Genomic DNA, 286,832 nt, shown 5'->3' with positions numbered 1-286,832 from the left:
AGGAAAAGGGAAAGCTGCTGTTCTTCCAGGGGGAGGACAGGACAAAGCACCAACTACCAACCTGACCCTGCCCTCCACTGGGCAAAAGAGCTGAGTGCATGGCTGCCACCTCCACCCGCTGACTCCGTAGGACACTCCTGCAGGTTCCACACATGACCCCACCCTGGTATGTGGCAGTTAGGAGGAACAGCAGGGCATGGGGCTGCCCTCACGGGGAACAGGGGATGTGCAGCACTCCCAGAGTAATGGAAAACACTCCGCTGCAGGGGCAAGGGAACCCATTTAGCAGGGTCCCGGACAAACCATCTCTCAACCAGCGCTCCATGAGCTGCACAGCCTGGGGAATTTGCAGCCAGATCTCCGGGCCACAGGAAGAGCCCAGGGTCCAAACCCGCTCCCGATAAAGCCAAGGAAAGTCCTCCCATCAGTTCAAATGAGCGCTGGCTCCGCCCAAGGTCAGCAATGGAGAAAGTTCATTTAATAGGTTCCTGGGCATATTTATCTTTATCTCAGTCATGACCTACCTGCTCTAATCAAAGGAGCTAGACCTCCGGGACAGAGTGACCACTGGGACATTTTAAAATTTACCTCTCCACCACCAAGAAGTTTAACAAGTAAAAATGCTGTTTTTAATCAACCCTAAAATTCCCTTGCTGGCGCATTGCACCGTGGCCTGCCAGAGTGTTGTGTGAATGCTGCAAAACTGGGCTTGTGAGCATTCATTCAATTTCACGCTGGGCAGGTTAGTGGCAGTCCATCGTCATGAATGTTTGTGTTAAACACGCGTTTGCATGAATGTGTGGGAATGGGTATCCTTCCTCCAAGGTCCTCTAGCTACATGCAAAGTTGTTTATTTTTTGCTGTTCTCTTGATTACAAAGTTTGCCAGCCAGTCAAGGTGCATAAAAACATGTGACTTGGGTGATGGGTTTGCAGCCCTCTGGCCACAGGATTTCCTCACCAGTTACAAAGAAATAACAAACACGCTGTAAAAATCACAGTCTGGATGTGGATAATTTGCAAATAAAGGGTTACATTTGTCAGGCTGGTTATTCATAAAGTAATTCCCACAGCTCCAGGCTGGAGACTCAAACTGCCCAAACCCTTTGTGGCAAACAGCTAATTTAGCCCTAGTTCCAGATGGTGTGTCCATGAATGAAATTTTTCATTATTCCAAATCTTTTAATGAGTTTTGTGACCAGCTTTATGCCTCTGGATTATTCCTTGGCTGTTTGTATGAGTCAAAACTATGGTCAGCTATGTTGCATGGTTCCCCAGTTGGATAAGTTCATCTTTATAAAACAGCTCACGCTGCCAACAAAAACAAAATTCTTTGTGCCACAAAATGAATTTCGTGTCTTGATCAAACAAACCTCAGCCATGGGGCTGAAATCTCCTTTCCGCCAATATTCAGGTGAACAAATGCTCTGCTGTTAGGACTGTTCCCCTGAACAGTAACTCAATGCCTCGTTCATTAATCAGTCACCATGGCTGGAAACCACACTTCCTGTCCTGACTGGCCAGCTCCAAACCCAGCCAGGAAAAGAGGGTATTTCAAGTTCCTTAGTATGTCTACACTACAAAATGAGGTCGAATTTATAGAAGTCGATCTTTTAGAAAGCGATTTTATACAGTCAGTTGTGTGTGTTCCCACTAAGCACATTAAGTCGGCGGAGTGCATCCACAGTACCGAGGCTAGCGTCAACTTTCGGAGCCTTGCACTGTGGGTAGCTATCCCACAGTTCCCGCAGTCTCCGCCACCCATTGGAATTCTGGGTTGAGCTCCCAATGCCTGATGGGGCAAAAACTTTGTCACGAGTGGTTTTGGGTCCATGTCTTCAGTCGCCCCTCCCTCTGTGAAAGTAACGGCAGACAATCGTTTCGCGCCTTCTTTCCGTGCAGGCGCCATACTGCTGTCAGCAGACAGTGCAGTTGGGCTGCAAACCGTCGTCATCAAACAACCACTTCCGCTGCCACTCTGCTCTCCTGCTCTCCTGGTGCTATGAATCCACCTCACAGGTCCTCTATATGACCATCGTCATTGGCCACTTCCGCGGCCACTCTGCTCGGCTGCTCGTGTCTCACCACACCACGGCAAGCGTGCAGCTCGCTCAGCCGTTGTGTCCTGGCAGCAGATGGTGCAGAAGGTCTGCAAAACTGGTCATCCAACCACCACTTCCCCTGCAACTCTGCTCTCCTTCCTTTGAAGTTTTTAAGGTCAGGCTTGACAAAGCCCTGGCTAGGATGATTTAGTTGGGGATTGGTCCTGCTTTGAGCAGGGGGTTGGACTAGATGACCTCCTGAGGTCCCTTCCAACCCTGATATTCTATGATTCTCTGCTCTCCTGCAGACGCCATACCATGGCAAGCATGGAGCCCGCTCAGATCACCGCAGCAGCTATGAGCATTGTAAACACCTCGCGCATTATCCTGCGGTATGTGTAGAACCAGAACCTGCAAAAGCAGGCGAGGTGGTGATGGCAGCCCAGTGACAAGAGTGATGAGGACATGGACACAGACTTCTCTCAAAGCACGGGCCCCGGCAATTTGGCCATCCGGGTGGCAATGGGGCAGGCTCATGCCGTGGAATGCTGATTCTGGGCCCGGGAAACAAGCACAGACTGGTGGGACTGCATAGTGTTGCGGGTCTGGGATGATTCCCAGTGGCTGCGAAACTTTCGCATGCGTAAGGGCACTTTCATGGAACTTTGTGACTTGCTTTCCCCTGCCCTGAAGCGAATGAATACCAAGATGAGAGCAGCCCTCACAGTTCACAAGCGAGTGGCGATAGCCTTCTGGAAGCTTGCAATGACAGACAGCTACCGGTCAGTCGGGAATCAATTTGGAGTGGGCAAATCTACTATGGGGGCTGCTGTGATCCAAGTAGCTAATGCAATCACTGAGCTGCTGCTATCAAGGGTAGTGACCCTGGGAAATGTGCAGGTCATAGTGGATGGCTTTGCTGCAATGGGATTCCCTAACTGTGGTGGGGCCATAGACGGAACCCATATCCCTATCTTGGCACCGGAGCACCAAGCCGGCGAGTACATAAACCGCAAGGGGTACTTTTCAATAGTGCTGCAAGCTCTGGTGGATCACAAGGGACGTTTCACCAACATCAACGTGGGATGGCCGGGAAAGGTACATGACGCTCGTATCTTCAGGAACTCTGGTCTGTTTCAAAAGCTGCAGGAAGGGACTTTATTCCCAGACCAGAAAATAACTGTTGGGGTTGTTGAAATGCCTATAGTTATCCTTGGGACCCAGCCTACCCCTTAATGCCCTGGCTCATGAAGCCATACACAGGCAGCCTGGACAGTAGTCAGGAGCTGTTCAACTATAGGCTGAGCAAGTGCAGAATGGTGGTAGAAGGTGCATTTGGACGTTTAAAAGCGCGCTGGTGCAGTTTACTGACTAGGTTAGACCGTGGGGAAACCAAAATTCCCATTGTTATTACTGTTTGCTGTGCGCTCCACAATATCTGTGAGAGTAAGGGAGAGACGTTTATGGCAGGGTGGGAAGTTGAGGCAAATCGCCTGGCTGCTGATTACGCGCAGCCAAACACCAGGGCGGTTAGAAGAGCACAGCAGGGCACGCTGCGCATCAGAGAAGCTTTGAAAACCAGTTTCATGGCTGACCAGGCTATGGTGTAACAGTTCTGTTTGTTTCTCCTTGATGAAAACCCGCCCCCTTGGTTCACTCTACTTCCCTGTAAGCTAACCGCCCTCCCCTCCCCCCTTCGATCACCGCTTGCAGAGGCAATAAAGTCATTGTTGTTTCAAATTAATGCATTCTTTATTAATTCGTCACACAAATAGGGGGATAACTGCCAAGGTAGCCCAGGAGGGGTAGGGGAGGAGGGAAGGATAAGGCCACACTGCATTTCAAAACTTATTGCATGCCAGCCTTCTGTTGCTTGGGCAGTCCTCTGGGTTGGAGTGGTTGGGTGCCCGGAGCCCGCCCCCGCGTTCTTGGGCATCTGGTTGAGGAGGCTATGGGGCTTGGGGAGGAGGGCAGTTGGTTACACAGGGGCTGCAGTGGTGGTCTGTGCCTTTCCTGCACCTCAACCATATGCCGGAGCATCTCAGTTTGATCCTCCAGTAGCCTCAGCATCGCATCCTGCCTCCTCCCATCATGCTGCTGCCACCTTTCCTCTTGAGCCCGCCACCTCTCCTGGTGCTCCCGCCACCTGTCCTGTCGCGCGTCCCTCCTGTCCTCGTGTTCATTTTGTGCTTTCCTGGACTCTGCCATTGTCTGCCTCCACGCATTCTGCTGGGCTGTGTCAGTTTGGGTGGATGGCATGAGCTCAGAGACCATTTCATTGCGAGTGCGTTTTTTTCGCCTTTGTATCTGCACTACAGAGTGCTAGTGGCAGCGTTAAAACTTTTGCAGCTGCGGGAGGGAAAAGGGAGAGTAAAACTGAAAGAGACACACTGGCCATTGAAAAGGAGGGGCTGATGTTTTCAGGTTAACGTGCAGCACAAACCCAACTAACCCCCCCCACACACACACACACGCCCAATTCTCTGGGATGATCGCTTCACCCCTCCCCTCACCGCGTGGCTAACAGCGGGGATGATTTATTTTCAGCCACAGGCAAACATCCCAGCAGAAACTGCCACCTCTGATTGTCCCCTTCATAAAATTCCCCTATTTCAACCAGATGACCATGAATGATGTCACTCTCCTGAGGATAACACACAGAGATAAAGAACGGATGTTGCCTGAATGCCAGCAAACACCGGGACCACACGCTGCCATGCTTTCTTATGCAATGATTCCAGACTACCTGCTACTGGCCTGGCATTGTAAAGTGTCCTACCATGGCGGATGCAATAAGGCTGCGCTCCCCAGAAATCTTTTGCAAAGGCTTTGGGAGTACCTCCAGGAGAGCTTCACTGAGATGTCCCTGGAGGATTTCCGCTCCATCCCCAGACACGTTAACAGACTTTTCCAGTAGCTGTACTGGCCGCGAATGCATCCTAAGTCTTCAGGGCAAATTAATCATTAAACACGCTTGCTTTTAAACCATGTATTATATTTACAAAGGTACACTCACCAGAGGTGCCTTCTCCGCCTTCAAGGTCCAGGAGCCCGGGTTGGGAGGGTATTGGCTGCAGGGTGATAAATAGTTCCTGGCTGTCGGGGAGAACAGTTTCTCCACTTGCCTGGTGTGTGCTATCTTCAACCTCCCCCTCCTCATCATTTTCCTCATCTCCAAAATCCTTATCGCTGTTACATGAGACTCCCTTGCAGGAGTCCACGTACAGGTGTGGGGTAGTTGTAGGGGCACCCCCTAGAATTACATGCAGCTCATCATAGAAGCAGCATGTCTGGGGCTCTGACCCCGAGCGGTCATTTGCCTCTGTGGTTTGTTGGTAGGCTTGCCTGAGCTCCTTAAGTTTCACGTGGCATTGCTGCGGGTCCCTGTGATAGCCTCTGTCCTTCATGCCCTTGGAGATTTTTTCAAATATTTTGGCATTTTGTCTTTTGGAACGGAGTTCTGATAGCACGGATTCGTCTCCCCATAGAGCGATCAGATCCAGTACCTCCCGTTCGGTCCACGCTGGAGCTCTTTTGCGATTCTGGGACTCCATGGTCACCTCCGCTGATGAGATCTGCATGGTCACCTCTGCTGATCAGCTTGCCACGTTGGCCAAACAGGAAATGAAATTCAACAGTTTGCGGGGCTTTTCCTGTCTACCTGGCCAGTGCATCCGAGTTGAGAGTGCTGTCCAGAGCGGTCACAATGGAGCACTCTGGGATAGCTCCCGGAGGCCAATACCGTTGAACTGCATCCACACTACCCCAAATTCACACTGCCTCCCTGGAGGGTCTGGGCCACTGAGCCTCCCTGGAGGGTCTGGGCCACATGACAGGTTTTCAGCTGCCCCTCTTGCTCGTGGGCTGGAGCTGGTAGGTGTGGTCGGGGGCCACCGACAGGCCTGGGTCCTGTTCCAAGTGTGGCTGCTGCTGCCCACCTTCCAGGTTTAGTCCCGTGACCTGGGCACTCGCCCAGCATGGGGGCCTGCATCCAATCCACCCTCTGCCAGAGGGGGAGAAACGCTTTGAAGAGGCATCTCGCACCTCACAGGAACCTGGCTATGGGATGTCCTACCTCTCTGCCCTGTTCCCCGCTGGCTACACACTGAGCAAGAGCTAGGAGCAAGAGGATGGGTCTGGGCCCCCTTCTCCCAGGTGCGTGCCCTACCACCCAGCTCCAGAGCTGTTCCCTCACTTGCTCTCCTGCTCTGGCCCAGTGACTCTTCCATTCAGGATCCACAGTGGAACCGCATCACCAGCATGGGCTGAGGGTGGCCCGCCCCAGCCAAGCCCTGCACTCTAGTTGGTGGGGGAGACCCCTATTCAACCCTTTCTGCCTCACAGGTGGAGGGAGGAATTGCCCTGGGTCACCCATAGTCCAGGTGGCCACAGCCATGGCCTATGGGTATCAGGCTGTGGCCACCCTGTGTGGTTTTCTGTGGTGTGGGGCAGGCTCCTCCATCGTCCTCACAAGAAATGGCTGAGCAGCCAAGTCCAGGAGCAGGGCCCATTGGTGGATGGCCAGCAGGGCCAGGCACCTTGGAGGCTGAGCTCCCTGCGCAGAGTGGGGTTAGGTCCCAGTCCTCTGCTCTGCTTTGGCCCCCTACCTGGAACATGGGCTTTGTGCATCGCAGACCAAGGCGACGCTCTGCCTCTTGCCAGACAGGAGCCTGGTGCCAAATGCACTCTGGGGAGCACAGTGATTCCTGAGGCTCGCCAGACCCTGTGCCCTCATAGAAGCATAGAAGATTAGGGTTGGAAGAGACCTCAGGAGGTCATCTAGTCCAACCCCCTGCTCAAAGCAGGACCAACACCAACTAAATCATCCCAGTCAAGGCTTTGTCAAGCCGTGCCTTAGAAATCTCTAAGGATGGAGATTCCACCACCTCCCTAGGTGACCCATTCCAGTGCTTCACCACCCTCCTAGTGAAATAGTGTTTCCTAATATCCAACCTAAACCTCCCCCACTGCAACTTGAGACCATTGCTTCTTGTTCTGTCATCTGCCACCACTGAGAACAACCTAGCTTCATTCTCTTTGGAACCCCCGTTCAGGTAGTTGAAAGCAGCTTTCGAATCCCCCTTCATTCTTCTCTTCTGCAGACTAAATAAGCCCAGTTCCCTCAGCTTCTCCTCGTAAGTCATGTGCCCCAGCCCCCTCATCATTTTCGTTGCCCTCTGCTGGACTCTCTCCAATTTGTCGACATCTTTTCTGCAGTGCGGTGACCAAAACTGGACACAATACTCCAGATGTGGCCTCACCACTGCCGAATAGAGGGGAATAATCACGTCCCTTGATCTGCTGGCAATGCTCCTACTAATACAGCCCAATATGCAGTTGGCCTTCTTGGCAACAAGGGCACACTGCTGATTCATATCCAGCTTCTTGTCCACTGTAATCCCCAGGTCCTTTTTTGCAGAACTGCTGCTTAGCCAGTCGGTCCCCAGCCTGTAGCGGTGCCTGGGATTCTTCTGTTCTAAGTGCGGGACTCTGCACTTGTCCTTGTTGAACCTCATCAATTTGTCTAGGTCACTCTGGACCCTATCCCTACCCTCCATTGTATCTACCTCTCCCCACAGTTTAGTGTCATCTGCGAACTTGTTGAGGGTGCAATTAATCCCACCATCCAGATCATTAATAAAGATGTTGAACAAAACCAGCCCCAGAACCCATAGGTGCCGACTCCCACAGGGAAACGTTAGTGGGTGCTCTGCACCCACTGGCAGCCAAGCTCCCCCAACCTGAGTGCGCTGCGTCCCCGCTCCTCCGCCTACCTCCCAGCGCTTCCTTCCTGGTCGCCGCCAAACAGCTGTTTGGCAGCATGCTGGGTGGGAGGGGCAGGAGCAGGAATGTGGCGCACTCAGGGGAGGAGGAAGAGCCAGGGCCAGGTCAGGGATTTGTGGAAGGAGTTGGAATAGGGGCAGGGAGGGGGCGGAGTTGGGGCAGGGCAGAGGTGGGAAGGGGCGGGGCCTCATGGAAGGGGTGGAGTGGGGGTGGGGCTGGGGGCAGAGGGGGGTCGAGCACCACTGGCAGGAGCTGAAGTGGGCGCCTATGCCAGGATTGACCCCGGGGGCACTCCGCTTGGTACCAGCTTCCAACTAGACATGGAGCCATTGATCACTACCTGTTGAGCCCGACAATCTAGCCAGCTTTCTATCCACCTTATATTCCATTCATCCAGCCCATACTTCTTTAACTTGCTGGCAAGAATACTGTGAGAGACTGTATCAAAAGCTTTGCTAAAGTCAAGCTATATCACATCTACCGCTTTCCCCATATCCACAGAGCCAGTTATCTCATCATAGAAAGCAATCAGGTTGCTCAGGTCTGACTTGCCCTTGGTGAATCCATGTTGACTGTTCCTGATCCCCTTCCTCTCCTCCAAGTGCTTCAAAATGGATTCCTTGAGGACCTGCCCCATGATTTTGCTGGGGACTGAAGTGAGGCTGACCGGTCTGTAGTTCCCCAGGTTCTCTTTCTTCCCTTTTTAAATACGGGCACTATATTTGCCTTTTTCCAATCGTCCGGGACCTCCCCCGATCGCCACCAGTTTTCAAAGACAATGGCCAATGGCTCTGCAATCACATCAGCCAACTCCCTCAGCACCGTTGGATGCATTAGATCCGGACCCATGGACTTGTGCATGTCCAGCTTTTCTAAATAGTCCTCAACCTGTTCTTTCTCCACAGTGGGCTGGTCACCTCCTCCCCATGCTGTGCTGCCCAGTGCAGTAGTCTGGGAGCTGACCTTGTTCGTGAAGACAGAGGCAAAAAAAGCATTGAGTACGTTAGCTTTTTCCACATCCTCCGTCACTAGGTTGCCTCCCTCATTCAGTAAGGGGCCCACACTTTCCTTGACTTTCTTCCTGTTGCTAATATACCTGAAGAAACCCTTCTTGTTACCCTTCACATCTCTTGCAAGCTGCAATTCCAAGTGTGATTTGGCCTTCCTGATTTCACTCCTGCATGCCTGAGCAATATTTTTATACTCCTCCGTAGTCATCTGTCCAAATTTCCACTTCTTGTTAGCTTCCTTTTTGAGTTGAAGCTCACTGAAGATTTCACTGTTAAGCCAAGCTGGTCACCTGCCATATTTGCTATGCTTTCTGCACATTGGGATGGTTTGTTCCTGCGCCCTCAATAAGGCTTCTCTAAAATACAGACAGCTTTCCTGGACTCCTTTCCCCTTCATTTTAGCCTCCCAGGGGATCCTGCCCATCAGTTCCCTGAGAGAGTCAAAGTCTGCTTTTCTGAAGTCCAGGGTCCATATTTTGCTACTCTCCTTTTTTCCTTTTGTTAAGATCCTAAACTCAACCATCTCATGGTCACTGCTGCCCAGTTTGCCACCCACTTCATAGAATATCAGGAGATCATCTAGTCCAACCCCCTGCTCAAAGCAGGACCAATCCCCAATTTTTGCCCCAGATCCCTAAATGGCCCCCTCAAGCATTGAGCTCACAACCCTGGGTTCAGCAGGCCAATGCTCAAACCACTGAGCTATCCCTCCCCCAGCACTTCTACTTCCCCTATCAATTCTTCCCTGTTTGTAAACAGCAGGTCAAGAGGCGCATGGCCCCTGGTTGGTTCCTCCAGCACTTGCACCAGGAAATTGTCCCCTGCACTCTCCAAAAACTTTCTGGATTGTCTGTGCATTGCTCTCCCAGCAGATGTCAGGGGGATTGAAGTCCCCAATTAGAACCAGGGCCTGCGATCTGGAAACTTCAGCAGCCCAACACCCCAGGCTGGGCTGTTTATCCCCACCCACTGCCCCTCCCCAAACCTCCCTGTCTGGCCACCAGCAGTGCTCCCCCCCCAGCAGCTCTGCCGCCAAGGGGCACCATCCTGAGATCTTTCCTGGGGCAAGGCTGGGAGTGCCCAGTTCTTGGGGTCAGGGGATGGGAGTGCTCAGTTCCCTGCTGGTAGGGTTGCCAACTTTCTACTCAACAAAACCGAACACCCCTGCCCTGCCCCCTGCCCTGCCCCTTCTCTGAGGCCCCCGGTCACTCCATCTCTCCCCTCTGTCACTTGCTCTCCCCACCCTCACTCATTTGCTCATTTTCACAGGGCTGGCTCAGGGGTTGGGATGTGGGAGGGGGTGAGGGCTCTGGCTTGGTGTGCAGGCTCTGGGGTGGGGCCAGGGATGGGGGGTTTGGGGTGCAGGAGGAGGCTCTGGGCTGGGGGGTGGGAGTTGAAGGGGTTCAGAGTATGGGAGGGGGCTCCGGTCTGAGGCAGGGGGTTGGGGTGTAGGAGTGGGTATGGGCTCTGGGCTGGGGGGGGTGGGTTCCAGAGTGGGGCCAAAAATGAGGGGTTCAGGGTGTGGGAGGGGCTCTGGGCTGGGGAAGGGAGTTGAAGTGTGGGGAGGTTGAGGGCTCCGGCTTGGGGTGCGGACTCTGGGGTGGGGCTGGGGATGAGGAGTTTGGGGTGCCAGAGGGTGCTCCGAGCTGGGACCAGCTCCTATGCAAAGGCTCTGCCAGGCAGTTCTGTGCACTGCCCCATCCACAGGCACCGCCCCCACAGATCTCATTGGCCAGGAGCTGGTGCTTGGGGCGGGGGCGGCATGTGGAGCCCCCTGGCTGCCTAAAAAGGTAGAAGCCAGCGGGGGGACATGCTGCTGCTTCCGGGAGCCACGCAGAAACTGGACACCTGGCAACCCTACCTGCAGGAGGGGTGGGGGTGTTGGAGGGGGGGTGGCTGGGAGTGCTCAGTCCCTGGGCTGGGTGGGTCGGGGGCTGGGAGTGCTCAGTTCCTAGAGGCAGGGGAAGAAGGCTGGAGCGGGGAGGGGGGCTGGCCGTGTTCAGTTCTCTGGGTGCAGGTGAGGGAGCTGGCCTGGTTAAAGGGGAGGGAGCCAGCCATGGCCGTGTGACCACAGGCTGCCCTGGGCCTCAGTATGCTCCTAAAGGTGAGGGGGCAGGGGACACGGGTCCCTGCCGCCTTTGCCAAGGAGCTGTATGGGCAAGGGGGGGGATTGGGCCAGTTCTTCTTCTTCCTGCAGGACAGGGAAGAGGCCGGAGAGGGGCTGGGTTCTGCCGTGCTTTACCCTAGATGTCTTCGTGCTGTCGAGGCTGGAAGGCTCTATGGGGCCATCCCAAGCCAAGAGGGCAGATCAAAGGGAGAAGAGGCTTTGCCTCAGGCTGGTTGAACCCATTGGCTTGGTTTTATTAACACCTGTCGCTCCAGCAGCTAATTCACATCCTGGCTCAAGGACCCATCCCCTGCTTCTCCAATAAGGGGTGTTGTGACAGCCACCATCGGGGCCAGCCCCCAGGACCGCCATGGGGCACCTCCAGGCCTGGAAGCAGATGCTGCTACAACCTGAGCTGACGGCCCAGTAGCTGGAGGCTGAGCAACGCCTGCCCGCTGTGCCTCAGCCGTGCGGCTTAGGGCTCATCGCAAACCCAGCGTCCTCCAGCAACCAGTGGCAGGGGCTGAGCCGCGGGGATTTAGGTGCCAAACTTTCACTGGTTTCCTTTGGGGAGCTGGGCCCACAGTACTGATACTGCCAAGGTAAAACATGCCCAAAAAATCGTTTAACCCCTGCCAGGCCCCAATCTGTTGACGAGAAGTGAAACAGCCCCGCGCGCTGGGTGTTGATCACTCCTGCCGGCGGCTCAGCAGCGGCTGCGTGCGCTGGACGCTGCTGGCTACAGGGGCAGCTGGGAAGAGTAGTTAAGCCAGGGCGCCTGTGCTGGCCTGTGCCCTCAGCCTGCTCGCCCATGTACCTGCAGCACCCGCCCCGCCCGTCACTACGCAACATCCCTGAAGAACATCCTCACCCTCACTTCCTTCCTCATCTGCTATGAGTCACTGCAGCCCAGCTGAGCAGCCCAGAGAAAGGCCGGGCTGTGAAACCCCAGGACAGAGGGTTTCACACTTGGCCTTGGACTCTACAGTATTTCATTAACTCGTGCACTGCCACACGCCCCTGGCAGCCCTTGAAAACAGCCCCTGCCCCTCTGGCGGCGCCCCGGGGGCACCCGGCGAGGTGTACGGCTGTGGCAGAAGGGTGCCTGGACACACACACGGCGTGCACCAGCATTGGGCGTTATGTAACAGGCAACTGAGCCCAGGCTCTTGGGGATGGCTTCCCCGGCGCCCTGCAGCCAGCTCCCCAGAGCGGTGTGTCTTGCACGTTGGGCTGGATACGTATTATTTATTGGTAGCGTTACCATAGCACCTAAGAGCCCCAGTCGTTGGCCAGGGCCCCACTGTGCTCGGCACTGTACAGAGAACAAAGGGACAGTCTTTGCCGCAGGTGGGAAGGCAAAGCCGATGGGTGGGGCAGGGTCATGCAGCACCCTATCGGCGTGTCCCTCTTGCAGTGACACTCATTGGCTAGGAGAGACAAGATGATTGGACAAACGCTCTGGCTCCTGCCATGGGCGGAGAGGCTGGGAGTGGGAGGGTTTGCTGCTGGGCCCCACCGGGTTTGGAGTCAGCTGCTGATGTCACCTGTGTGTTCCCAACAGCCCCAGCAAGAAGCTGTCCCCAGGGCACTCGCAGGACCAGCCTGTCCCAGGCAGCCCACTCAGCCAGAATTTAACAACCATAATCGCTGCATAAACCTTCCCAGCCCCAGGGGCCGAATGCGAGTTAGCGCCACCCAGCCCCTTGGGCAAGCAGCTTTCAGCAGGGCCGGATTAACCTTTTGTGGGCCCGGCCCCAAACATATTTGTGGGCCCCCATGTGGTTGCACTGGGCCCCTTCCGAGTAACAGCGCCACAGGAAAGGAGGTGTTGCCAGGGTGGGATGAAAACATTTATTCAAAAACGAAATAAGATCTTTGAAGCCACACTTGATGGAGACTCCACTCAGCCCACAGCGAGTAAACTGGGCTAACATCAGTGTACCCCGAATACCAGTGCATTTGGTTTGTGTGGAAGGGGGGTGGTTGTTAGTTTTATCTTTGCTGTTTAAACACTCAGGGCCTGCTTGGGGCCCCGAACACACGTGCTGAGGTCGCACACTGATGAGCCATAGTAAGGCCGGCTGTGGCAGTCAGTGGTGTCGCACCTGCATCTCCCCACCACCCAAAGTTATGTGTCGTAAATACATTTTTTGAAAGCTGCATTTTCTACTTTGGTACAATAATGCTTCCAGAACTCTGGAGAGGAAGATGGCTGGCGCCCGTCTTTTGCAGAGAGACAGGGCTGCTGAGACACACACACAGACTTTACCACAAAGGCTACCACACTCCAGCCTCAAGCTCCTCCCCCAATCTTCACACCTGGGCTCTCTGCCCCCGCCCCAGCCCCATCCCTCCTACTGTCCCCACCCCACACAATTATCCCCCAAAGAAAGGCTCTCCTCAATCTCCCTGCTACTGCCCACCCCACGCCCCAACTTTCACCCCAGTGCTGTCACCTCCCTCCCTTCTACTACCCCCCACACACTGAGCCAACCCCCACCTTCAACCCAGCCTCTCCCCTCCTTCCCTCTGCCCCCTGCCACACCAACCCTCACCTTAACACCCTGCTCCTCCTACACCCCCCACAGGGCATCACCGCCGGCTCCCACCTTGCACCCGGACTTGCCCCACAACTGCCCCTTTCCCCCCAAACCCCGCCATGTCCCCTCCCCTCCCCGGATTGCAGGGGGGCAGTTTCTGGGCAGTTTCACTGGCAGGGGGCACAGCAGCCAGCACTGACAAGCCCCCCTGTCACCACCCCCCTGCTCCCATGGACCACAGACAACCACTCCCCACCCTGAAGTTGCAGGATCGAGACAGTGCCCAGGATCCTCCAGGCAGCACTGTCGCTGAGAGGGCATCAGTAGAAAGGGGTACTTCGCCATGGTGTTGCAGGTGCTTGTGGATCACTGTGGGCATTTCACTGACATCAGTGGGGGTGGTCTGGGAAGGTGCACGACACACGCATCTTCAGGCCTCTACAGAAAGCTGCAAGAGGGGACTTCATTTCCTAACCAGACGATTACAGTGGGGGATTTCGAAATGCCCATGGTGATCCTGAGGAACCCTGCGTACCCCTTACAGCCGTGCTCATGAAATCTTATATGGGACACCTGGGCAGCCATAGGGAGCGGTTCAACAACAGGCTTAGTAGGTGCCGGATGACGGTTGAATGTGACTTTGTCAGATTAAAGACAAGCTGGCGATGCAGGTGGGACCTCACTGAGGATAATACTCCTAGGGTCATAGCCACATGCTGTATGCTGCATAATCTCTGTGAAGCTAAGGGTGAACGGTTTGTTCAGGGGTGGAGTGCTGAGGCAGACGGCTTGGCCTCTGATTTTGAGCAGCCAGATCCCAGGGCTGCCAGAGGAGCCCAGAGGGGAGCTATTATCTCTGCCTGAGTTGCTTCAATGTTACGTGACATGCCGTTTTCCTAGGGGCCAATGGTGACATTTGGGGCCTATATTCCAGTGATAAAGTGATTACAATGCCCAGGCACATATTGGCAGTGCCTGCAAGCTCACCTTGTAGAAAAAAAATGAAGAAGATTTACTCTTATAAAACTTCCTTTTTATTGCGGAAGAAACAGCACGCACAAGCACACAGACGCTCTCTGGGAGAGGAGGCACCCGGGAAGGGCAGATTTCAGCACCGCGTGCAGGCCCGGCTCTCATTGTGAAAGTTGTCCGAGGGGGTGGAGTGAAGGGGAAGCCAGGCATGCCGGAAAGGACGGCGTGAGCGGAGTTGGGGGGCCCGGGACCGAGCGCAGAATGTGCTGCAGGGGAGGGCGCGCACGGATCTGCTCAGTCTGCAGCACCGTTAATGACTTCGGCATCTGCGTTTGCCCCTCCATGACCGTCATCATCTGCTCAGTTGCGTCCTTAACAAACACGTGATTCTCTTTTCTGTCCTGCAGTTCGGCTTCCCAGCACTCCTTGCGTTCCCTTTTTTCTGCATTGGAGCACTGCAGGACCTCCCGGAATATGTCTTCTTTGCTGCATCTTGGGCGCTTTCTTATCTGGTGGAGATGCTCGGCCGTGGCGCGTGGGGTGTCCCTCAAGGCCGCATCGGGTGAAGCACAGGGGACGATGCACAGAAGCAGGATTAAGTTCACGCAGAGCACTGAAACATTTCAGTTAAATACACCTTTTGCCACATTGCCATCACTTTCTCCCTGACCCTAGCCAGGCACACATCTCTGCGAACAGCCAAAGCATGGGGAGTGTTGGCGTGGGGAAGGGGGTGCTCCACGTGGGGAAAAGAGCACACACTCTTTGCAAAGGTCATGGTGCAGCATTCTAGGGAACAAATTCTAAAATTATCCCACATTTTTCCACAGGCAGCGGTAATTCTAGCAGACATCTCACTGCAAAGGGTAAGCAGGGAAACAAGGGTACATCTACTCCATGCTTGTGGCTTCCACCCTGCTCCCTATGCTGCTCGCCTATGTGCTGCTTTGGTCCCTGCACAAGTGATTGCCGAATGGCGTGGGAAAGTTTCCTACAATGGGGGAAGGAACAAAGCTGCTTTGCCATGGAACCTTTAGCAGAGGATGGCCGAGTACCTCCGGGAACCTTCCCTGGAGATCTCTCTGGAGGATTCCCATGAGGGCTCAGTGTGGATTAACACCCTGTTCTGCCGTACTGCTTAGCTACACAGGGAAATGTCCACCTCACTGGAACACAGCCAGCCTCCCACATTTCTGTGCCCTGAACCCACCTCTGCACTACACAAGCCACAGCCACTTAGCAGGTGTCTCATCTCCTTCTTCTTGTTCACTGAAGAACAACTGCTGAGACTGGCTAGACACCTCTAGAGTGGAGAACAGTTCCTGGCTGCCTGCCCCACCGGGAGCTGCACATCCTCATCTAACTCCACCTCTTCATCAATAACTTCATCCTCCGGGTTATGTCCTCGTTCCGCCACCTCCGTGCCCTCCGAAGTATCCACAGGGCTCTTGGCGATGAAGATGGGGTCACCACCAAGGATAGCGTCCAGCTCCTTATAGAATTGGCAGGACTTAGGTGAAGCACTTGAGCGACGGTTTGCCTCCCTTGCCTTATGGTACGTCTGCCTCGGCTCCTTTATCTTTGCTCTGCACTGCAGTGTGTCATGATCATAGCCCTTTTCGCACAAGCCTCGAGAAATGTGTCCATAGATGTCCCGATTCCTATGGCTCAAGTACAGCTGGGAAGTACAGCCTCCTCTCCCCATACACTGAGCAGATCCAACAGCTCTGCCATGGTCCAAGCGGGAGAGCGTTTGCTGCAATAACCCGCCATGGTCACCTGGGAAGATGCGATGAGACCTCTCCATGCCGAGCCAGGGGAAATGGAATTTCAAAAATTCTTGTGGCTTCTAAGAGGGAGGGGTAGACAGTTGTTTCCCTGGCTGCAGGGCAGGGGAGTTCAAACTGCTGACCAGAGCAGTCAGGATGGGCACTGTGGGACACCTCCTGGAGGCTAATTAAAGTGATGAAATCAAGCGTTGTGTCTACACTTGCACTTTGTTGACAAAAATGTAGAGGAAAAAGACGTAAATCTCTTGTGAGGGTGGATGTATTTTGCCGCCAAAACCGGGCATTTTTCCCGACAAAAGTCTCCTCGCAGTGTGTACGCACTCATGTCTGGGTCGACAAACAGCAGTTTTGGCAACAAAACCTGATAGTGGGGACAAGGCCTCAGTGCTGGTGCTACGTCCACAGCTCTCAGCTCTGCCCCGAGAAGTCCACAGGAGCCGCCCTGCATGCGCGGTGCCTGCAGGACCCTCAGGGCAGTGGTGCCGGCCGGAGTGCAGCGAGGGACGGTTGGAGCATGGCCACAGGAGCCCAGCGCTGGAGTGGTGAGTGGAGATTAAAAGCGACTGCACTCTCCGTGCCGTCCAGGACGGAGGGAGCTGTGGGGGATCACTCCCGCCCCAGCCTTGGAGAGGAGGGGAGCTGGGGCTAAGCTCGCTGGGGCAGGAACCATGTCTTTGGATATGTTTCTGCAGTGCTCAGTGCAGAGGGGCCCTGGCCACTCCCAGCGTATAAATACTGACAGGAATGGAGGCGAATTTCCTGCATCCTCTGCTCTGGCTTCCTCCTCCCCGCAGGTGAGACGCCCAGCCAGGGACTTTTCCCCAACCATTCTGCTGTCCCTGCCACACCTCAGCTCCCGCAGACGTGGCAAGGGGACAGGGCAGGCTCCCCAGTGGAGGGCTTGGCAGAGATGCATTTCCTAGGCTCTGGGCTGGCTATGGCTGTCTTTGAAGCCTTCCACTGTCACCTGGAGGCTACAACCACAGCAGAGAAGGAAATTGAGGTGAGCAGGCTGAGAGCTGTGGGGAAACCTCCCGCTACAGACAGCTCTAGTCACGCAGTGCCTAGTCATGCTGAGCACCGAGTATGGCAAGGCTGCTGTGTGATCTGCGGGGCAGGCTCGGCAGCGAGTTCAAGGGCTTGAATGTTCTGCAAAATTAGGACAAAAGTGTCTGAGCTGGGCTCATAGGGATCCCCAGAGCAATGACTGCTGCAGAGGGGATTCCAGGCAGTCCACACAGCTTTCTCTTCCCTGCTCTGGGCTGCTCCTGGCAGCAGGTGAGCATGGGGAACTCAGTGAGGAATCTCTGTGACATGACACAGCATCACACCATGAACCTGGCTGGAGGTGACGAGCATTTACAGCACAAAACGTGTCTGAGCACTGGCTCAGGCTCAGCTCTAAGGACCTTCCCATGGGAGGAACACTGCTACCCGCTGTGCCAGGCTCCCATGCAGCCCTGTTGCCAGCGCATCCAGCAAGGAGGTGGGGGATGTTATGCTCTGAGTGCGGCTGGAGGGGAATGGTACGGGAGGCCTGTCCCCCTCCCTCACCAGAGACACCCCAGTTCCCGGGGTAGATTCTGGGCCCCTACAGCCTCGTCAGCCCTTCTGGGGTGAGGGGAACCCACACAACGGCCTCTGCTGCTCCCAAGCTGAGGGTGTGACGGGTTGGGTCACAGGAAACCCCTTGGGAGCTGCCAACTGATGTGCTGAGACTACCTCTGAGCCCGTTTTCCCTGGAAGCCTGGGACTTTAGGGCCTTGCCTGGTTTGAGCCAGACACGCCAGCCTGCTACAAACAAAGACCCAGGTCTGAACCACATCCCCCAAAAGCTGCAGGCTAAACTGAAAACAGCTTAAGAAGTGTTCCTGTCTCCAACACCCAGATGCTCAGTTCCCAGTGGGGTCCAAACCCCAAATAAATCCGTTTTACCCTGTATAAAGCTTTAGATACTCATAAATTGTTCGCCCTCTATAACACTGATAGAGAGATATGCACAGAGAGAGAGAGCTGTTTGCCTCCCCTCCCCCCAGGTATTAATACATACTCTGGGTTAATTAATAAATAAAACGTGATTTTATTAAATACAAAAAGTAGGATTTAAGTGGTTCCAAGTAATAACAGACAGAACAAAGTGAATTACCAAGCAAAATAAAATAAAACACAGAAGTCTAAGCTTAGTACAGTAAGAAAACTGAATACAGATAAAATCTCACCCTCAAAGATGTTGCAATAAGCTTCTATCACAGACTGGTCGCCTTCCTAGTCTGGGCACAATCCTTTCCCCTGGTACAGCCCTTGTTCCAGCTCAGGTGGTAGCTAGGGGATTTCTCATGACTGCAGCCCCTTTGTTCTGTTCCACCCCCTTATATATCTTTTGCACAAGGCGGGAATCCTTTTTCCCTCTCTGGGTTCCCACCCCTCCTTCTAAATGGAAAAGCACCAGGTTGAAGATGGATTCCAGGTCAGCTGACATGATCACATGTCACTGTAAGACGTCATTACCCACTTGCCAGCACACACTATACAGGAAGGCCTGCCTGCAAACAGAGCCAGCTACAGTCAATTGTCCTGGTTGATGGGAGCCATCAAGATCCCAAACCACCGTTAATGGCCCACACTTTGCATAATTACAATAGGCCCTCAGAGTTATATTTCATATATCTAGTTTCAGACACAAGAGTGATACATACATACAAATAGGATGACCACACTCAGTCGATTATAAGCTTTGTAATGATACCTTACAAGAGACCTTTTGCATGAAGCATGTTCCAGTTACGTTATACTCACACTCATTAGCATATTGTCATAAAATCATACAGAGTGCAACGTCATAACGGGGCCCAGCTGTCCCTCTGGGCAGGAAAAGTGGGCCCCACACCACAGCGCCTGACTCTCTGGACAGCCTGGGGATGTGACTCACCCGAGCTCCTATAGGAAGGCTGGGGCAGAGTGAGGGGCACAGGCTGGACGTGCTGACTTGCAGCCCCCTGCTCTAAGCCCTACCCCACACGCCCCCTTCCATGCCATGCACAGTGCAGACCCAGTGGGCCCCCCAGCTAGGAGGAGAGCCTTGGGTATCCTTCCAGGGGAAGATGGGGGGCTGGCGAGTGGAGCTAGGGGGCCCAGAGGCAGATGGAGGGCTGGTATGTGTGCAGTGGGTTGCAGGTTGTATTAGGCAACACCAGACACACATCCCTCCCCTGCTTCCAATCCCTCCCTTTGCAAGGGCCCCAGGCTTTTCTCCAGAGTGGTCGCAGCTGGCCCTGGCAGGGGCAGGTTGGCCTCTATTCCAGGGCACTCTGAGCTCGGCCTTGGCTAGACAGCCAGGCGCAGCGCGAGCCAGGGAGACACACTGCGGAGACAGTCTGGTCTGGACAGGCCGAGATACCAGGACCTCTGCTAAGCCAGTGCACCCAGTTCCTCATCTCAGGGCTCACAGACCAAAACCCCTCCAAGCAGAGCAGCAGCGTCAGCACAGAAAGGCCCAAGCACCCAGAGCGCTGGAACAGTTTTTATAGCAGGAGAGGCAAAAGCCATTGAACAAACCTGTAAATGCTGGCTAGGATGGACGCTGTGCATGCAGGGGCTCGGTCCAGCGGCCCCGCTGGGGGCTATGAATTTTGGCATGTGAGGCCGTGGCAGGGGGCGAAAATACTGTTTGGTGGGGATGATGCACGGGAGCCTAAAGGGAGGGGGTAGAAGTCCCGGTACTGAGGCAGCCAGGGCTTTGTAAGAGGCTTGGAGCACTGCCAGCAGTATCCGCCTCTGCTTGGGGAAGGAAATTATTTCAGTCAAAAGCAGAAGTGAAAGACACAGCGAAGCCTAGAGTGCCCGATCTCCCCTTACACTCGGATCCCAGCAGAGCCACAGGGAGGGTGCGGAGCCATGGAGCCCCTCTCTTTCCAGCAGTACATCTTGTCCCTGGACATTGCATCCCTGCCCAGGGTGCTGAAGGTTTGTTCCGGGGTGTACTTCCAAGGTGAGTACCTGCCTTCTCCCTGACCACAGCCAGGATGTCTCTGCTGCTGGTGCCAGTGGAGTGGGGCCTGGAGACCCGGATTTGCAAAGCCTTGAACTCCTTCAGGAGCCGGGGAAGCAGGGTGTGGCCTGTAGTCACTGCAGAACAGGGCTCTCCCATCCCAGCCCAGCCTCACCTCATTCTGTGCTCACAGCATGGAGTGCTTTGACAGCAACCGCTCTGCACCACCTCCCACACCAGCAGGAGGTACTGTGGTGACAACACCCAGCAATGGGGAAGGGTCCTTCTGCCAATGCATGGGCAGGGAGCCCTCACTTGTACCCAAGCAGCTTGTGGAGTGGGCTGTGATCTGACCATTGCAATGCACTGAAACCCCATGCACCCCGCCCCCCCCCCCCACACAAAAGCCTGTCCCTGCTGAAGTTATACTGGCCCTCCTCTGCCTATGTAACCCCCCACCCAGCCAACCAAAGGGAAATTAATACAATCTGAACAGTGACAAACACAACCCCTCCCCAAGGAGTTTTGACCCGTAATGGAAGAAGGCCAGAGACTGCATGAAGGAACTGAGCTGTTGCTATTGATTTGATGGGGAAGGTTCTCAGCTACTGCACAATGGGCAGCAGCATGAGACAATTCATTGGCCTCTGGCTCCAGAGTCCCTATAAACCAGCGGCGCTGTGCCAGAAGGGCACAGACCTGCCTGCTGAGCTGGGGCTGCCAATTCCCAGGTGGAACACTTCCCGGGGGCAGAGGTCGAGTTGGAGAGAGAGACCAGCTAGTGCTAAGGCAAGCAATGTTAAGGAGTTAAGAATACATAACAGCATGAAAATATGCAGTGAACTCTGCCCTGTAGTGACAGCATATGGGTTTTATGGTGTTGGTTAAGCTTAAGAGGTATTATATTTAAGTCATTGTAGGGTTGTGGCCCTATATTAGATCAAACTGATTTTTAAAGGCATATCTAATTTTTTCTTTCTCTGTGGGTGCATGCATGAGTGTTTGTGTGTGCCCGTGTGTATGTGGGCGTGTGCGTGCCAGCCCGCACATCTCCCTAGAGGGCAGAATTAAGGTTGTTTGCATACCCTAGCTGTGTATTTCCATATTTCAGCATGTTTAGATTTTGTTTCAGTTTAACGCTAACTTTGAATTGTCTGGGTTTATAATGGTTGGTTGGGATAATTACACCCTCCCTGGAATGTGTTTTACCCTAAATTACTGACATGTCCTCTCAGCCTTAACTTCATTGGAAGAATTTCCTTGTTTTTTAAATTAAAAATGTCATCCGTGGCCACTGCAGCATTGCTGTAGCGGTGTTGGTCCCAGGCTATCAGAGAGACAAGGTGCAGGAGGTCATATCTTTTACTGGACCAGCTTCATTCGGAATTAGAGGTTGGTTCAATAGAAGATATTATCTCACCTTCCTTGTCCATCCATGACCATTAACAACAAACCCAGCGAGGATGTTCATGGGCGATGATTTGAAGAGCTGTAGAGTCAACACAGAAATGGCTGGTCTAGTTCAGTCTCCTGTCCCCAGCAGTGGCCAGCACCTTCAGAAGAATCATAGAATATCAGGGTTGGAAGGGACCTCAGGAGGTCATCTAGTCCAACCCCCTGCTCAAAGCAGGACCAATCCCCAACTAAATCATCCCAGCCAGGGCTTTGTCAAGCCGGGTCTTAAAAACCTCTAAGGAAGGAGATTCCACCACCTCCCTAGGTAACCCATTCCAGTGTTTCACCACCCTCCTGGTGAAATAGTGTTTCCTAATATCCAACCTAGACCTCCCCCACTGCAACTTGAGACCATTACTCCTTGTTCTGTCATCTGCTACCACTGAGAACAGCTGAGCTCCATCCTCTTTGGAACCCCCCTTCAGGTAGTTGAAGGCTGCTATCAAATCCCCCCTCACTCTTCTCTTCTGCAGACTAAACAAGCCCAGCTCCCTCAGCCTCTCCTCGTAAGTCATATGCCCCAGCCCCCTAACCATTTTCGTTGCCCTCTACTGGACTCTCTCCAATTTGTCCACATCTCTTCTGTAGTGGGGGGCCCAAAACTGGATGTAGCACTCCAGATGTGGCCTCACCAGTGCCAAATAGAGGGGAATAATCACGTCCCTCGATCTGCTGGCAATACTCCTACTAATGCAGGCCAATATGCCGTTAGCCTTCTTGGCAACAAAGGCGCACTGCTGACTTAGAATCATAGAATCATAGAATAACAGAGTTGGAAGGGACCTCTGGAGGCCATCTAGTCCAACCCCCTGCCCAGAGCAGGACCAATCCCAACTAATTCATCCCAGCCAGGGCTTTGTGAAGCCTGCTTATATCCGGCTTCTCATCCACTGTAATCCCTGTTGTCAGACATCACTGGTGTGGTGCTCTGCTCTGGTCAATGTTGATAACAGTTGGCTGTGTGCGTGCGTTCCCCCTGTGTGCTGCCCTGGCTCTGCGCAGATAGCTGACACAGCAGACCCCGAGAGAACCCACAATGACCACAGTCTCTGATAAGGTACGAAGGCACCCGGCCAGGTTTATTGTCAAACGAAGCACAGTAATAGTTCCTTGCAGACGCTACAGGACATACTACGAATGTGTGCCCCCTGACAACAGACCGGCTCAGTCAGTGGTGAGACTCTCCACTGCCCCCTAGGCCAGACAAAGACATCCCCTCAGGGGTGCATTCTTATACACAGGTACAAACAAGTTACACATCACTCCTGACATATCGAGGTACAACCCCTCTGCGTGTTGGGGTGCTGCCTCTCTCCTGGTACATGTTGATTCGAACAAGCGAGTCTATCCATCATATTATCCTTTTGACCCTGACTTTTAGGATGGGTCAGCCTGTTCCTCGTTATCTCTGTGGAATGTGTTCGTACTGAACTGTTCTGGTGCCATCCTGGCACCTGTTTATCCTATTAGTGCTTGATACCCTTTAGATAGGTGTATACGTCCAATTAGCAGCCTTCTTCTTGCCAACTTCTGTGAGCAGGGCCTGCCTCTGGCTCACAGCTTAACTTTGCTTTATGTTAGCAAAGTCTTGACCATTCCTCTAGCTCAGGCCTCAGGTCTCATACCGGGCCTCTGATACAAGGGTTTATATTTCAGGGCCTCATTTTTCTACAATCCCCAGGTCCTTTTCCGCAGAACTGCTACTTAGCCAGTCAGTCCCCAGCCTGTAGCGGTGCATGGGATTCTTCCGTTTTAAGTGCAGGACTCTGCATTTATCCTTGTTGAACCTCATCAGATTTCTTTTGGCCCAATCCTCCAATTTGTCTAGGTCACTCTGGACCCTGTCCCACCCCAGTGTATCTACCTCTCCCCCCAGCTTAGTGTCACCCGCAAACTTGAAGGTGTGAGAAACACCACAGCAGGCAGATGTGGGATAATCTGCCCCATTAAGGCCTCATCCTAATCCCTGCTAGTCAGAGACTGATGGGTAGAGATTTCCCTTCTATGCTCTATAGGTATTTATACCACACTCACCACCATAGTATCTGAGCACTTTCCAGGAGTAGATTAAGCTACATCACTGAACATGGGTCATGTGTTCTCGTTCTCTCAGCCTTTCCCCACAGGGTGACCTGTGCAGAAGAGTGTCTTGGTTTGGTAAGGTGTGTTTTTGTTTAAATAAATATATACCTGCTACGAGATGTTTATATTAGAGATGGCAAGGTCAGAGAAATGCCCCTTGCACTTGGGGCAGACAGTTGTGAGCTTTGTGATGTTCCCTTCTGAAGAGGGTTGTTAGCATTAACTCTTACAATTAAAGGAACCTCCACAATTGTTTTTCTGATTAGCTTTTCAGGCCAGATTCCCAGGGCATTTTGGCTGCTTTACCCCACTCTGGAGCAGCACAAAGTCTCCAGGATGGACTGGCCAGGTCCAGGGCTTCCAGCCCTGGCATTGCCAGAACAGAAAACTGGAATGTACACACCAGCTTCCCTCTCCTTCCTGCACCCCTCCCCACCCCATTCCCCTGCTCTCTCTCTCTCTCTCTCTCTCTCTCTCTCTCACACACACACACACACACACACACACAGAACCCCTTCCTGTCTCCCACATTTCCCTGCTCCATCCTCCTCGCTTCCCCCTGGCCAGTGCTGAGTAGATCTGGCACAATGGGTACTTTTTGGAAAGCAGTATTTAGGCTGAATGGCCATTTTCACTGTTATTTTTAATAACTGAAGCTGTCTCCTTCAGCAGAAGCTTATGAATAAAATCTCCTTCACAGTGACTCCCAAGGAATTGCCATCTTTGCAAGTGTCTGCCAGACCCCATTTCTCCCAGTGGGAGAGGAGCCAAACTGCCCTCAGAGGCAGGTACTCTGGAGGGGCAGGGAAGGAACACTGTGAGGAGCCAGTGAAAAAGTCAATGACCATCTTTGCTAAAGGCAGCCTGTGGCCTCAGTCCCACTGAGACAACAGGAGATGGAAGCTGTTCTGAAAGAGGGCAGTTCTTTGGGGAAGCTGCTGTAGAACAGTGGTTCTCCACCAGGGGTCCGGAGGTCCAGGGGGGGCGTGAGCAGCTTATATGGGGTCCACCAAAATAAACTGGAGAGCAGGGCCGGCGTTAGACTTGCTGGGGCCTGGGTCTGAAGCTGAAGCCTGAGCCCTGCCACCCGGGGCTGAAACCAAAGCTTGAGCAATTTAGCAATGGGGCCTGGGCACTTGCCCTTCTCGCTACCCCCTAACGCCGGCCCTGACTTTCAATCTACTGGAGATGCAGAAACCCAGTTGTTGTGGCACGGGTGGGCCGTGGAGTTTTTATAGCATGGGAGGGGACTCAGAAAGGAAAAGGTTGAAAACCCCTGGGGTAGAACATTATTCATCAGCCCTGCTAAAGACAAAGTTTCAATTATGAAGAATCAAAGGATGGAAATATCGATTCATGTAGTTAATGCATGAGATTTGAGAAGTTTTTAACTGTCAGGGAAGTTTGAAGGTTCCATGTTATTCTGTTTTTAAGATCATTAGGGAAAAGGAAAAGATCTGACACCAGATGCCAATTTCTTAAAGGGCCCATTTCTAAATTCATTTTTACTCCTAAACTAATGAACAGGTTCACTTGTAAAGTTTCAGCAGATCCATTCCATACTCTTATAATTTGTAAGCTCCTGGGGGCAGACACTGTAAGCTCATCTGAGTCTGTGCAGGGGCCAGCACCCTGGGCCCAACCAGCTTCCCCTTTAGTGTGACCACAATAGAAAATGCTACATGATAGTAAAAGAATAGAGTTCTGGCATCTTCAGCTCTCCATTGGCCTTGTAGTTTATAAACTCTGCATGCTTGCTGTGCTCTTCACACTTACTGCACGCTCACAATGTTTGTGAAAGATTATAATTTCCAGAACCTTCCTCACAAGGGACAGTATTCTGAATATAGGAATTCTGAGCCAAGCCCTGGAAGCAGAGGGTGGAGAACTAAGGGGAGTTACGCATAGCAGTTTACCACTGATGCACTCTAGTTTTTTCATAAAAGTTTATTCTTTTCTCGTTCACTGAGTTGAGGAACCCCAATATTAGGACAGGGTGACAGGAGAGCTGGATGAGAGGGTGATTGCAGTACATTTTGATGTTAACTCCTCTGCTTGAAACTGAAGACAGAGGAAAGGGGAGAATGTGGAGGAGCAAACAAAGAACAAGGCTTGTGTACATAGTTTATTAGCCCAATAGTGGTCTGATAGGCTTAAGAAGAGAAGAAAGCCAAACATGGATGTGTTACAACCTCCATCCAGTCTGCAACTGCCAGGAAATGTTGCAGAGAAAAAATCTGGACAGAGTTTTGAGACTAGTATTTAGCAGCTATAGGGGCAGAGGAGAAAAATGATAAAGAGAAACCGTCAATCTTTTTGCATATTGTTGGGGAGGAAGCATTGGATATTTATAGCAACTTTAAGTTTGAAGAAAATGAAATCATGAAGTTTAGTAAACTACAGACCAAATGTGAGGAATGCCACATTTTTGCATGCCAATAAGGAATGAGACCCCTATGAGAGACACAAATTTTTAACATGCATGAAAAAAGTGATGACACTTTATGATGACAATATATCTCAGAATTAAGAAGACTCGTTAAAACCTGTGACTTTGGTGAGCTGACAGAGTCTCTCGTCAGAGATAAGAATCATTTGTGACATTAAAGACAATGTGTTAAGAGAGAGACTGTTCTGTGAAAAGAAAAGGAGGACTTGTGGCACCTTAGAGACTAACCAATTTATTTGAGCATAAGCTTTCATGAGCTACAGCTCACTTCATCGGATGCAACCTCTCTAGGGTACAGATGTGGGGACCTTCATGAAAGACCACCTAAGCTTATTCTTACCAGCTTAGGTTAAAAACTTCCCCAAGGTACAAACTTTGCCTTGGCCTTGAACGGTATGCTGCCACCACCAAGCGTATTAAACAAAGAACAGGGAACGAGACCACTTGGAGATATCTTCCCCCAAAATATCCCCCCAAGCCCTACACCCCCTTTCCTGGGGAAGGCTTGAGAATAATCCTCACCAATTGATACAGGTGAACACAGACCCAAACCCTTGGATCTTAAGAACAATGAAAAAACAATCAGGTTCTTAAAAGAAGAATTTTAATTAAAGAAAAGGTAAGAGAATCACCTCTGTAAAATCAGGATGTAATACCTTACAGGGTAATCAGATTCAAAACATAGAGAATCCCTCTAGGCAAAACCTTAAGTAACAAAAAGACACAAAAAAAGGAATATACATTCCCTCCAGCACAGCTTATTTTACCAGGCATTAAACAAAAGAAAATCTAATGCATTTTCTAGCTAGATTACTTACGAACTTAACAGGAGTTAGAAGGCTGCATTTCTGTCTGTTCCCGGCAAAAGCATCACACAGACAGACAGAACCCTTTGTTCCCGCCCAATTCCAGCTTTGAAAGTAACTTGTCTCCTCATTGGTCATTTTAGTCAGGTGCCAGCGAGGTTACCTTAGCTTCTTAACCCTTTACAGGTGAAAGGGTTTTGCCTCTGGCCAGGAGGGATTTTATAGCACTGTACACAGAAAGGTGGAGATTCCACCACCTTTATTTTTATGACAGGGTCCATGGAGTGAGGGGACAGAAGCAGGTACCCAGGGTCCATGGAAGCGTCCCAAGGGAAGTAGGTTGGGGGCATTTCACAAGGTCTGTGAAGGAAGAGAGCTGCGGGGTGGGGTGTCACAAAGACCTTGGAGGAAGCAAGTTGAGGGGGTTACAGGGTCCATGGAGGAAGGGAGTTGAGGGGAGTCACAGGTTCCATGGAGGAAGGAAACAAATAGCACTTAAATAAGGAACTATGTTCTGATTGACAGTAAATTACAAAATAGTTCTCAGGTCAGCTCAAGTCACGTGTGACCATTATCCTGTCATGGAGAGACAAGGATCTGTTACTCCCAGAGCTGGAGTTTAATAGTGAGCAAAACTCCACCAAATATCATACCCCCATTTCTATTTTGCATTTTCATTCTAAATAATCATACACTAAAAAAATAACTCAAACCCAGTATTCCAACAATTTGTCCCAAACTGTTGCACAGAAATTATACAGACAGTTACAAATTAACACATCAATAGGAACCCCGTTTTCTTCTTAGACAAATTCAGAACGGGGGGGGGAGGGGGATGGCTACATTTATCACCCTGTGTTTGATTCTGTAACAACTTTTAAAATACGCATCCTGCTGAGTGTTGTGTCTGTGAGCCTGGCCTCACAAAGAGTGGCCGGCCCCGCTCACTGCACCTGCATCCTGCCAACAGCCTTGCACACCCACCCCATTGTCAGCCACTGGACCCCCCCCCCCACTCACCACTGGTGGGCAGGAGACTGGTGAGCAGGGATCCAGCCAGAAGCAGGACCTGCCAATACTGATTGGGGGGAGACGGAAAATATGGGACAATTTGTCCATTTTTAAGAAAAAGTCGGGACTGCTGCAGGAGGGCTTAAATACGGGACTGTCCCTTTAAAACCGGGATGTCTGGTCACCCTACCTTGAATTATTTTTGTGATTCTTGTCTGCACCCTCTCAAATTTTTCTGCATCCTTTTAGAAATGTGGACCCCAGAACTGTGTGCACCATTCCAGTATTGGGCTCACAAATGCAGTGTACAGAGGTAAAATCACTCTGCTCCTACTCATGTCTCCATTGTTTATTCATCCAAGGATCACATTAGTGCTTTTTGTCACAGCATCACATTGGGAGATGAATGTCTCCGTTTTCAGGAGTTAGATATCTGGACAAGAAGTTGAATTTTTCTCCAGAAAACAGACACTTCTTGCGAAAAAAATCTGGTTAGTGGCAAACCCAATTTTATGATGAAAAGGAGTTTTAACGGGGAATTTTTGCCCAGCTCTAGTTGTCCACTGTAACACATGTGAGGTTCTCCTCCCGTCCCAAGCCCACTCTTGCCCCACACTGCAAACACTCAGCAGCAGACTCCACAGTCGGGGTGCGCTCAGAACATGCAGATGGGTCAAAGGACATGTCATTTTGAGGTGGCCCAAGAAGTACTTTGTCACTTATGGGAGTTGAGCCCCCAGGTCCTTGTTAAAGGATAATTTGCGAACTATAACTGTGTGCGTATGTCGGCCTGGGCAGTGGGTCAACGCGCCCTTGGGGGAGGCTAGCTCCCGGCCCCTCCCCCTCTGCCCGAGGCCCAGTCTCCTCTGCCCCTCCTCCCCCACTGGAGCCCGGAGCGCCTGGCCGCCCCCACCCCATGTGTCCCCAGCCCCAGTGCCGGGAGGACGGGCCGCATGGTATGGCCTCAGCCCTGGGGGTCTTGTGCACACTGAGGCCCCAGCCTGCCTGCTCCAGCCTCTCAGCCACAGAAGAGAAGGGCAGGCAGGAGGGGAGCTGGGGGTGCAGCGTGGGCAGGGCCAGGCCAGGCTGTTTGGGGAGGCACAGCCTTCCCCTGCCTACGATACCCACCGCCCATGCAGGTAGGTATGTTTTCGGAGGTGAGGCGCTTGTGACACAGGCCAAAGAAAAATGCTTTGGGACAATGAGTGGCATGTCCAGCTCCTTCTGATGGTCACAGGGCCATGGCAACTGGGGTGACCCAGAGTTATTTGGTCACTCAGTCAATCAAGGGCCAATTCCTTATTTGGACAGTAAGTAATTAATAACGCATTAATTACTAACGTAGCCAGTTATACAATCCAATCACACGTTTGGTGACATTTATGTAATCTTACACTGATGAACTTTTACAACATTTTGGCCTCTGAATAAGGCACTAGGAATGAGGAGCCAGTTCCAGCCTCAGAGAGAAGCAGCCCCACAAGCTGCTCGAGACCAGGAGGCACTGATCTCCTGTCCCCGTGCCATTGGGACGAACTCGGGGCCTGGCTCGAGCCAACGCTGGGAGAATGATCCAGACAGCATCGTCCCAGGGGATGGATGTGGTGCCCTGACAGTCTGTTACCAGCTGTGATGCTGAGAGCCTTTCTGCTGGATCACTCCCATGCAGGGCGCAGAAAAAGCAGAACTCTTGGCTCTGCGTGGGGGTGGCTAGTCTCAGTGGCACTGAATGAGAACTGGAAATGACTCAGTGTGAGAAAAATTAGTCAGCAGCTTCCCATAAGCTTTAAAATAGCCATTAGGCCGTGTGCTTCACTGCACATATGAGGGAACGCCTGGCCGGCAGCCTGCAGCTCTGGGGGAGGGCAGGGTGTGACAATTCTTGAGGTACCCAGGACTGTGAGTCACCTTTTTACCCCTGGCCTCTAGCAACAGGGAGCCTTGTCATGGTGGCTGGGTGCTAGCCCCTTCACACCACCAGCTTGTTGGCCACTCCAGCACTCCCCTCCAGGCTGTGACAGCCCTGCCTTCAGCTTGCAGGGTAACAAGAGGTGCCCCCCAGGAGCCTCCACAATTCAGCTACTTTCGCCCCTTCCTCTCCCCCACCTCCAGCAGGTACAATGGCTCCCCCCCACCCCCACCTCGAGCAGGCACGACTCGCTCCCCACTCTCACTTCCAGCAGGTGCGACTGGCCCCCCCACCCCCGCCTCCAGCTGGCTCGACTGGCCCCCCGCCTCCAGCAGGTGCGACTGCTGCCCCCCACAGGTGGCTCCATCCTGAAAGCCTGGGGGTTCTATGTCAGCTATCTCCCCGCTCAGGTCGAGACTTTTGTTACAGTTGCTGGTGTCCAGGCCAGCTCGGGCTGGTACCCAGGTCCTGGGAGCCGGCATCATTTGCAGTGGGGCCCCTCAACCCCTGAGCCGCAGAAGGCCTGGGCCTAGTGCTCCCATGGCCTTGCTGTCTGCAGTGACCGCACCCTTGGGTGGGGCAGTCTCTGCAGGGCGCTCTCCCAGCTCGCCGTTTCTCCAGCTCAGGAAGTGCCGCCTCTCCCGCCAGCTGCCGTGTTGCAGCCATGGCCCCAGTGTCGCCCGTTAATGTGAACGTCCCTCTTTCCGGAGGGGAAAGGCTCACGGGATCACAGTCACTGCCCACAGGGAGGCCTTCTTGCCCTTGCTCCGCACCCACCCCCGTCTCAGCCCTCCTCAGTCCTGCTGCTGGCTGGAGGGGTCCCCTGCCCCACCCAGGAGCATGCTCCCTGGCCTGGACTGCAGGCCTGTGCAGTCGCCCCCCTCCTGCCCGGCCTGGTGGCCGTCCTCCACCGGTTATCGCCGGTTAGCCAACAGGCTGTGGCTGCCTAGGGTGGGAACTGATGCGGGCCCAGCACTGGCATACCTGGGAACCTCACAGTCTTTATTGTGTTTGTCCCCGTGTGGTGCAACAGAGCTCTAACCCCACTGTATTGATGGGGAGCTGAGGCCCAGAGAGACTAAGGTCCAGAACCCCAGAGGTAATTAGGTACCCGATTCCTACTGAAATCAATGGGAGTTAGGCACCTGAGCACTTTGGAGGCTCTGGGTCTCGCAGGATGTCTGTGGCAGAGCAGGGCTGGGCTGTCCTTCCTCTCCAGCGAGGGCCCTTCTCCAGGGTGTGGTACTTCCTGGGGATGGAGGGCCTTGCTGGGTGACAGTGAGGTTCCAGTGCAGCGCTGTCAGCGATGGCTAACTGACCGCAACCGCAGACACACCTGTAAGCCGCCTCCCTGTTCCCCTGCAGGGTCTGTGTACGAGATGAGCGGCAGAGAGTGCTGCTTATCAACAGGGGACCTGGTAAAAATTACTGGCCTTCGCCTGCAGAAGATCACCTGTGAGGATCCAGAGACTGGGCAAGCAACAGAGCTGCCTCTGAACTTCAAAGGTAAACTGGGACACCCCATGCCCACCTAGCCTACTGCAGGTAGGCACCCACCCACCCACCACACACAGACACACCCCATCCTCTCCCTCACACACACACACACCACTACCTCCCGGCCATCCGCACCCCAATCATACACACACACACACAAACATACATGCGCACACACATCACTGCCTCCAGGCCATCCGCACCCCAGCCATTGTAAGCGGGAGATTGGTCCCACTATTGTGGGGAACTTTCATGGCTTTTGCACTACCCCAGTGAAGTGGGCTAGCAAAAGGATCCTCGCTCCCACTTCCTTTACCCAGAGGCCTCCCTGCCCTGGAGGACTCCCCTTCCACTCTCCTGTCTGGCAGAGTCCTCATAACCCCGACAAGGCTGGGCCCAGGATTCCTGGGGGCTCGACCCCCAACCCTGCTGTGGTCACCTAGGACAGGGGCTAGGGTGTCCCCACTCCGGGGTACTCTCTCTGCACTGGGCACTTCCCTGTCTCACTGATCATTACATCAATTTAAAACAAACACAAGTTGTTTAATCAACAATTAATTTTAAAAAGAATAAGGAAAAATGGGAAAGGTTAAAGGAAACACATCACCCCACTCTGTGGCAGGGAACATCACAAACAGTGTCTCTGGAACGTCAGGGCAGTTCACAGTCTGCTCCTTGTAGGTCCCAGGCCCCTTCTCCGGCCCTGGCTGTGCTGCAGGGATGCTGCGGGTTGGACGCTTGCAATGGTGTTGGCCACACACCTCCAGGCTTTGGGTGGTGGGACCCTTCTTCCCAGCGTCAGCCCCCCATTGGGTTCAGATCCCCCTCCCAGTCTGGCCTGCAAGGACCCTTGGCTGGGGGTGTCTCTCTGCGCTGGGCCCTTTGCCCAAGGTCCCCCTTGCCTGGCCCCAGTTGCTCACCACACCCGGCTCTGTGGCTGCAGCTCTGCTCCCAGCACAGGATCTGCTCCCTGGGCTGCTTCTCTGGCTCTCTGGCTGGCACGGCTCTGCTCCCCTGCTCAGTTCGGGCCCCTGCTCTCCCATTAGCTCGGCCCCACTCTGTTCCAGGCAATTCCAGCTCACAGGAGACCGGGACCCCCCTGGCCTCCTGACTCCCTTATTTGCCTGCCCACCCTGTTAATCAGGCTGACCTGGAGCACTGGCCTCTCCTCATTGTTCCTGGGGACTGTCAGTCTCAGGGTCCTGATTTCCCATCCACCCTTCCCCTTTCTTTTAGTGCTGGGAGCGATCAACCAAAACCCCCCAATGAGTGTTAGTGAGGTGCCAACAGTCCCCTTACACATACACACACACCCCCCACTACCTACAGGCCATCCGCACCCCAGCCATAAACACACACACACACTCTCACCATCCCCACACCACCAGTATATATAGACCACACACGCATCCTGCCATGACATATAGGCGTCACTCCCCCACACACACCAGCCACATATAACCAAACAGTGCCTGCCTACCACAAACAGGCCCTGCTAGGGTTGCCAACTTTCCGATTGCAGAAAACCAAACATGCTTGTCTAGGATTGCCAGGTGTCCAGTCGAAAGGGACCCTGGCAGCTCCGGTCAGCACTGCTGACGGGCCCTTTGAAAGTCCAGTCGGCGGCTCAGCGGAGCCAAGGCAAGCTCCCTGCCTGCCCTGGCTCCGCGCAGCTCCCGGGAGCAGCAGAGTGCCTCCCCTTTGGCTCCTACATGTAGGGGCAGCCAGGGGGCTCCACACGCTGCCCCCGTCCCAAGCGCTGGTTCCGCAGCTCCCATTGGCCAGGAACCACGGCCAATGGGAGCTGCGGGGGTGGCGCCTGTGGATGGGATAGTGTGCAGAGCAGCCTGGCCACGCCTCCCTGTAGACGCCAGAGGGCGGACATGCTGCTGCTTCCGGGAGCTGCTTGAGGTAAGCGCTGCCCAGAGATTACACCCTGACCCCCTCCCGTGCCCCAACCTCCTGCCGCAGTCCTGATCCCCCTCCCACCCTCCGAACCCTTTGGTTCCAGCCCCAGCCCCTTTGGCACCCTCCTGCACCCCAAACCCCTTATTCCCAGCCCCAGCCCAGAGCCCGCACCCCCATCCAGAGCCCTTACCCCCCCTGCACCCCAACCCCCTACTCCAGCCCCTTCCTGCACCCCAAATCCCTCATCCCTGGCCCCACACCAAAGCCCGCACCCCCAGCTGGAGCCCTCCCCCCACCTACAACCCAACATCCTGCCCCAGCCCAGAGCCCCCTCCCGCCCCCTGCCCCACCCCAGAGCCCACACCCCCATCCGAAGCCCTCAACCCCTCCCACACCCCAACCCCCTGCCCCAGCCCAGAACCCACACCAGGCCAAGAGGTTTGGAGTGCGGAAGGGGGTGCAGGCTCTGGAAGGGAGTTTGGGTTCAGGAGAGGGCTCAGGGCTGGGGGAGGGAGTGTGGAGTGCAGGATCCGGGAGGGAGCTGGGGTGTGAGATGGGGCTCAGGGCTGGGGGAGGGGGTTCAGAGTACAGTGTGGGCTCCAGGCACTGTTTCCCTGAGGCGGCTCCTGGAAGCGGCAACATGTCCTCTGGCTCCTAGGCGCCAGGGTAGCCAGGGAGGCTCTGCGCACTGTCCTCGCCCGCAGGCACAGCCCCCGCAGCGCCGACTGGCCACGGTCCCAGCCAAAGGGAGCTGCGGAGCCGGTGCTCGGGGTGGGGGCAGTGCGCGGAGCCTCCTTGCATCTAAGGGCCACAGGGACATGCCAGCTGCTTCCTGGAGCCACGCGGAGCCAGGTAGGGAGCCTGCCTTAGCTCCGCCGCGCTGCCGAGCAGACTCTCAATGGCCCGGTCAGCAGCCACCAGGTTCCCTTTTTGACCAGATGTTCCCGTCGAAAAACGGAGGCTTGGCAACCCTAGGCCCCCCACGCATGCCCCAGCCACACACACACCCTGGCCACCACACGCAGGCCACACCCCCCACCTCACCCAGGGGCGCCCTCCCACGCCCCTGCACCGGCCCCCCACCCACATGCCCATCGCCTCCAGGCCACGCCCCACTCTGGCCGCACTTGCTGAGGCGGGTGTGGCTAATCCCCAGCCCCGCTGCCCTGGTGGGGTGGGTGGTGGGGTGGGGCAGGCCTTCACGCAGGCGCTGCTGGGATCTGAGCCTGGCTCAGGCTTGTGTACAGACGAGGCTCCATTGAGGCTCCTCATTCCCGGGGTCCCTGGCATAGGCACCACCTCCGTGGGTGCTCTGAGGCTGGAGCACCCACGGGGAAAATTTGGTGGGTGCAGAGCCCTCACCGGCAGCTCCCCCCCCGCCCGCCCCAGCTCACCTCTGCCTCCGCTCCGCCTCCACCCCTGAGCGCGCCCCTGGGTCCTGCTTCTCCCGCCTCCCTCCCAGCTGTGTCGCGCGGCAAGCCTGGGAGGGAGGGGGGAGGAGGGGGAACGTGGCGTGCTTGGGGCGGAGGCGGGGCTGGGGTGGGGATTTGGGGAGGGATCCAATGGGGTGGGGGTGCGGGGGGGGTGCAAACATCCACTGGCGCCGACAAAAGTTGGCATCTGTGGTCCCTGGTTCAGGGTTGCCTGGCCAGGGTTTCCCAGCACCATCCCTTTGTTGAGGCAGCTGTCCTGGGGAGCCTGCCTGGGTTCCAGTGCTCACAGCCAACTGTCCAGTGTTAGGGGCTCAGGATCATCCCAGACGCGGCAACCCTACCTCCCCACTAACAGTGAGCTCCCTCTGGCCCTCCTGCAGGGCATTTCCAGCCCAGCCGAGACAAGCTGTCATACATGAGCCTGAGGAAGCTCGCCAGGAGCAGGCCAGCAGGGCTCCAGGACATGCCCTTCGCCTTCGCCTCAGCAGTTGACTTGACCGTGGATGGGCAGTTCATTCCCAAGGGCCAGCCCATTTCCCTGCTTTCAGTGGCCAGGCATGAGGGCCAGGAGTTTGCCAACTGCACAACCACGGGGCAGGACGGGCAGCGTTCGTTCTGCCTCCCCTTCTCCTTCCAGGGCCAGTTCTGTGAGTGCAGCGGGCAGCCGAGCTACACGCTGAGCCAGGTGCTGGAGTCGGAAGCCCTGAGGGGCCAGCGCCTGAAATGCTCTGCCCTTGGCAGGCACTCACTGCTCCTCTGCCCCGTGTACGAGGTGCAGGCGATAATGCACAGTGAGTACAGTGCAGCCGGGGGATGGCGGGGGGGTGTATGTGAGAGAGAGAGAACTGGATGGAGTGGTGTGTGTATGGCTCCGTGCCTCTGGGTCAGTTTGTGGGGGAGGTGTGTCCTGGAGTCTCAATGTGTGCTAGGGTGACCACCCATCCTTTATTTTAAGGGGCAGCCCCTTATTTCATTGATTTGTCCCTTAAGGCAATCACCCAGCCCTTATTGTAAGATGTACTGAAATGCACTAAAACGGATCATTAGCACGTTTTAAACTTTAAGTTGAAGCTTATGATAATTGTATTGTACACTTGAGAGAACAATCCGTGCTGTGCAAAGGGAAATGGTGTTTCCCTAAAATGTCCCTTAGTGTCCCCTAAAGTTGTCGTTTTTCCTTATTTCCATCCAGCAAAGGTGGTCCCCCTTGTGTGTGCCCATCTCAGTGTGTGTGCTGCTGTCTCTGGGTGACTTTGTTGGGGGAAGAACTTTCCTTTCAATGAACTGAGGCATTTATTTAAATCATTAACTGAAGCTATTAAGAACCCAAATAGTCCATATCAGCCAATCTAAGCCAGTGGGCCAGACTGGATAGCAAAGATGGCAGTACTTTTCCAAGCCCCACCTATGTGTGTAACCAATACGTGATGCTGCTGCCCACAGTAAATTGTGCAGGTCTTCAAAATATGACGGTGTTGCCCCCGGGTTCCTCTGGGCTCCTTGGCCCTGGCTCACCTTGATGGGGCTCCTTGGGCTCAGCTCCTTCTTGATTGGGGGGTGGGATAAGTCATGGCATCTCCCAAGCGCCACCCATGTAAGGCATCAAACTGAGCAGTCACAGTGAACTGTACCCCGCACTCTCCTTTTTCACATGAGCAATGGAATGGTAATGATGCTGATATTTACATGGGAACCTAGGAACTGCCAGCCTGGATTCATAGATTCCCACATTCCAAGACCAGGAGGGACTCTGTAATCATCTAGTCCATTAAAATCAGGTCACAACCCACAGTTTGAGAACCGCTGACCTAACGCATTTATCTCTGTCCATATTGGCTAGGTAGTTAGACACCACGCACTCTGCCCCCAGGGGGGCAAGCAACTACACACTGTGTTTCTGTACCCACTGATCAATGTGTTACAGGACCTCTCTGTGCCGATCCAGAGAGGACAGGCTTCTGATCTAGCCCAGGTAGAAACTTTAGCTCATGCTACAGCAGCTCATGCTTTCAGCTCTGGATGTCCCCTATTCATTCCCCAGGGTATCAGGATGGCAGCTGTCATGCTGAGTTTAAACCAGTATTGGAGCCAGGGTCAGTGCATCCTGCCAGCATCTCAGCCTGGACAAGAGCAGCAGTGGAGACCCAGGGTCTCCCTGGCAGGGAGATAACCCCTGGTTATTGTAGGCTGCAAAAGCGTCTGGGGCCTGATTCCCAGGTCCATCACCAGGGTCAATGGGGTGACACTGGCTGGGGTTGGGACTGCTGGCTCTCACTGATGCGTGTCTCCCCCCTGCAGTGCGGAAGGAGGTGGTGAAAATCCCTTCCACCCTGGAAGTGGATGTGGAGGATGTCACTGAGAAGTCTCAACACATCCACTTCATCAAGCCACTGATGCTGAGTGAGGTCCTGGGGCTGGAGGGGGCCTTCCCCATGCAGGCCGAAATCCTGGAGGGTCCTGAGAACCCGCCTATCTTCGAGAATGACTGGATTCCCCGCCTGCAGAAGGGGCAGAAGATCCAAATCCATGGCAAGTGCTGTGCCTGGAGGATTCTCGCCTCGTCCAGCAAGGGCAGGAGGGGCTCCCGGCACTTCCTGCTCTCCAGCACCTACCAAGGCAAATTTCGAAGACGCCCCCGGGAGTTCCCCACAGTCTTTGACCTGACAACGAGTCTGGGGATGGGTAAGTGCCTGCAGGTGGTGGTGACTAAAGACTGTGAGAGCACCGAGGAAGATCTGCCATCTCTCAGCATGGGGGACCGGCTGGAGGTGCTGCACCTGGCCAAGACCCACGTCCGCAGGCAGGCAGAACACAAGTCCATCGACGTCCTCCTGTGCAGCAGGAGCAGCGGCGAGGACGAGGAGAGCGAGGAGCTCATGCTGCCACTGCACCTGGAAGGCGGCTTTGTGGAAGAGGTCAGCGACAGCAGGAGATACAGCCTCCCCGAGATAGTGGAGCAGCTTCAGCTGCCCTGCGAGGTCAAGGTGACAACCAAGGATTCTTCCCTTGCCAATGACGTCCTGGGCTCTTTCTCCGCTCTGCGGCTGGAAGCGCGAATCACTGAGCCCTTCTTAGTGACCAGCTTGTGCGAGGCGCCGTCAGTGAGCTTCCAGATCCCCCCTCAGTGGCTGGACATGGCCCTGTTCTTCACAGAGGAGCCTGCCCCACCGCAGACACCCCTGACAGACAGGTCAAAAGTCGAAGAGCTGACAGAATCCTTTTATTATCATTTGCTAAAGCTGATGCCTAGCAATGAGGCTCCCCCACCGCGGCCCCCCAAAAGAAAGGAGTTCAGGGACAAAGCAGGGACCCAGCTACCTGGAGCCAAAGAGCTCACTGAGAAACCAAAGGTACCGATCTGATTCTTCCTATACGAGGGAGGGGTGGGCGGTGGGGGTGTGTGTGTGTGTGTGTGATATATGCTTTTGTTGCCTATCCCCCTTTTGGGCAGAGCAGCTCTTTTACTGCATCACAGCAGTACTCAGCCAGGCAGCAGAGCACAGGAAGAGCTGGGAAAGAAGGGGACCCCTGCAGAGGTTGGAGTCCTTGCTGATCACCCCACTTCCCTGCAGAAATTCTAGCAGAAATCCTGCACCCCGGCTCTCTGGTGTCCATTTGGGACTGGATTTTCTTGGCAACCATCCCATTGCTTGCAGTCCACACACCCCGCTACCAGCATCTTCAACAGACGGAGCTACAGCCTTTCATTTTTAAAATCCATCTTATTCCTCTTCCCATTAGCCACTGCCCCCTTTGTCCAAGTCAAAGTGCATACCCGAGGAGTCTGTGCCGCCATCCTCCAAGCCTAGGAATACGAGGAGTCGGCCGATTGTCCGGAGCTCCCCGAATGAGTACTCACTACATCACACTGGCTCGCAGATGGCCCCTAAGCCTACTAAACCCTTCAAAGAGGCCAGAGGTGAGACTGTCCAATAGACATGCTGCTGTAGCACAAAGGATGAAAAGGAAGTGCACAGAGTGATGCACTGTGGCAAAATTATTAAGACTAATCTGATGAAACTAAGGGAAAACTTAGGCTGGAAACTTTTCTGATGGTGCCCCCATTGCTTGGGACGCAATGTTGGATACAATTCTAAAAAGGCGAGTGGGAAACAATTACTTGCTTCCTGCAGTGGGAACCAGAAGCCAGGAGCTGGAGAGGGGGTCTGGGAGTGTTTGACCATTGCAGGGGCCTGGAAGTTCGTTATTAGGGGGTTTCCCCTGCCTCTGCAACATCAACATTCCAGCCCCTATCAGCCTGCATAGAGATTAGATTTGACCAAGAAATGGAAAAACCACTTTGCAACACATTGGGCCGTTTGGAATTTCTTCCTGTTTCAAAGGGTTCAAATGGACCCATTTTGCACTTTTTGTAAAAACTTTATTTAAATTGTTTTACTACAAAATTTGAATATTCAAAATTTAGTTCTCCCCCTTTTTGCCAGAGTGCAATAAAATGAATGTGATCCAGGGTTTTCCTCACACAGTCCTTTTTTTCTTTCTTTTTCCAGTCTGTCGTGTTTCAAATCTTCAACTTTGAAAAAGCTGCCAAGTAATAGAATGACAGTTTCATTTCTCCTTTTGTCCCTTGGTAACTTTTCTAAAGTTGGCAAAGATTTGACAACTTACAGAGGAGAAAAGGGAGGGAAAAAAATTCTAGACCTTATTCATTCTACTGCATTCAGTAACAAACAAACAAACAAAAGAGTGAGAAAGGGGGAAAAAACCTGAAGGCTCAAAAAAAATTATTTCAAAAATTAAAATTTAATTTGAAAAGAAATTAGATTACAATTTTTGTTTAGAAAATTTTTGCTGACAAAAATTAAATTTTTCATGGGAATATATAGTCATTTTTCAGAAAACACCATTTTTAGCAGGAAATTTTTGATCTGATCTAGGGTCAGTGGGATCTGTGCTTGAACATATACAGTACTATAAAATGCATATCAGTACTCTAGGAAAGCAGGGCCTAGGCATCTCAAATTGGGCACCCAAAATTAGTGGACCAGATAACAATTTTGGCCTTAACCTCTCTGTGTCTCTGGTCCCTATGTGTAAAATAGGAACAACACCCACCCACCCTTCACCTCACTGAGGCTGTCCAGGCACACAACCTTAATTTTGATGCTTCCTAACTTTTGAGTGCTCGATTTTGCAACTTTCATATTCTTTAAAGTTTTGTTAATATAATGTAAGAAGAAATCAGGCTGTCTTGTTCACTCAGGGAGCGCACGCAGCAAGGGGTAACCCTCATGCCAGTGCAGATACAGAGAAGTAGGCTACGATCATAAAAACAAATCTCATGTTTGAGGGCGTGAACCGATCTCTGCAGGGGCTGGAAAGTATGTGCCCTCCCACTAACAGCCCTCCCACTAACCCTAAAACTGGCTCTAGGTTCATGGAACGGTTTTGTTTGTCATCCCCCGCAAAGCATTAGATACTGGCCACTGACAGAAGCCGGACACCAGTCTGGATAGGTTATTGGTCTAATTGAGCACAACACATGCTGCGTTCTTAGCAACATGCGAACACACTATATTGCTCATGGCTTTTTATGCTCTTGCTCCTGGGATGTTTGCTGTTAGTCACCTTTGCTAGTGTTGTACTCAGATAAAAGTATTACTCTTGCATCGCAAGGCCTCTCAACACTGGCAGGGAAGGAGAAGGAGAGATCAAGAATCTGCCTCTCTAAAGGGTTTCTATAGTCCGTACCTCCCTAGTATCTTAGCACATGGAGTCATCCAGGACATCCCAAACGCTGTCACAGCATCTGCATGGCATTCTCTTTCCTCTTCCTTTTAGATGCAAATGTCAGCGAGGACTCTGACCACGACTATGAACTAATTGATGAAGACCTTATAAAAACAATTGATAAAATGCAGAAGGCTGTTCTTCACTACTAGGACTCCAGCCCACAGGACATGAAAAGATGCCGGCCTACGCAAAGCCACTTCCAGCTCTTCAACTCAGAGATGAGCACTCACAAAAGCTAAATGCAGCACTGAGTCCTATGAAGTGGCTTCCAACTGCCCTCTCCGGTGCAGCCTGAAGAGACAGCTGGGTTCCAGCAGTCACTGCTCCATTGTGCTGCAAGCAAGCAAGCCTGCACATTCAGAGACCTGCCCTGTCCTCTATGTACTAAAGCAGAGGGCTGGTGTTATTGGTCCTATGGTAAGCTGAGTGCTGTCCTTAGCTGTGTAGTTTGGAACCAGGGTAGCTGGAACAATTTGTATAGTGGGGGTGCTGAGAGCCATTGAATCGAAGTGTAAATCCTGTTTATGATGGAAAACACTTGTTCTTACCCCTGTATAAACCTGTATACCCCACTGTAAACTTCTGGGATGGGGTGCTGGCGCTAGAGCTCTCTTTCTGCATTTATACTTGATCTGACTCACCTTGATTCAGAACTGTAAGGGGCTGGAAACGCATCACCCCTGGAGCCTCACCTGAGCACACTCACATCCTGAGCAGGCCCATAGGCAGCCATCTACCAGGAGGTGGGGTAGCGCTTGAGTGATCTTTCACCCTCACTGCATGGATAACAAAGAACACTTTTCTGCAGCTGCTGCATGCTGTTCTGAGTGTGGTTTAATATTGTAGGTCATCGAGGCCGGCCAAAGCTTTCAACCCTATGTGCCTAAAGTTAGACTCAATAGAAGCAGCTTCATTATGGAAGGTGCTGAGCAGCTCTCACTGCTGTCAGTGAGATTTGTGGGGACACGACCCTGCTGAAAATTGGGCTACTTTGTTTCGGTGCCTCACTATTGATTTAGAAACCTAACTTTAGGCATCCAGGTTTGGCAATGTAAGCCTCAGAATCTCTCCTGGATGAGAATCAGTGCAGCTGCCAGCATGCAGTGAACTGGGTTAGTTAGGGTTTGTTTAGCATATTTTGTACAGTGCAGTGCTGGCTACAGCTGGGACCCACACAAATTACTCACACATTTACGTAATTGGAGAGGTTGCCCTGGCTCTCTGAGGACACAACTCAAACACCAAGGCACTATGGAGAAACACTTCCAGGGGCTGGAATTAACAGACACTCTACAGCTCCAGCTGAACTCATTTCTCCTTTTGCGAACGCTGTAAAAAGCTGCAGTTGTGAACCCCCTCCTCCATTATTTTCCGTGATTTGGTTTGTCTCAGCCATTTTTAGACAGCCAGAGGCTACATCTTTGCTCACAGCTGGAGACAACTGGTGCTAATGTTCCACCTGTCCTTCAGCTCACAACTGGTGCTTGTGAGCAAGCCCGTTGCCCTGTCTTCCTTTGGCATGCCCAGTGTGATGCTTGTGAATGACCCTGCTGCGCCCTTGGTCTTTGGCTCTCATTTATAAGGTGGCAAAAAACACAATAAAAAGTATCACAATACAAGCCCAGGAGTTTTATTTAAAGTTTGGAAAAATATCTTGAAGCCTCAGGATCAATATTCTCTATGCAACAAAATGCATCTGTCACAAGGCAGAGGGAAGAGAAATAATTGGATGGCTTGTTTGATTTTAATGGTGTAAAACTTTAGGTTATTCAACGGTAGCATCATGCAGTGCAAGAGAGCACTTCCCCACCTTCCACATCCCCCTGAAATCTGGGCACAATGCAGGCATGACAGGCTTAGTGGAAGAAAGGCTGGAAGACACCTGCTGACTGCTTTGAGGAACAGGTAGAAATAGAAATCTAAAGAGATCTGAAACCTAAACCCTCCACCTGACTGAAAGCAAGGCCCTTTTGCTATTCATCCAGCCAAAGGGAGGATTATACTCTGTAGTGTGACTTTAACAATGCCATCAACATCATCGTAGAGCTCCACATTTATTCTTGTCTACTCTCCAGCAAGTCTATGAACGCATACTGGGATCTGGGGCTAGGTGATGGGGCAGAGGATCTTGGAGCCCAGGCTCCAGCCCAAGCCCAAATTTTTAGCTCAACAGTCCAAGCCATGAGCCCGAGTTGGCTGAGTCAGGCTGAGACTCAGCACTGTGGGTTTTTTATTGCAGTACAGACATATGAAAGTCAAGTTAGTGCTTCTGGTTTGAGCATCACTAGATTCCATACCCCAAAAGCTGCCAGTTACACCTGTACATCACTTGTCCTAAAAATTATACCCTTGGCTACACCTCTGCTGCTACAATAACCTGAACAGAATATTGCATTCAGTGGGCTTGCACAGGTGTAACTGAGAGCAGAATCTGAAGACACTACAGTAAAAGCCAGTTCTGTTGATGTGTGAACAAGGAAGAATCCCAGCTCCCAAAGCTGGACAGCTTCTGCGGTGCCAAAAGAACAGTAAAATCTTGCTCTCGTTTACATACAAAAGGCCTACATCGAAAACATTAATATTGCAAACTGAAGCAACTGAAATGTAGAACTGCCAGATTTAAGGTTGCCAATTACAACCCAGGTTCAATCATGATAGTCTGTAATACATGAACACATGCCCCCACCCTTTTTTTTTTTTTTTTGGTCACAGGACCCCTGCCTCATTCAGTGCACAGGACAGATGTTGCTCAGAGACTCAATCAGGGTTGTGTAGTGAAGGACGCTATTATCTATAGGATCCCAGCCTTGTTTGTTGCAGAAGTTGGAAGGTGGGTAGTAGCAAATGAGGCAGGGGACTCAGTTACAGCAGTTGAATGCTACCCTGGAAAATGATTCCATTCCCGCCTCCACCAGATAGCTCTTCCTGATGCTGGGCAAGTCATTTAAACCAAACTTCTCCCAGAGGGTCACTATGTGTTCCTCACGTTCTGGGTGCCCAACATGAGATACATGGGCCCTGACAAGCACTCATTTTTGCTACTGAAGTCAGGGGGAAGCTGTGAATACACAAAGTGCTGAAAAACAAGAAAAATCAGGCCCTGTGGAAAAAAAATATGAAATGGTCACAGAAAGAGTTCTGATGATGCATAAGCACCAAGGGGCTCAAGCAGTTTATATAGGCAACCTTAATTCTGGCATTTCCTAAATATTAGTGCTTTATTTTTGTTTTTAAAGTAGGAATTTTTTTTTTGAGAGAGAAAAAAGTTCAACATGATGAACTGTGTAGTGAGCACCACATGGGTCATCAGCAGAATTGGAACTTTTAAAGTTGTCTTTGTTTTTAATAAAGACAAAAATCCTGGAGTGTTACATTTAGTTTCTGAACTTTCTACTGTGTTCACAGTTTTTGTGAAAGTTTAACCCTTTAAAAAAGTTTACTCCAAAGGCCTCATGCATTTTCCATTGCAGTGGGAGAAAGTACAGAACCTGTTTATTCAGTTCAGGGAATATGCCAGGGGTAAGTTCCATCAAAGTGGAAGCTTTTCTACCTTTGAGAATGCCCCCCACAAGCAGCGGCATATTAATGCCTAGGCCAACAAGGCCTAGGCCTAGGCCAGCAAATTTGTAATAGCAGCCAGAGGCTGCTTCCCCCAGCGCCCATTTGCGCCCTCCACCCCCGGCCCTGCCCCAACTCCACCCGTTCCCCGCCCCCTCCCTGCCCCTATTGGTCCCCTTCCCCAAACCCCCACCCCGGCCCCACCTCCTCTCCTGAGCGCGCCACGTTCCCCCCTCTTCTCCCTCCTTCACGAAGCTGTTTCGCGCACAAGCATGGGCAGGGAGGAGCAGGACCCAGCAGCGCGCTCAGGGGAGGAGGCAGAGTAGAGGTGAGCTGTGGCGGGGGGGCCGGGAGCTGCGGGGGGGGGGGGGGGGGATTATTTCAGGGCCTAGGGGCAGCAAAATCATTAATCTGCCACTGCCCACAAGCACATCCATCACAAACTAAAAAGCTTTATTGGAATATCAAAAGTTTCATTAACAGGATCATCCTGTAATACAAATATAGATGTAAGAAGTGCAGAAAGTAGACAACTATTCTTAAGCACTGTACCTTGGCAGGCTGTCTAAGAATATCCCACCTTTATCAACTAAACAGGCTGAAGGCTGGCCAAGCTGAGAAGCCATTTCAGAACAATCTGCCAGTGACAAGGCTGCGCAGACCCACTCTCTCCCCTTCTTACCAGTGGTGCTGTATGAGACGGATACTAGATGAACAAAGGCTCTGAAGCTTCCAGTTCTTCACACGGAGGTCATTTCTCCCCCGAACACCTGGTTAAGCTTTAGTCACTCTGTCTCATTATATTATTTGAGTCTGGTTAGGGGAATACTGTACATTTACTTTGCTGTCTTGGTTTGAGAATTCTGGATGCTCACAGAGTAACTACAGCTTTCAAGGGATGTAAGCAGCAGAGATCACCTTCTGCAGAGAAAAGCTTGGTAGAGCTACTTTAAGATATGTACACACAGTACTGTAATTACAGCATAGATTGGTGCTTGCATGGAACCAAACCCAGCACGATAGGGCAACTCTCAGAAGCACCTTTATTCGGCATCTGTAGATTTATAGTGATCGTCATCCACAGTGGAATAGATGTGTCCCTCACTGCTAAGAAATTCAACCGCTTGCCTGAGGAAGAAAAAACAACCATTTCATTATCGACAGCTTCTTTTTGGGGTGCATGTCCTCAGATCATTGCCACTGCTCTCCTCCAGCATCCCACGCAAATGCCTCAGCAGCCCTTCCTCCACAGCAAGCCCAGTTGCTCCATGTGTCAAAGGGAAACAAAGTTGTTCAGGATGAGCACACACCTTCCCAAGGGCAAGCCTATGTGGCCCACCCAATAGCTTCCAGCCCCTGCCATCTATGGGAGGAAAACACCACCACTTAACATTGTTCAGCTAGAGGAAGTAGCTATGGCTACCTGTTGCAAACTGAGATGGGATATGGAAAATGGCAAGATCTAAAATGACATGCTGAGCCCCACCACCTTCCCAACACTCAGGGAGGCTGGGTCAGGGGAGGAAAGGGTAAGAGACAGTAAGGAAGAAAGAAGCCAGTCCACCTCACTGAATTCTGCCTGATATCCAGGATATGCAAGATGGGCTTCAAATTCAGATACGTAACAGAAACAGACATACTGTCCATACTACTTTCAGTCACAAGTAACTTACACAAATGTAAAAACAGTATTACAAGGTGATACAGCTCATCGGTGTCCCACTCAACCCCAACTACTCAGCTCATCTTGCTGAAGTTTTAAGAAATGTTTAGATCTGGGCTGACACCAAGCATGAGAAACTGGTCAGTGTGAAAGGAAAGTGTGGGAAGATAATGGATATTGCTCTATGTTAACGTGGAGGGAGGGAAGGGCAGGGGGTGCAATATTGCTGTGGCAGAGGAGCCAGGGAGTGCATAGTAAGTAAACATTTCAGGATATCAAACTGTTTAAAGACAGTGCTGTTCTGTCTGGGATAGACTCATCCCTTTCCGAGAATCTTCCTAGATAAGTTGAGTTTTTAGCAAGATCTCTGGAATTCACCTTTAAGCCTATTAAGTCCTCAGATGAAGTCATTCTGTGACAGCTACCTGCTAAAAGGGCACCTCTGTTTTAGAGAAGTCTTTTCAAATTAACCTCTATTGTAAATAATGGATGAGAGTGAGTATCCCACCAACACCTTGGTGATAGCAATGCACCATTAATTCTACACAGATATGCTGAGGAAAAAGATTCTTGACCTGAAAGAATTAATGGGATGTTTGCCCCAGCACTCACTACTGTTCCATCCATCAAGTTAAGTGAGGCTATATCTGGAGTCCCAGCACTAGTCATGCTACAGTGAGCCAGTGCATTTCTTTATCGCACTCTCTGTTTGTCAGGTACTAAGTAGGTTCAGGGAAGACAGCTTTGGTTTCCAGAACATCCTTTGTCTCTATATACTTACTTGATTGTTATTATATTGATGTTATGTAGTTGGGATTTCAGCTCCTTCAGGCTCAAGCCTTCTGGATCAGAGCAGCTTTTAATCAAGTTTAACACCTGACAAAGTAAGAAGTTATAGACATGGTTAGCAGTACACTCAAGAGCACATCAGACTCTTCCATTTCATGTTCCCACAGACTTAGGTAAAAAACTCTAGACAGCATTGCCTCCATTCCATGCATGTTGCTATTACTGAGCACAAATTTATTGCCTCCATTTGCAGAATGCTTGCAACTTTTCCTATTACTGGAGAGTCTGAAGAGACATTCCTTCCACAGGGAGAGTTGAATTCCATTTCTAGTTGCAGCTCATGAGTCTGCCATAAGTTTAGCACGACTTACTACCTTCAGGCTATGGCTGAACTCCCACCAGTCAATGGAAGGGTTACAAAAAAGATGAAGGATAGAATATGACCTTTATATAATAACTAATCTTTGATTTGTCCTATATCACATTGCATTCATCATCACTCAGCGATTGCTGTATTACTGTAATGGCAAATTACTGTTCACACATACCTGACTCTGATGTGCTGTAAGTCCATTCACTGGCACACTACTACCACATCCATAGCTTGCCATATCACCCATTCCAAAGGAGCCCAGAGACTGAGGCATTTTTGATGTTGTCTAAAATTACAGAATAAAACAGCTGTGGTCACAAGCTACTTCAAGGCCACAGTAATAAGACAGTGATCCCAAATAGAGACTAGTGGAGGTTGGCTGTACCACAGTGGCAAAAATCTCTCTGGGAAAGCCAGGGTGACTGCATCATGATCACAGCAACCTCCTACTTCCTGAAGTTATCTATGCTGCCACATTAAACCCCACTTCCTCCAAGAACCTCTTATGGAGGCAGCCTGGAACATTGTTCTGTATAAGGGCTGGAGCAGAGAAGAGATACAAGGACATACCATGATGCTTTTTCTGAGGACCATATGTGCGTTGACGATTTCCAATAAGTGTGTGGTGAACTCATTCATATCTTCAAGAGGCATGATCTTAAATGCTACCAGGCTCTTCTTATTCTTTTGGAGAGGAAAAAAAGCAACTGGGGAGATTACAACACTAGAAACATGTTTAATGTATCTGAAAAACACATTGCAACCACAGCCCTAAAGAGCAGAGGGACAGTGATGGGAACGGTGTTTGTTTCCATAAAATCAGTGACAAAGTTATGGAAGTTAGCCCTAATCTGAAACTTCCCCAGGAACAGATTCACATTATATGAATGTGACAGACCTTCATGGGAGTAATTTATCTCAAAGATATACCACCACCCCACCCCAATAGCACTGTACAGACAAGGTGGCAGTGGCTGTCCGCAGCAGAGAAAGAATCCTGGAAAGTCCAGTATACCAGTGCCCATTTAAAAGCAGTGTTAATACTATATAGAGAATTAGAACTCATCCCCTTTTTAAAGTTGTATTAACAGAGGGGCAAAATAGTGCCTTTTCTTTTAAGTCAGAAGTTTGAGGGGAAAAAAACCGCAGAGGCTTGCTTTCAAGCAAACTAGTATCTGTACTGTGTTTTACATGTACAGTGCCATATAAGTGCTTATTATGTTACTAAAATGACGACTGCTCAGCTCCTTTCTTCGGCTGCAGTCTTGCTGAGGCAGGAACCACACATTTGTGTGGTGCCTAGCACAATGGGTTCCCCAGTAACCTGACTGGAGCCTCTGGAAACTATTACCATACAAACAAAGGCATCATATGAGCGACATTATGAGAAGTCAAAGTGATGCTGAGAGATTAGATATTGGCGCCAATTACTTTAGTCAGTAGCAAACAACTTGTTGAGCCATGCAGCATGACTTGAAGGTTCTCCTCTCTCTCTTGCATTTGAGAAGGGGACAGTTTGAGGGGAGAGATTTCCCCCTTACGTTTACTATTGCAGATACAGTGGCAGGGGTGGGTGTAACTAGTTACTAATCTATGATAAAAATGAATCGTGTGCATGTCATTTTGGATGGCAATATGTTTGTTGATATGAATTGTTATCAGGGTGTCTGGAATTAATGCAACATTTGTAAGAAGGCAGAATAGTTAGTAACCAAGCTGGGAACAGATTCCTGAAGGCAGGCATTGGCTGTGCTGGTAGGTGACAAGGTTTGTCTAAAATTAAATGTTGCCTCTGAACTGTGTTTCACCAGGGACCTGATCAAGCCCCACTGAAGCCAATGGAGCTGCTGTAGACTTGGGTGGAACACAGTCAGGCTCCCAGACAGGGCGCAATAGAATCCCTAAGCAGGCTCTGTTAGAAGCAGCAGATAGGGAGCACCAAGCCTTCAGCAATCACTTCAGCCTCGCTATTTAGAAGTAGTCATACAAGTAAAGAACAGGATTCTACCTGGAATGATCGAAGATGACCAGCCACTTTCACGTAAGTTCCTGGGGGCACCACAACATTCTCACTCCCTGCCTCCTTACAAAGGGGGGGGGGGTGGGGGGGGAGAAAAGGAGAAAAGATTTTCTTGGTCCTTGCAGTTCCTTTCTCAGTTATTAGCAATATTAAGTTACATAAAGAGAGACACCCATCTTTTTTTAAAAAGCTACACATTCCTGTTTGGAAGTTTTCTTACCTACTCATAGAATATCAAGGATGGAAGGGACCTCAGGAGGTCATCTAGTCCACCCCCTGCTCAAAGCAGGACCAATCCCCAACTAAATCAACTACTGTTGTTACAAGTAACCCTAATGATCACTGTCGCTGAAACAGTAGGAGAAAACATGTCTCTATTTGTTTACATTGTGCATTTCACATCACTTTGTTTAGTCAGTTAAACTATGTCCTTCATACAGTCAGTTTGCCCCATTTCGATGGTCTTTCATACAGCAACAGGAGAGAAAAAACGTTTTGTACAACAAGATTCAATTGTACAGCCATATACATTGACTGCGGGTCTTGGGGAAGACATAAAACCGCCTTTCATTCTGCTGACTGCACTTCAAGTTTACAGCGTCTAATTGTCTCAGACTTGCTCACCTTAGCTAGGTATTGCCTGTAGTTATATGTTGTAACGTCTCTTTTAAGTGTCAGTCAATGCCAGCCTACATTACTATATTGGTATGGGAGAGTCTAAGGAAACTAGAGACATGTCTTAGTTTAAGATAAAGTGGTTTCAGGATAGAGAGGGATTCCATCTCTTCAAATGGAAAGCTTAGTACAGTGACTCTCAACCTTTCCAGACTATTGTACCCCTTTCAGGAGTCTGATTTGTCTTGCATACCCCAAGTTTCACCTGACCTAAAAACTACTTGCTTACAAAATCAGACATAAAAATATAAGTGTCACAGCACACTATTACTGAAAAATTGCTTCCTTTATCATTTTTACCATATAATTATAATTCAATTGGAATAAAAATATTGTACTTACATTTCAACCCTCTCATGAAAAGCCAAAGAGACAACACCCTCCCAGTTATACCCAATCAGGCAAAGTGTGGATTCAAATTTGTATCTCCCACATCCCGGATAAGTGTCCTAACTATTGGGTATTCTGGGACAGATGGACATCCCCCCCAAGCCTGGAACATTCAGTGTATAGCATACAGAGCAGTATACACAAAACATTATCTGTATGAAATTTTAGTTTGTACTGACTTCACTAGTGTTTTTTATGTAGCCTGTTGTAAAACTAGGCAAATATTTAGATGAGCTGATATACCGCCTGGTACTGCTAACTATACCCCTGGTTGAGAACAAACTGGCCTAGTGTATGTGAGAATAAGACAAGCAACTCATCAGTGTACATGTTTTAGGCTTGCCTAAGCACAGCCATGTATGACACCAGTAGGTAATCAAACTAAGTCCCCAGAGGCTCCAGGAGTGTTTTTATTTTTTAAAAAAGGGAAGGGGAAGAGGAAGACATGCTCATGTTCTTCAGTTTGGTTAAGGAACAACAGTCTTTAAGAACCTTGCCCCATCATCAACATCCTGAAGGATATATACTACAATGTTGGGAGTGCAAGAGAATAATTCCCCAGGAACACTAAATATCCCTGCGAGAGGGATGCTCTTTTAGGTTTACATAGGTCAGATAAAGCACTGATAACAAGTCTCTTTTGATACAGCCAAATTATCCACTGGGGGATCTCTTCTGTTCTCAGAACACAAAAACTCCCATGCAATAAGTACATGTAGAATAGGTAAAGGAGAATTTTCCAGTGCTCAATAATAGACCTATTCAAAGGAAGTATTACTAAGAAGTACCTCAACATATCTGGGATCAGATCAGACATTCGTGGCTAGATTCACAAAGGAATTGCCCAGGCATTGCAATGATGGACTCCTAGATCCCTGCTACTTAGTGGTATTCTCAGCCCCGAGTTAGACACCCAGGCTTCTCACATCTTATATGGAGAGTTACACACCTAAGACAGGGATTCTCAGAAGCCAGTAAGCTGAGCAGGGAGATGTCTAAGCCAGCCAAGAGTGAAATACAAAGGAAAGAGGCAGGGCTTATGGCCCAGAGGGAAGCACCTGTCTCCGCTCAGGATCCTCAGCCATGAGCCCTCTCCTGGAGTTAGGCCCCCAAGTCAGATAAGCCCTTTCACGAAAAGCCAGAGATATAACTGGGAGGGTGTTGTAACCAATAGTGGGCAAGTCAGGGTCAATTTCCTGCTTCACATCAGGCAAAGTGGGGATTCAAACTTGTATCTCCTACATCCTAACCTAACTATTGGGTATTCTGGGACAGACACACACACACACAAACCTGAGCCTGGAACATTCTTCACTTGCTTCCTTCCCCACCCCCAGTCTTTTGTGAGGGTTAGACATACTCTGAGCACACCTGCCAGACTGGGCTCATCTGGCAAGATAGGTGGGGGAAAGCCTAATTTGAGAATTGCTCTGCGGTTTAGGCTTGAACGAGGGCTCCAAGCTGCTCATTAGCCATGGGGTAGTGTCAGGACTGGGTGGCTTTGCACATGCTCACCAGTGGAAACATAAGCACCTACAGGGTTAGGCAGCAGCTGGACAATAGTTTTAAGAATGTCAGTGGCACCTAAATGGTGGACATGAGCTCCTAAGTACCTATGTGAATCTGGGCCTTTGTGTCTTTTCAGTTTAAAAAAAGCAGTCAGTGAGATATTTAATTGAGTTTAAACTTGTGACATCAGTCTCTAGTCCTGCTGATCAGCTATACTATGGTCTTAGTTTACATTTACAAGGTAAATACTATTTCCTCCATCATTCCTGGAAAGAAAGTATCAGAATTTACACTTATTGTCTCAACGCTAAACCTCAGTTGGTGCTTACATCAGTATCAACCCACTGTCTGACATCCATTGGGGCTGCAGTCATATCATCTATTTTGTAGAGGATGTTGGTTGGTGCTTTCTCTGCCTGTCTGATTATCCCCATGATAACAACCTGCATTGAAAAAGAAACTGAGATCAGTTTACTTGGGAAAAAACTTAGGACCAAAGAAGTTTAAGATTTAACACTTACACACCACCACCTTCTCTCCCACCCATTTGCACAACAAATACCTACTCAGCAGCATTTTTCACTTACCTGCGAGATCTCTACTTCTCGGATCTTGAATGTCTCATCAATCTGCTCAGCAGCAAGTAACTGAGACACTGTACATGGCACAATATTCTGGGATCGGGATCTCTGCAAAAGAGAATTTAAAGAAGACTGAAAATTTCACCTTTTGATCTTTGAAAAGAAAAAACAAAACTAGAAATTTTATTTTTCCACAAATTGTAAATACTGAAATACACTTTTTAAAGTCTTAAGTTAGGTACTAAAAGCACTTTTACCCAAAGAGTAAGACTGTGTCTCCATAACTTCTGTAAGTTTCTTATGAAGTCAGCATAAACCAGTATGCCACTGTTGTGGTTAATTCTCAGCAAAGCACTTTAGATCATAAGACTATAAGACTAGCCCCACTGGGTCAGACCAAAGGTCCTGCTAGAATCATAGCGTTAGAAGGGACCACAAAGGTCATCTAGTGAGTCTAACTCCCTGCAGGATTTGTTGTCTAAACCATCCAAGGCAGATGGCTCCAGCCTCCTTTTGAAAACCTCCAGTGAAGGAGCTTCTACAACCTCCCTAGGCAGTCTGTTCCCTTGTCCTACTGTTCTTACAGTTCAGAAATTTTTCCTGAGATTTAATCTAAATCTGCTATGCTGTAGATTGAACCCATTGCCTCTTGTCTTGCCCTCTGTGGCAAGAGAGAACAACTGTTCTTCATCGTTTTTATGGCAGTCTTTCAAGAATGTGAAGACTGCTATCATGTTCCCCCTCAATTTACTCTTTCCCTAACTAAACATACCCACTTTCTTCAGCCTTTGCTTATACGGCTTGCACTCCACCCCTTTGATCATCTTTGCTGCTCGCCTCTGGATCCTTTCCAGTTTCTCTACATGCTTTCTATACATTGGTGACCAAAACTGGACACAGTACTCCAGCTGAGGCCTAACTAGCCCTGAGTAGAGCAGTACCATCACCTCCTGTGATCTGCATGCTATGCCTCAGTTAATGCAGCCTAAAACTGCATTTGCTTTTTTTGCAACAGCATTGCATTGCTGACTCATGTTGAGACTGAGATGTTCAAAGTGATTTACAAATATTGAGGCCATGTCAGCATAATGATTTTTAACTGAGTCTGTGACCAGTTAGTGCCACAGGCAGCTCTAACCATGGTTTGAGTTCACTCACACATTGATACTTTTAGGAATCACAACAGTTAAGTATGTGCTGCCCTTCCTAGTGGCCTAGGCTGGCACACGGTCGTCTTCCTCAACCAAGTGATAACACTGGGTTTGTTTTTTACTACATAGAAGGGACAGCGTAACTAAGTTTGTGTAACAGGCTGTCCTCCTCCTTCCTTACAGCTTTTCCTATGCACTCTTGGTATTGGTCCAGGTGCATGTCCTTCATGCTCCATTATCCTCTGCTGAGAACATATGGGATAGCTCTCCTGGTTTTCCCTGATACAAACACAGTAGGCAACATGGTAGGTGTTAAGACAAAGGAGTATTTTATACATTCTTTTGTTGGGGGGGGGGGGGTAAAAATGCAGAGTGGACACAGCTCAGCCAGGTTTAGTGTAACCAGGTCAGTAGTCATAAAATGATGGTTGCAGCTATAGCACAGCTGTGAAGTTTAATTAAGCCACAATATCCTGTGAGTGAGGTAAATAGCTATTCTGCATGGGGAAATCAAAGTAGAGTATAAATTACTTGCCCAAACTCACAAAACAAATCAGTGGTAGCTCCTAGGCTGCTGTACTCCTCCCATCACTGCTTCCCAATTAAATGTTATATTGGGAAGTTTGTTCCTAACGCTGCACAATTTGTTCTGTGCTAGGGGAGGTGTAGATAACCCTTCTCATTCTCATGACAGGAATGTAGAGACTAAAACTCCCAAGGGGACCTCCCCAGTATGACCAGGCACCTGTGGGCTAAACCCAACTCTCCCATTCTCTCAAACCCTTATCTGGATTAGGAAGCACCACATACCTGTTTCTTTTCTCCCTGGGTGGCTGCAGGAGATCCAAACCCCCCTGGGGACTGTGTGTATCCCCCACTAATTGCAGACCCTCCATAGCCACTCTCAAAGCCACCTGGGGGAGAGGGGAAAGAATCAGGGTTAATAACACAGTGCTGCCAACCCCAAATGCTCAAAAGCCATAAATTACACCCAAAAAAGTCATACAATTGGCTTAAAATTAGACAAAATATAGTAAGTTTGGGGGGGTTTATTTACATTATAATTTTTGAGCTTTTGGGGTCATAATTTCAGGTTTTTTCCAGCAGCCATGTCAACTAGAGGGAAAGCTGAGATTCTCACATGTTCACATAACTCCAGATACCGGAGCTTTAAAAAAGATCCAAACGTTATTTATCGGTAGTGCCAGCACTCACTGTTTTATCACAAGTTGAATAACATGAGGCTCCACACTGGAGCTGAGGTGGTTCCATCAGGAGAGACAGGAGGATAACACTCCCCCCACCCCCAAGCCTTGCTCCCCAGCCTCCTGTATTTTTAACCTGCACCCCAGTCCAAACCCCATCAAAGCTCAGAGAAGGGACCAGAACGCTGAGCTCATGGGGATGCCGGGCAGCAGGCCATGTAGAGGAGCAGCAGCCTGGGCTCAGCCATCTACAGGAACCTCACAAGGGAGAGACACATGCCTGCCAGCCCACAACCAGGAGAGAGAGGAACCCACTACCGGCACCACCACATCACCCCTCCCGCAGCCCACCACCCAACCTCGTCACCCCCTGCCAGCTCCTCCCCCGCTTCATCACCCCATTCCCTTCCCATCTCACCAGCCAGCTCCTCGCACTCTTCATCGCCCCCGCCCCTCCCCCACACCACCTCACCGCCCTGATACCCCCCCGCCTCATCACCCCAGCCCCTCCCCCACGACACCACCGATACCTCCCGCCTCATCACCCCAGCCCCCGCCCCTCCCCCACGACACCACCTCACCGCGCTGCCAGCCCCTCCCCCGCCGCCTCCTCTCATCCCCCTGCCCGCCCCGCCTCGCCTCGCCTCGCCTCACCGTGGCTGCTCCACATGGCGGGTGCCGCTGACTCCCCGCCAGACACGCTCGGCTCCTGCCCCAAACCGCGGCTCTGCGCGCCACAAGCAGCCACCCAGGCCGGGAGCCCGACACGCAGCGCGCGCAGCGCTCCAGCCAATCGGCTCCCACCGTGGCAGGGGTGGCGCAGGCGCAGTCCGCTCCTTCCGGTCGCTGCGGCCCCGGCGAGCGGCTGAGCCGCCGCCGCCATCTTTGCCGCGGGCGCTGCCCGCTCCGGCCCGCCAGACAAGCTCCGCCCCGCGCTCTGGCCACGTGCCGGGGGCGCCGCGACGTCGCGTTGCGTTGCCCTGCAGTCGTTAGGCTTCGGGGTTAACGTCGTCTATCGTCCTGCCCGCCACACGGCTCGGGCGTGAAACCCGGCCGGGCGCCGAGTCCCCCGCCCACGCCCTGCGGACCAGAGAGCTTGGGCTACCCCCCCCGGGAGCCCCACCCCCCGCCGCGTCCTGGGGGCGCCCCTCTGAACACCCCCCATTCCCCGGGGGCCCCCATCCTCCTGCCGCGTCCTGGGGGCACCCCTCTGAGCACCCCCCATTCCCCGGGGGCCCCCATTCCCCCGCCGCGTCCTGGGGCACCCCTCTGAGCACCCCCCATTCCCCGGGGGCCCCCATCCCCCCGCCGTGTCCTGGGGCACCCCTCTGAGCACCCCCCATTCCCTGGGGGCCCCACCCCCCGCCGCGTCCTGGGGGCGCCCCTCTGAGCACCCCCCATTCCCCGGGGGCCCCCACCCCCCGCCGCGTCCTGGGGGCGCCCCTCTGAGCACCCCCCATTTCCCGGGGGCCCCACCCCCGCCGCGTCCTGGGGGTGCCCCTCTGAGCACCCCCCATTCCCCGGGGGCCCCCATCCTCCTGCCGCGTCCTGGGGGCACCCCTCTGAGCACCCCCCATTCCCCGGGGGCCCCCATTCCCCCGCCGCGTCCTGGGGCACCCCTCTGAGCACCCCCCATTCCCCGGGGGCCCCCATCCCCCCGCCGTGTCCTGGGGCACCCCTCTGAGCACCCCCCATTCCCTGGGGGCCCCACCCCCCGCCGCGTCCTGGGGGCGCCCCTCTGAGCACCCCCCATTCCCCGGGGGCCCCCACCCCCCGCCGCGTCCTGGGGGCGCCCCTCTGAGCACCCCCCATTTCCCGGGGGCCCCACCCCCGCCGCGTCCTGGGGGCGCCCCTCTGAGCACCCCCCATTCCCCGGGGGCCCCCATCCCCCCGCCGCGTCCTGGGGGCGCCCCTCTGAACACCCCCCATTCCCTGGGGGCACCCCTCTGAACACCCCCCATTCCCCGGGGGCCCCCATCCCCCTGCCGCGTCCTGGGGGCACCCCTCTGAGCACCCCCCATTCCCCGGGGGCCCCCATTCCCCCGCCACGTCCTGGGGGCACCCCTCTGAGCACCCCCCATTCCCCGGGGGCCCCCATCCCCCGCCGCGTCCTGGGGCACCCCTCTGAGCACCCCCCATTCCCCGGGGGCCCCCATCCCCCCGCCATGTCCTGGGGCACCCCTCTGAGCACCCCCCATTCCCTGGGGGCCCCACCCCCCGCCACATCCTGGGGGTGCCCCTCTGAGCACCCCCCATTTCCCGGGGACCCCCATCCCCCCGCCGTGTCCTGGGGCACCCCTCTGAGCACCCCCCATTCCCTGGGGGCCCCACCCCCCGCCGCATCCTGGGGGCGCCCCTCTGAGCACCCCCCATTCCCCGGGGGCCCCCATCCCCCCGCCGCGTCCTGGGGGCGCCCCTCTGAACACCCCCCATTCCCTGGGGGCGCCCCTCTGAACACCCCCCATTCCCCGGGGCCCCCACCCCCCGCTGCGTCCTGGGGGTGCCCCTCTGAACACCCCCCATTCCCCGGGGGCCCCCACCCCTTCCCGCGTCCTGGGGCACCCCTCTGAGCATCCCCCCATTCCCCAGGAGCCCCCACTTCCCCGCTGCGTCCTGGGGGCGCTCCTCTGAGCACCTCGCATTCCCCGGGAGCCAACACCCCCCGCTGCATCCTGGGGGCGTCCCTCTGAGCACCCCCCCATTCCCCGGGAGCCAACACCCCTCGCCGCGTCCTGGGGGCTCCCCTCTGAGCGCACCCCATTCCCCGGGAGCCCCCACCCCCTGCCGCCTCCTGGGGGTGCCCCTCTGAGCACCCCCCATTCCTGGGAGCCAACACCCACTTGCTGCATCCCCTGGGAGCACCCACTTTTCCCTGGGAAGCAGCATCCATGCACTGCATCCTGGGGGCTCACCTGGGAGCACTGCCCTGCCGAACTGTTGAGAGTTTGGAACCACAGCTCAGCAATATGGGGGCAGTTACTCTGCTCCCTGGGGCTTCCCTCCATGCCATCCCCTTGTGAATTTGGAGGGCCTCAAGCCCAACAATTCCCTCTGGGATCCAGCCCCAGAAGCCATTTGGATCAGGGTACAGAGGAAGGGGACATCCCCCAGATCCCACCATGGTGCCCAGTCAGTTCCTGCCGTTCCCCCACTCTTAGTGGGCTGGGGGGGGCTATTCTGGCAATGAGCGGGTGCTGGAGCTGTATGGAGAGTTCAATGTAGCTATTTGGGTGCAGGGTTCAGGGCAGGGGGCGCGTAGCCTGGCTGTGTAACCGGTAATGGGCCTTCTCTCTACAGTGTTCTCAGGAGATGGGGGATGGTGCTCGGGCAGCAGGTGGACTGACCCTCCAGTGTGGCTGTCGAGGCTGATTCCCCACTCTGGCACTTCGAGTGCAGAACGGGGACCCGCAAGGACTCTAAAAATTAATACTGGCCACTCCAGGCTTGTACTAAACCCCCAAGGTCACAGCTTTTCTCTGACCTTGGGTTGGTAGATGCTGCCGCCACCCAAGTGCAGAAACCCCCTTTTGAGAACCCAGAAAGGCGCACTTGGGAATTCCTCCCCGTGGGGTACCCTCAAGCCCTTTCACACACCCCCCGCCGGGGAAGAGCTGAGAGAGAAATCAGCTGTTGCCACGAGCTAATTAAACAACGTGCACAAACCTCTTAAGACACACAAATCCAATTGTGTTCTTAAGGTAAATTTTATTAATTAAAAAAAGGGAAAAAAATACATCTGGGAACTCGCTCTTGCTAGATTTTAAAAGAGCAACTACAAGGATTAAGCACCAAGAATAACTTTCTTGAGGTCCAGCTTAAAGGTTACAAGCAAAACAAAAGTACCTGAGGTTAGCACAGAGGAATCCACAAGCCAAAACAAAATAAAAGGAATAAACATAATCGTGTCTTCCTAGACATTTCCTGATCTACTCACATATCTGGGGTTTTAAATGATACTAGATTTCTAGACATGATACTGATGATTTTTCATACCTGACCAAAGTTTCTTACAGCATAGCTGCCCTGTCTGCCTCTCCCCAGGAGAACAACCCCAGACAGACAAAAGGGAGTCTTGTTTCAATTTTAAAAAGTTCTGACCTTCCCATTGGCTCTTTTGGCCAGGTGCCTACTCCTTTCCTTTTTTCTAAGCATCGCAGTGAGACTTTTTAACCCTTTACAGGTAGAGCAATGAGAGAACAGCTACAAAGAGGGACTTTCAGAGTAGCAGCCGAGTTAGTCTGTATCTGCAGACATATTGAATCTATTTCCCTATGCTCAGTATCCTCACACCTTCTTGTCAACTGTCTAAATGGGCCATCCTGATTATCACTACGAAAGTTTTTTTCTCCTGCTGATAATAGCTCATCTTAATTAATTAGTCTCTTACAGTTTGTATGGCAACTTCCACCTTCTCTGTATGTGCGTGTGTGTGTGTGTGTGTGTGTGTGTGTGTGTGTGTGTATATATATATATAATCTTACTATATGTTCCATTCTATGTATCCAATGAAGTGGATTTTAGCTCACGAAAGCTTATGTCTAATAAATGTGTTAGTCGCTAAGGTGCCACAAGTCCTCCTGTTCTTTTTAAGAGGGACTTTATAGCTATTGGCTGGCTGGGTGTCCCTAAAAGTGAACCCCCCCGCCATTTATCAGAACAGTCTATGAGGTGGTGGGTTTGGTAGGGCTGCTGGCTGATTTATTTTACTCCACTTGGAATAATACAGCTCATATGTATGGGGAAAAATATTTCAGGCAAAGGATGGGAGAAAACTGGGAAGCAGGACTAGCTGTGAGAGCCCTGAACTAGGAGTGCACGGTGAACTAGGCAGGACTTTGCAATGAGATGAGGTAGCTCCTGTGATTTTGGGTGTCACCTGCACAGAAGGGTCATGTAATGGAGCAAGGAGGTGATATGTCCTTTCTGTGAAGGACTGGAGCAACAACATCCTGAACTCTGCATGCCGTTCCAGGCACCTGCCCCCAGAAAGGTTCCAAGAAAGTAGAACAAATTCTGAGAAAAGCAACAAAAGTGATGAGGTGGGAAGGGAGTGGTGTGTGAGGGAAGAGAAGAGCTAAGCGTCCTGAGCCTGGCTACCAGGTGAGCAAACAGGCCACCTGAAATCTGCACTGCAGGTAGGTCTTTGAGATAGCTAAATATTCAGACCCCAAGAGGGGAATTCACCCCTGCACTGTGCCTCCTTTTTGCTGACTTAAGCAGTCGAAAGAGGCCAGAAGGCCTCCCTGGAGAATGCCACCAGCTCAGAGGTTCACCTGTAGAATCATAGAATATCAGGGTTGGAAGGGACCTCAGGAGGTCATCTAGTCCAACCCCCTGCTCAAAGCAGGACCAACTCCAACTAAATCATCCCAGCCAGGGCTTTGTCAAGCCTGACCTTAAATACTTCTAGGGAAGGAGATTCCACCACCTCCCTAGGTAACCCATTCCAGTGCTTCACCACCCTCCTAGTGAAAAAGTTTTTCCTAATATCCAACCTAAATCTCCCCCACTGCAACTTGAGACCATTACTCCTTGTTCTGTCATCTGCTACCACTGAGAACAGTCTAGAGCCATCCTCTTTGGAACCCCCTTTCAGGTAGTTGAAAGCAGCTATCAAATCCCCCCTCATTCTTCTCTTCTGAAGACTAAACATCCCCAGTTCCCTCAGCCTCTCCTCATAAGTCATGTGTTCCAGTCCCCTAATCATTTTTGTTGCCCTCTGCTGGACTCTTTCCAATTTTTCCACATCCTTCTTGTAGTGTGGGGCCCAAAACTGGACACAGTACTCCAGATGAGGCCTCACCAATGTCGAATAGAGGGGAACGATCACGTCCCTCGATCTGCTGGCAATGCCCCTACTTATACATCCCAAAATGCCATTGGCCTTCTTGGCAACAAGGGCACACTGCTGACTCATATCCAGCTTCTCGTTCACTGTAACCCCTAGGTCCTTTTCCGCAGAACTGCTGCCTAGCCATTCGGTCCCTAGTCTGTAGCGGTGCATTGGGTTCTTCTGTCCTAAGTGCAGGACCCTGCACTTGTCCTTATTGAACCTCATCAGGTTTCTTTTGGCCCAATCCTCCAATTTGTCTAGGTCCCTCTGTATCCTGTCTCTGCCCTCCAAAGTATCTACCACTCCTCCCAGTTTAGTATCATCCGCAAATTTGCTAAGAGTGCAATCCACACCATCCTCCAGATCATTTATGAAGATATTGAACAAAACCGGCCCCAGGACCGACCCCTGGGCACTCCACTTGACACCGGCTGCCAACTAGACATGGAGCCATTGATCACTACCCATTGAGCCCGACAATCTAGCCAACTTTCTACCCACCTTATAGTACATTCATCCAGCCCATACTTCTTTAACTTGCTGACAAGAATATTGTGGGAGACGGTGTCAAAAGCTTTGCTAAAGTCAAGAAACAATACATCCACTGCTTTCCCTTCATCCACAGAATCAGTAATCTTATCATAGAAGGCGATTGGATTAGTCAGGCATGACCTACCCTTGGTGAATCCATGCTGACTGTTCCTGATCACTTTCGTCTCGTGTAAGTGCTTCAGGATTGATTCCTTGAGGACCTGCTCCATGATTTTTCCGGGGACTGAGGTGAGGCTGACTGGCCTGTAGTTCCCAGGATCCTCCTTCTTCCCTTTTTTAAAGATTGGCACTACATTAGCCTTTTTCCAGTCATCCAGGACTTCCCCCGTTCGCCACGAGTTTTCAAAGATAATGGCCAATGGCTCTGCAATCACATCCGCCAATTCCTTTAGCACTCTCGGATGCAACTCGTCCGGCCCCATGGACTTGTGCACGTCGAGCTTTTCTAAATAGTCCCTAACCACCTCTTTCTCCACAGAGGGCTGGCCATCTACTCCCCATGTTGCAATGCCCAGCGCAGCAGTCTGGGAGCTGTCCTTGTTAGTGAAGACAGAGGCAAAAAAAGCATTGAGCACATTAGCTTTTTCCACATCCTCTGTCACTAGGTTGCCTCCCTCATTCAGTAAGGGACCCACACTTTCCTTGGCTTTCTTCTTGTTGCCAACATACCTGAAGAAACCCTTCTTGTTACACTTGACATCTCTTGCTAGCTGCAGCTCCAGGTGCGATTTGGCCCTCCTGATTTCATTCCTACATGCCCGAGCACGTAGGAGGTCCTTGTTGAACCTCATCAGATTTCTTTTGGCCCAATCCTCTAATTTGTCTAGGGCCCTCTGTATCCTATCCCTACCTTCCAGCGTATCTACCTCTCCTCCCAGTTTAGTGTCATCTGCAAACTTGCTGAGGGTGCAATCCACACTATCCTCCAGATCATTTATGAAGATATTGAACAAAACCGGCCCCAGGACCAACCCCTGGGGCACTCCACTTGATACCGCCTGCCAACTAGACATGGAGCCATTGATCACTACCCATTGAGCCCAACAATCTAGCCAGCTTTCTATCCACCTTATAGTCCATTCATCCAGCCCATACTTCTTTAACTTGCTGGCAAGAATACTGTGGGAGAATACTGTAGTTCACCCTTGCCTGTGCCAGGGATTGAATTGGCCCCCTATAAGCTGCTGAGTGGGGCAATGCAAGCCACCACTCCTCTGTCCCTGCGTGGGTGCTAGGGCCTGTCTGGTGAATGTCCGCAAGGGGGTAGCTAACATACTAGGAGGAAATAGAGCAAAGTGAGCGTTCAGTTAAACACGATCAAACAGCCCCCCTCTCCCTGCATGGACTCCCAGCAGCAGCAGTGCCCAGACTTGATTGCAAGTGACCCACCATTGGCTGAGATCGTCTTTCTTGAGGCAAGCTGAAGGTGCTCCCACTTCACACATTGCCACAGAGTCAGGTGAGGTAACAACGTCCTGTGATTGGTTCTCTTATCTGCAGCGAAGTGGGTAATTAGTCAGAAGCAGCAGCAGCTGGCAGAGCTCCGTGTCCCAGATGGATTCCTGGAGATTCTTGCTGCTCCTAATGTGCTGCAGGATTGCGACTGCTGCCACCGTCCAAGGTAACAGCCTCCTTGAGCTTCCTGTGGCTGCCTGGTTGCTCTAGACTGGGGGAAAGCCTGCTTCTTCCAAGGGGAGCTTTGCCATAACTTGATTTCTAAACGAAACTTGGCTTGCTCACACCTCTTTAAACAGGCTGCAAGATATGAACATACCCGTGGCTTCTGGGGCAGTGCATGGCTGGCTCTCCTTGCATTCATGAGGTTTATTTCCATCTGGCCACTGACATAAGATTGTGTTGAGACGTCCCCTGCTTCGAGGCACAGGCAGAAAGAATTGGGCTAGGCAGGATGGCAGAGAGCTGGGCCCTGCCCCTGTTACTGGAAAAACATGTCAAACTTAAGAAAAGGCACACTTCTGTACTTGTTCCCTGTGTATCTACTATCCGAGCAACCCCCAAGTTACCCCCAAAGTGACAGAGATTAGGGGGCAAAGGCCTTCTCTGTCCAGTTTGTTCATGTGGTCTATTTGGCAGCACAGTGGGGCTGGTGGCTAAGGCAGCTGATTGTGTGTGTGTGTGTTTTTCACTGGGCAATAAGGGAGAGAATATTTAAAAAAACTGTTTTAAAAACAAACAAGCTATTGGCAGGGTCCTTCGGGCTGGGGGAGAGACCTGGAACAACCTAACTCAGTAATTAGACTGCAAGCTAAGTGTTCCTTTAATTGGGTTGGGTTTAGGCATCATATGTCGACTCCAGCCGATAACAGACACGCACTCTGCCCTGAGGAATGTGAAATCCAAGTGTAGTCGTAACTCAAGAGATGGGGGTAGGGTGGGGGAAGGGATGGCGAGGTGTATAGCTGTGTGTGGTTATGGGACTGCTCTGAATTGCTATGGCCAGTGATGAGCTGCCAAAATCTTAACAACCGGTTCCCTTCTCACCCCATGAGGGGGTCGTGGCCCGCCCTCGCCCCCCGGGACTCCTGCCCCATCCAACCCCCCGCATTCCTTGACGCCCCCCCCTCCCAGGACCCCTGCCCCATTCACCCCGGTCCCCTGACTGCCCCCAGAACCGAGCAGGAGGGTCTTGTGGGCCACCGTAGTGGGTGCCCCCCCGCCCCTAAGAGCCAGAGGGACCTGCCGGGGGGTGAGGTGGGGAGTCCTGGTGGTGCTTACCTGGGGCGGCTCCCAGGAAGCGTCCAGCAGGTCCCTCTGGCTCCTAGCTGGGGGGGAGCATAGCTGGGGGGGAGCATAGCTGGGGGGGAGCAGGGGGAGCGGCCGCTCCCCCCACCGATCACATCAAAAGTGGCGCCTTAGGCGCCGACCCCGTGGGTGCTCTGGGGCTGGAGCACCCATGGGGAGAATTTAGTGGGTGCAGAGCCCCCACCGGCAGCTCCCTGCCCCATGCCCGGCCCCAGCTCACCTCCGCTCCGCCTCCTCCCCTGAACCCACCTCCCCGCTCTGCTTCTCCACCCCACCCCCCCCGCCCCCGGCTTCCCGCGAATCAGCTGTTCAGCGGGAAGCCTGGGAGGGCTGAGAAGCAGGCGGCGACTTCGCGCTCAGGCCCAGGGTGGCGAAGATGAGCTGGGGCGGGAAGCGGTTCCCCTGCACCCACCTCCCTGGGGTTACCTGCTGCGGCGCGGGTGGCCCTCCTCACCCCCCCAGCCCCAGCTCCCCTCCGCTCCGCCTCCCTGGGCCCGAGCGGGAAGCCGCCGCCTGCTTCTCAGCCCCCCGGCTTCCCGCGCAAACAGCTGATTCGCGGGAAGCGGTGCGGGGGGGCAGAGAAGCAGAGTGGGGTGGAGCGTAACTCGGGGCGGAAGCAGAGCAAAGGTAGGCTGGGGGTGGGGCGTGGAGCTGCCGATAGGTGCTCTGCACCCACCAAATTCTCCCCACGGGTGTTCCAGCCCCGGAGTACCCACGGGGTCGGTGCCCAAGGCGCCAATTTTGGCCAGTTGTTACATTTTAGAAGCCCTTTTAGAACCGGTTGTCCCTCGCGGTTCTAAAAGGGTTTCTAAATTTAACAACTGGTTCCAGCGCACCGGCTCCAGCTCACCACTGGCTATGGCCTCCCTGAGAGTGCTTGTTTGTAATCTATAGCTGTATTAAATGCACCTCACAGTTGGAGCTTTAAAGGAGGCAATGCTCCTCGTGCTAAAATTCTGCCCTTCCAAGTGTGAGGCCCCCTGTGTGGTTGCAGTTAAGTCAAGGATCCCTGACCCATTCCAGCTGCACATTCAGCACTGCAGCTCCAGTGAGGAGCAGTATACACTATGCACTATAAGGTGGGTAGAAAGTTGGCTAGATTGTCGGGCTCAACGGGTAATGATCAATGGCTCCATGTCTAGTTGGCAGCCGGTATCAAGTGGAGTGCCCCAAGGGTTGGTCCTGGGGCCGGTTTTGTTCAATATCTTCATTAATGATCTGGAGGATGGTGTGGACTGCACCCTCAGCAAGTTTGCAGATGACACTAAACTGGGAGGAGAGGTAGATACGCTGGAGGGTAGGGATAGGATCCAGAGGGCCCTAGACAAATCGGAGGATTGGGCCAAAAGAAATCTGATGAGGTTCAACAAGGACAAGTACAGAGTCCTGCACTTAGGACGGAAGAATCCAATGCACCGCTACAGACTAGGGACCGAATGGCTAGGCAGCAGTTCTGAAGAAAAGGACTTAGCGGTTACAGTGGATGAGAAGCTGGATATGAGTGAACAGTGTGCCATTGTTGCCAAGAAGGCCAATGGCATTTTGGGCTATATAAGTAGGGGCATTGCCAGCAGATCGAGGGACGTGATCATTCCCCTCTATTTGACATTGGTGAGGCCTCATCTGGAGTACTGTGTCCAGTTTTGGGCCCCACACTACAAGAAGGATGTGGATAAATTGGAGAGAGTCCAGCGAAGGGCAACAAAAATGATTAGGGATCTGGAACACATGACTTATGAGGAGAGGCTGAGGGAACTGGGGATGTTTAGTCTTCAGAAAAGAAGAATGAGGGGGGATTTGATAGCTGCTTTCAACTACCTGAGAGGTGGTTCCAAAGAGGATGGTTCTAGACTATTCTCAGTGGTAGAAGATGACAGGACAAGGAGTAATGGTCTCAAGTTGCAGTGGGGGAGGTTTAGGTTGGATATTAGGAAAAAGTTTTTCACTAGGAGGGTGGTGAAACACTAGAATGCGTTACCTAGGGAGGTGGTGGAATCTCCTTCCTTAGATATTTTTAAGGTCAGGCTTGACAAAGCCCTGGCTGGGATGATTTAATTGAGGATTGGTCCTGCTTTGAGCAGGGGGTTGGACTAGATGACCTCCTGAGGTCCCTTCCAACCCTGATATTCTATGATTCCCCACAACTTGCATCATGCATGGATCCCGGACACAAGTCCATGGTGCATGGCCAGGTTTCTCAGCCAGGGCCGGCTCCTAGTGTTCGAGAAACACTCTGCTTGTATCCTGCCCTGTTGCTAAACAAGTTCACTGAATTGGGGGTCATCTCCCCCCCCCAGCAAATCTGAGTGAGACAGGCCAGAAATTTGCCCTGAGCAGCCAGGGCAGCTGCTAAGGGCAGCCTCTTTCTAGATGATGTTCTGGTGTCCTCTCACTCTGAGGATACCCCTCTGGGGGAGGGGACCCCACTTATTAGGAAGAGACAAGTAATAGTAGTGGGGAATTCAGTTATTAGAAATACAGATAGTTGTGTTTGGATGACCAGGAGAACCGCATGGTGAATTCCCTGCTAGATGCAAAGCTTGAAGATTCTTGAGACATCTAGATAGACTTATGTGCAGTGCTGGGGAGGAGCCAGTGATCATGACATGTAGGTACCAGTGCCATAGGAAAAGGTAGGAGAAAGGTCCTGGAGGCCAAATTTAGGCTGCTAGGAAAGAGATTGAAGTCCAGGACTTCCCTAGTGGTATTCTCTGAAATGCTTCCACTTCCACTCATAGGGCCGGTTAGACAGGCAGCACTGCAAGATCTCAGTGTGTGGGTGAGATGATGGTGTTTAGAGGAGGGGTTTATGTTTATTAGGAACTGGGGAACCTTTAGGGAAAGGAGGAGCACCGAACCACAGGCCTTAACCTGCTGGGTGATGGATGTGCTGCCAACAGAGTAACATGTCACAGTCAGCCCTGCTCCAGCCTGTCAGCCATCCTGGAAATACTGTACACCAGAACTCTGGGGACTCTGCTGCTGCTGGGAAATTGGAATCTCATAAGAACGGCCATACTGGGTCCGACCAGTGGTCCACCTAGCTCAGTAGCCTATCTTCCAATGGTGGCCAGAGCCAGATGCTTCAGGGAGAGTGAACAGAACAGGGCAATTTATCAAGTGATCCGTCCTGTGGTGTCCACTCCCAGAATCTGGCAGTCAGAGGCTTAGGGACACCCACGGCATGGGGCTATGTCCCTGACCATCTTGGATAATAGATATTGATGGACTTATCCTTCATGAACTTCTCTCATTCTTTTTAGAAGCCAGTTATATTTTTGGCCTTTACAACATCCCCTTGGCAACAAGTTTCCCAGGTTGACAGTGCACTCTGTGAAGTACATTCTTTTGTTTGTTTTAAACCTGCTGCCTGTTAATTTCACTGGGTGATCACTGGGTCATATCCTATGTTATGTAATGTGAAGGGATAAATAACGCTTCCTTATTCACTTTCTCCACCCCAGTCATGATTGTATAGACCCCTGTCCTCTCTCCCCTCTGTCGTCTCTTTTCCAAGCTGGACAGTCCCCGTCTTTTTAATCTCTCTTTTCATGTGGAAGCTGTTACACAGCCCTTATGATGTTTTGTTGCCTTTCTCTGTATCTTTTCCAGTTCTAATCTATCTTTTTTTTTTTTTTTTTTTTTTGAGATGGGGCTGACCAGAACTGCATGCAGTATTCAAGATGTGGGCATACCCCTGATTTATATATTGGCATTATGATATTTTCTGTCTTATTTTCTATCCCTTTCCTAATGGTTCCTCACTTTCTGTTAGCTTTTTTTGACTGCCACAGCCTATTGAGCAGATGTTTTCAGAGAACTATTCATGATGACGTTAAGATCTCTTTCTTGAGTGGTAACAGCTAATTTAGACCCCATTGTTTTGTATATATAGCTGGGATTACATTTTCCATTGTGCATTACTACTTTTCATTTATCAATACCAAATTAAATCTGCCATTTCCTTCCCTGGTTACCCACTTTTGTGAGATTTCTTCGTAAATCTTCACAGTCTGCTTTGGATTTAACAATTTTGAGTAATTTGGTATCAGCTGCAACCTTGCCACCTCACTGTTTACCCCTTTTCCAGATCATTTATGAACATGTTGAACAGCACACGTCCCAGGACAGATCATTGGGGGACCCTGGTATTTACCTCTCTCTGCTATGAAAACTGACCATTTATTCCCACTGTTTCGTTCAGCTTTGTCTGTAACCAGTTATGATCCATGAGATGGCCTTCCCTCTTGTCCCCTGCCAAAGGCTCTTGGGCAAAGTAAGGAATCATGGGATATCATCAAAGGCTTTTTGAAAGTCCAAATACACAGTATCCACTGGATCACCCTTATCCCTGTTTTCTGGTCAGTTCAAAGAATTCGAATAGACTGAGGCATGATTTCCATTTACAAAAGTCATGTTGACTCTTCACCAACAAATCGTGTTCATCTATTTGTCTGATCATTCTGTTCTTTACAATAATTTCAACCAATCTACCTGGTACTGAAGCTAGGCTTCCTGGCCTGTAATTGCCAGGTTGCCTCTGGAGCCTTTTTAAAAATCAGCCTTAATTAGCTCTTCTCCAGTCTCCAGAGGCCGATTTAAGGGGTCGGTTACACAGCACAGTTAGCAGTTCTCAGAACCGGCTCCAGGCACCAGCAAAGCAGGCACGTGCTTGGGGAGGCACAATTCCAGGGGCGGCGTCCGGCCCCCCCTTGGGCAGTTGTGCTCTCGGAGCTTGGGGCGGCAAAAAGCCTAGAGCTGGCCCTGGTCGCTCTGCAATTTCATATCTGAGTTCCTTCAGAACCCTCGGGTGAATACATCTGGTCCTGGTGACTTATTACTGTTTATCAATTTGTACCCAAACCTCCTCTATTGACACCGCAATCCAGGACCGTTCCTCAGATTTGTCACCTAAAAAGAACGGCTCAGGTGTGAGACTCTCTGCAGTGAAGACCTATGCAAAGAATTCATTTAGCTTCATCCGCAATGGCCTAGTCTTCCCTGAGTGCTTCTTTGTCTAGTGGCCCCACTGATACACCTAAGATTTTGACTATATTGACTGTACGCTTTCTTTCACATATAGTGCCACTCCCTCACCAGCATGACTTACTCTGTCGTTCCGATATGTTTTGTACCCTGGTGTTACTGTGTCCCATTGATGGTCAGCATTCCACCAAAGTTTCTGTAATGCCTATTATATCAATATCCTCATTTAATGCCAGGCACTCAAGTGCACCCATCATAGTATTTAAACTTCTTGTATCTGTAGACAAGCACTTACAAGATTTGTCAGTCTTGTCTGCCTTTATGTGATGTAGCGATGGGACTTTTTTCAGTTCCTACCTGTACTTTATCAACTTCTATCCTCTCTTTACGAGGATGTAGAGAATCCCCTTTAATAAAACCTCCCCTAAGGGATGTCTCTGTCTGAACCATGTGCTTCTCCACACTCACTAGCTTTTCCCCAGCCCTTAGTTTAAACACACGTCTATGACCTTTTCAATTTTATATGCCACCAGTCTGGTCCTGTTTTGGTTTAGATGGAGCCCATCCTTTCTGAATAGAGGCAGGGTCAGTCAAAAGCTCACCTGTAGCTGATGGAGCCCAGAACTCACTTGCCATCTGCAGTATGACTTAAACCAGAGCTCGGTCCTTTCCGGATACGAGTCTGGGAATGGGGTTCGTGTGCGTGCATAGAGTAGACAAGGGCTCAGCTGCTGCAAGAGCTCAGGGAGTCAGGGAAATGGCTCCCCACAGAGAGAAGATCAAGTCAGAACTAAACTCTTCCCCTGAAATGCTACTCAGCAGACAGCCAGGCCAGGCTAATGTTTTGTAAATGGAGGGCAGGGGCTCCGCTTCACTGCTACAACCAAGAGGAGCAAAAACCAGAAGGGGGCCCATAGAAAGGGGATTGCTGGCTCTATGGCCTGCTCTTCCATTCTCCCACTCCACTAAACTGCAGCTGCTCCTTTGTGGATTCCACTGGGGGATGGGGTCCTGGCTGCAGGAGGTGGGTGTGGCCACGGGGTCAAAAAGCATTGTGGGGCAAAGAGCTTCAGCTCGGAAAGTGCTGGCTTCCCCAGAACCCCCATGTGCAGAGAACACAATAAAGAATTGCAGGAGGAGTCACTTTCTTCCAACACTGAACAAGGAACTTGATTAGCGTAAGGACAACCGTCATCTCCCTGCAGCTGCCTGCCATCTGTCTGTTCCTGCTTCAGCGGGCAGCTCCTGCCTGAAAACTTCCTTGCCCTTGTCTTGCTGCAGATTTTAAAGAAACTGTTCACTCATCCTTGCAGAACCCAGGGCAGCCCTTCCGGGGAAGGGCCCAGCAGAAACGCTGCCAGCTTGACAGCGTCTGTGCCAGCACCTTTAGAGATCTCCCGCTGTTGTGCTGCCAGGGTGGCTGTGCCACCTGCCCAGAGCAGTGGTGACTAGCAGCCCCCGAGCTCCGTCTGCAGGAGGCTCCTCCACAGCGCTGGTGCAGAGGCGTTTGCCAGGTCGGCACTGCCCCCAAAGAAGGGTCGAAGGCACTGCACAGGAGGCTGCAGTTAAGAAAACCCCAAATCCTCTCTGGGTCTCCCACTGACCGAGGGCTTGTTCCACCAACACAGCACCATTCAGCAAAGCCTCTGCCACATTCCTCTCCTGCAGACACCAAGCAACAACAGGGAGATGTCCACAGGGCAGCTTTTCTGTCCTGGGGAGCAAGCCCCATCTCTCCCTCTTCCAGATTGCTCAGTTCAGGAAGGCTCCTTGCTTTGATTCTGACCCTAGCCGTGCTTTAACCCCAGCTGAGATTTAGCTGCCCAAAATCCACGTCCTGCACTCTGGCTTGGCCGGGGTTCTACTAGGGTAGCGTGGCCGCACGCGGGGGTCTGCTTTTGGAAACCGTCACACTGATAGTAATTCTATTAATCATTTGCTTGACTGTAGTATGGGGTCTTATGGTGGAAGTAGAAGCCCCCAACCCTCTCATGATGCAGCACTGCTGAGTTTATTGAAGACGCAAGGCATGCTTAACTTTCAGGTAGGCATTACCTAGGTCAGGGATTGTCCACCCACTGCAGGTACATTGTGGTGTTAGCTCTAACAGACCCTCAGTCTCTGCAGCTGTGTGCACTGAGTGGTTAGTTTGAATTGCACTGCCCAGCAGTGTGTGTTTGGACCGTGCTGTATAGTATTATCTTGTCTGTCTATGGTACTTACTGCACTGATGGAGGCCAGGTATCTGAATACCTAACGCTCTGTACTGTATTTACCCCCGGGACACAGGTCACTGCTATTATCCCCTTGTTACAGATGGGAACTGAGGCTTGGAGAGACTACGTGACTTACCCCAGGTCGCACAGGAAGTCTGTGGCAGAGGAGGGAATTGCAGCCAGGTCTCCCAACTCCCAGGCCAGTGCCCTCCCCACTGAGCCTCTACTGCGGGCTTGGAAGTTATGTCAGTAAACTTCCCACACGGACGCTGGTTTGGGAATACCAGTATCTGCAAAGGGAACGATTCCAATCGAAATCTAGCTGTATAACGCTCTCTGACCTCATGGCTTCCCAGCTGGCACAGCTACTTCCGGTGTTTGATTGCACTGCATGGTGGTGTTTGTTCTGTCTTTGGCAGGTCACTTTTGGCATATCACAGACCTCCATTTGGACCCAGAATACAGCGTGGCAACAGACCCTCTCCAGGTGTGTCCGTCTGCTGGCTCCCAGCCAGTGTCCGATGCAGGCACATGGGGAAATTACATGTGTGATTCTCCTTGGATTCTCATAAACTCCTCCATTTATGCCATGAAGGAGATCCTGCCTGATCCAGACTTCATCCTTTGGACTGGGTAAGGAGTCCATCCATGCATAGCAGTGAAAGATAGGACTTATCATGTGATCATGCCCTATGAATGTTGTGATTAGGTGTCATGTGCAGAAACACTTTGAATTCTACTCACAGTGCACATGAGCACCTTCGGGTAATAGCTGCTACTCTGCAATTAGCAAATGTGTGGCTGCAGAGAGAGCCCCCACTCAGTTACAGAGGAATCTGATCCACTATTGCCAGTCCCAAGTGCTCCCAAATTATAGGAACACAGGCCAGGAAGGGACCTCCCAGGTCATCAGATCTAGTCTCCTTCTATCATCATATCATCCCGTTCATAAACATATCAAGCTCCCTCTTCAAACTAGTAAGGTTTCTCGCTCCCTCTGCTCCTATTGGGAGGCTGTTCCAGAGCCTCATTCCTGTAACGTTTAGAAACCGTCTTCCAATTTCCAGCCTAAATTTATTCATGACCAATTTATACCCATTTGTTGTACCAACATTGTCTTCCAGCTCAAATAGCTCTTGGACCAGATCCTCAAAGGCATTTAAACACCTAACTTGCAGTGGGTGTTAGCCACCTATTTAAAAGGTAAAAGGTATTTACCTTTTAGGATCTGGGCCCTTCTCCCTCCCTGGCATTTACCCCCTAATGTATTTCTAGAGAGCAGTACGGATCCCTTTCAGCCTTCATTTTGCTAGGTTAAACAAGCCAAGCTCTTCTAGTCTCTTGTTGTAACACAGGCTCTCCATTTGCCTGATCATCCTAGTAGCCCTTCTCTGCTCCTGTTCCAGGTTCTTAAACCCATATTTCTTTCTTGAGCGTGGATGACCAGAGCTGCACACAGAATCCCAGATGTCTTGCACAGTGGCATTATGAGTCAACCCCATTTAAATCATGAGACTGGCTTTAAAATAATGTGATTTAGAAGATTATAAAGTTGGGGGGAGTTATATGCAGTCGGTCGTTGAGGGGTCCATAGCCATGAGAGCTAGAAACTTCTGTGTTAAAGAACTGAAAATGGAGATTCCCACATAATCACAGGACTCCAGAAGCTGGGGCTTTAAGAAAAAGACACTGCTTATCCATTTATTTCTCCTAATTATTTGTAGAATGGCCATTTCTGCAGCATGCCTCAGTAGTCCAGAACTCCCAGCAGTGTTGGTAGAAGGTACAGGCTGGGCTGGGACAATGATTAGGGAAGAGTGAACCTCAAAACTGTATTTGGAGGCTATTCTGGGGTCCTGCTACAGTATCCACTTGGGATTTGGACATGCTTGCAATGTGAGACCTGTGCTGAGCTGGGGAGCAAGGGCAGCAGCATCCCAAGACAGAGGAGATATGTGGCCTTGCTCCCAAGCTGCTGCAGCAGCTGCATGCACAATATAGGGGAGACGAGGATAAAGAAGCAGAAGTTGCTGTCCTCACTAATGAAGAAGCTGCTAAATATGGCCAGCCTTTCCCAAGTTCTCCCTTGTGTATCACTGGGGACATTTCAACTACCTAGGAGTAAGGCATGTGTTGCTGTCGGACACTTCTTCTCAGGCAGGAAGGAGTGCTCCTTTGCAGGTTCCTCTGGTTCAAGATAACTAATTCTGGAGCCTTTGGTCGGTATTTAAACAATAGCCTTTATTATAGAAGTGAAACCATCAACACTGGAGTTGTGTTGGTCAGGCAGAGTCACAGTGGGGCAGCCTGGCTAGCAGATATCTCCTGGCCAGATAACACCAGAGAACTGGTAACGTATACAGTATATGTAGTAACAATTGACCAATCATTACAGAGCACGAAGGAGTTATTGTTAATCTATTTACCTAACAACTCAGGAACCTGCTGCTGGCGGAGTCCGACTAGTACCCTGCGCACAAATCATAACCAGACCCCTGCACCTCAGGCCAGGAGTCCCTTCTGCACACAGGCAGTTCCACAGCGGTCACACAGTGGGTACCATGACTGACAGCCCCTAGGCTGCACTCGCTCTCCTGGCCCGATGCCGTTAGCAGAGTCATTGGAGCGCAGAGCTGTGCACTGTTCAAGGCACCAGAAGAAGGTTTTGCAAACAGCTTTGTGCCCCTTGGTATGATGCTAAAGAAGAGTCTGGGAGGCTTGGTTTGAAAAGGAGCTGTTTGACATATGGGGAATGTCATGTCTGCTCTCCGGCAGAACCGGAGGTCCTTCTTGGAGCACCCAGAGAGCAGAGTTGGGAGCCCTTGATTAAAGAGGTGGGAGTTTGCATCTCTAACAAATGGGCTTTTCTCCAGCTGTGCAGGCAGGCAGGTGAGTTACAAACAAAGAGCTTTATTTCCCCTCAGTTAATCAGGGTTTATTCTCTTGGTATGTGTAACTCATAACCTCATGGCATCTTCCAGAAACAACAGAGTATAGCCAGACCCAGATTTCTAATGTAAAAAGAAAAAGCTGAACAAAATGGAACAGACTCTTGCCCTGAACAGTTCCCCAAATGTTCACGTGAAATCACACCCCCATGCTAGGCGTAAGTTACCTACAGGCTGCCTTTTCTATTATGTGTGCAGGTGCTTCCCTGAGACAAGGTGAGTGAGGAAATAGCTTTTACACCTACCCACCTTGACTCTCTAGTGTCCTGGGACTGACACGGTTACCACGACTCTGCATACAGACTCTTCCCTTTCAGACTGCTAGCTGCATGTGATGTTTGTGCTGTTTTCCAGTGACGATACCCCTCATGTCCCCAATGAGAAACTTGGAGAAGAAGTAGTGCTGGAAATAATTGCCAATTTGACTGCTCTGATAAAACAGGTGTTTCCAGGTACGATTCACCTGAGCTGACAAACCAAGAAGGTGGCAGTGCAGAGAATATCTGACCCAGCATCCCACTGGCAGGAAAGACCAGCTCAGCCAGATAGAGATGGCAGATCTAGAGAAGGGGCAGCCATCTAAGGGGTCAAGGAATCTAGCACACTTGGGATATGAGGGCATATTTGTCCCCCTGCCTATGATTTATAAACTCTATGCCTGGGAGGGGTGCAGGGGGTCCAGAACACCCTTATGGTCTCTGATTAGCTTCACTCTTGAAGGGGCAACACACTGCAAGGGGGAAGTTTGGAATAGCAGCAGCCTTTGAATAATTCATGGTGGAAAAAACCATTGGAAACCTCCTCTCCTGCTTGAACATCTCAGCAATGGGGAGAAGGAATTATCCCAACACTGGGGCTGGACCCACCAGATCAGTGGAGAGATGCTGGCCTAGCACTGGAATGCCCCAGCAAAGTACATCAAGCCCATAATTGAACTGTGTCTATGGGAAAACCAAACGTGGATCATTCCTCGGAGGGGCCACGGCTGCCCACTTGAGAAACCTAGTGCAAAAGGAAAGGAGGACTTGTGGCACCTTAGAGACTAACAAATTTATTTGAGCATAAGCTTTTGTGGGCTACAGCTCACTTCATCGGATGCATGCAGTGGAAAATACAGTGGGGAGATTTTATATAAACGGAGAACATGAAACAATGGGTGTTGCCATACACACTGTAACAAGAGTGATCAGGTAAGGTGAGCTATTACCAGCAGGAGAGAAAAAAACAAAAACCTTTTGTAGTGATGATCAAGATGGGCCATTTCCAGCAGTTGACAAGAACGTGTGAGGAACGGGGGGGGGGGGGGAATAAACATGGAGAAATAGTTTTACTTTGTGTAATGACACATCCACTCCCAGTCTTTATTCAAGCCTAAGTTAATGGTGTCCAGTTTGCAAATTAATTCCAATTCAGCAGTCTCTCGTTGGAGTCTGTTTTTTGAAGCTTTTTTTTGTTGAAGAATTGCCACTTTTAGGTCTGTAATCGAGAGACCACAGAGATTGAAGTGTTCTCCGACTGGTTTTTGAATGTTATAATTCTTGATGTCTGATTTGTGTCCATTTATTCTTTTACGTAGAGACTGTCCGGTTTGGCCAATGTACATGGCAGAGGGGCATTGCTGGCACATGATGGCATAGATCACATTGGTAGATGTGCAGGTGAACGAGCCTCTGATAGCGTGGCTGATGTGATTAGGCCCTATGATTGTGTCCCTTGAATAGATATGTGGACACAGTTGGCAATGGGCTTTATGCAAGGATAGGTTCCTGGGTTAGTGTTTTTGTTGTGTGTGGTGTATGGTTGCTGGTGAGTATTTGCTTCAGGTTGGGGGGCTGTCTAATCCCATCAGCCACACTATCAGAGGCTCGTTCACCTGCACATCCACCAATGTGATATATGCCGTCATGTGCCAGCAATGCCCCTCTGCCATGTACATTGGTCAAACTGGACAGTCTCTACGTAAAAGAATAAATGGACACAAATCAGACGTCAAGAATTATAACATTCATTTCCCCATGTTTATTTCTCTCCCCCCTCCCCCGCCCCCCGCCATCCACTGTTCCTGAGACATTCTTGTCAACTGCTGGAAATGGCCCACCTTGATTATCACTACAAAAGGTCCCCCCCACCCCCGCTCTCCTGCTGGTAATAGCTCACCTTACCTAATCACTCTCGTTACAGTGTGTATGGTAACACCCATTGTTTCATGTTCTCTGTGTATATAAATCTCCCCACTGTATTTTCCACTGAATGCATCCGATGAAGTGAGCTGTAGCTCACAAAAGCTTATGCTCAAATAAATTTGTTCGTCTCTAAGGTGCCACAAGAACTCTTTTTCTTTTTACGAATACAGACTAACACGGCTGTTACTCTGAAACCGGTCTAGTGCAAAAGGCCCCCTCCTGAGTGAGTGTCTCTCCAGTGCTCCTGCAGGGGTGAGATACGCACAGCATGGAGTCAGTCAGCATTTCCCACAGCTGACTGCAACTGTTGCCGGGCTGCGGCTCTGGAAACTGGCAGCTTCCATTTGCCCGCAAATGCCCACCCTGAACAGCTCCTCGCTGGGGGCTCACCCGACAGTCCCCCCCCAAGTGCTCGCCCTGAACAGCTCCTCACCGGGGGCTCACCCGACAGTCCCCTCCCCCCCCCCCGAGTGCTCACCCTAAGCACTCCCTATCCCCTTTGTGCTCACTCTAAGTCACTCACTATAAATGGCTCCCCAGGTGCTGACTTTAAGCAGTTCCTCAAGTGCCCCCCTAAACAGCTCCTCCCCAAGGACTGACCTGCACAATTCCTCCCTAGACTCTACTTAAAGCCCTCAAAATAGCCCTTCATTGGGATGTGTTGGCCCTCTGTCCGGGGGTGGGGGGCAGGGTTTCTCTCCCTAGGTTTGCTACAGGTATTTTGGTGGAGCTGCAGCAGTTCAGAACACCACAGGTGTCCCCAGTGCAGATGTCTCCATGCACGAGAGGGGAATTCACTCCAAACCCTGTCCAGTCCAGGCCTCAGGCTGCTCACAAGGGGCCTATTAGCGTTTTTGTTCCCCAGCCGCTCGGCTGAGACCACCATGTTGGATGGGAATGTCATTCAGCCATTCCTGTCCTGCGAAGGGGTGACCTAGCATTGACGGACCCCATATCCTCTTGCCCTACCCCAGAGCCATTCTGTCCTCTCCCTTAACTCTCTTGCACTCCAGCACCAAAACAGGCCACAAGTTCCTTCATGTTTTCTCTTGATTTTCTCCAGGCACTAAAGTCTATCCTGCGATGGGCAATCATGACTTCCATCCCAAGAACCAGTTCCCAGCTGAGACGCACAGGATCTACAACGCCACAGCAGAACTGTGGCGCTCATGGCTCAGCAGCGCCTCCATCCCGACATTCAAAGCAGGCATGCCCGTCATTCCGGCACGGCTAGCTCCCGCTGTCTGCACTGCTGGGGGAAGAAGGCGGAGGAATCCCCAGTGACATGCTGCCCATGCAATGCTGCCCTCTACAGATAGGGCAGTTTTGGGCATATCTGCAGCTAGAGGAAGGGCCCTAGCAATGGGCTGCCAACCTGGTGCCACTCACCAGCTCTGAATTCACTTACACATGAGAAAAGGAAAGATGGTTCCTTGTACCTCAATCTCTCCTGCTTTCTCACAGTTGCACGAGAAGGGTGGCCTAGGAGTGTCCCTTGTAGTACAGAAGATGTAGGACTGGGCTGTAATGAATATGAGGGTCTGAGGCTGTTGGACTCAGACAGAGCCCGTGGTTCTTGCTGGCTCTCCAGCTCCTGGACTGACTTGCGCGGATTGCGCAGATCACCACTCAGAGCCTCCCTTAATCCTGGTCTGACATAAGCAGCCGTGGGTGGAAGTGCTGGTTACACTAGAGCCATAGACTGCCCTGAAATAATTTTACTCCAGATGAATGTGTCCTCCTTGAACAGGAACAAAGGATGCATTTACAAACTCCCAGACATGCAGGAGAGCGGTGGGCTGGGACACTCTGAGCTTCTTTATAAAACCTTTCCCATCATTGCATGACCAGCACTTCAGCTGCATGGCTGGAAGCAGCTCTGGGAGCACTGATGCAGGCAGGGCTCTAGGAAGCCTCTGGTCTGCTAACCATCATCCGCTAACCCTGCTCAGATCAGGTCCACAGCACATGGTGTTCAATGTGCTGGCAGCCGTGCCCAGACTAGGGCCCCCATCATAGCTATCACCATGGAGCTGAATCTGAGGTAGAAACAGGAGGGGAATTTGGGGCACAAAAGCCAGCAAATGTTGTACCATCAGGTCCTTCTCCTGCTGGTTGTGTTTTGCAGGCGCTTTCTACAGCGAGAAGCTGCTTGGTCCCAATACCAAAGGACGAATGATTGTCCTCAACACCAATCTGTACTATGATAGCAATAATCAGACAGCTGGCTTGGAGGACCCTGGTGGGCAGTTCCAGTGGCTGGAAGATGTGCTGACCAATGCATCAAAAGCAGAAGAAATGGTAAAACTGTTTCCTTCTTGACTTCTCCCACCCTGGAATGTCCCTCCTGGAAGCCCCTTCTGCTGCTGAGCTCCTCCTTAGTCTAGAAACCCTGGAGAGCCTCTACTCTGCTTGGAAGCATGCACTCAGTCTGTACTCAGCCCGGCTCTTTTCTGTTGTAGGTCTACATTGTGGGGCACATCCCGCCTGGCTTCTTTGAGAAGAAGCAGAGCAAATCCTGGTTCCGGAAGCACTTTAACAAACGCTATACAGAGATCGTGCAGCAGCACCATGCAGTGATAGCTGCCCAGTTCTTTGGGCACCATCACACTGACAGCTTTCGGATGTTTTACAGCAATGGAGGTACCGTTCCTTGGCCTGGTCTGAGCCATTCACCCACAGCCCCGTCCACTCCAGGAGAACATCCCATTACTGAACATGGTTCTCGGTGACCGTTCCCCAAATGCTATTGAAATGAGTCCAAATGCTAGGAAAGACTTGTTCTGCATCACACTTTCTGAAATTGAATGGACGGTGGTTTGGTCCGGTCTATTCTAGCACATAGACTTGTCAGTACCAAATCAGGGGACCCTTTGCTGAAAACCGCTGTCACCATGATGTGGCAAGACCTGTAAGCCTGCCGGTGTTACTGTTGGCGAGTCTTCCTGCCTCCCAGCACTGTGCAGTGCCAGAGTGCACTGCCCCACTGACGCTGGTGACTGTCCTCCAGGCACTCCGTCCCCACCTGCTGAGGCCCTATGGGGTAGCGGCACAGATCTTTCCAGCCCGCGTAACTCACTGGTCAGTGTCTGCCATGGAGCTCTCTGAGTGGGAGCCACAGACAGGGCTGGATTAACTCTCCTGTGGGCCTGGGGCTATGAGATTTTGTGGGACCCTTGTGTAACCCTTCTGCCCATCAGAGTTGGCAGCAACAAGGGCCGGGTTCAATATCTAGGGGATCCATTCCAATAACACAATGCAAACCGGCTCGAGCCCCCACCCAGTGACCTGGGACAAATATATACCACCCCCGCTGGGCACCTCCAAGAGGCAATACTTCCCCTCTCGCAAGCACATAGTCTGAGTGTAGCAAAAAGCCTTTTAATAACAGAGAGAAACAATGTGGCATTATGTTGGGGAAACACCACCAACAGGATTCATAACACAACCCATGAGCAAAAAAACCACCCCAAGCAAATTGGGGCATGCCCCTTTCCCTCGGGTTCTTGAGTCCCAGCACCCAAACGTCTCTTGAGTCCAGCAATCCACGAATCACCCAAAGTCCAAAAAGTCCAGCCCCAGAGTTCAAAAGTTCATCTGCATAGTGTTACTCCCCAGTCTGGCTAAAATGTGCCTGTGTGTGGGGAAAAGGGGCAAGGGGCACCTTACGTGTCCTGAAGCTGACTGCCCCACAGGGCTCTGCTCTGCTACGCTGTCTCACGAACGGCTCTGCTCCACCACGACCGGCTCCGCTCTGCACCGCTCGCCGTCTCACAAACAGCTCTGCTCAGCTCGCCGTCTCACGAACACACCGCTGTCTCACGAACAGCTCCACTCCACCACGACCGGCTCTGCTCTGCACCGCTCGCTGTCTCAAGAACAGCTCTGCTCAGCTGGCTGTCTCATGAATGGCTCCGCTCTGCACAGCTCGCCATCTCACGAACACACCGCTGTCTCACAGACAGCTCCGCTCCACCACGACTGGCTCCACTCCGCACAGCTCGCCGTCTCACAAACAGTTCTGCTCAGCTCGCCGTCTCACAAACACACCGCTGCACTCTAGATCTTCCGGCTCCCCACTACTTGACACAGTGCTCAGTGATTTCAGCTCTTAGTGATTTCAGCTCATAGTAGTGGGGGCCTTAGTGCTGGTGCACCTTAAGGCCAAAGTGAATGCAGCATAGTACCTGTAGCAAGACTCTTAATAGACCCAAAATTAGCTCTGACATTCCACAGTGGAGAGAGACAGAGGTGCAATTGGTGCTTCAGGCCCTCACAAAGGGGCCCATACCACCAGGCACTAATACCTGTCTCATGTCTCTCTCAATTCACACAGTTTTGGAACCCTTGCCTAGCGAGTGCTACTTAGTTGATGGTGAGTCCCTCCATCATAGCAAAAGGCCAAGTACAGTTCCAAGCACAGTTCCCAGAATCAGGGTAATAACAATTTATTCTTCCTGCCCCAATAACAGAGACACTGGGGATCCCACAGCAGCCGAAGTGACCATTTGGGCAGCTATGGCCTCAGTCTAGGCGGCGTGGGTGTGCCTATGCAAATGAGATCAGCCCCTGAAGTTTTTTTTTCCACAACTTGCCACACCTCACCACCAGATGTCAGGGTGGAGCTCATCCTGACACTGCTTACACTTGTATACAAGTCTTTTTCCTAATTTAAAACAAAATGATCACAATTATGGCATTGAGGCTATTAACGCTATACTAAACTTATCTGTTAATTAACATAATGTCATTCAGTGGTTACATTTCAGTCTTAAAACATGTAGAACATAGTTAATTCAAAATAGGCGGCTACTTATCTTAGAACAGCTGTTATATTAGTTCCTTTCTGGGAGGGAGTTTGGTTGCAGGAGGGGGCTCTGGGCTGAGGCAGAGTGTTGGGGTGCAGGAGAGGGTGCGGGCTCTGGGAGGGAGTTGGGTGCAGGAGAGGAGTCTGACCTGGGGCAGGGTGCAGGAAAGGGTGAGGGGTGCGGGCTCTGGGAGGGAGTTGGGTGCAGGAGGGGAGTCTGACCTGGGGCGGGGGGGCGGGCTCTGGGAGGGAGTTGGGTACAGGAGGGGAGTCTGACCTGGGGCGGGGTGCAGGAGAGGGTGAGGGGTGCGGGCTCTGGGAGGGAGTTGGGTACAGGAGGGGAGTCTGACCTGGGGCGGGGGGGCGGGGTGCAGGAGAGGGTGAGGGGTGTGGGCTCTGGGAGGGAGTTGGGTACAGGAGGGGAGTCTGACCTGGGGCGGGGGGGCGGGAGAGGGTGAGGGGTGCGGCTCTGGGAGGGAGTTGGGTGCAGGAGGGGAGTCTGACCTGGGGCAGGGGGTTGGGGTGTGAGGTGCAGGCGCTTACCACAGGCAGCTCCCAGCCAGCGGTGCAGCAGGGCTCAGGCAGGCAGCCTGCCATAGCCCCACACCGCTCCCGGAAGTGGCCGGCTGCTGGCACGTCTCTGCATATCCCTGGGGGGAGGGGGACAGCGTGTCTCCATGCGCTGCCCGCGCCTGCAAGTGCAGCCCCCGCAGCTCCCATTGGCCGGGAACTGGCCAATGGGAGCTGCGGGGACGGTGCTGTGGGTGGAGGCAGTGCGCGGAGCCTCCTCCCGCCCCCGTGCCAGGGGCCACAGAGACGTGCCAGCAGCCGGCCGCTTCCGGGAGCGGCGTGGGGCTATGGCAGGCTGCCTGCCTGAGCCCTGCTGTGCTGCTGGACTTTTAGTGGCCTGGAGATTGCAATTGACTGGCAGAAGCTCCAGGATGGACCAGTCGATCACGATCGACGGGTTGGTGACCACTGCATTGTATATAATTATGGATTTTTGTGGGGGGCCCTGGGCTACAGCCCCTAAAACCCCTGCGTTAGTCCGGCCCTGGCCACAGAGGATGTGAAGCTGTTGCAACCCGTAGCTGCAGAGCCTGATTCTTTAGCTCAGGCTGTAGAGAGTTGTGCTTTTAGCTGGGGAGGGCCCCAGTTCAACCCTGGTGTCAGCCCGGATGTTGGGGAGGGCCCCAGTTCAACCCTGGTGTCAGCCCGGATGTTGGCGGCCGCTCATGCACCGTGATGTCATCAGGCGCCATTAGGAGCGGATTCACAAACCCCACTGACACGTGGTCGAGGGAAGTGGGGCAGGCAGCAGCGTCACAGATAGTTACCGATGCCAAGCACCGGGGTTGTAGCTGGACTGGGCCTGACGCAGGCAGGGCGTTCACTCACACACGCTTTGTTTTGCCTTTCCATTCAGGTTCCCCAATCGCCGCCATGTTCTTAGCCCCAGGAGTGACTCCCTGGAAAACAACGCTACCCGGAGTGCACAACGGTGCCAACAACCCTGGGATCCGAGTCTTTGACTATGACCGAGGCACCCTGCAAGTGAAGGTGGGAGATGCCCCCACACTGCATGGTCTGTCCCCTTGGGGCGTGACTGCAACAGCCCAGGGGCTGCTCACCCAATACCTCCACATTGCTCTAATAAATCAGACCCAGAGGTAATCTAAGGCCAAAGGGAGAGAGGCAGGGGCAAAATATTCCAGTGTCACAGTGCACGTGAAGGTTTGATTCAGTAGGACAATGGCAGTAAGTTCCAGGGAGCTTGGGAAGGTGATGTGGGTGTAGCAAGCTGCTGGGATCAGAGCCCCCCAGGGCAGTGCAGGATTGGTCCTCCCAGTTTATTCTGCAGGCCCTTACCCAGTCTGGTTTTAAATATCCCTAGCAATGGGGCTTCCAGCACTTCCATTTGGGGAATAAAATCACAGCTGACTAGAGCTCACATGCAAGACTCTAGTTCCCATACAGAATATGGTTTAGGTCTGATCTACACTGTGAATGGGACCCGTACTGTAACCGGATCAGGGAATAGCTGTGTTGTAGCGGGGGCCCCTGACTCAGTTATCTGTGCTACCTGGAAAGGCGAAAATGTGCTTGTGCCCTTCTTTGCTTCTTTACAGTGAATAAGGAAGGCCCGACAGTATCATTTTTATAAACTCTTCTGTTTGGTCCATTAGAAATGCAACGTTTATTTGTCCTGGAAGATTCTCTGGAAGCCTGGAGAACTAGTCAAGGAGAGATCTCAGGAGTGCAGAGAGTGAATGCTGGGAGACAGAGCAGCAGGGGTTTTAACCAGACTGTTTAAAGCTCTGCTTTTGCCTTGATTTTATTAACACCCGGTAACTTTGCTGAGCAATGAACAGTTTAGCGAAAGGCAGCCTTTAGTAAAGAGTCAGTCCCCCATCTCCTCCAGGAAGGGCTCATACTTACAGTAACCCTGCACCCTCCCCCATGCCCCCCTGCAAAGCGCCACAAGCCTCATATTTCTGTGGTAAAAACAAACACCCCAAGCGCCCTGCCAGCCCTTCTCCATCCAGCATAAAGATGCAAACTGGGGCACAAATCCAGTTTGGTCAAACTCTTTTAAAGCTGGCCCTTCAGGGTACTCAGGCTTGAGATACCTTTAACCTGGGCCCCATTAACAGCCCTTTGCACATGGCCTGTTACTTGATGGGATAAAGCCCCCAGCATGAGGGCCGGACCCCCAAGCAGAGCCAACATCCAGCCAGAACTGTCCTGCTGGAATTGGCCAGAGCTTGCCAGACGCCTGCTCACCACTGACCAGGCGGCTGGTGTCTCTTCCACGCTGGTTTGGCATGGTTGGAAGTGCCCCACACCAGCAGCAGTGATGGGGAAGCTGCTGAAGCCCAGCCCCATCGCAGCCCTGGCCGAACTGGTCGCTCCCCGTGTTGTTTCTGTGCTCGGTTGCCCCAACACTCCTCTTGGTCTCCTCTTTCTCGCTGCAGGAGGTAGTGACTTATTATTTAAACCTAACTCATGCTAACCTGGTGGCCCCAAGATGGGAGAGAGAGTATCGGCTGACTGAAGCCTTCCAGGTCCCTGACGGGTCAGCGCGCTCCATGCACATGGTGCTGGAGAAGATATCAAAGGACAAGAACTACTTACAGCAGTACTACCAGTTTAACTCAGTCAAGTATGACCTCACAGCGTGTGACGAGAGCTGCCAGACTGATCATGTCTGTGCTATCAGGGAAGTTGATTTTCTAAAATACGAAGAATGCATTAAAGCCAGGAGCTTCACAGCTGTATCCTCTCTGCCAGCAAAACCCCTTTTATTCCTCTGCTCGCTGCTGGGCCTCCTCCGCTTCCAAGGGCACCTCTGGTGACTCTGCCTAGGTGGAGCCCCAGCTCTGTGCAAACAGAGAATGCAGCCCACACATCAACATCAGCAAATGCCTCAGGGGGTGGAATTTACTCCAGAAGAGCATGAAATCTGTTTTTATTCCAGGGGTTTTATGACATGACTTTGACCCCTTCTAATAAAGATTGTTGGGTTTGGAAGGGATGGTGTCCTGCCTGGTGCTTTCTAACCAGGAATGTGGGCGAGGAAATTGCTGTTCACCCCACCATGACATGAGCGGGGACCTCACGAGTCCCATAATCTGTAACTCGGCCTGCTAACAAGTGTGGAACTACCCCCTGCCTCGTCACTAGGATTGTAGCCCAAGTGCCGAAATTGGAGTTAGGGACGTTCCTTTTTTCCTAGTGACAAGGAGACCACAGAGGCTGACTGAGTGGCACGGGTGGGTGGCAACGTGGGGCAGCAGGCTAGATTGTGGTGCATAAGCCAAGACAGCTGGGTGCAGTTCTTTAGTCTGACACTCATTTACCATGTGAACTTGAGCAAGTCTCTTAGGCCAAGATTTTCCAATGTCAATGCCTAACCTTAGGTTCCAAAATAAATGGCCAAGTTTGAAGTGATGGGCACCCAGCGTTACCCCAAGAACAGATCCAGGGGTCCCAGAGTATCCCTTCTGTTGCTTACCTCTCATGGATTGGTAACTGGTTAAAAGACAGGAAACACAGGGTAGGAATACATGGTCAGTTTTCAGAATGAAGAGAGGTAAATCGTGTGTCCCCCAGGGGTCTGTACTGGGCCCAGTCCTATTCAACATATTCGTAAACGATCTGGAAAAAGGGGTAAACAGTAAGGTGGCAAAATGTGCAGATGATACAAAAATACTCAAGATAGTTATGTCCCAGGCAGACTGCGAAGAGCTACAAAAGATCTCTCAAAACTGAGTGACTGGGCAACAAAATGGCAGATGAAATTCAAGGTTGATAAATGCAAAGTAATGCACATTGGAAAACATAATCCCAACTATACATATAAAATGATGGGGTCTAAATTAGCTGTTACCACTCAAGAAAGAGATCTTGGAGTCACTGTGGATAATTCTCTGAAAACATCCACTCAATGTGCAGCAGCAGTCAGAAAAGCCAACAGAATGTTGGGAATCATTAAGCAAGAGACAGATAAGACGGAAAATATTATATTGCCTCTATATAAATCCATTGTACACCCACATCTTGAATACTGTGTGCAGATGTGGGCGCTCCATCTCAAAAAAGATATACTGGAATTGGAAAAGGTTCAAAAAAGGGCAACAAAAATGATTAGGGGTATGGAACGGCTTCTGTATGTGGACACATTAATAAGACTGGGACTTTTCAGCTTGGAAAAGAGATGACTAAAGGGGGATATGATTGAGATCTATAAAATCATGAGTGGTGTGGAAAAAATAAATAAGGAAGTGTTATATATTCCTTCTCATAGCACAAGAACTAGGGGTCACCCAATGAAATAAATAGGCAGCAGGTTTAAAACAAACAAAAGGAAGTATTTACACAATGCACAGTCAACCTGTGGCACTCTTTGCCAGAGGATATTGTGAAGGCCAAGACTATAACAGGGTTCAAAAATGATCTAGATAAGTTCATGGAGGACAGGTCCATCAATGGCTATTAGCCAAGATGGACAGGAATGGTGTCCCTAGCCTCTGTTTGCCAGAAGCTGGGAATGAGTGATGGGGGTTCTCATCGTTTCTGACTCTATGGAGTACACACTAACAGAGACATCATTTGGTGGACACCTCCCCTCCCATTCATGATCAACCAGTCCCAGATCCCTGGCTAGTCACCCTTGCAGAGATCACCTCCTCTCCCATTTGCAACTGCCCCACCTCTCCTTCCCTCCTAGTCATACTCAGTAACATCCCTGCAGCAGCTGCAGCAATTGCTGCATTGGGAATGGAATGGGACTATTTAGGGTCTTTGATACTTTTCAGCAGATGGAAGGGGAGGAGTCGTGACCATGGTGTGGTGGGTTACCCCCCCTTCGGGGTGCAACCTGATGTACTGGGGTACCGCTGAGCCCGCCTGCTCCACCAGCCTGGGCTCCCTCACTCTGTCCTGATGAGCTAGGCCCTCAAGCCTCTTCCGGCACACACACAGGTAGGGGACACACCCAGTGGCAGTAAGACACAGACACTGAGATCAGCTCTGCATGGGAAAACTCAGCTCAGGAACTGCCCAGCACTCAAGTGCACACCCCCCTCTGGAGTCTAAACCCAAACCTGTATTTGTCTTGTGCTGCACAGAGAACTGTACAGCGTAAGATCATGAAATTTGCTCCCTCCCGCAATGTGGCGGAAGATATGCACAGCTTTTTGCCTCCCAGTTATGAATTCCACAAACTGGTTTTAGGATAAAAAAAAAAAAGTTTATTAACGACAAAGGATAGATTTTAAGTGATTATAAGGGATGGCAAACAGCTCAAAGCAGATTACTGAACAAATAAAACAAACCTGCAAACTAAGCTTAAACTGGTTACAAGTAGTAATTTCTCACCCTAAATGTTGTTTTAGGCATTTCTTTCACAGGCCAGACACCTTTTCCAGCCTGGGCTCAGCTCTTCTCTCCCTTCAGTCCTTGTTTCTTAGATCATAGAATCACAGAATATCAGGGTTGGAAGGGACCTCAGGAGGTCATCTAGTCCAACCCCCTGCTCAAAGCAGGACCAATCCCCAACTAAATCATCCCAGCCAGGGCTTTGTCAAGCCTGACCTTAAAAATATCCAAGGAAGGAGATTCCACCACCTCCCTAGGTAACGCATTCCAGTGTTTCACCACCCTCCTAGTGAAAAAAGTTTTTCCTAATATCCAACCTAAACCTCCCCCACTGCAACTTGAGACCATTACTCCTCGTTCTGTCATCAGCTCCCACTGAGAACAGTCTAGATCCATCCTCCTTGGAACCCCCTTTCAGGTAGTTGAAAGCAGCTATCAGATCCCCCCCTCATTCTTCTCTTCCGCAGACTAAACAATCCCAGTTCCCTCAGCCTCTCCTCATAACTCATGTGTTCCAGTCCCCTAATCATTTTTGTTGCCCTCCGCTGGACTCTTTCCAATTTTTCCACATCCTTCTTGTAGTGTGGGGCCCAAAACTGGACACAGTACTACAGATGAGGCCTCACCAATGTCGAATAGAGGGAACGATCACGTCCCTCGATCTGCTGGCAATGCCCCTACTTATACATCCCAAAATGCCATTGGCCTTCTTGGCAAGAAGGGCACACTGCTGACTCATATCCAGCTTCTCGTCCACTGTAACCCCTAGGTCCTTTTCTCTAAAACTGCTGCCGAGCCATTCGGTCCCTAGTCTGTAGCGGTGCATTGGATTCTTCCTTCCTAAGTGCAGGACTCTGCACTTGTCCTTGTTGAACCTCATCAGATTTCTTTTGGCCCAATCCTCTAATTTGTTTAGGGCCCTCTGTATCCTATCCCTACCCTCCAGCGTATCTACCTCTCCTCCCAGTTTAATGTCATCTGCAAACTTGCTGAGGGTGCAATCCACACCATCCTCCAGATCATTTATGAAGATATTGAACAAAACCGGCCCCAGGACCGACCCTTGGGGCACTCCACTTGATACCGGTTGCCAACTAGACATGGAGCCATTGATCACTACCCTTTGAGCCCGACAATCTAGTCAACTTTCTATCCACCTTATAGTCCATTCATCCAGCCCCTACTTCTTTAACTTGCTGGCAAGAATACTGTGGGAGACCGTGTCAAAAGCTTTGCTAAAGTCAAGGTACAATACGTCCACTGCTTTCCCCTCATCCACAGAGCCAGTTATCTCATCATAGAAGGCAATTAGATTAGTCAGGCATGACTTGCCCTTGGTGGATCCATGCTGACTGTTCCTGATCACTTTCCTCTCATGTAAGTGCTTCAGAATTGATTCCTTGAGGACCTGGCTCCATGATTTTTCCAGGGACTGAGGTGAGGCTGACTGGCCTGTAGTTCCCAGGATTCTCCACCTTCCTTTTTTAAAGATGGGCACTACATTAGCCTTTTTCCAATCATCCAGGACCTCCCCCGATCGCCATGAGTTTTCAAAGATAATGGCCAATGGCTCTGCAATCACATCCGCCAACTCCTTTAGCACTCTTGGATGCAGCGCATCCGGCCCCATGGACTTGTGTATGTCCCGCTTTTCTAAATAGTCCCGAACCACTTCTTTCTCCAAAGAGGGCTGGTCACCTCCTCCCCATGCTGTACTGCCCAGTGCAGTAGTCTGGGAGCTGACCTTGTTCGTGAAGACAGAGGCAAAAAAAGCATTGAGTACATAAGCTTTTTCCACAATCCTCTGTCACTAGGTTGCCTCCCTCATTCAGTAAGGGGCCCACACTTTCCTTGACTTTCTTCTTGTTGCTAACATACCTGAAGAATCCCTTCTTGTTACTCTTAACATCTCTTGCTAGCTGCAACTCCAGGTGCGATTTGGCCTTCCTGATTTCACTCCTGCATTTCCGAGCAATATTTTTATACTCTTCCCTGGTCATTTGTCCAATCTTCCACTTCTTGTAAACTTCTTTTTTGTGTTTAGATGTTCTCAGCAGTCATCCTGGGCAGGGATTCAGTGAAGAATGCCTCACAATTACATTATTTCCCTGCCTTAAATAGGATTTACTTATTGCAGGAATCCTTTGTTTCTCAGTGTGATTCCCACCTCCCTCAGTGGAAAAATACTGGTAGTCCAAGATGGAGTCCAGTACCAGGTGACATGCTCACATGACCCTGCAGTGTCAAAGCAGTCATAAATCCTCAGGAAGACTTATAAGGAAGGTGGGAGATTAGCATCTTCAAAGTCCTATTGTTCTCCCTAATGGCCCATTGTGACGGGGCAGCTGCCCCTCACTGGCTGGCAAAGGGTTAATAGCAGCCCTTGGAGCAGCTGTGAAGAACCCAACCAACCAGAGGAAGGCTTAGAAGCAGCCAATCAGGGCCAGGCTGTGTCCTATAAGAAGGGCTGCAGGGCAGCAAGGAGCTCAGTCTCTCCCTGGAGCTTGAGGGAGAAGGCCTGGTTGCCCATAGAGAGAAGGGGCCAGGGCCAGGGCCAGGGCCAGGGCCAGGGCCAGGGCCAGGGCCAGGGCCAGGGCCAGGGCCAGGGCCAGGGCCAGGGCCAGGGCCAGGGCCAGGGCCAGGGCCAGGGCCAGGGCCAGGGCCAGGGCCAGGGCCAGGGCCAGGGCCAGGGCCAGGGCCAGGGCCAGGGCCTGCCTGGCTCCCAAACGGTGGCCTTGATACAGGGGCCGAGTAGGTGCTGGGGCTACGGGGAAGTGGTCCAGGGAAAGCAGGTAGTGGTAGAGGGGAAGGAGAGACAGTGAGCGGCTGCCAGCTATAGGGTCCCTGGGTTGGGGTCCAGAGTAGCGGGTGGGCCTGCCCTCTCCCCCTTTGCCCCACTGGCTGCCAAGGGAAGTGGCCACCCAAAGGACTGCAGTTTGCCCCTGAGCAAGGGGCTAGACTAGGGGCTGCAGTTCGCCACTGCGGCAAGAAGCCGGGAGAAGAACTGCTGGTTCCCCTGGAAGGGAGGAGACAACGGAGTTGGGGCATGCCTGAAGAGGACGCCGCAGACCGGGAGCAACGCGGGTCCCCACAGACGGTGGAGAAGCAGTGATGGAGAGTGAGACACCACAAGAGGAGGAGGCGGCCCTGCTGATGGACAGAGCTAATTCCTGGAGCAACCAGCAGGAGGTGCCATGGTGGTGAGCACAACCCATCTCACCCATCCAGACTGACTGCATTCTGTCTGGTGGGCTTCCCCAGATGTAAACCCACTTGTAATTGTTACATAATCAATATTCCTAACTTTAGATGCAAAAATGATACATACATACATACAAATAGGATAATCCTATTCAGTAAATCATAACCTTTCCAATGATACCTCACAAGACATAAAATACATCCTAGAGATGCTATAATCATCTTATCACAATATTTCTATGAAGAATATGGGGAGCAGCATCACATGGACAACGAGCACTTACTCCACAGCTCCCAGTTTGGGAACCATTGGCTGAGGGGATCTAAACATCAAGTTGGTGCTACCAGTTCTCTTAGGGCCTTACAGTCTGCGCAAACCATAGCAGGGAGGTTATGACAAGGGAGCTGGAGCCGGGACAAACCAAGGATTGGCTCAGACCTCTGTCCTGATAGATACACAGAGGTTACTTTGTGGGTTTTTCAGACCAGGCCTTGGCAATTGATGTCCTTTTGGGTTGGGAGTGACCCTGAAAGAGCCCATGATGCAATTTGTAAGGTAGAGGTTTGCTTGGTGCCATAGCAAAGTCCATGGATTCCAAGGCCAGAAGGGACCATTGTGCTCATCTGATCTGACCCACTGTATCACACAGGTCAGAGAACAGCCCCCAAATAACTCCTAGAGCAGAGCTTTTAGAAAAACAGCCAATCCTGATTTAAAAATGGTCCATGATGGAGACTCCACCATGATCCTCGGTAAATTGTTCTGATGGTTAATAACCCTCCGTGACAAATGTATGCCTTACGTCACGGAATCACTGGGAGATGCTGTAGAACACTCTATACGAAGCCAGTCAGGACACTGGGGGAGCCTCCTCTCTCTGAGCAGACTGTCTCCAGGGCAAGAAGCTTACACAGCTTCAAGCTTCCTGGGTCTGACCTCAGAGTATTCAGCATCCCTGTCCTCACTGTGCACGTCCCACCCAGCTGGAGCTCCTGGGGAAGCCAAAGGGCCCTACACCCCAGCTCCACACTCGGCTGTGACTCTCTCAGCCAGCCAGTAAAACAGAAGGCTTATTAGTTGATAGGAACACAGCAGAGAACAGAACTTGTTGGCACAGAAATCAGTGACTTTCTTACAGAGTTCTGGGCTAGAAGCCCTCGACTCCCCTCTTCCAGTCCCCCCCAAGCAGACTGTCACGCTTCCAGAGACCCAACCTCGGATACCCCCATTGCCCCTCCTCCTTGTCTTACTCTTTGCCTGGGAAGCGAGACAAATCTGGTCATCACCTGGTTGCAGTCCCCTCCGGGCTCTCAGGTTACAAAGGGCACTGGGGGCAGCTGGAGCAGCCTCACCTGCTCCAGAGGGTCTCAGCCAAAGTCACACACATCTGTTCCCACCACTGAGGCCCTGGTGCATCACACAGGAAAACTGGGGCACGCACAGTATTCATCCAAAACAGTAAGACTCACATAGGCGCACGTACACCAGAACAAGGGAAATTCCCAACTTCGTCACACCTTATTTCCAGTCTTTCTCACTTCTACTTCCAGCCATCGGACTGGGTTGACCTTCCTCTGCTAGACTGAAGAGCCTCGTGTGACAGTCCAGTGGGGTTCAGGGGAGCACCCAGCCCGGGGAGGGGTTGTCCCCACTTGGGCTCGAACCCCCAGCCGGGGCCACTCACCCCGGCCGACGAGCGGGCGGCCTGACTGTCCGCGCTGCTCCGGCAGCTCTGACCCCCCTGCACGGCTACGGCCCCGCTCTGGCTTCCAGCAGCCTGGGTTACGCTCAGCTGGCGACCCCAACGCACCCCCAGTCCCGAACTTCCCCAGAAGCGTGTGGCCCGCACGGGCCAGGCCTCACCGGGACCGTGGTGCGAAATGATGTGGGTCATGGGTGGGGGGCGGGGCCCCGGGGGGGGCCTGTCGGGGGGCTGGGTGGTGGGGGGCGGGGCCCCGGGGGGGGCCTGTCGGGGGGCTGGGTGGGGGGGGGCGGGGCCCCGGGGGGGGGCGTGGGGTGTCGGGGGGCGGCGCCCCGGGGGGGGGGGCCTGTCGGGGGGCTGGGTGGGGGTGTCGGAGGTCCGGGGGGCGGGGCCTGTCGGGGGGCGGGGCCCGGGGGGGCCCTGTCGGGGGGCTGGGTGGGGCCCGGGACCAGGCTGCGGGGGGGGGCAGAGCCCTCCCGACCCGGCCCCCGGCCTCACAGCGAGGCCGCTTCCCGAGCGCGCTGGGGGCCGCGGGCCGAGCCGCCTCCGCCCCGCCCCGCCCCGCCCCGCGGCCGGCAGCGTCTCTCGGGCGGCGCCGCGGGGCCGGGGAGCGATCGGAGCGAGGGGGCAGCCGGAGCCGGGGGAGCCTAGGGGGAAGGGTTCCAGGGGGGGAGGGTTCCAGGGGCAGGGGGGGAGCCCGGGGGGGGAGGGGTCCCCGGGGCAGGAGGGAGCCCGGGGGGGAGGGGTTCCAGGGGCCGGGGGGGAGCCCGGGGGGGGAGGGGTCCCCGGGGCAGGAGGGAGCCCGGGGGGGAGGGGTTCCAGGGGCAGGGGGGGAGCCCGGGGGGGGAGGGGTCCCCGGGGGGGAGCCCCGGTGGGGGGAAGGATTCGAGGGGCAGGAGGGGGGGGATTACCCAGGGCAGAGAGGGTCCCGGGAGGGTTTTGTGGGAGCCGGCCCCTCCGGAACGGGGCACAGCGGGCAGAGAGCAGGGCTGTGCAGGGCGAGCAGGGCGGCAACATCTGTGGCCCCTTTGTGCCATGGCAGGGTCAGGCCATGGCTCTGGTGGCCCCCCACCCTCATCCCCTCGGTACCGGTACCTGGACCTGCTCTTCGCCCTACTGGGCACCGGTGCCTTCTTGGTAGACCTGGTCGCTGATCTGTGGGTGGCCTCCAGCTACATGCAGGCTGGGCACTGTCTCTGGGGGGGGCTGGTGCTGGCACTGCTGGGCCTCTCCTCCCTGGCCATGCAGTTCTTCAGCTGGGCCTGGTACCGGACGGACAACATCGAACAGGAACTTCCCAGTGGCCGCTGCCTGGCTGCGCTGCACCTCCTGCAGCTGGGCTATCTCTACAGGTAAGGGCACTGCCCAGTAACTCACCCTCTGCTGAGATCTTGCAGCCCAGAGCCACCCTGACCTCAGCTGGAGAGGGGTCCAGGAGGTCCCTGCAGCTGAGCGTTATAATTTACAAATAAAAACTACACTACACTGGAGTCAGTAACCAAAGGGTTAAAATATCACAGAGTGGCTGTAATTATCCCCATACCAGCTGTTACAAACCCAGGAAATTCAGGGTTAAGGTTCAACTGAAATCCAAAGAGCAGGGGTCTGGAAGTGCGCAGTCAGGGCCCCTGTATTCCTGCCGGGTAGTGAGGCCCCTCAGTCATTCTTAGTGCACGGTCGGGTTGTGCTCCCGGGTCCCAGATGAAGCTGATTTTGAAAGACAACGTAATTTTTTTCATTTCCCCTCCTTGGTGCCCCTCCATTATACAAACAGTAACATGCTGGCCAGGGACTCATTTGGTGGGCGGCAGGGCTTGGCTTGGCTGGGGTGGGGCAGCTGCAGTAGGTGACCGCATGAGGAAACGTCAGAACTGTGCAACTCCCTGGTGCTAACGCACACAAAACAGTGCGTGGTTTTGTCTTTGTTCCCAGCGTGCACAAGGAGGCCAGTAAGGCTTGGTCTACGCTGCCAGCTTATATTGGTATAACGACGTCCCTCAGGGTATGGCTCTCCCGCGCCCGAGAGCGACCTCGCCCTCAGTGTGGATAGTGCTGTCGAGGGAAGGGCCTCTCCTCTTGCCATAGTCACCGGCTCTGGGACAGGGGGCATTCCTGTGCCAGTGGGGGAAGCTCGCCTCGGTGTCTTCACCCTGCACTGTTGCAGCACTTAGGTGTAGACAGGCCCATGCGCTTCTGCTGGTGTAGCAACGTCCGTCAGAGGTGGATTTGTTTGCAGCGTTGCTGTCCCGGCAAATCCCCGAGTAGAGACGTGGCTGGAAGTGCGTTAGCCAGCACGGGTGACTTTGCTTGTGCAACGGGTGTAAGCAGAAGCTCTGCCTCCAGGAGGAGGGTTTGCTTGTCCAGCAGCACTGGCGCAATTGTACTAGCAAACCTTTTCTGCTGTTATTAGTGTGAGACACGCTCAGCTCCCTCAGGCCTCGCCCGCGCGGCCTCCGGTCTGGGGTTGGCTGCACGGCACAGTCCAGCGGCAAGCACAGAGAGCCGTGGGTCAGCTAACCTGGTGGTTGAAGCTCTGCTGTTTTCTGGTGCAGAGGAGACCTAAGCTACTGCAGCTGCCTTGTCAGTTCCAGCCATTTCCCCTAAAATGTCCCACCTTTTCTACCTGGTTTTTCCTTGCTGGGAGTAGTAGCACCAGGAATGCTAGTGTAGACAGGACTCAGAGGCCACCATCCCATTGCCTAGACCTGCTTGGGTGTTCTGCTGGCAGCCCGTTGTTGCTGTCGCAGGTGGTGCTGCAGGGCTATTAACTTTGAGAAAAGGCTGATGCAGACAGCCTCAGTGCTGCGCTGGGCTCATGTGGGCCTGTCCCTCTCCAGCACCGCCTCTGGAAGTGCCCCATGTTCTTCTCGTGGTGGAGTGTTTCATTCATTCTCTGCCCAGGGCACAGAAACAAACTGCTGAAGTTCCCAGGGTTTCCTGCACACTGGGGCTGTGTTTCAGGCTGCCACTGGCAGGTTCAGTATCTTGTGTGTAAAAAGCAATGTCATTTCCTGCATTTGAACCTATGGTTGTTAAAACTGGGCAGACTGTTTGCTGTTCACCACTTGAGCTGATTGCCGGGGGTTGTGCTTTGTTCAGCTGGGACAAGGAAAGTAAGTCACTTTCTCTTTTGGTTCTGGTTTGCTTCTAGTGGATTTCAGGTCAGTCTGTGGAGTGCTCCGTGCTGCAGTGTTTGGGTTGCAAATACTGCAGGGGAATGTTAAACTCAAACCAAAAGTCATTTTTATTGGAACTGAGGGAAAAGTGACCCCCTGGATTTCTTTTTTTTGATGGTGGATTATTAATACAGCCTAAACTTTGGGCCTAAAGTGACTTGACAGGTGAGTGGGAGATCTCAGCCTGTCAAACACAGCCCAAAGCCCCCCAAATGAGTGACACTCTGAAGTTATTCATGCAGGAAATGTAACCTGATTTGGGACCCTGGTGTCAGCATACGCTCTGTAGCATCCATATGATGAATGCTGACTGGCAACACAGATAGGTGTCCGTGAGAGAAGTCAGGGCAAGGCAGGTACTGGGGATTCAAATGAGATCTCCCTTGATGTGAAGGGCATGAATGAGTGTCCCATTCACTTTGTCCGGCACGGATTTAGAGCTGTCTTGAGGGCAGGCTGGCTCTGGAATCCCACGGACAGCCAGAGCTGTATTTGTGGCATTGAGGTGCTGCCCTGGTGTAGAGCAGCCTCTCATGGCAGGGCCGTGATGTCTGTGCAGGTGTCTCCGTGTGCTGAGAGCGGGCTGGCGAGCATGCAGGGTGGAGACCGCACAGGAGCGAGACTACGCTGTCTTCCTGTCCCACGACATCAGCATGCTGCGCCTCTTTGAGACCTTCCTGGAGGGCACCCCCCAGCTCACGCTTGTGCTCTCCATCGTTCTGCATACAAACAAGTTGGAGCCTTTCCAGGGTGAGTGGCACAGCTCCTGGGCGTGGTGGGGGCAGGGCACGGTGCGGGGGATTCCTTATCACAGAGCCACCTGGTGAGTGGGATAAGGGAACGATCCCCTGAGCTGCTTCAGCTCCGGCTTCTAAGGGATACGAGAGCTGGGCCTCGTTCTGGAGCCCGTCGGTCAGACTGGGGAGGTGCTGGTTCTCCCTGGTTGACCCCTCCTGCCCACAGTTTCTTGTGGTCCCAGCCCTGGGGGATTTCTTGCTAGCACCACGTTAGCTCAGAGCTGGGGTTGAGCGTTGTGCTGTGCAGGGCTCCAGTTAGAGCTGCCCAGTGTAGCGGGGAGGTGAATCCCTAGAGGCTCGGTGCCGTCTGCGTGCACTGGCTCTGCGCCTGGGACACCCTCTGGCCAGACCCTGCAGGGTTGGGATGTGCTATGCTGCAAGGAAGGGGGTTCCGGCTGCTGGGTGACTGGACCGTTACCTAGCTGCAAGTGTTTCCCCTTTGTGCTGATGTGCCCATCTCAGACGCTGCAAAGCAGCTTGCTGAGAAGAGGGGAGGGGTTGGGATTTTGGTGCCCATGGGGAGGGATCTTCTCTGGGAGGTGGCAGAACACTCTGAACAAGGGGGGGCAAAAGCAGGGCCCTGTATTGAGCCCAGAGCTTGCTTCAGCTGGGAAAGGGATGTGTTGGGCCCACAGAGCCATGTGCTTAGCCAGGTGCAGGCATGGCACTCCCTGCATCTGGGCACGTGGGGTGGGCACCGGGGCAGTGCCCTCGGAGATCGATTGGCTCTCAGAGCTTCCCAGTGGGACACAAAACTGGGCCAACCCAGATGCTATTCCATTGACTCCAGCGGGTCAGGATTACACCCCCCACCCCCTCCACCCCCGTTTAGTGCTTGGCTGCAGGGGGCGGCACAGACCAGGTTAATGGGAGGAGCTTGGTCCAGTCCCCCCCTCCAGGCTGGGCTGCCTCAGTCAGGAAGTAGCAGGGTGCCTCCGGCCTTAGCCTCAGACCCGGTCCTGTGGCTACACCCCACTCAGTCCTAAATGGCAATGGCTGAGTCACCTCCCAGCCCCACAGTGCCCCCCCCCCCCGGCTGTTGGCATCTGGGCCAAGGAGGGCTTCCCCTGAGCCCTGCAGTTCTCCTCTGGTGCTGCCCCGTGGGGGTGGGGCGGGGCACTCCCGTTCCAGGCATCTCACAGGGAGCAGGACATGGAATAAGGGCTGGCCTGTGGCTGGGCACTTCCTAAGCATTTCTGGGGCTCCCTGAAGCAGGAAGTGGCATGTTTCAGCGCAGGCCTGCGGGGTGAGTGAGCGAGGGAGGTGTGCAAGGGACCGTGAGAGCAGCTGTGACACAGAGCCCTCCGGCTGGGGGGGCCCTTGAGAGCCGTGGGCTTTGTTCGTTGATCCAGGGCCTGGTTGCAGTGATGCCTCGTTGGGGTGAAGCCGGCACCTCTTCATGCCGGTCACTGGTGCCCAGGGCCTGAGCTGTTGCCTGATGCTCCATGCAGCTGCCCCCACTGCCTGTGTTCCCCGGTGATCCTTTCTCCCGCTGTTGTCATAGGGCTCGGGATTTTCACTGCCTCCCTGTGCGTGGCGTGGTCGCTGCTGGATTATCACCAGTCCCTCCGCTGCTTCCTGTTGGACAAGCATGAGCTGGGCCCGCTCTCCTCCACCATCTACTTCCTGTGGAACTTCCTCCTCATCTGCCCCCGCGTCCTGGCAGTCGCACTCTTCGCCACGCTCTTCCCGTGCTACGTCGGCCTGCACTTCCTGGGCATCTGGGCTGCCATGCTCCTCTGGGTCTGGCTGCAGGGCACTGACTTCATGGAGTGCCCCAGGCGGGAGTGGCTCTACAGGGCCACGGTGGCCGTGATTCTATATTTCTGCTGGTTCAACGTGTCCAAGGGGCAGACGCGGCAGCGCAGCACGATCTATCATGGCTTCATCTTGGTGGACAGCGTGCTCCTCGCTGGCTCCTGGCTCTGGCACAATGCCCCTCTGCATGAGCGCTCTTTTCTGCTCCCTGTGCTTCTCGCTGCCCTGGTCTGCTTCGTGCTCGGGCTGCTGCTGAGAATCGCCTACTACAAATGGTTCCACCCCACGCTGCAGGTCCAGTGCCAGGCAAGCTATGATGAAATAGACACTGCAGAAGGACTAGCCGGTTTCCGAGCTGGCCCAGTGCCGGCCCCTGTGAACAGACGGATGTACCAGCTGTCCCAGAACCACTTCTTGGTCTCTTTGCAGGCCGGGCGAAACTGGGGGAGTGGGGACCTGGACAACATGCCTCTCTGAGCGCAGCTGTCCCTGCTCCAGGCAGAGGGATTTACACCTCAGGGATCTGTGCTGCGGGATCCCATTCCGGACCTGGCTCCAGCCATCTCAGCGCCTGCACTGTGTTCCCAGGGACTGAGCACCACACCTCTGGAATGGGCAGCCGTCGCAGGGAGAGGAGATTGGAGCGAGCTAGGCGGGCTGAGGGCACTGGCATGTAGGGCCCAACAGCTGGCATCCAGCACGGGTAGCTGTGAAGCCTGTTCTGGGCTGGCACTCTTCTAATGGGACAGGCACTGCAGCGAGTGTCATGGGAGAAACCCGCTATAAGAGTGCTGGATGCTGGACGCATTAACCCTTTATCGTTAGGCCCCGGCCCGGGATCCGCTCCATTACAGGAACCGGCTTCTGCTCTGCACGTTGCCCTGTTCAGCCCCATCCCCATTTCCCTGCCAGGCTCTCCCCTGCTTTGTTTCAAAGGAGTTCAGTGGGAAACCGTGTGCTCTGTTCTTGGCAGGACCTGCCAGATTTTCCGTTTGTCTGGAATTTCTCTGCACCTGTGTTTTTGTTGCTAATTTCAAAGCTTCCCTGTAGTAGTGGGTGACCCACAGCACCGCACTGGGCGAGGCTTGGAGCCTCTAGAGACGACTTGGCCACTGCAGGGGGTGTTTGTTTGTTGATGTTTATAAAGGGAAGGGTATAAATATGTGGTGTTATAATAATGTGCCTTCGACAGAGACCCAGTCTCTAGCTCCGCACTTTCAGGAGGGAACAGCAGCATGTTCCTGTTGGAGAGATGGGGGAAGCATGTGAAGAATTCAGGGCGGTGGAGGGGAGGTGAATGGTGTGGAGAATTCGGGGGGGGGCAATGGTGTGGAGCGTTCGGGGGTGGGGGGGAATGGCGTGGAGCAGTGGTTTTCAAACGGCAGGTCGCGGCATGGAAGGCGCTGGGTCGCAGCGGCTCCGGTGAGCACCGCAGCCTGGGCCATTAGAAGTCTGGTTGGCGGCACTGCCTGGCTAAGGCAGGCTTGTCCCTGTCTGCTCTGACCCCGCGCTGCGCCCTGGAAGGGGCCAGCAGCAGGTCCTGCTCCGGGTGGGGTCATCGGGCTCCGCACGCTGCCCCTGCCCCGAGCACCAGCTCCACACTCCCACTGCCCCAGCCCAGAGCCCCCTCGCACACCCCGAACCCCGCAGCCCTCTGCCCCAGCCCAGAGCCCCCTCCCACACCCCAAGCCCCGCAGCCCTCTGCCCCAGCTCTGCTGGGTCATGGGCAACAACAGTTTCCTTCAGCTGGGTCTCCAGAAAAAAAGTTTGAGAACCACTGGTGTGGAGAATGGTGGGGTGGGGGGAGGGGAATGGCTTGGAGAATTCGGGGGATGGGGCTTGAATGCTCTGAGCTGACTAAACCCTTTGCCTTTTTCAAAACAAAGTTAAAATGTTGAAGTTTTTCCATTGTTGGTTCTTTGTTGCAAAGATAATTGGTGTGTTCCTGCATGAATCCCGGCCCCGATCCTGGCCCCTTCCCCCCCCCCTTTCCCCCCCCCAGCCGTGGCTGACCCTCTGCTCTCCTCAGTGGGGTAGTGAGGAGTTGCTTTCCCAGCATTAGGAAATAGCTGCTGGAAGTCAAGAGCTTGGTCTGGGAGTTGTCACGCTTGGGTCCTGCAGGGACCCACACACTGGCTGTGGTTGGCCCTGGTGGGAGTGGGGCTGCTGATTGATTGCAGTTTCCAGTGCGGTGTAGCTAAGTTGCTTAGTTTCCAGTTTGTGGGAAGCATCTGAGCCTGGCCTCCTGCCGTTTCTTGGCCTGGCTCTTGGGGCTTTCCAACGTGCCCAGCTGGAGAGGTGTGTTTCCGTGTAACAGTCCTAAAGCTGCCCCAGCGGGGCAGGAGAGGGGCTGAGGTTTGTGGCGGGCGAGTATCAGCCCTGGCACTGGGTTTGGCTGGATGGCCAGCTCTGCAGGACCCTGGGGCTCAGTCCACCCCCTCCCTTCCCTTCAGCACCAGGGCAGGAGTCTGGAGTGTGCAGGTCTTGCCTAGGGTCAGGAGCTGCATTGGTTGATTCAGCTTCCAAGATGCTCCAAAATCCCATCACAACTGGCTGCTCTTGGCTTAGCATCAGTCACTCCCTTCCCACTGATGCTGAACTGCTGAGAGCCAGTTAGGTATTGCAGGGGTTAAAGGTGGCAGCTGCAGGAGGCCCAAGCCTGCCTGTGAGAGATAAGAACCCTCCAGCTGCACAGGAAGAGTGTACCCAAGCCTGGCAGGGCCAAGGGGCCCAGCTCTCGCTGACGGGCCCTTCCCATCTCTGTTTCCATGAGCGCCCAGTGTCCTTTAAGAGGGGATTGGGGATGGGCCATGTTCCAGGATTGGCCAGGGTCAGGAAGGCCCTGCAGACACCTCCTCCTGACCTCTCTGAATTTGTTAGAAGTTCTCAGCAGAAAGTGTCGGCACTGGGCAGAGTACCCAGCAGCTTGGTAAAGCCCAACTGCACAAGTCCTTGTGTAATTTTCAGAACAAAATAATGACACCCCCCCCCCCCCCCCAGGCACCAATAAATCTGCTGCAGGGCACCTTCCCGTCGGGGCCACGCTGCTGTGTGACTGGAGCTGCTCTTAGTGTGCTGAAAGCCGAGCTGTCAGCCGCCCTACGTGCTCTTCAAGCACAGTCTGTTAGACGAATGGCCACTAGGCCAGGCCTAGTGCAGGCCAACACAGGACTGAGCTGGGCCAGGCCACCACTGGGCTTCTTCTGTTTGTACAGCACCAATCGTGATAAAAAGGATTGGGCCCGTAATGCTTTGTGCTCCCCAAGCACCCTGGAACACCAGCCAGGATCCAGTAGTGCAGACCCAGGGCTGGCCTGTAAATGCAGACTGGGATCAGGCCCTATGGAAACCTGGCTTCCACGGTGAGGCCATTCACAAAGGAAACGAGTTGCAGTTTCAGGGTGAGGGGACAGTTGTCCTTATCACATCTCACGGGCTGCCGGCTTTGTGTCAGGGCTGTTCTGCACTGAACTTCAGCTTGAAACATCCTTCCCATTGCAGCTTTAACAGGCTGCATAGAGCAGCTCCCAGCAGGATTAGATCCCTTAGAGACTTGGGCTCCTGAACAAGACAGGTGAGCAGGTCCCTGGGGCATGCATCAGCAAGCTGGGAGGGACCCCACATGTGGAGATGGCAGGGTCGCCCAGGGCCATTCCCCCACACAGCCCGCAGGGAAGGAGAACGCAGTCCCAGCAATTTAGGTGATGGGCCAGGAGCATCAGCGTGTGGGGCTCTGCCTGGCCTCAGCCCATGGGGGAGAGTCCACTGCTGGTGAGTCGGGAAGGGGAATGACAGCTCTGGACTCTGGGGAGGATGTAGGAGGTGGCTGAGTGAGGGAGGGAGTGGTAGGGGAGACCAGGACCTGTCCAGATGTAGTTTAAGGTAACTCCAGCAGGAGGCAGCAGGTGATTTCTCAGACAGCAGAGCCACTGGGCCAGCTCTAAGAAAGATACAGCCAACAAACCTCTGTTTAGTACCATCTCCCTTGGGCACCAGCCATTCAGTGGCCAGGGCCTCTGCCCTAATCAAGATGCTCCAGGCCTAGCCAGAGCCAAACTCTTTCTGCCCTCTAGCCCTTTCCTCCCAGCCAGGCCTGTGCTGGGGCCAGGGTGGCTCTAGTTCCTGACCACCCCAGGAGCAGAGAGGATACGTTCTAGGATCTGACTGGGGCCCTGGCTCCTACACCCCTCATGCTCTGCCTAATGTCTCCCCTGTGGTCCCTGCATGTTCATCAAGGCCTTCCCCATCCCTGGGATGGAACCTGGGGCAAGGCCCAGAGCTCATGAACAGCAGCAGAGATGGGACCCTCCCGCTGCTGGAGGGTTTTCCAGCCAGCTGCGAAAGGTCAGCACCAGCTGAAACAATGTGGTGGGAGGGAGCTGGGGGCCAGGACTGTCGACTTATCAGTGCCACCTGCCCCTTATGCCCAAGCACTGCAGGATAACCCTGAGCACCCACCCCTAGTAGCCACCCATCTGGTGACGTGCGGGATGGTTGGAAATCAGATCAAAAGCTTTCCAACAGCCTCAACCCTATCCCCACCCCTGCCAATCTCACACCACCCCAAGAGGCAGGGCATAGAGCTGCGGGTCTACACATGAGATGTGCCTTGTGAGGCAAAGGGAGGGAACCCTTTCCCCCACATGGCCCATACTGGTGAAACATCCCCTCCACCTGGGGGGACTTTCCCCACGCACCCTGCATGGCCCATGGTATTTCCACACCATCCTTCAGGCCCATGTGTGGGATAGGAGTGGAGGCGCTGCCCTGTTATTCACAGGAGAGATGGGGTGCTGCCTTTGGCTGTGGAGTAATTTGTTTCCTCACCTCCTGTGAGAATGGCTGAGAGTTGCTAGAGCCCCAGAAGGTGGGCAAGAGTCAGGCAGACATGCAGAAGGGGTTTTTCCCCTGGCAGGGCTCAAGAGGGCTGCAGCATCTTGTGTCACTGCCAGGTAGCTGCAGCCCAAAGCACATGACTGGGAAAACATCATGAACTGACAGACTAGGCCCCCCCCAGGTGGGGATGTGGCACCCTCTTCAGGGGGGTAATTGCACACTAGACTGGGACAAGTACTGCTCCCAGCTGGCCTGTGCAAAGCAGGGTGGATTGATTTAAGTTATTGATTTTAGTCAACTTCTCCATTTGTACTTCTGCACCTTCCTTTAGAAAATGACTGTCTCATTAAGTGAGATGAACATGTTGATTTACAACCACATAGAGCCTTGACATGAGATTTTGAACACTTTTGCTACCTCGGAGAGTTCACTACAACAATATACATTTATGTAAGCAATATACAGCTTAATATTTTCAGATTCTTAACTGTACATTTTTAGTAGATTAGAAAATGGTGAATGATATATTGCTATTTACTAGATAACTTTTTGCTCATTAGGATGGTAACTGGAATTTAAACAAACAAAACAATAAAATTTATTTTTATTAAACAAAGCTACCTTAAAAGTTATGTTTTGATAAGACGTGTATGTAAAACACGTTTCACATTTATAACAATGATTTATCAGAGAGAGGTGATTAACTGTGGTCAGTGAATTAAACTGATTATTTCAGATGTTCTGATAATTGGTCTAAAACTTTTGCCACCTTTGGAATTTACATGGAAAGCAGGTCACGTTATTTTCAATAAAGAAAGCATGTTATAAACAGGTGCAAGAGAACCAGACAGAGTAAACCAAAAAGGCCATTCTGATATAATCCAAAACCTGCTGAAATTATGCTAGTTAAAAACAGATTATGGAGCCAGAAGTTAATGTACCAAAATTGGTGTGCCTTGCATCTTTTTGGTGCATTGTTTACATTCAGCACTTGTTCCTTTTTTATCCAGAGGTTCAGGAATCTCTCGAAAATATTCCAATAGGGTCTTTTTTACGACCTGCAGCTATGGTGGATATTTCCCTGCCGTTTCCAGGTGTTGAAATCAGCACTAAGGCTGCACTCTGAAGAATGTTGTCCCTTCTTCCCAGTGCCGTTTTGATACTGGTGTTGCTCCTTTCCGGTTGCACAATCTGCTCCTTCTCCCCCTTACATAACTTCCCTGCCCCCCCCCCCCCCCGAATAAGAAAAACTAACAGCAATCCAAGACTTCTGCTTGTGTAACCCACAGGCCTGTTGCACTGCAGTATTGTACTTGTTTAGAGACAGAGAGGGAGGCAGTTCAAAAGTTAGTGGATGTCTGTGCACACATGCAAGTGGACAGAGCAAGGCCATTTACTGGAACTGCCCAGCCCCATCCAGAAGCAAGGGCTGGGAGTTACTGGGCAGATCACTTTTTTCATGAGCTTGAGAATAAGTTTCCATGGCAGGTGGAGTCATAAATATTCATAATTTGAGAACTGAGGCCATCAGGGCTCATGTAGGGACAAGCTATAAAATAGGAGTATGAGACCCCCCCACCCCGAGGTGGGCTCAATGGATGATCTTGACGAGATATATGATGGTGTCTCCTAGCGTCAGAGGCCGGGTCCCAGTGCCTGTGATGACAGTCTTTTGCACCCAATAGCACATCCCCAGGTCCCCCACAGGATGAAACCATTAGCGCAGCTCCTGACCTATCGTGCCATCTTTATAAAGCTTAGCCTCAGAAGTTAGAAAGAATCAGAGGGAAACATCTTTCTGTAGAAAAACAGCCTTTAACCCAAAGGTTTTGCTAGAGGCTCATGGATTCAGCAGTTATTTTTTATTTAAATGTTTAAGAGATAATAATAAGTTTTGGCCATAATAGATTTTGTATTAAATTCAGATTTAGTTTTAAACAGGTTTATTTTTAAAAATAAAAACTTATAATTTAAACAACACAATCAAAAAAATTCCATGCAAGTCACAGAACTGATCAATGTTTCTCCCCACGGTGCAGCATGAGCTTGTGGTTCTCCGTCCAGCCCACGCAGCAAGCACAAACTACCCCATGTTGGCAGCCACAGCACAGAGGCAAAAGTCTGGCATGAAGAGCATGCTCCTCATTCGCCCTGAGAGATGGCCCTTCCAGGAGAGGGTTCAGAATTTTCCCCTGCCCATAATCAGCTCCAGGGCTGTCACACTGGATTTTAAAGCCAGTGGAGTGGCTTTCGTGCCATTTACACTAAACGTAAGAATGGCCAGGCTGGGTCAGACCAAAGGTCCATCTACCCAGTATCCTGTTTTCCGACAGTGGCCAATGCCAGGTGCCCCAGCGGGAATGAACAGAACAGATAATGATCAAGTGATCCATTCCCAGCTTCTGGCAAATAGAGGCTAGGGACACCATCCGTGCCAGGGCACAATTGCTGCTGGGCGGAGATGTGACAGTCAGGTTTTCAGAGAACAGACCATAGCAATTATTACAGAAAATAGACTTTATTTTTCCAGTTTATAGGATAGTTCCCATCACACAGAACATGACTGGTCACGGAATCCACAGCCATTAATGCCCTCAGTCACATACATACACTGCAACCAACACCTAGTTCTGTGTAAGGCATCTGGCGGGTCCAGGGGGAACCACCTGCTTGCTAATATACTCGAGTACAAAGGGGTAATGCAGCCCTGCCGGGCACTGGGAACCAGTAAGCGTCAACAGGCTGGTTTTTAAAGTAACAGGGCTACAGCAAAGCTGAGAACATAGACTTTACCGACTCCACCAGGAGGGCATAGGAATGCTCAGAGGGAGCATTTTAGGGCTGTGCAGCTTTTCCAGCTTTAGAATTTGACAAGTTGCTGGTTAAATTACAATCAAATTGAAAATAATCAAAAAGCAACAAAGCAGCAGGCAGCAGAAATGGTTTTCAAACAATCCTCTTCTGAAGAGAATCCCACGCCTGCCAGCTCATTAGAGAAGGGACAAGTCTCACAAATGCAGCCAGCCGAGGAAAGAATAAAACAGCCAGGTTAACCTTTATTAATGTAACACAGAAATGTACCATCAACCTCCTGGTAGAAAAGTATTTTACATACGTTGGAGGGGACATCGTATAAATATCGCTAGGAAAGGTCAATGGCTGCAATAGTTTCACACTCAGCCTAAGTTTTGCTGAGGTCTTAAAGGTTCCTTAAAATAATCTGAAGTAAACAAACACAAAGCAAATCCTGCCAGCTATGTGACTGCTCAGCACCTTGGCTTCTACACTCACTGCAAGCACCGGAGGGTCCCCCCAAGGCAGGGTTCCCCTGCAGTTCTATGTTGTACAGTCACTGGGGGGGGGGGGGGGGGGTTCCCGAGGTTAAGGCACAGATTTCAAATCCCAAATTAAGCTCACTGAAGCATGAGAGACGTGTTCCAAACAGGCTCAGTTTCACAGGACAAAGTGCCTCAAGCATGTTTACAAAAGAGCTTCTGGCTAGCGACCCTCACCAGCGAGGGATGCTTATGGAAACCAGAACGATTCTCCTTTGATCATCCAAAATAGACTTCTCATCTTCAGACGCACGCAGCATCTGTGTCTTTGGAAACTATGCATTTTCACGTGGTTAATTTCCTGCTGGCTGTTCCCCACTCTCAGTGGTTAATGTAGTAGCTAACCCTTCTATGGGCTTTATTTTACAAATAGGTGCTTTAAGGAGCTGAGAACAAGGCAACTCCAGTACCTCCTGTCACACATAGGACATCCCTCGCCGCACTCCTCTAGCGTCCCCAAACACACGGGCACCTCCATATACAGTGCATGCCTTCCCTGCCCCAAGTCCTCCCCCAGCACACAACATGTAAGGGAGAGCAGAGACAATGGGGTCTCCTCCCAATGCCAGTGTGTAAACCTCACTGGGGTAATGGCAGCAACATGAGCGAGACACACTGCTGTGTCTGAACACTACATGACCAGGCAGCCTCCCTCCGGCCACCAATGCAGGGAACAGAGCAGTAGTTACAAATACAGATGTAGTTCCAAACATTAGGACAATTCCCATATAATGAGCCATTAAGTAACTACTCACTGTTGAAACTGGTATCACAGATTCTCTACCAGGGAAGTTGTTTCCCAGACTGAATGGTTTCTATGTACACTGCACTAAACACATGGAAGAAGTTTCCTGGGGAGTCAGCTACAAATGCACCCAGCTCTGGAGTATATCAGTTTAAGGTCAGAGTGCAAAACTAGTGCCTAGTGAGTGGATAGAACAAGAAAGGCAGGCTCCTAGTGCCAGGGCTCCCTTTGGCCGTTGGGAGGAGACGACATTCCTTATTTGTTGTTTTATCAAGGAGGTCAAAGATATAAATACACCTGAAATCCAGAGACCCCTATGCTTCCCCAGTTCTCACCACTCTGGCTCTGCCTAGATTAGCAAACCCATCCAGCTGTCCCAAGGTTCAGAGCTTACAGTGCTTAGAACAGTGGCAGCAGCCAGCAGGCTCCAGCACTGCCAACACCCATGCAGCTGAGCTGGTGCTAGCCATAATGCCAAATTCTCAGGCTGTCTCTGGCACAGACAGGGCTCACTGCCAGTGGATTTCCTTAGAAATGCATGAGCTTGCTGCGATGGGGGAGTAGGTCAGGCACTTTGGTAGCTGTGGCCAAAACATGCAACTGCTCAATGTCCCTCTCAGTGTGTAGCTCTTTGGAGTGAAGTGCTGAGCTTCCCAGACCATCCCCTCTACAGGTTCCAGATCACAGATCAAGGGCTGTCTCGGGAGCTCAGGATGTCTAAAGATGGGATCCTTCGGGTACATCAAACCTTTCGTAACCCAGCTGAGCACGAACAGCAGAGAGGACGTGCTGCTGCTGGACATGAGAGGCTCCTACACTGTACACAGAAACCTCCGAGTCGCACATGTTCAGGTGCTACCATGGCACATGCTTAGGAAAGAGGCAGAAGCGTTTCACATGGCATGGGGAGAGCTATGCACAACAAAGGCCTGCAGCTAACACTGGAACTGCCCTCTGGCAATCTCCAAGGTCTAACACACGGCCAGTACTGAGCAGGGTGGTGCTAAGATACAGGTCTTCTCACTGGGAGCTGCTGTCACTTACGCCCTAGCAGGAAGGCCAATGTAGTTACAATCCATGTCTGGGTGCAGTGGGGGAGGGGGTCGGGTGTCTCCACTCATTGCTAGTGGCTCTGGGTCTCAGTTGTCCTAGAAAACAGAATTCCACTAACAAAGGGATTTTTGTCAGGTGTAACGGGGTCTGTAGTGTAGTGGGAAGAGGAATCCAAGCAACTGAACCTGATTCTGCCAACAGGAACTTACTGGACCCAGACGGAACTGGGAGAAACAGCCCAGAAAGCTCACTGACATTTCCTTTCCTAATATAATTTATGAGGATAATTGTGCCTCAAATCACTGGTGGCCAAGTGAAGAACCTCCCATCACATCAGCAGTGCTGAATGAAATACAGCACACGTTCCTATAGTGCCCATCACTCTGTAGTCCAGATCACTGGCCATTGGCGAGGCTAGAATTTGGTAATTCTTAGCTGGGAGACAGGGCCCAGGGGAAGGGGTCTGTGGTGACTGAATAGAGATGCAAGGGTTCACTAGAAAAGCAGACCTTTTCCTATAGGGGGAACTACAAGTCCTGGATACATGCCCTTCTTCCTCGTTACTATGCAGTGAAGCTGTCTTGGAACAAAATCTAAAGAAATGGCACTAAATTAACTCCTCTGAACAGATGGGGCGGGGCTCATTTTCACAGTGACAGAGGTATTTTTGACATTTTCATTAATATTTCAAAATTAACAGACTTTTTGGCCTTGCAAGATGGGGAAAATTCAACCCTGCCCCAGACGCTGGACTCTTTTCTATAAAAATAATGTCTATACATTCACTGTGGGTTCTATAACTAAGTTGGTTAGAATGGGAGAGGGATCTTACAAAATATGTTGCTATTATATTACCACAAGGATAAGCACAGTGAATCTCTGGCGATTACCAGCTAGAGCTCCTTAGCCCCAGTCATTCCCTTCTTTAGAAAACAGAGAACAATTAAAGACTGCAGCCATACTGTGTCTGCTGCTTTGGGTAAACCCCTTTGTACCTGGCAGTACCCGTGCTCCTGAGGAAGTGACCGGATGTCACCTCCTACTGTACAGTTTGCATTAGCTACATTTCTTCATCAAGGTGAAAAGAAAGCTCCCAGACAGACAAGATTTCTGCCCCTCCTGGAGAGGGGCTTGAAAGGAGCTACATTTGCTCCTCTCAGCTTCTTACAGGAAGTCTAACCCGAGGGCCTGGTGAAGGGACACAAGGTCTGCATGGTTCGTGATCCTCCAGAAGGGCATGTTGTGCTGCAACAGAGAGTTACAAAAACACGGTTACAGAACAGCTATCCATCTCCACATAGTCACATCAAAGTGCATAGGTCGAGTTTGACAATGCAGTCCCAAAGCTGACAGGCCCTAGCATACACTGGGCCACCAGGATTCCGCTGGCCTGTTCACGCCTGTGCTACCCACACCTTTATGTTCAGGATGAACAAGGCTGCAGTCAGCTGAGTTACAGAAGGTGCTGACCTCAGTCTTTGGGCAAGCTGCTGCTCTCAGAGGACAGTTTGCTGCCTAGTTTACAGGAGGAGCATGCTTAGATGAGAAAGCAGCTGCATGGCACATGCATGAGAGTCAAGTCTGCATAAAGACTGTACAGACAGTGACTTAGTGCACTTGGCAGTTAGCAGGATTGGATTGAACAACCCTGAACAGCTTGCTTAACCAAACTGTCAATACCCACTGTTAGTCTAATTTATAAAACTGAGAGGGGATAACCAGGAGCAATCTAGTGATCTAACGACTGTTAGGAATGGAGTCCTCACTCATTTCAGAGACCTTGCACCTCACCAATCAATGTAATACAGTAACATTCTCTGCGATTATCTAATGAGGATGGTATTGTACTAACAGGCTACGAATGCAAGTTAAATGCAACCAAAAAAGGAAGCACCCAAGGGAGACATTAAGGCTGAGAAATCAAGCCCTCAAGAGTCAAGTAATTCTCCAAATTAAAGGATCTCCCACCATGTTAACTCTGTCAGGCTCCACATCATCCTATATGTACAGTCGCTGTTAAACAGCATACCTTGGGGGAGGGGAAAGTAGGGTTACTGTCCCCCCAGCAACTGTGGTTCTTTGAGATGATGTGGTCAGTGTGGATCCCACTGTAGGTTTGCATGCACCGCTGGTGGCAGATTGGGGTCTTTTGAGAAGCATCCATCGAGGCTGCGCATGTGCCCCATGCCTCCTCATGCTCCCATACGAGGACATAAAGGGAAGGACAGCCATGACCCTCCTTCAGTTCCCTCGTAATTCTCCCTGGATAGCGGGATGAGGAGTCTTGGCTGTATCAGTCAAACAGGAACTGAATTGAAGCACTGCTGTCCCGAACCTGTGAAATGTTTCACAGAGGTCAGGGGGTTGTTCCACGTGGCTGCCCTACAACGGTCAGTGCAGTTCTGTAGCAGGCCAGAGATGTTGCCAGTTCCTGCTGGAGCGTGCCTTGACGTTTGGAGGGGCAGGTGCAGCAGCCAACCGACAGCAAGTGGGAACGCACTGTGTGCTCTCCTTCGAGATTTGCAGGAAGGAGATGGCTTGGCCTTTCAACACATCACATGTGGCCACGAAGAGGCAGGGAGGAGGTCTGAGAGGCTTAGCCTTGTTGATGTAACAAAGCAAACTCTTGGAATAGTCAGAGTATGAAGCTTCGGGAAGAGGACTGGTAATGATAGAATCATAGAATATCAGGGTTGGAAGGGACCCCAGAAGGTCATCTAGTCCAACCCCCTGCTCGAAGCAGGACCAATTCCCAGTTAAATCATCCCAGCCAGGGCTTTGTCAAGCCTGACCTTAAAAACCTCTAAGGAAGGAGATTCTACCACCTCCCTAGGTAATGCATTCCAGTGTTTCACCACCCTCTTAGTGAAAAAGTTTTTCCTAATATCCAATCTAAACCTCCCCCATTGCAACTTGAGACCATTACTCCTCGTTCTGTCATCTGCTACCATTGAGAACAGTCTAGAGCCATCCTCTTTGGAACCCCCTTTCAGGTAGTTGAAAGCAGCTATCAAATCCCCCCTCATTCTTCTCTTCTGCAGACTAAACAATCCCAGCTCCCTCAGCCTCTCCTCATAAGTCATGTGCTCTAGACCCCTAATCATTTTTGTTGCCCTTCGCTGGACTCTCTCCAATTTATCCACATCCTTCTTGTAGTGTGGGGCCCAAAACTGGACACAGTACTCCAGATGAGGCCTCACCAGTGTCGAATAGAGGGGAACGATCACATCCCTCGATCTGCTCGCTATGCCCCTACTTATACATCCCAAAATGCCATTGGCCTTCTTGGCAACAAGGGCACACTGTTGACTCATATCCAGCTTCTCGTCCACTGTCACCCCTAGGTCCTTTTCTGCAGAACTGCTGCCTAGCCATTCGGTCCCTAGTCTGTAGCGGTGCATTGGATTCTTCCATCCTAAGTGCAGGACCCTGCACTTATCCTTATTGAACCTCATCAGATTTCTTTTGGCCCAATCCTCCAATTTGTCTAGGTCCTTCTGTATCCTATCCCTCCCCTCCAGCGTATCTACCACTCCTCCCAGTTTAGTATCATCTGCAAATTTGCTGAGAGTGCAATCCACACCATCCTCCAGATCATTTATGAAGATATTGAACAAAACCGGCCCCAGGACCGACCCCTGGGGCACTCCACTTGACACCGGCTGCCAACTAGACATGGAGCCATTTATCACTACCCGTTGAGCCCGACAATCTAGCCAGCTTTCTACCCACCTTATAGTGCATTCATCTAGCCCATACTTCCTTAACTTGCTGACAAGAATACTGTGGGAGACCGTGTCAAAAGCTTTGCTAAAGTCAAGAAACAATACATCCACTGCTTTCCCTTCATCCACAGAACCAGTAATCTCATCATAAAAGGCGATTAGATTAGTCAGGCATGACCTTCCCTTGGTGAATCCATACTGACTGTTCCTGATCACTTTCCTCTCATGTAAGTGCTTCAGGATTGATTCTTTGAGGACCTGCTCCATGATTTTTCCAGGGACTGAGGTGAGGCTGACTGGCCTGTAGTTCCCAGGATCCTCCTTCTTCCCTTTTTTAAAGATTGGCACTACATTAGCCTTTTTCCAGTCATCCGGGACTTCCCCCGTTCGCCACGAGTTTTCAAAGATAATGGCCAAGGGCTCTGCAATCACAGCCGCCAATTCCTTCAGCACTCTCGGATGTAACTCGTCCGGCCCCATGGACTTGTGCACGTCCAGCTTTTCTAAATAGTCCCTAACCACCTCTATCTCCACAGAGGGCTGGCCATCTCTTCCCCATTCTGTGATGCCCAGCGCAGCAGTCTGGGAGCTGACCTTGTTAGTGAAAACAGAGGCAAAAAAAGCATTGAGTACATTAGCTTTTTCCACATCCTCTGTCACTAGGTTGCCTCCCTCATTCAGTAAGGGGCCCACACTTTCCTTGGCTTTCTTCTTGTTGCCAACATACCTGAAGAAACCCTTCTTGTTACTCTTGACATCTCTTGCTAGCTGCAGCTCCAGGTGCGATTTGGCCCTCCTGATATCTTTCCTACATGCCCGAGCAATATTTTTATACTCTTCCCTGGTCATATGTCCAACCTTCCACTTCTTGTAAGCTTCTTTTTTATGTTTAAGATCCGCTAGGATTTCACCATTAAGCCAAGCTGGTCGCCTGCCATGTTTACTATTCTTTCGACTCATCGGGATGGTTTGTCCCTGTAACCTCAACAGGGATTCCTTGAAATACAGCCAGCTCTCCTGGACTCCCTTCCCCTTCATGATAGTCCCCCAGGGGATCCTACCCATCCGTTCCCTGAGGGAGTCGAAGTCTGCTTTCCTGAAGTCCAGGGTCCGTATCCTGCTGCTTACCTTTCTTCCCTGCGTCAGGATCCTGAACTCAACCAACTCATGGTCACTGCCTCCCAGATTCCCATCCACTTTTGCTTCCCCCACTAATTCTACCCGGTTTGTGAGCAGCAGGTCAAGAAAAGCGCCCCCCCTAGTTGGCTCCCCTAGCACTTGCGCCAGAAAATTGTCCCCTACGCTTTCCAAAAACTTCCTGGATTGTCTATGCACCGCTGTATTGCTCTCCCAGCAGATATCAGGAAAATTAAAGTCACCCATGAGAATCAGGGCATGCGATCTAGTAGCTTCCGTGAGTTGCCGGAAGAAAGCCTCATCCACCTCATCCCCCTGGTCCGGTGGTCTATAGCAGACTCCCACCACTACATCACTCTTGTTGCACACACTTCTAAACTTAATCCAGAGACACTCAGGTTTTTCCACAGTTTCGTACCGGAGCTCTGAGCAGTCATACTGCTCCCTTACATACAGTGCTACTCCCCCACCTTTTCTGCCCTGCCTGTCCTTCCTGAACAGTTTATAACCATCCATGACTGTACTCCAGTCATGTGAGTTATCCCACCAAGTCTCTGTTATTCCAATCACGTCATAGTTCCTTGACATCACCAGGACCTCCAGTTCTCCCTGCTTGTTTCCAAGGCTTTGTGCATTTGTATATAAGCACTTGAGATAACCTGTTGATCGCCCCTCATTCCCAGTATGAGGCAGGAGCCCTCCCCTCACAGACATTCCTGCCTGTGCTTCCTCCCGGTATCCCGCTTTCCCACTTACCTCAGGGCTTTGGTCTCCTTCCCCCGGTGAACCTAGTTTAAAGCCCTCCTCACTAGGTTAGCCAGCCTGCTGGCAAAGATGCTCTTCCCTCTCTTCGTAAGATGGAGCCCGTCTCTGCCCAGCACTCCTCCTTCATGGAACACCATCCCATGGTCAAAGAATAGAGACTGGTTCAGGTGGAGTTCTGAACTCAGGGTGGTTTTTCACCACTGCTCCCTGTCGAAGGATGTACATGGCAGTCCAGCCATGAGAGCTTGTGCTTCACTGACTCTGTGCTGATGTGATGGCCATGAGAAAGGCAGTCTCAATGGTGAGATGGCACAATGAGCATTCTGCTAATTATTCTCAGGGGGGCTCCATGAAATATAGGAGAACCACATGAACCTTCCATGTGGGAGTAGGGTCTCTTACTGGAGGCAGGTCTGGAGAAGGCCCTTGAGAAATCTTGACTCTGTCTGGTGTGAAAAAACAGAGTGTAACTGCGTTGGAGTGTGGCACACTGATACTACTGCCAGATGGCCTTTAAGGGAGCTAAGGCCTAGTCCTTCCTGCTTCAAGGACCAGTATGTAGTCCAGAATTTTTGGTATCAGGGCCTTAGCTGGGTTTACATCATTTTGAGTTCTCTATATGGAAAATCTTTTCTACTTCGAGGAGCAAATCTTCCCACAGGAGGGTTTCTGACTCTGCAGAAGGGTCTCCTGGACCTGCAGGGAGCAGTCTCTATCAGTCCCGTTGAACCTTCCAACATCCAGGCCATCAGATGCAGCAACTACAGGTCCAGGTGCAATACCAGCCCCTGGTTCTGCAATTGCATGTCCAGGTAGGTGGAAAGGTGTATTAATGGAGATGTCTGCAGGAGACCTGACAGCCAAACTTGCCTCAGCCAGGAAGAGGCTATCATTATGACCACAGCTTGGTCCCATCTGATCTTGGATATGATCCTGGGGATCGACAGAAAGGGAAGTAGTCCTTGAGACCACTGAAGAAGAAAGGTGTCTGTAAGCGAGCGGGACTAAAACCTCCCATGGAGCAGAAGTCCTTGCATGTGGCATTGTTCACCATGCAAACAGGCCTATGGTGGGAATAGCCCACCAGCAAAACACTGGATCTAGGGATGGATTTCCACAGTGACCACTTGTGGTTGGTTGCCACGTTCCTGCTCAGGAAGGTGCTAGGTTGTGGCTGACCCCTGTTCAGTTCAGAGCTACTGGAGTCACTGTGTGTCAGTGGCACCAGTTCCAGAACACAGTCGCCTCCAGGCAGGAAGGAGATGATTGAGTACCTCCCTGCTTGTTTATGCAGTGCATCACCAGAGTGTTGTCCATAAGGATCTGCACTGTGGCATTCCAGAGGGCAGATAAGAATGCTATGGAAGCCAGCCTGATGGCTCTTAGTTCCAAGACATTCACATGGAGTTTTAGATCATCCTGAAGCCAGAAAGCTTGCATCTGCAGGTGGTTCAGGTGGACACTCCAGCCTGTGACCATCATCATCATCAGGGAGGGGATTAAAAAAGGTACCCATTTTCTTATGTACAGTGGGTCTAGCCACCATTCGAGGTACCACAGGACATGGGGTAGGTCTGAGACTTATTTGGTCATAAGGTGCCTAGATGGGGAATGGACTGTCCTCAGCCAGTGTTGCAGGAGGCTCAGGTGAAGTCTGGTAAGTGGTGCCACATATGTGAGCACAGACTTAAGGCCAAGGGTCTCACACATGTACACACTGTGGTTGTTGGCCTTGTCTGTGGGTCACACACTACAACTGCAGGGACTGGAACTTGTCCTCAGTTTAGCAAAAGCTTTCCTCAAAGGAGTTGAGCAGAGCTCCTTTGAACTCTAACATCTGTGCTGGTACAAGAGACAACATCTCATGGTTTACCAGGAGTCCCAAGTGGGAGAACGGAGCGAGGATATGAGCTGCTTTGGTCTCCCCTTCGGATCTGCCTCTGACCTGCCAGTTGTCTAGATACGGGGAGACATAGATTCCTTGTTTCCTTAGATGCTCGGCCACCATGGACAGACACTTGGTGAACACTCTTCGCTCCGCAGAGTGTCCAGAGAACAGAACCCTGTACTGATGACAGTCGGGCCCCACTGCAAATGCTTAATACTTCCTGTGGGCCAAGTGGATGGCGATTTGGAAGTATGTATCCTGAAAATCAAGAGCCACAAACCAGTGGAGCTTGGAGCTAATGGAGGCAAATATTACCATCCTGAATCTGAGATGGCATATGTATTTGCTGAGTCTCTTCAGGTCTAGGATAGGTGAAGACCTCTTTTCTTCTTTGGGACAGGGAAATATCAGGTTTAGAAGCCTCTTCCCCTGCACTCCTGAGGTACCTCTTCTATGGCTCCTAGGCAAAGCAACAGGGTCCACTTCTGTTCGTTATAGGCTCTTGTTAAAAGGGTCCCTGAAAAGGGATGGGGTGGGGGTGGGTGGGTATCAGGTAGGGAATGGAACTGGACAGAGTCTGCTTTTCTGAAGTCCAGGGTCTGTATTCTGCTGCTCTCCTTTCTTCCTTGTCTCAGGATCCTGAATTCGATCATCTCATGGTCACTGCCTCCCACGTTCCCATCCACTTTTGCTTCCCCTACTAATTCTTCCTGCTTTGTGAGCAGCAGGTCAAGAAGAGCTCTGCCCCTAGTTGGTTCCTCCAGCACATATCCATCCATGACAGTACTCCAGTCATGTGAGTTATCCCACCAAGCCTCTGTTATTCCAATCACATCATAATTCCTTGACTGTGCCAGGACTTCCAGTTCTCCCTGCTTGTTTCCCAGCCTTCTTGCATTTGTAGAAGGCATAGAAGGCAGCATGTTTGGAGTCCGCCATTCTAAGTTCCTGTACAGGTGGGCTGTCTCTATGGGCAAGTTGTACAGGGGATCTGCAAGCAGCTGTTGGTTTGACAAGTGCTAAGAACAGAGTAGGCCAATAAAAATAAAGAATGAAGGTGGTTCTGAAGAATCTCAGAAGATCTGAAGGAGTTTTTTGATAAGTTTAGCTGGAGTGAAAGACTAGATGGTCAGACACCATCTAGGCTCAGTCTCGCTGCCATGGCTGGTAAGAGGGAACTGAGGGAGGTTTGTGGCTGCCTGTCCTTTCTGCCCTGGCAGGGGCCACAAGGAGACACAGGGCACATGCTCGGTCCTGCCAGGTACTGCAATTCAAAATAATCCAATCTCATGCGTGTGAGACACATGCATACCTACAGTGGATCCTCACTGACCCACACAAGGGAGAACACTAGAGGAGCACAATGTGACAGAGTTTATGCTGGCAACGGCACCAGGAGACGAAGAGGCCAAGATGAACAGCTACACAGAGGCAAGAGGGGAAGAGCTGGGATGGAGTGCGTGTCACAGGAGGATCGGGGAGGAGCTCCACACCACTGGGGAGCAGCCAGGGAAGAAGAGCCAAGCCCCAGGAGCAGAGTCTGTGGAAAAGAAGAGCAGTGCAAGCTCAGCCCCCCAGTTCGCATCAGCCCCACAACCTGAGCTGCAGTCCCAGACACTCACCTGTTTAGCTGCTATCTCTTCATCGCGCCCATCTCCGATCACCACATAAGTTACTTTCTTTCCAAATCGTGACACAATCCTCTCAAAACAGCTCTCTTTACCTGCCAAAACACACCCCAATGGTGAATGCTTGTGGGAGCAGCACTACTCACCCCAGCACAGGCCCACCCTGCCAGGCCAAGGGCAGACTCTCGTTTGGTTCCTTTCACAAGGCTACCATCTCCTCGGCAAGGACAGAACACCTGCTTTGGACTCTACTGGTACAAGCTGTTCCCATTCACACGAGCAGCTGGAGAGAGCCAGGCATCAAGGATTTCTCATTTACACAGTGCTCTTATTTCCATCCCAGGATAGAGAGAGGGTCATTTTCAAAGCACACAATACAAATGCTGGCTCCTTCTCTGATGCGGGAGCCCAAGTCCATGTCTTTTTCAAATCCAGTACTGGGCTGTCTAGAAGGATGAGCTCACAGCCACTGCATACTAGGGGAGTTGGGCACCAGGGAGAGATTTGTCTGTGCCTGCCACTCCCTTCCCAAGGACTGGCTGGAAACGCCGAGCAACTACAGATCTAGCTCCAGTGACTAGATGGGCCAATGTGCCATATCCAGGCCATTTGAGGGGTGCAAGCCAAGGAGTTCCCCAACAGGACTGTTAGCCAATTCAGACATCACACAGCAGCTACACCATTCCCGAGAGGGTGCAGTACAGCCCCGCCCCCCTCCACGCAACTGGCTCTGCTGTCCGGTGCTGAGGAGGGTAAAGTCATGGCCCTGCCCTCACACTCTGTCAGGCATCTAGCTCCCAGAGGCTTGCCAGCAGGGCCTGTGCTCTCCCTGGAATTCTGGCCAGCACCAGGGCCCTCCCTTCTCCTGCACATCCCAACACAGGGCCTGACCAAAACTGGGCCTTGAGAGGGACAGTGAGACTCTGCCAATTGAGCAACGCCTCTGTCAAGTCCCTTTAGCAATGGCTCTGTCTGCTGCAGGAGGCTGGGTCCCTGCACTGTATGCCAGGTGGCTGCAGACTCTCTATTTCCTAAAGAGATTTTACTGAAGAGGCTTAAATCTCAAATATCTACTGATAAGAATGTGTTAAAACAATCTGAATACTTCAGGAGCTGTACTGAAGCCATATTCTGTGCTCTCTGTGAAGTGCCCGAGGACAAGGATGAGGGCAGAAGCCCACAACTGGCAGTCTTGGGCAGTGCTGTTCAAACTTAGCTGTGTTACTGGGGCCTCGTCTACATTAGGGTTTTTTGCACCAGGACAGCTTACCCGAGTGCCAAACTGGCATGGATGTTCTGCACCTGTGTTAAGTGGGGTTTATCCCAGGATAAACTGTGAAGGTACAAGCCATGCATTATGCCAGTGCAGTCCATCCACACTGGTGATGTAGCATCAGTGCTAAAATCCCTGACATAGCTGAGCTCTGGCTCTCCCTCTAGAGGTCCCAGCCAGCACTCCGAAACAGGCACCCCTGGCAACAACAAAGAGCTATTTGGAGGAATAACCGTACCTATTTTTGTAGCACTATAAATATTTTCAATGGGGAACACTTCTCCCAAGCCGTACAAGAGAACTTTGGCGAGAGCTGGCACCAGCTGTGTCGTCGTGATCAGGACATTCACACAATTTTTTCTAAAGGGTAAAAGAAGTAACAATGAAAAACACAGCCATGGCAGAGGGTGCAGGGGCTGGCTCTGGACAGCTGGCTTAGGCAACCATAGCAGGGGCCACATGCTTTGCTGGACACTGCTGTACTTTTCAAAGCAGATCGTGATTTAGCCTCTCTCTTTTTGCCTACTGAAAAAGTCTCCTCCTTGCTCTCCCCCTCATCCTTCTCTTACATTTAGCGCTTTTTGTACATCCCTCCTCTTCTTTAAACTGCATTCAGTGCCTTTAACAGTAGCTGGGCTCTGTCCATCACTATTGCTTTCTGTTCCAAGTCACTGACATGAGCACGCGAGTCAGTTTGAGTCGGAGCTAAGAACACAGCAATGTGCTGTCATGCAGAAGTCTGTCCCTCACTCCCCTGGGGTGGGGGAAGCAGCACCTTTGGCCACTGGGAAAGGAGTTTCAGTTCTGAGCACTTCCTTTGACTGATGCTTATATAGACAGTAACAAACACCTGCCGAAGCCAGGCCCAGGCTACTTTAGCCAAACAGAGGGCTGCTGTATCTCAGGTCTCTGGGGGGAAGAAACGCAAAGTGGGAGGGAACAGAGAGAGCCCAGGGGATCCCCTCCAAAAATTATATCAAATGCTCTAAGGAATAGGCAGCTAGAGAAAGCTGTGCACGGGTACTGCAAGCATTAGCTGCTTCGAGGGGCTGCTGATCACGCAGCCTTTTGCTCTGCTTTTCGGCACAGGTGTGTCGCTGTAACACTGGGCAAGCAGCAGGGTGAGAGGATCACTATGCCCCTCCACAAGTTCTGCTGAGTTACTTCCTGTTCTGACAGAGGAATGGGCGCTGCAGCGGGGCCTGGGCAGCTGGTCATGGACAGTTACTGTTGGAGTGACACGTACTTGGCCCCAATTCCATACCTGGATTGTATGAGAAGTAGGGATTTTAATGCAGTTCCCAGCCAGGAATCCGTTAACACTTCTATATCAGCCCGTAGTCTCTGCAAAGCTTCTCTCTTCTGTGGGCTGAGGAGGCCTACAGGAGGTGCAGACAAACAAAAAGCTCCTTAGAAAACCGTATTTCCCCAAGTAGAGGTATTGTCCAGTGCAGAGAACTGCCCCATTCGGGCCTCAAGGTAGCAGCAGTGCTTTCTGGTCTGACTGGCTGGAAAAGGCATGTTAGAAGGGTTGTTTTCAAACCTGGCTATGAGATTAGGAAAACAACAGCTGGTAAATCAGTTTCCATGCACGCAGGTGACATGGTTGGGAAGTCAGGATTGTAATTGGTGTTTGAATTCTAAGGAGCGTGGGGAGCGGAAACAGGGCAGGGCATTTCATGATACTTTGACATGATTGCGTAAAACTAGCTCTTAGAGTACTGACAGTATAATCTGTTCCGTTTTGTTCCATTCCAAAGTGCACCGAGTGAAGGACAAGGAGCTAGGTAGGAACTCCTGGGTTCTATTCCCAGTCCTGACACAGACTTACTGTGTGGCCTTGGGCAAGTCTATAACCTCTCTGTATCTGAACTTCTCCATCTGTAAGAAAGGAAAAATGCTGACCAAACACCCTTGACACTGGGGTGGAGCACACTGAAGCAGTAAAGCACTATATTTATAGATTCATAGGGCCTGAAGGGACAATTCTGATCATCCCGTCTGACCTCCTCCATAGCACAGGCCAGAGAATTCCACCCAGTAAATCCTGAACCAAGCCCAGAATGTATGTTTGAGAGCTAGAGTACAGATCTTTTAGAAAGAGGCTTCCAATTTTAGTTAAAAGACTTAAATACAAGGGGTAGCAGTGCTGTCACCAGTACATTTGCACATCCCACTACTGCTCCTGGGTTAGTGTGGGCAATGCAGAGTTTTGGGGTTGTTAGGAGAACACTTTTTGTGGGAGGAGGGGAAGAGAAGAAACTGGATAAGGAATTCAAAGAACTTTGCCGACAGATTTTAAAAAAGGCGCATCAGACTGTGGGCCCAGCAGTCTGAAGAGTGCACACAGCGCACATTTCAGGAAAACTCACGGCGGTTAAGGATGAATCCAGTGAACCTAGGGAGACGTAGGCAGCGTGAAAACGTGCAACATTTCACACCCCTCACCAGCTAACATTGTGCCAATTCACCTCAGTCCTGACCTCCAGCAACTCTAGTCCAGCACCACATCAACACAAGCTAAACCTAGCCAATGCAAACAAGGCCTAATGCGCTACACTTCCAGTTGTGGGATTCTCCATCTCACATCACAAACCAGTCTCATTCTGCACTCCGTACTGCTGAACAACCTTTTGAATGTCTCTCTTTTTCACACGGGAAACAAATCAAGGTTTGTGAAGATAAATGTTGTGAAGTGCAGAACGGTTTATTTCAAGCGATTTAAGGTGAGCAATATGCAGCTCTTTGTACAAAAGCAGCAGCAATGGGACATTTTACATTTAATGGAAAGATTATAACCCGCTAAAGGCACTGAAAACTGATCAATGCAACCTACATAGCTAGCAAATCGCATCAGATTGCCTTTCAGTTCTGGCTAATGCATTTTCAACACATGAAAATGATGCAACATGTCACGGGAGAGTGGCCATGCCCCTGAAGCTAGGAAATGGAAACAATGGACGGTCTGGGTTCTCCCAAAGGGTGGATCCCATATGCTGCCTTAGGGGGTGGCGGCTTTGCTAATGCCCAAGCACCAGGATGAGTAAAAATTACTGTATGTGGAACAGCTTCCAGCAAGAACCCCGCTTTGTGCATGGTGCTCAAACTCCACCCTGTGGTCAAGGTTCCAGCACCTGTGCACACACGCGTGGCCTGCACTCACCTCCAACATTGCTTTTGTGCTTGTCATAGATCTCTCGCACTTTGCGGTAGCGGAAAGCCAGTTTTCTCATCCAGTCCACTCCTCCCTGTGCCCCCACTGCGGAGCTGTGATTGGCATTGTTTCCTGAGCCACTGAAGCCATCCGTGGAGAAACTGTAGTTACTAGAGCAGAAAAACAAACCTGTTACACAAGCTGCAGCAGCAGGCTGGCTGACATCCTCCTAACTGGTGGTTTTCTAGTTTCACACTCTGCCCATGGCTGATCAAGCCTCTGGGACCGCCAGTCCTTCCCCCCATTGCAGACAGGTCCTCTCTACATAACGGGCCTGTTCCTCAGTACCAGTGAAGATGGGGACTGTGTGTGCTCACTGGGCAATTTACCTCAATGCTCAACAGGTCTCACAACTGCACCTGAACCGCTGCATTCGAAGTGTGAGATTATTCCTCTTGCACTCCCTCAACTACAGAAACCGCCTTCTTCTCCCTTGGCTAACACCTCCCAGTTATATAGCATTATATATAACGGAGTGGAGGGATAGCTCAGTGGTTTGAGCACCCAGGGTTGTGAGTTCAATCCTTGAGGGGGCCATTTCGGGATCTGGGGCAAAAATTGGGGATTGGTCCTGCTTTGAGCAGGGGGTTGGGCTAGATGATCTCCTGAGGTCCCTTCCAACCCTGATATTCTATGATTCCCCTTTAATCACCAGACCTCAGTAATCAAATGTAATCACTCTCTTTTCATAGGTCTCATCCTTCTCAACCCTCCACTGGGGAGACAGGCAGCACTCCACGCAGTGTCCCCAGCACAGTCTCAACCGGTCAAGAGGGTGCAGTACTATTACCCTCTTTGCTTTACCGGAAATGCCTCTCTACACACACACAATGGCACTTGTGTTTGCACCAAGGCTTTCTAAATAAGTCACTTTCCCTTTTTCACTGCTGAGCTTGAACTGCCACATTTCTTTGAGACATTGGGGTTGTTTTTTTTTTTAAAGTGAAAAGTTCTAATAAAGTTGTTTAAATTCACAGACATGTATCTAGAACCTAAACTACATAAAAGCTATGTCTGAGAATCCCTCCTGGTTTAGGGCATCTCACTAACCTCACTTTGCACTTCAGATCATATCGTATTGCGATGCACAAGCCAGAGACTGCCTATAGTAGCCCATTAGCTACCTCCCTCAGTTGGTGATTCCCCACTAAGACCTTGCTACCTCTCAGCCAATGTGTTCTAGTTTTCTTTGCAGCTGCTTTCTGACTTCCCTGCTTTCATTAGCTTCAATACAAAAAGGTTTCACTGAAATCTAGTTAAGTTACATTTACTGTGTTAGCGGTCTCCCTCAGGCCAGCAGATTTGTCAACTGCAGTCTAGGTTTACTGAGTCCATGCTGCTTACTACACATAATTCTTTCCTCTAGGTATTTAGACAATTTTTTTCATTATGCAGTCCAAGATAGTCTGGTACTGTTTTACACTCAGACTAATGTGTCAGTAGGGTTCCAAGTCTCCCATTAAATAGACTGTAATTTCTATTGTCAGGTGATAGGGTACAATTTCCAAGGTAAGGACATGCCATTATAAATACCGTCAGTGGTATTCTCTAGCCTATTTAATGACACTTCACACCTTGTTTGTTTTTTTGCACCGAGTTGATGCATTCACAGACATGACCACAACCATAGCCTGGTCTCTTTTTCTGAAGGCTTAATTTGGAAGCCAAAGTAGTTCAAATTATTCCTTTCAATGTGCTTTTCCCTGAACTTGTCAATACCGAAGTTCATCTGCCAGCATGTTGCTCAGTCACCTAGTTGTGTTAGGTTGCTCTGAAGTTCCTTGCAGTCTTCTGTGACTGTTTTAACTTAATTATATTGGTGTCACTTATTTAATGGTCCAACTGTAGTTACAGCTCAGACCGACTCCTGTGTGTTACGTGAGCCCAGATCACAAAAAGCCTCTCCTCTTGTGTGCTCTACAGCTAGCTACACCCAGAAGCCTTTGTGTAAGGAGTCAAGAGGCTGCTTTGCTAAACCCTAACCCAGCTGACCAGTTTCCATGTGAGTAGCTGAAATTTTAGCAATTTGTCTTTGGTTTCTCTCAGCACTGTGCACTTGCTCTCATTACCCTAAATTTGGGTAAACTGGGAGAGAGGGGGAAAACACTTTCTGAACCCTCTATGGCTGCTTCATCTCTTTGTGGACAGTTTCTTTGGCGTAAATTCAATCAAGACAATTTGCAAAGACCATCATGTATGGAGGGGCAGCAGACAGCCCAAAACCGGACTGCAGAGTGGCCTGGCGAGAGGAGAGCTGCCTGTATGGGGGGAGATTCAGGCCTAGCAAGTGTGAAGGACACTCCCGCCAGGTAGAAGAAATGAGATGCCAGGCCCCCCGCCCCCATCCCCCAAGGAGAAGCACAGATATCACCCAGACTGCTGCACCCATCTTGTCTCCTCAATACTGTCCTAATATTGCTTTACTGTGAATCAAGGTGTAGAGTTGGCCCAGGGAAAGCAGGAAGCTTAGATTGGGAGATGGCCCCTCTATGATAAAATGTAAGAACCACAAACAAGGGAGTAAGCCTGTGCTGGCCAAAATGATCTAGAAGGCCTTTCTAGCTTGTATCAACCATTCACCCTAGGTCACAGCTGCACGGCATCATGTCAAAGACACTGGCAGGACTTTCAGAGGGCAAGATCTCAGACTTGGAGCCTGCTCCTCAAGTTTACCCAGTTTCAACCACCAGATAGTACAACAGAGTACACAAGTGGTTATGTTGGATTGTTTGGCTAAGTAGCTTCCCCTTCCCTCACAGCTTTTCTTGTAGTAAATCTCTCAAACAGAGAAGCACTAAACCAGTTGCTCACTCCACACACTTCTTGAATATACCACCTTAAGTCTTGTCCATTGTCATCTGATGCAACATCTTCTACATGCACCTGGTCACACTCCTGTTCAAGACAAAAGACCCACAGATTGCTGTAGCTGAGGAATGCACTGATAGAACAGAAATTGGCTGGTTGTATGTGTACAAATCTTAGATTACCCAACAGGATCAGCAAACTGGTTTAGATGAAAGATGAAATCTTCCATCCTGTCTCCCAAAACAAACCTTTTTGAGGTTCAAAGAACTTCAGTTATCTTTGCCTTTCACATTTAAGATTTCATTCCTGAGCACCTCTGCACTTGCAGGTTCTGGCCAAGACTGGAACTTGAAGTACCAGAAATGTCTGGGCAGAGTTTGCTTCCATGACATTTCAGCTCAGGTTTGCGACTCAAAGGTTCAGAACATTTAAACAAATAACTGGAAATTGTCGGAGTTTACCCTGACTGAACTTCTGATGCTCATTTAGAGTGACAAAGTGGGTGAGGTGGAACAAATGTGAGCCCCACGCAGCATATCTACGCTGCTGTTAGAAACCCACGACTGGCCCATGCCAGCTGACTCAGGCTCATGGGGTTCAGGCTGTGGTGCTGTTTAACTGCAGTGTAGACTTCTGGGCTTGGGCTGGAGCACAGGCTCTAGGATCCTGCGAGGTAGGAGGGTCCCAGAGCTTGGGCTGCAGCCTGAGCCTGAAGTCTACACTGCAATTAAACTGCCCCACAGCACCAGCCCGAGCCAGCTGGCACAGGCCAGCTGCAGGTGTCTGGCTGCAGTGTAGACATACCCACAGAGCTCTTCTTCAGGGTCTGGGAGAGGTACTCCAGCATCATAGCTAAATGCAAGGTGGAACAGATTGTTTAGCATAAGTAGTTAGCACATATTGTAAGGAATAATTCAAGGTAAAGTGGCCCGTCACACCTCTGCAGTCACAGGACACAAAGAGGGGGTTAGTGGGTTACAGATTGTTATAAACAGCCATAAATCCAGCATCTTTGTTCAGTCCATGATTTTTAGTGCCTAGCAAAGTTATGAATTTAAGCTCCAGAGGTGTTAACGGGCCACTCTTCCTTGAATGGTCCCTTAGAGTATGTGCTACCTACTTATGCTAAAAAATCTGTTCAACCTTGAATTTAGCTGTGACAGTGGGAGTATCTTTCCCAGACCTGAAGAAGAGCTCTGTGTAAGCTTGAAAGCATGTCTCTCTCACCAACAGAAGTTGGTCCAATAAAAGACATTACCTCTCCCACCTTGTCTCTCTGATGTCCTGGGCTGTATCGACATCTGCAGCTATACTGCATGAAGCTCATCTGTGACTTTCACCTTGGCTACCAAATCCACATTGTATTTTACAGTATCTTTGTGCAATGTTGAAACATCATCTGATCAATGATTATCCAAATCCAAATTAATTCCATCCCAATAAACCAGCCATGGAGACATGCCACCAACCTGTAATGTAGTGGCGATATTGCAAACAGCCCAGTGCTCAGTAGAGCAAAGAGTCCATGCAGAGTCATATCCCTAAATGCCCTTTTTCTTGAAAATTTTTCCCTTGCTGCTACCACTGGACGTGATGGTAAGACCACGAGTATCAAAAAGTTCACTGGCCACTGCTGGCATTTTAACTACCTTGTGTAGACCTGAGCAGGCGAGGTGATGGGGCAGTTAAAACTACAGCTCAGTGCAATTTTTTGGGCAAATAGTAAATTGGCCAATAAATGCATTTTTCGGGGCACCAAACCCATTCGCAAATTTGGGTTGAATTTGGCAAACAGTTTCAGACAAAAAAAAAGCAACCCCAAACCTGAAAACAAATTTTGAAAATGTCAAAATACATTGATTTGACATTATTTCAAATGAAATGTTGGTTCGAATTGACGTTCAAAACCTTTGATTGAGCCAAATGAAATTTTTTCATTTTTTTTGTTTCGTCAAGTAAAACAGAGAAAATTCAGTTTTGGTTTGAAACTAACCTTTTTATTTTGTGTTTATGATGTTTCTGTTTGGACACCAAACAAACTAGTCAGTCATTGGCTCGGTCTAATTAAAACACTGGTGGCTGCTTGCAGCCCAGTCTAAACTAGTGATCCCAACATCGCTCCCCCATTTGAGCTGAACCAGTGGTAGCAAACATGAGGAATTGGAGGAAAGAGCCTAGTAGAGTCACCACCAAGAACCAGGGGAAACGCTGAATGTAGTGCAGGATACAAACCTAAGTGCAGAGCTCTTGTTGTTGTTGATGGGAATTGGGAACCACGGACCCCTTGGTGCCAACTGGCAGAGAGCACAGGGCGTGCAGGGTTTTACAGGGATCCCCTGGATCAGAGATCTGCACAATAGTTCACCAGAGGGTGGCATGTGAGATCTCTGCCAAGAGCCAGTAGCCCACTATGATTCCTAATAATCATAGTGAAATGTGTGTACAGATAATATTTAAGGCATTATGTATCTATGCTAAAAATTATGTTCTCAAAGTCTTGAAGTTAAGGCAGGTCACCAGGATGTGAGAGAGCTGGGACATGCTCCTTTCAGACAGGAGGTAACAGATATCTATCTCCCTGTCTGACCATTTGAGTATTGTAGGTGAGTTGCTGATTGCTTTTAAGATACGTTTTTTCTGTAATACTTTTGTTCTGAATAAATAATACTTTGCTTTATGAAGGCTGGCTAGTCAATTGCCTCAGAGACGGTAGAGCTGCAGGTGCTGATCTAAATCCAGACCTGCTGGGACAACCACAGTGAACTGCAGGAGAAACTGCAGCTGAATTCCCAGTCTAGAGGGAAAGACTCACAGGACTCTGCCCTGAGAAATGTCTCAGACCTTTAGCCATCAGCTAAGTGGGATGTCAGCAAAGAGGCTACAAAAGGGTCAGAAGCGCAGTAATATCAGAAACTGTGACAGGTGGCAATAGGGAGATTATAGTCAATTCAAAATCCTCACTTCAATGTCTTTAATTAGCCCAAAGTGCATCTCCTACAGTAGTATCATCACAGAACATGTTTACACTTGTATCAAATTCATGTTAATGCAGCCAAGATTAAGCAATCTCTTATAAATGTCAAGGCAAAATCATTTATGTAGCTCTTTCTACCTTGGAACACTGAGTTGTTCCAAGAGAGGCTGTATTTTGGGCTTTACCATCTCAGACCGTCCAGACTGAACTGTGCGGAGACCTGACAAGCATTATTATGAGCTGGAATGGTGACATAACTTGATTGCTTTCTTTGTAAAGCTCAAAGCCAAACAGGGCCAGCAGGAAATTAACAAAAAAATTACATTTTTGAAAACACTAATGAAAATTTTTGGCAGTTTTTCTAATATTTGCACTTTTAAAAGCAATTGTGGAGTACACTGAGATGCTCACACATGTAATAGCTCATGGTTCCTGATCTAAACCCAGCAGCTATAGTGTTACCTTTTAAAAATAGAACTGTATACTCAGGGGCAATGTAGACTAGTGTTTACAGTAAGGGACTAAATGTCAGTAAGATCAGATTTCTATTCCCAACCATTTATTTGCAGAATCTGAAGTACTTCCACACCTCCTTGGGTAAGCCATATTTATTATATATAATATTCTAATTTATAATGAATTATTATGATTGGCTGGGTGAAGCGAGGCCTTACACACCTCAACAGCATTTCTGTATTTGTCAATTAGAGCAGGCTGATTGACTGAGTGCATTCCATTTTGTATGATCTTGGCTCACACACCAGCTTTGTTCTGTACAGCTTTAGTTCTGGTAGATGCTATTAGATTTTCATATTAAGTTCTGCTTCACACTTGTGTTTGTCATTAGAAATAGTACTCTCATCCGGAAGTTTCTGACGTTTAGGTTCCTGAACAAACAACTGGCACATACCTCTAAGTCATTGAAAAATAAGTGTGTGTCGGCCACTTCGAAAATCATCTCCTCCATTGTCAGACCTGAGCCAATCACTAGAGTTGGGTCCTGGAAAACAGGACAGGGAAAGAAAATTTTGCCCTGGTTCTGTACTAAAGTAGAAATAAACCTCTTGCCAAAGAAGTTTCACAAGATTCCCACTGGATCCTAAGGCTAAAATGTGCTAGCATGGGTTTTGGGGTTTTTTTTCATACCATTCAATTGTATGGATTGTAATATCCCTAAAATATTGTGGGCACTTGAAGAAAAGCCAGATTCTAGTAAAGTATCAAAGCAAAACAAATCAAACTCCAGTGCTGTGCAGTTTGGACAGATACACTTCCAGCAGCACAACAGAAAAATTATTTGTGATTGTTTAGTATGTTTCAGAGAGGCTCTATTTACCTTCACTCTATATTGGAAACACACTGATTCATACTAATGACAGGGACATGTTTTGTTATTTACAATAAAGTGACCACACAATAAAAAAAAGCAAGCTTAATGTGCTTTGCTCGTTTATTTTGAAAATTATATAGCAGTTGTAATACTGATGTATTTTTAAAATGTAAAACAAAACAGTTATTTTTAGTTTACATTTAAGCACTTAAAATATTTGACAAATGAAACCTCCAAATGATGAAAGTTATTATATGATCTCAGCGCAAAGGGGCTGAAATTACAGAGTGCATGATCCTTAACTTCTGCCAGCATCTGCACTTCAAAAATACATCAATTCATAGCCTTGTACTTAATTAAAATGAATATGTTTGCAGTCTTTACCTCCTAGCTCTGTAGGTACTTGATCCAGTATTCTCTTCTTTGAAGTGGTTACCCCTTTGTTCAAATAAAAGGGGAGGTCACTTACCTGTAACTGGAGGTTCTTCAAGATGTGAGGTCCCTATCTGTATTCCCCTGAGGGTTATGTGCATGTGCCCAGAGCCGGAGCTTTTCAAAATAGTGTTCGTCAGTCTGTGCACGTGCCTTTGCATTGCCTCGTGGTTTTGCCTGAGGCAACAAAGGGTAGAGTGGACCAACTGCATCTCAAGTTCCTTCTCTACTGCAGAGGGGAAAGAGGGTGGGATTGGAATACAGATAGGAACCACGCATATCAAAGAACATCCAGTTATAGGTAAGTAACCTCCACTACTATTACTTCTTCTTGTGATGGTCCTTATTGTATTCCACTGAGGGTGATTAACAAGGAGTACCTATGTAGGAGGAGGGTGCGAGGAAGATGACAGAGACCCGTGGAACGGAGGACTACTGCATTGAATGAGGTGTCCATTGCAGAATCGTGCACTAAAGCATAATGAGAAGAAAAGGTGTGTACCAAACTCCATGTGGCCGCCTTACGTATGTCTGCAAGGGGCACATTGTGGAGTATGGAGGTAGTTGATGCTTGCACACTTGTGGAATGGGCCCATATCCCAGCTGGTGGGGACCGTTCCGATAACTGATAGCAGAGCGTAACACATCCTGAGACCCACTTTGAGATTCTCTGGGTGGAGATGGTCTGGCCTTTAATTGTCTCCACTATGGCAACTAATAGTCTAGGAGACTTCCAGAAGGGCTTCATTCTCTGTAGGTAAGAGGCCAGGGTCCTATGGACATTGAGGGAGTGAAGCTGCCATTCCTCATTTGAAGTGTGTGGTTTGGGAAGGAAGGTTGGCAAATGTATAGGTTGATTGAAGTGGACGCGGGAAACCACTTTTGGTAGAAATTTAGGATGCAAGCGCAGCAAAACTATATCCTTATGAAAAGTGGTGAAAGGGGGGTTACCATCATGGCTCCCAGTTTGCCAACTCTTCTTGCAGAGGTGATCGCCACCAGGCAAGTGACCTTCATAGAAAGAAGAGAAAGTGGCGGACCATAGGTAGCATACGAATCCTCAGACTCAGAGGAACGGGGGTGGGAGGGGGGGATGGAATGGGGAATGTTGTAGGAACATGACCAGAAGGAGGCAGATCTGATGTAGGAGAGGGGGTCGTCTTAGCAGGCGAATGGACCAGAACATGCGGAAACCTTATCCATTCTAGGGCACACAGTTTGTGAGGCCCAAGAGCACATCCAATTCTCCCTGGCTTCAACGGCACCTGGTCCATGGACAGAAGCAGGGCCGTAAGGGGGCCTGCCTCAGTATGGACAATTCACGCTGTGCCAGCAAAGCCATTGCAGGAGGGAATGCCTGGTTCAGGAACCGGGACTGGTGGATCTGGCAAACGATGCAACTTCTTGTCACTCTTGTGGGCTCCACCATGGCTGGAACTCATGGCAGTGTAGTGTCTTTCTTGGATCTGGAGGAAGACTTACTGCCTTGCTTACGTGCATGCTTTCGTGTTTCATGGCCAGGCCCCAGCATGGGGTTCATAGTGCTGGTACAGGTGGAACCAGACTGGGACTCCGCAGCAGGAGGTGCACTCCTGGATTGCTCAGGCCGATGAACGGGGGCAAGGGAGGGTCCGACTGCGGTCCCGTGGCAACCTCCATGAGGTGCTTCTTAGGGCACAGAGAAGTCTGGCCTTCCTGGGTGCAGGCAGGGAAGGAGAGGCATACATATAACCCTCAGTGGAATAACAACAGGACCATCACTCCAAGAAGAAGCAGTATGCATTTTCTACTTCTTTCACCTACAATTAATGTATACTTATTGATAACATTTATGATCTTACCTCTGAGAAAGAGGTAAGACAATATTACCTTTCCATATTTCTGGGCGTACGACCCTGTGAGAAGGGAATGGAAAATGATGATGGTCTCATCCAAGTCCCATAGAAAGACTCGCTGGGAAAGGAATTACAAAAGGAGGTTAATCTTGGAATATTCCAACTGCCATGCTGCAGCAAATAGCAAAATCATAGAAATGTAGGGCTGGAAAGGATCTCGAGAAGTCATCAAGTCCAACCCCCTGTACTGAGGCAGGACCAAGTAAACCAAGACCATCCCTGACAGGTGTTTGTCTGATTTGTTCTTAAAAACCTCCAATGACAGGGATTCCACAACCTCCCTTGGAAGCCTGTTCCAGAGCTTAACTACCCTTATAGTTAAAAAGTTTTCCCTAATATCTAACCTAAATCCCCCTTGCTGCAGATTAAGCCCATTACTTCTTGTTCTACCTCCACTGGACATAGAGAATAATTGATCCTCATCCTTATTACACCAGCTCTTAACATATTTGAAGACTTATCAGTTCTCCCTCAGTCTTCTTCTCTCAAGATTAAACATGTCCAGATTTTCCTCACGGTCAGCTTTTTCATAATTTTTATTGCTCTCCTCTTGGACTCTCTTCAATTTATCCACATCTTCCTTAAAGTGTGGCACCCAGAACTGGACACAGCACTCCAGCTGAGGCCTCACCTGTACTAAGTAGAGCGGGACAATTACTTCCTGTGTCCGATGATATGTCTACACGGAAAAAGCCACATGGCGCAGCTGAGCGCTTCTGTGCGCTTCTGTGTAGCGCTTCTGTGCGGACACACCCTACAGCAAAGTAGTTAATCTTCCTCCCTGAGAGGCAGTAGCAAGGTTGATGAAAGAATTCTTCTGTTGACCTAGCAGTGTTTACGCCAGGGATTAGGTTGACATAGCTTCATCTCTCAGGGGTGTGGATTTTTCACACCGCTGAAAGTAGCAGCTATGCAGAGGTATGTTTTTAGCGTAGACCAGCCCTGACATATATCACTTCTTTTAACAGTCCCTAGCATAATACCAACTGCCTCACATTGTTGACTCATATTCAATTTATGATCCACTAAAACTCCTAGATCCTTTTTAGCAGTTATTCCCCATTTTGAGCTGTGCATTTGATTTTTGCTTTCTTACTTTGCACTAGTCTTTACTGAATTTCACCTTGTTGATTTCAAACTAGTTCTGAAACATTGTATTGAATTCTAATCCTGTCCTTTAAAGTGCTTGGAACCCCTCCCAACTTGGCATTGTCAGCAAATTTTATAAGCATACTCTCCATTATCCAAGTCATTAATGAAATATTGAACAGTACCACACCCAGGACTGATCCCCACGGGACCTCACTTGAAACACCCTACCAGTCTTACAGTGAACCACTGATACATACTCTGACTAGTCTTTCAATCAGTTGGGCACCCACCTTATAGGAATTTCATCGTGACTACATTTTCTCAGTTTGCTTATGAGAATGTCATGTGGGACTGTGTCAAAAGCTTTACTAAAAATCAAGATATATCTATTGCTTCCTCCTTAATCACGAGACCAGTAACCCTAACAAAGAGGGAAATTAGGTTGGACTGGCATAATTGTTCTTGAAAAATCCATGCTGGCCATTCCTTATAACCTTATTATCCTCTAGGTGCTTACAAAAGGATTGCTTAATAATTTGTTCCAATATTTTCCCGGGTACCAAAGTTAGTCTGACTGGTCTATAATTCACCACATCCTCTTTGCTTCCCTTTTTAAAGTTAGGTACTAAGGTTTGCCCTTCTCCAGTCCTCTGGGACCTCACCTGTCCTCCAGGAGTTCTCAAAGATAATTGAAACAGTTCCAAGATTCGCAAAAAGAAAAGGAGTACTTGTGGCACCTTAGAGACTAACCAATTTATTCCAAGATTGCTTCAGCTAGTTCCTTAGGTACTTTAGGATGAAGTTCATCAGGCCATGCCTGCTGTGTCACCCACTTTGTGGTTAGGTGGAGTGTCCCCTATAGGAATGGCCCACTGCTCTTTTATCAAGCTCCATCAACAGTGTGTCTTAGTTTTGTGCCTCTGGTTAGAGAGACGCATTTCTAGACTTCCAGCGTTCCTCCCGTTTTTTACCCAATTATCCCAGCCCCTTTCCCCCGCCAGAAAGGGGAAGGGAGACACGCTGGCCTGACTGCTCTTCCAAAGTGACTATTCAGGAAACCAGACTGTTCACTTACTTCCAGTTCACTGTCCTGAGGGGAGGAGGCATCTGCTTTCCTCTTGCCCCTGTTTTTCCCAGCCATGTTTTTCCTAGTCTGCTCATCTAACTCTTTACTGGCTGTTGCTCTTGGCAAAGATGGACTTGTGGATGGATCTCCTAGAAGAAACACACAACACTGTTCCCATCTCATGATCATACAAAACGAGCACCCAGTCCCAACACATCTCTCCTCCTGACAGCTCTTGGCCATATACCAGAGTCAGAAAACAGGAGATGTTATTGCACCTCATTGAGGCACCAGGAGTTGAACACTACATAGAGCAAATGCAAAGTTTCTCTGTCCAGTCATGTCAATACACACCCATCTCCCCAGTCAATTCAGCAGTAAGCCATGATGGGGGTGAAGTCAGATGGTACATCTACACTGCGGGCCCAGGTCAGGTGTCTCAGGCTTGTGGGGCTTGAGCTATGTGGCTAAAAACTGAATGTAGACACTTTGGCTGGAGCCCAGGCTCTGAGACCTCACGAGGAGAGGGCCTCAGAGCCTGGGCTCCAGTCTGAGAGTCAACACTGCAATTTTTACCCCCCACAGCCCAAGCCCTGCAAGCCTGAGTCAATTGCCCTGGACTCTGAGACTCTGTGCTGTAAGTTTTTTTATTACAGTGTAGACCTACCCAGGAATGAATGCTGCAGGGTGGGTACCAGGTACAAGATCAATGACAAGTGGCTGGAGGAACTCTAAGAATTGTACAAAGAATACAACCCCTCCTCTGCCTTACTGCTATTAAAGCTACTTCAATTTACATTTCATTTAAAAAATGGTAACTCAATATTTTTAGAAGGTTCCTGCAAGACCCTGAGCCCTGGGAAAGAGTTCTCTCAGAAAGATTCTGACCCATTTTAGAGTACACTTATTATTAAGTTAGTTCATTTAACATCTCGTTTCCCCCAGGTTCCTGGGCTAGTTGGGTGCCTTTCCTCACTGCCCGTCCCCCAGAACTCAGCTGCCACTCAGCAGCGGTTAGTACTTTGTACTACTTTCGATGCAGTGTGAAATAGGAGAGACTCAACAGGGAGTATTAAACCACCCCTGTTTAGTTAACTGTTGCTGGAGGGCCAACAGACCTTGCTGAAAAGGCAGCAGGTCTAACAGGTGAGGAGCAATGGCAGGCATTAATTTCCCTCTTTAAAGTATTTTAAGCTACTGAACTCGGAGCCCTAAATCTAAAATCAGATTTTTTTAAGCAGCAGCTAGTTAAACTCAGCTCCACAATTTCTCAGCCTTTGCCAAGCAGCCTAGCCAGGCTCTGGCCTAATGCTCCTCCCACAGTGGCACTTCCAAAGGGAAGCCACCACTGCCCTCTCAATCCTACTGCGAGCAGCTCAGGAAGCAATAGATCCATCTCTACCCCTGTAAGAGAGGGACGTGGGCTTTTTGGTGATGAGGTCCCAGTCATGCACTATTGTGAGTTGAATCATGACATGACATCAGCAGAAAAGGTCATCCAGCCAACAGGAAAACAGCTTTGGACCGACAGTTAAACCCTCCTCGGTTACATTTTCTGCTTCTTTTAACTGACAAAAGCCTGGGGATAATTAACGGGACACACAAAGACATTTATATATGAAATGCTTTCTGGAATTTCCCTTTTCCTGGTTTCTACCTTAGATCAGTGAGGAAATTTCACCCAATAATTCCAGCATGAAGGCCAATGAGTTGTAGTTAAATTAAGGCATTTCTTTTAGAAGGACATCTGATCTTGATTTAAAGACTCCAAATGATGGAGAATTTACTACATTGCTTGGCAATCTGTTTCAATGGTTAATTACACTCACTATTAAAAAGAAATGTACATCTTAGTTCCAGTTTGAACTTTGCTGACCAACCCCCCTGCCACTGGATTTTGTTATGCCTTTCAATGCTAGATTAAAGAGCCTGCTACAATCAGAAATCTTGTCCCTGTAAATATTTATAGACAAGTGAGAAGATGAACAGGTTGAGCTCCTTCACTCACTAACTGCAAGGCAGGTTTTCTAGCCTTGAATCATTCTTACAGCTTTTCTCTGTTTTTAAAACATCCTTCCCCTCTTGGGGCCTCATTTTCCCAGCTATACAATGTGGGTTTTGAAAAGTGCTTTCACATCCTCTGACAGGGCTGCCAATTTCGGTTGGACATATTCCTGAAGGTTTCATCACATGACAATCTTTAATTAAAGATTGATCTTTAATTCCTGGAGATTCCAGGACAATCTTATCCCTCTGATGAGAGGATTTCTACACATGAAATCTGTGTGTGACTATGACACATACTAGGGGATAGGGCACTTCATAGCTCATGAAGGCTGAGCCCATTACACCCACCAGGGGCTCACTGTATCCCTCCATCAGCTCCCTGTGGGCCACCCTCCCACCCCCCTCTACTTAAAGGACTCCCAGCAACTCTCCCACACACCCCTCATGCCAGGGGCTCTGTGTGCCCCCATTTCCTCCTCCCTCTATACCAGGGTCCCCCATTAACCCCCAAGTCAGGGGCTGTGTGCACACCCTCCCCCCTTCTACCCCAGGCGAGGGGCTGTGTAGGCCACCATTTCTTCCTCCCTCCATTCCAGGATCCCCCATTCTGTCCCTTATGTCAGTAGTTTTGCCCTGTGTGTACCCCCATTTTCCTTCATACCAGGGTCCCCCTCCCAGCTGGGTTCCCCCAATCCCAAGGTGTTCACACCCCCCTTACTCCCATACCAATGTCCCCTATTCTTTTCCCCACTGGGATTTTCTGCTATCCCCTTCTTCCCCTCATATCAGGGGCGCTGTGTGTGCCCCCATTCTTCTCACCCCCAACCATGACTCTGTATGACCCCCCACCTTTCCTCATCATTATTGTTTCTCTTCTTTATGTCTGGGAGCAAAGTCATTCAGGGTGTTAACACATTACACTCTATTGGGAGGGTGGGCAGAGATTAGATATGGGGTACTGTTATGCTGGAAGATGCTCATCGGTATAATCTGCCAGTTCTTTGATCTACAGACAACTGCACAGGTGCATGAAGCTGTGGCTGTGCTAAACACACGGTAGGGGCTCCATGTATCCCCCATTTTCCCCTTCCCCCCAGCACAACAGGGCACACACTAATACCTAGAACATTTGCTGAAATTTGGAATTAATTGGACAAGGCATTCAGAAGTTATCCCGTGACACACAGACAGACAAATGCCATCAAATTGAGCGTAAGGCCTCAAGCTCAGCCAATAAAAATAAGTGCAAAGTGAGTGTTTCTTTTTTCCTCAGGATCCCTCCTCACAACCTTCCCAGACCCTAGCTTTCACCAGCTCATCCTACCATAGCCAAGGGAAGTGGTCATCATGGGGAAGCTGGGTCTATCAGAGTTAGAGAGAGGCAAAACATCTGCTAATTTAGAAATGAAAATGTCAGCTCCCCTTCCTCTGCAGAGCCTGGTTTAACTTTCATTTCCCTTCACTGAAGGGCCTTAGAAACAACTGATGGGAACACTCTGGGTATCGCTAAGAGCTAGAGGAACTGTCTGACACTTGGTCCACTGGGAAAGGAGTCTCTACTTAGCGCATGTTGGTTTCCCCTCACTGGAAGAAGAAAGTTGCTTCAGAAGCACTGTGAAACAAATGGATGTCACCATGGGGGGAAAAAGGCAACAAGCAGAGCTGCCTTCATCAGTGCCAGTTAATATGACAAAGGGGATTGGAGGAAGGAAAGGGAAGAATTTCATGTGGAATGCTGGGAAATAACTTGTTCTCATGCAGGTGACTTTCAGAGCTAAGGAATCCCAAAGTGCTTTGCACAACAGTGAGTTAGATGCCCGCAGTGCAGTGGCACAGCTGCACTAGCCCATACATGAGAGCGGGAATGTTGGCCATCACCCCAAAGTTATCTTTAACTTTTATTTGAAGTGTTCCAAGGGATCTTTAATACCCACCTGACAGCAGCCACCAGAGACAGGCAGAAAGTTCTTTAGTTTAACGCAGATGGCACCTATAACCATATGACCTCCACAGTCTTCCACATCATACTGAAGGGTGTGTAGCGGGAGAATAGGTTGCAGAATGGGTCAGAAAACCAGATATTTTAGGCCCAAAGGAGAAACAAAATGGCAAACATCCTTCTTTGAAAATGGATGGAGTGTGCTCTGCACACATCAACACACGATGCCCCTCGTTACACTTCTGAATTTCACTCCCCCAGACCTGCCAGCGTGCTGTATAACCGAGGGGGTCTGAAATCCACCCTACTAAAGCTGCAGCACTTACCAGAGAAAAGTCTCTGCTCCGTCCGTGTAGGCACCATGGCATTTGCTTTTTCAATTGGATATGTGGTGGTTGCTAACGTGGGACTCTCCATGCTGCTGTCTGCTGGTGCTATAACCCCGAAGCCAGAACTCGGATAGCATGGCTGGTACTGGCTTTGGCCGAGAATTGTGTAGGTAGGGTATTCCTATTCAAAGAAAGGATCAAATAAGGTAGGAAAAGGCTGTTCCTCAGAAAACACTGAAAACCAAATGGGCTGCTGGCCTAGAATGCCTTTGGGACAGAGACGCGCAAGCAAAAGCTCAGGCTCTCCCCCTTTTGGCCCCCAGCACCATGAGAGCTCTATGGCAGAAAGAACTGGTCCCCAAAGGGGAAGGAGCAAGTAGGCAGACAGGATCACCCACTCCAGACTTATGGAGGGAGAAGAAACGGTGCTGCCTGCTAATGAATGGCTTTTAAATTCCAGCTATATCAGAAGGGTTCTCTCTCTCTGCTCACCATCTTGTCAGACTCTTTGGATGCATCACCTTCCCCTTTCCTTGCTGAGGGAGACTGAAAAGGGTTTAAAAAGCTGTGTGACTATATTCTTCGCTGTACAAGCTACACTTGAAAATTAGGTTGTCAATTAACTACATCGATCAGGGCTGTAAAAAATCCACACCCCTGAGCAACATCGTTCAGCTGACCTAAGTCACTGTGTAGACAGAAGAATTCTTCCATCGACCTAGCTGCTCCCACCTGGGGAGGTGGATTCCCTGCATGACCAGAAGACCTCCTCTCAGTGGCGCAGGTAGCGTCTACGCCGAAGCGCTCAAGTGGCACAGCTGTGCTGTTGTAGCGTTATAAGTGTAGACAAGCCCTAAGCTAATCATAGTTATGCTACTTACACTTCTGTAATGCCTGCCACCCAGGGATTTCAAATCGGAGGATTGGGCCAAAAGAAATCTGATGAGGTTCAACAAGGACAAGTGCAGAGTCCTGCACTTAGGACAGAAGAATCCCATGCACCGCTACAGACCAGGGACCGAATGGCTCGGCAGCAGTTCTGCAGAAAAGGACCCAGGGTGACAGTGGACGAGAAGCTGGATAGGAGTCAGCAGTGTGCCCTTGTTGCCAAGAAGGCCAATGGCATTTTGGGCTGTATAAGTAGGGGCATTGCCAGCAGATCGAGGGACGTGATCGTTCCCCTCTACTCGGCAGTGGTGAGGCCTCATCTGGAGTACTGTGTCCAGTTTTGGGCCCCACACTACAAGAAGGATGTGGAAAAATTGGAAAGAGTCCAGCAGAGGGCAACAAAAATGATTAGGGGGCTGGAACACATGACTTATGAGGAGAGGCTGAGGGAACTGGGATTGTTTAGTCTGCGGAAGAGAAGAATGAGGGGGGATTTGATAGCTGCTTTCAACTACCTGAAAGGGGGTTCCAAAGAGGATGGATCTAGACTGTTCTCAGTGGTAACAGATGACAGAACAGGGAATAATGGTCACAAGTTGCAGTGGGGGAGGCTTAAGTTGGATAGTAGGAAAAACTTTTCACTAGGAGGGTGGTGAAGCTCTGGAATGGGTTATCTAGGGAGGTGGTGGAATCTCCTTCCTTTGAGGTTTTTAAAATTGACAAAGCCCTGGCTGGGATGATTTAGTTGGGGATGATTTAGCTTTGAGCAGGGGGTTGGACTAGAGGACCTCCTGAGGTCCCTTCCAACCCTGATTTTCTATGATTTGATCTCCAAGTGCTTTATGGTTACTGACCCTCACTTCTCTTTAAATTGACAGGGTGGGAAACTGAGGTACAGAGAAGTGAAGTGACTTGCTCAAGGTCCCAAAGGAAATCTGTGGTGGTCAGGAGAAGAATAGCTCTACTGACTCCCAGTCCTGTACTTTAACCACAAAACTAATTCTCCACATGCAGTGAACTTGCTCTCTGCAAATCCAGTGCCCAAACAACAGAATTTTGAATTTACTTCATGCCCCAACTAGTCCCCATTGGCAAGAAAATGCTGCAGTGAACAAGGTCTGGGGACCATTTAAAGTGGGTTACAAATATTTAGCCTTAAAATACTCAGGAACTCTCAAGAAAATGAATAAACAGTTACACTCCAACTACTATGATGTCAGAATATTTGAAAACGAAAGCTACACCAGATGTGCCCAAGAGAAGAAAAGCTAGCAAGATGTTTTACCTGGTGTGAGATGCTGGCTACAGCTGGTGTTGAAATATTGACAACAGTCGAGGACGTGGAGACTGGGCTAGCACTGGTAGTTGATGCTGTAAAAAAGTAAATAAATTGTATTGTTAATACATTTTAATAATGTAAAAGAGAGAAGACCTATTGTAACTGTGAAGCTGTCACATTTCTAGCCCCAACTACACTCTAACTAATAGCTTAAACAGGGTTTGCCAGGACAATAGGGATGGAGTGTAATGTTTTAAAACTACGTTTTTATAATTCGCTATAGAACACTTTTCAAAAGGCCTTGCCCCCTCCATTCCTGTCACATAAATAGTTCAAATTAGGTTAACGTGACATGTTTTTCTATTAATTTTTATTTCAAATTTTGGGACAACGAAGACCAGAACACAAGATGTATTTGTCTGTATTTGTTACAACAGATAAAAACAAATATATCTATACTAACAGTAAGAGATCTGAATAGCAGTTAAATTAGTTCTGATAACATTTTTATCCAACATTGTGGATGAGACCTTAAAATATTTGATCCCACTGAATTCAACAACTTCAGGAAATACTAAAACCCATTTAAGTCATTACATATAAAGCTACTTCATACTGAGAAACTGTTGGTATTTAACGTTTGAAATCCGTGTTAAATTACAAGTATTTTCTGGAAGAGGTCCCTTGAGATCACTGTTGACAGCAGCTCTGTGAGACAGACCATGCACTTACAGACACAGATTTACTAGTACGAATATTTTGAGGTGCTTAAGATTCTTAAGTTTTTCCCACAGCAACCAGTGTCCATAGAAGGGTTGCATTTTCAGACAATTTTAGTTCACCTGAATCCCTGGAGTCCCTCTGTGCCTCCCTTTGGGGACAGATGTAAATTAGCAGCACTTATGGTTTTCAAGTAGTAGAATAGTCAGATTAGACTGTGGCCTGCTTTGGGTCTCAGGAGGCCGAAACACAAAAATGACAAGTCCAGTGAAATCCAAGTGTACACGTTAGGTGCAATCAGAGAATGTTATTATCCCTCCGTCATGCTTGCCCAAACTCCATAAAAACAAAGGTTCATGGTAGCACAGATTGTAAAGAGATCTTTGTGGAAACTGCACAGTATCAGCCATCTTATCTCCTGCCATAAAAAAAATAAGTATTTTCTACAGATACCACCTGTGATGGAATCTCAGCACGAGACCGAAAAACAACCCAGGCTCTTCAATGGTTTGGTGTTTTCCCATCCTTGTGGGAGGCAGCGGAAGGGAAGAGCTCGCACCAGGCCCTTCCTGGTCATCGCTTGCTGCCTGGTGAGTCTAAATGCTGCCCTTTGAGGATTCCAGTCAGTTCCTTCAATTTAGTAGGAGGTGAATCTCCCAAAAAGAAAAACTGATCCAAGATGTGCCTCAGAGAAAAAGGAAAACCCCGGTGCAAGAAAAAAATACCCAAGAAAGGAGACTTTCCCTCAGAGAGGTGAGTGAGAACCCTCCAAGATGACATCTCAAGAAACACAGAATGACAGTGAGGTAATTCTCTCTTCTCTAAAGACACCATTGGTGCAGGAATGCCACTCTGAAGAGGAAGCCCCAAGGAAAGAGGTTTAGCACATTTAGAAGACACCCTTTCTCAGAACAACGCACACAGCGCAGCTGTCTGGAAATGCTCCTCACCAACCCAGAAGCAGAACTCTACAATGGATCCTGTGGAAGCCTCAGAGGAATTTCATCACCTTGGGATCCCTGTGCCCAGACAGAAACCTTAGCAAGGAAAGGGGAAGATGGGGAACAACTGCACAAGGCGATGTGTTCTTGGAGAAAGAGAACCAACTATTTATAGTGAGCTCCACTCAGGTGGAATCTCTCAATGGCAAACACCTAGTGCCCTACCCTACCTCTGCTACACCCACACTGGCAGAGCCATTGGCCCCTTGCAGAATCCATTAAGACCTATAGAAACTCCTTCAAAAAAGTCGGTGGGGAGGAAAATCTGATTCCTGCTCCCAGTATGGAACTAGGAGAAGCCTGAGAGCCTGCGGAGTGGGGGCAGATGGTTGGGGAAGCTGGTCAGGAAACCAGGCAACCAGGACATCTGTAGGATCCTCTGGGGAAACCTGCAAAGCTTAAGAGCTCTGGAGGGCTACAGGAGTCACTAGGGCCAAGGTGAGGCGGAGTCCTTGGGCTGCTGCTGCGCCCCCGCTGTTCACGGGTCCCCATGGTGCACACTGCAAATCCCTCACCTTGGTGAACAGTACAGAACAGGTCTGTAACACTAGGCATACCAGGATTTTCTATCTTTATCTCGAGTCCCAGGACTTGCCCTTGCCTACCTCTTTGGGATCAAAGAAGCATCTCAGATTTGAGCAAGAAATTGTCTAATGGCCACAGGCCACACACACACTTTCCGAAGTTGAAATAAAGATTTTTGAGGAGTTACAGGGGAGGCCAAGATCAGGCTTACAACAGAAAGCAAGTCTCAGCCTTAACCAGGGACAGGAGGCTGCTGCGCCATTAAAATGGATCAAAGAAACTATAGAAAGGAAAAAAACATCTTTGGATTCTGGTAGCAACACAGACAATCTCCCCTTCATGCGTTCTCTTGTTACCCAACACCCTGAGGATATCACGGCCCACCTGTTTACACACTGTAATGTACCAGGTCTCTAACAGGGTTATACTCAATTGCATCAGCAATACTCTTTCAGCAACCGCCGGACACAGGTTACCCTGAGGGTCAACAACTCTTCTGTGTGTGCCACAAATACAGCAACATCGTTCTGCCATGCTGACGTGCCAAAAGGAACTATCCCCAGGTCCCATGTTTAAATGGAGTCACAGAGGTTTATGTCTTCCTTTTGTTACCCTTCCCCTCCACCCCCGGTTTTCTTTACTTTTCCCTCCTGTTTCCAGATTGCTTCTCCAGACCCTGAATCTTCACCGTCCCCCTCACTGCTCCGTTCACCCCAGAATGCTCTGCTTCAACCATCCTAAAATGCCCTATTCTGCTCTGCTTCACATGCTAATAACAGAGAGCAGAGGAGGGAAGTGGAATTGACAAATTTTGTAAGTTTGACTTGGCTGCTTTGCTCCTACATGGAGTGGAGCAGTGGGGGAAGCAAGGAGCAGCAATTCCTTCTACATCTGACCAGAGTGGTTCGCGACCCCTCTGGCATGCAGGGTAGGAGTTGCGGGTTCCCGGGTTAGATCTAAAGGATACACATTAGCAAAATTAGCTCAAAGAAAATCATCTGCTTTTCAGCTCCAGGGGGAGCTTTTATGTTCACCTGAGTACACTACCCAAGTCTGCGAAGTCAGTAAGTGCACCCGGGCATTCACCAGAGTCCTGAGCCATGGCATTACTTAGGCAGAAGTCTGAAGACCAAAACATGCAGAACTTGGACTACAATACATATCAACTGGGCCAATAATACAGCATAACCACATACCACTGAATACATATTCTCCTGTGAGTTCAGTCAGGTTTTTAGGGTTTGTTTTAAAGAACATTTATTCTAAACAAATCATGCTTAAGTAACAGTAAGACTCTAGCTGCCACCTTATCTTCCTCAGACCCTTTGACTCTGAAGTCACCAAACAGTCTGTTCTACTAATGTGCTTTCCCATTCCTCCAGCTCTGTCCTTGATCCTTTCCAGTTTGGATTCTGCTCTTTCCACTATATTAACGGCCTCCCCAGGATCACCACTACTGGCTTTCTAATAGCTACATCTACAGGGATCTGCCCTCATCTTTCTTGCTTTCTCTTACTTTTGACACAGCTGATCATGTTCTCTTCCAATCTCATCTATTGTGTCTGTCTGAGATCTCCTCTTACCTGGCTGACTGCATCTTATTCTGCAGCATGTCCTTTAATAGGGTAGGAGCAGCTGTCTCTTAGTGTCCCAAATAGACCTGTTCTCAGCATCTGCCTCTTCTCCTCTCCCAGTGACCGTAACTTCTTGATACTTTCGACAATCATCTCCATGGTGAGGTTACCAAATCTACCGCATTCACTCCAAAAACTGACCTGATCTTTCCTCCTAACCCCACCATTCCGTCTCCCTTCCTTTTCTGTCTACACTGACAACTTCTCCCTCCCTCTCTTCCAGGCTCATATCTCAGTGCTCCCTCCACCTCCCAGCATCCAGTGCCTTGCTAAATTCTAAAGTTTTTCTTCCTAATATCCCCCAAATTCATCCTTCCATCACTGTCCCCAAGGCAAAGACTTTTCTCATCTTTCACTTTAACCATCTCCCGACTAGCCAAATGCTGCTGCTAAAATTGCACCTCCCCTGCTAAGACCACACCAGCCTTTTCATCTCATTCAGACTTCCTGTCCTCATCAACAAGCCCTATCTAAGCTTGCCCTTGGCTACATCTAGTGTGGCCACTCACACAGTCACAGAACACCAGACATTCCAGTACTTCCGGGAATGATGTGGGCCCACCCGCACTTGTGTGATTCCGCCCCTGCCAGCATGATCTAACACGCACCGTGCCACATGATGGACACCATTTTGAAAAGCATGTTGCCGCACCCCCCACACAGCATGACCTCACATGCACTATTGTGCAAGGTCATGCCAGCGGGCAGGGGACTCTTCAAAATGGCATTCCCCATCCAATATCTGGTGAAACCACATCCAGTTTGGTCTCAGTTCCGGATGGGGGACAAACCTTAGAAAAGCAAGACTGTCTGGCTTAAAACTAGACGGAGAGCCCGCCTAGCTACATCCCAACTCACTCCTCTCTCCCTTCCCTGTCCTCTTGCCAGCCTATCTCCTTTTGCCCCCTCTAGCTTTGCCCTGTTTATCATGCTGCCCTAAATCCAGAACATTCTCCCTCTCCTCATCAAGTGCCTTCTCTCTTTCAGCCTCTCCTCTTAACCTCCTCCTCCCCCAACTCCAGTCACCATGGATGAAGTTACCATCCTTCGTGTCACTCAAGCCCATCCCTGGGGGTTATCTTCAACCCGGCCTTCTTCCTAGATACTCACAACGAGGTAGTGCCTAAACTCTGCCAATTTTTCCTGAGTAACATCCTTTCCTCTCCATCCACAACTCCCATCCAGATTCCCATCACCTCATGTCTTGACTGCTGCACACTCCTCCTTTCCAGCCTTGACAAATCCCATCTTGCCCCATTTGTATCCATTCCAAGTGCTGCTGCAGAGATCGTTTTCCTAGCTCATGGCTTCGAGTACGTCACTCCTCTCTGCATCCCTCCACTGGGTCCCCTTCTCCACTGCACCAAACACAAACTACTGTCTTCACTTCCAAGGCCCTTCAAGCCCTACCCCCACCCATCTATTCTCTGTCACGCGATGGCGATGCTGCTCTGCCCACGATACTGCCCTTCAGTGCCCACTGGTTAACCTTTCAAACACACTTTTGGGCTGTCCCCCCGGCTGCCCCTCACACTTGGGAGGAGCTGCCCAGAACCATCCGCAAAGCACCTCAGTATCTTCCTTTCGATCCCTCCTGAAAACTCCCCTTTGCCCTGGTGCCTACAACGGTCAGGCAGGTGGTGACCACTGCCCATCATGGTGAGCTGTGCTATACGATTGTTTCTTGGTTCTCCCCCATCTGTCTGTTCTATCCACCTTTTCTCTCATCTGAGACTTCAATTAGAAGATCTTTGGGACAGAGACTGTCTTTTTGTTATACATGTACCGTGCCTACCACAATGGGGTCACAATCACTGGCTGAGGCTCCTAGGTGCTACTGCAATACAAATAAATAAATAATCCCTCCTTCCTTCTCCTCACTACTAATCCCCACTTCTCCTTCTCCTGAATTGCCGTCTCATGTCTCATCTTTCTGTCTCATTCTGATGGTGGTGATGTGGGGTGTGACAGAAGAAAGGAATAGCTCTTATTGGAGCTTGCGAAACTCTCTAGAAAATGTCACTATCTCTATATGACGAAATGATCACAGTGACCGTGAAAAAAGCTGGACAATTCAAAGGGAAGGCTGACACGTATTAGAAAGCACAACTATGCTCCAAACGGCGGTTCCATTCACACGATAGCATGGGGCTCCAGATTTATACTCTCTCTGCGTATCAAACGCGTGCAGTCTGTAAGTGAAGAGCCTCCAACTCCAAGGATCTGATGGTCAAGCTGGGTTTCTTCTACCTCCCACATCACCCCGGTGCGTCTGTATTCTGCATTTGGAACTTAGCTGGCAATTCTAGTGATGGTGCAGGATGCAGGACAGCATCCAGCAACCTCTTCCATATCTTCTTATTTTTGTGGCAATTTTCAAAGAAGTGAAAATTTATTTTTTGTCAGCAAAGGTACACACAGAGCAGCTTCACTGAAAGGTGCCATTTCTAGACAGACAGTCACTTTTCCAATTTTAATTCAGAACAAATCCTGCATCTTGGCAGGGGGTTAGACTAGATGTTTCCTGCAGTCCCTTCTAACCCTATGATAGGAAATGAGTTCAGGATAAATGTATCCTTGGGCCTTTCCTGCTCACAATGCAGTGAGCTGAGAAAGCATCAGTCGTAATGATGCACTTCATCAGCTGTACAATTTAAGTCATGTTAAAACCCACACAAATGAGAAACTAGCACGTCTTGAAATTCCTTTCTGAAAAGACAGTTCTGGGAGGTTCTCAAAACTCTGAGAAATTTGTCAAAGGATGAATTTTCATCAGAAAACATTTTCACTAATAAAATGGCAAAAATCCAACCTGAAACAAGTAACTTTGCAGCACTTTTACTTCCCAATATTAAAATGTAAGTCGCTGGCGGGGGTGGGTGGATATTTGTATCCAGCTCCAGTGTCTACAGCTTCACTTTCTAGCTCACCTTGTATAGTGAAGCAAGCACACACACTGGTACCCAGTGCAGACCATCTCTGCCACCCTAGCTGGCACACAGAAAAGAACACCCTTTGCCTCAAGAAGCAACACTTGAATCTTAGTGCAACTCACGCCCAGGACTGCTAAGAAACAGCTTGAGCTACAAGAGCATTCTGAGGAGCGGCATGCAAGTGAATAACATTCAATCTCCCCTTTCCCACCGCGCCTTTGCTCTTCACCCTGTTAGGATTCATCAGCATGGCATAAGCCAGCTGGGTGCAGGCAGAGCTCTATATAGAGTACAAACCACACACACACACACACACAACACATAGGGTCTGGAGCATACAAGAAGAGAAAAATATGGCTTGCAAGGCACAGAGAAGCATGCACAAACCAAGAGCAAACATGCTGGCCTCTTTATTTGTGGTATCTGGACACGAATAGGTGGAGAGAGATGTATATAAAAACCATGCCAAGTTACCTTGAATAGGATAAGAATAATGTGCTGGGCAGGGCTGGCTTGTGGTTAACCCTGTAGTGCAGGTAAGAACATTGTGCTGACTTGGAGATGGAGTCTGAATTAAACCACTTTCAGGTTTCATACCTGGCCACAGTGCACCTGAATCGGATAAATTGGACCAGTTACAAACAAATACGCTGGGACCAAACAGCATGTTTACTACCCGAGAACAGTTTGTCTGTTTGTTACAAAAGTAAATGACTGAGAAAGTCACATATAAAAAGAATATTGCTTTTATTTTGCAATAGCAAATTCCTGATTCTCGGGTTGGATTTGAGCTGCTGAGATAAAGCTAGCTGAAAAAGAACAGCTTAGAGACCAGCAAGGCTAGTTTCTAAACCTTTCAATGGAAAATTCTTTGATTTAACAATAGGAGCTATTGCAATGCTGGCACCAAGGAGCCACTCATCACTCTCTGGGACTTGGACTGCTACAAAGTGTTCTCAGTAGCCCAGACTGCTACTCAGTAAGATAATGATCCAGCACTCATTTAGTCAATGGCAGTCCTTCCATTGGCTTCAGTGGACACTTGGTGGCTCCTACAGCATTAAAGGGACATTCAACTTCCTATCTAGTACTTAATTTTTATATTTTTTTTTAAGTAGCGTCAGATCCTACATCTGCCCCTGAATCTCCTGCTGATTCATGTGGTTTTACAATTACACTTGACTATTTGTTTTTAAAAAAATCTTTCCCTTGCTTCTGTGCAAAAACTGACACAAATGGGAAAATGACTGACTGCCTTCAGGGGAAAACAGTGAAATTGACTGTATAGGCAGGGCTCACGAATGCCCAAAGTAAACAAACTGCAAACAGAGGAGAATAAGCTTTTCCTCAAATCTCTTACAATTCCAGTGATCTTAAGCAATATCCGTAACAACAGCGGCACACATATAGTATGACTTCTCAATCCACGTGTCCCTTTAAGGCTCTGCCTACTGCACTCAGGCTGGAACTGAATCAGCAAAAGCAACATCTCAACAAGGCAGCCTAGTCTGGAGCAGGGTTCTGCAGACTCGTCAAGCTCCTGATTTCAGCTGCTTTCTGAACTAATTCCAACATCAGCAAAAACAAAAAATGTGGAAATGGCAGAAGTGCTAAATGACTTTTTTGTTTCACTTTTCACCAAAAAGGTTAGTAGCGACTGGATATCTATCATAGTGAATGCCAGTGAAAATGAGGTAAGATCAGAGGCTAAAATAGGGAAAGAACAAGCGTAACAATACTGCCTCTGGCAGGACACTACTGAGAGTATCAATTCAGGACAAATTGCTTAGAGCAGGGCAGTCACAGCCCAAGGCTGGGGGTCCTTTACCATTAAGGCACACCAAACCAGCCAGACAGAGAGGACTTCAGTCTCACCCCCTGGCTAACCATAAGTCATACAAACAATTCCCTTAGACACTCCAGTTTCCCAGTATCACCACCAGTGCCACTCATTATGGGGACAAATGGTTATGAAAACCAATACCCCAGTACAAGAAAAAAGGTTCTCTCAATCCCAAAGGACCAAGCCCCAGACCCAGGTCAATATACAAGTCAGATCTTACCCTCAAATCATGCTGTTGCCAATCCTTTAGAATCTAAAATCTAAAGGTTTATTCATAAAAAGAAAAATATAGATGAGAGCTAAAATTGGTTAAATGGAATCAATTACATACAGTAATGGCAAAGTTCTTGGTTCAGGCTTCAAGCAGTGATGGAATAAACCACAGGCTCAAATCAAGTCTCTGGAGAACATCCACAGCTGGGATGGGTCATTCAGTCCTTTGTTCATAGCTTCAGTTTGCAGCAAGGTTCCTCCAGAGGTAAGAAGCAGGATTGAAGACAAGATGGAGGGGCTCCCAGGGCCTTCTATATTCTCTGCCATATGGAAGGACACCCCTTTGTTCTTACTGTGGAAAATCACAGCAGCAAGATGGAGTCTGGAATCACATGGGCAAGTCACATGTCCATGCATGACTCAGTTTTCTTACGGGGGGAACAGCCATTGCTCACATGCTACCTTGAACATTTCCAGTAAGACTTCTCATGCGGTTTGGAGTCTCCCAAGGTCCATTGTCAGTTAAGTGTTTCTTGATTGGGCACTTAATCTGAAAATTCTGTTCTCAAGAAGCTGACCAAATGCTTCACTAATGCTACTCAAACACATTGAGATACAAATACATAGCCAATATTCATAACTTCAGCTACAAAATGATACGCACATACAGATAGCATAATCATAACCTTTTTATAGACATCTCACACGACAACCTTTGTACAGTATTTGCTGCAAATATATAACAGTGGTTGCAACAACGATCTATAAGGTCACAGTTTATGTCAATAACATCACAACAAGTTAAAAATTACTTAGATAAGTTAGATGTATTCAGGTCACCAGGGCCTGATGAAATACATCCTAGAATACTCAAGAAACTGACTGAGGAGATATCTAAGCCACTAGCAATTATTTTTGAAAAGTTATGGAAGACGGAAGAGATTCCAGAAGACTGGAAAAGGGCAAGTATAATGCCCATCTATAAAAAAGAGAATAAAAACAATCCAGGAAATTACAGACCAGTCAGTTTAACTTCTGTACCCAGAAAGATAATGGAGTAAATAATTAAGCAATCAATTTGCAAACATCTAGAAGATAATAAGGGGATAAGTAACAGCATGGATTTGCACAAGGGCCAAGTGGCTGAGATAGAACTACTAAAGAGACTCTTCATTTTCTGAGAGCCTCTTCCGCATTTAAACTGAGAAATTTTATAAGTAGGATGACTTTTATTTGTTTGTATTTAATTTCTAAGTTCTACTTAAAAGAAGGAAGAGGACAGAGGAAAGCAAAATAGTCTCATTTGTCTGGCTCAAGTGCAGATGTCAGCTTCTAGAAGTTTCCTTTACTTTTTTTTTTTTATTATTTAAATAGCCTTCTTGTGCCAATGTTGGTGCATAGGGCAGAAGCCAGCTTTTTCCATTCCTCTCATTTGCTGCTGCTTCCATTTGTTCTGTGGTGTTCAGATCAACCCTTTGGCCCTCCCTGCTAAGGGTTTTTCTTAAGGTTTCTTTTAGGCACCCTCATTTCCTCACAGCAGTTGGTTTCCACTGGACAGCTTCATGTGGGAGTCTGTGTGTTGGAGTACTGCAGAAAGGGATCGGGAGGTCTTAGTGGATCACAAGCTAAATACGAATGAACAGTGAAACACTGGTGTAAAAAAAGCTAACGTCATTCTGGGATGTATTAGCAGGAGTATTATAAGCAAGAAACAAGAAGCAATTCTTCCACTCTACTCCATGCTGATTGGGTGTCAACTGGAGTATTGTGTCCAGTTCTAGGCACCACATTTCAGGAAAGATGTGGACAAATCGGAGAAAGTCCAGAGAAGAGCAACAAAAATGATTAAAGGTCTAAAAATATGACCTATGAGGGAACACTGAAACAAATGAAAAGGAGTACTTGTGGCACCTTAGAGACTAACAAATTTATTTGAGCATAAGCTTTCGTGAGCTACAGCCCACTTCATCGGATGCATCCACTGAATGCATCCGATGAAGTGAGTTGTAGCTCATGAAAGCTTATGCTCAAATTTGTTCGAGCTTGTGCTCAAATTTGTTAGTCTCTAAGGTGTCACAAGTACTCCTTTTCTTTTTGCGAATACAGACTAACACGGCTGCTACTCTGAAACCTGAAACAATTGAGTTTGTTTAGTCTCGAGAAGAGAAGACTGTTTTCAAGAACATAAAAGGATGTTACAAAAAGGAGAGAGAAAAATTGTTCTCTTTAATCTCTAAGGATAGGACAAGAAGTAATAGGTTTAAATTGCAGCAAGGGTGGTTTAGGTTGGACATTAGGAAAAACTTCCTGTCAGGGTGGTTAAGCACTGGAATAAATTGCCTAGGGAGGCTGTGAAATCTCCGTCATTGGAGATTTTTAAGAACGGATTAGACAAACACCTGTCCTACAATTCTAGGATTATACATGCCCCAGATATGTCCAGCATTTCCTTCTGATTCTGGTGGAAACAAGCTGCCGGCTGATTATTCTCAGATCTTTTAACTGGTGAAGAAGTCTTTCCAATCAATGTCCAGAATCTTTCACAGGCACTTATTTTTGAAGGTGTCTAACTTTCTGTCTAATGTTTTAATAGACCTCCAGCTTTCACAGCCATATGTTCACACCAAAATTATGTTTGAACTGAAAATTCAGAGTTTTGTTCTGGTGGCATATATATTTGATTTCCATACATTGTTGAGTTTAGTAAATGTTGTGGATGCCTTTCCTACCCTTGATGTCATTTCCTTCTTGAGGTCTCCATTGGCTAACATGGTGCTGCCCAGGTAGATGAACCGTTCTACTTTCTTGATATTTCTGCCTTTTAATGTGATGTTAATGATTGACGTTTGGGTTTCAAGGATGTTTGTTTTAGCATAATTAATTTTAAGCCCAGCATGGTCTGCTTTTTTTGCCAGGTTGTCTATCTTTGTTTGTAACTTTTCAGGGATGTTGTTCAGTAGCACAATATTATTAAACTTCAGCACTTCTAGGCATTTGCCACCTATTCATGCTGTGCCGGTATTTGTGTTGCTAATACACTTCATTATCCAGTATATGGTGATGCCAATCAAGAGTGCAGATAAAATGCAGCCCTGTTTCATGCCACTGTCCACACTGAACCACTCTGTTGCTCGGTTGTTCATCCTTACAGACCACTTCACATCTTTGTATGTGGCCTTGATGAATTTACGTAATACTGATGGAAACTGTACAGTAATGTGTGCATCCGTGAGAAGTCCATGACAGAACCTTCACAGCTCATCTGGGTTTGAGTCATCACAGTGAAAGAAACTAGTTTTTAAAAGTAGGAAGTAGTGTATTGTTTCCAATTTGATATAATTCAAAGATGGCTGAACAGAACTGGCTCAAATTTGCCAAAGAAAACCCTTCATTTTTGGGCTGAGACCATACATGAAAAGAGGGGTTCAGAAGGAAACTCCTTTTTCAACCCTAACTACAGTGCTCACTAAGCACAACTGCTATAAAAATACCTACATATGTTAATGTGATGTAACATATCATCTTACAAAGCCATTCTCATTATTGTTATAGACAGCAAGGATAAGGCCAAACTCAAAATCATAGAATCATAGAATATCAGTGTTGGAAGGGACCTCAGAAGGTCATCTAGTCCAACCCCCTGCTCAAAGCAGGACCAATCCCCAACTAAATTATCCCAGCCAGGGCTTTGTCAAGCCTGACCTTAAAAACCTCAAAGGAAGGAGATTCCACCACCTCCCCAGGTAAAGCATTCCAGTGCTTCACCACCCTCCTAGTGAAATAGTTTTTCCTAATATCCAACCTAAACCTCCCACACTGCAACTTGAGACCATTAGTCCTTGTTCTGCCATCTGCCACCACTGAGAACAGTCTAGATCCATCCTCTTTGGAACCCCTGCCATAAATATAAAGAGAAGGGTAAACACTTTTAAAATCCCTCCTGGCCAGAGGAAAAATCCTTTCATCTGTAAAGGGTTAAGAAGCTAGGATAACCACGCTGGCATCTGACCAAAATGCCCAATGAGACAAGATACTTTAAAAAGCTGGGAGGAGGGACAAAAACAAAGGGTCTGTGTCTGTCTGTGTGATGCTTTTGCCGGGGACAGAACAGGAATGGAGTCTTAGAACTTAGTAAGTAATCTAGCTAGATATGCGTTAGATTATGATTTCTTTAAATGGCTGAGAAATTAAGCTGTGCTGAATAGAATGGATATTCCTGTCTGTGTGTCTTTTTGTAACTTAAGGTTTTGCCAAGAGGGATTCTCTATGTTTTGAATCTAATTACCCTGTAAGGTATTTACCATCCTGATTTTACAGAGGTGATTCTTTTTTACTTTTTACTTCTATTAAAATCCTTCTTTTCAGAAACTGAATGCTTTTTCATTGTTCTTAAGATCCAAGGGTTTGGGTCTGTGGTCACCTATGCAAATTGGTGAGGATTTTTACCAAACCTTCCCCAGGAAGTGGGGTGCAAGGGTTGGGAGGATTTTGGGGGGAAAGACATTTCCAAACAACGCTTTCCTAATAAATAAATCCAGATAAACGTTTGGTGGTGGCAGTGGAAGTCCAAGGGCAAAGGGTAAAATAGTTTGTACGTTGGGGAAGTTTTAACCTAAGCTGGTAAAAGTAAGCTTAGGAGGTTTTCATGCAGGTCCCCACATCTGTACCCTAGAGTTCAGAGTGGGGAAGGAACCTTGACATGGTGGCAGAGCAGTGGTATTAACTTGAAATCATTTTGAGATCAATCTGAGATTTTTTTGAACCAGAAAAACAGATTTTAAAAGGAAATTTTTAAAATCCTTTGGGCTGCTAGAAAGCAGGTCTCCAACTGGAAAGAGCTGGAAGTTTTTTTTGCTTTGCTTTGGGGCCAGATCAGAGACAAAAGGGAATTATCTTTTGTGAATTGCAGTTTTCTCTACCTAAAGGCAGAGTAGTTAACCTCCTGCAGGGAAATTCACAAGTCTTCACAGATCTGAAGTTTTTTTTTTTTTTTAACCTAAAAGTAACTAGAGGGGTTTTCTGCCTATTTGCCTGGAGACAAAGGTGTTAGGGTTTTGGGGGGTTTTTTTTAATTTTTTTTATTGTTGTTTGTTGTTGGGGTTTTTTTTTTTTTTTGGATTTTTCTGTTGACTGACAATCACGATCAGAGAATATAGGTATCCTATTACAACACAGCAAAATTTTACAAGCCAAGTTTTGTTTGTTTTATTTCTAACCCTCGGGTGTAAAGTTAGTTAAAAACAGAGAGGTAAAGATGACAGACACCAAGGCACTACACAAATTGGAGTTAGCCAAACTGGAGGCAGTGAAAGAAGCCGAAAAAGCCCTAGAAGCTGCTCACAGGAGAGAAATGGAGGCAAAGGACAAAGAAAGGGAGGCAGCGAAAGAGGCAGAACACCACCAAGTGGCTGCTCACAGGAGAGCTATGGAGGCAAAGGCCAAAGAACTGGAGGAGAAGGAAAAAGAGAGGAAGCATGTGGAGGAAGAGAAGGAAAAAGAGAAGAAGCATGAACTGGAGATGGAGAAGGCAAGGGCTCAGCAGAATATACCAACAAACCCTAGCAATCTTCCTCCAGGTACCACTTCCCATCCCAGAAAGTTCCCCACCTACAAGGCAGGCGATGATACCAAGGCCTTCTTAGAAAACTTCGAAAGGGCCTGCCTTGGGTACAGCATCTCTACAGACCAATACATGGTAGAGCGGAGGCCGCAGCTCAGTGGACCCTTAGCTGAGGTGGCGGCTGAAATGCCTAAGGCACAAATGAACCAGTATGAACTGTTTAAAACCAAGGCGAGAGTCAGAATGGGGCTAACACCCGAGCATTCCCGTCGGCGATTCAGAGCCCTAAGGTGGAAACCAGATGTCTCATTTACCCGACATGCCTACCACACTGTGAAACATTGGGATGCCTGGATATCAGGAGCAAGCGTTGAATCTCCAGTAGATTTGCTCTTCCTAATGCAAATGGAAGAGTTCTTAGAGGGTGTTCCTCAGGAAATAGAAAGATACATCCTAGATGGGAAACCCAAAACTGTAATCGAGGCTGGGGAGATTGGAGCCAAATGGGTGGAGGTGGCAGAGAAGAAAAAAACTGGAGGCAGTTGGAGCGGATACCAGAAGGGAAAACCTCAGACCACACCCTATTACCGGGGGCCGCCCAAGGCTCCACCTACCCCCCAAGGAACCCTCCAGCCACCTTATCGTCCCGCCACACCGTTCTCCAGCAACCCACCTTGCCCCAGTGACCCGTCAGCTGGACGATGTTTTAAATGTAAAGGCCAACTACCCCAAGAACCCCCCGCCCCCCTTTCAGGTAGTTGAAAGCAGCTATCAAATCCTGCTTCATTCTTCTCTTCCGCAGACTAAACAATCCCAGTTCCCTCAGCCTCTCCTCATAAGTCATGTGTTCCAGTCCCCTAATCATTTTTGTTGCCCTCCCCTGGATGCTTTCCAATTTTTTCACATCCTTCTCGTAGCGTGGGGCCCAAAACTGGACACAGTACTCCAGATGAGGCCTCACCAATGTTGAATAGAGGGGAACGATCACGTCCCTCGATCTGCTGGCTATGCCCCTACTTATACAGCCCAAAATGCCATTGGCCTTCTTGGCAACAAGGGCACACTGTTGACTCATATCCAGCTTCTCATCCACTGTAACCCCAGGTCCTTTTCCGCAGAACTGCTGCCTAGCCACTCGGTCCCTAGTCTGTAGCGGTGCATGGGATTCTTCTGTCCTAAGTGCAGGACTCTGCATTTGTCTTTGTTGAACCTCAGATTTCTTTTGGCCCAATCCTCTAATTTGTCTAGGGCCCTCTGTATCCTATCCCTACCCTCCAGCGTATCTACCTCTCCTCCCAGTTTAGTGTCATCTGCAAACTTGCTGAGGGTGCAATCCACACCATCCTCCAGATCATTAATGAAGATATTAAACAAAACTGGCCCCAGGACCGACCCCTGGGGCACTCCGCTTGATACCGGCTGCCAACTAGACATGGAGCCATTGATCACTACCCGTCGAGCCCAACGATCTAGCCAGCTTTCTATCCACCTTATAGTACATTCATCCAGCCCATACTTCTTTAACTTGCTGGCAAGAATATTGTGGGAGACCATATCAAAAGCTTTGCTAAAGTCAAGGAATAACATGTCCACCGCTTTCCCCTCATCCACAGAGCCAGTTATCTCGTCATAGAAGACAATTAGATTAGTCAGGCATGACTTGCCCTTGGTGAATCCATGCTGACTGTTCCTGATCACTTTCCTCTCCTCTAAGTGCTTCAGAATTGATTCCTTGAGGACCTGCTCCATGATTTTTCCAGGGACTGAGGTGAGGCTGACTGGCCAGTAGTTCCCCGGATCCCCCTCCTTCCCTTTTTTAAAGATGGGCACTACATTAGCCTTTTTCCAATCGTCCAGGACTTCCCCCGATTGCCATGAGTTTTCAAAGATAATGGCCAATGGCTCTGCAATCACATCCGCCAACTGCTTTAGCATTCTCGGATGCAACGCATCCAGCCCCATGGACTTGTGCTCGTCCAGCTTTTCTAAATAGTCCCGAACCACTTCTTTCTCCACAGAGGGCTGGTCACCTCCTCCCCAAGCTGTGCTGCCCAGTGCAGTAGTCTGGGGGCTGACCATGTTCATGAAGACAGAGGCAAAAAAAGCATTGAGTACATTAGCTTTTTCCACATCCTCTGTCACTAGGTTGCCTCCCTCATTCAGTAAGGGCCCACACTTTCCTTGACTTTCTTCTTGTTGCCAACATACCTGAAGAAACCCTTCTTGTTACTCTTGACATCTCTTGCTAGCTGCAGCTCCAGGTGCGATTTGGCCCTCCTGATTTCATTCCTACATGCCCGAGCAATAGTTTTATACTCTTCCCTGGTCATATGTCCAACCTTCCACTTCTTGTAAGCTTCTTTTTTATGTTTAAGATCCGCTAGGATTTCACTGTTAAGCCAAGCTGGTCGCCTGCCATATTTACTATTCTTTCGACTCATCGGGATGGTTTGTCCCTGTAACCTCAACAGGGATTCCTTGAAATACAGCCAGCTCTCCTGGACTCCTTTCCCCTTCATGTTAGTCCCCCAGGGGATCCTACCCATCCGTTCCCTGAGGGAGTCGAAGTCTGCTTTCCTGAAGTCCAGGGTCCGTATCCTGCTGCTTACCTTTCTTCCCTGTGTCAGGATCACTGACACACTGATCGTTCCGCTTTCTCAGGATGAGGCAGGAGCCCTCCCCTCTTGCGCTCTCCTGCTTGTGCTTCCTCCCAGTATCCCACTTCCCCCACTTACCTCAGGACTTTGGTCTCCTCCCCATGGTGAACCTAGTTTAAAGCCTTTCTCACTAGGTTAGCCAGCCTGCTTGCGAAGATGCTCTTCTCTCTCTTCGTTAGGTGGAGCCCGTCTCTGCTTAGCACTCCTCCTTCTTGGAACACCATCCCATGGTCAAAGAATCCAAAGCCTTCTCTCCGACACCACCTGCGTAGCCATTCATTGACTTCCACGATTCGACGGTCTCTACCCAGGCCTTTTCCTTCCACAGGGAAGATGGACAACACCACCACTTGCGCCTCAAACTCCTTTATCCTTCTTCCCAGAGCCACGTAGTCTGCAGTGATCCACACAAGGTCATTCTTGGCAGTATCATTGGTAATCACGTGGAGAAGTAGGAAGGGGTCACAATCCGAGGGCTTGATGAGTCTTGGCAGTCTCTCAGTCACATCGTGAATCCTAGCTCCTGGCAAGCAGCAGACTTCTCAGTTTTCCTAGTCGGGGCGGCAGATAGATGACTCAGTCCCCCTGAGGACGGAGTCCCCAACCACCACCACCCGCCTGCTTCTCTTGGGAGCAGTGGTCGTGGAACTCCCTTCCCTAGGACAGTGCATCTCATGCTTTCCAATCGGCGGAGTCTCCTTCTGCTCCCTTCCCTCAGATGTATCATCTAGTCCACTCTCCGCATTCGTACCTGTGGAGAGAACATAAAAACAGTTGCTCACCTGTATCTGCATTGCTGGTACATGGACATTCCCCTTTCTTCTTCTGGAGGTCACATGCTGCCAAATTTCTTCACCGTCCTTCTGTCCCCACTGCGCAGCCTGCTCTGAATCTTCAGAATGTTGTGCTCGTAGAAGCATATCCTGACGTCTGGCCAGGAAATCTTCAGTTTCTCTTATGCAATGCAGGGTCGATACTTGTTTCTCCAGATCTTGAACCTTCTCTTCCAATATGGAGAACAGCTTTCACTTAAACCTCTTGGGCTGAAATTTTCCATGTTGGGCATCTACCTCAGATGGAATTTATTTATTTATGAAAGTTTCAGCAAAAGTGGTTTAGCTGTCCATTAGGGGGAAATACATAGACTCACAGGACTGGAAAGGATCTCGAGATGTCATCTCGTCCAGTCTCCTGCACTCACGGCAGGACTAAATATTATCTAGACCATTCCTGACAGGTGTTTGTCTAAACCTGCTCTTAAAAATCTCCAATGATGGAGATTCCACAACCTCCCTAGGCAATTTATTCCAGTGCTTAACCACCCTGACATTTAGGAAGTTTTTCCTAATGTCCAAACTAAACCGCCCTTGCTGCAATTTAAGTCCATTGCTTCTTGTCCTGTCCTCTGGGGTTAAGGAGAAGAATTTTTCTCCCTCCTCCTTGTAGCAACCTTTTATGTACTTGAAACTGTTATCATGTCCCCTCTCAGACTTCTCTTTTCCAGACTAAACAAACCCAATTTTTTCAATCTTCCCTCACAGGTCATGTTTTCTAGACCTTTAATAATTTTTGTTGCTCTTCTCTGGACTTTCTCCAATTTGTCCACATCTTTCCTGAAATGTGGTGCCCAGAACTGGACACAATACTCCAGGTGAGGCCTAATCAGCGCGGAGTAGAGTGGAAGAATTACTTCTCATGTCTTGCTTACAACATGCTAATACAGCCCAGAATGATGTTCTTTTTTTTTGCAACAGTGTTACACTGTTGACTCATATTTACCTTGTGGTCCACTATGATACCCAGATCCCTTTCCGCGGTACTTCTTCCTAGGCAGTCATTTCCCATTTTGTGTGTGCGCAACTGATTGTTCCTTCCTAAGTGGAGTACTTTGCATTTGTTCTTGTTGAATTTCATCCTATTTACTTCAGACCATTTCTCCAGTTTGTCCAGATCATTTTGAATTATAATCCTATCCCCCAAAGTACTTGCAACCCCTCCCGGCTTGGTATTGTCCACAAACTTTATCAGTATACTCTCTATGCCATTATCTAAATCACCGATGAAGATATTGAGCAGAACCGGACCCAGAACTGATCCCTGTTGGACCCCACTCGTTATGCCCTTCCAGCATGACTCTGAACCACTGATAACTACTCTCTGGGAACGGTATACCAATCAGTTATGCACTCACCTCTTAGTAGCTCCATCTAGGTGGCATTTCCCTAGTTTGTTTATGAGAAGGTTATGCGAGACAATATCAAAAAGCTTTACTAAAGTCAAGATATACCACATCTACTGCTTCCCCCCCATCCACAAGGCTTGTTACCCTGTCAAAGAAAGCTATCAGGCTGGTTTGACACAATTTGTTCTTGACAAATCCATGCTGTTACTTATCACCTTATTATCGTCTAGATGTTTGAAAATTCATTGCTTAATTATTTGCTCCATTATCTTTCTGGGTACAGAAGTTAAGCTGACTGGTCTGTAATTCCCTGTTTTGTCCTTATTTCCCTTTTCATAGACTGGCACTATATTTGCCCTTTTCCAGTCTTCTAGAATCTCTCCCGTCTTCCATGACTTTTCAAAGATAATCGCTAATGGTTCAGATATCTCCTCAGTCAGCTCCTTGAGTATTCTAGGATGCATTTCATCAGGCACTGGTGACTTGAAGACATCTAACTTGTCTAAGTAATTTTTAACTTGTTCTTTCCCTATTTTAGCCTCTGATCTTACCTCATTTTCATTGGCACTCAGTATGTTAGACGTTCAACCAGCACCAACCTTTTTGGTGAAAACCAAAACAAAGAAGTTATTAAGCACCTCTGCCATTTCCACATTTTCTGTTATTGTTTCCCCTCCTCCTACAATGCTCTCCTTAAAAAAATGTAATAACTACTTTACTGAGAAGCTCTAGTGCCATCACGCATTTGGGGTCAGAAATGTATTTTTTTCCCATCTGTCTGAAAATCTGCTCAAATTTAGCCAAGTTTACACATGCTCTGTAGAGTTTTGTTAGAGTCTACCAGGGTTATTCTCCATCCATCCACATGGAGTATGCTCAGTCCCCTAGCTCCTACCTGTTGACCAGACTCAGCATGTGCCATCCCCACAGACTGAGATCATCCTGGGGCTGTTACTAAATTTGTTAAGACAATACATCTTTCAATGCCGACCTCACATTTGGTTAAGGACAAAATTTTTAAAAATAGGAACCTACCATTAGGCTCCTATATCCATACTCAGACAACTGGTCAGGTTTTAAATGGTGCTGAGAATACAAAGCTCCTACTAAAGGCTACTCCTGGGGGAATTCTGCACCAAAAAATTAAAAATTCTGTGCATTATATTTTAAAATTCTGCATATTTTGTCAAAATAACACAATATAATTAAGCCAGTTTCAATTATTTTGATAATTTATTTCAAAATACCTGTCAGCAAGCATGTCTGTAACAATACAGACAAAAAAAAGATTCTGGTAATTTTTTTTTTTACAAATACTTTCCTTACTAGGCATATTAATATAGAACTTTGAATAATTCATTCAAACTGCAAAACAGAAACTTATTTCCTCCACCCATCAGAAGCAATGCAAAGGCTTGAGGGAGTTAGGGGTAACAGAGAAACTGAGGGAGAGGAAAGGAGCCTGGAGTGAACCTGGTGGGTTATTGGGTGTGGGTGGGAAAGGTATGGAACAAGTTTTTTGGGGGAGGAAGGGAGGGATTGCTAGGGAGTTGGGGAGCCTCCTCCATGCAGACCCTGGTTGACCCCAAGCCTCTCCCATTCAGTCAGGCACATCTGCCCCTATCCCCACATCCCCATGTGGCTCTGCAGCCCTCCTCTCCCATCCCCATGTGGCCTTGCACCCCCACTCTCATGCAGTCTCTGGCTCAATGCTGTCATCCCACTAGCTCCTGAGCCCATACACCCCAGTCTATCCAGCTCACTAGCCATTCTGAACCCCAGGCTGTGGAGACACACACACACACACACACCCCGCAACCCTGTGTGCCCCACTTTGTCTGTTCTAACCTGGCTCCATGGGCAGGGTGCTGGGATGAACTTCTACTCCTGGGGGAATTCTGTGCCACTGTGCACAATTTTTTTCCCCGCACAGAAAATACATTCTGCCCCAGAAGAGCTGCAGTTCTGTCTTTTGCCCACCCGAGGCTGCTCTGGTGCCAGAACAGCCCGCAACTGGCTGCATGCATGCTGCTGGCGGTTCTGGCACCATAGCAGCCTCTGATGGATGAAAGTCAGAACTGCAGCACTTCTCAGGCAGAATGTATTTTCTGTGGAAAAAAATTCTGTGGCCAGACATGAATTCTGCACATGCCCAGCAGCGCAGAATTCCCCAGAAGCATTAATGGCAATGGGAGCTGCAGGGCTCTTAGTGCTTTGGGAAATCAGACCAATTCTTTAGATGCCTAAATATCGACTTAGATTTAGTGTCTAAGTGCCGTTGTTTAAAATCTTGGCCTAAACACTTTCACAAAAACAAACAAAAAAAAAAACCCAACCAAATCCACACACTGTTAGGATAATCAATGAAACACATGTAGGAAGACAAGAGAACACACAGAGCAATGCATATTCTTCACGTTTACAGTAAATGAACCATCAGTTCACAGGTCATCTATGGTAGCAACTGAATGAACCTCTAAACAAATGCTCAGATTAACACAAAACTATATGTGACTCAAACAACATCCTGAAATCACAGACCGGATACACAGCGAGGCAGACACACATGAACTCAAGACTAGAGAGATTTACATTCTTGTTTCATTTTGCTCAGAACAGCCTGATTGTTCTATGTATTCCTACAGCGAACAGAGTGTTCACAAACAGTACATGTGAGTGAAGACCTAGCTATCAAGAGAGCTGCAGCACTGTAAGTTTCTCTGTGCTGACCCCCCGCTTCACATAAAAGGAATCACCCCTTTGGGTGAAATGGGAATTCAGTCTCCATCATCCACACAGATCTCAGGATCTAACAAGATGAACACCAGGGGGCCAAATGCAATGTAGGTACCCACTAGGGACTCTGCTGACACCACCAATTCAGTTGACCTCTTTCCATGAACATTCCCAAAATGGTAATAAATCTTGGTCATTACTGACACAGACTAGGCTGAAAGTGCTGAAGCACAAAGTCCTCAAAGTCACCCAATTCCCCGCCTCCAAAGAGCCAGAATTTCTAACAAACACCCCCACACACATACATCCCCGAAGACTCCTAGTTCTATAGCTTTCATCCAGCTAGTGTCATGAATCTGTCACGGGAGGTTTTTAAGAACAGGTTAGACACACACTTGTCAGCGATGAACTAGATAATACTTAGTCCTGCCTGAGCGCAGGGGGCTGGACTGGATGACCTCTCGAGGTCCCTTCTAGTACTACTATTCTATGATTCTATCAAAGGGCAAATATCTGAACACTAGTGCAGAAAAGAAGACGGTCTGGAGGAGTCAGACCCTCAATATATAAGTGATTAGAAGAGGAATCATTCCCACTATCTTTTTTTTTTTTTTTTTTAAACATGGCTATTTTGACCCCAAGAAACACCATCGTTCTCCGATTTCACAAATGAGATAACAAAGCTTGCACCATTTCAGCAGCCAGAGCTGGGGATAGAACCCAGGTCTCTAATAAAACTGAGCCAAGTCTCTTCCACTTTGTGAATTTTTCAGAAGCAATATGGCAAATTAGACAGTGTTGCCAACTCTCTCAGGTTTACAGTGAGAGGCGCAATTTTGGCCCCTACTGTAGGAGCTCTGGTGAGAGGAAGAGCATGTTACTCTCTGTCGACTAGCCCATATAAGGAGACGTGACATACACACATTTCAGTGGGTTACACAAGTATTGTAAGACAACAGTGAGATGCTGGGCACCAGAATTGGTTAAACAGCATAGCGTCTCTTGGGGTCAACTGTGGGGACTGATCCCTGGACTGTGCATATAAAATCATGAGCCGCTACCACTTAAGATGAAGAACTAGATCTCTTCAAATGGACGCAGCTGCAGAGTACTATGTGGGTCCAGCTGCTAACGGGTGATAAAGCCATACTGTTTTCATGTAAGTTACGGAAGCAAACTGCCACCCACACACTAGAGAGGAGGCAGGGGGAGTTCAAAAATTGGAACACAGTCCAAAAGACAGGATTGATTTTTGTTTCTCTCCTTACTTTTGCGGCAATCTTACAATTTCTTGGTGTCTGACTCATAATTTTTTTAATTTGGGGTCTCACAATATTAGAAAATGAGAAAATCCAAAGGAAAATTCAGTGGTACAATCACTCATGACACCCTGAAATGGCTAATGCAGAACTTAAATGTTACTGCAATGTAACCATCTGTTTCAGTGGCTTATACATAACAGGAACTATGGAGCTAAATACTATTATTAGCTGAGTAATCTCAAAGACAGTGTAACAGGCAATCTACATGCAGTGAAATGTGAGGTGAGGCAACAGGTCTTTTAATACTAGCCAATAGGCCAGTACTAATGTACCAGCAAAAAGCAAAGAAAGATGATACCTAGTGCAGAGATGTTACACAGGGCAACACTGGAGAGGTGCTTTGTCCCATTTCACCTGGTACATAAATCAGCACTGAAGCAGTCAAGTAATAATTTGGAAAAACTGTAATCCCCAAGTTTCAAACATCCCTGCAGTCAGCTTGCCAGTCCACCAGAATTAACTGAGAGTACATCAGATTTTTTACAAGATCTATTTAACACGACATTTCCACCACAGAGACAATGCACTTTAAACCTGAACAGCTGTCAACTAAACACACTATTCCCTCATTTCCAACTGTTCTATTATTGAAAGCCAAGCCTGCGGTCTTCTGTAAGTTCTTCCCTCTAAAATGCCTGGGAAGTTTGCTGGAAAAGCAATGGGCATGGGAAGTACAATTATATACATTGTTTGAAGAGAATTTAAAACCTGACAACTTTTCTGTTGACGCTTTACCAAAAGGAGGTAGTCCATAGGTCTGGGTTGTCTGTGGGTAGATGGCGTAGGGTTGAGTCTGCTGTAGAGCTTGATACTGAGTCTGACCAGGATAAGGGGTCATCGTTTCGGATATAGGTACAGAAAGGATATGTGCATATGGCCTATAAAAAAAAGAATTAAAATGTTCATATTATGCAGCTCTCATCATGTACAAGAACATCCTGAAAGGGCGCTTTAGAAACATGTGCTAATTATAAATACAGAGACATTTGCTTTTTAAGGAACTCAGGAGGAGAATATACCAGCTGACAGAAGCTCTTAGGCCTCATTTTCCGTGATGCCAAGCACCCACATCTCCAAATGAAGTCTTAAAGAGCTGTGGGTACCCAGCATCTCAGGGAAGTCAGGGTGCTTTCCCACAGTTTTAGTAGTTTCAGAAGAGTCTAAGCGAGTTAATGACAAGCTCCACCGGTTTCAGTAGGATTTGAGCACAGAGTTCCCTTAGAAATCCCAGCCAGTATCATTAATATCAATTAATCAAAGGGATATAGAGTTACAAATGTTTAACCATTAAAAAAGTAAAAAAATGTTGCAAGCCAATCAAAGCCATCCCATCTGTTTGGCAACAAAGCAATGCCTTAGGACTTGTCCATACTACAATTTGTAAGTGCTTTAACACATTAACACACGACTGCAGCATGAGGCTATGAGACTGCATGAAGGCAAATATGGGGAATTAAGATATCCAGAAATTATTGTGCAATGGGAGAAAATACTAAAATCTACAAGTATAGAAGAAGGCTGGGGCATCCTAAGACGAAAATCAAGGTGATGATGGCGATTTGTCTTAAAACAAGATAAAGAACAAGTAGATGACAATGTAGCTTGAATCTCTGAGCTGAGGTTTAAAAAACTGTACTGAAGTGACAGAGCAGGGAGCAACTGAACAAGACTAATCAATCAATCAATCAAGGCATTCCAGTACCACAGTGAAAGGCACAGAATCTGAAAACAATACATGATAGGGAAAGAAAATAGCAGAATGAGCTAATGATAGCCAATAAGGTTAGCAATATAAGAAGGGTTTTATAATAAAAACAACAAGGAGTCCTTGTGGCACCTTAGAGACTACCCAATTTATTTAGGCATAAGCTTTCGTGGGCTAGAACCCACTTCATCAGATGCATGGAGTAGAAAATACAGGAGCAGGTATCCGGGAAAAATAAACTAGCATGAAAGTAAGGCCATTCATAAATGAGGAGGGTGAAATAGCAGTAACATCTCTTAAATGGCTTAATAAATGGTTTTTTAAAATCTAACTTCATCAAGAGAAATAAAGGAGATGTTTGGACAATTAGGAAGTAATGAAAACCTAATATTAATAAGAAGCAGGCAAGGGAACATTTAGAATTTCTGTGAGATCCATTTTTCTACAGTCCGGATGACACACATCCTAAGTTTGTAAGCTTACCAAACCATTTTTTATGAAAAGTCATGGAGTACTGGGGAGGTACCAGAGGATGGCTGGCGGGGGGGGAGAAGGCGGTTCAATCCTCAAAAAAGGAAAGACAAGTGATCCTAGAAATGACCAACAGGAAACTACATTCAACTGCTAATAAAACGGAACAAAATATGTAAAGTAAATGGTAAACATCTAGGCTGGGGTTTTCAAAGGAGGCTAAAAGGACCTCGAGTCCCAGTGACTAGGATTGGAATACCTAGCTCCCTTTTGAGAAAATGTTAAACAATGTATGAAGAGAACACTGGAGATGTAACATCTGATTATTCCCATTTCCTTTACATTTGATGCTGACAGATCCTTTTCCCAGGTATGCAAGTGCTTAGATGTCATCAGTGCCTAAATAAAGAGGGACAGTTGACGCTAAATATTGGTGAGATGGAAGGCATGTTGATGGGAAGAGGGAAATATCTGTAGGAAGTAGCGAACACCATAACATCTTCCATCAAGGGCATCTATTCTCAAATCATCAAGATGATATGCAACATAGTGCCCAGAGCCCCTGACTGAAATCAGGGCCCATTGTGCTAGGTGCTGTACATGTATACAGTAAAAAACAGTTGCTGCCTTGAAGAGCTTCCAATCTTAGACCCAGTCTTACAAACTCATGCAAATGGTTAATTTTACATAAGCAAAACCACAGATTTCAGCAAAATTTCTCACACGGCTAAAGTCAAGCATGTACATGTTTACAGAACAGGGACTAAACCAACAAGACATACACCAGGTAGAAGAAAGGGAGTATTATCCCCATTTCACAGATGTCAGATTTCAGAGTAACAGCCGTGTTAGTCTGTATTCGCAAAAAGAAAAGGAGTACTTGTGGTACCTTAGAGACTAACCAATTTATTTGAGCATAAGCTTTCGTGAGCTACAGCTCACTTCATCGGATGCATATTTTTTCATGCTTTGTGTGTATAAAAAGATCATCTACACTTTCCACAGTATGCATCCGATGAAGTGACCTGTAGCTCACGAAAGCTCATGCTCAAATAAATTGGTTAGTCTCTAAGGTGCCACAAGTACTCCTTTTCATTTCACAGATGGAGAACTGAGGCAAAGATAAATTGAGTGACTTGCCGAGGGTCACACAGGAAATGTGTGGCAGAGTGAGGAACTGAACCCAGAACTTCTGAGTCCCACAGGGGCCTTCCTAGATACCTCACTGCTACCAGATATCCAGGTAACCACAGCTGGTAAAGATATCTTTTTTCATCTGTGGCAAATCAGATAGAGGAGGACCTGGCATTGTGATCTATACACTCACCACCTTCAAGCTAGAAACTACAATGCACTGCCACCTGGGAATGAAGGCTCAAGACTGAAAAGGCTCATTATGGTTCAGAAGGCAGCAGTTTGCCTGCCCATCAACATAAACTGCCAGGCGTTCTACTTTTGACCCTCACAACTGTCCTTATTTTTTCCTGTTGTCTCCCGTAATTATTTGAGTCCCAGGCTCAGTGGATCCTCGCCATAGGCTAGGGGAGAGTCCTTTAGCCATAGGCGGGCTTGTGCCTGCCCACCTCCTAGAAACCAATAGGAGGACACTCTTGCTGGCGTGGAGCTGCTACTACTGGGCCCAGAGCACCCGCTTCAGCTTCGTCTGGGCCGGATTCCGGCCCCCTCCCCCTCCACCTCACCAGCTGGTGCTCTCCCTAGGCTACTGTTGCTCCTTGGGAGACCCTGCTGGCCTGCTCCCCAGAGGGGGAGTGAGGACCTCGCCACTGCTTTGCTACCACCTGTGGGGTCCCTCCTCCCTGTCTGCTGGTTGCTGCTGTCTGAAAGCCTGCTGCTGCCTTGGGGAGGAAAAGGAAGACCTTTGCTGCTGGGAGAGCACGCAGGACCACTGCAGGACACTGTGGAGGGGGCTTACTGCAGGACTGAGCGACTTTTTCCATCTTTGCTCTTGTGGTGGTGGTAGCTACTGTTGCTGTGGGGTGCAGGGGGAGCAGCACAGAGCCCTCCCCCGGTCCATCTTTCTCCCCTCAATCACCACCACCACTCCTGCCCCCTCTATCGCCCCCCCACCTACCACCTGGACCTGTTCCTCACCCCTCCGCTCAGCCGCTTGCCTTGCCCCTTTTTTCCACCATTTGGGACTGCAGCAGCAGCAAGCAAGGCCAGTGCTATGCAAGTACACGTGGGCACAAATGTCTTTCCCCTCCCTTTGGACTTGCCCTCCCCTCCTCTGCTACTTTCAGCTGGTGCATCTCCCAACCCTCTGCTTTGCCCACCGGCCTTCCCACAGCAGTTTGCCCTCTTTCCCCTTGCTGCCCATATTTGCCCCCACTCCCGCTCAGATCTCACAGCAGTGGTTCTGCTTGTTTGCCTGCCCCGCTCCAGTCCCTGGGAGTTTGCCTGCCCCGCCCTGGCCCCTGCAGTTGGCCCCGGCAGTTTTCCTGCCCTGGCCTGCTTCCAGCCCGTTCCTTTCTTCATTGCCCTCCCCTCCCATCCCCTCCCCCACCGTCCAGTCCCCTCGTTAAGTGCGCCCATGTCCCACCCCTACGGGCTTGTGCCCTTCCCCTTTTATGTTGAGCTCCTTTGTTCACTGCACCCCCCAATGATATTATAGTCCTGCGCTTTCCCAGTGCAGCAGGAGGCACCGGTATTTCCAACATGTGTTGGTAATTGCGCCCCTTCCCCTCCCCTGCCTTGATTGCTGTCCCCGAGCTCCCCCCACCCATCCCCCTTGGCGCCCTCCTCTCCTACTTGCAGCCAATTGTGGAGGAGTAGTTGGCCTTTCCTCCTCCCCTTTTCTCTCCTTTCCCCCTCTCCTTCTGGTGTGCGTCCCTGTCCCTTCTGAGAATGGCATGGGAAATAGCGGATGAGGCCCCCCGGGTTGACCCTGCTGCCCCCCATCAGCCTGCTCCCCCATCCGTCCCAAAAATAACAAACTACCAGGAACATATCAACCCAGTGTTCCAGACACAGCACTATTTCCCCAAACACCTGGTCAAACTCAGAGCCCCAGTCCTGATGTTCACCTCCCTTACTCCAGAGCCCTACACCATGACAATTTCACTCCTCAGGGACAAGGGAACAGTCAAGAATTATTCAGGGTGCTAAAAGGAGCAGAACTAGAAGCAATAGAATAAAATTAAGGGAAGGAACAATAAAGCTGAATATGAGAGGACACATCCAGTTACTGTTAGACTGTGAAACAGACTCCAAAGGGAAGTGGGGGAAGCTCATTCACTTGGAATATTTATGACTAGAGAAAACAAAGCACTGGAGACAACAGGGAATCTTTCCACACTCATCTACATGAATTAGATCATGGGTACAATTTTCAAAAGGACCTAAGTGACATAGGAGCCTAAATCCCACTGAAAGTCAGTGGGGTTTGGGCTCCTAGATCAGTTAGATTCATTTGGAAATTTTAGCCCTTTCCTTTCTCTCTCTCCGGTGTGTCTGATTTTATACATAAGGAAACGATTTCATTTTCACTCATGTCCAGTTTGTTTATTCACTGACTACCTTGGGCTTGAGTCTATAATACATTATGTTCTCAGTCATTGCTAAGGTATCATGTCACTTAGTAATCACTAAAGGCCCAATCCAACTCCCACTGAAACCAATGGCAGTCTTTCCATTGGCTTCACCGTGTGCCGGACTGGGTCACATATGCAGCAATGCTAATTTGTTGTCTCTAAATATACCATTCTGCAATGTGAAATGTTCTATTAAATGCAGGTTGAGATGGTAGGAGGGGAAGGTTAATATAAGAATGGACATAGTGGATCAGACCAATGTTCCGTCTAGCCCAGTATCCCATCTTTCAGCCGTGGCCGACGCCAGATACTTCAGAGGGAATGAACAGAACAGGGCAATTATCGAGTGATTCAATCCTTGTTGTCCACTCCCAGGTTCTGCAATCAGAGACTAAGGACACCCAGAACATGGGATTGCATCCCTGACCATCTTGGCTATTTAATTGCCATTGATGGACCTACACTCCATGAACGTATCTAGTTCCTTTTTGAAACCAGTTATAGTTCTGGCCTTCACAACATTCCCTGGTAGAGAGAACCACAGTTTGACTGTGCATTGTGTGAAGAAATACTTCCCTTTCTTTGTTTTAAACCTTCTGCCTATTAATTTCATTGGGTGACACCTGTTTCTTGTGTTATGAGGAGTAAATTACACTTCCTTATTCACTTTCTCCACACCACTCACAATTTTATAGACCTCTATCATATCCTCCTTTAGTCACTTCTTCTCCAAGCTGAAAAGTCCCCATCTTTTTAATCTCTCCTCATATGGAACCTGTCCCATACCCTAACCATTTTTGTTGCCCTTTTCTGAACCTTTTCCAATTTCAATATATCTTTTTTGAGATGGGGCGACCACATCTGCACACAGTCTTCAAGATGTGGGCGTACCATGGATTTATATAAAGCATTATTGTAGTTACTGCCTTGTTATCTATCTCTTTCCTAATGGTTCCTAACATTCTGTTAGCTTTTTTGATTGCTACTGCACATTGAGCAAATGTTTCATAGAACTGTCCACAATGACTCCAAGATCTCTTTCTTGAGTGGTAACAGCTAATTTAAACCCCATCGTTTTGTATGTATAGTTGGGACTATGTTTTCCAATGTGCATTACTTTGCAATTATCGACATTGCATTTCATCTGCCATTTTGTTGCTCAGTCACTCAGTTTTGTGAGATCCTTTTGGAACTCCTCACAGTTTGCTTTGGACTTCACTATCCTGAGTATCATCTGCAAACTTTGCCAACTCGCTGTTTACCGCTTTTTCCAGAACATTTATTAATATGCTGGTCCCAGTACAGATCCCTGGGTGACACTGCTATTTACCTCTCTGCATTCTAAAAACTGATAATTTATTCCTACCCTTTGTTTCCTACCTTTTAACCAGTTACTCATCCATGAGAGGACCTTCCCTCTTATCCCATGACTGCTTACTTTGCTTAAGAGCCTTTGGTGAGGGACCTTGTCAAAGGCTTTCTGTAAGTTCATGCATACTATATCCACTGAATCACTCTTGTTCACATGTTTGTTGACTCCCCTCAAAGAATTTTAATAGATTGGTGAGACATGATTTTCCTTTACAAAACCATGTTGACTCTTCCCCAATAAATCATATTCATCTATGTGTCTGATCATTCTATTTTTTACTGTAGTTTCAATTTCCCTGGTACTGAAGTCAGTACCAGCCTGTAATTGCTGGGATCGCCTCTGGAGCCTTTTTTTAAAAACTGGTGTCACATTAGCCATCCTCCAGTCATCTGGTGCAGAAGCTGATTAAACTGATAGGTTATGTACCACAGTTAGTAGTTCTGAAATTTCATATTTGAATTCTTTCAGAACTAAATCAAAAGTTAAGAGTTTAGAGAAAAATGCAGTTATAAAATTTAGAACCAATTGTTCAACTTACTTTGCAGAATATAGCTGTGAGGTATAGTCATTTGGTGACCTTGGGATGTAATCAGTGCATGTCAGAACTGAAAAAGAAACATTTTATACAACAGAATTGTAAAGAAAGGATTTTTTTTAAATTACACAATTTACAAAAAAGTAACAAAACTTAATGAATCACAGTGAAACATTAGCACATCTCACAATGTGCTCTAATCTGACAAACGATGTAAGTTTTTGGAGTGCTTTAGATATGTGGCTTAAAAAATATTTACAAACGTGCTGTTTAAACAGGGTGAAAAATGTAACTTCCTGCCCCTGTAAATAAGTGCAACATTCAGAGCAGCAAGTTGTCCCTTCAGAGGTGATAACACCAGAATCTGTGGCTTTCATTGTACACCTTGATTTTGGGAGTGTGACAAATCCCCTGAACATTCTAAAGTTCTGCACATGCACCGATGCCTCACTTCAGCATGCGCTGCACTGAAAACCCCACGGACCCCAGCTGTTATTAGAGCAGCTATGGTGGCTAAAGGACAGAGAGACTGCGAGGTCAAGTTGAGCCAGGCTCTGCCCCCGGACCCCTCTCCTCTGCCCCCAAAATACATGGGCCCAGCAGCCCATCTTCTCCCTCTGGTGGCACTACATTAGGCAGGATCCCCCCACTCCATCTCTTGGGGATAGGACAAGAACTCATGGAGCAGAGAAACAGCCTGGCTGCTGCCAGAACAGCTGTAGCAGCAAGGGAGAGAGTACCAAGCGTTACCACCTGCTCTGGATCCTGCACATGGCCCTGGCAGCCCACCTCCCCCTTGGGGATACCACATGAGACAAGAGTTCACCTATCTTCCATGGGCAGCATAACAGGGCCAGTCTGAAAACACATCCACTTAGCCTCAACGCCTGTTCAGAAGAGCCTGCCATATCTTGTCCTTGGCTATACTGTCTGTAAAAGGGGGCTACTTAGTCAAGTCATTGCTTCTGTGGGTTATCCATCCTCCTCTAGTGGCTTGTTCATATACAGTAACAGCCTTCTGCTTCCAGCTAACGTACTTAGCCCTGTAGCTCACGTAGTACATCTGAGGTGCAGTTCGAACACTAATAATGTGAAGTTTATTACAGTTGTACAAGCCAATGTTTTTACTTTTTTCTGTTTAAAAACGCAAATGGAAATTTAAAAAGTTATCCGGGTTGCAAAGGCAAGCACTCAAAAGCGCACAAATGTCATATTTAATGTTGTGCGTGTGCCTTATGATACATTCTATAATTACATGGTCACACACTGTTTTTTCCACAAGACCTCTGCCTCATTCAGTGCACAGGGCAGTCGGTGTTCAGGGAACGAATCAGGGCTGTGCAGTAAATAAGGTCACTCTAGTCTATGGGCTCTCTGCCTCGTTTGCTCTAGAAGTTGGACGGCACACAGAGAATGAGGAAGGGAACTGCTGGAAGAAAAAGGGTGGTCCTGGGGTAAAGGCATTTAAATGCCACTTAGAACTGGCTTCTAACCTGGCTCTCCCACACACTTCCCATACTTCTTCAACCAGTGCTGTGGGCAGCTGGCCACTGGCTGCATGTCCCTCACTTGCTGGTTGCCCAATGTGACCACCCGGGGGCTGGATACACAGAAGTGCTGAGTATGCACAGGCAACCTTCAATTGACATTTTGACTTTGCAACCAAAATAACTTTCTTTTAATTTAGTGTTTTGGGATGTAGTTTAATTATACAATGTAATCCAGTATGATATTACAATCCTGAAAACATACAGTCTGAACCTTACAGAAGCTGCTTAGTATTAACTATTGAATGTTGTGGGTTATGAGTAGAGATGACAAAGAAAGTCTCAGGGCTTGTCTATACAAAGGGCTAGTGCGTGGCAAGATGGGATGTAAATCTACGGCGCACTAGCTTGCCATGTGGGCCCTGCAATTTTAAACTAAATGTTCCCTAATGTGCTTTGACCTTCTACTGAACAGCAGCAGGTCAAAGTGCACAAGGGGAGAGGAGGTTATTTCCCTGTAACTGGGCATTCTTTGAGACGTGGCCCCTTTTGTATTACACTGCAGGTTACGCATGCACACCATGCGACTGGAGTCAGAATTTGAAAGTAGAGTCCATTGGTCCTGACTCGCCTTGTGCTGCCGTCCAAGGAGATAAAGGGCAGGGCAAACAGACTGCGTCTCCGGTTCCTTCTCCACTGTGAATCAGACAGATACAAAACACAGAGGAAGGGTGGGTAGTGGAATATAGATAGCGATCACACATCTCGAAGAACCTGCAGTTAAAGGGAAGTAATCTCCTCCTCTTCTTTGAGTGATGGTTCCTATTGTATTCCACTGTGGGTGATTGGCTAGCAGTACCTTAGTTGGAGGAGGATGCAAGGATGAGGGTGGAAGGCTCATGCAAAGAACCACCATGCCGAAGGATGCATCTGCCACCGGAGTCCTGCACAAACGCACAGTATGTGGACACAACCCCATGTGGCTGCTTTACAGATCCATGAGAGGCACAACCTGAAATGATGCTGTGGTCATAGCTTGGAGTGAGCCCATACCTCTATTGGGGGAGGTTCGACAGCTGGTAGCAGAGTATAATGCAGCTAGAAATCCATTTGAAAGATTCTCTGGGTGGAGATGGCCTATCCCAAGTCTCTCTGCTACCTCAATAAACAGACTTTCTGATTGGTTTCATTCTCTGCAGGCAGAAGACCAGAGCTCATTGGACGTTGAGGGAATGGAGAAGACGTTCTTCTGCAGATGCATGTGGGTCGGGAAGAAAACAGGTAAGTGAATGGATTGGTTAATGTGAACCCTTAGATAAGAATTTCGGGTGTAGGCGTAAGGAAACCTTATCTTTGTGGAAGACTGTAAATGGCGCATCTGCCATTATAGCTCTGAGTTCCCGTATCCTCGCCGATGTGATAACAACAAGAAAGGCGACCTTCATGGAGAGGAGGGACATAGAGCAAGATGATATTGTCTCAAAGTGGGGCTTCATTAATACCGAGAGTACCAAATTCAGGTCCCATTGAGATGCAATTGTTTGGAGAGATAGGAAGGTTCTGAGGAGGCCTTTCAAAAATCTATCAGTCAGTGGGTGTGTAAAAATAGAGTAACCTTCCACAGGAGGATGGAATGTGCTGAGAAAATGTCTATGGGCAGGGTGGTTGTTGATGTGGAAGAAGCATCCTTCATAATGGAGAGCCGGGAACCAGATGCCTTTTTCTAAGGATGGAATTATTGTTGCCAACGCCACTATGCGAAACTTCAGTTTGCGGATGAAGCAATTGAGGTGGCAGTGATTGAGGTTTGGTCTCCAGCCACCCCTCTTCTTGGGTATGAGGAAGTAGGTCAAGTAGAACCCGTTCCTTGATGTGCTAGAGAAATGTGTTCTATTGCTTCTCATTGTAATAAGGAGTTCACCTTTTGGGTAAGAATACTGTTGTAAGAGTGGTCCCCGAAGGGGGGGGGTCTTTGAGCATTACAAACTCGATTGTATAGCCACAGCTGATGACATTCAGGACCCACGTATCCATTGTTATCACACTCAAAGCATGGGAAAAGAGTGCTAAAGGACCCCCAAATGGAGTGGAAGGGTCATGAGTCTCTCAGTGATTATCAACTCTCAAGCTTGTGTCAAAAATACCTCTTGGCTTGAGGATGGGGGTTGAGACACTGAAGCCTGTGGGGGGGCCTGGATAATTTGGACCTCTGGACCTTTTGTTGCTTTCCTGGAAGTTCATATGGTCTCTGTGGGTGATAATGAAGAGACCTGTACCTTTGGGTAGACAACAGGTGGTGGGATTTTCATTTTGGGGCAGCAGTATAGATGCCTAACGAGCGAAGAGTAGCCCTGGAGTCTTTTAGTGTATACAAAGACTCATCTTTCTTCCGACTGAAGAGATTTATCTAGGATATTCTGGACCTCCCTAGGAAAACAAGAAGCATGAAGCCTAGACTCTCTGTGCCTCACAATAGCTGTAGCCATGGCCCTGGACGAGGTATCAGCCATATCCACTGCAGACTGGAGGGCAGTTTTGGCTATGAGTTTGCCTTCTTCAGTGAGGGCCTGAAAGCAGGCATGATCTTGTTGTGGGAGACTATTTGTGAATTCCTTGAATTTAGCGTAATTCAGTCCTATTTAGCCAACAATGCTTGATAATTGGCTATCCTGAACTGTAAACTGGAGGAAGAGGAAGAGAAGACTTTCCTCTGTAGAAGATCTAGATACTTCCCTTCCTTGTCCACTAGTGTGGATTGAGGGTGTTGTTGTTTAGCTCTCTCAGCAGCAGCCTGAACTACCAGTAAGTTTGGAACTGGGTGGGAAAAGAAGAATTCTGAGCCTTTGACCAGGACACAGTAGCATCACTCCTCTCCTTTAGGAGTGCCGGTGCATGTGGCAGCATATGCCACACGGTCTTGGCTGGCTCCAGTATGGTTTCATTGATTCTCAGGAGCTATTCTCTCTGGTCCTAAAGACTGAAGAATGTCCAGAATCTTTTCCAGTGGGATTTGGAGTTCCCCCGCAACTCTCTGTAGACCTTGAAATTGTCTGAAGTCATCAAGTGGGGAAGGGGATGATGCAGTCACAGCTTTGTCCAGCGACGAGGATGGGGGTCTAGCTAGTTCTGGAGGGACCATCAGAACCAGGGTATAAAATTCTTCCTCCGCTACGGGATTTGTGGGCCTGCTTGAGGGATCCCTAAGTGGGTGAAGCAGGTGGCAACACTCTCACAGACCAGGCAAGCTCCGAATGAGGATGCTGCAATATCCTAATGGTCCCCAATATGGCCAGTAAGACAGATGCATAGGAGGTTGTTCCCATTGGTGTGTCAGTCTCCATGATGGTGTATAGGAGCAGTACCGTACAGGTGGTTCTGCCCCTGGTTACAATTCGTTGGAAGAGAAAAAGGCAGATTCCAGTTCCAATAGTGGTACTGTCGGAACTGATGGAATGGTGTACAAACATATGCAAAGAAGGCGAGAGATCCTGTACCGTAAGCATATCCGTGGCAGGGATTTACGTTCTCCGGAAGTGGAGGGGCCTAATAGAGATGACATTTCTGCATCCAGCAAAGTGAAGACTTCTTTGGGTGCAGCCATGGCTCCAGATTTACCTGGTGTAAGGAGCACTCTCTCTTTCCTGGTCGCCAGTACCGATGCTGATGTCTGTCCCAGTGCAGGAGGTTCTCTCTTCTTGTGAGGGGCTGGAGATGGCGGTACCAACAGTTCGCCACCTGGAACCATTGGATCCCATTGTTTATGGGTCTTCTTCTCGGGCCAGTGGGACTTAGAATGTGCTGTGGCCCCTGGGGCTGAGCTGTCCAGTCTCCTGAACTTGGAGGAAGACTTAGTCCCAGGCTTATTGGAGTGCTTCCTAATCTCCCAACTAGGCCCCATCATGGGGTCTGTGGAGGTACTTCCTCTGGCATCAGAGTTTGACGTAGCACCAGGACGTGCACTCCTCACAGAATCAGGCCGATGTACAGTGAGGAGTGTTCCCTGGCATGGATCTGACTGCAGTCTCATGACCATCTCCATGAGATACTTGTGGAGATGAAGTGCACAGCCCTCTCAGGTACAGTTGGGGAAGGACTACACAAAGCTGTGATGTGAGCTTCTCCCAAGCAGTAGAGGCAGCACTGAACTGGTTGTCACTTACTGAGAGGGATAGTGGTCAAGAGATTCAGAGTTTGAAACCCAAAGTCCTCGTCATAGTCTGATATCCGAAGAGGGGTATGAATGGGGGCAGGAAATCCCTGAAGTCATCACTAAACTGTTAAAACTATTAATTATTAAAACTAGAAATAAAACTAGGTAAACTGCCTTAAAAACCGATAAAGCTATTTACAACTGCAATTAGAACAGCATGAGAGAGGAGGACACAAAGTTCTGACCCAGACCATGTGGTGGTGAGAAGGAACTGGAGATGCAGTCGGTTCACCCCACCCTTTATATCACCTTGGACAGAAGCACGAGGAGAGTCAGGGCACATGCACGGACCAATGGACACTACTTTCAAATTCTCTGAGCGTATGATGTGCATGCATAACCATAGTGGAATACAATAGGGACCATCACTTGAAGAACTTGTAGTGTGGTAGCAAGGTCCACACAGCCAGTTAGTGGACAGCAAGCGGAATGCACTATAGATTTATATCTCAGCTGGCTATGCACTAATTCTTCATGTAGACAAGCCCTCAGTGGATTGTAGACAGTATGCACCATGGAAGTCCTCAAACGGGGACCCTCACAGAGTTCTATTCTGTCACCTCTTGTTCATCTGTATTAAAAGGCACTGGGGGACATTTTTAGGCATTCTGAAAATCCAGGGCTATCAGTATGCTGATGACACTAAGCTCCACATCAAGTACAGAGGATGTACTCCCCTTCCCACTGTGTGACCTTCTGCGAGTTGGGAAACTGAGATGCAGAATAAACATCTGCAAAATGAAACTACTTATCCTCACAGTGGTTTTGAGAAACTTTTTCTGTAAAGCTCTGAGAGCTTCAGATTAACTGTGCTTTAGCAGTGCAAATGATTATAACAGACTCCACCCAGTGTTTGTGTTGAGGTAGTGACAATTTATGAGAGATGGTTCCCACTCATTTGTCATTACCAAACAACAATCCCTGCCCAAAGGAAATCACAATCTAGGATTTAGACAATGCACAAAGAGGAATGAACAGGCAAATACGGGAATGGGGAAGACACGGTAATGACAGAGGCAGGAATGTTGCATTAGTACTCACAACCAAGGCCAGGCAGTAGCGATATGTAGGCACCGTAGCAAAGGTGGGTTTTAAAGAGGGATTTAAGAGGTTGCGATAGTGGCTTTGTGAATTTTGACCAGGAATTCTTCTCAAGAACAGGGATATGCGTGGGAGAGGTCAGGAAGGTGTCTGTGAGAGAAAGTGACAGGAGGGAGATGGAGATTGGCATCATTAGTAGAACAAAAGCAGGGGATGGCCTCTGATAAGTAATTAGATTTGAAAGATAAGGTGGGGTAAACAGTGAAGGACCAAGAAGTTTTTGCTTGGTGCAGAGGACCCTGAGGAACCAATGGACACAAAGAAGGGAGTGAGCGGGTCAGAACAAGCCTTACTTTCACTTGACATGGGAAGGTTTGGGCCAAGGTTTGAAGATTCAGATTTCTGATCACTGACTTCTGTGGTGCTCACTTGACTGAAAGGATAAAAGCACACATTAGCCACCAACATCACCAATCTGTGCACACTAACAGCACTGGAAATTTTAAGCAATTGATTTTGACCTTCCTAGCTAACACTGGCGACAGGCTGCTAGGGAAACATTCTGCATTCTGTACTATTTCACATATACCAACACACAGTAGAATCTGGAAGATATCCTTGCATCTCTTTGTACAAACCTCAAATCCTCATGTCCTTCAGAGTATTAACTCACTAATTTTCTCAAAATAATAAACTTTTAATAGAACACAGAAATCTAATACAACCTTTGTTGTAATGTGTAAATGTGAAAAATCCCAAAGGGACAAAAATAATCCATGTCACAGCTGGGTCGTGGGTGGCCAAATTTAGTAGTCAGAGCCAGAGTCCACAGTCACAAGATAGGGTTTAGGAGTCAGCTGGGTCAGGATACCAGGAGCTAGGGGTTAAAGTAACGCTAAGGACTTACCGGTACGGAGGGCCGGGGTCCTGAGCAAGGTGGGGTGAGGCCTCGGACGGAAGGGGCGGAGCCTTTAAATCCCCAGACCCTTTAAATCGCTGCCGGAGCTGGAGGGCTCCCAGCCGCTGCCGCTACGCCAGGGCTCCAGCAGCAGGGCTCTGGCGGCGATTTAAAGGGCCTGGGGCTCCGGCCGCTGCCAGAAGCCCAAGGACCTTTTAAACTGTCGGCCTAGGGAAGCTGCCCCGTCGGTACAGTCAGCTGTTTACCGGCTCTTGCCAGTATACCATACTGGACCATACCGGCTTACTTTCACCTCTGCCAGGAGACAAACTGGGGATCAGAACAACAAATCAGGAACCAGAGTTAGGCCGGATCAGGACACTGAGAGGTCAGAACCACAAATCAGATGCCACGAAATCAAGCAGCAGGAGCAGGAAGCACAAGGCATGCAGTCCAGAATGGGATGGAGCCCAGTTGTTTGGACAGCTTCCTGTTCTTGCTGCTGGCTTAAGTAGGACCAACCAGCAAAGCCTCAAACTGGAGCTGGTCTTCTTTGGTCCCAGGCAGGCAAGCATCAGCAGACTGACAAATGGAGTGCTGGAGCAAGGCTGCTCCTGGAAATCATGCAGACCCAGGTTTGAGACTCATGGGTCACGACAATCCAATTAAAGACAGAAAAACAATCAGAAAAGACAATGCTGTCCCACTCATTTTCTCATACAATTTGATATGCATAGCACGCTTCTCTCTAAATGTAGTAATAGTGATTAATATTATCAAAGTAAAAGATGTACTTAAAAAGAGCTACTAAGCAAAAACTATGTACCATTGAATTAATTCCAAAATAAAAGATCCTATCAATCAGAGAATTCCTTACACAGTGAATGGTTGTCTCACCTGACTGCTCCAGGGAATGTATTAAATAGAGCACTACAACGCAATATTAAAAGCAAGATGTAAGTTGATGCTATTTAAATTCTATGCAGTCATTCACAGAAAATGCTTTTGTGAATTTAGATTTACAAGAATTTTATAAGAATTGCAAGATTTAGCATTCTTATAAAAGCTCATAGTGTCTCAAAGAATATAAATGAAGATAAATGATAAAAGCCCATGTCTTGTGAAAAACGCACAAAGCAACCTGCTTTCTCAACTGAAGCATACAATGAAAACAAGAACCTGACAACTGGTCAAAACTAACATCAAAATCAGTACTACACACCTTAAATTTTGTTCTCCAGATTCCTGCATCTTGGCCTTTTTCACCTGCAAAGACGAAAATGTTCAAAGACACCATGAGTGAGAGCTGTCCTTGACAATCTCTGTACACAAGTGACAGGCTGCAGTTAGAAGCTAATCATTGTTTGCAACACAGTTACTATTAGTAGTTGTTTGAATTCAAGTAGCCTTGTGGTTGAGTCCTGGAGTTAAATAGTGAAACCTGTAGGTTCTCTGATTTAAACAGCTACTGCTACCCCAGAATTTGTTTGCAAGGTTGCTTTTTCCCTGTCTCCCTCCCTCCCCTGCCACTCCCCGCCCACTTTTTTGCACTGGGATACTGAACTCCCAAGGTTTGATAGGGACCTTTCTTTGTAACCCAAGGAACTTCATTAATTCTAAAACAATCCTATTCTGAACAGATCTAGCATTCAGACTGCACCCAATGCTCAGCTGCCATGAACTAGGATCCCTTACCTTCTCCCTAGCTAAATAATGCTTGAAGCAAGAAGTTTAAATCATTTCTTTGTTCACAACAGTAGCAAATCGGAAGTCCCAACTTGCATTTTTGAGAAAGAGAAATTAAACTAGTATTTTATACTGCATTTGTGGATGGCTCAGTAGTCTAATGGTAGCATGATGTACTATTGTAGAGGGATCAATTTAAACAAAGATTTGGTCAGTCACTTCTGGTCCAAAATGGACTGGGATCCTATCATAGAATATCAGGGTTGGAAGGGACCTCAGGAGGTCATCTAGTCCAACCCTCTGCTCAAAGCAGGACCAATCTCCAATTTTTGCCCCAGATCCCTAAATGGCCCTCTCAAGGATTGAACGCAACTCTGGGTTTAGCAGGCCAATGCTCAAACCACTGAGCTATCCCTCCCCCCAATTGTTTCCAATTTTGAATTTTTATAACTCAGCTTCCAGTCCCCAGATCTTGCAGTACTTCTCAAACAAGCCATTTAAATTCTCTTAATCTTACCCACCCCCGGGAGATGCTAGCATCCCATCTTTCCTTCCGTGCAAAGTAGAATGTATCATAATGGACATAATCCAAAATTTGCCCTGCAATTCATTTCATTCTTATATGTCTCTAATACAAAGCATGGTGATCTGTCATCACACTACTTCTGGCTCTTTCCATGCAAATAAGCTAACAGCATGATCAGGACACAGAGAGCAGGAGTGTCCAACCTTTTCAAACTGAGAGTCAAAATATTTCAGAAAGGTCAAAGTTCCCCAGTCAATTTGGGGCAGTCTCTCTACTGCCTTCTGCTCCCTGTGTGTCATTCAGGTGCCCCATGCTACAGAGCAATAACTAACTGATGGGTAGCTGGGGTGGGGGGGTATCGGGGATCTCCCCAAGAGTGGTCATGTGGGGCAGGAGAGCTGCCCTCTACTAGCTCATATATGGCCCGTAGACCAGGGGTTCTCGCAACAAATTTTTTGGTGGCCTCGGGGTGCGGCCATCAACTCTTGCTGGTGGCCGCACTTACACTTTTTCCTAAAATTATTTATTTTTCCTAAAGTTAATAAAGTAATATGCACATATATACATCCAAATCATTGTAATTTATGTAAGGTTTGGGGTTGTTGTTTTTTTTTTTTGGAAGACTCAATAATAAAAATCATGCACAGTTATATCTATTCTTTACTGGACCTAACAGAATAGAAACACAAATAAGGTGCTTTGGATGGTCTTGTCTTTTTTATTATTGTTTCTTTTGCTTTTTGGGTAAAAGTGGTTGTCTGTATAACAATTCTGAAGTAAATTTAAAAATGCTTGTACATAATAGAAGTCCAAATAATAATGAAAAACGATCTGGGTGGCTTGGGTCTGGGGAGGAGAGGCACGGCTGCAGCTGGCCCGGGGCTCCTCCGGGCATGTGGTGGGGCTCGGGGCTCCAGCCAGCCCGGAGCTCCTATGGATGAGGGAGTGGGGGTGCTCCGGGCTTTGGCCAGCCAGGGGCTCCTCCGGGCAGGTGTGTGGGGGCGGGTGCCAGGGCTTCGGCCAGCCCGGGGCTCCTCTGGCCTCAGGGGGTGGGGGGGCGCTCGGGGCTTCTCCAGGAGGGGGGCTTGTGGCTCCAGGTGCAGGGGGCGGGAGCGCAGGCAGAAGGGGTGCAGTCGGGGGCCTCCACCGGCTGCCCATGCACTTGCGCTCACCTCCTCACCCACCGCCTGCCTCCTGTGTCCCTCCTCACTCCCCCATGTGCCGCTTGCCTACTCACTCCCCTGCCACAGACACCCCCCTGGCTGGTGGCTCACTGCTCACCTCCTCACTCCCCCACTCACAGCCAGACCCCCAGCCTGCCTCCTCATCCTGCTGCTGGCTCCCCACTTTCCTCCTTATTCCTCCATCAGGCCTCCCCCCATGCTTTGCCACTCACCTCCTTACTCCTCCGCCAGGGCCCCCGCCGCTGCCACTCATCTCCTCACCCTCCCCGTCCACCCGCCACTCGCCTCCTCACCACCTCCGCTCACCTCGCCTCTCACCTCCTTAACCTCCCCCCCCACTTGCTTCCTCACTCCCCGCTTGCAGCCAGACCCCCACCTGCCCTCCTCACCCTGCTGCTGGCTCGCTGCTCACTTCCTTACTCCTCTGCCAGGGCCCCCTCCACCACTCGCCTCCTCACCCCCCATCCGCCCACTGCTCACCTCCAGTCCTCACCCCTCACCTATCAGGGAAAACGTAATAAATTCTACCAATGCTTTATACCCTTTACCCCGTCTGTAAGTAGCTCAGTAACAAAGAATCAACATTTCATTGGGAGGTCACCTCCTAACAATGGCCCAAGACAAGATACCCAGGCCAACATCATTCACTCTCCCAATCAGCCTTTGAGGCCCTTATCCATGCGGCAGCCTCCACTGGCCCACAGCAGGAGTGGCTCTGCTGAGCACTCAAAAGAGGCTGGTTCAAGGCTGTTAGCATTAGTACACCGCAGCACTAAGGAGCCCCAGCTATGGAGCAGGACCCCATGGCACTAGGCACTATACAAACACAAAACCAAAAGACAGGCCCTGCCTCCAAAGAACTCTCAACCAAAGCATAAGACAAGAGACAACAGATGGAGACAGACAGACATGAGGGAGCACAAGGAAACAATGAGACAATATTGGCCAGCACAACAGCAATTGCTCTTCCTACCTCAGGTTGCTCATACAGGGAGTCCCATTTTCCCTCTGCTTCTGTCTAGTTGGGTATACCTTCAATGGCAAGGCAGGAGTGGGATTTGTTGTAATAGCAACTAATGCAGAAAATCCTGATTCCCAGAGATGCTGTGGAAACAGGCACAAGTGCTCTCAAAGCTGCACTTAGTAGTTCTGGGTATTCCCCCCTCATAGGTTTGTGTTTCAATCACCTTTAAATGTTATATTTGATACCCCATATGCTTTACAGAAACTGTCCTTGTGATAGGAACTAAAGCAGGTCATTTTCTGGCAGCTATATATAGAGTGGGAGTAGTTTGCTAGAGCAATCTAAAGAGAGGTCACTTGTCAATTTAAATGCTACAGGAGTGCACAATCAGTATCAATAGAAGAGTTTTGGATCAGATACAAAGATGTTGTGCATAGTTTGGGGGAGATTCTGCTCTCCCTCTGACCACTCGACCAAAAGCCACGTAGCTCCCTGCTTCCTGCTCTCTCCATTGAGGAAAGAAAATGGAAAGTGAATTTACTTGGAAAGCAGTTTCCTCCCCATACTTCTTTCAAGTTCTCTCTTTTCCCACCTCACCCTACCGCCATGATTCACCATGCATATCCCTCCTCACCTTGAAAACTCTGCAGGACTCCCGCATGCCATAACCCATGCCATAATGCCTATCAGTACTGGGGAAATTCAAGTTGTTTAATGTCTGCATCAGAATAATGCAAGATAAAAAGAACTCCACTTAGCTAATATTATGAAGGCACTGGTCATGGCTCCATAGTTAAAGTCAGGCAACATACGCAGAAAGTTCAATAATTCCACAATCAAATCCCTCAAACAAGTCAAAGACAGCCATCACTGCAAACAGACAGATTAAAATAGAGGGGGAGGTCTAAGTCAACCTCTAGAAGTATGATGAGCCTAACAGTTACAAAAACTGTCAAGAAGTGAGATCACTTCATTTTCTGAACCTTCATATTTCCCCTAAAATAGCTTATCTAGTCTTCCTCATACTTCAGAAAAATCTGACTCTAGCCAGGATCACACAAATGAAGTTTCAAACCAATTGGTTTAGTTTTGGAGAAATTAGAGGTAAAGGGGTCAAAAAGAAAAAAGAACTGCGGGGACAGGAGGACGGTGAAGAAATTTGGCAGCATGTGACCTCCAGAAGAAGAAAGGGGAGCGTCCATGTACCAGTAACGCAGATACAGGTAAGTAACCGTTTTCATGTTCTCTCCACAGGTACGAATGCGGAGAGTGGACTAGATGATACATCTGAGGGAAGAGAACAGAAGGAAACTCCGCCGATTGGAAAGCATGAGATACACTGTCCTAGGGATGGGGGTTCCACGACCACCACTCCCAAGAGAAGGAGGCGGGTGGTGGTGGTTGGGGACTCCGTCCTCAGGGGGACTGAGTCATCTGCCACCCCGACCGGGAAAACCGAGAAGTCTGCTGCTTGCCAGGAGCTAGGATTCACGATGTGACAGAGAGACTGCCGAGACTCATCAAGCCCTCGGATCGCTACCCCTTCCTGCTTCTCCACGTGGGCACCAATGATACTGCCATGAATGACCTTGAGCGGATCACTGCACACTACGTGGCTCTGGGAAGAACGATAAAGGAGTTCGAGGCGCAAGTGGTCTTCTCGTCCATCCTCCCCGTGGAAGGAAAAGGCCTGAGCAGAGACCGTTGAATCGTGGAAGTCAACGAATGGCTACGCAGGTGGTGTGAGAGAGAAGGCTTTGGATTCTTTGACCATGGGATGGTGTTCCAAGAAGGAGGAGTGCTAGGCAGAGACGGGCTCCACCTAACGAAGAGAGGGAAGAGCATCTTCGCAAGCAGGCTGGCTAACCTAGTGAGGAGGGCTTTAAACTAGGTTCACCAGGGGAAGGAGACCAAAGCCCTCAGGTAAGTGGGGAAATGGGATACCGGGAGGAAGCACAAGCAGGAGCGCGCGAGAGGGGAGGGCTCTTGCCTCATCCTGAGAAAGCGGGACGATCAGTGAGTTATCTTGAATGTCTAGACACAAATGCAAGAAGCCTGGGAAACAAGCAGGGAGAACTGGAAGTCCTGGCACAGTCAAGGAATTATGATGTGACTGGAATAACAGAGACTTGGTGGGATAACTCACATGACTGGAGTACTGTCATGGATGGATATAAACTGTTCAGAAAGGACAGGCAGGGTAGAAAAGGTGGGGGAGTTGCATTGTATGTAAAGGAGCAGTATGACTGCTCAGAGCTCAAGTATGAAACTGCAGAAAAACCGGAGAGTCTCTGGATTAAGTTTAGTAGTGTGAGTAACAAGGGTGATGTCGTGGTGGGAGTCTGCTATAGACCACCGGACCAGGGGGATGAGGTGGATGAGGCTTTCTTCCGGCAACTCACGGAAGTTACTAGATTGCAGGCCCTGGTTCTCATGGGAGACTTCAATCACCCTGATATCAGCTGGGAGAGCAATGCAGTGGTGCACAGACAATCAAGGAAGTTTTTGGAAAGGGTAGGGGACAATTTCCTGGGGCAAGTGCTGGAGGAACCAACTAGGGGCAGAGCTCTTCTTGACCTGCTGCTCACAAAGCGGGAAGAATTAGTAGGGGAAGCTAAAGTAGATGGGAACCTGGGAGGCAGTGACCATGAGATGGTCGAGTTCAGGATCCTGACACAGGGAAGAAACGAGAGCAGCAGAATACGGACCCTGGACTTCAGAAAAGCAGACTTTGACTCCTTCAGGGAACTGATGGGCAGGATCCCCTGGGAGAATAACATGAGGGGGAAAGGAGTCCAGGAGAGCTGGCTGTATTTTAAAGAATCCTTATTGAGGTTACAGGGACATACCATCCCGATGTGTAGAAAGAATAGTAAATATGGCAGGCGACCAGCTTGGCTTCACAGTGAAATCCTTGCTGATCTTAAAAACAAAAAAGAAGCTTAGAAGAAGTGAAAGATTGGACAAATGACCAGGGAAGAGTATAAAAAATATTGCTCGGGCATGCAGGAGTGAAATCAGGAAGCCAAATCAGACCTGGAGCTACAGCTAGCAAGAGATGTTAAGAGTAACAAGAAGGGTTTTTTCAGGTATGTTAGCAACAAGAAGGAAGTCAAGGAAAAAGTGTGGGCCCCTTACTGAATGAGGGAGGCAACCTAGTGACAGAGGATGTGGAAAAAGCTAATGTACTTAATGCTTTTTTTGCCTCTGTCTTCATGATCAAGGTCAGCTCCCAGACTACTGCACTGGGCAGCACAGCATGGGGAGGAGGCGACCAGCCCTCTTTGGAAAAAGAAGTGGTTCGGGACTATTTAGAACAGCTGGACAAGCACAAATCCATGGGGCCGGATGCACTGCATCCGAGAGTGCTAAAGCAGTTGGCGGATGTGATTGCAGAGCCATTGGCCATTATCTTTGAAAACTCACGGCGATCGGGGGAAGTCCCGGACGATTGGAAAAAGGCTAATGTAGTGCCCATCTTTAAAAAAGGGAAGGAGGAGGATCCTGGGAACTACAGGCCAGTCTGCCTCACCTCAGTCCCTGGAAAAATCATGGAGCAGATCCTCAAGGAATCAATTCTGAAGCACTTAGAGGAGAGGAAAGTCACCAGAACAGTCAGCATGGATTCACCAAGGGCAAGTCATGCCTGACTAATCTAATTGCCTTCTATGACGAGACAACTGGTTCTGTGGATGAGGGGAAAGCAGTGGACGTGTTGTACCTTGACTTTAGCAAAACTTCTGACACGGTCTCCCACAGTATTCTTGCCAGCAAGTTAAAGAAGTATGGGCTGGATGAATGGACTATAAGGTGGATAGAATGTTGGCTAGATTGTCGGGCTCAACGGGTAGTGATCAATGGCTCCATGTCTAGTTGGCAACCTGTATCAAGTGGAGTGCCCCAAGGGTCGGTCCTCAGGCCACTTTTGTTCAATATCTTCATAAATGATCTGGAGGATGGTGTAGATTGCACCCTCAGCAAGTTTGCAGATGACACTAAACTGGGAGGAGAGGTAGATACGCTGGAGGGTAGGGATAGGTTACAGAGAGCCCTAGACAAATTGGAGGATTGGGCCAAAAGAAATCTGATGAGGTTCAACAAGGACAAGTGCAGAGTCCTGCACTTAGGAAGAATCCCATGTATCGCTACAGACTAGGGACCGAATGGCTCGGCAGCAGTTCTGCAGAACAGGACCTAGGGGTGACAGTGGACGAGAAGCTGGATGTGAGTCAACAGTGTGCCCTTGTTGCCAAGAAGGCCAATAGCATTTTGGGATGTATAAGTAGGGGCGTTGCCAGCAGAGGGACGTGATCGTTCTTCTCTATTCGACATTGGTGAGGCCTCATCTGGAGTACTGTGTCCAGTTTTGGGCCCCACACTACAAGAAGGATGTGGAAAAATTGGAAAGAGTCCAGCAGAGGGCAACAAAAATGAATAGAGGACTGGAACACATGACTTATGAGGAGAGGCTGAATGAACTGGGATTGTTTAGTCTGCGGAAGAGAAGAATGAGGGGGGATTTGATAGTTGCTTTCAACTACCTGAAAGTGGGTTCCAAAGAAGATGGATCTAGACTGTTCTCAGTGGTAGCAGATGACAGAATGAGGAGTAATGGTCTCAAGTTGCATGGGGGAGGTTTAGGTTGGATATTAGGAAAAACTTTTTCACTAGGAGGGTGGTGAAGCACTGGAATGTGTTACCTAGGGAGGTGGTGGAATCTCCTTCCTTAGAAGTTTTTAATGTCAGGCTTGACAAAGCCCTGGCTGGGATGATTTAGTTGGGGATTGGTCCTGCTTTGAGCAGGGGGTTGGACTAGATGACCTCCTGAGGTCCCTTCCAACCCGGATATAGTATGATTCTATGAAAATAAATTTATAAGTAGGAGCTGAACTTCAACCTTAACTATGGAGATAAGCAGTCTCTATATTCCATACAAAAAACCAAGTAGGTTATGATGATTGTAAAGTCAAGCACTCAAAGATTAGAAAATACCAGAATTAAGGACGCCATTACAACCTTCACTACACTTTGAGGTTTGTATGTGAACTTTCTTTTTCTTTAAGTGCTAACATGGGCTTTTTTTTTTTCCCCCTCATAGATTCCAAAGCTAGAAAGATTCATTGTGATCATCTAGCCTGACATCCTATTCAACACAGGCCATAAACCTTCCCCAAAATAATTCTTGTTTGAACTGGAGCGTATCTTTAAAAAAAAAAAAAAGAAAAAAAATGCAGTCTTGATTGTAAAGTTGCCAGTGAATACTCCTCAACCCTGGGAAAACTGTTCCTGTAACCAAATAGCCTCACTGTTAAAAATATATTCCTTACTTCCAGTCTGAATTTGTTTAGCTTCAACAGTCTGCTAGCCCATTATCGTATATTTGTTTCCATGTAAGTACTTATAGACTTTAATCAGGTCACCCTTTAAACTTGTCTTTGTTAATCTAAATGGTGGACTCAAGGAGCTCAGTCTACTATAAGGCATGTTTTCTAATCCTTTAATCATTCTCATGGGTCTTCTTTGAACCCTCTCCAATTTATCAACATCCTCCTTGAACTGTGGACAACAGAACTGGACACGGGATTCCAGAAGGGGTCAGACCAGTGCCAAAAACAGTGGTAAAATAACCTCTACTTCTACTCAGGACTCCTGTTTATACATACAAGGATCACATTTGCCCTTTCGGCCAAAGAATCACACTGGAAACTCATGTTCATCCAATTATCCACAATGCCCCCCAAATCTTGTGGAGCAGTTCCCCAACCACACCCCCAATTCTTGAGGCATGCAGAGGTGGAGTATCACTAATTCACACATCCTAAGGAGGGAAGTAAAGACTCCTGTGGATTTTATGAGCACATAAGGAGGGCTTTACCTGTATATATGTGCTATCTACAAGGTGAACTTTGTGAGCCTTGTCAGACTTATCCAAGATCTACCCCTTGCAATCCTTATATTTGTGGCACTCCTGCAAGCCATAGAAACTTGGGGGTATGCGGAAGATGGTGGTGAGTAGGCACTCAGTGAGGAGACATGGGTGGACTGCAAAGAGTGACGAGGCCTAGCTGGGGGAGATAGAAGGGAGTGCTGCAGAGAAAGTCTGAGCAATAGTACTTCACTTCTGAGTCCTGCTGACATGAACAGGAGATGTGTTTTTTCTTCCTGCTCCTGAGCATTCCCTTACTACACAGACCACTTTGCTCGTGGCAGTTCTGCCCTTGTCCCCCAGCCAGAGACCCATCTCCCACAATGCACCACTCCAGAAAATAGCTGATTCCTCACCAGAGAGCCAGGGATAACGGAACAAACAGATCTTAGAGAAAAGAGCACTTAGGAGGAGCTATGGGCACAAAAAGGAAAAGCATCCAGGAGACAAGTTCTTCCCTGTGCTTCAGCAGGGAGTCCCATTGTTGCGAACCACCGAAAGTCAGCAGGGGGTGGAGTGGATGAAAATAGCACTTGCTGGCAGGACAGTCTGCAGGAGGGCAGGACCCCCAGTAAACACTACCAAGCTCAACATCCTGCCTACATACATATGCCTCATCAGGTCCCCTACACATTACCTCTCCCATGTGCCTTAGAAAGTCAGTTGGCCCCTACACCTACAACCAGCTCCCCACATCACTCATGCCCCCTGGTGAGACGACTGGAAGAAGCTTCCCAATTACTGACCCAGTGACGAGGCTATAGTTTGAGGTCTCCCTCTGCAAGTGAAACGGACAAAGACTGAGCTTAAAAAAGAAAAAGAAAAAAAAAAAGTTGAGGTCCACACCAATGTCCCAAGTGAAAAAGTTAATGATTAAAGTGTGACATGATTTGATTGGACTCCGGGGTTGTAAACTACATCGCAGCTAATCTAGTGTCCAGGGATCCAAATCTCATCTCTTTCCTTTCTATTTTTTATTTTATTTTGCTACCAACTAGCAAAAAACAAAACAAAACCAACACTGATGAACCGCCCACCTCCTCATGCAAGGGTTTCGTAATTGAAAAACCCCTTGTCCAAAAACTTCTAATTTTGTAGAAAAATTCTACCTCAGTCTATGATTTAACCTACTAGTTCTGAGAATGGGATTTTTTAATCTATTTTGGAGGTAGTTAAAGTCAGGATTATAATGGAAATTTAGTTTCAACTTTATAGAGCAACTGCAATGTCTCCGTAATAGTTTAATAGATTAGCCTGAACCATTTGCATGAAGTTTGTAACTCCAACACTAGGGCTTCTAGTTATAGCAAAAGAATACAACAGAATGACCTGCTGGGAATGCAACAGCAGTAAAATAGTGCCCCAGTCTCAGTTTCCAAGATTGCAGAATACCATCCCACACTGAAAGCTCAGGCACAAGTGAAAAGCAATGCATTTTTCGGGCATCACTCTAGCCCAATGGTGGCTATTCCTCCTCTCTGCTCTGGCAGCTGCAGCGGCTCTAGCTTTTCCCAGGCCGGGTTGCTAGAGTAAGGTACTACAATTACATATAATTATATCTTTTTTTTTTTTTTTTAAACAGATCACGGTAAGGGATTACTTTTGAAAACTGTCATCCCGATGAATAATAGAGTGACTTTTCATAACAAACAGTAACCCTTGGATCACTTACTATCACTCTTGCCACATATCTATCTCCCCAACTCTGTCTTCAGTTCCCAGTCCTCCTGGGAACCCCAAACCACTGAGGACAGGGGAAACCCACCTAAAGTGGCATCCCACACTATGCAGCAGATAGCCCCCTCTTACTGTTGCAAAGCACTTGGAAAGAAAAGAAGGGACAGCAAAAAATGGGGACTAAATAGTCCTGCCTATCAAGATGTATAAATATAAATATGAAAGCAAGAATCAGGCTAGGGATAACGAGGTTAGTTCAATCAGGGAGGATGAGGCCCTCTTCTAGCAGCTGAGGTGTGAACACCATGGAAGGAGAAACTGCTTCTGTAGTTGGCGAGCCAGTCACAGTCTGTTTAATCCTGAGTGGATGGTGTCAAATTTGCAAATGAACTGAAGCTCAGCAGTTTCTCTTTGAAGTCTGGTCCTGAAGTTTTTTTGCTGCAGGATGGCTGCCTTTAAATCTGCTAGTGTGTGTCCAGGGAGATTGAAGTGTTCTCCTACAGGTTTTTGTGTATTGCCATTCCTAATATCTGATGTGTCCCCGTTTACGTAGGGACTGTCCAGTTTGGCTGATGTATATAGCAGAGGGGCATTGCTGGCACATGATGGCATAGTATAGGAGAGTATTTCTTTGATTAGTTTTAAATTTCCTGCCTTTCAGTTTCACTGAATGTCCCCATGTCAGTTTATCTATTCTTGTGATACACAAAGAGTTACAAAATATTAACTAGATTTTTCAGACTAGTTAACTGGAAGAGATACAGTTCTTCAGTCTGAACATCCCCAAAATATTTCCTATGCAAAGATTATTAAATCTACATTCCTCCCCAAAATATCCCCTAACTAATGTTTTCTAGTACACTTGATAACTTCAGTATAAAAAGTAGCCACAGCCTACCATAAAAATGAAGTAATGTTTTCTTGTTTTGTTTGCAGCAAGCTTGACTGAATTCTAAATATAACATTGTCACTCATTTTTTGTCTGTAATGTGTTTAATTATTACACTGTTGCATTTACTTTAAAGTTAGATGTAGGACTTTATTATCCTGCATTCACATTTTCTCTTCCAGAAGTGACAACAACATTCCATGTAAGTAATTTAAAAAACAAATATGCACTAACATTTCAAATATCTTTAAGAACTTTGTTGACAAATTTTCTATCAAGAAGAGCATGATCAGTGATAAGAACCACCTCAGGAATTTTGAAACTGTAAATATAAATAGTAAAAATTAAAATGTCTTGTTTTTGTTACAGTATTAAAAAATCAGTTATTCACCCTAAAATCTTTATTAGCAGAACTTTGGATTTAGGATGCAGCAAACAGGATTTAAAAACATATATCACTCCAACCATACTTCTTACCTACAGACACAGTTAAATTAAATTAAAATTAAAGGTGACAATACTGCTCTCCTGCAACAGCTGCTCACAATGTACTAGGGAATAGGGAACTTCTCTAAGCTCTCCAGGGTACCAGAAGAAATTAAAGAGCATAGAGTTTACAGTAACTATTTTACAAGTGGTATCTTAAGTAGTAATTTTTCATTTTCTACATATGGTTTGAAACCATATATTTCATTGTACAGGTTCTGAACAAAGCAAATATTTATTATCCATGATTTTAATCTAAGATATTAAAAACTTCAAATGTACCTATTTACTTGTTTTATTACTGTAGTTTGTATAACCCCAGTGAGGCTAATGGACAATATATATTACCAAGAGCAAGAATGATCCCCACTTCTAGAAACAATAAATGTAAGGCATATTTCCTTATTTCCATATTTAGAATAATCACAATTGACTTTTTTTAGACTACTGACTTATTTTCCAATAATTTATAATATTTTACAAATATACTTACTGGTTGTTCTGGTAGGTCTTGTGCCTCTTCCATGAGTATTAATTTTTAAATATGCTTAAATGATTAGAATGGGTGTCTTCATCTGCAGTCTTCAAAGCCTGTTAAAAAAGGTGTTCAGAGCTTTATATACTTTGTGGGGTGCTTATCATTTAGGCTATCAGAGAATATTCATTTCTATGTTTTCTGCTCTCAAGCTTTCTAAAGTCATGTTGCCATCTCTAAAATAAGAGACCAAACTCACATATGGAGGTTTTCTAAAACAAAGATTTATCAGTAAGCCCCAAAGACATAAACAATGGTGGGGGGGGGGGGGGTGAATGGCACATGGCACATTGCACATGGCACAAACGCACATGGCACATTTCTACTGCATTTCCCTTGTAACATACTCACTATAGAAGCCAATATATTAAACATTTCAATCATACACATGTGCTGCGATTGTAAAAAACACTTTAGGATTACCAGAGTTAATTTAAGTGATCAACTGCGGGCTACAATGTCAGTAAACAGAATGATAAAATCTAACCTGTTTTAATTTAGAACATTTACATAACTGTCACACAAAAAATCAGGACAAGACTCACAACCAAAAGTTTCTACAAGCAAGGCTGATTATTAGCAATTACTGTTTAAATTACACACTTAAGAAAGAGTAGTCTGACCTTTTATTTTTAAAGAAAAAGTTAATTTCAAAGAAAGTAAAGCTTTTAGTACTAAATGCTATCTGTATTAAGGGCCGACTGCAACAAGCAAGAGTCAAGACCCACTGGAATTATCACAGAAAAGTGAGCATTCTGAAGGAGACTACTTTCAGAATCGTTTTACTGAATTCCTATTGTCTGCTACTCAAAAAAATTAAATAAAAACATTACTTCGCCAGTGTTTTTTTCATTTGCTGGCTTTTTGGCATTTAAAAAAATAAAATCCACTAGACTTATGTCAATAAATAGTACCACCAGGATGCAAAATGTAAGAGATTAAATAGTGACAGCCAACTTTGAATATGAACTATTACAGTTTAAAGTTTAATTTCTCTTCGATCACCTCTTTATCTCCAAACCACTGACGTAAAACCCATCAGCCAAACTCTGCTCACAACACTGAAATCAATGAGTGTTTCAAGAACTGATTTACCTTCAATATGCATTCAATGGAGTAAGACACTTCTCCCACGATGTACACTAAGTTAGAAACAATTTCATACCCTCCCTAGAAATCAGTCTTTCCCACAAAAAGACACATGAAGCACACAAAAGAGGTACACAACCATTTTACAGCTAGGTAAAAGCAACCACAAAAAGCACTGAAAGAATACATAATAAGTTAGGAATACATGAACAACAGCAATGTGCATAATTTACTGACTGTGTTAGACTCTGATCCTGTCACATTGCCATGAGCTTCAATGGAAACAGGATTGGCCCTATATTCATATCATATAGCAGCTGTTCTCTCACCATTTAGGTTCTTATATTTTGCCCATCACTGTGGTATCTGAGTACCTTCCATATAATGAAATCATCCCAATTAAAAATAAATAGGTTGAGAGGTATGACCGTATACAATATACTCAAACTGAGCCAAAAAATCCAGTTCAGTTCAAACCAAAACTAATTTTTTAAAAAATTTCTCAAAAAAAACTAAAAAAAAAAATCACTTTGGGTCAAACAAAACCTGTTTGTCCTGAAATTTCTCAGTTTTCCATTTTGGGGTTGTGGGTGGGAGGATTATTGTGTACACACACACACACACACACACACACACGCTTACCTTTTTAATTAGCTAAACTTCAAAGCAAAACACTTTCAAAACAAAAAGACAAAAGGTTTAATTTTGAAATGGCCAAAACAAACCACTTGATTTTTTTGTTTTTTTCCTCATTTTTGTTTCAGTAACCTGAAAAATGCATTTATCTGTGAATTTACTATTCGCTGAAAATTTTTTGCTCAGATCTACTTATAACCACTCTGGTCCTTAACTCATGCTGGTTATTGAAAAGCATCACAGTCTCTGAGCACTGGCAGGAGATCTTGTGTGGCATGTACAATTTCATATTGACATAGGAGCAAAATGCACAAATGGTTTCTGTTCCCAAATCACTGGGAAGCACTGCAGGGTCTGTAATAAGGGTGATCTTATACACTATGGCCAAAATTTTCAAAAGGGCTTAAAAGTCCCATTTTCAAAAGTTACTTTAGGCACTTAGGCTCTTAAGCATCGTCTTTCACTGAGATTAAGACTCTTAAGTGACAGACACTTCTAAAAAATTTACTCTGTGTATACCGCACAGCAGATGAAGGAGTGGGCGGTAGTCTGAATTTGTGGTTTGTCTGTTTAAATTCATAGCCTCATTTTACATATAAAAAGTTAATTTCCTTTTTAATTAAATTTTTGTAATTTACTCCTTTTAATAAATAAAGACTAGAAAGAAAAATTGTGGAATTTAAAGATTCTCGAAATAGTTTCAGAACTACAGAGTAAATTCTGTGAAAGTTTAAAGCTGAAACAAAAAAGAAGAAGATTACTTTATAAATCAGATTTTGATTCAAATCCTATCTGACATTTTGACCTAATGCTTCCATAACATTTTTTTATTCGGTTTGGTTTTCCATAGAAAGCAAGAGTGAAAACTACCTTAGTTTTCTGATCTGGATTTATAATTTTTTTTTTCAAATAAATCAAAAGGGCAAATTTGTTCTCACAAACACTGGAATTAGCTTTGAACAACTTAAGCCAAACTCACATCTAGTTTATAAACAGAGTTACAATTACAAGCAGAAGATCCTCCTTCTCAAACAAATAGGACATCTTGCTACCACGAATGCAGAAAGCCAAGACCGGTGCAACCACTAGGCGAACTCCGCGATCGCCTAGGGCGCCAAGTGGTTGGGGGCGGCGGTGGAGCGGAGGTAAGCTGGGGCAGGGGGGCGCAGGGAGGGCCGCCTGCAGCAAGCAGCAGGGGCAGGGGGGCAGCACACAGGGGAACCGCTCCCTGCCCCAGCTCACCTCGGCTCCGCCTCCTCCCCTGAGCACCGCCCCGCTCTGCTTCTCTCCCTCCCAGGCTTGCGTGCCGAACAGCTGATTGGCACCGCAAGCCTGGGAGGCGGCAGAAGCGACGGCGTGGTCGGGGAGGAGGCAGAGCAGAGGTGAGCTGGGGCGGGGAGTTGCCGCGGGGGGGCTCCCCAGGCCGAGGGGAGGGGGCGGCGGGGAGCTGCTGCAGGCGGCTCCCCAGGCTGATGGGAGGGAGGGGGCGGTGGGGGGGCGCTCCCCGCACCGAGGGGAGGGAGGGGGCGGCGGGGAGCTGCTGCAGGGAGGGCGGGGGGGCAGCGCAAGGTGGAAGTTTCGCCTAGGGCGCGAAACCTCCTTGCACCGGCCCTGCAGAAAGCTTCTCGAAATCAAGCCATTTACTACACCAAAATCAAAATGGAGAAACTTCTTGTCCAGGTAACAAGTGAACTTGAGCCAAGACTGTTTCCCAGAGGAAAGGAGAGTGTGAAACATTTGCTACAATGAACAGCCATTTATATGGAGGACATCCTATAGAGAGCAATCCAAGTTGCAGCTAGAGTTACAGAGAAGCAGACAGAACACAACCAGCAGAAGAGAAAGCACACCTTACAGATGTTGGGATAACTATAGTGCAGTTGGATAGAGGACTAGGAGTTCTCTAAGCAACATAGCTTTTTAGTTTAGAGTGTCTGTTTAATGTTTTATTCACCTTTTGTCAGGACACAAGGTGGGTGGCATATGCCATATTATTTAGCAAACACACACCTTTGCTGGCAGAAAGTTGTTAAAAAAGATAGAGAAAATGAATTCTAATTTTTATTACAAACTAATTTCAAAAGCAAATTTTTTAACTCATGAAAAGTGAAGGTAACCATGCTTTGATAAATGTATCTACACACTTTCCACTAGACAATCTTTAAAACCAGTACAATCATATTTTACCAAACCCACGCCCAAGCATCCTTAGGTCCCCTACATAGTCTGAACTGTTGTACTGTTTCCTTTAGTCCACATACTTGGGTCTTCAAAACTTCCAAATGATGGCCAACCTTGTAAAAACATGAAGTCACAGCAAGAGGAAAGTAACTGGTACCCAGGAATATAAACCTGTATACAAAACATGAATAATTCAAAACCTACAGCAAGCCACTGAATGACAGGAGGCAGTCTGGAGTTTCAAGATTCTGAATAAGACTTATGAAACAGTACATTTCTTTTTTAATTGTGAAAAATAACTTGCGTCCTTTAATAAAACAGTTCAGTGTTTAACTGCTGAACTGTCTTCAAGAAACAAGATTCTACTAAAAATAAATAGCAATTTTCATCAGCTACAAAATAGAATGACAGAGACCCACTGAAATCTGAATCAAATTAATAAAGTTTTAGTGCTGATATTTTATTTAAACCTGATTTGTAATTTTATTAATTAATTTAAGCTATTTTATCATCATTGCGGGCAAGTAGTTGTTTGCTAGAGTCAGTATTATTAAAAAAATAATAAAAAAAAAATTCCAAAAAGACACATGCTTTACACACCATTTTCTTTAGTTTGTTCAATATACTGAAAAATCATTCTCCTAAACTTCAAAATAAAACACACAAAAAGCAGAAGCATGGACTAAAACATTTCATATATCAATTTCTCTGGCTTCTGTTCCTATAGCAAAATTCTGACACTGTATCTCCATGCCAAACCTGTGTTAAAAGTACTGACAAGTAAAAAGGAGTCATGTTGCATTAAATCCTATTTTAAAAATCTTAAACAGGCAAGTTTGGAATGTTAAACCTCAGTGAGGATGTAGATAATTCCCTCAGCAACCCAGACTGATATTAGTAGCAAATACTCCTTTTCCGGAACCATCTGCTTTGGCTTTGAGTCTTTAAAATTACAGCTGGAACTTAGTACATCTCTAAATTGCAAATGATTAAAGTTAAAGATACTGTGATATGAATACCAACAAATAATTAAAATATCAGTGAAAAGATACTTTTTTTCCTCAAACTGTATTTGCCTGAATGTATACTTTTCAGATTCTATACAATTTTAAATAATGAAATTAAAGATACTGAATAGAAAACTATAATGAAATATTTCACCATGATACACCTTGAGGTTTTAAAATGTACGATATTTAACACATTTATTTCAATCCCTTATCCACCCAAGGGCCACTAATATATTGTTTCTGCATGTGGTAGCAGTTAATTCTGGAATGAAGGGGTTAAAATAATGCTAAGGTTCTAAGCTACGATGGAAAAAGAGACATTTCATGATGATCTGCCCCATTTCTCTACCCTATAGGCATACAGAATTACACATTAGACAGCAGACAGCTCTTTTAGGTCACCTAGTGCATCATCCAACCAATGCAGGATTATGCCTTAAAATATACTTCAGCACTTCAAAATGTACGGTATTGCAGATTGCTCAGTGTTCAGAGACTCTGCAGTATCTAGGTACAATGAGATGTGGAAGATCCCTGAGATCACTTTTCTGTATTTAGTTTCTGTATTTGATTTCCCTTCGGGTTTCACTGAATTAAAAATACAGCAGAGACGAGGATAAGAACACCAAATTAAACTTAATTAAACTTAAATTATTACGAACTGTATTGTTACCAGGTTGTCTTACACTGACATTGCAGAAGACCCAAAAAGCGAGTGCTAGTTTTACTACTGTAACAACGATTCTGTGCCATACTGTCACTGTGCACAGATACACTAATGCAGTAGTCATAACACGGAGTTAAAGACTCCATATCGGGACCACAAAACAAAAAAGAAACTGTAGTTATTTAAAATTAAGTCCAGTTGTGATCCATAGGTTTGTATACAAAGTTTTAAGACGCTGTAAAAAAGAAAAGAATTGGAAAGTGACTTATTTATTTATAGTTGATATCAAAAGCTGCTTCTGTGAAATAGCTACTTCCCCCTAATTTTTAATTTACAGAAAACCACACATTTTATGGATACTATACAAACTCCACTGATTTCTTTATGATGCATTGGATCTGTTTTATTACAGTCACTTTTGCTCTGGGTGTTTAATTTCCTTCTCTCCATACGATGATTATTGTACAATACATACAGCGCCTACTAGATTAGCATGTCTTTGAGCAGTGATAATATAGCACAGAATCTAGCAAATTATTCAAGCATTTGTGGCCTTCTGGACCATCTACAATGTCAATAAGAAAAATTCTGTTCACATTCACTTTGTACTATGTAGGATTCATGAAGGTTTATGCGCTTGGCAACATTCAGGGCACACCCGGAGTGTTGTGTAGGAGTAGTGCACACACTGCTCCATCCAAGGGCATCAACCTTGGAATCTCGCCAAGATGACATGAACCATGGGAAGCCTCTCCGGACTGGGCTCAAGGCCCGAGAGCAAGGAATGCGGTAGACAGAAATTGGTAAATAAGAATGTTAAACAAAGCCAGTGTATTCCTTTTATCTGTTGGAGAATGTAATGCGCGGGGGGAGAGAGAGAATAAAGGGGAAGGTGGAAAGCTGACAGGGAGAAGCCCGTTAGCAGAGACCAGCCTGCTTGCTTGCAAAAAGCTGTGTTCTGTCTTGTCATTGAACCGCCACAACTGACACCCAACGTGGGGCCCTCAGCACTCACCTCGCCCGGCAAGGGTTTCAGACGCGTCACTCATCCGCTTTGTGGATCCCGGTGAGTAATTTTCGTTGTGGTAAGTATGGGAAGCTCTCTCTCTGCTTTGCAAGTGCAACACCGCAATGAGCTACAGTATTTGCTGCGTAAGGCTCAGCATGACTGCCCCGCTCGAGAACTCACTCTCCTGCTACAGGAGGTGAGTGCCCAATGCCCGTGGTACCCTGAAGCCAGAACCCTTAAGCTAGCGGACTGGGAGCAGTTGGGCCAGACATTGCACAAAGAGCCTCGGGCGCCCGTGCAGGCTTTACATGCCTGGCACCTCTGCCGTGACGCGATACAGCGTGTCGCCTCAGACAGGCCCTCCCTCGCGAGGCTGGTGATCTCGCCACGCCCGTCGGCTCCTGCAGCTCTCCCCCCTCCTACCAATGCAACACAGTGTGTCGCCTCGGAAGAGCCCTCTCCTGCGCCAACAGAGGGGCTGCTGATTTCGCCACCCCCGTCTGCTCCTGCAGTTATCCCTCTCCCTGCTTCGCCCCCAGTGCCTTTATTACCACCGCCTCCCTTGCCTTCCCCACCGGAGCCGGTGGGTGATCGCCCTCCGCCTGTGGGGCCCCATGCTCCGGGGCCCCCCGGGGAGTCGTCTGCATCTGCTCAGAGGCTTTCGCTGGTGCAGCAAATGGTTCACGCAGCGAAGACTCGCTCAGATCTTACAGCAGAGGAGCTGGCTGAACTGGTCTCAGTTTGTCTGGTGACCTGGCAGAATGATGACCAGGGTCACCCGGTTGGAACCTGGGTCAGTTTGCCTTACTCGGTGATTAGAGAGGTAAAGAAAGCTATTCGCGAGTTCGGCCTGACTAGCACCTTTGTGCGTGGTCTCATTGAAGGGATAGGTACGGATACTCCCTAATCCCTGAAGATTGGAAGGCGCTGTTGCGCATGATGTTAACACCTAGTCAGTATGTTATTTGGATTAGTGAGTATCGGCAGATGGCGGAACGCCAGGCCCAGCTTCTTAGAGAGCAAGGTATCATTTTTGACCATTTGGCAGGGGAGGGACAGTTTGCTACTGTTGAGATGCAGACTCAACTCCCTCCGGCCCTCTTCCCCATTATTTCCACCTGTGCCCAGCATGCTTTCCGGAAGGTCCCAGATTCAGGCAAGCCTACTAAAAGCTTTGTCAGTATCTGTCAGGGTGCATCAGAGTCCTTTCTGGATTTTACCAACAGATTGCAGGAGGCTATCCTCCGACAGGTGGATAACCCTGAGGCAGCTCAGGAAATGCTATTAAAACTGGCGGTTGAAAATGCAAATGAGGATTGCCTCCGTGCTCTCCAGACGGCGCAAGCCTCTGGCATTTTAGAGCTCTCAGACATGCTACAGGCGTGCCAGAACATCGGCACACAAGCCCATAAAGCTGGAGTTCTGGCTGCCGCCCTGAGAAAAACCGGAAAGGAGGGGGAAGCGTTGTTACCGCTGTGGTAAGGAGGATCACTTTCAGCGGGAGTGCCGCCCGACCCTCAAAGAAGTGCCCCAAGTGTCAGAAGGGCTATCACTGGGCTAATCAGTGTCGTAGCAGGTTGGGAAACCACGCGACGGGTCCCCCCCGAACCCAGGGCCAAACGGGGGTGTTTCCCACTCAGACAACCGTTCCTCTGCCTTAAAATCCATAGACTCTATGAGGGCGGCGACTGCTGGAAGTGCAGGGCTTGATTTGATCATGCAGGAGGACACTGATTTTCGACTGCCAGGAGAGGTCTGCGCCATACCTACCCAGGTGACGGGACCTCTCCCTGCTGGCTTTGTGGGTCTCGTTCTCCCTCGCTCACATGCTGGGAAACAGGGCTTTTCTGTCATCCCCGGGGTCACTGATGCTGATTACACCGGCATTATTAAGGTTCAGGTGTGGACTCATCTCCCACAGTCGCTCCCGCGTGGACGGTCAATTGCACAATTGATTTTAGTCCCCTATCAGGTGCCAGCCGCAGAGGATCGAACCCGGGGCAGAGGCGGCTTTGGATCAATGCTGTCTCACTCGCCGTCTCACAGCACGTCCTCTCCACTTGTTGCTCTAACAATGTCAGTCCGCCCCTCAAAACCTCAGTTAACACTTCTCTTAAATGATGTTCCTTTTACAGGGCTGGTGGACACTGGAGCTGACGTTACGGTGATTCGTGATCCGGAGTGGCCGGTTAGTTGGCCTACGGTTCCTTCTAAAGAGTTGTGGGGGATCGGGGGTAGCAAACCCGGGCGCCAAAGTTTGTCTTGGGTCATGGTCTCTAAACCAGGAGGCTGTGCCCTTGCTACAATCCGCCCTTTTGTACTCCCTGTCCACCTCAATATTTGGGGCCGTGATTTACTTACAAAGCTGGACACCACCCTCGATATTAATATATAATGGCCCAAAATCCTCCCTCACCCACCTTGCCATCCGCGTTACCATTGGTATGGCAATCCTTAGAGCCCGTATGGATTGACCAGTGGCCGTTCCCTCTAGAAAAGCTGAAAGCGCTTCACTCACTTGTACAACAATATTTGCATGCACAGCGCTTGGAGAGCTTTACTAGTCCTTGGAACTAGCTGCTGTTATTTTGGCCTTTCAACTTTTTGCTGATTGTCCCTTTAATTTGATTGTGGACACGCATTATGTTTATCAGGTAATTGATCATTTACCCCTTGCCCTCATTACCCCTCAGGTCGATGCGGACCTCCTTCGCCTGTTTTTGTCCTTACAGTATTTTCTCACCACTTGTAATTTCCCTTATTTTGTTGCTCATATTCGCAGTCATACCCCTCTGCCTGGGACATTCACTGAAGGCAATGCGCGCGCCGATCGCGCGTTACGTGGTCAGGTAAATTCCCTTTTTTCTGACCCCATTGAAAGCCATGCCTTTTTTCATCAGTCTGCCTCTGTTTTGGCCCGATAGTTTTACATTCCTGATGATCATGCATGTTCTATTGTTCGTTCCTGCCCCCACTGTGCCGCTGCTGCCCCTACCTTTTCTTATGCCGTTAACCCCAGAGGTACCGCAGCGAATCAGCTGTGGCAAATGGATGTCACTCACGTGCCACAATTCTGCCCCTATTCGTTTTTACATGTTTTCATTGATACCTATTTGGGATTCCTTTGGGCGACCCCACAGCGTGGGGAAGCCACTCCCAAAGTTATTCACCATTTGCTAGCCTGTTTTGCTGTTATGGGTCACCTGAGCCAGATAAAAACGGATAATGTCCCAGCCTATTGCTCCACAGCCCTCTCCACCTTCTGTGCCCGATGGGACGTCCGTCTTAAACACGGGATCCCTTATAATTCCATGGGCCAAGCCATTCTTGAACGTGCCAATCGCACGCTCAAAACCTTGCTTGATAAACAATTAAAACAAGGGGAGCTGCGTCTCCAAATCTTAGGAGACATTCAGCAACAACTGCATATCCTTTTGTTTACTTTAAATAATTTAATGCTGAACGCAGATCAGCAGACCCCCGCGGATCAGCATTTTCACAAGTCCGAGGTACTGGAAAGACCGCGTGTCTATTACCGTCAGCTGCCTGATCCGCAATGGTTGGGCCCAGTGCCTTTAATCACTTGGGGTCGGGGATATGCTGCTGTGTCTCTCCCTGCAGGACCATTGTGGGTTCCAGCCTGGTGTGCGCGACCGGCACTGAAACAGCATGGTGTGGCACCAGGGGCTGTCGAACCCCATACCGGAGTTTCAGCTGACCTTGGAGGAGAATGCGGTGCCTCCCGGGTCGACAACGACGGGACGGAGATGGAGGAGACGTAGCATCCCAAGCCAGCCCGTGACATGGGGAGCAGTAAAAGCATTGATCGCCGTGGCTCAACGAAGACTGGCAGCAAACCAACAGCCAGAGACTCCTGAGACTTTGTTTGTGGCGATTGTCGCCCAAATTACTGCTAATTCTGTACTGATTGTATGCCTTTTGTGCCTGCTATTTCCTGTAGGGGTTGGCTCGGGAGTGCTTCCTCCGCTACGAGCCCGAATGACATATAACCTATGGGAAAGATTGGCTTCAAAAGTTACCCACTTTTGTTTATTTGATTTTGTAGCAGCTGGAGAATTGTTAGGTACGTGCCTTATTCCAGTATGTCATCATCCTGAGGAAATTGGGAATGAGATGATGCTCGCCGCTTACTCGAACCTCTCTTCCCAGTACTCTAGCATGGCTAACTGGGGCCCGGCCAATCACACTTTACCTTTTTAAGCTTATTTTTTGCTGCTGCTGTGTACAATGTATTCCTTTTTGTTAAGGCTTTGTCGAGACCCGCCCTGGCAGGCTCCACGAGTTATGACCTTGTCTGTCCGGGAGTTAATTGGCTTGCAAAAGCAAATTGATGGCTACCATGAGATGGCCGAGCACAAATAAACAAAAAAGGAGGGGATGTAGGATTCATAAAGGTTTATGCGCTTGGCAACATTCAGGACACACCCGGAGTGTTGTGTAAGAGTAGTGCACACACTGCTCCATCCAAGGGCATCAACCTTGGAATCTCGCCAAGATGACATGAACCGTGGGAAGCCTCTCAGGACTGGACTCAAGGCCCGAGAGCAAGGAATGCGGTAGACAGAAATTGGTAAATAAGAACGTTAAACAAAGCCAGTGTATTCCTTTTATCTGTTGGAGAATGTAATGCGCGGGGAGAGAGAGAGAATAAAGGGGAAGGTGGAAAGCTGACAGGGAGAAGCCCGTTAGCAGAGACCAGCCTGCTTGCTTGCAAAAAGCTGTGTTCTGTCTTGTCATTGAACCGCCACAGTACTATACTCAAAAGATCTACTAGAAACACTATTAATATAAAAATTCAATATTCCCACAAGTGCCTTTTTAATACCATAAACCAACAAAGGGGAAAAAAAGACAGAAACTTAATGCAGTAAAGGAACCTTAAAGGGTCTGCCTTTAAAACAAACAATCTAAAGCAAATAAATGTAGAGTGAAGGCTGCTGCTTCCTACAACACAAGCAATACTGGTGTGCAGTGGGCTGTAGATACTAGGCACAAACAGAATCTGAAGCTGTTAAAATTAAAATTTTCCACACTAATACAGAGGGACAAAATTTCCTATTAAAACACAGGGGGATAAAAAAATCCATATTTGCCAAATGGAAAAGGGCTCCCTAGGGGGAAAATGCTGTCAAGATGACAGACTACAAATAAAGTAACCAGGAAAACTTAAAATAAACTGTAAAACACTGAAGACTTTTAAGCTATTTCTTAGCAAACTCTACCTCTAAAGTCCGTTTACAGTATTTGTACACATTACTCTATCACATCTCCTCTTTGTAGAATGAATATGCCCAGGTTTACAGTGACAATGCTGACTACAGAAAAAACTGTCTAGTGCTATCTATGTTATAGTTAACAGAAAAAAAGTAAATATAATTGAGCTAGTCTAGCCTAGTTGGCATTTTGAGATAAGAGGCCAAGGACACTCAACTTCCTCTCTTATCCTAAAAAGAGCTGGACCCTTCAGGACAGGGTTGAGGCAGATTACTTAGCGAGATTGCACTGTTACAGCCTCACTGTGTCTACACAGTATTGGAGGCCCTCACCCTCCAGGACTGTCAATCCAATACCTTTTGTCAGCAGCAAATTCAGTCAAAAATTGTACTGTCATGATGAGAAAAAAGCTAATGGAAACTATTCAAACAAGGTCTATGCAAACTGCTTTCAATTTAGTTTGACACTAAAGGATGCAGTGGAGTAGGCTAGACCCAAAAATTCACCTCTGGATTGGTGTATTTTTCAATTCACCACTTTCACACTGTAAAGCAAAGGAACAAGTTTGAATAAGGGTATGTCTACACAGCCGATGTTGAAGCGCTGCTGCGGCAGAGCTTTAAACATGGCTGTGTTTTTGTGGCTCCAGCGCTGGGAGAGAGGTCGCCCAGCGCTGTAAAAAAAACCCACCTCCGTGAAGGGAATAGTTACCAGCATTGTAGCACTGTCTACACTGCCAATTTACAGCGCTGAAACTTGCATCGCTTGGGGCTGTTTTTTCACATCCCTGAGCAAGGAAAGTTTCAGCACTGTAAGTGGTAGTGTAGACAAGGAGGTAGTTAAATCATTGTTAAATCATTAAATTGTTAGATCCCAGAAGGTTGATGATTGCACTGAATCTATTGTACAAATACCACAAGGAGGTTTACATGTTTCCGCCCCAACATATACTGTCCTGTAACTTTTTTGTGGAATCAGGAAGTAGAACCACTTAAATAGGTATGGAGTTTGAGGATTTCTGTATTTGCATTGCTAATTGCTTTATTAGTCTGAATTTGGACCCAAAAGATGGTAACTTTTCATTTCCCACAGAATGACCTCTGTTCCTCCATGTCAGAATATGAGCAGGCATGCATATGCAAGCAGAGAGAGAGAGAGAGAGAGAGAGAGGTCTCCTTCCTGATCCAAAGGGGAGACATCCTTGTGCCCTGGTCCCTACTCAAAGGCCAGTTCAGATGCGTTCCTCAGGTTTTCCAACTATTTCATTAATCAGCTGGCCAAAATTTTCCAATTTTTCGTTCATTTCCCTTAGTGACATCCTATTCCCCACATCCAAGTCCTCTTCTTCAATTAATCAGTGTTCTACCTGGAATCAGCCAGCAAGGGGCCTCAGTTTAGTTCCAAATTTAGACAATTTTCCATTTTGTTTTAAGTTCAGACCTATGTGAAATGAATTGGGGCTTCAGCTGGAACTCTTACTAGTCTAGCTGTCCAGGAGTGAGTAAATCTGAGGACTAAACTTCACTTTTTCTCTCCCTGAAGGGGTCACTGCAGGGCAGAGGGACGGCAGGATGTGCACCTGGGGAAGCTTGTGCCACCACAACAATGCAAGCAGATAACTAAGTGAACAAAAAGAAGGCTTGAGTCTCTAGAATGGTTAATCTGGCAACTTTCAATAACACAAAATTTACTTTAAAAACATGCTCAGAAGGAAAAGTAGCAGCAGCATTCAGTGACCAATATTAACTCCAGTGATTCATTTTATTAAAAGCCATCTTTCTGTATGTGCCACTAAGAGAGGAGAGAATTTTATAATTTTTAAGTAGATAATTCCCCTTGCAAAAGTAATCCCTGAAGTAGGATTGAAGGATCAAGTGCCATCTGGATCCAGTGATTTTCTAAACTAATTTCAAAAGTTATATCCAGGATACATATCCAAAATTTAGCCACCTTCAGACCCTCCCACCAGATGTGGAAGAAAGCCCCCCACCCACCCACCCACCCGCCTGCATGCACTGGATTTACATTTTAATATCTTTTCTATGTGAGAAGTGGTAAAAGCCCATGGAACCAGCACCTTAGTGATTCTCTTTAACAGAAACACCAACAGGGGAGTTAACAGCTCTGCTCCAAATTTGGGATCACTATTCAAAAGATTTCTCCTTTCCCATTTTATCATTTAACCACATTTATACCCCATATTACATTTTATTCATTCTATAGCAAACCTAGAAATTAAATCCTTATAGCCCAAGAATTTGAATATTAGGAATTCCACTCTAGAAAAGGTAGTGTTTTTTAATAGAACCATAATTGCACAGGACTCCTTAAGAGTTCTAGAAAAGTCTTTTAATTAAAATTAGTCCTTTTATATTAAAAGAAGCCATCTCTGCCCTTTAAATTAGCATTTTTAGATTTTATCAGAAGATTAACTTTTCTTCACAATAGCTTTTTTGGAGAATTGTGTCAATCTTTATCTGTTATTAAAACTTCAAAGTTATGGAATCTATGTTTTACTATTTCACATGAAATTTTAGTTCTGTTCTAGTATGAAAATCATTTTATTCTGAAGGCAGAAAAACACAAAGTAAAATGAACCTCTTGGTAAGTCTGGAATATTTCTGATTCCTTAGGAACATCTATAAAGATTTGTCAATATTCATAAGATCCCGTACACTGCCCGGTAAATAACCAAAGAAATGCTTATGGCTTTTCAGTATTTTGGAGCAATATAGCCAATATAATATGATTTAGTTGGTGTTGGTCCTGCTGTGAGCAGGGGGTTGGACGAGATGACTTCCTGAGGTCTCTTCCAGCCCTAATCATCTATGATTCTATGATCCAGGTCAGCTGAAGTGTAGCTTCGCTGAATCACTGGTTTTTATTAAGAAACCCCTGAAAGTAAATAATCTAAATTCTCAAAGCATTTAAAATGAAATAGACTGTAGTTCCCCTTCGGCATTAAATATAAAAATAACCCCTAACCTGAATGAAGCATTATTTTAAAATGGTTTATGAAAATAAGTTACAAGCTAGGAGGAGACATGAATGAGTGAGCAGACATTAGTAGCACTACTGGTAAGGGCAATCTTGTTTTCTTATGTTTACACATTATGTTAAGAAGGAAAACAGTATCTACCTGCAACATTATGGCACAAACAAGAATGATTAGGTCATATTAGGATATAGGGTTAACCTAAAAGAGTAATATGTAAACAGCAGTTATCACAGCAGCTTTAAGTCTTTACATCCTAAACTTTATTCTAATACGAAAAGCTTCCTACTGTCTGAAAAAAATCTGAGACACCACAAACCTAACAGCCTGCAGCTTTCCTATTAGAAGTGAATTATTTGCCATTCTTCAGAACATGAGGGGGAAAGGAGTCCAGGAGAGCTGGCTGTATTTCAAAGAATCCCTATTGAGGTTACAGGGACAAACCATCCCGATGTGTCGAAAGAATGGTAAATATGGCAGGCGACCAGGTTGGCTTAACAGTGAAATCCTTGCGGATCTTAAACACAAAAAAGAAGCTTACGAGAAGTGGAAGATTGGACAAATGACCAGGGAAGAGTATAAAAATGTTGCTCGGGCATGTAGGAATGAAATCAGGAGGGCCAAATCGCACCTGGAGCTGCAGCTAGCAAGAGATGTTAAGAGTAACAAGAAGGGTTTCTTCAGGAATGTTGGCAACAAGAAGAAAGCCAAAGAAAGTGTGGGCCCCTTACTGAATGAGGGAGGCAACCTAGTGACAGAGGATGTGGAAAAAGCTAATGTACTCAATGCTTTTTTTGCCTCTGTTTTCACGAACAAGGTCAGCTCCCAGACTGCTGCGCTGGGCAACACAGCATGGGGAGTAGGTGGCCAGCCCTCTGTTAAGAAAGAGGTGGTTAGGGACTATTTAGAAAAGCTGGACGAGCACAAGTCCATGGGGCCGGATGCGCTGCATCCGAGAGTGCTAAAGGAGTTGGCGACTGTGATTGCAGAGCCATTGGCCATTATCTTTGAAAACTCATGGCGATCGGGGGAAGTCCCGGACGACTGGAAAAAGGCTAATGTAGTGCCCATCTTTAAAAAAGGGAAGAAGGAGGATCCTGGGAACTACAGGCCAGTCAGCCTCACCTCAGTCCCCGGAAAAATCATGGAGCAGGTCCTCAAGGAATCAATCCTGAAGCACTTACACGAGAGGAAAGTGATCATGAACAGTCAGCATGGATTCACCAAAGGAAGGTCATGCCTGACTAATCTAATCGTCTTCTATGATGAGATTACTGTTTCTGTGGATGAAGGGAAAGCAGTGGATGTATTGTTTCTTGACTTTAGCAACGCTTTTGACACGGTCTCCCACAGTATTCTTGTCAGCAAGTTAAAGAAGTATGGGCTGGATGAATGCACTATAAGGTGGGTAGAAAGTTGGCTAGATTGTCGGGCTCAACGGGTAGTGATCAATGGCTCCATGTCTAGATGGCAGCCGGTATCAAGTGGAGTACCCCAAGGGTCGGTCCTGGGGCCGGTTTTGTTCAATATCTTCATAAATGATCTGGAGGATGGTGTGGATTGTACTCTCAGCAAATTTGCGGATGATACTAAACTAGGAGGAGTGGTAGATACGGTGGCAGGTAGGGATAGGATACAGAGGGACCTAGACAAATTGGAGGACTGGGCCAAAAGAAACCTGATGAGGTTCAATAAGGATAAGTGCAGCGTCCTGCACTTAGGACGGAAAAATCCCATGCACCGCTACAGACTAGGGACCGAATGGCTAGGCAGCAGTTCTGAGGAAAAGGACCTAGGGGTGACAGTGGACGAGAAGCTGGATATGAGTCAACAGTGTGCCCTTGTTGCCAAGAAGGCCAATGGCATTTTGGGATGTATAAGTAGGGGCACTGCCAGCAGATCGAGGGACGTGATCGTTCCCCTCTATTCGACATTGGTGAGGCCTCATCTGGAGTACCGTGTCCAGTTTTGGGCCCCACACTACAAGAAGGATGTGGAAAAATTGGAGAGAGTCCAGCGAAGGGCAACAAAAATGATTAGGGGTCTGGAACACATGACTTATGAAGAGAGGCTGAGGGAACTGGGATTGTTTAGTCTGCAGAAGAGAAGAATGAGGGGGGATTTGATAGCTGCTTTCAACTACCTGAGAGGTGGTTCCAAAGAGGATGGTTCTAGACTATTCTCAGTGGTAGAAGATGACAGGACAAGGAGTAATGGTCTCAAGTTGCTGTGGGGGAGGTTTAGGTTGGATATTAGGAAAAACTTTTTCACTAGGAGGGTGGTGAAACACTGGAATGTGTTACCTAGGGAGGTGGTAGAACTCCTTCATTAGAAGTTTTTAAGGTCAGGCTTGACAAAGCCCTGGCTGGGATGATTTAATTGGGGATTGGTCCTGCTTTGAGCAGGGGGTTGGACTAGATGACCTCCTGAGGTCCCTTCCAACCCTGATATTCTATGATTCTTACTCCAACTCGTGTCTTAAATTTAAGTACATGAGAAATTCCATAAACATGTAGCCCAGCAATGCAGATTGAGTCAAAGATCATGAAAAGTGCTATTTGGCAGCCCCAGACAATTATGAAGGACATGAAACCACCAGACCATAAAGCAGCTCAATGGGCTAACAAAATTTGAGGGCATTAAATTACATGTTATTTAATGTGCCTTCCTACACTTAAAAAGATGTGTCCGGGAAGAATGTCTCTGATGAGAAAAAAAAAACGTTGGACGCCCAGCTGGGAGGTAAATTTAACTCTTGTTTATGATTTAGTACAAACTGGAGAACTACAACACGTTAACATTAGTCAAATTAATACATATTTTTAAAAGACAAAAAAGAACAAAGACACCAGGGCAACAGCAGAGCTTTCTTGAGGGCTGTTTCAAGACTGTGGAATGAATTCTCTGAGGAACTAAGGACCATCATAAATCTTATCACCTTCCACTCCAAGAACAAATGTGACACATGTTAATACAACTAAGCAATGTGACTATTTAGAATGTGTATTACCATAACACCTAGCACGAGTGGAAGGCACTCAGATACTGTGGTGATGAGCACGGTATACTAATCTATACAGAACAGACACCAGGCAGGAAATAAACCAAGCTACAAACAAACCAAAAAGCTGCGTATGCCAAGATCTTTTTTTTTTTTTTAAAGTAGTACAATTGACTAAGTCAGCTCAGGGGAAAACACACACTAATCTTTCACTTCTTCATGCACAGAAGTGCTCTGTAACAATGTTCCTGAGCCCCATTCATGAATAAATCCACTCAATTTGCTTTATTAAAAATGTAATTTAAAAATTTCCACACACAGAGTCCCTCCACCCACCCTTAATTCCCTAAGCACTTAGGACTGGGGTCGGCAACCTGTGGCTCCAGAGCCACTTGCGGGCAGCCGTTTTTTGAGGGGGTATGAAGTGCAGGCTTTGGCCAGGAGGCGATTACCACAGGCAGCTCCCAGCCGTCAGTGCAGCAGGGCTCTGGCCCCACATCACTCCCAGAAGCGGTGGCTGCTGGCACATCTCCGCGCACTGCCCCCGTCCTCACAGCTCCCATTGGCTGGTAACCGGCCAATGGGAGCTGCAGTGGCGGTGCCTGCGGGGGCGGGCAGCGCACAGAGACCCGCTGTTCCTCCCTCCCCGCAAGGGGCGTTCAAAGACTTGCCAGTAGGCAGCCACTTCTGGGAGCAGCATGGGGCCACATGATGCAGCTCGCCTGAGCCCTGCTGGCTGGGAGCCGCCTGTGATAAGCGCCTCCCGGCCAGAGACTGCACTTCGCATCCCCTCCTGCACCCCAACCCCCTGCCCCAGGTCAGAACCCGTCCTGCACCCACACCCCCTCCTGCACCCCAATCCCCTGCCCCCTCCTGTTTATATTCAAAATCAAATGGCGGAAGTCACATTAAAAGTATTGATGAGTAGTAATAACTTTAATATGTTCAATTATTATTAGTTGATAAATTCTAATTCAACAAGTAGCTTTGCATGTAGCTTTGCTCCCAAAATATTTTGGTCAAAGATAAAAAACAAAAAAATGGCTCTTCTTCTTTGAAAGGCTGCACACCTCCAGCTGAGGAGAGCTAGCTCTCCACAGCCAGTTAAATACCCCTCCTAGGTTGCACAAAGGTTGTTTGAATAAAACATAGAGCTAATGAAGCTAAGGGCTACATTGACTTGCCTGATAGCATTCCCAGACAGGGAATAAAGAACCAAGTTTGAGACGCAAACGCTGATCTCCTTAATTGCTCCTTAAAATAGCAGTCGTGTTATATGCACCATCTATTTTATTTCGGAAAGGAAAATTACCCAGGCTGAAAACCCTACAGGGCTATAATGGAATTATGGATTACAAATATTAAACCATTTAGTTCGCACACTTGTGTAAAAATGTAAAGAAAGAATGAAATCCTTTGTAGAATTTTTTACTAGAAGAAAGCTATTTAAATAATAGAATCATAGAACTGGAAGGGACCTCGAGACGTCATCTAGTCCAGTCCCCTGCACAAAAGTCAGGGTTCAAAACTTTATTGCTAGTTAACATATCCATCATGTCCCAAGAATTAACTTCAGATGAAATATACTGTAGCAGAGGTCTGACTGCAGGTCAAGAATTCCTGATTATTAACCCTGTCTGACACTACCAACCTCTGTTAGCAAGTCATTTAACCTCTCTAACTCAACTCAGTCTGTTACACAGGTACAATAGATAGCTACCTCACAAGGATGTTGTGAAAAGCAAAGTAATTTGAAGATGAAGTTCATTATACCTATAATAAACTAGTCACATTGTTAAAAGATGGAACATAGGCTGGATATTTTTGGCAGATAGTTTAGTGCAAAGAGAAATGAAGATTATGGAAGATATGTAAATGTAAGCAAAAATCAATCACTTTATTTGGAAACCTTAAAGAGCAGTTTGACATGTGGACACATTACCGGATAGCATCACATCAACAAATGGTTTCATTAGATGGACAAATTGAATCACAAGATCAGTATTTTAAAGTGATCATTTTAAAATTTCAATTAACTTATCACAACAAATACTTTCCAGTGTACACTTAGCTGAAACAAAGAATATGTTGGTCAGTTTTGTTGTTTTTAGTTCTCTTTCACTCATACAGTGTTCTAATGGTTGGATTGCAAACACAGCTGGGGAATTTTAAATAGAAAATCTTGTTTTCACTGGAATTTCAAAAACATAATAAGTGAAAGCAAATCAATTTTCATCTTAAGTTATGTAAAATATTTTTTCTTTAAACAAAACATTACATTTTGAGCCTAACACATCCCAAATGTCCCTTTAAACTAATCTAGAGAGAAAAGAAGTAGATCACAAACATAAAATGATCTACTCTTACAACATTCAGAGTAACAGCCGTGTTAGTCTGTATTCGCAAAAAGAAAAGGAGTACTTGTGGCAGCTTAGAGACTAACCAATTTATTTGAGCATGAGCTTTCGTGAGCTACAGCTCACTTCATCGGATGCATACTGTGGAAATTGCAGAAGACATTATTATATACACAGACACCATGAAACAATACCTCCTCCCACCCCACTCTCCTGCTGGTAATAGCTTATCTAAAGTGATCATCAAGGTGGCCCACCTTGTCTGTGTATGTCTGGGTTCAGTTTTTTGGGAGTCGATGTCATGAGCAGAGATAAAGGAGGAGAGAGGTAAATTGGAGGCCACAGTCTCTCATTCTTATACCACTCTCCCCTCTTTGAGGATTACCCACAGCTGGGGTGCAGGTGTAAATTCATTTGTTACCAACAGGAAACATGTCTAGGTCCCTCTGTATCCTATCCCTGCCCTCCAGCGTATCTACCACTCCTCCCAGTTTAGTATCATCCGCAAATTTGCTGAGAGTACAATCCACACCATCCTCCAGATCATTTATGAAGATATTGAACAAAACCGGCCCCAGGACCGACCCCTGGGGCACTCCACTTGACACCGGAGCCAACTAGACATGGAGCCATTGATCACTACCCGTTGAGCCCGACAATCTAGCCAACTTTCTACCCACCTTATAGTGCATTCATTCAGCCCATACTTCTTTAACTTGCTGACAAGAATACTGTGGGAGACCGTGTCAAAAGCTTTGCTAAAGTCAAGAAACAATACATCCACTGCTTTCCCTTCATCCACAGAATCAGTAATCTCATCATAGAAGGCGATTAGATTAGTCAGGCATGACCTACCCTTGGTGAATCCATGCTGACTGTTCATGATCACTTTCCTCTCGTGTAAGTGCTTCAGGATTGATTCCTTGAGGACCTGCTCCATGATTTTTCCAGGGACTGAGATGAGGCTGACTGGCCTGTAGTTCCCAGGATCCTCCTCCTTCCCTTTTTTAAAGATGGGCACTACATTAGCCTTTTTCCAGTCATCTGGGACTTCCCCCGTTCGCCACGAGTTTTCAAAGATAATGGCCAATGGCTCTGCAATCACATCCGCCAATTCCTTTAGCACTCTCGGATGCAACTCGTTCGGCCCCATGGACTTGTGCACGTCCAGCTTTTCTAAATAGTCCCTACCCACCTCTTTCTCCACAGAGGGCTGGCCATCTACTCCCCATGTTGTGATGCCCAGCGCAGCAGACTGGGAGCTGTCCTTGTTCGTGAAGACAGAGGCAAAAAAAGCATTGAGTACATTAGCTTTTTCCACATCCTCTGTCACTAGGTTGCCTCCCTCATTCAGTAAGGGCCCACACTTTCCTTGGCTTTCTTCTTGTTGCCAACATACCTGAAGAAACCCTTCTTGTTACTCTTGACATCTCTTGCTAGCTGCAGCTCCAGGTGCGATTTGGCCCTCCTGATTTCATTCCTACATGCCCGAGCAATAGTTTTATACTCTTCCCTGGTCATATGTCCAACCTTCCACTTCTTGTAAGCTTCTTTTTTATGTTTAAGATCCGCTAGGATTTCACCGTTAAGCCAAGCTGGTCGCCTGCCATATTTACTATTCTTTCGACTCATCGGGATGGTTTGTCCCTGTAACCTCAACAGGGATTCCTTGAAATACAGCCAGCTCTCCTGGACTCCTTTCCCCTTCATGTTAGTCCCCCAGGGGATCCTACCCATCCGCTCCCTGAGGGAGTCGAAGTCTGCTTTCCTGAAGTCCAGGGTCCGTATCCTGCTGCTTACCTTTCTTCCCTGTGTCAGGATCCTGAACTCGACCATCTGATGGTCACTGCCGCCCAGATTTCCGTCCACTTTTGCTTCCCCCACTAATTCTTCCCTGTTTGTGAGCAGCAGGTCAAGAAAAGCTCCCCCCCAGTTGGCTCGTCTAGCACTTGCACCAGGAAATTGTCCCCTACGCTTTCCAAAAACTTCCTGGATTGTCTATGCACCGCTGTATTGCTCTCCCAGCAAATATCAGGAAAATTAAAGTCACCCATGAGAACCAGGGCGTACGATCTAGTAGCTTCTGCGAGTTGCCGGAAGAAAGCCTCATCCACCTCATCCCCCTGGTCCGGTGGTCTATAGCAGACTCCCACCACTACATCACTCTTGTTGCTCACTCTTCTAAACTTAATCCAGAGACACTCAGGTTTTTCTGCAGTTTCGTACCAGAGCTCTGAGCAGTCATACTGCTCCTTTACATACAGTGCTACTCCCCCACCTTTTCTGCCCTGCCTGTCCTTCCTGACAGTTTATAACCATCCATGACAGTACTCCAGTCATGTGAGTTATACTACCAAGTCTCTGTTATTCCAATCACGTCATAATTCCTTGACATCACCAGGACCTCCAGTTCTCCCTGCTTGTTTCTAAGGCTTTGTGCATTTGTATATAAGCACTTGAGATAACCTGCTGATCGCCCCTCATTCTCAGTATGAGGCAGGAGCCCTCCCCTCACAGACATTCCTGCCTGTGCTTCCTCCCGGTATCCCGTTTTCCCACTTACCTCAGGGCTTTGGTCTCCTTCCCCCGGTGAACCTAGTTTAAAGTCCTCCTCACTAGGTTAGCCAGCCTGCTCGCAAAGATGCTCTTCCCTCTCTTCGTAAGATGGAGCCCGTCTCTGCCCAGCACTCAGGGTAATATCAGAGTGTAGTGAACGAGGAGGCGGGGTGAAAGTAACTTAAAGGACTTACTGGTACACAGGGCCAGGGTCCTGAGCAGGGGGATGGGGCCCCAACCAGAAGGGGGCGGGTCCTCAACCGTAAGAGGCGGGGCCTTTAAATCCCCAAGGCCCTTTAAATAGCGATTTAAAGGGCCCAGGGCTCCAGCAGCAGCGGCTGGGAGCCCTGGGCCCTTTAAATCGCCACCAGAGTCCCAGGGCTCCTGGCTGGCACCACTACCCCCAGGGCTCCAGCAGTGGGGCTCTGGTGGGGATTTAAAGGGCCCAGGGCTCCCGGCAAGCAGCCAAAACCCCAGCCCTTTTAAATTGCTGGCCTGGGGAAGCTGCCCCCTGCTGGTATGGTTGGCTGTGTACCGGCTTACTTTCACCACTGCGAGGTCTAATAATTAAGGCACTTGAAAGCTGTCCTAGAGAATTGGATTCTGTACACTGTCTCTGCCCCATCGTTCCCGTATGATGCTGGGCAAGCCGTTTAAACCAAACTTTTCACAGATGGCCATTAATTTTACGTTCCTCATTTTCTCGTTGCCTGACTTGAGATAGTTGGTCTGCTTTGCAGACATGCTGAACACTCACAGCTGCAACTGAATTCAGCAGGAGCTGTGATCAGAGTGCTATATAATCAAGGTTACAAGAAAACCATGCGCTCCAATTTTATTGCAGAAACCACACTTCTAACACATACCACAACAACTACTGCAAATTTGAATGGCATTGTGACCCTATGTGCCAGTTTGCCACACCACTCCCTCACAATGTCACAACACCGTTCACTCAAATTTGAACCAGCTTCCCCTTCCACCATGATAGAAGGGCAGCCAGGCCACATTTCAGTGACTGGTATTGTGACCTGGTGCCCTCAAATTTGTCCTCACACCAAAACCACAACTTTAACTAACTACGGCCACAACTTTTGAAACAAACAAATCACAACTTTCTTATAGCCTTAGATAACATGTTAAATATTCTGAAAAATCAGGCCCTAGGTTTCTCAAATTGTGTTCCAAATATTATTGGATACTTTCAACCATAACCTCAGGTGCCCATCTATAAAATAGGAATTATAGCACCCGGGAATGGCGGCCACTCAACTCTCCTGGGCACCTCCTGTTGGCCAGGTGTGAACCTGCACTCACTCTCTCTTTTCGCAGTACCCCCTGTTGGCCATTGCCTCATCAGGCAGGTCTTCACTGGCTCAGCCCTCCGACTAAGTCACACAGTTAATATTCATGAATGAACAATCCCCTTCCAGGGTAACAAAGTCCAACAAATGGCTGGTCCTCTCCAGGGTCTTCAGCCCCATCTCTGGGCCTGTTTAAATTCTAGCCCCATTCTCAGGCTCCAAAATGAAACGTATCCCCTTCTCGAGGCTTTGGCCACTCTGCTAGTGGGGGGACCCAGGCCTGCCCACTACTCTATGTCCCAACCCAGGGACACCCAACATGCTGCTTTCTTTACTAGTTGCTATTGCTGCATTCCCTCAGCTGCTTCCCACTCTGTCCCATCACTTTCTTGGGCTCTCCATCTGTTCCCTGTTTAAGTGGGGTCTCTCCCAGGCCTCCAGATTGTTTCTCAATCTCTGTCTGATTTCTCAGACTCTTCTCTCATACCTCTTTGCCTGGAGAGCTTGTAACTGTCTCTGCCACCTTTTAGTTAGGATTCTCTCTCCCAGGCCTCTGCGCCTGGAGAGCTTCACAGTCCTATCCCAACTTGAGCAGGGTTTATCCCCAGTCTCTTTATCTGTGGAGTCTCACAGCCTTCCACTCCTTCCTCACCCTTCCGGTCCCAGCTAGCAACTGACCCTGCTCAGGCCCTGCAGCTCCTTTTAACTGAGCCGGCTGGGATCTGATTGGCTGCTTCCCGTAACCTTTCTAGGTAGGCCTGGAGGAACCCACCTTCACTGCTCCTTTCTGGGTTGGGTCGGGGTGTGGTAGGATCAGGGGGCCTCAAAGAGCCCAGAACAGCCCATCACACACCCATTTACCTCAGAGGCATTCTGAAAATAAATTCATTAATATTTGTGAAGCACTCAGATATTGTAGTGATGAGCACCAGTGAAAACCCTGTGAGGAAATTAATAATTCTGCCTTCAGAGCAGGGTTTGAATAGTGTGGAGTAAATAATGCCTGGGGCCGCACATTAAACAATAAGGAGAAAACAAAATTTTGAATAGCTGCTCATTCAGTGAACCCTGTCCATCCTGTGCTCTGAAAGAAGCAGGGATCCTGAGGGAAAAATGGTATGTGACTGTGTAATTGAAGACTGTACCATATGCATATGCACAAACGAGCTGAATTAAGGTCGCACAAGTAACTTTAATTCTAGCAATTCCTAACTTTGGAATGCTTGACTTTGCAATCTTAACAGTGTTCTTTTAATGTAATTGTGTGTGGGAGATCTTCTAGGTTTTTAAAAAAGCAAACTGAAAAAAAAAATTGAAATTCCATCACGCAGCATCATACTGACCCCCACATGATTCATCAAAAGGGTTGGAACCCTTAGATCCACCACACAGACCTCTGTCACTTGAGCTAACGAAGTAAATGATAGCAAGAGTAAGTTGCTACCCTCTGTGTACACCAGCACTAGTAAGGCCTGGGACACTTTGCCAATGGGTTTCACAGATATTTGCTGACAGCAGAGGAATAGTAAGACTCAGGGATCTTGGGTTCCATCCCAGGCTTTGGAGGGGACTGTGTTTAGTGGGCACAGACCCTTCTGCCCATTTCTCCCAAGCTTGACCTCGCCCCATTCCCTGCAACCTGTCCCCTTTCTTCCCCACCACTAGTTCCTCATCCCAGTCTCCACTCCTCAGGCTTCTGACCCCAGTCTGCCTTCTGCAGAAGCCTTCCTCTCAACCCTCTAGTCTCCCCATCCCAGTCCTCCTGCCCAACCCTTCCCAGTCCCTCCTTCAAACTCCCCAGCCTCCTTGCACTTCCCTTCCCTGATCTGTTTCCCCACCCCCATCTCCTCATCCAATCTCAGTGCCCTCTCCTTACCTGGCTCCTTGTCTCTGTGCAGCCAGTGCCAGTTCTTCCTCCACACCCTGCCTTCCTGTCAGTTCTGTCTCCCCCCACCCACACTGGTTCCTAGTTCCAGTATCCCTCTTGGCTCCTCATTCAATCTCAGTTCCTCCCCCACCCACTGGTTCCCTGTGCCCCTTCCTGGCTCCCAGACATCGCCTCCTTGCCCAGCCAGTGCCAGTCTCCACCCCCCAGGCTTTCCATCCCAATCTACCCCCCTGATCCTCCCCAGGAATGCTCTAGGTCCAGCTCTTGTCCTCTCTGCATTTAAATCAGACAGCTTCTTCCTTCCTCCTATACACAGCCTGGGTGGAAGCAGGGGCATCACTGAGAGCACAAGAGAGCCAGGCTCCCTGCTCTCAGTTCCAGTGCCCAACCCCACCTCAACCCCTATCAGCCATTACCTGCACAATCCAGCTTCACCCTTGTAGCCTGGGGCTAGAGGGAACATGCTCAGTCTCTGCAGGGATAGCGCATGCAGAGTCTGATCAGCACTAGATGCAGAGTGAGGCTTGACTTGAGCATGCTCAGTGAGGACAATAGAAAAGTTACCTACCTTTACAGTAACTGGAGTTCTTTGAGATGTGTTTTCCATAAAAATTGTATGGAAAAAAAAAATGTCATACAACTCTTGGCATGCATGCACCCCTTGCACTCGAGATCAGAATATTTTGGCCAGCAGTGTCCACTGGGACTGTATGATCTCATACCAAGAGCACAAAGGGTGCTGCATGACCAACCACTGCTTAGTTTCTCGTTCATAACCCTTCCCCGCAGAATCCAATCCAACAGGACTCCAAAACAAAGGGGAGACAGGAGGTTGGTACCACTAAGGCAGTGGGCCTGCATGCTGGTGGAATGTGGAGCTCTACCAATAGCAAAGGAGATTCAGATTCCTCCATAATCTACAGGTTTCAGAGTAGCAGCCGTGTTAGTCTGTATTCGCAAAAAGAAAAGGAGTACTTGTGGCACCTTAGAGACTAACCAATTTATTTGAGCATAAGCTTTTGTGAGCTACAGCTCACTTCATTGGATGCATTCAGTGGAAAATACAGTGGGGAGATTTATATACATAGAGAACATGAAACAATGGGTGTTACCATACACACTGTAACAAGAGTGATCACTTAAGGTGAGCTCTTACCAGTAGGAGAGCAGGGGAGGTGGGGGGCGGAGGGGAGGAGGGACCCTTTTGTAGTGATAATCAAGGTGGGCCATTTCCAGCAGTTGACAAGAACGTCTGAGGAACAGTGGGGGGGTAGGAAGAATAAACATGGGGAAATAGTTTTACTTTGTATAATGACCAATCCACTCCCAGTCTTTATTCAAGCCTAAGTTAATGGTGTCCAGTTTGCAAATTAATTCCAATTCAGCAGTCTCTCGTTGGAGTCTGTATTTGACGTTTTTTTTGTTGAAGAATTGCAACTTTTAGGTCTGTACTTGAGTGACCAAAGAGATTGAAGCGTTCTCTGACTGGTTTTTGAATGTTATAATTCTTGACGTCTGATTTGTGTCCATTTATTCTTTTACGTAGAGACTGTCCAGTTTGACCAACGTACATGGCAGAGGGGCATTGATGGCACATGACGGCATATATCACATTGGTAGGTGTGCAGGTAAACGAGCCTCTGATAGGGTGGCTGACATGATTAGGCCCTATGATTGTGTCCCTTGAATAGATATGTGGACACAGCTGTCAACGGGCTTTGTTGCAAGGATAGGTTCCTGGGTTAGTGGTTCTGTTGTGTGGTGTGTGGTTGCTGGTGAGTATTTGCTTCAGGTTGGGGGGCTGTCTGTAAGCAAGGACTGGCCTGTCTCCCAAGATCTGTGAGAGTGATGGGTCATCCTTCAGGATAGGTTGTATATCCTTGATGATGCGTTGGAGAGGTTTTAGTTGTGGGCTGAAGGTGATGGCTAGTGGCGTTCTGTTATTTTCCTTGTTGGGCCTGTCCTGTAGTAGGTGACTTCTGGGTACTCTTCTGGCTCTGTCAATCGGTTTCTTCACTTCAGCAGGTGGGTATTGTAGTTGTAAGAATGCTTGATAGAGATCTTAGAATCATAGAATCATAGAATATCAGGGTTGGAAGGGACCTCAGGAGGTCATCTAGTCCAACCCCCTGCTCAAAGCAGGATCAATCCCCAACTAAATCATCCCAGCCAGGGCTTTGTCAGGCTTGACAAAAATATCTAAGGAAGGAGATTCCACCACCTCCCTAGGTAACGCATTCCAGTGCTTCACCACCATCCTAGTGAAAAAGTTTTTCCTAATATCCAACCTAAACCTCCCCCACTGCAACTTGAGACCATTACTCCTTGTTCTGTCATCAGCTACCTCTGAGAACAGTCTAGATCCATCCTCTTTGGAACCCCCTTTCAGGTAGTTGAAAGCAGCTATCAAATCCCCCCTCATTCTTCTCTTCTGCAGACTAAACAATCCCAGTTCATTCAGCCTCTCCTCATAAGTCATGTGTTCCAGACGTCTAATCATTTTTGTTGCCCTTCGCTGGACTCTTTCCAATTTTGCCACATCCTTCTTGTAGTGTGGGGCCCAAAACTGGACACAGTACTCCAGATGAGGCCTCACCAATGTCGAATAGAGGGGAACGATCACGTCCCTCGATCTGCTTGCTATGCCCCTACTTATACAGCCCAAAATGCCATTGGCCTTCTTGGCAACAAGGGCACATTGTTGACTGTACTTCTCGTCCACTGTAACCCCTAGGTCCTTTTCTGCAGAACTGCTGCCTAGCCATTCGGTCCCTAGTCTGTAGCGGTGCATGGGATTCTTCTGTCCTAAGTGCAGGACTCTGCACTTATCCTTGTTGAACCTCATCAGATTTCTTTTGGCCCAATAATCTAATTCGTCTAGGGCCCTCTGTATCCTATCTCTACCCTCCAGCGTATCTACCTCTCCTCCCAGTTTAGTGTCATCTGCAAACTTGCTGAGGGTGCAATCCACACCATCCTCCAGATCATTTATGAAGATATTGAACAAAACCGGCCCCAGGACCGACCCTTGGGGCACTCCACTTGATACCGGTTGCCAACTAGACATGGAGCCATTGATCACTACCCATTGAGCCCGACAATCTAGCCAACTTTCTATCCACCTTATAGTCCATTCATCCAGCCCCTACTTCTTTAACTTGCTGGCAAGAATACTGTGGGAGACCGTGTCAAAAGCTTTGCTAAAGTCAAGGAACAACACGTCCACCACTTTCCCCTCATCCACAGAGTCAGTTATCTCGTTATAGAAGACAATTAGATTAGTCAGGCATGACTTGCCCTTGGTGAATCAATGCTGACTGTTCCTGATCACTTTCCTCTCCTCTAAGTGCTTCAGAGGAGAATGAGGGGCAATATTTAAATCCAGGTGATTTTGCATGAGACATCCTAAAGTCCTGGTACTTGGAGATTGCTGTGGGGTATATACACAAGGGGAGGAAGAATTAAAGCATCCCCAAAAACTAAAGCCTACTGAAAAAGGATCTGCTACCTACACTAATTGTCAAAAGATGGAATATATATTGGATATTTTTGGCAGATAATCTTTATTTCTCTTTATATTAAACAAAGGACGATATGTAAATGTAAGCAAAAACCAATCACATCTTGAATACTGTGTGCAGATGTGGTCGCCCCATCTCAAATAAGATATATTGGAATTAGAAAAGGGCAACAAAAATGATTAGGGGTATGGAACGGCTTCCATATGAGGAAAGATTAATAAGACTGGGACTCTTCAGTTTGGAAAAGAGATGGCTAAGGGGAGATATGATTGAGGTCTATAAAATCATGACTGGTGTAGAGAAAGTAGATAAGAAGTGTTGTTTACTACTTCTCATAACACAAGAACTAGGGGTCACCAAATGAAATTAATAGGCAGCAGATTTAAAACAAACAAAAGGAAGTATTTCTTCACACAATGCACAGTCAACCTGTGAAACTCCTTGCCAGAGGATGTTGTGAAGGCCAAGACCATAACAGGGTTCAAAAAAGAACTAGATAAATTCATAGAGGATAGGTCCATCAATGGCTATTAGCCAGGATGGGCAGGAATGGTGTCCCTAGCCTCTGTTTGCCAGAAGCTGGGAATGAGCGACAGGGGACTGATCACTTGATGATTACCTGTTCTGTTCATTCCCTCTGGGGCACATGGCACTGGTCACTGTCAGAAGACAGGATACTGGGCTAGATGGACCTTTGGTCTGACCCAGTAGGGCCATTCATAGAATCACAGAATTCTATGGGAGGTCATCTAGTCCAACTCCCTGCTCAAAGCAGGAAAACATTCTTATGTTCTTACTTTAGCTGGCTGGAAACCCTGAAGAACAATTTGACATGTGGACATGTTACCTGATGTCCTCCTAATGAAGCCCTCTGTTGATGTGAAGCTAAATTGAATCACAAGATCAGTTTTACCTCAGCTCCTCCATTTCCTCCTCTTCACAGGACCTCGGCACTTGCACCTTAGTTGTGATATAAAACTCTGTTCTCAAAGTATTTACCAGCAGTAATTAGGAACCTAAATCAACACTAAACAAGTGAAAGAAATAAGTTTTTTTCTTTCTTTCCCACAATAACTTTTTTCTTTTCAACAGCCTGTAAACCTGCAAGTCACAGAGAAGGATATGCAGTATGTGTCCAACAAAACCCAACAGGACAGAAACACTTCAGACACCTCTGCATAGGTCAAGCATGTGAAAAACAAACAGAAAAATATTCCAAACCCAAGTCTCTGAGACTTAGAGCTCCACTATAATAAAAGGACAAAAGCAATCAAAGAGGAAAACAATTCTATAGACAGACCAGTCAATTTTTACCTGGACCAATTTTAGAAAGGAAATTGTAAAACCTTCCAGGAATGATGGGTTTCAGAGTAACAGCCGTGTTAGTCTATATTCGCAAAAAGAAAAGGAGTACTTGTGGCACCTTAGAGACTAACCAATTTATTTGAGCATAAGCTTTCGTGAGCTACAGCGGCGCTTGAATTTTAAAAAATGTTCCATGCACAAATGAAAGAATTAATTTTGCTCTCTGACTTTTCATCAGCAGTTTCCTGTTAAACTCTGATCAGGCAAAAGGAAATGTACTTATGTGATGGCTATGGTGCTGCCCGGTGTACACCTGGATTCCCAGAAATCTAAAGAGCAAGTTTTCAGATAGTGGTGAAATTGTCTCTGAGCTAGAACTTTCCAATACCTTGTTACCTAATTTGTAGGCAGGGTGACTTTAGGTTCCCCACCCCCTTATTAAATAGTGTTATGTCATAAGAAAAATACATTATTATATATTAAATATATTAGTAATTTTATGTTAGGTGATTCACCTCAGAGCATTAGAATTATTACCACACTATTATGATAAAAGGTCTAGAAAACTTCACCTGTGAGGAAAGGTTAAAAAACTGGGCACGTTCAGTCTTGAGAAAAGACGACTGAGGGGGAACCTGATAACAGTCTTCAAATATGTTAATGGCTGTTATAAAAAGGATGGTGCTTAATTGTTTTCCATGTCCACCGAAGGAAGGACAAGTAGTAATCTGAACCAACAGAGATTTAGGTAGATATTAAGAAAAACTTTAACTATAAAAGGACAAAAAGAAAAGGAGTACTTGTGGCACCTTAGAGACTAACAGTTTTTCCACTGAATGCATCCGATGAAGTGAGCTGTAGCTCACGAAAGCTTATGCTCAAATAAATTTGTTACTCTCTAAGGTGCCACAGGTCCTCCTTTTCTTTTTGCGAATACAGACTAACACGGCTGCTACTCTGAAACCTATAAAAGGACTGGAACAGGTTACCAAAGGAGGTGGTGAAATCCCCATCACTGGAGGCTTTTTCAGAACAGGGTAGACAAACATCTGTGAGGGTTGGTCTAGGTATACTTGGTCCTGCCTCAGCATGGAGGCAATGGACCAGCTAACCTCTCAAGGTTCTTTCCAAACATACATTTCTATGATTTTTGTCTGAATGTTGGCCTTTTGTCCCTAGAGATTTAACTTAAATTATATAACCAGTATTACAAATATTTTCTTGGAGAAGTCGGATTTTCTCTCTTTGCAGTGATATTGAGGCCTAAAGTAGTACTTTATTATAGACGGAAAAAAGTTCTATTGATCATTGTTATATTTAATGATACATGAATGGGTTTTTTTTATATTTTAGCCTTTGAAATTAAAAATAGGAAGAAAATTAGAGTAAGAAGAAAAGGCAACCCAAGGTTTTAACTTCAAAACAAGGAATCTCAAAACAACTGGGATTCTAACACTAACAATTACTGAATCTCCTCCTCATTCAAAATGCCTCACAACAAATTTATGAAGGCTTCTTTGCAAAGTCCCATATTATTAACATTATCATGCACACTATATATAAACGTCGATAGGTGCAAAGCAATGTACACTGTAAAAAATAATCCCAATTATTCATACAAAATGATGGGTTCTAAATTAGTTGTTATCAATCAAAAAAGATCATGACGTTATCGTGGATAGTGCTCTGAAAATATCTGCTCAATGTGCAACAGCAGTCAAAAAAGCTAACAATGTTAGGAACCACTAGGAAAGGGATAGATGATAAAACAGAAAATATCATAACGCCACAATATAAATCTATGGGACACCCACACCTTGAATATTCTGAGCAGTTCTGATCACTCCATCTCAGAAAAGACACATTAGAACTGGAAAAGTTACAGAGACAAAAATGATGATGATGGTTATGGAATAGCTTCCACAGAAAATAGACTGGGACTATTCAGCTCAGAAAAGAAACAACTAAGGAGGGATACGATAGACGCCTATAAAATCATGAATGGCAGGGAGAAAGAGAATGGGGAAGTGTTATTTTTGCCTTCACATAATGCAAGAACCAGCATGTCACCGTATGAAACTAATAGGCAGCAGGCTTAAAACAAACAAAAGGAAGTACTTCTTCACACAATGCACAGTCAACCATCAACCTGTGGAACTTATTGCCAGGGGATGTTGTAAAGGCCAAAAGTATAAGTGGGTTCAAAAAGGAATTAGATAAGTTCATGGAGGATAGGTCCATCAATGGTTATTATTAACCAAGATGGTCAAGGATGCAACCCCATGCTCTGGGATGCCTTAAACCTCTGGCTGCCAGAAGCCTGGACAAGATGACAGGGGATGGATCACTCAATAAGTTTTCCTGTTACGTTCATTGGTCAGTTTTGTTGTTTTTAGTTCTTTTCCACTCATACAGTGCTCTAATAGTTGGATTGCAAACACTGGAGAATTTTAAATAGAAAATCTTGTTTTCACTGGAATTTCAAAAACAACATGTGAAAGCAAAAATTCTATTTTTATCTTAAGTTACGTAAAATAATTTTTTCTTTAACCAAAACCTTGGGAAGTTTTAGGCTCAAAATGTAAGTGTCCCTTCAAACCAATCTAGAGAGAACAGAATTAGATCATAAACATAAAATGATCTACCTTTATAACATTTTCATTTTTAGCTTCCTGATAGAAGACTTGATCACTGAAACATAACATCATAAACGACTGCAAGATTAATTATTTCCTGTTTCGGTGGTAACTGAATTTGCACCTTGATAAAAAACATAGTTTCTAAATTCACAATCTAGTTACACCTGTGCTGAATAAATCGGATGTCCAGAGTATAATTGTTGTTTTCAGTCAACATGCAATGATGGGGTCCTTAAACACTGCCCTGTGAAACAAAATTATGCATGTATGGTATACACATATCTATGCATGCAAGCAAGCTATGTCTCTGTGGTTTGCATGTATTTTTATATATCACATTATGACAATTGCTAGAACTGCACCTTCTTAGGGAAAATCTATCCTAAATAAAGTTTACAATACTCTTTATGCATCCGATGAAGTGAGCTGTAGCTCACGAAAGCTCATGCTCAAATAAACTGGTTAGTCTCTAAGGTGCCACAAGTACTCCTTTTCTTTTTTCTTTTTACGAATACAGACTAACACGGCTGTTACTCTGAAATACTCTTTAAGTACATTTAAAAAAACATCACCACCCTCTACAGGCCACTGCTAAACTTTTCTTGTAGCTAACCTACACAGACTGCAGTGCATGTTAAAACACAATAGGTAAGTAACCTTCCAGAACACTGGGTAGACTCAAGCCTCTTCAGCACTCAAGCAGGTCAGCTTACACAGCCACAGCACATCAGTCACTAAGAGCGACCTGTATTTATTTACCTCAGGCTGCCCTCAATTTTATTTTCAACATGAAGTGATAAATATGTTGCAAATGCATGTCTTGACTTCATATATTGACTATTAAAGGCTGCCAGGATCCAGCATATTTGAAGATTTATCTCTAAATAGATCTTTCATCATTTCTCCAGATCTGTTTCCATGCTCAGCAGTAAGCCACAACTGTAGATAAAATGTTGTATCTGTGACCAATTTAGTGATATATTATTTCTCTTGAGAATCAGCCATGATATTATCATGGTGCAAGCAGTTTTAGGCATCTGTTGCAATTTGTGTCTTAGCAACAACAGGCTGCCACAGTAACCTGTTCCAAAATCTTTTTTTTAAATGAAGGTTCCTCTGAACTAGGTTTCAGAGTAACAGCCGTGTTAGTCTGTATTCGCAAAAAGAAAAGGAGTACTTGTGGCACCTTAGAGACTAACCAATTTATTTGAGCATGAGCTTTCGTGAGCTACAGCTCACTTCATCGGATGCATACTGTGGAAATTGCAGAAGACATTATATACACAGACACCATGAAACAATACCTCCTCCCACCCCACTCTCCTGCTGGTAATAGCTTATCTAAAGTGATCATCAAGTTGGGCCATTTCCAGCACAAATCCAGGTTTTCTCACCCTCCGCCCCCCCCACAGACAAACTCACTCTCTTGCTGGTAATAGCCCATCCAAAGTGACCACTCTCTTCACAATGTGTATGATAATCAAGGTGGGCCATTTCCTGCAGAAATCCAGGTTCTCTCACCCCCTCACCCCCCTCCAAAAACCACACACACAAATTCACTCTCCTGCTGGTAATAGCCTATCCAAAGTGACCACTCTCCTTACAACGTGCATGAAAATCAAGGTGGGCCATTTCCAGCACAAATACAGGTTTTCTCAACCCCCCAACCCCATACACACACAAACTCACTCTCCTCTCTCTGAACTAGGTGAGCCTTTACCCCACCCCACCCCTCAATGCTCCATGAGCAGTAATGCTCATTTTCATTTCACTTTTTATGATAAAAACCAAACAGGTATTTTAAAAAGCTCCTAATTTACATGTGTGGACTTGAAATAAAAACGGTGAGCGTAAGTGGTCCCAGAACCACAAACTTCTAAACACAATTTGGGAAGCTTGCCTTGACAAATGGGGGCGGAGCTACTCGAATATGTTCTGCAGAACATAAGATTCCACTTTTTTCTTTAAAATTAAGTTGTTGCCCTTATGGCTGCAAAAAAACAATTTTTTTTTTATGTCCATCAAGTAACTAAAAGTTTTGTCTCCATGAGTCTGCAGACAGAGAGCTCCAACATGCCTGCTGAGGCTCACTGAGGCTGTTTGAAAAAGCAGAACAAAATTAACATAACTCTTAACAGTTTCATTGATGCTGTTCAGGAGCCGGTGAGTAGGATTTAAACCCAAGTATCATGTTAGTTTATTGCCTCTTCTACTTGGCAAGGCTATGAACTGCAGTGGAAAAAGGACCTGAAGCTATTCACAAGGTAAGACCATCTCTCTCTCTCTCTCTCTCACACACACACCCACCCCCTACCGGCCCCCAAGAGGGATCTCTCTCCCCCATTCAGGATCCACAACACTGGGAAAAGCATATAGCAGGAATCCCCGCCTCCCCTGCAGCCAGGAAACTCTAGGATGGAGAAGAATCAGAAAATTCCTCCCTACCAGCACATGGGGAAGGGGAGTAGCTGCAGATTTATTAGACACCATTGAACCAGACTAATGCAAAAAGGTCTAGCGACAGCACCCTGACACAATCCTGAGCTCCCTCATCCTTCTCAGCCACTATTGGCAGGTAAACCCAAGCTTCTCACCCAGACCTTACAGACTGAGGCCCCCATCCCCATATCTTTTGTATCTTCCCCTCAGACAAGCAGCTGTCTGAGAAATTTTTTAAGCCCTGCCTAAAGGGGCTTCCGGGTTCACTGGGGAAGAAGAATAAACTTAAAACTCCTATTTTTCTCCATCCCTCTCTCCACAGCTAGCCCAGCTGCCTTTCTGGCAGGCAGTTGGGATCTTTTCAAGTATTAATCATAGTTAGGCTTGGAAGGGTTAGATTTTTTTCAACAAATGTCAATAAACGTTGATTTCACCAGACACACACACTGATGAAAAATATATTTCCATTGATAATAATGGAAATTTACAGATAGGCAAAGAAAGAAAAGTACTGCTTGAGAATTTATTAGAGTAATTTAAGACTATTTACTTCATATATTTTGACATGTGATGTTGAAAAATTAGGCTTTAATTGTTTTAAAGCTTTAACTTTTTGAATTTCAACATCTACTGTTATTAAAAAATTATTCTCTGATCCCCCTCCATGATTTCCCACAATTTTGAAAATTTAAATAAAAAATAAAAATACAATGCTTAAAAATGAACATATTTATTGTCCATTGAAATTATAAAAAAGTAAAAATTGAATTCTGGCAAGCCTAACCATAGTTAGCATAAAGTTGTTACTGCTGTCAGTCTCAGACGTAACCCGGAGACTTTTCTGAATATAAAGTCCAGAGCAGGTTAGTACCACTTTAACCAAACAGAAATAGAGGGATATGGTTCTTTTATTGAGAGTGCATCAAGTTCACTTACTGTCCTGGCTACGGTAATCAGTATCAAAAAGGTTACCTTGACGCATAAAATAATGGCAAGGCATCTACAAGGATTCAAGAGGTTTAGTGAGGTCTTGCAGCTATGGTAACCAGATTTTCACAGTGAATAACAGACACCTATTTCTCCTCTCTCTCTTTCCCCTTGTCCTTCAGTCTACTCTCCCCATTTCTTTTTCCTTGTCCTTCAATTCTATTATTTATTTTAATTATTTAAGTGCCATCTGGCTACTTTATAAAACAAACAGTTTTTCATCAAGAACCATTTTTAAAAGCTTACACCACACTCAGCCCATTCAATTGCTGCATGAACAAGAGATTAACCCCTTAGATAATAAACACCTTCCACAACTCATTTTGTTCACATAAAGAACAGGAGGACTTGTGGCACCTTAGAGACTAACCAATTTATTTGAGCATAAGCTTTCGTGAGCTACAGCTCACTTCATCAGATGCATTCAGTGGAAAATACAGTGGGGAGATATATATACACAGAGAACATGAAACAATGGGTGTTACCATACACACTGTAAGGAGAGTGATCAGGTAAGGTGAGCTATTACCAACAGGAGGGCGTGGGGGGGGGGGGAACCTTTTGTAGTGATAATCAAGGTGGGCCATTTCCAGCAGTTAACAAGAACGTCTGACGAACAGTTGGGGGTGGGGGGGAGGAGATAAACAAGGGGAAATAGTTTTACTTTGTGTAATGACTCAACCACTCCCAGTCTCTATTCAAGCCTAAGTTAATTGTATCCAATTTGCAGATTAATTCCAATTCAGCAGTCTCTCGTTGGAGTCTGTTTTTGACGTTCTTTTGTTGAAGAATAGCCACTTTTAGGTCAGAAATCGAGTGACCAGAGAGATTGTAGTGTTCTCCGACTGGGTTATGAATGTTAAAATTCTTGACATCTGATTTGTGTCCATTTATTCTTTTACGTAGAGACTGTCCAGTTTGACCAATGGACATGGCAGAGGGGCATTGCTGGCACATGACGGCATATATCACATTGGTAGATGTGCAGGTGAACGAGCCTCTGATAGTGTGGCTGACATGATTAGGCCCTATGATGGTGTCCCCTGAATAGATATGTGGACACAGTTGGCAACGGGCTTTGTTGCAAGGATAGGTTCCTGGGTTAGTGGTTCTGCTGTGTGGTGTGTGGCTGCTGGTGAGTATTTGCTTCAGGTTGGCGGGCTGTCTGTAGGCAAGGACTGGCCTGTCTCCCAAGATTTGTGAGAGCCGTCAGAAACACTATCCCCGATAATGTCATGGCTAACCTGGTGGCTGAACTTTGTGACTTTGTCCTCACCCATAACTATTTCACATTTGGGGACAATGTATACCTTCAAGTCAGCGGCACTGCTATAGGTACGCGCATGGCCCCACAGTATGCCAACATTTTTATGGCTGACTTAGAACAACGCTTCCTCAGCTCTCGTTCCCTAATGCCCCTACTCTACTTGCACTATATTGATGACATCTTCATCATCTGGACCCATGGAAAAGAAGCCCTTGAGGAATTCCACCATGATTTCAACAATTTCCATCCCACCATCAACCTCAGCCTGGACCAGTCCACACAAGAGATCCACTTCCTGGACACTATGGTGCTAATAAGCGATGGTCACATAAACACCACCCTATACCAGAAACCTACTGACCACTATTCCCACCTACATGCCACCAGCTTTCATCCAGACCACATCACATGATCCATTGTCTACAGCCAAGCTCTATGATACAACCGCATTTGCTCCAACCCCTCAGACAGAGACAAACACCTACAAGATCTCTATCAAGCATTCTTACAACTACAATACCCACCTGCTGAAGTGAAGAAACAGATTGACAGACCCAGAAGAGTACCCAGAAGTCACCTACTACAGGACAGGCCCAACAAAGAAAATAACAGAACGCCACTAACCGTCACCTTCAGCCCCCAACTAAAACCTCTCCAACGCATCATCAAGGATATACAACCTATGCTGAAGGACAACCCATCGCTCTCACAAATCTTGGGAGACAGGCCAGTCCTTGCCTACAGACAGCCCCCCAACCTGAAGCAAATACTCACCAGCAACCACACACCACACAACAGAACCACTAACCCAGGAACCTATCCTTGCATAAAGCCTGTTGCCAACTGTGTCCACATATCTATTCAGGGGACACCATCATAGGGCCTAATCACATCAGCCACACTATCAGAGGCTCATTCACCTGCACATCTACCAATGTGATATATGCCGTCATGTGCCAGCAATGCCCCTCTGCCATGTCCATTGGTCAAACTGGACAGTCTCTACGTAAAAGAATAAATGGACACAAATCAGATGTCAAGAATTTTAACATTCATAACCCAGTCGGAGAACACTTCAATCTCTCTGGTCACTCGATTTCTGACCTAAAAGTGGCTATTCTTCAACAAAAAAAAACGTCAAAAACAGACTCCAACGAGAGACTGCTGAATTGGAATTAATCTGCAAATTGGATACAATTAACTTAGGCTTGAATAGAGACTGGGAGTGGTTGAGTCATTACACAAAGTAAAACTATTTCCCCTTTTTTATTCCCCTTCCCTCTCCCCCCCCCCCCACCATTGTTCCTCAGACGTTCTTATTAACTGCTGGAAATGGCCCACCTTGATTATCACTACAAAAAGGTTTTCTCCCCCCCCAACTCTCCTGCTGGTAATAGCTCATCTTAAGTGATCACTCTCCTTACAGTGTGCATGATAAACGCCCATTTTTTCATGTTCTGTGTGTATATAAATCTCCTCACTGTATTTTCCACAGTATGCATCCGATGAAATGAGCTGCAGCTCACGAAAGCTTATGCTCAAATAAATTGGTTAGTCTCTAAGGTGCCACAAGTCCTCCTTTTCTTTTTGCGAATACAGACTAACACGGCTGCTACTCTGAAACCTTTGTTCACATAAATGCCTCTTCTCCAAATGCCAGAGGAGACAAAGATGGACTTTACAGAACTTCGTTTGGCCACACATCTGCTCTTAGCCCTTTGCTCTCCCTTCTCCTGCATTCCACAGACAGATACCCTTTTGTCCCCCCAGACCTGACACCCACAACCCCTTCCCCCGCCAAGAGCAGAGCCATAGGACACCCCCAGCCTCAAACACAAGCCCCTCCCCCATCCTCGCCACAGAGCCCAGCTGCGTAGCACCCCCCAGACACCAGCCAACACTCCCGACAGAGTCCAGCTGCAGGGCAGCCCCTCAGACACCAATCCCTACTCCCTACAGAGCCCAGTGGCGGGGAAGCCCCACAGACACCAGCCCCCACCAGACCCCTGCGGTGGGGCAGCCCCCAGTGCCCTGCCTCCCCACAGAGCCCAGCCGTTGGGCAGCTCTCTGACACCAGCCCCCGCATCCCTGCAGAGCCTAGCCACGGGGAACCCCCAGAGCCCAGCCATGAGGCAGTCCACTGACACCAGCCCACCCTCCACAAAGACCCCAGCCAAGGGGCAGCCCCCAGACACCCCATGCCCTGAGAGCCCAGCCCCAGGGCAGCCCCCAGACACCAGCCCACTCAACTCCACACAGAGCCCAGTTGTGGGGCATCCCCCTGACACCAGCTCCCTTTCCCCAAAGACCAGCAGCAGGTCAGCCCCCTGACTCCAGCCCCACCTCCCCGCAGAGCCCAGCCGCGGGGCAGCCCCTGGCCCAAACACCTGCACCTCCAGAGCCCAGCCGCGGGGCAGCAACCAGAGCCCAGCCACCCTCCCTCCCCCGCCTGCAGAGGCCAGTCATGGGGCAGCCTCCAGACTCCAATGCCCCCTCCCCCCAAAGCCCAGCAGCAGGGCAGCCCCCAGACACGCACCCCCCCACGGAGCACAGCCACAGGGCATCCCCCTCACACCAGCCCCCCTTCCCCACAGAGCCCATCCGAGGGGCAACCCACAGAGCCTAGCCCCCTGAAAAGCCCAGCAGTGGGGCAGCCCCCAGACACCAGCCCCACCTCCCCACAGAGCCCAGCCACAGGACAGCCCCTTGACACCAGCCCCTGCCGGGCCCAGCCACGGGGCACCCCATGACAGCAGCCCCCGCTCCCCGCAGACCCCAGCCGTGGGACAACCCCCTTACACCAGCCCCCCCGTTCCCCACAGAGCCCAGCTACAAGGCAGCTCCCTGACACCAGCCCCTGTATAACCCAGCCGCGGGGTAGCCCCTGGCCCAGACGCCACCACCCCCAGAGCCCAGCCGCAGGGCAGCCCCCTGACACCAGCTCCCCCTACCCACAGAGCCCAGCCACGGGGCAGCCCCCTGACACCAGCTCCCCCTACTCACAGAGCCCAGCCACAGGGCAGTCCCTTGCCCAGATGCCAGCCCCCACTGCCCACAAAGCCCAACTGCGTGGCAGACAGGGCCCTGCACCCCCAACTTCCTGCGATTCACCGTGACTCTCAGCCAGCCAGTAAAACAGAAGGTTTATTAGACGACAGGAACACAGTCCAAAACAGAGCTTGTAGTTATAGAAAACAGGACCCCTCAGTCAAGTCCATCTTGGGGACCAGGGAGGCCAGACCCCAGTTCTGGGCCTTCCACTCTTTCCCCAGCCAGCTTCAAACTGAAACCCCCTCCAGCAATCTCACCCAGCCACACACCCCGGCTCCTCCTCCAGTCTTTGTCCAGTTTCCCGGGCAGAAGGTGTCACCTGGCCCCAACCCCCTCCCGGGCTCAGGTTATGTGCTCAGGTATCATCGCTCAAGAGAGGTCACACCCTGATATCCCACCACCATCCAGCACCAATGCAGACAGTACCAGTAAAACACCCACGCAATATTCCCAGGTCAAAACTCCCCACTACCTACACTCCATCACACCCCATCCCCACAGAGCTGAGCTGCGGGGCAGCCTCAGACACCAGTCCTCAATCCCCACAGAGCCCAGCCGGGGGGCAGCCTCTGGCCCAGACGCCAACACCCCCAGAGCATTTACTCCCCCCCCCCAACTTCTTCACTGTCCCGCCGGGAGAATGAGGATCAAAGAACATGCAACCTCCAGCCACGCCAGGCTGGGCGCTCCGCTCACTGTGAACTGAGCTCTGCAGAGCCCAGCGGCCCCTAGTGCAGCCAGAAATTCTGCAGGGGAAACAGGGAATTCTGCAAAATTCTGCATTCCGCAGTAGTACACAATTCCCCCAGTAGTAACTTCAGAAGTGCAGCCAGTGGCCTGGGTTGGGTCAGCTGCTGCCTTCAGATGGCAGCAGTGGAGTTGATCGGCCTCAAGGCTCACCACTAACCCCAGTCAGTGAGTCTCCAAATCCAAGTTAATCTGAGTCTATGTGCAGGGAAGAGAGATAGCTGAAGGATTTATGCAAGAGTGTGGGGGGGCTTTCTGAGAGGACAGCAGTAAAGAAAGTAGAGTGGAGAGGATTTCAGTTGTAGTCACATGACAGGTAGGGCATGGGCTAGTCCTTGACTATGCTTCAGCCGGATCTGCCAATTTTACTGGCATAGCTAGCCAGTGTGCAGGGTTTACAAAGTGGGACAAAATACTGTTTTTGTAAAGCTGATGGGGGCAATATGACAAGCCCTGACAGCCACACTTGCAGAACTAATGCTCTAATGAATTTGTTAGTCTCTAAGGCGCCACAAGTCCTCCTTTTCTTTTTACGGATACAGACTAACACAGCTGCTACTCTGAGAACTAAGTTTGTGTCCCAATGTGTTTTTTTGACCTAGCATTTTCCCCAAGCTACAACTTTTAAAGAAGTGAGAAACACGTGAGCGGAAAAGACTGGAGTTTGGCCAGGTGTACAGGAAATCCCCGGGAACTTTTGACCCAATAGCCAGAGTCAATACAGTGGTCCTTGAGTTCAGGGCACCTTGGACCAGTGACCGGAGTGAATACAGTAGCCCGAATTCAGGGCAGCGTGGCCTAGTGGCCAGTGTCAATACTGCAGCCCTTGAGTGCCAGGTAGCGTTGCCTAATGGCTAGAGTCAATATGGCAGTCCTCAGATATGAGGCAGGGTAGCATAGCAGCCCTCAGGTACAGGGCAGTGATGCCTAACGGCCAAGACCTGAGAGCCCACCTCCAGGGGGGGCAGCCCGGGTAGGGGGGCCTGGGCCCACCTGACTCTACTGGGCCCCAACAGTGGTGGAGTGGTCTGCCACTGGGTCAGCGGGGAATCCCACCAAAACACTCTGACCTCACACATGTGGGAGATAACACTCGCTCACCCTCCCTAGGTCACTTCCTATCATACTTTGTGAAGTTGCAGTCCATGGGGAATCAGGGTCTCTGGACTCCTCAGCACAGGTAATTCCCTGGGGCTCCGTTGGCCACAGATCTCCAATCCAGATCTCGGCATCTCCGGCTCCCGCAAGCAAGGGCTGTGACAGCTCCTCAGCTGGAGCCTCCACCAAAGGTCCTTCCTCTCCGAAAGTCAGCCCAGACTGAGCTGGGCTGCTTCCTTTTATATTAGCATAGCACCTGGTGCATGCCCAGTATGGACTGAGGAGCGAGACTTCCTCCACCAGAGCGTGGAGTATGCACACCGCATCACACAGACCTAATTCTCAATTGCTCAGTAACAGGTCTCTGTGACCGTGCCATTTAGCTCGAAGGTTCATTTTGCCCTGTATGTAGGTAGCTTTCATCAACAGGCCTTGACCAGCAGGGATAAGATCCTGGTGGCTACTTCAGTTCAGGACCTGCTCTTATTCCTCCATGCCAGTCTATGTAAGCCTTTTTTGTTTGTCACTGTCATGAATCTGTATGTGGTAGTGTGCTCCCCTGTAATGACAGCTACCAGCACAATATCTGTGATTTAGTATTTTCCATAGTCTGGAAGCTACCAGATATACTCCACTTCAGATCTCATGAAAGGTTACTGGCAAAAACAGAATCCAGGAAGACAACTCCACCTAACTCACCGTGGTCTGTGACCGGAGAAAAGGGGTTTCCCAACAAATAATACCATAAGGAGTAAACAGCCCATTTTACTGCAAGTGCTTTCTTCTCTATGATGGACTATATCTTTTCTCGAGGGAAAAGCTTCTGGCTTATATAAAGTAATGGATGTTGTTCTCCCTCAATCTCCTTCAAAAGGACTGCCCTTAGAACACGTCTGAAGCATCAGTTTGCAGGATAAATCCTTTTGAAAAGCCTGGATCAAAAAGGACCAGCTCCTGCAATGTCTTGAAAGCCTTATTATCCGACCACTCAAACCTTCCTTTTTTTATGATGTCTGGGAGGGAGGCTGCAAATTGTGGGAAATCCTGGCATAAAGCGCCAATAGTATCCGCCAGACCCACTAAGCACTGGATTTGTTTTTTTGTGTGGGCACTGGACAGCTGTCAACACTTGGATGTTACTAACTAATGGCTGCAGACAGCCCCCTCCCACGGTGTACCCCAAAGAGGTGACTTTGTGGTTCCCTATTTTATGTTTTTCTTGGGTAGTTTTTAGGCCAGCATGTGCGAGGGCCTGAAGCACTGCTCTGAATTGCTTTATGTGGCTGTCCCACTCTGGACTATAAATGATGTCATCCAGGTGAGTGGCTGCATACTGCCCATTCCAGCTGTAGTACCCAGTCCATTAGCCACTGGTGTGTCTCCTGTGTGATATCCAAGTAGTTGAGGATGGTGGCCTTAATTCTGGGGTAATCCTGAGTAGTCACCAGGTTGATCTCCTAGTAGGCCACCTGGGAACATTTGGTCACATGAGGGGGGCCAACAAGATGACCCACTACTCTGGGGCCACTATGTTGCTACCGCCACCCACTCTAATGTCATAAGGAATGCCTCAGGGTCATCACCAGGGCCCATTTTCATACACTTCACCAGGATCGATGCAGCCGATGTGGTTGGGTTTCAGGTCCCTGCTGTTGGATTCCCTGTTGCCCCCGCAGACTGGAAAAAGAACAGCATTTATTGCACTAGGCATTGCTGCGGATGCTGTTGCTGGGCCACTAGATCACTAATCAATTGTTGCTGCTATTGTGCCATCTGCTGTTGCTGCTGAGTGGCCAACTGTTGCAGCAACTGCTGCTGTTCCTGCTGGGCAAGCTGAGGGTTCTCCACAACCCATGTTAATAATCTGTCCATTATTTTTTAAGCAACATCATTTTCCCTTATCCCAAGGGCTATCAACATGCCCATATTCTCCCCCAACTGTCATGAATCTGAACATGGTAGAGGTTCCCCTTGAGGAGATACATGCAGTGCGCACACATGAGTCTAATTACTCCCATCCCAGCGGGTGCTGCAGAGTGGGTCTTTCTAGACAGCCAGTGCTCAAACCTTCAGCCGAAGCCTCTTGGCTGTTTCAGCCCCTCTCTCAGGGTCTCAGGTGAAACAACAAACAATCTACAGTCAATAAACAAAGTTAAACCAAAGAATGAAAGAGAAAAACCTGTAGACAGCTCCTTTCAGGGATACGGGCCCCTCTTCTTTCAAAGGGCCCTGGGAATTTCACAGCATACTCCAGAGTTCACTGGGGCTCTAGTTTACATCTCTCTCTTTTCCTCCTTTTTGTTAGGGGAATCTGCTCCCATGTTCTGTGAGAGCAGGGGCTCTGCAGGCTGCCAGCCCTCTCTTCAGGGTTGGAGAACTTTACAGCCTGTTCCCTTCCCAGGGTGGTCCTCATCTGAGCTGAGTTTCCTCCTTTTAACTCCTTTAGTCCTGGCCTGATCTATAGATGCACAGGGGCAGGGCCACTCCAGCTCAAAACAGCTCCTTAACCTCGTCCATGCTAGTGCGGAGTGTGTATGCCCCATCACAGTCATGTTTGATATGCCAGGCTGAGACACTGCGGAATTCCGTGAAGTAAGGACTCTACACTATTTACGACCATCGTTAGTTCCAACAAACTGATATTGTGATGAGTTTCCCCAACAGGATCATTTTTCTTGATTTTGACTCTACTCCAAACAGAAGAGTCGGCCAGGAATTTCAAAATCCCTGAGCTGGTTCACTTTTTATTTCCACCATTGCTTTATATCTTTTACATTATCTAGGAAGGCTTGGCTTATTCCCCTCCCAGATCATGTGGGGAACAGAAGTTTGAGAAGCTAGGAAAATCAAGGTAAGGGGCTCCTGAAATTTTAAGAACTCCTATAATTTCAAGAGCTCATATATTAGATGTTGTGCCAGAAATTTTAAAAAAAAAACAAACAAAACTCAGCCTTCTCCTTAAATCCTTGAAGTTCCTGGGATAACAACAATTCTTTGTTTGGGAGTGTTCTCCCAAGAGCTACTCAGGGAGAGCTGTGCTGACTTGAACTAGGGAAGTAATTTTTGGTAAATTTTAGTGAAAAAACTGGTGATTAAGTCTAGGCCAAAAACTTATGTTGCTTTGGAGCAGTGGTTCCCAAACTTGTTCCGCTGCTTGTGCAGAGAAAGCCCCTGGCAGGCTGGGCAGGTTTGTTTACCTGCCACATCTGCAGGTTCGGCCGATTGCAACTCCCAGTGGCCGCGGTTCCCTACTCCAGGCCAATGGGAGCTGCTGGAAGCGGCGCGGGCCGAGGGACGTACTGGCCGCCGCTTCCAGCAGTATGCATCCGATGAAGTGAGCTGTAGCTCACGAAAGCTTATGCTCAAATAAATTGGTTAGTCTCTAAGGTGCCACAAGTTCTCCTTTTCTTCTTCCAACTCAGATGATTATACTGGAGAATTTTCAGAGAGGAATTCCTTGTGACGATATGGCATCTAGACTGATAAGAATGATCTTCCAAGGACAAAGCGGTACTGTGAGTTTTGACCTGATTTTGTGTTTCAGATTATGGTTCTTGGAGGAGAAAGATCTGCGATAGCCTCAGGTATGAGGAACACTGATTCAAGACTTGGCAAGGGGTGGCTTTTGGAAAGTAAATATAGCCACCTAGCCAAAGAGCAATTTGAGAGCTGTAGTTTACAGCTCCAAGGGTATGGAGAGGCCATCTTCTGTACTCATGTGTTGTATCTAGTTTGGGACATCCCCAAGAAAGGATGTAGGCCTGTGCACAATCATTCAAGTCTTCTTTTGAGTTAAAGTTTAAACTATTGAGGTAAAAGATGATGGCTGATCTGAGGAATGGAAAGCCACAATACTGGGTAACCTTTTGGATGTACAGCCTGTAGCTTAGTTACATGGCCGAGCCAGAGAGGCTGATGAGTAAAGACCTTGAGGAGAAGACGAGAGAGCTGGGGAATGAGACCAGGAGTGGAGCACAGCAACAAGACCTCACCCATATTAGCAGTTTGTTACGGCATTGGTGGACATTTTCTTCCCACAGCACTAACCTTGGCATCAGTCTTGAGTGGCAAACTAGTAGGTCTGTGAGTAAGCAATCTGCCGAGTTTGTACAAGCAGCACTGCTTCATGAAGACCTTTCTGCACCTACATTTGGAACAAGGAGATAGATCAGCCACTCAGGGTACCAGAATGGTAAAATGGCATCCCTCTGAAATACTACTGAGATGTACTTCAAAGAAAGGAGCTGCTGGAAGAAGCAAAGACTTCCCCTGGCTGCCTCCTAATAAATTAGACCATAACTCCTCCAATAAATTACAAAAAGGGAGAGAGAATTCACAGCAAGACAGAAAGAAAGTGAAAAAAAGGCTCTCCTTAACCTCCTAGTCATAGGGCCCACCAGCAAGTGCTATAGATAATGCTCTGGTCAGAAGACCAGTCCTCACTTGCAGCTGCTCAGATTCTTGTCAGAGTGCTGTTCCTGAACATTCTGGGAAGGTCACTTTTATATATAGGTCTCTAGCTAGTTGGCTTCTGATAATGTCACTTTTCAAACTTGAATAACACAGGTAATGCATCCGACTAAGTGAGCTGTAGCTCACGAAAGCTTATGCTCAAATAAATTGGTTAGTCTCTAAGGTGCCACAAGTCCTCCTTTTCTTTTTGCGAATACAGACTAACACGGCTGCTACTCTGAAACAGGTTTTTAGAAGACCTAATCACTGGACGGGTGTAGCACATGGCATGTACCAGCCTGCCAAGTCTCAGTTTTAACTAAAATTCAATTTGTTTTTCAGTTGAAAGTAGCAAAGAGGATCACTGAGCTTTAAAAAAAAATATTGTTTCTGTCAACTAAAAAAAGACATTTAAGGTGACTTAGGCCTGGTCTACACTAAAAAGTTTTACTGGTAAAACATGCTTTTATTTGGCACATCCTTGTGAGCATCCACACTCAATTTTGAGTCCTACCGGTAAAACCATGACTTTCTGATCAAATTAAGCCACCTCCCCAAATGTCAGAAGCCACCTACCTACCAGCCCTGTTCCACCAATAAAATGCCTGTGTCGACACTGCATTCGTAAAAACAGACTTCCAGCCCTGTCCCACAGTGCCCCTGCCCCACAACAGTGACTGTTCTGGACACAGTTCTGTTCTTTGCTGCTTACTGACTGGAAGCCTTTGAAAATCCCAGTGTTTTTTTTTTTAAATCTTTCTCTTCCTGATAGCCCACCTGGCTCCAACTGAAGATGCAGGAAAGCCGTGTGCTGCTGCCTAATCCAGGAAAGAAATCTTGGTTTCTGTCTGCCTGTGGGGAGAAGAGGCAGTACAAGCCCAGCTGAGGAATACCCTAAGAAATAATTTGGACATTGCAGAGATGATGTCGCAGTTGGGATACAAGAGGGAAAAGCAGTGTGACAGACTGAAAATTTCCTGCAATATCCTGAATGAACTTTATTGAATTAAATTAAACCTTACTGAATTTATTTTAAACATCTTGGAAGTTCACTGTATTAAAATACAGTTGTGTATGCATTATTGTATGTACTTCCATGTGACAAGTAAATAGGAGAACAACAGGGGCATTTCATTTCAGAAAGGGGAACTACACAAAAATGAGGAAGCTAGTTAAACAGAAATTAAAAGGTACAGTCCCAAAAGTGAAATGTATGCAAGCTGCATGGAAACTTTTTAAAAACACCATAACAGAAGCTCAAATTAAATGTATACCCCTTAAAAACATGGTAAGAGGACTAAAAAAATGCCACCATGGTTAAACCACAAAGTAAAGGAAGCAGTTAGAGGTAAAAGGGCTTCTTTCCTACTGAGGAAAATAGAAAGGAGTATAAACTCTGGCAAGTCAAGTGTAAAAGAACAATTAGGTAGGCCACATACAGCAACTAGCCAAAGACTCAAAAAATAACAAATTTTTTTTTTTTTAAGTACATCAGAAGCAGGAAGCTTACTAAACAATCTGTGGGGCCACTGGATGATTGAGGTGCTAAAGGAGCACTCAAGGAAGATAAAACCACTATGGAGAAATTAAATGAATTATTTGCATCAGTATTCACTGCAGAAGATGCGAGGGAGATTCCTATACCTGAGCCACTCTTTTTAGGTGACAAATCTGAGGAACTGTCCCAGATTGAGTTGTCATTAAGAGGCGGCGCTGGAACAAATTGATAAACAAAACAGTAATAAATCACCAGGACCAGAAGGTATTCATCCAAGAGTTATGAAGGAACTCAAATATGAAATTGTAGAACTACTAACTGTGGTATGTAACCTATCATTTAAATCAGCTTCTGTACCAGATGACTGGAGGATAGAATGTGACACCAATTTTTAAAATAACTCTAAAGGCAATCCTGGGAATTACAGGTTGGTAAACCTAATTTCAGTATCAGGCAAATTGGTTGCAACTATAGTAAAGAACAGAATTATCAGAGACACAGATGAACATGATTTGTTAGAGAAGAGTCAACATAGCTATTGTAAAGGGAAATCATGCCTGAGGGTGTCTTACATATGGACAAGGGTGCTCCAGTGGATATAGCGTACTTGAACTTTCAGAAAGCCTTTGACAAGGTCCATCACCAAAGGCTCTTAAGCAAAATAAGCAGTCATGGGATAAGAGGGAAGGTTCTCTCATGGATCAGTAACTGGTTAAAAGATAGAAAACAAAGGGTAGGAATAAATAGCCAGTTTCCAGAATGGAAAGAGGTAAACAGTGGTGTCCCCCAGGGGTCTGTACTGGTACCAGTGCTGTTCAACATATTCATAAACAAACAAGATAAATTAATGGAGAATAGGTCCTTCAATGGCTATTAGCCAGGATGGACAGGGATGGTGTCCCTAGTCTCTGTTTGCTAGAAGCTGGGAATGGGCAACAGGGGATGGATCACTTGGTGATTACCAGTTCTGTTCATTCCCTCTGGGGCACCTGGCTTTGGCCACTGTCGGAAGACAGGATACTGAGCTAGATGGACCTTTGGTCTGACCCAGTATGGCCATTCTTATATTCTTATAAACAGTGAGGAAGCAAAGGTTGCAGATGACACAAAATTACTCACGATAGTTAAATCCAAAGCAGACTGCGAAGAGTTACAACGGAATCTCACAAAACTGGATGACTGGGCAACACAATGGCAGATCTAATTTAATGTTGATAAATGCAAAATAATGCACATTGAAAAACATAATCCCAAACAGACATACAAAATGATAGAGTCTAAATTAGTTATTACTACTCAAGAAAGAGATCTTGGAATCACTGTGAATAGTTCTCTGAAAACATCTGCTCAATGAGCAGCAGCAGCCAAAAAAGCTAACAGAATGTAAGAAACCATTAGGAAAGGGATAGATAATAACAGGGTGGATAAAAATCAATGATTTTAAAAAAAAATTAAAAATTGGATTATTTTAAATTTAAATTGGATTTTTTTGATAAAATGCTTGTAGAGGAAAAAACCTATCTAAAAGATAGTTTTAATTAAGATACATTATAGCTCAAAGATCTCATCATGGAATAGGGATGATAAATTCTAATTCTATAGTATGAGACAATATATTCATGTAATGTTTGAGAAAAGTTTTGTAGATGAGTTCCAATAGTTCATGGATTAAGGATCGAATCTTATGGGGTTCCAGGGGCTTCTGTATAGATTATTTAGATTAATCTTTCTATCTACCCAATGGGACTCAGTGCTAAGTTTAGAACAGGGGTGGGCAAACCTTTTGGCCAGAGGGCCACATCTGAGTGGGGAAATTGCATGCAGGGCTATGAATGTAGGGCTGGAGCAGGGGGCTGAGGTGTGGGAGGGAGTGCAGAGGGTGGGAGGGGGTGTGGTGTGCAGGAAGGGGCTCAGGGCAGGGGGTTGAGGTGCAGGAAGGGTGCGGAGTGCGGGAGGGGGCTCAGGGAGGAGTACCGGTTTGGCCAATGTACATGGCAGAGGGGCATTGATGGCATATATAACATTAGTAGACATGCAGGTGAATGAGCCTCTGATGGTGTGGCTTGTGTGGTTGGGTCCTCTGGTAGTGTCACTAGAGTACATATGGGGACAGAGTAGGCAACAAGGTTTGCTACAGGGATTGGTTCCTGGGTTAGTGTTTCTGTGGTGTGGTGTGTACTTGCTGGTGAGTATTTGCTTCAGGTTGGGGGGCTGTCTGTCTACTAATGTGATATATGCCATCATGTGCCAGCAATGCCCCTCTGCCATGTACATTGGCCAAACTGGACAGTCCCTACCTCAAAGAATAAATGGACACAAATCAGACATCAGGAATGGTAACATACAAAAGCCAGTGGGAGAAAAACTTCAATCTTCCTGGACATTCTATAACAGATTTGAAAGTAGCTATACTTGAACAAAAAAATTTCAGAAACAGACTTCAAAGAGAAACCGCAGAACTAAAATTCATTTGCAAATTTAACACCATTAATTTGGGGTTGACTAGGCACTGGGAGTGGTTGGCTCAATACAGAAGCAGCTTTGCCTCTCCTGGAATTGACACCTCCTCATCTATTGTTGGGAGTGGACTACATCCACCCTGATCAAATTGGCCCTGTCAACACTAGTTCTCCACTTGTGAGGTAACTCCCTTCTCTTCATGTGTCAGTATAATTATGTCTTGCATCTGTAACTTTCACTCCATGCATCTGAAGAAGTGAGGGTTTTACCCTCGAAAGCCTATGCTCAAATAAATCTGTTAGTCTTTAAGGTGCCACCGGACTCCTTGTTGTTTTTGTGGATACAGACTAATACGGCTACCCCCTGATACTTGACAATATGCTGTAAGTTTCTGTATTAAAAATGGATTGCTGCATTGTAGGTGGTGTCAGGAGGCGGATGGAAAAGAAGTTTACGTAAGGATAATGCAGTAGTCAAACTGGCCATCACCTCCTTGTGCAGTCTCCTTGCCTCTAGACTCTCCAAACCATCAAAATGCTACTGTTAAAAAAGAGAGAGGAAAAAAAAGGTACCTTGCCTGATGCTCTGAGCAGATCTCGTATATCTAGCTCTGGCTTCCCCATGCCTTTATATCTTTTAAATTTGAGCTCCTGACCTGACCTTTATCTTCAAAGCCCTTCACAATTCAGCACTTCCCACTCAACTGATTTTACCCCTCAAAGCACACAATGAGCCACCTCCCTAGCTGCATTTCCCAGTGTCATCTCCTGGCCTTTTTCCTTGCTGCTGTTCACACCCAGATCACCATGCCTCATCTTCTTTCTCAAGACTTTCCTGCTTAAAACAAACCCCTTCTGTGAGGTCTATAAAACCTTACTCTTGCTCTTATAGTAGAAGTATCCAAGTTACACACCCCACGAGGTACATGTATGTCTTACTAGCCAAAGCAGATCTTGCTGTAATATTTGTCCTCTTTTTTCCCCCACCTCCTTATTTATCACCATAATGCATCATCACATTATGTAGTAACCTGGATCGTGATACTACAAGCTGATCTCTAGTGATAGATCTTTATGCTCATTTAGAGCCCCACTGACCTCATCCATCCACATGGACACAGGAGTCTGTATGGATTAGCTAGTGGGATCAGGGCTTCAGACTGTTAGTTCCTTGGGCGGGAACATTGTCATTTGTCCAGACGTGCACTAACCATAGTGGTACTAAATAAAAATTAGCAGTCTCTGCCACTAACCCTAGAGTTTATGGGCTTAGGAGAAGAGAGCTCCCTTAAGCAGTCTCTCCCCACCATAAAGATCTGTTATAGCAAAGCTTGACACTATCTCAAACCATCTCATGTATCTCTGACTTCCTAATATTGTAACCTTACACCCTGATTTGGCATATTAAAGAGGCAGTCATCTTAAGTATCATTTTTACAAGTTTGCAAAGATTAAAACTGAAAATGTTAAAAATCTAATTAGCTTTACACCTTTAATGTCATTTACTTTTTCCATTTCTCTCAGGTGGGAGACTGAAAGTAGTTTTTAGTCAATTTCACATTCAAATTCTCCTGCACTAGCCTAGCACTGCAAAGCATGGGGAAAAAAATCTATTGGTATCAGGTTGAGTTTTTCCAAATATTAATTCAGGGGCAATTTTGACTTGCCAATATCCCTTTGACTTGCCAATATCTATGTACTGTATACATTTCTAGCACACCTCAATACCCAAGGAGAACAACATTTTGGGACCACCTTATCTTAATGATTAGATTTGTCTATCAAATGAAAATCTTCCAATCTGCTTTACCCAGCCTTCCTGTCTGTCTTTGGATCCTGACCCAGATCAAGCTCACCATAAATCCAGGACAGTCATCAGCTGTTTGTGGGGCCCGCTATTTACACCAACAAGCTCAGTCTGTGGCACATGAAAGCTAAGAAACAATATGTTAGCTTATCATGGAGATCCTTCCACAAATCCTATTAACACACATTCTGCAAAATACGGATACTTTTTTATATACAGCCCAATTCAAAGTTATCCTATAATTAGACACTTAAAGGTTTAAAATGCTTACAGATGGTAAATGAATCAGGACTGAGAATTATGGTCAGCCAATATCTAGGACTTGCTACAGTCAGTACCACAAAGTGCAAAACAGACAATTCTAGGCTGATGGGCCAGTGACCACTTCAAAGTCCAATTTCACATAAAGTTTAAACCACCTAAGCCACAAACAAGTGCTCACTCCTAAGATTTTAAGTGATAAGAAGCATTAAAGTTTAATTAAAAATTTGTGAAAATATACTAAGCAATCAGACTCACATCACAAGTAGCACAACGGGTATTCACAAGTACATGATTTTAAGGAAAGGAAAGGCCACAGCTACATGATGTCAGCAGAACAGCAAGCTTTTCCCCCCTAGTCAAAATTAGGATTCCTGTGCAGCTACGGAAAGAAGTCACCACCCTAAACCTGGAAATCCTGGGCGGCCCATCATCTCAGGCATTGGCTCCCTGACATCAAGATTGTATGGCTATGAAAACTCCCTCCTCAGGCCCTACGCTACCAGCACTCCCAGCTATCTTCGAGACACCACTGACTTCCTGAGGAAACTACAATCCATCAGTGATCTTCCTGATAACACCATCCTGGCCACTATGGATGTAGAAGCCCTCTACACCAACATTCCACACAAAGATGGACTACAAGCCATCAAGAACACTATCCCCGATAATGTCACGGCTAACCTGGTGGCTGAACTTTGTGACTTTGTCCTTACCCATCACTATTTTACATTTGGGGACAAGGTATACCTTCAAATCAGCGGCACTGCTATGGGTACCCACATGGCCCCACAATATGCCAACATTTTTATGGCTGACTTAGAACAACGCTTCCTCAGCTCTCGTCCCCTAACGCCCCTACTCTACTTGCGCTATATTGATGACATCTTCATCATCTGGAACCATGGAAAAGAAGCCCTTGAGGAATTCCACCATGATTTCAACACTTTCCATCCCACCATCAACCTCAGCCTGGTCCAGTCCACACAAGAGATCCACTTCCTGGACACTACAGTGCTAATAAACGATGGTCACATAAACACCACCCTATACCGGAAACCTACTGACCGCTATTCCTACCTACATGCCTCCAGCTTTCACCCTGACCACACCACACGATCCATCGTCTACAGCCAAGCTCTGCGATACAACCGCATTTGCTCCAACCCCTCAGACAGAGACAAACACCTACAAGATCTCTATCAAGCATTCTTACAACTACAATACCCACCTGCGGAAGTGAAGAAACAGATTGATAGAGCCAGAAGAGTTCCCAGAAGTCACCTACTACAGGACAGGCCCAACAAAGAAAATAACAGAACGCCACTAGCCGTCACCTTCAGCCCCCAACTAAAACCCCTCCAACGCATTATTAAGGATCTACAACCTATCCTGAAGGATGACACAACACTCTCACAAATCCTGGGAGACAGGCCAGTCCTTGCCTACAGACAGCCCCCCAACCTGAAGCAAATACCTACCAGCAACCACACACCACACAACAGAACCACTAACCCAGGAACCTATCCTTGCAACAAAGCCCGTTGCCAACTGTGTCCACATAGAATCATAGAATATCAGGGTTGGAAGGGACCCCAGAAGGTCATCTAGTCCAACCCCCTGCTCGAAGCAGGGCCAATTCCCAGTTAAATCATCCCAGCCAGGGCTTTGTCAAGCCTGACCTTAAAAACCTCTAAGGAAGGAGATTCTACCACCTCCCTAGGTAATGCAATCCAGTGTTTCACCACCCTCTTAGTGAAAAAGTTTTTCCTAATATCCAATCTAAACCTCCCCCATTGCAACTTGAGACCATTACTCCTCGTTCTGTCATCTGCTACCATTGAGAACAGTCTAGAGCCATCCTCTTTGGAACCCCCTTTCAGGTAGTTGAAAGCAGCTATCAAATCCCCCCTCATTCTTCTCTTCTGCAGACTAAACAATCCCAGCTCCCTCAGCCTCTCCTCATAAGTCATGTGCTCTAGACCCCTAATCATTTTTGCTGCCCTTCGCTGGACTCTCTCCAATTTATCCACATCCTTCTTGTAGTGTGGGGCCCAAAACTGGACACAGTACTCCAGATGAGGCCTCACCAGTGTCGAATAGAGGGGAACGATCACGTCCCTCGATCTGCTCGCTATGCCCCTACTTATACATCCCAAAATGCCATTGGCCTTCTTGGCAACAAGGGCACACTGCTGACTCATATCCAGCTTCTCGTCCACTGTCACCCCTAGGTCCTTTTCCGCAGAACTGCTGCCTAGCCATTCGGTCCCTAGTCTGTAGCGGTGCATTGGATTCTTACGTCCTAAGTGCAGGATTCTGCAGTTATCCTTGTTGAACCTCATCAGATTTCTTTTGGCCCAATCCTCCAATTTGTCTAGGTCCTTCTGTATCCTATCCCTCCCCTCTATTCTACATATCTATTCAGGGGACATCATCACAGGGCCTAATCACATCAGCCACCCTATCAGAGGCTCATTCACCTGCACATCCACCAATGTGATATATGCCATCATGTGCAAGCAATGCCCCTCTGCCATGTACATTGGGCAAACTGGACAGTCTCTACGTAAAAGAATAAATGGACACAAATCAGATGTCAAGAATTATAACATTCATAAACCAGTCAGAGAACACTTCAATCTCTCTGGTCACGCGATTACAGACATGAAAGTTGCGATATTACAACAGAAAAACTTCAAATCCAGACTCCAGTGAGAGACTGCTGAATTGGAATTCATTTGCAAATTTGATACAATTAACTTAGGCTTGAATAGAGACTGGGAGTTTCTAAGTCATTATGCAAGGTAACCCATTTCCCCTTGTTTTTTCCTACCCCCCCACCCCCACCCCAGATGTTCTTGTTAAACCCTGGATTTGTGCTGGAAATGGCCCACCTTGATTATCATACACATTGTAAGGAGAGTGATCACTTTAGATAAGCTATTACCAGCAGGAGAGTGGGGTGGGGGGAGAGAAAACCTTTTGTAGTGGTAAACACCCATTTTTTCATGGTTTGTGTGTATAAGAAGATCTTCTGTACTTTCCACAGTATGCATCCCATGAAGTGAGCTGTAGCTCACGAAAGCTTATGCTCAAATAAATTGGTTAGTCTCTAAGGTGCCACAAGTACTCCTTTTCTTTTTGTGAATACAGACTAACACGGCTGTTACTCTGAAACCTGTCATAAGAGAAGAGTGAATTAAAACCCCTCTAATTTTACAACATTCTTTTTGAGGCGGCCTGGCCAGTACAGCACAGGGAGGGTGCAGCTCTCATTTGTATCATAGCATTGCATTTTGTCTTGAAGACTCCGTCCCAGTCTTACGTGCCCGAACATCTCGCTGTTCCTTTCTACCCTAGCTGCACACAGAGAAGAGGGTCTCGCTGAACGGCCCACAAGGACACGCGCTTTCTTGCTCGGAACCACCGGGAACGGGCTCTGCGCAGAGCCCCGACAACGCATCGCCACACGGCTCATGCTCGGCAGCCTTCCACGCGGCAGGAGCCGCGCTCGCCGCACGGGCGCAACCTAGGTGGCGGTTTAAAGAGGCGACTGGGGCTGGGCGGAAGGACTCAGCAGGGAGACGGCTCCGCCGCGGCCGCGCGCGAGAGGAACCTTCGCGCTCATTCGCCCGGCGCGCTCGGGGGCTGCCCCCTCCCCAGCCGGCCCTGAGGCAGCCCAGGGGCCGCAAGCTCGCAGCCGCCCGCCCGCCCCGGCGCGGCCCCCAGGAGCCCCCCCCCCGGGGCCCGCAGCCCAGGCCGGGCGGGGCACCGTGACAGGGGCGGCCCCGCGGGGGGGCCGGGCACGCGTGGGCCTCTGCCGGCGGGGCCCTGGGTCTCGCGGGAAGGCGCTTGTAGGGGCCAGCGGAGCAGCCTCTCACCGTGGGGCGGCAGCTCCGGAGCCGGCAGCGGCAGCGCGTCCCGCGGGGGACATGGCAGCGGCAGCGGGTCGAGACAAGCCGCCCTCAGCTCGGAGCCCAGTCGGGGGCCGTGACCCGGAAGCAGAACCCCGATCGGCCGGAAGTGACGCTGGGGCGGCCGGCTCGGCTGTCTCGCTGGTTCGCTCCTCGTCCTGGGCTCGGGCGCGGCCGGGCCCGGCCCCTGCGTTCCCCTCGGCGACGCCGGGCGCTGGGGAGCGCGGGCAGCCGGGTCGGTTGAGCCCCGCCCGCCGCAGGTGCCGCCCGGCCACGAGGTGTCCCCCGGGAGCTGCTCGGCCCCGGCTCTCGCTGCCAGGGCCCGGCCGGGGGCCCCGCCTGGGGACAGACCGTGCCGGGGGGTCGCTCTGGGCTAGGGGCAGGGAGGTGAGCCGGGCTGGGGCCGCGCGCTGGGGCCTGGGCAGCGGCTCGGGGGTGCAGGCTCCAGGCGGCGCTTACCTCAGGTGGCTGCCGGGAGCCGCGGCATGTCCCTTACACCGAGTCGGAGAAGGGACCCCAGGCACTGCCCCTGCAGCTCCCATTGGCTGCGGATCCCGGCCAATGGGGCGCCGCTTGTGGTGGGGGCAGTGTGCAGCACGGAGTCCCCTGGTTGTCCCTCCACGTAGGAGCCGGAGGGGCACCATGTTGCTGCTCCCAGGAGCCGCGTGGAGCGGCCCCCGGCCCTGTTCTCCAGGTGCAATGCCAGAGCAGGGCAAGCCCCAGACCCTGCTCCGCAGCAGGAGATTGAGGCAGGAGTGAAATAGCTGGCGGGCCGAATGCGGCCCGTGGGCTGTAGTCTGCCCACCCCTGCTCTGGCGTGTCCTAAAGTGCAGTGAAACAGCCAGGACGCGTGGAGGAGGCCTGCGATTGCCAAGGTGGTGAGCACCGGGGCTGCCTGACGCGAAGGTTCACTTACTCTACTGGTAGCTGAGCACCCAAGCTAGGCATGGTACAGGAACAAGTGAAGGTGTGACCCATGCCCGCGGGAGCTTACAGGGTGAGATCCTGATCATGCAATGGGATCACCAAGGGCTGGTGTTCGACTTTCTGGGGTCAGCAGGCAAAGACCAAGACCAAGCCTCACCGTCTGGAGCCGAAGACTGTGCCCCATTGTATGAGGCCAAAGCTGAAGCCTGAGTCTCACCAGACGGGTCCGAAACCTAAGGACTTCATCCCTTAGTGGCAGGGCTCAGGTCACAGGCCCCCTGCCTGGGGCTGAAAGCCCTTTGGCTTTGGTTCCCCCGCCCAGAGCAGTGGAGCTTGGGCTTTGCTGCCGCCGCCGCCACCACCACCACCCCCGTTTTGTCAGAAAGGGGTCAGGTGAAGGAGTGGAGTTTGAGAACCCCTGAGCTAGAGTAATAAAAAGGAGTTTGCAGTGTTGTTGTTGCTATGTTGGTCCCAGGGTAAGAGAAACAAGGTGAGCGAGGAAATATATTTTATTGGACCAGCTTCTGTTGGTGGAAGGGACAAGCCTTCAAACAACATAGAGCTGCACTGACCTGAGGAAAAGCTGTGTGTAGCTTGAAAGCTTCTTCCCACCAACAGAAGTTGGTCCAATAAAAGATATTCCCTCACCCACCTTGTCTCTAATTAAAAAGGGGGTGGCAGAGGGAGAGAAGGGAAAATAGGTAGGACAATGGTTGCAGTAATAAAATCATACAGGTACTCTGCTATTTTACCTTTTTTTTCTTTTTTTTTAAACTTGTACTCTCAAGCCAAAGTGAATGTTAGGAGGGATGTGAAGGAAGGGGAGAGAGATGGCATGGCAGTTAGGTTTGGAAGCTAATTACAGGTGTAATGGGCAGCATATAAGAAAGTCCAGAGGAGGGGAAGGAGGAAATTAAATGAAGATGAGAAATTCTCCATTTATTTTTCATATTGCTCCTGAATGCATTGCTATATTTTCAGCTTTTGATTATCATCCCAAAAAGTTCTGCATATAATTAAACTTTCTAAATAATTTTCTCTGCTTCAGAAAAGCAAAACATATCTCAGAAGTGTTATGAGGCCTGTTTATAAAACACTTTGAGAACCATGGATGGAAGGCACCATAGAAGAGCAGAGTATTTACTTTTCATGATGTGTGGCATTCAAGTGGACTTTGTTAAAAATTAGGGAACATACTTGATGGCCTTAATACTTGTCAGGCTTTTTTTAAATTTCACATTACAATATTCACTGTGTTTATATTGCATTCAGGAACCCTTCAAATTTTTTAATACCCGTACATTCCCTTTGACTTGACTATATAACCAAGTTGCAAGTCTCTAAAGCATACTAGATTCTGCAGAATGTTCAACTTTTTAAGACTATTCAGGTTTCCTGTTCTACTGAGTGAAAGTATCCACAGATCTTAAGGGAAGGTGCACTGAGTTGGGAACTTTACAGACTGCTGTTTGTATTTCTGTGCACTTCATAGCCCAGATTACAGACCAAGACCTCATGCCTCAATCCTAGAAGGTAGTCAAGTGGTAGCCACCCCATTTTACAAATCACCAGAGAGGTTGCAGTTGGGAATAGAACTCTAGGAATAGGTTTCTAACATGATAGACCCTATCTTTATCTGCTGATCTACACTGCCTGTCAGACTAAATGTGCCAAACCTATGTGTTTTCGTTATCCTGTTGCTAACCACTAGATCACTCTTCCTTCCCAGAGCCAGGGATAGAACTGCAGTTCTAACTGCCAATATTCTGCCTAGCAAATAGGTCTTGAATTACTCTCTGTATGTGTCAAGACTCCCTCTACGGCAGGGGTTCCCAAATGGTGGCACGTGTACCCCTGGGAGTATGTGAGACATCTCTGGGGGATATGTGGGAGAAATTGTGTAATGGTGGATTTTATTTATTAATTTTATTTATTGTATTTTCATAATAAACTACTCAGATGAAACTTTAAAACTCCATGGGAATTTGTTATATAAATATGGTAGCTAATTTACTTCAAGCTTTATCAATGAGATTATAGAGATGCTGAGGTACAGAGCCATTGCCTCCAGTCACCGTACAGCATGGATTCAATTGCCCAGCAACTGTCCAGTCTAACTGAGCTCAGAAACAGGGTTTTTTTTCTCAGTTGTATACATTGCACTATAACTATATCTGTACGTAACAGTGAAATATGGACAGATGGCTAAAGACAGGTAGTGTTAAGAAGAACACACAAAGTCTCAGTGATGAGGCAGGCAGCTGGATGTGGAAGGGGGTACATGGGGAGCTGGTAGATCTCAAAGGGAGTACGCAATAAGAAAAGTTTGGGAACCTCTCCTCTAGAGGCCGGTCCACAGAAAAGGTAGTAATGTTCCTATGGCTCAAATACTTCAGATCTGTGCTAGGAATATGAAGTTGCTGGGTGGAGGGGTCTTTATGAAAAGGGAAATAAGGACAACCCAGGGAATTACAGACCAGTCAGTTTAACTTCTGTACCCAGAAAGATAATGGAGTAAATAAATAAGCAATCTATTTGCAGACACCTAGAAGATAATAAGGTGATAAGTAACAGTCAGCATGGATTTGTCAAGAACAAATTGTGTCAAACCAACCTGATAGCTTTCTTTGACGGGGGTAACAAGCCTTGTGGATGGGGGGAAGCGGAAAATGTAGTATATCTTGACTTTACTAAGGCTTTTGATACTGTTTCGCATGACCTTCTTATAAACAAACTAGGGAAATACAACCTAGATGGAGCGGCTATAAGGTGGATGCATAACTGGTTGCAAAATCATTCCCAGAGAGTAGTTATCAGTGGTTCACAGTCATACTGGAAGGGCATAACGAGTGGGGTCCTGCAGGGATCGGTTCGGGGTCCAGTTCTGTTCAATATCTTCATAAATGATTTAGATAAATGGCAAACTTATAAAGTTTGTGGACATTACCAAGCTGGGAGGGGTTGCAAGTGCTTTGGAGGATAGGATTAAAATTAAAAATGATCTGGACAAACTGGAGAAATGGGCTGAAGTAAATAGGATGAAGTTCAGTAAGGACAAATACAAAGTACTCCACTTAGGAAGGAACAATCAGTTGCATACATACAAAATGGGAAATGTCTACCTAGGAAGGAGTACTGCGGAAAGGGATCTGGGGGTCATAGTGGATCACAAGCTAAATATGAGTCAACAGTGTAATGCTGTTGCAAAAAAAGCAAACATCATTCTGAGATGTATTAGCAGGAGTATTGTAAGCAAGACATGAGACGTAATTCTTCCGCTCTACTCCGCGCTGATTAGACCTCAACTGGAGTATTGTGTCCAGTTCTGGGCACCACATTTCAGGAAAGATGTGGACAAATTGGAGAAAGTCCAGAGAAGAGCAACAAAAATGATTAAAGGTCTGGAAAACATGACCTATGAGGGAAGATTGAAAAAATTGGGTTTGTTTAGTCTGGAGAAGAGACGACTGAGAGGGGACATGATAACAGTTTTCAAGTACATAAAAGGTTGTTACAAGGAGGAGGGAGAAAAATTGTTCTTCTTAATCTCTGCGGATAGGACAAGAAGCAATGGGCTTAAATTGCAGTAAGGGCGGTTTAGTTTGGACATTAGGAAAAACATTCTAACTGTCAGGGTGTTTAAGCACTGGAATAAATTGCTTAGGGAGGTTGTGGAATCTCCATCATTGGGGATTTTTAAGAGCAGGTTGGACAAACTCCTGTCAGGATGGTCTAGATAATACTTTAGTCCTGCCTTGAGTGCAGGGGACTGGACTAGATGACCTTTCGAGGTCCCTTCCAGTTCTATGATTCTATGATTGCCTAGGAGATTATTTGGAATTTTTTTGTTTTTGTTTTTTTAATGATATTCACACAATGAGAACACAGCCTTTAAAATGGTTAAACATAGTCTGTCAGTTATGGTTTTAGAGAGACACCGTGGATGAGATATCATCTTTTATTGAACCAACTTCTACAGTAGAAGCTCAGAGTTACAAACAACTTGTGAATGGGATGAACGGACATTTTTGTAACTCTGAACAAAACTTTATGGTTCTTTCAAAAGTTTACAGCTGAACATTGACTTAATACAGATTTTAAACTTTACTATGCAGAAGAAAAATGCTGCTTTCCCTTTATTTTTTTAGTAGTTCACATTTAACACAGTACTGTACTGTATTTGGTTGTGGGGTTTTGTTTTGTTTTTTTGTCTCTGCTGCTGCCTGATTGTGTACTTCCAGTTCCAAACGAGGTGTGTGCTTGACTGGTCGGTTCGTAACTCTGGTGTTTGGAACTATGAGGTTCTACTATGTTGGTGAGAGAGACAAGCTTTCAAGCTTATGCAGAGCTCTTCTTCCAGTCTGGGAAATGAGTGTCAGCTAAATATGAGGTGGAACAGATTGTTTAGCATAAGTAGATAACACCTATTTCATGGAACCAGTGTGACACACTGTACCTCAAAGTAGCACTCTGGAACTCCCATATTTACCATGGTGATATGATTATGATATCTTTTGTACAAAGTATACCTTGTGAGGTATCATTTTAAAAGTCTTGATCTGTTGAACATTAATACTCTGTTGGATTGTATGTATCATCATTGTATGTGAAGTTATGAACTATTTATGTGTGTTTCTGAAATATGTTGGTGAACAACCACAACCAGCCTTTCAGTTACAACAAAGGAGTAGCCATCGGTAGCCCGACAGCATTAATGGCTCATCAGCACGCATCAAGAAAAAAATCCACTATCTCAGACTCCTTAGAGAAGGCACATATGCTGTGGAGACTGCTTGACCAATGGGGACTTACTGATCCCCTCGTCACAGCAAGGAGGAAGAAAGTATAAAAGAGTGGAAGTGACCTCATCGCTTAGCCCCTCTCTTTCTCTCTGCCCCCGCCCCTCCAACTCTCTCTCCACCCCTCCAACTCAACACCTAGAAGAATGTCTGGAGGACAAAGATTTTGAACTGGGGAAGTTTAGTTGCAGGCTGGAAGGTAGTCCCAGTCTGTGTATTGAGGAACTGTAACCTGCTTGTACCATCCATCAGGGTGAGACATTGTTTGATTCAACTGTTGCTTAGACTAAATTTTAGGATTTAGAATGTGTGTTTACTTTTCATTTCAACTATCTCTGACTTTTATGCCCACCACTTATAATCATTTAAAATGTATCTTTCTGTAGTTAATAAATCTGTTTTATATTTTACCTAAAACAGTGTGTTTTGGTGGAAGTGCTTGGGAAATCTCAGAAAAGGTTAACAAGGGCTGTTGCACGCCCACTACCCTTTTGTCAGAGTGGCGAACTAGGTAATGAGTTTATACTGGCCAGGCTTCTGACCAATGCAAGACAGTACATTCTGGGGTGCAAGGCTGAGGAGCTGGGGGGAATTGGCTAGAGCCTCTGTATTGGTGGTTCATGAGTGACCAGGAAGTCATTCATGTAACTCAGTTGGGTGTGTCCCTGTCTGTGGATGTCTGTGTAAGTGCAGTGCCTATTAGAGGTTTGTAGCTTAACATCAGCATCACAGCATGAGAGGCAACCCATGTTGGTGGGTTCAGAAGACTCAGCGGTCCCATAGTCCACATTGCACCCTGGGGATCCCGTCACAACCAGTCAAGGTGAAGTGACCTGTTAACATCTCTCCAATTGGGAAGGGGAGGGGTTAGTGAGCTATAGATAGTTGTAATAAGCCACAAATCCAGTGTCTGTATTCAGTCATTTATTTTTAGTGTCTAGCACAGTTATGAATTTAAGCTCCCAGACTCACCTTTTGAACATGGTGTGCAGTTTCCTTTGAGGATGCGGTCTGAGAAGCCAGACGTAGAGTGATTGCTTTGTGAAAAGTGTTCACCCACAGGTGATATGGTGTTTGTCTTTTATCATCGTCTTATCATGTGAATTCATTTGAGAGCACAGTGATGGTCTCATTTCATCCACATAGTTGTTGTGGCAATTAATGCACTGGATGAGGTACACCACATGATAGAGACATGTGTAGGACCAATGGATCTTGAAAGGTATGTTGTGGGCAGTGTTGGTCATTGTAGCAGTGAAGGTATGTCTACAGGTTTTGCATCTGTTGTCTTGGCAGGGTCTGGTGTTGCTTTGAGTTGCTGTCCTGGTCTGTGGGGAGCTTGCTTCTGATGATGAGCTTGAAGAGGTTGCGGGGTTGTCTGAAGGCCGAAAGAGGGGGTTCAGGAAAGATTTCTTTCGGATGTGTGGTCCCCAATGAGAATGGGTTGTATTTGTTTGATGATACTCCATCCGGGTTCCCATGTGGGGTGGTAGTATTAGCAGTTTGTGATTGGAGGAGGTTTTATTTCTGTAGTGAAGCAGGTTGAGTGGCTCATTCCATGATGTGATCTACTTCTCTGGTGGAGTGTCCTTGTTTGGTGAAGGTGGCTTTAAGTGTGTTAAGGTGTATATCCCAGACTTTTTCCTGAGAGCATATTCTGTAGTATCTGAGTGCCTGGTGTAGATAACAGATTTCTTGATGTCTTTTGGTTGGTTACTGGATCTGTAAGGTAGGTGTGGCAATCCGTGGGTTTTGGGTATATAGTTGTCTGTAGGGTTCCATTGTTGAAGCTAATCATGCGGTCCAGGAAATTGACACTAGTGTGAGAGTGTTCTAGAGAGAGTTTAAGGGATGAGTGGTAGTTATTGAAGTTGTGGGGGATATCTATGAAGGTTCTCTCTCCAGAGGATGAAAATATCAAAGATGTATCTCAGGTATATCATTGGCTTTGTGATGCATTTGTCCAGGAATTCTTCTTCAAGGTGACCCATGAAGAGGTTGGCATATTGGGGAGCCATCCTAGTACTCCTGGCTGTTCCCATAGTTTGAATAGCATGTTTGTTGTTGAATGTAAAATTGTTATGGGTGAGGATGAAATGGAAGAGTTTGGCAATGTGTTTGGGGTGGGATCCGAGTATTGTTCATTATCTTGTAAATATTGGAGGCTGGCAATGATGCCATCATTGTGAGGTATGTTGGTGTGTAGGTAGGCAAGGATAGTGTTCTGAGGGAGGTTGTTAATGTTGCAGAGTTTCTAGAGGAAGTGGGTAGCCTCCTGGAGGAAGCTGGCTTTTTGTGTGGTGAGTGGTTTGAGGATGCTTTCTATGAGTACTGATATTCCTTCAGTAAGAGTGCCATGGCCAGATCTGATGTGTCTGCCTGGGTTCCCTTGTTCATGTATTTTGGAAGCAAAAAGGTCCCTGGGGTAGGTTCATGGGAGATGAGGTTGTAGGGTTTCTCTTGGTTCATGTCTACACTACGAAATTAGGTCAAATTTATAGAAGTCGGTTTTGTAGAAAGCGTTTTTATACAGTCGATTGTGTGTGTCCCCACACAAATGCTCTAAGTGTGTTTAGTCGGCGGAGTGCATCCACAGTACCGAGGCAACCATCGACTTCCAGAGCGTTGCACTGTGGGTAGCTATCCCACAGTTCCCGCAGTCTCCGCCGCCCATTTGAATTCTGGGTAGAAATCCCAATGCCTGATGGGGCAAAAACATTGTCGCAGGTGGTTGTGGGTACATATCATCAAGCCCCCCCTTCCCTCCCTCCCTCCCTCCGTGAAAGCAACGGCAGACAATCGTTTCAAGCCTTTTTTCCTGGATTATCCGTGCAGATGCCATACCACGGCAAGCATGGAGCCTGCTCAGCTCACCGTCACCGTATGTCTCCTGGGTGCTGGCAGACGCGGTCCTGCATTGCTACACAGCAGCAGCTCATTGCCTTTTGGCAGCAGACAGTGCAGTATGACAGGAAGTCATCGTCGCCATACTCCAGGGTGCTCTTTTAGCCGACCTCGGTGAGGGCGTTCAGGGACGCCTGGGCAAACATGGCAGTGACTCAGCCACGTCATTTCCCTCTTAAGTTTCATCTCATGGCGATTCAGTCCTGCCAGTAGTCCTACTGCACCGTCTTCTAATGAGCAGCCAGGAGACGACAATGGCCAGCAGTCCTACTGCACCATCTGCTGCCAGCAAAATGTATAAAGGTAGTTGAAGTGGATCAAAACAAGAAATAGACCAGATTTGTTTTGTATTCATTTTCTCCTCCCTCCCGCCGTGAAATCAAGAGCCTGCTAAACCCAGGGTTTTGAGTTCTATCCTTGAGGGGGTCATTCTGTTTCTCCTTGATGCAAAGCCCTCCCCCTTGTTGATTTTAATTCCCTGTAAGCCAACCCTGTAAGCCATGTTGTCAGTTGCCCCTCCCTCCATCAGAGCAACGGCAGACAATCGTTTCACACCCGTTTCCCTGGATTGCCCGAGCAGATGCCATAGCACAGCCAGCATGGAGCCTGTTCAGCTCACCACAGCAGTTATGACCATTGTAAACACCTCACGCATTATCGTGCAGTTTATGCAGAACCAGCACCTGAAAAACCAGGTGAAGAGGTGACGGCAGCGCACTGATGAGGACATGAACACAGATTTCTCTAAAACCGCAGTCCCCAGCAATTTGGAGATCATGGTGTTACTGGGGCAGGCTCATGCTGTGGAATGCCGATTCTGGGCCTGGGAAACAAGCACAGAGTGGTGGGACCACATAGTGTTGCAGGTTTGGGATGATTCCCAGTGGCTCTGAAACTTTCGCATGCGTAAGGGCACTTTTATGGAACTTCGTGACTTGCTTTCCCCTGCCCTGAAGCACATGAATACCAAGATGAGAGCAGCCCCCACAGTTCACAAGTGAGTGGCGATAGCCCTCTGGAAGCTTGCAACCCCAGACAACTACCAGTCAGTCGGGAATCAATTTGGAGTGGGCAAATCTACTGTGGGAGTTGCTGTGATCCAAGTAGCCAACGCAATCATTGAGCTGCTGCTATCAAAGGTAGTGACTCTGGGAAATGTGCAGGTCATAGTGGATGGCTTTGCTGCAATGGGATTCCCTAACTGTGGAGGGGCTATAGACGGAACGCATATCCCTATCTTGGGACCAGACCACCAGGGCAGCCAGTACATAAACCGCAAGGGGTACTTTTCAATGGTGCTGCAAACACTGGTGGATCACAAGGGACGTTTCACCAACATCAACGTGGGATGGCCGGGAAAGGTTCATGACGCTCGCGTCTTCAGGAACTCTGGTCTGTTTAAACGGCTGCAGGAAGGGATTTACTTCCCAGACCAGAAAATAACTGTTGAAATGCCTATAGTTATCCTTGGGGACCCAGCCAACCCTTAATGCCCTGGCTCATGAAGCCATACACAGGCACCGTGGACAATAGTAAGGAGCTGTTCAACTATAGGCTGAGCAAGTGCACAATGGTGGTATTGGATGTTTAAAGGGTCGCTGGCGCAGTTTACCGACTCGGTTAGACTTCAGCAAAACCAATATTCCCATTGTTATTGCTGCTTGCTGTGTGCTCCACAGTCTCTGTGAGAGTAAGGGGGAGACGTTTATTGCAGGATGGGAGGTTGATGCAAATCGCCTGGCCGCTGAATATGCACAGCCAGACACCAGGGCAGTTAGAAGAGCGCAGCAGGAAGCGCTGTGCATCAGAGAAGCTTTGAAAACCAGTTTCATGGCCAGATACTGTGCGACACTTCTGTTTGTTTCTCCTTGATGAAAACCCACCCCCTTGGTTGCCTCTAAATTCCCTGTAAGCCACCCACCCTCCCCTCTTCAATCACAGCTTGCTTGCAAAGGAAATAAAGTCACTATCATTTAAAAAACATGTATTCTTTATTAATTGATTATAAAAATAGGGAGATAACTCACAAGGTAGCCCGCGTGGGGTGTGGGAGGAGGGAAGGAAAAGACCACTTTAAAACTTCTTGAATGACAGCCTTCTGTTGCTTGGGCTGTCTACTGGGGCGGAGTGGTTGGGTGCCCGGATCCTTCCCCTCACCCCCCCACGTTCTTGGGCATCTGGGTGAGGAGGCTATGGAACTTGGGGAGGAAGGAGGGCGGTTAAACAGGGGCTGCAGCAGCAGTCTGTGATCCTGCTGCCGTTCATGAACCTCCACCAAACGCTGGAGCATGTCTGTTTGATCCCGCAATAGCCCCAGCATTGCCTCATGCCTCCTCTGATCTTCCTGCTGCCACCTCTCCTCACCTTCATCAGTCACCATCCTGTACTCTGCTATTGTGTCCCTCCACACATTCTGCTGTGCTCTGTCAGTGCCGGACGACTGCATGAGCTCAGAGAACATTTCATCATGCGTGTCTTTTTTTCGCTGCCTTATCTGAGATAGCCTTTGGGACAGAGGAGGGAGGCTTGAAACATTTGCAGCTGCTGGAGGAAAAAAAGAGAGTGAAGTATTTTTAAAGATACATTTTACAGAACAATGGCTATACTCTTTCACGGTGAACAACACTATTCACATTACATAGCATATGTGATTTTAGTACAAGGTCGCATTTTGCATCTTATATTGAGTGCCTGTGGCTTTGGTGTTAGAGTTCACACATGCAGTGCCGGGAAACAGAATTCAGCTTGCAGGCAGCCATAGTAAGCCATAGTCTTTCGGCTTCTGCAACCTTCATAACAGCAGCGCCCTCTTCTCCCATACGAAGCAAAGCACGTTGAGTTAGCCATTTAGTGCTGCGGTTTTCCTGTTAACGTGCAGCAGCAGAAACCAAACTAACCCCCCCCTCCAATTCTCTGGGATGATCGCTTTACCCCTCCCCCCACCGCGTGGCTGGTATCAGGGAAGATCCCTGCTAGCCAAACGCGAACAGCTCAGCGCCAATGCCCCCCCTCCTCCGCCACTGTGTGGCTAACTGCGGGGAGGATTTCTTTTCAGCCACAGGCAAACAGCACAGTAGGAATGGCCACCTCTGAATGTCCCCTTAATTAAATTCCCCTATTTCAATCAGGTTACCATGAACCATTTCACTCTCCTGAGGATAACACAGAGAGATAAAGAACGGATGTTGCTTGAATGCCAGCAAACACCGAGACCATACGCTGCCAGGCTTTGTCATGCAATGATACCAGATTACTTGCTACTAGCATGGTGTGGTAAAGTGTCCTACCATGGAGGACGGAATAAGGTTGCTCTCCCCAGAAACCTTCTGCAAAGGCTTTTAGAGTACCTCCAGGAGAGCTTCATGGAGATGTCCCTGGAGGATTTCAGCTCCATCCCCAGACATGTTAACCGACTTTTCCAGTAGCTGTACTGGCCACGAATGCATCACAAGTCCTCAGGGCTACTTAATCATTAAAAAACGCTTGCTTTTATAACATATATTTTAAAAGGTACACTCACCAGAGGTCCCTTCTCCGACTTCGTTGGGTTGGGAGGGTATTTCAGTCAGGGTGATAAAAAGATCCTGGCTGTCGGGGAGAATGGTGTGCTGTGTGCTCTCCTCAAGCTCGTCGTCCTCCTCCGCCTCATCTTCCCCATCCGCAAAATCCTCAAACATGGCGGAGAGTATCCCATCCTCGGACTCCATGGACAGGAGTGGGGTAGTGGTGGCGGCCCCCCCCTAGAATTGCTTGCAGCTCAGTGTAGAAGCAGCATGTCTGGGGCTCTCTCCCGGAGCGTCCGTTTGATTCTTTGGTTTTCTGGTACTCTTTTCTGAGCTCCTTAAATTTCACACAGCACTGTGTTGTGTCCCTGCTATAGCCTCTGTCCCTCATGGCCTTGGAGATTTTTTGAAATGTTTTGGCATTTCGTCTTTTGAAACGTAGTTCTGATAGTACGGATTCCTCACCCCACACAGTGATCAGATCCAGTACCTCCCATTCGGTCCATGCTGGAGCTCTTTTTCGATTCTGGGACTGCATGGTCACCTGTGCTGATGAGCTCGCCTGGCCAAACAGGAAATGAGATTCAAAAGTTCCCAGAGGTTTTCCTGTACACCTGGCCAGTGCATCCGAGTTCAGAGTGCTGTCCAGAGTGGTCACAATGGTGCACTGTGGGATAGCTCCCAGAGGCCAATACCTTTGAATTGTGTCCACACTAACCCTAATTCAAAACAGCGATGTCGATTTCAGGGCTAATCCCCTCATTGAGGAGGAGTACAGAAATCTGTTTTAAGAGCCATTTATATCGAAAAAAATGGCTTCGTTGTGTGGACGGGTGCAGGGTTAATTCGATTTAACGCTGCTAAATCCAACATAAACTCGTAGCGTAGACCAGGCCTTGGAGTTATTTGGAGAAGGATTGGATAATACCCATACATTCCTTGGTAAATTGTGATATGGGGTCTTCTTTGAATTCTTTATAGTAGGTGGTGTCAGAGAGTTGTCAGTTGGCTTTGTTAACGTAGTGGTCACGGTTGAGGACTACAATGGCACCCCCTTTGTCTACTGATTTAATCACTATTTGGTGTTTGCACTTCAGGAACTGTATTGCTGTCCTTTCAGCGGTGAAGAGATTGTGCTGATGTGATGTGATAAGGATTTCACAGTCATAGAATCATAGAATATAAGGGTTGGAAGGGACCTCAGGAGGTCATCTAGTCCAACCCCCTGCTCAAAGCAGGACCAATCCCCAACTAATCATCCCAGCCAGGGCTTTGTCAAGCCGGGTCTTAAAAACCTCTAAGGAAGGAGATTCCACCACCTCCCTAGGTAACGCATTCCAGTGTTTCACCACCCTCCTAGTGAAAACGTTTTTCCTAATATCCAACCTAAACCTCCCCCACTGCAACTTGAGACCTTTACTTCTCGTTCTGTCATCTTCTACCACTGAGAATAGTCTAGAACCATCCTCTTTGGAACCACCTCTCAGGTAGTTGAAAGCAGCTATCAAATCCCCCCTCATTCTTCTCTTCTGCAGACTAAACAATCTCAGTTCATTCAGCCTCTCCTCATAAGTCATGTGTTCCAGACCCCTAATCATTTTTGTTGCCCTTCGCTGGACTCTTTCCAATTTTTCCACATCCTTCTTGTAGTGTGGGGCCCAAAACTGGACACAGTACTCCAGATGAGGCCTCACCAATGTCGATTAGAGGGGAACAATCACGTCCCTCGATCTGCTGGCTATGCCCCTACTTATACATCCCAAAATGCCATTGGCCTTCTTGGCAACAAGGGCACACTGTTGACTCATATCCAGCTTCTCGTCCACTGTCACCCCTAGGTCCTTTTCCGCAGAACTGCTGCCTAGCCATTCGGTCCCTAGTCTGTAGCGGTGCATTGGATTCTTACGTCCTAAGTGCAGGATTCTGCAGTTATCCTTGTTGAACCTCATCAGATTTCTTTTGGCCCAATCCTCCAATTTGTCTAGGTCCTTCTGTATCCTATCCCTACCTGCCACCGTATCTACCACTCCTCCTAGTTTAGTATCATCCACAAATTTGCGGAGAGTGCAATCCACACCATCCTCCAGATCATTTGTGAAGATATTGAACAAAACCGGCCCCAGGACCGACCCTTGGGGCACTCCACTTGATACCAGCTGCCATCTAGACATGGAGCCATTGATCACTACCCGTTGAGCCCGACAATCTAGCCAACTTTCTACCCACCTTATAGTGCATTCATCCGGCCCATACTTCTTTAACTTGCTGACAAGAATACTGTGGGAGACCGTGTCAAAAGCTTTGCTAAAGTCAAGAAACAATACATCCACTGCTTTCCCTTCATCCACAGAACCAGTAATCTCATCATAGAAGGTGATTAGATTAGTCAGGCATGACCTTCCCTTGGTGAATCCATGCTGACTGTTCCTGATCACTTTCCTCAATTTTTTCCTGAGACAATCAATGTAATTATTAAGATTGTGGTTTCAACCATTGTGGCTGTCCAGTCAGATGATTATTTTTTCTTATGACTGTATATGAGGACGTGGTAACTGTGGGTGGTGTTATCATTCTTGTGCAAGAATTCTTTGAGGCGGAGTTTGTGGAAGAATTCTTCTAATTCTCCACATTAGTGTGGTATCAGGTATGACGCTGTATGGAATATGCGGGTCACTTTATAAGAGTGTTGATACCAATATTGGTAAAATAGCATATCTGGTCAGATTCCTCGCAACGTAAGGTATAGGTATCTGAAAATGTTATGATTTGAAAAGTATGATAATCTTGTTTATATGTTTGTATCACATTTATATTACAGATATATTGCTGAACTTGTGCTGTGTTTCTGGCTGACACTCCCTGACAAAATGGCATCAGCACTAAACCTGCTTGATGGCCCATTAAGGGACATCAACTGTACAATGAACTGATTGAAAGGGCCAGGGACTACACCTTATGACTTAGCAAGGCATCCCTAAGGCCTTTGAATGCCATGTGCTATGAGTTTGTGTTTGGAACAAAGGAAGTACCAGCCACATGGCAAAAGGACTATGAAGTGCAGCTGCATCATCTCCATTTTGTCTTTATTCCTGCTTTTTACCTCTGGAGGAACTTTGCTACAAACTGAAGCTCTGAACAAAGGACTGAATGACCCATCCAAGCTGTGGATATATTTCAGAGGGACTTTCAAGCCAGAAAACTCACCAATACCGCTAAAAACCTGATACTTGGACTTTGAATCTTTGTATGTATGTGACCACTTTACCATTTAACAACGGTCTTCTTGTTCTTTCTTTTTTCTTTATAATAAACCTTTCATTTTAGATGCTAAAGGATTTGCTGGCAATGTGGTATTTTGGGTAAGATCCAACCTAATACTGACCTGGCAATGTGGGGCTTTGGGGTCAGAAGAACATTTTGTATAGTGAGCAGAGTTTTAAAATAACTTCTCACTGTACTGGACCTAGATGCTGACTGGGAGCCAGAGAACTGGAATGCATTAAGGGGGCTGTGTGATTCCTTTTCTTTTGCTTCTTGATAACCAGTGTAGGGATCTGAAGCACAGTTTGTGACTGGTTGGGGAGTTTAACTTCAGTGTTACTCACAAGACTGGTGGGTATCTGCTCTTCCTTTTGCAGGCTGCCCTGACTTTGGCATTTCCAGTAAGGGTTGCCCCAGGCACGGTCACATCGGGTTTTGTGGTGTAGCAGAAGTTCAGGCCTTTGGGGAGTACAAATAATTCAGCTCCAATTACCAGTAGTTATGACATTCCCCAGGGTATAAGCTGGACTGTTGGACAGCTATGTCTCCTCAACTCTCCAACTGGGGTGCCTTTTACAGTGCTTCGCTGTGAGAACCACTCCCAATCTGTATACACACAGTCTTTAGTATGCAAAATCACTCCCAGCTGAATTATGAGTGCTTTTAGCCAGCCACTCCTGAATTATATTGCAGTGACACCAGCAAATTTCCAGTTCCAGATATGCCCTGCCCAGCTCTTGCCTTCTGTGCAGTGCAAGCTCATAGAAAGTCTGTCACTTCATTATAAAAAATCATATGCACAAACCCTGTGATCTTAAACAGAGGTTCCAGACGCTTCAATCCAAATACACCCTGGTTTAGATTAAAAAAAAATAAAAGGAGTTTATTAATTACAGAAAGATCGATTTTAAGTGATTAGAAGTAATGAGGCATAAAAGTCAGAATTGGTTACAAAGAAATAAAAGGTAAAAAATATCTAACCTAACAAGCTGAGTGAACTTAAAGCAAAAAGGGTTTTCTCACCACATCATCACAGCAGCCTGGCTGGATTTTGTCCATGTGGTGGGTCCTGGTACTACACGTAACAACACAGGTGTTCCACATTTTGGTCATTAGTCACACCTTATTTTCCACTGAATGCATCTGATGAAGTGAGCTGTAGCTCACGAAAGCTTATGCTCAAATAAATTGGTTAGTCTCTAAGGTGCCACAAGTCCTCCTTTTCTTTTTGCGAATACAGACTAACACGGCTGCTACTCTGAAACCCGACCTTTTGGATGATTGTGTCATCCTGGCAGGTTTGAAGGTTGAGAGGTATACTTAGTAAACCAGTGTTTGCTTTATTTTTAAAACCCAGTTTTGTACTCCTAGTAGTAATTTTTACTAACATTTACGGCCATCAGTGTAATTATGGATTGCTTACCAAAAGACTCTGTTGAAAGAATGTGAAGCAAAATCAAGCACTCAGAAATTATGAAATGCCAGAATTACTGTTGCCCTGGCAACCCTAATTCACCTGCCCAATGCATATCCATGTGATAGTCTTTAAATACATAATCACATTTTATTTTTCTCCAGGACCCCTGCCTCATTCTGTGCTAAGACTGGATGATGCTCAGGGAATGGTTACTTAGGTCTTTTTCCTTAACTTAATTCAGTGTGTGGTCTCTGGCCTTATTCACTGCATTCCACCCAAACCTTGCACTGAATACAGAATGGGCTCTTTTATAGATGATATCTCATGGTAGTGAGTTCCACAAGCTAATTGTGCACAGTGTGAACAAATATTTCCTTTGATCAGTTTTAAATGTGCCCTTGTTCTTGATATCAGGGGGGAAACAAGCAACTAGTTACTCATTGCTGATTTGGGGTTTTTCCCCTAAGCAGCTTGCAATATCCTAACACTAAAAGAAGTGTGGTCCCATTCCTATAATTAACTTCCTGTGGGTAAATCCCTCTGTAAAACAAGGACAATAATACCTCCTAACACAGAGGAGTGCTGTGAGACTTAACACATTGTTTGGAAAGTGTTTTGGGATTCCCACATGGAATGATTGGTAGTGTGAGTATCACAGTTACTGACTTTGCTGAGGTCATATAGTCACCTTTAACAGAAATGGGCCCAAACTTGAAAACTAGAGTTTTGGTTCAGGTTAATCTTTAAAACTCTTTGCCAATAAAGAGGAGGGGAACTTGAATTGTCCCTGATGTTAAGTCTCAACCTGTTCCCTGGGAATGGCTAGCAATACAGGAATTTGGGCACAATGTAATGGATCATGTGATGAAGATGTGTGGATGAACATACTCTTTAATTCCATCCTCCATATCCTTGCAAGCAGCCCAAAGAATAAATGCAAGATAAACTTTGCCAATCTGGCACATCTTTTTGACTACATGTAGAATTCCTTGGCATTGGGAAACCAGCACCTCCCTAGCTAAATGCAACTGGAGAAAGGACAAGCACATCCAAACCAAAATTCCTCTAGTAAAAAACTGTCACTCAGCTGAGAAATGAAAACCAGGTTGAATGAGTGTGAAAGTGGTTTATTGAGAATGTTACTTGTTAAATAATTATAACATGTTCAGTGCAATACGAGACAACTAAAAAGAGAGTCCTGGGCCCTAGTATTTTATAATCTGGCCCTCAAGCTGATAGTCTTAACACTGATTTGTACATTATCTCTCATATAATCCCATTGGTTTCAGTAGGACTACTCAATGTGAATGGGGTATGGCAGTCGGCCCTGAGAGAGAATATTTATGCTCATGGAATACAGCTACCATCAATCCTCTCAGCAGGCAAGGTGGTGATTCGGTCTTGACTTCACCTACCAGAAATCACAATGTAAAATTTAATCTGAAAAAAAAAAATTGAAATGCTCTTCACAATACTGATTCTTTGTATGACTGTTAAACAGTCACTTTATGGGTCTCCACAACCGTTTGTCCTCTACTGTCCACTACCTTCACTTCATTATTGTAATGGATGGAACGACCTTTCTTCTCTCTGTTTTGTTCTGTTACAGAAAGTTTCTGAAAATAATTGGTTTTTGGCCATTTAAATCATTTCAGTCTGACTGTTCAAACCCATCATATTTCATGCCCACCTTTCTAAGCAAAGTCCAAAGCTCTTCCCTTTCCCAGTCTTTTGGAAAGTGCTCCTTGTTATTGGCCTATTACTGGCTACTGGCTCAAGCCAATGTTTCAGAAGTTGGTTTCCTACTGAAACCTCATTTCTTTCCCTTTTTCCTTAACTGGGTTAGATTGTGTTTTATTCTTCTCTTTCATCGTCCTGGCTGGCCTACTCGCTGGTGGTTTAAAAAAAGAAAAATCGCTGCCAGTGAACACATGGCAACCTGGCTTTGGGGGGCTGCAGACCTTAGTTGTACTTTCCACTGCACCAGAGGAAATAAATGAAGGTTAAATACAATATCAGTTGCCTTTGAATTCTACCCCAACATCTATCCATTATTATAGAAATATTCCTCTGGAGTTTTTTCACCTTCTGTTGCAACGTGGGCATTGGTTTAAATTAGAATAAATGGTGGATTTTCTGTCTTTAAATCATTGTTTGAGGACTTCAGTAACTCAGCCAGAGGTTATGGATCTATTGCAAGAGTGATTGGGTGAGGTTCTGTGGCCTGCAGTTGTGCAGGAGATCAGACTGGATGATCATGATTGTCCATTCTGGCCTTTATGTCTGAGTCCTCATCCCCTGATTCTGTTCATCATTACAGATGTCATGCTTAAAAATATGTAACTTGTTTCATCACAAGCGTCCAGCTTGGCTTGATTTATGAATTTCTACCCTTTGGGCTGAGTGAGAACATCACTTTTTTTCTCCCCCATTTCTCTTCACTTCCCCTTTCAGCCCCCCATTTATTGGTGAATGTAGAAAAAAATATCAGAGGATTGAGCACAAGGGGGAAAAGTTTTAAATTTATTTAAGACTCTTCTGGAGGATCCATTTTGCTAAGTCAGGCCAGGACATCCTTGTCCTGCATGCAGTTTAACAATTTCCCATTAGTATAATCCTGTTCCTCCTCTAAAATTTAAATGATCATCCCAGAAGCAGAAGTGAAAAATCTCAGCAATATTTTTAAACAGATATATTTTAAGTGATTTGGTTAAGTTTTAAAAAAAAATCCAGTTGCAGTGCATTGTCTGTCCTGTGCAAATGTCTTTGCCCTTTGATAATAAATGCAATCATCTAACATCAAAATGGTTTGCTCTAATAACCAAGTGGATGCCATATCTGCACTGGAAGAAGCCCCTGCGTAGTCTTCGTGGGCAGCCCTCAGCAGAGACCATTGCAGTAGTCTAGCCTACAGGAGGCAAAGGCAGATGCAGTTCTGATCGGGTTCTTATCCATGTCCTGCACTGTAGCATCTGAATGCATAGGTGACCATTGTGAGGTCCACAGTACAAAGGAAAAGTCTAAACTTTTTGCCCACTCACAGATATCAAAGTTTCAGTGGTCCCCCAGTGATGGCTGGGGATTGAAGAGTTAGGAATCCTCTCAGTGAAATATGGGCATAATATAATACCATTGTTGGTCGGATGATTGGAGAGGCTTGGAGTTTGCCACACAAACAATCCTAGCAGTTCTCTGGCTGGTATCACCAGCTTTGAGTATGAGCAGCACCAGGCTGCTGCTAACTGGTATAAATAACCTTTTCCAGTGTTGACATGGCAGATGAGTTTTTCCAATCACTAGCTGGGAAATTTTTCTAGAAGAGTTTAGGAACCAAAAACTCATGTAAGAGCCCAACTAAGTTCCCCACCCTGTTCCACTTCCTGTGCTTGAAGGAAGTTTAGTATTGAGCAACTCAGGGTTAGACAAGGAGCCTTAAGTGTCTTCTGATCCGTAATCAAGCCTAGCACCCTCAGGATAACCAGCTTTCTATGGGCCCATATTGTCTGCAGCCAGCACTGTTTAGAGCAGGGTCCCTTTCACCCTGGACTGAATGCCTGAGCTTAAAACCCTTGATATTTTTGCACTGGACTTAACATGACGGTAGCAGTTGAGTGGCTTGGAGGTTGCCCTGGGGTGTGGCCACAACCTGTTAGTTTTTTAATGATAAAATACTAGAAAACAGTCTTCAAATAAGCAACCAGCTACATTTCTTTGTTTCCAACAGTACAAGTACAAGCAGGGACAATAGCCACTCCCTCTTAAAAATCCCCATCTATAATAAATAAAAGCAATGATAATGAAGCATTAAAAACCCATTCATTTGCTATCTTAACTCCTATGCTGGCAATCACCTTCTGTCACTTGGAGCTTTCAGTTTATATTTGGTCTCTTTCTGAAAGATATGTGCTAGCTCAACCAGAAGTTATTGGCCTGGGTCCAGGAATAGGTGACATTCTCTAGCTGGTGATGTGCAGGAGGTCAGGCTAGATAATAGTCCCTGGTGACCTTAAAAATCTATACATACAGATCCCAGAGATTGGGAGATCTATGGCAGAGGTTTCCAGCACATCACCAATACCCATCAACTTTCACAGACCACCCCCTTATCCCCAGGCTGGTTACTTGGATCAGATCCCATAGAATCTCTGTCATTCATAAGGGTGAGCTCTCTGCATGGCAATCCCTTGCCCTCCCATGTTAAAGTGCTGACAGATCACATAAGGAGATAGGAGGAGTGGGAAGGGCACAAGGTCAATGGCATTTTTCTTCACAGAAAAGAAAACCAACTGAGCTGTGATTAGTGTCCCATGAAGCATCAGTATGTGGCACAAGGTGCTCCTTCGCAGCCCCTGCGGAGTCCCTATTCCTCTGGTTGCATTTGTGGGTATGGGGGATTGAATGCTCATATTTCCTCTTCCTGATGGAAATGCAGAGATCTGGCCCACTGATGCGTCCCTCTCCAGCCTGGCTTAGTGAGAGGAAGCTGATGACACAAGTGGCCCAGCCCTGCTCAGTAGGAGACAGGGCTGTATTCATGTCTCATGGGGTTGGTGGGGAGGTCATTGATGGGCACTGTGCCCTCAGTCACTGTTTCAGTGGTTTGCCTGGAACACTTGCGACTCCCTTTCATGTTTTTAAGATTCTCTGAAAGATGCTTCCTGAACTTCTTGGTTAGGAAGCAGTAGATGACAGGGTCCAGCATGCAGTTGGTGCTCAAGAGGCATAGAGTAACCTGATGGGCATCGTTGATCTGCCGGCGCAACAGACAGTTTTCTTTCTGCCACCACTCTAGGACCGTCAGGGTCCAGGGGAGGTCAATGAAATGGTGAGGTACAAAGCATATGATGAATACAGCCAGGACAGTACACACCATCCTGAGTGCCCTCTGCTTCACATGGGTGCTCTTCTGCAGCTGCACTTGCTTGGTCAGCAGTGTCCTGATAATGAACAAGTTACACACCAGTATAAACAGGAAAATTAAGACAAAAATAACAAATATGACAACATGGGTTGCAAGGATGTGCACAGTGTTGCCAGAGGTGTCATAGCGCTCAAAACACCGCATGACGGTGCCTTGGTTAATCTCCTCCTCATTAGTGCCATCGTCAATGAGGTAGTACAAAGCACTGCTCACTATCACCACCCAAATAGCTGCGGAGAGGAAGATACCCCTTCTCCGGGTGGGGAACTGAGCGGCTGTGATGGGCTTGGTTACTGCCTGGAATCGGTTGTATGTAATGACTGTCAAGAAGGCTATGGAGCAGTAGGTGTTAACGAAGAACAAGTAGCCGGCAACGTTACACAGGAATGTAGGCATAATCCAGTCTCCTCGGTGGTGATAGTAAACAATCCACAGGGGCAGCGTGATTAGGAACAGCAGGTCAGCCACTATCAGGTTCACCATGAATATCTTGATTTCGTTTAGTTTCCTCCAAGCATAAACCTGGCAGAAAATCCACAGCACATAGCAATTGGCAATGAAGCCCAGAATGAAGATGAAGCTGTACAAGATGGTGAAAAGGGGGTATCTGAACTCAGAGTCCACCCTGCATGAGGTGTTAGTGGGCAGGGTGGAGACACTCAGAGGTGAAAGAGTGCTATCTCCCCACTTCGTGGACATTGTGTCACTGACCCGACTCTTCCAAGGCAGAAAATTTTCTGTCCTCTTCTTTTCTTCTTATTCTAAGAACACAAAACATATGAACTAGGATTACAGGGTGTAGGGTCGCTGCCAAGCCCCAAAGCCACCTGTCTGTTCTCAAAAAGCAAAGGAGGACTTGTAGCACCTTAGAGACTAAAAAAATTTATCTGAGCATAAGCTTTCATGAGCTACAGGTCACTTCATCGGATGCATTCGATGAAGTGAGCTGTAGCTCATGAAAGCTTATGCTCAGATAAATTTTTTTAGTCTCTAAAGGTGCTACAAGTCCTCCTTTTCTTTTTGTGGATACAGACTAACACGGCTGCTACTCTGAAACCTATCTGTTCTCAGTTCATATCCCCTCTGACTGCAGGAGTTCTCTCGCATTCTTTTGTGCCCACTCACCCCTCTGAGCTCTCCTCTCACTCTCCAACCTCCGACACCCACCCTGCCGTCTGCCCCCCACCCACTCCGCTCCTTCCTCTTCTCAGTATTACTCCAGTTTCATACCCACCTACATCCTATGCCCGCTTGCTCTGTGGTCCAGTCTCCCTTACTTCTCTAGTTCCACAGCCAGCTACTCCCCACCCATTCTACCACTTTCCCTGCCCTGCCTCTCCAGGGATTTGAAGGAGCCAACTGTAAAGCATGGGACAGAGCTCATCCTGAAATTGTTTTACTCGCGATACAAAGCCTGTGTTGGTATCACAGGGCCTGAGCATTTCCATGGTTATAACTGGAAAGCTGATGTGTTTCCTAATGTCTACTTCTTGGACACTGGTCATATCACAGGGCATTAGGCACCACATAAGCCATGTTCTTTAAAATACAGAATGGCCAGTCACCCTACAAGCTCATATCTGCCTACCCCGCCTGCCCCTCCAATCTCAGCCTCTTTCCTGGAGTTGTGTGGTGGGGAAGGTGCTCTTTAATTGCTGCTGGCCCATCTGACTTGCACTGAACAGAAGAACGGCCCTATCAGGTCAGAGCAAGGGTCCAGCTAGCCCAGTGTCCTGTCTTCTGACAGTGGCCAATGCCAGGTGCCCCAGAGGGAATGAACAGAGCAGGGAATCAAGTGATCCATCCCCTGTTGCTCATTCCCAGCTTCTAGCAAACAGAGGCTAGGGACACCATTTCTGCCCATCCTGGCTAATAGCCATTGATGGACCTATCCTCCATGAATTTATCTAGTTCTTTTTTTGAACCCTGTTATGGTCTTGGCCTTCACAACATCCCCTGACAAAGAGTTCCAAAGGTTAATTGTGCCTCACTGTCCCTTCTCACATAGGTTACTGCCTCTCTTTTCTCCTTTACTGTTGACCAAGCAACAACCTATTGCCACATAAACACAGAGAAACCAGAATCATTAGTTAACCCCATATAGTATATGGGGCAGCAGGCCCAGTAAGCTCTGTTAGCTCCACCTCTAAGAGCTCACCCATTTCTTTGAGGGTGGGATGTGTTTGTATAGGGATAGATGCTGAGTTTCTTGTAACATGGACTTTACTGTATAAATATATCCCCCATGCTGTGAACTGCAATGCCTGCTGAAGCAACCAATGCATAATCAAAGCCCCTGGTGGTGGTGGTGGTGCCCAGCCCTTCCCCTCCCCTTTGGTCCCCCCAGGGTGCAGTGTGGTGTGCATGCATGCCCCATGAAATAGATCCATTCCATTGGAGTTTTACAAACAAGTAGCCCTTGGCAGCAGGTGTGTTCAGAGACTTTCTACAGCAGCGCTTGAAGTTTGGGCACAGTCGCACTCTGGAAAGGCCCCGTGGAATCTCTGCTGACTTATCAGTGGAAGAGAACATACAGGAAACTAATCTGCACCTAACACCCTGCCAGGAGCTGAGTAGAAAACACAAACACATGCCCCTGTTTTCCTCACTAGGTCACCTTGCCCATAGAGCACCTCTTGAGAGCGACTTGCCTGTCTCTGAGAGAAGAGCCCTGGCCAGGGAGCGGGAGGGCCCCAAATGGGAAAGGGGTAATTCCTAGTCATGCAAGTTGAGGAAGAATCTGTAGGCTGGGAGACTAGGACCTGCTGAGGGAATGGCAGAGAGAAGCTGCATGGTGCCAGCTCTTGCTCAGTCAGGCTGCTCACTCAGCAGCATCACTGAAGCAGCCCGTATATTGACTGCCGTGAGAACTGTGGGAAGATACTGCCCTGGCTGCATCACCCCCAGCAGCACAGAGGGGAGTGTTGCTAAGAGAGAGCTAGAGGTTTGCTCCAAATTCACTGGTTGCTACCTGAGGGGTCCATCAGCTTTGACAGCCAGCACAGTGTTCCTGCCCTGGCATGTGCAGAGGGCTCTGGATTGAGGTGATGCTGTTCAATGGTGGTTAACCTCTGAGCCTGGTCCTCCCCACCCTGTTCAGTAAAGAAGCCTTTTTGTGGCTTTGTTCCAATCCAACCTGTCTGCTGTACCTAGAGATTCACTCATGTGGCTGCTGCACTATATTTAGTAGCCTGGAGATGTCCAGACAGAGTCACCATGTGCTAATTTAGATCAGATCCAGGAATCATTCCAAGCAAGGCCACCTCCTGGCCTTCCTTCCTCAGTGCAGTGGGGGTAGGAGTCACTATTCAAGCAAGGGGCAAGAGTCGTCATCTGGAATATGCACTTTGGGGAAATACAATCAAATCTCTGCACCAACCAGGGGCTTTGAAGGTGCTTCTCTCTGTCCATCCATCCATCCAGGGATTGGATTGTGGAGACTGAATTGTACTCTCCTGGAATGGTGACAGGTTTCAGAATGGTAGCTGTGTTAGTCTGTAACAGCAAAAGGAAACTTAGTTTGATAGCATCCTGTCTGGCAAGAACTCACTTATCAATAGCTGGGATGTGAAATCCTCACTTCTGTATTGTTTTGTCATTATAGTTCCCACTTTGCTATTGTTTGTCTGTATAATCTCTGTCTGGTTCTGTGATTGTTCCTGTCTGCTGTATAATTAATTTTGCTGGGTGTAAACTAATTAAGGTGGTGGGATATAATTGGTTACAATATGTTAGGATTGGTTAGTTAAATTTCAGGAAAATGAAGGAATAAGCCCCCTAACAGAAGTGACCTCTCTAGGTCAGTGTGTGCATGAAGCTGCCCATGCTGTGCCTGAGAGAGGGGACTTTAGGCTCCTGGCTGTCAAACCAGCAACATCTTCCCAATTAACAGTGAATAGAGGCTGATGCTGAATGTACAACAAACCCTTTGTATTAATTATACACAGTGCCAGGGAGGCCAGCTTTATGCACTGAAGTACAGAATATATAGCAGAGGACAGCCAACAAAGGAATTCAGTTACCAAGTTCCTAGAGGCTTCCCGCTCCTAGTGTGTCACACTTTCCCTAACAGAAAGGATTTCTCTGCCTATTTAATGCAAAACCATGTTCCTGTCTCCCCCCACATCCTGTAGGCCTAGCCCAGGGAGTGAGCATTGCAGCCCAGTGAGTGCTGCACATTCAGGGTATCCCAGAACAAATGGAAAGATCCTCGGTTGCAACCAAGGCATTTAGTTCATCTTAGGAAGTCAGGTTAAGAAAGTAGCTTTAAAATTATCTTTGTGTTCCCCTTATCCAGGAGCCATCCTGGTCCCAGTCCCAACTTGAGCCTGAAGGCTGCTCTAAGTTAGAACAGCTGCTACTATCTCCAATATTGCCTAGCAGTCAGGGATCCAGTTGGGCAAGAGGGAACCCTGGGGATACACCCTTTGCCAGGAGGGGTTTGTGCCATTGTAACCTTTGCACCAGCATGACACAAAGCTGCCATAGTGCACTGGAGGGTCTGGCCACATCAGACTGGGTCCCAGATTGACCAGGTGTATCCAACTCATCACATGCCTGTCTCCACTCAGTGGGATCTAGACTTGGATTGGGCACCAGGGTGGGAGTGGAAGCTGGGGTTCCATTCCCAGGTCTGCCCTTGACTCACTGTGTGATGCAGGAAAAGTCACTGCATCTCTGTCTGTTAGTTTCCCCATCTGTAAATTCATGGTAAGTGCTACACATACTTGTGTCCTGGGGAAATATGCCTCACATATTCCAGCCCCAGGAGTACCTGTCCCGATGGAACTTGTCCAGCACTCCCATCCCAACGATAGCTGGGCCAGGGGATCTCAGCCTGGGTGTGTGTCCTGGCCCAGTGAAGAGGTGTCCCAGCACAATGTGTCCAGTGCATCCCAGCTGCATACTCATCGCTCAGCACAACGTGTTCTGCAGGTCCTGATACAATGTGCTGAAAGTGACCCAGCTGATGTACACATCGTCCACTAAGTCCCTCTGGCCTGCTGAGCAGAGCTGGGAAGGGGTGACGGCACCCAGAGGTCAGACTCGTCTCTGTCTGCACTCATGGCAGAGGATGGTGTTAAGGGCACTCTTCTGCTGAGGGCCTGATATTAGAATGAGATGTAACATGAAGCACTAGTTGCTTGTGATCATTAAAGATCCCATGGCACTTTTCAATTGGGGGTCTGAATTCCAGTGTTGTGATGAAGCTGAGAAATTGCCAGCCAGAACAGCAGGGGTTAAGGAGAGCCTTTGGGCCCAGCTAGCCCTGCCCTGCTATCCCTGCAGACAGTGCCAGGCCTGGAGAGGGGAGGAAAGGATAGAGCCTGGCCTAGTTCAGGGCTGACTGGCAGAAAGGCAGGAGCTAGCTGCCTTCCTACCCATAGGCACCAACTCCGTGGGTGTTCAGCCCTGGAGCTCGCACGGGGAAAAATTAGCAGCTGCTTATCACTGGCTGACAGCCTGCTCCCTCTTCCCTCCCAGCGCCTCGCAGCCACGCGCTCAGTTGTTCTGTGGCATGCAGGAGGCATGGCAGGAGGGGGACAAGTGGGGGGAGGGTGTGCTTGGGGCACCTCTGTCCCTAGCTGAGGGGAAGGAGCGCTAGCCTACTAGCCAAGGCTGCCACCTGGGGGGGGGGGGGAGAAATGGGACATGGTCTTCCCAGCCAAGGGGACCTATGTACCCAGCACCCCAGGAAACTGAGGGAAGGGGCCCAGAGACGTTGTGGGGCTTGCCCTAACCACCTTGTGGCTGGCCTCCCAAGGAGCTGCCCAGGACCCAAGAGAGGTCAGCAAGCCACCAAGCAAACTGGACTAGAGGGGCCACACCCCAAACTGAACAGTCTGGTAGGACATAGCCAAGGTCAGTATGTTTTGATGCCCTGCTTGGGGCCACCCTTCCCTCTGTCTGCTGCGCCCCCCCCCCCCCCCATCCCTCAGTTCAGAGGTTGACTTGCACAGGGCTCTGGGCTGGGCCCTGGTGGAGAGGGAGGGCTTAGGTCCCCCTTACCCCACTGGCTTTAAAGACTCAGGCTCCTCAACCAAGTAGGAGGCCGAGAGCTCTGACCACTAGGCTACCCAGCTCTCCAAGCCACCTGTTACAGATGTCTTGGCTAGATTCCAACCCGTGTACTCTGTTCTGTTTACCAAGAATACCCCCAGCAGCTTTAGTGGGGTACATTGTTCTCTCTGCTTCTTCTTGTAAACTCTTAAGTAATGCTGCTTCTAAGAGCTCAGGTCAGAGGTGACTGCATTTCAGCAATAGATGAAGTGATTCCTGTGGATGTGGCCTATAAAATGCTCTGGGATCCAGTGGGATGAAAGGTGCACTGGCAGGCTCCCCCTGCCCATTGGCTACAGATTGATAGAGCCAGAAGAGTTCCCAGAAGTCACCTACTACAGGACAGGCCTAACAAAGAAAATAACAGAACGCCACTAGCTGTCACCTTCAGCCCAACGCATTATCAAGGATCTACAACCTATCCTGAACGATGACCCAACACTCACAAATCTTGGGAGACAGGCCAGTCAGACAGCCCCCCAACCTGAAGCAAATTGCGTACAGACAGCCCCCCCAACCTGAAGCAAATACTCACCAGCAACCACACACCAGAACCACTAACCCAGGAACCTATCCTTGCAACAAAGCCCATTGCCAACTGTGCCCACATATCTATTCAGGGGACACCATCACAGGGCCTAATCACATCAGCCACACTATCAAAGACTCGTTCACCTGCAAATCCACCAATGTGATATATGCCGTCATGTGCCAGCAATGCCCCTCTGCCATGTAGATTGGGCAAACTGGACAGTCTCTACGTAAAAGACTAAATGGACACAAATCAGATGTCAAGAATTATAACATTCAAAAACCAGTCGGAGAACACTTCAATCTCTGGTCACTTGATTTCTGATCTCAAAGTGACAATCCTTCAACAAAAAAAACTTCGAAAACAGACTCCAACGAGAGACTGCTGAATTGGAATTAATTTGCAAATTGGATACAATTAGCTTAGACTTGAATAGAGACTGGGAATGGTTGAGTCTTTATAAAAAGTAACCTATTTCCCCTTGTTTATTCCTCCCCCCCCCCCCACTGTTCCTCAGACGTTCTTGTTAAACCCTGGATTTGTGCTGGAAATGGCCCACCTTGGTTATCATACACATTGTAAGGAAAGTGATCACTTTAGATAAGCTATTACCAGCAGGAGAGTAGGGTGGGGGGAGAGAAAACCTTCTGTAGTGATAAACACCTATTTTTTCCATGGTTTGTGCGTATAAAAACCATCTTCTGTATTTTCCACAGTATGCATCTGATGAAGTGAGCTGTAGCTCACGAAAGCTTATGCTCAAATAAATTGGTTCGTCTAAGGTGCCACAAGTACTCCTTTTCAATATGGGAAGGGTCATCACTTAGTCATCGGTATGTTATACTCTGAAATCAGAAAGACCATGGCCAAAGCCAGGAACGAAGGCAATACACACCGTCTCCAAGATAATGATACTTCATGTTCATCCAGTGAGCTCCAATCACTTGAAAAACAAGGGTGAGCATCATTAGTTCCATTTTATACTAGGGGAACTTAGAGACAGCAGGGAAGTCACTTGCCCAACATCAGCCAGCGAGCCTGTGGCAAAGCTAGGAATAGAGCCCCAGTCCCTTGATTCCCAGTCCACTGGGCCATGGTGCCCCAATACAGGATAGACAACAGCATGGCAACTTGGCACAGCATTCTAAGACATTCAGGCTAGAATGCGAATTCCATATGAATAGCACAAGTGGAAGCTAGTCCCTGCTTACCAGAGTTGAATGGATGTAGAGTGATCTCTCCAATGCCAGCCTTTGAAGAGCAGTGGCGTATTCAGCTTGCTGGGTCTGCTTCCAGGTCCTGTCCCTCCCAGCTTGTGGCTACAGCCTTCCCTCCACCCACAGTTCTATTGATCAGAATTGCGGAACTGAAAGGATTGCAAAAGCTTCCTGCCAAGTCATTAGAGAAGAGGAAATGTCATGTGATAGCAGGGCGAAGGAAAAGAGAAATAAACTAAGACATGGGGGGGAAAAAGCAAATTGACAGCAAAGACTGGGTGTCCCTGAAAAGCCGTTAGCAGTAGCATTTCAAAGGAACTCTACTTCTAATGGCTGTGTTCCTGAAAGAGATAGGGACTCACAATTAGCCTCTGGAGGCTAAGGAGGAATCCAGTCCCTTGCCTGTGGTGAGGTCAGGAAGGAAACAGCACCTGAATGGCATCTTTCCCAGCAGCAGGGCTGGCCTGTGCACAGAGTACTTTTTCTTTACAAATCCAAGAAAATTAAATTGCTAGAGAACAGGCCACTCCACATAGAGGCTGGGATTTTTGATGCACAAAGGCCACAGGAGCAGATTCTCCAGTAAATAGTCAGCGCTGCGTCTTTACGCCAGAACTAAAGAGATTTAAACCCAGGGAATCCAGCCACACTAGGACTCCTGTTTTGCAAGGGGATCCTCAGGGATTGCTGAGCCACCTAGTAGTTCCTACCCTACCCTCTACCAGGCACTGGTGCAGGGGTTAAGACTGGAAGAAAGATGACATGGCCTGGGGTATCCTTGTGCCTGACAATCCCTAGCGCCATTGTCCCCTGGTGCAACTTAAAGCAGCATTGGGCCACTGTGTTGCTCCTGAGAACTGGCTTAGTGCTTGACAGCCCCAAGATCAGGGCACCAAAGATGATTTACGGAACAGCCCAGGATCTGGGCCAACGAACGCAGAGTTCTGGTTCCCACAGCCATTGTAACTGGGCAGCAATCATAGGGTTAGAAGGCACCACAAAGGTCATGTAGTGAGTCTAAGCTCCCTGATAAGATGCAGGATTTGTTGTGTCTAAACCATCCAAGACAGATGGCTCCAGCCTCTGTTTGAAAACCTCCAGTGAAGGAGGTTCTACAACCTCCCGAGGCATCTGTTCCATTGTCCTACTGTTCTTACAGTTAGGAAGTTTATCCTGAGATTTAATCTGCTATGCTGTAGTTTGAACCGACTGCCTCTTGTCCTGCACTCTGGCAAGAGAGAACTGTTCTCCATCTTTTTCATGGCAGTCTCAAGTATTTGAAGACTGCTATCATGTGCCTCTTCAATCTCTTTTCCAAACTAAACATACCAGTTTTCAGCATTTGCTCAGTTGACTTGGGGAGGGATAGCTCAGTGGTTTGGACATTAGCCTGCTAAACCAGGGTTGTGAGTTCAATCCTTGAGGGGGCCATTTAGGGATCTGGGGCAAAAATTGGGGACTGGTCCTGGGGGTTGGACTAGATGACCTCCTGAGGTCCCTTCCAACTGTGATAATCTATGATTCTATGACTTGCATTCCATCCCTTTAAAAGAAAAGGAGGACTTGTGGCACCTTAGAGACTAACAAATTTAATTTTATATATTTATGTTAGACTAAGGTGCCACAAGTCCTCCTTTTCTTTTTGCGAATACAGACTAACACGACTGCTACTCTGAAACATTCCATCCCTTTGATCATCTTTGTCACTCGCTTCTGGTTCCTTTCCAGTTTCTCTACATCCTGTCTATCCATTGGTGACCAAAACTGGACACCATACTCCAGCTGAGGCCTAACCAGGGCTGAGTAGAGCGGTACTGTCACCTCCTGTGACTTGCAGGCTATGCCTCTGTTCATGTAGCCCAAAACGGCATTTGCTTTTTTTGCAACAGCATCGCATTGCTGACTCTTGTTGAGGTTGTGATCCACCACCACTCCCAGATCATAGAACCATAGAATATCAGGGTTGGAAGGGACCTCATGAGGTCATTTAGTCCAACCCCCTGCTCAAAGCAGGACTAATCCCCAATTAAATCATCCCAGCCAGAGCTTTGTCAAGCCTGGCCTTAAAAACTTTTAAGGAAGGAGATTCTATCACCTCCCTAGGTAATGCGTTCCAGTGCTTCACCACCCTCCTAATGGAAAAGTTTTTCCTAATATCCAACCTAAACCTCCCCCACTGCAACTTGAGACCATTACTCCTTGTCCTGTCCTCTTCTACCACTCAGAATAGTCTAGAACCATCCTCTCTGGAACCACCTCTCAGGTAGTTGAAAGCAGCTATCAAATCCCCCCTTATTCTTCTCTTCTGCAGACTAAACAATCCCAGTTCCCTCAGCCTCTCCTCATAAGTCATGTGTTCCAGACCCCTAATCATTTTTGTTGCCCTTTGCTGGACTCTCTCCAATTTATCCACATCCTTCTTGTAGTGTGGGACCCAAAACTGGACACAGTACTCCAGATGAGGCCTCACCAATGTCGAATAGAGGGGGAACGATCACATCCCTCGATCTGCTGGCAATGCCCCTACTTATACAACCCAAAATGCCATTGGCCTTCTTGGCAACAAGGGCACACTGTTGCCTCATATCCAGCTTCTTGTCCACTGTCACCCCTAGGTCCTTTTCCGCAGAACTGCTGCCTAACCATTCAGTCCCTAGTCTGTAGCGGTGCATTGGATTCTTCCGTCCTAAGTGCAGGACCCTGCACTTATCCTTGTTGAACCTCAGATTTCTTTTGGCCCAATCCTCCAATTTGTCTCGGTCCCTCTATATCCTATCCCTACCTGCCACTGTATCTAGCACTCCTCCTAGTTTAGTATCATCCGCAAATTTGCTGAGAGTGCAATCCACACCATCCTCCAGATCATTTATGAAGATATTGAACAAAACCGGCCCCAGGACCGACCCCTGGGGCACTCCACTTGACACCGGCTGCCAACTAGACATGGAGCCATTGATCACCACCCGCTGAGCCCGACAATCTAGCCAACTTTCTACCCACCTTATAGTACATTCATCCAGCCCATACTTCTTTAACTTGCTGACAAGAATACTGTGGGAGACCGTGTCAAAAGCTTTGCTAAAGTCAAGAAACAATACATCCACTGCTTTCCCTTCATCCACAGAATCAGTAATCTCATCATAGAAGGCGATTAGATTAGTCAGGCATGACCTTCCCTTGGTGAATCCATGCTGACTGTTCCTGATCACTTTCCTCTCGTGTAAGTGCTTCAGGATTGATTCCTTGAGGACCTGCTCCATGATTTTTCCGGGGACTGAGGTGAGGCTGACTGGCCTGTAGTTCCCAGGATCCTCCTTCTTCCCTTTTTTAAAGATTGGCACTACATTAGCCTTTTTCCAGTCATCTGGGACTTCCCCCGTTCGCCATGAGTTTTCAAAGATCCTTCTCAGCAGTGCTTCTGCCAAGCCAGTTTCCCCCCATTCTGTATTTGTGCATTTGGTTTCTCTTCCCTAAGGGTAGCACCTTCCATTTGTCTTTGTTGAATTTCATTGTGTCATCTACAGTCCAATTCTCCAGTTTATCAAGAGCCCTTTGAACTTTAGCTCTATCCTCCAAGGTGTTGGCAACCTCCTGCCCTGTGTCATCTGCAAAGGTGATCAGTGTGCTCTCTACTCCCACATCCAGGTCATTAACATAGATTTTTAACAATACTGGACCCAGAACAGATCCCTGTGGAACCCCCCTGAGTCCTCCCTCCAATCTGACATCATTCCATTAATAGTTACTCTTTGTTTGTGGTTGTTTAACCAATTGTGTCCACTTAATTGTGGTTCTGTCTGTAGTAGAAAGAGCCTGAGACAGAAGGCCTTGTATCAGAGACCCGGCCTGTGGCCTGAACTAAAATAGTGGTCAAGCCTTGCTAATATAAAGGAAAGTTAGGAAGAGACAGGCTGTGAGCAGAGTCAGGCTCTGCCTGTGTGCAGGCTCACAGAATCTGGCAAGAACAGGGCTAGTATTGCAAACACACTCATTCCTGAGAAATACTGGGCACAGGACACTCATGCAAACATATTCCAGAAGGATGGTACCAGAACACCCCAATATCAAGTGTGGTACAAACACATGCCCTATAGATGATACAAAAATACACTGACCCCCTCTTAGAGAGGAGGTCAGGCTGACAGTGTGATGGATAGATATGTTTTGATTGAACTAACATGTACAAGGTAATGGGTGGTAACTAACCACAAAAGAGGGTGGAAATGGACCATGTCAGAGGGGCAATACATAACTTGTTTGTATTAGTATATAAAATGGAGTCTCAGACTAGGAGAGTCTTTGGCTGGCCAGGGGGCAGTGGAAAGTCCTGCCACTGATTGGGCTCGTCCATTGTGATAGGCATACAGGTGTTTGTGATCCTGTAGACAGTGGGATACTAGGACCATGCTTCGTTAACAATAAATCTGGCTGGATGCCTTTGCTACTAAACAGGTCTGTGGTTATTGGGCAGTTTGATAGGAACCTGCTGTATAGGCTATCTGGCCAGAGCCAGTGCAGCACGCAGAGAGAGAGCATACACACAGCCAACATCTGTCGACACTGTGTAAGCCCACATTTCTCCAGCTTACTTATCAGACTGTCAAGTGAGACAGTGTCAAAAGCTTTCCTGAAATTCAGGTATATTATGTCCACTGTGTTTCCCCCTAGCCTCCAAACCAATTACCCTGTGAAAGAAGGAAATCAAGCTGGTTTGGCATGATTGTTCTTGGTAAATCCAGGCTGGCTGCTAGTGATCACCCCTTCATCCTCCTGGCACTTGCAAGTTCCCAAGCAAACTCTGTGTTTGCTTCTCCTCTGTTCACTGCCATAATGCATACACACACTGTGGTGTTAAAGTCTCCTCTAGGAGACTGGAGGACAGTGGGCCAACACATTGCCCAAGAGCTCACTGTGACTAAAGGTCACTATGGGTATGTCTACACAGCATTTTGGAGCAAGCCTCCCACCTTGAGTCAGACTTGAGCTTGCAAGGCTCATGCTAGTACTCTAAAAATAGACAGCACCCCCCCCCCCCCATCCCCCACACACGCTCCCTCGGCTTTAGAGTCTGAGCACCAGCCCGAGGCCCAACTTCAAAGAGCTGCCTAGACAGGTATTTTTAGAGTGTTATCGCGAGCCCTGCGAGTGCAAATCTGCATGTACCCGCTGGCTCTTCCCCCCAGAGAATCACAGAGACAGCAGCCTGCCAATGGGGGGGGGGGGCACAGTGAGAACAGCCAGCTTCAGCAGATGTTACTGAGCATGCTCAGTATAAGACAAGCAGCAAATCTGGGGGAGGGCATATTACCCTGTGTGCCCTCCCACTAGGGTTGCCAGGTGTTCGGTTTTCAACTGAAATGTGCACAGGGACCCTGGTGGCTCCAGTCAGCATCCCTGACCTGGCCTTTAAGAGTTCAGCTGTGGCACAGCGGGGCTGGCAGGCTCCCTGCCAGGCTCCACGCAGCTCCCTGAAGCAGCAACATGTCTCTGCGGCTCCTAGGCGGAGGGACAGCCAGGGAGGCTCCACGTGCTGCCCCTGCCACAAGTACCAGCTCCGCAGCTCCCATTAGCCAGGAACTGTGGCCAGTGGGAGCTGCAGGGGTGGCAGTGCACAGAGCCTCCTTGAGCGTCCCTCTGCCTAGGAGCCACACAGAGGGACATGCCAGCTGCTTCCCAAGAGCTGCCGGAGGTAAGCGCTCACCCTGAACCTCCTCCCACACCTGCACCAGCCCCTTCCCACATCCTGAACCCCTCATTTCTGTCCTCACCCTGGTGCCTGCACCCCCAGCCCAGAGCCCATACCTCAGTCCCCTGCCTTAGCCCAGAGCCCCCTCCCACACTCTGAACCCCTTGGCCCCACCCCCCTGCTTGGAGCCCTCTCCTGTACCCAAAACCCCTCATTCCTGGCCCCACTCCAGAGCCCGCCCCCCCCCAGCTGAAGTCCTCACCCCCTCCTGCACCCCAACCCCAGCCCAGTGAAAATGAGCAAGTGAGCAAGGGTGGGGGATAGCGAGTGACAGAGGGAGAGGGGATGGAATGAGCAGGGGCAGGGCCCCAAAGAAGCAGGGTTGGGGGAGGCCTCAGGGAAGGGTGTTAGGGTTGCCAACTTTCTAATTGAGGACAACCAAATGTCACCTCTGGTCAGAATCAGCCTGCAGGGGGCGCTTGGGGCTGCTGCGGGGAGAGGCTGTACTGGAAAGAACGAAAAGCCTGCAGGGGGCAGGGCTGTGGGGAAGGGGACCTCTGTAGGTTCAAGAGCGTTTTCTGATCAGTGTCCAAATGTCTGTCTGGCCGCTTAGCGGAGCTGGGAGCAGTGGCTTAGCTGGGGGGAGCGGGGCAGCGGCTGCTCCCCCACTGAGCGCAAGTGGCTCCTTGTCACTGTTCCCCCGTTGAGGGAAGAGAGGGCGGGATCCCAAAGACAGGCACCACCCACAGTGGCACTCCCACGCACCCAGCGGCGCTCCGGGTCTTCGGCGGTGGGACCTTCACTCGCTCCGGGTCTTCAGTGGCACCTCGGCGGCGGGACCTTCAGTGCCACCGAAGACACCTGGAGTGAGTGAGGGCCTGATGCTGGAGCGCTGCCAGGTGAGTAAAAGCGCTGCAGCGGGTGGCACCTTTCTTTGGGATTGCGCCCCCTGTTCCCTGCACCTGGCTACGCGGCTGGCTGGGAGTCCCTGTGCCTCTTCTCTGCTATCAAGGACAGAGGCTCAGCTGCCTGCTCCAGCCATGGCTGCACAAACAAAAGCAGCAGTCTTGGGGAACCTGAGTGCTGGGCCCTATTGGTGGGCTCAGGAAGAGGCCAGAAAATGCCAAGACCATCAGCCCCACAACCATGGAATATCAGGGTTGGAAGGGACCTCAGGAGGTCATCTAGTCCAACCCCCTGCTCAAAGCAGGACCAGTCCCCAACTAATTCATCCCAGCCAGGGCTTTGTCAAGCCGGGCCTTAAAAACCTCAAAGGATGGAGATTCCACCACCTCCCTAGGTAACGCATTCCAGGGCTTCATCACCCTCCTAGTGAAAAAGTTTCCTAATACCCAACCTAAACCTCCCCCACTGCAACTTGAGACCATTGCTCCTTGTTCTGTCATCTGCCACCACTGAGAACAGTCTAGATCCATCCTCTTTGGAACCCCCTTTCAGGTAGTTGAAAGCAGCTATCAAATCCCCCCTCATTCTCCTTGTCCGCAGACTAAACAATCCCAGTTCCCTCAGCCTCTCCTCATAAGTCATGTGTTCCAGACCCCTAATCATTTTTGTTGCCCTTTGCTGGACTCTCTCCAATTTATCCACATCCTTCTTGTAGTGTGGGGCCCAAAACTGGACACAGTACTCCAGATGAGGCCTCACCAATGTCGAATAGAGGGGAATGATCATGTCCCTCGATCTGCTGGCAATGCCCCTATGTATACATCCCAAAATGCCATTGGCCTTCTTGGCAACAAGGGCACACTGTTGACTCATATCCAGCTTCTCGTCCACTGTCACCCCTAGGTCCTTTTCTGCAGAACAGCTGCCTAGCCATTCGGTCCCTAGTCTGTAGCAGTGCATGGGATTCTTCCGTCCTAAGTATAGTACTCTGCACTTATCCTTGTTGAACCTCAGATTTCTTTTGGCCCAATCCTCTAATTTGTCTAGGGCTCTCTGTATCCTATCTACCTCTCATCCCAGTTTAGTGTCATCTGCAAACTTGCTGAGGGTGCAATCCACACCATCCTCCAGATCATTTATGAAGATATTGAACAAGACCGGCCCCAGGACAGACCCTTGGGGCACTCCACTTGATACCGGCTGCCAGCTAGACATGGAGCCATTGATCATTACCTGTTGAGCCCGACAATCTAGCCAACTTTCTATCCACCTTATAGTCCATACTTCTTTAACTTGCTGGCAAGAATACTGTGGGAGACGGTGTCAAAAGCTTTGCTAAAGTCAAGGAACAGGTCCACTGCTTTCCCTTCATCCACAGAGCCAGTTATCTCGTCATAGAAGGCAATTAGATTAGTCAGGCATGACTTGCCCTTGGTGGATCCATGCTGACTGTTCCTGATCACTTTCCTCTCATGTAAGTGCTTCAGAATTGATTCCTTGAGGACCTGGCTCCATGATTTTTCCAGGGACTGAGGTGAGGCTGACTGGCCTGTAGTTCCCAGGATTCTCCACCTTCCTTTTTTAAAGATGGGCACTACATTAGCCTTTTTCCAGTCATCCAGGACCTCCCCCAATCGCCATGAGTTTTCAAAGATAATGGCCAATGGCTCTGCAATCACATCCGCCAACTCCTTTAGCACTCTTGGATGCAGCGCATCCGGCCCCATGGACTTGTGTATGTCCCGCTTTTCTAAATAGTCCCGAACCACTTCTTTCTCCAAAGAGGGCTGGTCACTCCTCCCCATGCTGTACTGCCCAGTGCAGTAGTCTGGGAGCTGACCTTGTTCGTGAAGACAGAGGAAGAAAAAAAAAAAGCATTGAGTACATTAGCTTTTTCCACAATCCTCTGTCACTAGGTTGCCTCCCTCATTCAGTAAGGGGCCCACACTTTTTCCTTGGC

At 48.1% G+C, this 286,832-nt stretch overlaps 6 protein-coding genes and 1 long non-coding RNA gene across 19 annotated transcripts; 4 read left to right on the top strand and 3 right to left on the bottom strand.

Annotated features, from left to right (window-relative positions):
• The first annotated feature begins 20,141 nt into the window (after positions 1-20,141).
• Positions 20,142-40,749, top strand: THEMIS2 (thymocyte selection associated family member 2). The gene is made up of 6 exons (XM_074934420.1): positions 20,142-20,235; positions 31,313-31,453; positions 35,166-35,576; positions 37,084-38,135; positions 38,527-38,704; positions 40,588-40,749. The coding sequence occupies exons 1-6, from the start codon at positions 20,142-20,144 to the stop codon at positions 40,686-40,688; spliced, it is 1,977 nt and encodes a 658-aa protein (XP_074790521.1). The 3' UTR covers positions 40,689-40,749.
• Positions 40,750-44,516: 3,767 nt separating this feature from the next.
• RPA2 (replication protein A2) lies at positions 44,517-55,263 on the bottom strand. 2 transcript variants are annotated; one of them, XM_074934134.1, is made up of 9 exons: positions 55,108-55,263; positions 54,059-54,162; positions 52,104-52,205; positions 51,846-51,959; positions 48,931-49,005; positions 47,493-47,606; positions 47,098-47,208; positions 46,542-46,636; positions 44,517-45,225 (listed from the first exon to the last, which is right to left on the bottom strand). In XM_074934134.1, the coding sequence occupies exons 1-9, from the start codon at positions 55,121-55,123 to the stop codon at positions 45,141-45,143; spliced, it is 816 nt and encodes a 271-aa protein (XP_074790235.1). In that variant the 5' UTR covers positions 55,124-55,263; the 3' UTR covers positions 44,517-45,140. The 2 variants fall into 2 exon arrangements, with proteins under 2 accessions (XP_074790235.1, XP_074790236.1); XM_074934135.1 differs by lacking the exon at positions 48,931-49,005.
• Positions 55,264-62,334: 7,071 nt separating this feature from the next.
• SMPDL3B (sphingomyelin phosphodiesterase acid like 3B) lies at positions 62,335-84,226 on the top strand. Of its 2 annotated transcripts, XM_074934252.1 has the most exons (8): positions 62,335-62,459; positions 71,223-71,436; positions 74,106-74,203; positions 76,998-77,141; positions 78,063-78,235; positions 78,397-78,577; positions 82,168-82,301; positions 83,717-84,226. In XM_074934252.1, exons 1-8 carry the CDS (start codon positions 62,393-62,395, stop codon positions 84,095-84,097), a joined length of 1,392 nt encoding a protein of 463 aa, XP_074790353.1. In that variant the 5' UTR covers positions 62,335-62,392; the 3' UTR covers positions 84,098-84,226. The 2 variants fall into 2 exon arrangements, with proteins under 2 accessions (XP_074790353.1, XP_074790354.1); XM_074934253.1 differs by lacking the exons at positions 62,335-62,459; positions 74,106-74,203 and having other exon boundaries at positions 71,327-71,436; positions 83,717-84,218.
• An 8,210-nt stretch (positions 84,227-92,436) lies between these two features.
• Positions 92,437-98,569, top strand: XKR8 (XK related 8). Its single transcript, XM_074934258.1, has 3 exons — positions 92,437-92,877; positions 95,261-95,451; positions 97,003-98,569. The coding sequence occupies exons 1-3, from the start codon at positions 92,561-92,563 to the stop codon at positions 97,731-97,733; spliced, it is 1,239 nt and encodes a 412-aa protein (XP_074790359.1). The 5' UTR covers positions 92,437-92,560; the 3' UTR covers positions 97,734-98,569.
• Positions 98,570-105,450: 6,881 nt separating this feature from the next.
• EYA3 (EYA transcriptional coactivator and phosphatase 3) lies at positions 105,451-249,313 on the bottom strand. 8 transcript variants are annotated; one of them, XM_074934587.1, is made up of 19 exons: positions 248,707-248,844; positions 191,322-191,419; positions 181,860-181,990; positions 178,713-178,756; positions 176,946-177,025; positions 169,858-169,924; positions 162,929-163,098; positions 146,182-146,319; positions 138,901-138,986; positions 136,725-136,908; positions 132,462-132,601; positions 130,269-130,352; positions 127,548-127,637; positions 123,692-123,750; positions 120,805-120,965; positions 118,906-119,020; positions 117,880-118,001; positions 116,363-116,463; positions 105,451-108,470 (listed from the first exon to the last, which is right to left on the bottom strand). In XM_074934587.1, the coding sequence occupies exons 4-19, from the start codon at positions 178,739-178,741 to the stop codon at positions 108,390-108,392; spliced, it is 1,707 nt and encodes a 568-aa protein (XP_074790688.1). In that variant the 5' UTR covers positions 178,742-178,756; positions 181,860-181,990; positions 191,322-191,419; positions 248,707-248,844; the 3' UTR covers positions 105,451-108,389. The 8 variants fall into 8 exon arrangements, with proteins under 8 accessions (XP_074790688.1, XP_074790685.1, XP_074790684.1 ...); XM_074934584.1 differs by lacking the exons at positions 181,860-181,990; positions 248,707-248,844 and adding an exon at positions 249,199-249,313; XM_074934583.1 differs by lacking the exon at positions 181,860-181,990.
• On the top strand, positions 194,399-202,647 carry LOC141974517 (uncharacterized). 4 transcript variants are annotated; one of them, XR_012635759.1, is made up of 5 exons: positions 194,427-194,470; positions 197,955-198,012; positions 200,091-200,143; positions 200,738-200,804; positions 201,577-202,647. It is a non-coding gene; the product is annotated as an uncharacterized LOC141974517 (long non-coding RNA). The 4 variants fall into 4 exon arrangements; XR_012635760.1 differs by lacking the exon at positions 197,955-198,012 and having other exon boundaries at positions 194,399-194,470; XR_012635761.1 differs by lacking the exon at positions 194,427-194,470 and having other exon boundaries at positions 197,399-198,031.
• A 20,664-nt stretch (positions 249,314-269,977) lies between the features above and the next one.
• Positions 269,978-271,170, bottom strand: PTAFR (platelet activating factor receptor). Its single transcript, XM_074934432.1, has one exon. It carries the CDS (start codon positions 271,168-271,170, stop codon positions 270,061-270,063), a length of 1,110 nt encoding a protein of 369 aa, XP_074790533.1. The 3' UTR covers positions 269,978-270,060.
• Positions 271,171-286,832: the final 15,662 nt, after the last annotated feature.

Source organism: Natator depressus, chromosome 19 (assembly GCF_965152275.1).
Source record: "Natator depressus isolate rNatDep1 chromosome 19, rNatDep2.hap1, whole genome shotgun sequence".
Lineage (NCBI taxonomy): Eukaryota > Metazoa > Chordata > Testudines > Cheloniidae > Natator > Natator depressus.
The sequence above is the reverse complement of the archived record's forward strand: the minus strand, read 5'-3'. Positions and strand labels throughout refer to the sequence as shown.

Coding starts and splice junctions, on each gene's coding strand:
- RPA2 (XM_074934134.1), bottom strand. Junction 49,006..51,845: donor GACAGTGGGTTGATACTGAT/GTAAGCACCAAC, acceptor CCCCTTTGTAAG/GAGGCAGGGAGTGAGAATGT. Junction 47,209..47,492: donor TCCTCAGAAAAAGCATCATG/GTATGTCCTTGT, acceptor CTGTAATTTTAG/ACAACATCAAAAATGCCTCA.
- THEMIS2 (XM_074934420.1), top strand. CDS start 20,142: ATGGAGCCCCTCTCTTTCCAGCAGTACATCTTGTCCCTGGACATTGCA. Junction 35,577..37,083: donor GGTGCAGGCGATAATGCACA/GTGAGTACAGTG, acceptor TCCCCCCTGCAG/TGCGGAAGGAGGTGGTGAAA. Junction 38,136..38,526: donor AGCTCACTGAGAAACCAAAG/GTACCGATCTGA, acceptor TCTTCCCATTAG/CCACTGCCCCCTTTGTCCAA.
- XKR8 (XM_074934258.1), top strand. CDS start 92,561: ATGGCAGGGTCAGGCCATGGCTCTGGTGGCCCCCCACCCTCATCCCCT. Junction 92,878..95,260: donor CAGCTGGGCTATCTCTACAG/GTAAGGGCACTG, acceptor ATGTCTGTGCAG/GTGTCTCCGTGTGCTGAGAG. Junction 95,452..97,002: donor CAAGTTGGAGCCTTTCCAGG/GTGAGTGGCACA, acceptor CTGTTGTCATAG/GGCTCGGGATTTTCACTGCC.
- PTAFR (XM_074934432.1), bottom strand. CDS start 271,170: ATGTCCACGAAGTGGGGAGATAGCACTCTTTCACCTCTGAGTGTCTCC.
- EYA3 (XM_074934584.1), bottom strand. CDS start 191,354: ATGGAAGAGGCACAAGACCTACCAGAACAACCA. Junction 138,987..146,181: donor TTATTCTTATCCTATTCAAG/GTAACTTGGCAT, acceptor ACTTTTTTACAG/CATCAACTACCAGTGCTAGC. Junction 108,471..116,362: donor AAGAGATAGCAGCTAAACAG/GTGAGTGTCTGG, acceptor TCTCTGTTGCAG/CACAACATGCCCTTCTGGAG.
- SMPDL3B (XM_074934252.1), top strand. CDS start 62,393: ATGGATTCCTGGAGATTCTTGCTGCTCCTAATGTGCTGCAGGATTGCG. Junction 62,460..71,222: donor GACTGCTGCCACCGTCCAAG/GTAACAGCCTCC, acceptor TGTCTTTGGCAG/GTCACTTTTGGCATATCACA. Junction 77,142..78,062: donor CATCCCGACATTCAAAGCAG/GCATGCCCGTCA, acceptor TGTGTTTTGCAG/GCGCTTTCTACAGCGAGAAG.